General features: G+C 41.8%; 2 protein-coding genes across 3 annotated transcripts; one reads left to right on the top strand and one right to left on the bottom strand.

Moving 5' to 3' along the window:
* The first annotated feature begins 100,798 nt into the window (after window positions 1-100,798).
* Window positions 100,799-210,903, top strand: PCSK2 (proprotein convertase subtilisin/kexin type 2). 2 transcript variants are annotated; one of them, XM_058800783.1, is made up of 12 exons: window positions 100,799-101,151; window positions 120,780-120,884; window positions 154,500-154,613; window positions 156,059-156,167; window positions 158,229-158,266; window positions 179,359-179,435; window positions 184,876-184,964; window positions 187,478-187,653; window positions 201,689-201,904; window positions 203,118-203,218; window positions 205,187-205,414; window positions 209,204-210,903. In XM_058800783.1, exons 1-12 carry the CDS (start codon window positions 100,972-100,974, stop codon window positions 209,688-209,690), a joined length of 1,920 nt encoding a protein of 639 aa, XP_058656766.1. In that variant the 5' UTR covers window positions 100,799-100,971; the 3' UTR covers window positions 209,691-210,903. The 2 variants fall into 2 exon arrangements, with proteins under 2 accessions (XP_058656766.1, XP_058656767.1); XM_058800784.1 differs by lacking the exon at window positions 100,799-101,151 and adding an exon at window positions 120,452-120,557.
* A 4,516-nt stretch (window positions 210,904-215,419) lies between these two features.
* On the bottom strand, window positions 215,420-232,630 carry BFSP1 (beaded filament structural protein 1). Its single transcript, XM_058802686.1, has 8 exons — window positions 232,260-232,630; window positions 226,161-226,221; window positions 223,146-223,241; window positions 222,242-222,334; window positions 221,436-221,543; window positions 219,049-219,269; window positions 217,669-217,754; window positions 215,420-216,366 (listed from the first exon to the last, which is right to left on the bottom strand). Exons 1-8 carry the CDS (start codon window positions 232,628-232,630, stop codon window positions 215,420-215,422), a joined length of 1,983 nt encoding a protein of 660 aa, XP_058658669.1.
* Window positions 232,631-288,358: the final 55,728 nt, after the last annotated feature.

The following is a 288,358-nucleotide window of genomic DNA, read 5'->3' as shown; positions in this document are numbered from 1 at the left end:
CCAGCTGCTTTGCCTGCCATGGCCACTCTGCCATGCCTTGCCGTGGGGAGAAGGTCGATGCTGCATGAGCTGTTGGGCCTTTGTCTGCTGCTGGAACTGATCTGTGAAGCTCCTGCCTTCCCGAGAGGGATCTGGCACCATCTTACCCCTTTTGTCCTACAAGCCAGGGCCCATTGCTTCCAGACCTCATATTGCAAACATTTGTTCCTGACACTTTGGTCTCTTATTGTCTCAGTGGGGTTGTGTGGGTTAGCAGTCGGATAGTTAGCAGTTATTTATTTTTTTCACTTCCTTGCCTGGTGGTGTTCTGTTTCAGCACAAGCTGATTCGTACTGAACATTAATTGGGCCATAAATAAGAAACCCAGCCCAGTTCCATATACCAGCCTCTGGGCTAACTGACAGAGGTCTCAACATATAACAACTCACCTAAAATACGAGCATTTGACTGGTTCAGAGTCTGGGAGGTGTGGGGATTAGAGCAATGGCTATCTAGAGCCAAGAGCTTGGAATTGCCTATAAATCAAGCCCCAAAAAATAAAACACGTTGTTTGGCTGATGATCAATGGAGGTCTGCCGTGTGTCAAGTCTCAGATGCATGAACATCATGTATCAGTGTTCTATTTATTAATAAAGTGTTGTTTTTTCACTTTTATCTCTTAGTAATCATTCTTTATTGGTGAAAAGGGATTGTTGGAATCCTTAAAAAGACACAGATAATTCCAGAGTGTTCTCCTTTAAATTGTCTCATACCAAGACAACTCTGTGTTCAGCTAAGGCTTGTACCTAGCCTCTGTGCAAATTGATTACCACAAACTGTGGAAAGAGAGAATGATTTCATCTCTGATGGTATGTAGTAATACAGCAACCTTCCTCATTACACAGATTTGTCTTGTGTGAAACTGCCAAATTTTCTCATTGTAGAGTTCTTGACTTTGACAGAACATTGTTAAGGGATTGTAAACAATTGAGAAAAAGTCCACAGAAAATCCAGGTGTTGTTTTTGTCTGATCTTAACCATGTTATTACAAGATCTATGAATGTGCATTTTGTGTGTCTATGAGTGTAATTCAAGTTGCCAGATCCAGTCCTACCCCTGGGGAAAACCAAATATCCAAAGTACAATTTTCATTTTTCATGTTATCTAGTATCTACTGGTGACTGTTGTTCATAGGGAAAATGAATGAGAGTGCTGTCATCAAGATCTTGCTTCAGTTATAACTTGTCTTTTCTCAAGAACATACATGGAAGTGAGTGATGAAGTATGTTTTCAAAGTGTGCAGATGCTGTGAGACTGGGGCAAAAAACTAATTTAGTTTATGTAAGATTGTTCTGTCTACAGCAGATCTGAGTAGCGCTAATCAATTCTTTTGTCCTTACAAAGCTTGCGATTTTCTTGTTTACAATTATTCAAATATGAAACTTTCCTGAAACACTATGAAATGATCAGGCTTAAAAAAATTATCAAAATTAAGCCAAATAAATGTTCCTTTCCCTATGTCAAAGAAAAGCTCCTCAGACACTATTCATTTTTCATATGTATATGCCATATATGTTCATAGAAAAAATTCACATATCTAGCTATTCTTGTTCATGTCATTTAAAAACGATTATATATTTCTGATGGCAGGTTTGCAAATGGTAGGATATGAGGACAATGCTGGAAAAAGATCTATCAGCTGATCAGCTAATTCACAGCTCTTTCCCTACTGTTGTGGTTTGAGAGGAAGTGAGTTTTTTGGGATGCTGCTGTGGTCAATCCAATAGGCGCTCAGATTTGAATATTGGCACCTGGTGTGGCCACTGGGGACAGGCTATGCCTCTGAGAACACGGGGGTTAAAAGCAGAGAACTCCCAGCAGGTTCCGGCAGGGAAAGAGCTCAGACCTCCCCTCTTCCCAGCTGCTGTGGGGGCCTCAGGTCGGCCTACCTCAATCTGGGTGAGGTAGGCCGGGCCCTAAGGATGGAAGGATGCAGGAGCACCAAGAGACATCAGGCAGCCACCCCCCCACTCCAGGAGAGAGAGGGGGGGGGGGGGACGGGGACGGGACGGGACAGGCAGACACTGAGATTTTTAACCCTTTTCTTGGATGATGGAAGCCTTACAAATGCTGATCCTCCTCCTGAATGAAGAGATAGGGATGAATAGCAGGAAATGGGCAAATGTGATGAAAGTTTGTGCAAGTGAAAGATGTCCAAGAGAAGTTCAGAAGAATTCTAGGTGGCAGGAGATGATGGAGTGGCCTTTGGCTTGACTTTTCTTGTATGGCCATGGACAGAACTGTTTTTTCCTGTGACACAGAGACTGCATCTAGGGGGAGGCAATGGCTCGGAGCCAAGAGAGTTCAGTGTTGGTACCCCTCGGACCCAGGAGGTGAAATTTGGTGGGGCAGGTGTCCCAAAGGTGAGAGACTGTGCTCTTTTTGGAACTGGACAAAGCACCCCTAAAAGGAAAACCCTAGAAGCAGCTCTGGTCCATGTGCAGTGGTGAGAGCACTGGACATGGAAGGAAGATGTTACAATGGCAAATGTTCTCCGGGCGGTGCCACACGTAACATGGAAACACATGAGGTTTCAACTGTGTTTCCTGGGGAAGCCTATGGCACAAGAGGGACTCCTCTCTTCTTGATGAACTAGAATTGATTATCTGAAGGGTGGCGATGGACCAAGAGTTGGTGATCTGAGGGGTGGCAAATGAATTGAGAGTCTAAGGTTCTGTCTTACTGTGATGTATTGGGAACTTGGTTGGTGGGTGTGGTGGTTTGACCAGGAAGAAGTGGGAATTCTGGGATGCTGTGGTCAAACCAATGGGTGCTCGGATTTTGATATTGGCACCTGGTGTGGCCAGTTGGGTTTGGACACACCTCCGAGAACACACAGGGGTTAAAACCAGAGCTTCGGCCCTGGGAGGCTCTCTTGGGACTTTGAGGGAAGGAGGACGGATCGCCCTCCCTCGTCCAGCCACTGCTGCTGGGCGGGGGAGGGGCAGCCATGTGGTAGGCCTGGGCCTGGACAGAGATGGGGGGTGAGGAGGCCCTTGAGGATAGAAGGGTGGAGGAGCCCCAAGAGACAGCCATCGGGCAGCCATTCCCCCCCCACCAGGAGAGAGAGAGAGGAGAGCCGGCGTCTGAATTTGATATCGGCCGGCCCGGGAGGAAAAAGGGGGGGAAAGCAGCCGGCTGGAGCAGCAGTGAGTGTGGGAGTGCCGGAGCTCTGGGACAGACAGAGACTGAAATTTTTAACCCTTTTTCTTACATGATTGGGACCTTGCAAAAATGCTGATCCTCCTCAGAGCTGAATAAGAAGAGAGATAAGAGATGAGATAACCAAGAACTAGGCCCGAAGGACGTGGAGAAGCCTGGCTGAGTGGGGAGAGATGATTGGAGTGGCCTTTTGGCTGGAATTCTCTTGTGTAGCCATAGACTCAGTTTTATTCCTGTGACACAGAGACTGCATTTAGGGGGAGGCAGTGCCTCAGAACCAGGAGGGTTCATTGTGGGGACCCCTTGGCCCCAGGGGCTTGGAAAAAAATGGCGGGGACAGATGTCCCAAAGCAGAGACTGTGCCTTTTTGGAGTGAGACAAGGCATCCTTAAAAGACAACCCTAAAAGCAGCTCTGGTCCATGCACAGTGGTGAGAGCACTGGGCATGGAAGGAAGATGTCACAAACGGCAAAAGGACTTTCCGGGCGGTGCCGAGTGACATGGAAGCACACGAGGTTTCAGCGTGTTTCCAGGGGAAGCCTATGGTGCAAGAAGGACTCCTCTCCTCTTCATGGACTGAAGTTTGACTATCCTAAAGGGTGGTGCCAGACTGGGCAGTTGGTGATTTGGGGGAATGTATTGGATTGGGAAATTTTTGGGTGGTGGGGAGGAGGAAAGTGCTTTTTTGTAAGGTTTTCAATTTTTTTTCCTTATAGGTTTTTCCTTCTTTTCTTGTAGTTTAGGTAATAAAGTTTTCTTTATGTTTAAGCTGGAGCCTGCTTTCCTTATTCCTGGTCACATCTCACAGCAGACACCAGGGAGAAGGTATTCTCATGGGGGCACTGGCTCTGTGCCAGGCCCAAACCATGACAGTGGGAGGAGGAATGTTTAGAAGGCTTTCATCCTGAGTTTTGTGTGTTTCTTTTATATATTGTAAGTTAATCAAGTTTTTTTCTTTCTATTCCTAAGCTGGAGCCTATTTTGCTCTATTCCCGATCCCATCTCACGGTAGACACCAGGGAAAAGGTATTTTCATGGGGACACTGGCATGGTGCCAGCCTCAAACTGTGACACCTACTGACAAAACAATTTGTGTAACTGATGCGCCTGGTACCTATAGGGCTGAAAAAAAACCAAATCAAGACCCACATGTAGCATTGCGTGTTTTTAATTGCAATACATTTCCAGCAGTCAGTTTTGTAATCTTTCTTATTTTGTGCTCTTATAGCATATTTTATTATCGATTGATTTTTCCTTTCCCCCCTGTTATTTGTTTTTCCCCAGCTGTCCATCTCTCCAAAGATCGGCTCCTCTGTTCCCTCTTCCTCCTCCTATTGAATGTCAATCCCTCCCCAAGCCTGCCTCTTTCTCTAGAAACTTCCCTATCAATCTTGTGTCCTTTGAAACCCCATTGGTTTGTTCAAATTAGTCTCCTCCCCTGCACTCCCCTATTGGTTTAAACATTGTATTCCCCGCCTTGTGTTCCACCCCCAATTTCTCCCAATCGGTCAAAGACTATCCTTCCCTGGGACCTCCTCTCCCTTATGATCTGATGTATGCAGTTGAGTCTGCACTTTCTGTCACTGAACCTCTGGGAATAAACTTCTTTGGAAACCATACAGAGGGCCTCTCCCTGATCCTTTTCCCTACCCTCGGCACAGTCTGCAGTCCACCTGAGCCGTAGAGCTGCCTACCCTACAGCTGCACCCCAGATTGGACATCTTTCTGGGGGCAGCCCACCTGCGCTGTCGGTGTCGGGGGCCGGCCGGGCGGACGAAATCCGGCACTGTGGCACCCACACACATATACCAACTCCCTAAAAAACACATAGACACCCACTCACACATGCACCCTCCTCCACTCTCACTCCCCCCCAAAAAACCCACAAAACCCAAAACTCAAAACTCCTGACAAAGGAAACAACTCGTATGGATGACCGGCTGAAAATTTTCCTTCAGATACAAAGATGTTTTGTGTGCTCAGTATCTCTGATATCTTCAAAAGAGTGAAATCTTCCCATGTAGGAAATAAAAGATCAAGAGCATTAATTTAATACAGAATAACAGAAGTGGTCTTTAACCTTGTGCTGGTACTAAAGTAGCTTTTAAGGATTTTGGGTGTCAGGAAACTATGGAAGTTCTTGCTTTTAATCTTCCCCTGTTTCGGTCTCACACTGAGGAGATTAGGCTGAAACACTGGGCACTGAGGACAAAAGTTTCTAACATAGTTTTCATATTGTCCTGAGAACAGCTGGCTTCCTGAGCTAGTAAGACGGGGAAGCAGAATTACTCCTCTGTTATTCCTTTCTCTGGGAGTAATCAGTTAGTGACCTGCCGAGCTACTTAGATGCAAGTCTATGGGACCAGAGGGAATCCATCCTAGGATGTTGAAGGAGATGGTGGAAAAGCTTGATGAGGCACTGTCCTTCATTTATCATGAGTCCTCACTAGCTGGGGAGCTCCCAGATGACTGAAGAGGCCAAAGAAGGATCCGGGAAACTCCAGGCTTGTCAGCCTGACCTAGTGCCCAGCAAGGTTATGGAATAGATCATATTGAGTGTGGTCACATGGCACCTAAAGGACAGATGAGGAATTGGACCCAGCCAGCATGGATTTGGGAGGGGCAGGTCCTGCCTGGCCAGCCTGATCTCCTTTTATGACCAGGGGATGACCATACTTGTGGATGTTGTCTACCTGAATTTCAGCAAAGTCTTTGACACCATCTCCCATGTCACAGTCCTGAAAAAGGTGGCAGCCCACGGCTTGGACAGATGCAAACTCTTGGTTTAAGAACTGCCTGGATGGCCACATCCAGAGAGTGGTGGTGAATGGTGTTGCATCAAGTTGGTGACCAATCACCAGTGGTGTCTCCCAGAAATCTGTGTTGAGCTCAGTCCTGCTTAATTATCCTTATTTATGATCTGGGTGAGGGGATTGAGTCTACCAGATGACACCGAGTTGGGGGCCAGTGTCAATCTGCTGGAGGCTAGGAGGGCTCTGCAGAGCAACCTGGACAGGCTGGATAGATGGGCTGAATCCAACAATATGATGTTTAACAAGACCAGGCGCTGGGTCCTGCACTTTGGCCGCCACAGTCCCCTATATAGCACTACAGGTTGTGGATAGAATGGCTGAACAGCAGCCAGGCAGAATGGAACCTGGGGGTACAGATTGACGGCAGAATGAACATTAGCTAGCAGTGTCCTCATGTGGCCAAAAAAGCCAATGGCATCCTGGCCTGTATCAAGAATAGTGTGGTCAGCAGGATCAGGGAAGTCAATCTTCTTAACTTGGCACTGGTTGGGCCACAACTTGAGTACTGTGCCCAGTTCTGGACACCCCAGTTTGGGAAGGATGTTGAGATGCTGCAGCATGTCCAGAGAAGGGTCAAGAAAGCTGAAGAAGGGTCTAGAACACAAGAGTCTAGAACATGAAGGGAGGTCATGTTCCTGTGAGGAGCAGCTAAGGGAGCTAGAGAAAAGGAGGCTTATGTAGAACTCATCACTCACTACAATTCCTTGAAAGGAGGGTCTAGTCAGGTGGGGGTTGATCTTTTCTCCCAGGCAACCAGCAACAGGACAAGAGGACCCAGTCTTAGTCTGTGCCAGGGGTGATTTAGGACATTAGGAAGATGTTCTTCACAGGAAGAGTGACTGGTCACTGGAATGGGTTGCTCAGGGGGGTGGTGGAGTCCCCATGCCTAGAGGTGCTTAAGAAAAGACTGGATGTGATTTTTAGTGCCATGATCTTCTTGACAAGGTAGTGTTAGGTTATAGGTTGGACTTGATGATCTCAAAGTTTTTTTCCAGCCTAGTTGATTCTCTGATTCTGGGATTTGAGTTTCAATGAAATTCACTTAGTCTTATATTTGCCTTCATACTAGAACATGGACAGCTGATAGTGCTTTTTGTGGTCTTGTGCAGATTCTCTATCATGCCATGTCCTACCATGAAGCTGGGGTATGAATCCTAATTTTCCGTAAGGTTTTGGGTGGTAGCTTGGGAGATGAGATCTCAGACTAAACAAAGGCATTGAAATTCTGAAGCATAATTACCATGTAGCAGAAATTTTCATTGTCTGTTTTCTGTAAATTAAAAGGACTATAAATTGACAGTATTGTACCCTTAAAGAATAGATGAATTAGAATTACATTATTTCTTAAAGACCAGGGAAATGCTGGGCATTTCTCTGATGTACATTCATGATGCTTCTTGTAGAAGTAAAAAAATGAATTATCCTCAAAAACTGTACAGATGCTTCTTAAATGGGAGTTCTGGTATGTTTAAAGAGCAGTTTTTCAGCATTCTGAAGATTTGAAGAACTGTAAAAATATCAGTGTCGTAGCCTGTGTTTGTTGTAACTTTAAACCTAAGAGTGTCTGCCTTGCTAAAACTTCATTACACTATCTGCATAAGTTAGGAAGTCCAAGAGAAACCCATCCATTTATTTCAGCCAAAATGCCACCTTGGGGCTTTGTTTAGCACTCTGAATATGCTCTGGTCAAAGGATTGGATTGATGTTCCTGGGGAGTTTGAGTGACCAAGTAAACTGGTGATGTTTCTCAAGAGTGAGTATTTTACAGAGTTAATCTTACTTTTAAACACTGTGTTTACAGATTCAGTCTTGTTTTGGATTTTTGAAGCCATTAATAGTGTATAGCTCTGGCTGGGGGAAAAACCAGTTCAGTGTTGCTGCTTTAGTCTTTCCATGCTTTAAATTTATTTCTCTGATTATATTTTTACTTTCAAAAAAACTGTCTCCTCCTTGAAGATTTTATCTTGTGCTTTCCTTTTTCACTGCAACTTCATTGAGACAAATGGGCACAAGGCAAAGATATCTTTTGGATGTTATCAAATTATCCTTTGGGGAGATGAGTCTAAATCCATAATGCTGGAATTCTGTAGATGTAGATTTTCTCACACAAGCTTGAAGGTAGGCTGAAATTCAAAGGTTTATTGAGAGTGCTTTGTTCTCGTCTTATTGAATTTTTGGCAACGTGAGCTTTTAAAAAGCGCTAAAAGGCCCTGTCTTTACTACTCTGAGCGATGCCATCCTTGGAAAACTGCTTTTAAGTTTAACCTTGAACGGGTGTTATGAAAAAATTTCCCTGAAACCTTAATTTCTGTAAAAGTAGTTAACCAGAAGAGTGTATTTTTTTTTCAGGTGCAGATTGTTGTGTGCACAGTAGTAAACTGCAGAAATAATAAAAATATTATTTAGTCATGATTACAGGGACACTTTGAAAAAGTTATCATGATATTTAGTGCATTGGACTGGAAAGTCTGATCTTAAGTTTCAGTACCAGCAGTTTCTGGTTTGCTGCCATGAGCAGCAGGCTCTGAGGAGGGTACAGCCAGCTTTTAAGGAGCTTATTTTTGTTTTCTTGGCAACAAATTTTGTATTTTAACAGTACTAGAAATTATTCAAATTGAGATCTCAGATGTGGACTATATAAGAAGAAATCTGGTTAAATATCAAATCAGTATCGTAGAGAGCTGAGAATAAAGGAAAAAATTAACCCCATGTGTGTTTCTACACATGGCCGCCTGTAAAAGGGTTCTGGAACAGGAAAAGAAGAGGAAGTTCCGTAGAACATTGTGTCATTGTTGTGTCAAACTGCATTAACTGTAGTTCCCTGGAGGAGTTTGGGGACATGTAGGTTAATACAGCAACGAAGAAATAGCAGGATGTTTCATGGCAGCTTTTCTTAATTTAGATTAATTTTTAGTAGATTGAGGTGTTCCTGACTTTTCTCCCATATACTGTGTAAGTCAACGTTGTATTTAGGTATTGCAAACGGTTAAAATCTTTTTCTAGTGTCCTGGCTTTTACATCTTCTTTTACCTAGTGCATGTAGTCTGAGCTGGTCTGAGCTGGATATTATATTTAGTTGGCTGGAGTTCTACTAAACCTCACTTGATGCCCCAAGTGCTCTGAATAGGGAGGCAGTGCTACAGGGAATTGGAAATCTCAGTGAACGTTTTAAGAGTTGGAGTTTTTTTCTGTAAGTGGAGAGCACTCCTCTGCACCACTTCGGTAATTGTACTGTGATTAAAAGTATCAAGAAGGAGAAATTGGTAAGAAAATGAAGCTTAAAAACAAAACAAAACAAAACAAAACAAAACAAAACAAAACAAAACAAAACAAACAACCCCCCCCCCAAAAAAAAAACCCTATAGGGTTTCCCTAGTAACAGTGATTGTCTTGTAGACCAAGACTGCTTTTTGAGAATTTGCCCAAACCTCAGAATCAATGCACTGCTTTCCTCTTGAGGACATGGGGAAAATAAGTAAAAGATTATGCTAACCGTGGGTATGATGAGAAATGAAAGGCCCAAATAAATGCTGTCTAGGGATCATTTACTTCAGACTTCAAATTTTGAATCTTCAAGCAACCCTCTAGAAAATGTAAGAATTCATTTTATTTTCCATGCTGAAAATGAGAAGAAAATATGTAAGTTGTATATAACTGTTTCTGTGTGTTAATTTTGATTTCCAATTTCCAACAACCTATTCTGTTCATTTAGGACATTTCACTTGTATCATCTTTCATGGCTAAGGGTTCTCTAGTTTGTGGCTGTCTCCATTGAGTAATGTTTTTCCTCGATCTTCCTTCAATGGTGCAGTGAACAATCTATAAACAGTAGGTAACTGGAAATACTGAACTCGAACAAGTGCCTTCTCAGTGCTGTAGTTAGTTGCTGGCACTGAGCTCATCTTTTCACACAGCTCCTGTTACAACGGTCTTGAAAATATATGACAGCTGAAGTCATCTTACAGAAGTGCCAGATAAATAAAAATATTCCTTAGTATTTGCAGGATTTGGATTTCTGGTTCCCAGGATAGTTTTATATTTCTGAGATGAATTTTTATGGCATAATCTACAAATATAGTTGGATCTCCAGCCTAAAAATCATCTGCTTTCCTTGAGGAGTAGAATAAGACATCTAGGTTTTCAGGAGCATAATTTGACGGTTTGCATTTGGTCGTTTGTTTAGGTGCCTAGAGAAGGTTCTGTGCTCTTCCAGTTGTACATACATGGAAGTCCTTGGCATGCCTGTGAGGCTCATCCATATCCTTCCATTACAAATGGCAGCATGATTACAAGAGTTAAGGGGAAAAAAGTAATAAAGAGTTTAAATTGGGAGGTATAATTAGAGTTTTTCCATCCCTGTGGCATTGCAAAAACACCACCATTACGTAAGTTGTCTTGGTACATAGTGTGCACATCTCCCTGTGCTCTAGACATGAGAGGCAGTTGGTGACTGCACTTTGCTAGCTGGTAGCTCTGAATACTGACCTAAATTAAAACTTCATATGCATGCGGACAGTGCCATGCTCAGCTTTGGTTTGTGTGATGATGTAGGATAACAAGTTGCTATGGTAAAAACTGTGGTGACGACAAGCTGCATGATGGCAAGCTAATATATGGTGCTTTTAGCAAAATGAAGAAAATACACAGAGAGAAATATTAGGCAGATATTTTGGTGAATAATGCTCTTTATAGTTAATGAAAAGAAATACTATTCTACCTGCATTCTCTTTGGATACTGAATCCAAACCAGATGGGGCTCATTTAAATCTCTGGCCATTCATTCTGATCAGTGTGCTCAGGCAAACAGAATCTAATTGATGGAGGAGCAACATCATTTCATTTTGTGCAGGCAGTTTATACATTTCCTAGGATTAAGATGAAACACAGATGCTTCTGTGAGTGGAAGAATGCTGTATTTCGAGAAAAACACAAGTATGTCCAGGGAGATATCCCCATTTTTGTTATTCAACTTTCCTAAATTGCTCCTCTTTTGAGGAGTATGCAGTAGAATGTCTCACAGTTCCCAAGATTTGTAGAAGTACAGTGATGTCTAGTGGATCCAAACTAGCTATTAATCTATAAAGGAGAGGCATACAGAACCTATATCTGTTGTTCAAATGAGCTAAGATAAGCCTTATATTTATTAGTGCCTGATTGTTCATGTAGTAGAGGTTTTTTTTAACGTGTCCTAGTCTAAATAAGTAATCTTCCCACTCCTTGCTTCATCATGTTTACAAGTTAAGGTTTTCTGACTATTTTTTGGCCACTTTATCTTTTTCAATGCAGTTGTAAATAAATGGTGAGAGAGTGCAGGAAATGAAAGTAATTATTGTTTTAGTTCTGAGGAACAAATATACTGGAAGATGTCATCAAATAATCAAGTCACAACAAAAAACTGCTTAGAAATACACTGAGTAATTAGTAAAGCTGAGAGGATACCATGACACTTGCGTGAGGTTTTTATATTTGAGTTTGTCTTTAGGTTTTGCTTGCAATTATAAAGCCATTTTCTATAAAGGGGATGCTAAGTTGTTCATGCTCTAGCAATGGTAAATTTACAAAGGAATACCAGCCAAGAAATGGGTGTCAGGGCTGCAAAGTGGGAGCACTACTAGTTGTCCAAAGTTCTCAGTAGAAAATGTGTGCAAAACCTGCTAGATTCTGTTAGAATAGGAGAAGCTTATTGGTGTGGATAAAATGGTGAAAGGGCAACGTAACATTTAAAGGGCAATATAACATTTAAACATAATAGTTGTTCACCTGTTAACCCCTTTTTTTCCTGAAGATAGCTACATATAAGCTCAAAGCATGATGTCCTTTTTAAGAATTTTCTTTCTAAAAGGATGAAAAAACATTACACTTTACAGTTTTTTTACAGTCTAAGCTGATTTTTTCTCTTGTGAACTCTTAGGTGGGTTGAGAGAAATTGCTGCAGGTTTTCTTTAACATTTGCCTTTTTGTCCTTTCACACATCGCATTTGATTGTTGATATAATTTTGATCCAGAAAGAGTTATTTCCAAAGCTTCCTTTCAGATGTTTTTCCGTCTGGTTTCTGAAGTTTTTTTTTCCAAATGGATTTTTCCCAGCTCTGCTGCATGCTGGTTGAGGAACAAAGCTTTAACAAGCATAACAAATAGCATGGCTGCTGTATTGTCTCGTCTCAAAACAATACTGAAGCTGGTGAAACAGAGATTTAATGACTGCTGGGAACATTTCATTAAGGTCTCCCTGTGCTTACTCTTTCTCTGGTGTGATGTTTGCCCTCCTCTGGGTCTCTGGATCCTAAGGTTGGCTCAGGCAGGGGTGAAGATTTTACACTGGGTTGTGAGTCTCAAATCATCATCACTGGGAAGAACATTTTGAAACATTTTCTAAGAAGTGTTCTTACCTTGCTTTTTCTTGTCTGTCTTGCATTTTCACATTACATCTAAATTAGTTACATATATGGTGAGTATTTAATTTATTGGTTAACTATTTGTTTATTGCCTCTAAAATGGTTAATACCTATTTTACCCAGTTCTTGGCTTTTTTTATTTTATATCTGCCTCTTGTTGAGTTCTTTGTATCCTCAGGCTCTCCAGTGTTATCCATATCACTTTGTGCCTGTATGCCTTTCACCAGGGGATGTTCAAGTGGGTAGTTTTGTTTAGTTGGTTTTTCTTCATTTTTGGTTTGGTTTTTAAAGGAAGAGCAGTTTGTTCTGAGATATTTAATATGCCTTCAGCTGAAGGTGATGTGTAGCCTTTGCAGAGAAGCTGCTGCGATGAACCAGCCTAACTTCTAGTGCTTGAACTTCCCAGCTCTGACCCCAAATGTTCCCAGTAGATACCTGGAGACCCTTCTGGGTCATTCCATGCAGGAGAGATCCTATATCCCTTGAGGAAATCCTGTGGCAGCTACTCGCACAATGGAGATAGGGAAGATCAGCTAGTATCATTGAAGGAGGCCATAGTTAAAAAGTCTCTTTGGTGACTACCAAACCCTTTATGGATTATAACAGACCAGAGCCCTGCATTTTTACTATCTTGATGGGAGGAACAAAGAAATCTGAGTAGCTTACTAGGAAAACTGTAGAGCAGTGCAGGCTAAGGCAAAAAATATACTAATCTACTAATGCTACAGTAATTTAAAAAAGGTTATATATGATTTCTTCCCATGGCTGAAAAAAATCTATCCTCCCTCTCCCTGCAAAACCATTCCTCTCTCTACCAGCTGCAATACCAAAAATACCATCAGTAAAATTTTAAGACAGAAGTTAACAGGATTGAATTAAGGGAGAATTAGGCTATCAAACAAACTGACAGATGGCTTTTCTTCCACAAAAAACAAACAAACAAACAAAACCAACCAAACAAAAAGAAAAAAAACACAAGGGCAAAAAGGCAGATATTGTGCCAGTCAATTACTATTGAAATATCAGGGATGGGATTTCTCTCACTTTTCTTTCTCTACTTTCTGTTTTTCCACCCAGGCTGCCGGGTTAATTTCCTGGATGCTGCATGCATCTTGGGTTGCTGCCTTTGAAGCCTCACAAGCTAGTTGGTGCCAGCCATGGTTCTCTGCCCAGACGTGTGGGAATGAGGCTGGCTTTTTTGGTGCGTGGCCTGGTGGAAGTTTCGGAACTGCTTTAGTAGCTTGGGCTGTGGGAATTTTTCCCTCTGCCAGCTCTCTACTGCACAGTCCTAGGCAGTGTTTAAAACAGGCCAGCACTCAGTGCACCTCCCTGTTCTTTTCCATGGGTTTTCTGCTGTCAGTCTCCCCCTGCTCCACTTTCCTTGTTCTCCACTTTCTGCTATCAGCTGCTCTTTTCCTGTGTCTCGTATTCACTTTCTTATTCTCAGCTTACTCCAATCAAGTGATATTGTTTATAATACTGAGAAGAGATGAGAATGAGGGCCCAATGTTGTCATCTTGCAAGGTATTTTGATGGCTAATTGGAAATTGGAGAAATCGAGTGAATTACCTGTACTATGCATGCTTTCCATACCATCCGCCTTGCTCCACTGTGCTGAGATGAGCCAGTGGGAAAAAACACAGGCTCTTTCTGTGTTCTAAAACCTCTCAGTGATGATGAGTTTCTCTTAAGGAAGCTTGGAAGTCAAGGTTCTTTTTGATCTACCTATTTATTTCTCATCTTCTTGATGCCTATGTGGAACAGAGATGTAGACTTTTGAAATGGTGGGTGCTTTATCAAATAAAAACAACTAAAATTCAATCTCTTTTGGAGGAGTAAAATAAATGGATTTCTCTATTTAACCAGCATCATGTTGCATTTTGAGATTTTCGTAAACAGCATTGTCTGCCAAGTTTCATGTCTTAAAATTGTCAAAAACTTGAGTAGTGCTCTTAGGAGTCAAATATGTGGTTTACACATGTGCATCACCCAAGTGTTTTATGGGCAGCTGTACATTCTTGTTTGTAGGCTGTGATGTTTTAAATTTTGTTTCACAATTTTATTTGAAAGTTATTTAAGCATTTAGTCAAGCCCAAAAGCATTTCCTTATCACTGCTGTGCTTCATGTAAGCTTCCAAGACAGAATACAGCTTTTCTAGTAAGAAATGCGACGTGTTGTTCACATTTTCTGAGATGGAAACCCCTGGTTTTTAGCACCTTCCCTTAGAATCTAATCAAATGGGCCCCTTCAGCAGCAGTATGAAGGTAATTTCAGGCAAGTGGCTGTAATGGCAAGTATGAGCTCATATCTGTCTTTACTATTAAAAGAAAACAAAGGAGAGAAAATGAGAGCTGCCAAGGTGTGACCTTTTGTTTACAGAACCCCGGGTAATCACAGTATTTTAAAGCACATTGTCACAGCCAGTCCATTCTTGTTGCTTCCGAGGAAAAGACATGAAGGAGACACCCTGCAAAGAACACAATTTTATTTGCTGGGTTGAGGAAAGAGGTAAATGGCCCAGGGATCTTGTGAATCAGTACCTTAGATGCAGAGAATAGCTGGTTTAAGAGGCTATTTCTTTTCTGTACCAAAGTCTTCTTTCCCCCATAACCTGACATGAAACTGGACGTCAGCAGTCAAAATGCTATGAACAATTATGTATCTCATCTAAATACAGAGATACCATGCACTTCTTTTTCCTCTGCCCAGGGCCAAAAATCTAGTTCTAGATTCTACTTATTTTAGTAAGACTTCTTAAATATTTTTTTCTTCTCTGATGTAAAAATAAACTATTTTCAGTAAAGGAAACAAACTATGGAAAACTTAGATGATCTGGTAATTTATCAAGTGCTGGCTACCAGGAGATGGGACTTAAGAAATTTTTTTCAGGTGCTTTGAAAAATTTGAGTTTGCATTCATAATGGAACTGGAGTGTAGGTAAGTGCATAAGGTAGGGATGTAGCTATCTCTTTACATTAAAAACATTCCTAAGAAAACATGCTGATACGCACACAATCATAATTAGTAATTGTGGCAATTTCTGAAAGAGGTGAAGATCAAATTTATCTGAAAGGAGTGCAGTTCCTCCCACCTCTCTGGAGAAAGACATAAGCCAGTAAGGAAGCTTGAGAGAGAACAACAGGCAAAAGATTTTGTTCAACAGCCAAAGTTGCTTCCAGTTTTAGCTTTAAAAGTGTTAGACCTTGGTCCATTGCTAATAAAATCAGTTCACCTTCTGTCCTGACCTTCTCTATGAACCGTGTCAAATTTTTACCACAGAAGAATCTAACGTAATATAAAAAGCTTCTGTTATAATCACATTAGGAGCTCCTGTACCAGTCACCAAATTTAGTTTAGCAAAATGCAATGCAAATTTGTGACACAGAGGTGATTGAGGACCCTGTAAATTTGTTATTCAAGCTATTGCAGAACATAAAGTTATTTTCTAAAAATGCAAGTTCTCTGACTGAAAGTTGACTTGTGATGGTATGTTCAGCTCTGGGAAGGTTTATGCTGGGTATTGGTAGAACAGTCCTCAAGTGTAAAACGAAGAGGTTTACACAATGTACTCTTTTTGAGCCTACCCAGATTATTATTGCTGTTCTTGCTGCTGTTTCTCCCCTGTAATTCATATCCCACCATATGTGAAGCTTTTATCCTGCAAACAGTAGTTTATGGCTAAACCCTATATAAAGTATCTCTCTTTTATGCTGCAGAGAAGACATTGAAGGCAGATAAGTGTCTTTGAGTCCTTCCTCAATGTAGCATTTTAAGATTTTGCTCTCTTCCCTACATACTTGCTGTCATGCCAGGAGAAGTTTTGCAGTGAGGAGCATACTCTCCCTCCATTCCTGTGCAATTCAGTTGATACTCCTTTATGAAGTGTATTCCTCAGTGCCAAAAAGCAGCTCTTTTTCTACAAACTACTCCAAGCTTGCATGTTTATGGGATATACAGGGTTTTGGGTTTTTGGCTGGGAAATTTGTTTGTGAATGGGAGAGGGTACAGAAGATTTTGTTGCAGCATAGATGTTGCTTAGAAAAACTTCTTCCTGTTAAATAAAACCATTTAATTTCTCTAGTAGATATCTTCAGAGGAATTTTAAATCTCAAAATGTAGTAATAAGGATAGATAGTGTTATATATGAAAACTGGGTTTTGGTCCATTTTTCATTTCTGTTTTCATGTGGAGAGCAAAACCTTTGAAAAGCAAAAGGTTGATCTCAGGTGTCAAAAATATTTAAAGCTTTTCAGCAAAAGTTTGCTTCTGCTTCCTTTTACTTTTTTAGTTCAGCATGGATATTGATCATGCATTCTGTTCCTCTAGTCCTTAATTGAGGCCTCTTAGACTTAGTAATGGAGCAAGTATTCCTGTTACTTGAAAGCAAATTATAGTCAAGGTTCATTTTTTTGAGCATTTAAATTGATATTTTTGGTTGTTCTTTTGCAAGTTTTAATGTCAGGTCACTATGGCACAATATGCAAATACTGTATTATCCTTATTAAAGTGGAGGAGAAATGAAATGCTTTTGACATTTTCCAGAATAACTGCAGTTTTGCTGTCTGAAAGATCAAATCTGTATGGAAGCTGCAGTGCCATAAGATGAGTAGGAAGAAGTAAAATTGGAGAGATTTTAGGTTGTGGAGTTTTAATTATTTATAGGATCTGACATCTTATGTGCTGTTTTGGGAGTAGATACCTGTTTTTTCAGTTCCAAACACCACTGTAATAGCTGATTGTGAAGTGACTCAGCATTATCTCTTGGTATCGATTATTATAAACCGAAATCTGGCACCCTACCTTTATGCCAGCCCAGGTACAACTTGCGCTTGCAAAATGTGTTGCTTTTATTTTGGAAGACAAGTTCTTGAGACAAAGGAATCCTTCAGTAACCTTTCCAGAGGTTTCAACATCCACTAGAGTAAATATTCTGTGCTATGGGAAGTGAGGTTTCCCTTTTGTTTTTATTCATTTTCTCTGCGCTGAATTCATAAAAGGAACCAGCTAACTGATTTGCTTATCTTAATAACTAGTATATTAACATTTGCTTACAGCTGTGATTTACTGTTGGTTATTTTGTTAGATTACTGGTTTCTGTCTCAAGAAAATATTCTGTCTCAAGAAATTTATTACCATGTGTTTGTTCATGCACACTGGATGGTCCTTTCCCCTTCTTTCTCACACACAACAGCATCAGTATTCAGAGCTGGACGCTGCAAGGCTAGAAATTCAGAGCTGAAAGTGCATTCTGTGAACATGCCCCTTTCCTGGGTGTTCCTGCATGATGAGTGAGCTTTGCCAAGGCTTCACCACCTGGTTGGAACTGTTGGTATCCCCAGCAGAGCAGTGAGTGGTGTCAGTGGCAGATGCCTCTGTATGGTGCTGCTGATTTAGATCAGACCTAGATGCTGTGTAATATGGCCCTGTGCTGTGTAAAGAGTCACTGAAACGGATTACTGGAGTATTATTGCATTTTCAGTATGCAGTCCAGCACCCACACACCAAAGCACTTTGCTTTCTTTAAAAATACTGTAGAAAGGTTCCAGCTATTCATCATGTAACTAGAAATAAAAGGCAAGAGATCTAAGAGCTGGGGAGGGAACAGACCAAGAGATATTTCTAATAGAAGAAAGGTGAGGCATTAAATAAGGAGAGCTACAGGAGGAAAGGGGTCTCTGACATGAACTTCACTTGCCTGGAAATAAGTAGCAGCAAAAAAAAAAAAAAAAGGCCTTGAAGTTTTCTTTAAAAGAGACTACAGATTCAGCAAAATGTGATAGGTTTGGATACCATGAATAAGACATTAATTCCTAGTTAGGGTTCACATATTCGTTATGTGAAAGGGAGTAAATGCTTCAGGTTGCAGACACGTGGAAGATATGAACTTTATATCATGTAGAAAGATTTTCTTCTGTAAGTCTCCATGTACTTTACAGAGGAGAGATAGACCATCATTTTTCATACATACACATCTGGTGTTTGTAAACAGTCATGGTAGTGTATCAGTAACTTGCAAAAAGTGTAATGACAGGAGCTGCACTGTGCATGTTGGAATCCCAGAGCAGGATTCTGTCTGTTCCTGTCTGCACAGATCTACATGTAGAAATATGCACTATGTATGACAGCTTCAGATAACGAGGCACTGGAGGGTTTTTCTATTTTTCTTTCATGTGGCTAGAACTGTCTGCTAATGCAGGAAAAGAGGAATGAGAATATGGGCACTATATAGTATGAGTGAAGAAATGGCATGTGGAACTCCACCTTCAGGCTTTAAAAACATCTTGTTTTATCTTGCTTTGAGTTTGTTGCATCTTGCTTTGAGTTTGTTGTATCAGTAGAATCTTAGCCTGGATATTAAAATTATTATTTTTTGTATCCTAATATGGAACCCAAAGATGGAACTGCTCACAGTTAAAATATACCTATACTCTCAAGCCTACAGGGGCTTTTATCTAATAGTTCATTGTGCATGAAAACATCACGCATGTCCCCAAGGGCTTCTCTGCCCTCCCAGGGACCCATGGGAACCCTGCAAGCAGAAGATCCGTCATGTTGATGCACTCCATTTGTGAGCTTGCTGATAAGCTCAGGGAGAGTTGTATTTCTGGGATACAGGGCAAGAGGGGAGCAGGATGGATGAACTGAGAGCTCTATTTAGATGAACATTACCATAGAAACCACTGCCGTTCCTCTGTGTTTGCAGATAACGTTGGACACTTACCTCTTGTGAAGTCAAGCTCATATATCAAATTTGTGAAGCAGAAGTGCCTCAGAGATCCCTGGGCTGTGCCTGAAGGAAGTAAGCACTACTTAAATAGGGCTGATCAACCTCCACAGTTTGGTGGGCTAATGAATGTTTGCCTCAGTTCTTCAAGGTTTGTTGTGAGAGGGAACAAGTGTGGTGCCTTGTCAGGCCTGCTGTGAATTTATAAACTGCTGTGATCCCTGCTGAGGAAGAAATCCTGCCCAAGCTATATGGGACAGGCAATCTTTGTCTTGTTCTCAGCTCTGGATTTGAGTTCTGTTTTGTGCCTTCATCTGTCCAGCTATAAAATAGCATGGATATTTTGTTGGTTTTTTTTTTTTTTTTTTTCACAAGTGAAAAACATTTTGTCACCAACAGTTATGGTAAGATCCCCTCCAGAAAGCTCTCTACATTAATGGAAGAATGAGCACAACACTTGAAGTTGTTACATATGCTGAAGAAGAGGCATTGAGCCCCTCTGTCCCTGCAATCAACGAGGGTTTGGATGACAGTATTTCCACTCGTAATCTACTTGCTAGCTTATTTGCCAAAGAAAACTTAAAATTTCCACCCATTCTATGCAATTTTCTGTTGTTCTTGTTGTCCTTCATCTCTGGGACATAAGACAGAAGACGTGTTTGTGTAATAAGATACTGGAAGCCTCCGGGTGGACTGCCAGTCATGGACATCCCTCTTCTGGCCTTGCAGCAGAGCAAGTCAGTGTGGCAAAGAGCTGCACAGAGAGAACCTGTCCTCAGAGGGACAGGGAAGAGACAGACTGTCACTCTTTGGTCAGATTTTCTGCTCTTGTTTTGTTCATTTTGTAGATGCTAGGAGGAGATTTGAATTTGTAAGCTGAAATCTGTTGGGTTCAGGCATGTAAATGTACCTGAGAAATCTCAGTTATTCTGGGATTTGTTAGTTTTACCTACACAGTGTTATATAGTATCTTTTTATTTTGTTTTCCTGAATCTGCCTGTGGATCTTTATAAATAATTGATAATTTTTTTCATGTTGAGGTTTAAGCCTGTTCTTCTTATGTTAAAGAAAATGACAAAGAGACCAAATTGATGTTCCTGTTTACTGGAACTGGAATAGCACTTCTAGTTTTCTACTGTTGTGTCATGTACCTCCTTGACGCAGGTTGAAAAACATTAGACTGAAAATATGATTTAACATTGTGACTATATTTTACTTTCTATATTTACTGAGATTTGTATTCCCTGTCTTAAATATTTTTATTCTATAGAGAAAATGAAAGCTGAGATTCTGAGTGAAGGATTGGATTCCACAAGCTGGAATTCCAGGATAAACTTTTCTTCTTGGTACCAGCTCTACAAATCTTCAAAATTTTTACAGAGAATCACTCCTTTTGGCATGTATTTCTTGGTCTCTGCTCCCTGTGTTTACAAAATGGAGCTATTCTCTTTGCTTTCATCACGTTAGAGGCAGTCAGCCTCTTGGCAGAGTAAGGAAAAGTTGTTTCTAATTACAGGTTTTTTCCAGGCTAATGCTGCTTTCAAATATTGCTAATGATTCTGCAATTATTTAGAACCATTCTTTTAGTTCCCTGTGACCTTGTGTGCTCCCTTATTTCTTGTTGTAGTTAGTTTTTTGCATTTGAAGATATAGGGAAAACAAGAGACCAGGATCCATTGATTTTGAAAGACTTGCACAGCTCTGGAAGCAAAGCTGAGCAGTTTAGTGACTGACATTTACAATAAGCCCTAATATACACATCTTGAATTCTGCCAGATGAGAGTAGGTGTGAATTAAAGAGGTGTGACTACTGTGAGATGATTTAGTCCGTTGACACCTTTTTGTGACCTACACCAAATCTTCTAGTTGGATTCATGTTAAAAAGTGGGGACATGGAGGTAAATCTGGAGAGTCCCTGTGCAAAAGTTTAGCACCTATTGTATTCCTTAAGTAGGAATTGAATTATTTATGGGCTGCCCTCGGGAAGACTCGGGAAGAGAGTAGTAATTGCTCACTGTTTCTGTGTAATAAGGGATGGTTAACTTCCCTTACACACTGTAGACTATTTTGTAGAATATTTTTCAGAAAGCCAGTATTTTAGATGGAGTCATGGTAGTGAGGGTACAAAACCATAATAAGGATGCATGACTTAATTGTTCTGGATTTTGATGGGGTTCTGTTGGGAACTTCAGTCACTGCTGCATGAAACAAGGGTGGAAAATTGCTCTGGAAAAACATAAATCTTGCAAGATTGGGTATTTAACAGCAAGAGTTTCTTTGTCTGGGGATATATACAGTTATTACATAAAAATGAGTCTGCCAAAGAGAATAAAGTACCTAGTGTGCAGCCTTTGTGAAGTGCAGCGATAATTTGAAGCACAAAACTAGTTTTTTATCAGGTTGGAGGATGCTGAGAACTGTGGACAATGGCAGAGAGAGTTTTATTGTGTTTCAGCTTAATGATGCCTTTCAGGAAAGTCAGTGTTGAATCAGAGCTGCTCTGAAATCATTTATCAGGGTCAGGAGAAGGGTGTTCTCTACGGATGGAACAGGCTGTGCCTGAGATCCAGGGGCGATGTTGCTGGCCAGTATACGCATATTCTTCCAGGATAATGTTGCATAAGAAACAGGAACAAGGGATAAACAATTTGCTGTCCTTAGACTTGGATTCCTGCTGAAGAGGATTTGAATGAGACCTTTCCATTGCACAAATGTCTATCTTTCAAGTACAATTTGTTTACTTTAGCATATTGGCAAATACATGCATGGCAAATTCCAAAGAATCCCAGACAGTGCGAAGGCATCACCTCAGTGCTCAATAAACTTTCAATTAAAAAAGTATTGGAATTCTAGACAGACAAAACCACTTAGGATCTGGTGGTTTTTACACCTATCCTACCACAGGCCCTTGGTGATATTTGACATCACTAAGAAAAAAAAAGGAATAAAAGTTCTGTAAGTTCAAGTGCAGTAGCAGTAACTAAGAAAACTGTACTGGGATAAATTTTACATGGAAGGAAAACAGAAGGCAAAAAATTAGTGTACTTTTAGAAGCGACAAAGAGAAACATTGAAGCTGGGACTTCAATATGCTTGGAGAAGGGGTGTCTAGAGACCAGAAGCCATGCTGGTTATATAATAGCAAGAGCAATTACTATAGCAACACATAGTTCTGTGACCTTGAGTGAGTCTCAGTGAGCACAAAAAAATTGCAATGACAGTTGGATCATTCAGATTTTCAAAGAGATAGGATGGTTATACCTACCCTTAGAAATTCTTAGTGATCTCTCACTAAGGGAAGAAGAGGATTTAGTACTCCTGTACTTTGAGGAAATGTAACTAGTAAAATAATGCTAAAGCATAATGGAGAGTGACTAGATTCACCTAGTAAATGACATGGGAAATTAAGAAGTTAATGATTTGCTGCCATTTACAGGAGAAAACATTCAGGAATTGTTTTCGCTTTGGTAGAATTTCTTTCAAGTGGGGCAAGTGGTTTTTTATTTTCTTAAATTTTTCTTCTTTTTCTCTGAGGAGCAAAGTACTTGGACCTATTATCGAACTGAAGGCTATGATCTGAAGGCGTTTGCTCAGGGTGAGCTGAATACAGTGAAAGACCATGGTGTTCTGTGGCATTGCCCTTGCTTGTTGTGCAGAGAGAAAGATTCCTTGAATTATCTGTTCCTGTAAATGAACCTGTGTGCCACGATTTTGGTACTGCTGTACTCATTGTCTGTTACTCAAGCTGTAGGTCTGGCCATTTGATCTTGAGACCCGAACTGGTATGAACTGGTATTCTAGGGGAGGAAAGGTGGTCACAGAGAATATTTCTTTGAAGTGAGGGACCACAATATAAACCCTCCTAGAAAAGGTCCTGTGGTCCCCCTCTCTACCCGTAAAACCTTGTAGAGTGACACATTGGCAAAGAGATGGGAGACATGGGGTCAAAACTCCCGAGGAGCAGGAATTTAACTCTGCACATGGCTCTGATGGGAAGAGGGAACGTGAACAGAAAAGCATCTGAGGGCTACGTGTCATGGCACTCACCAATACTTCTCTCTACTGGCATCTGTAAAGCAGTCAAACAGTAGTGTTATAGGTAAAAGGCACCATTAACCACAGATTTTGCTAGTTGACAGTGTCCTATTCCCCATCTGTGCTTGCAACAGAAATGTTTGATGGAGTTTCCTTAAACACTCTCTGGGAGCTGGTTTCATGACCACAAGACAGATGTGCAGAAAATAAAACTTCTATGGTCATTAAGAATATTCAACAGAAGCCTAGTGAATAACTTGCTAAAATCCTTGTGACATCCTAAATATATTTGAGGGAAGAAGACTGATAAAAGTCATAGCTAAAAATCAGCCTTCCATGCAACATGTAAAACTTTATAAATCAATTCTAGAGACTTTATTAGAATTTATCCTATATCAGAAACCTGTTAGGAAGCAAGTTAAAGGGCTCTCAGTCAGATGTGCCCAAGGAATAATAATAGCATTTAGGAACTCCAGGGAAATAAAGAACTGTGGTAACTCAGCCCTTAGAGGAATACTCTAAAGGGATGGAAAGGAAGGAAAGAAAAACTACATTAGCTAGTAGCTTGGCAGTTTTTGGCCTGAGGGGTAATTCTTCCAGGCAGCGTCATGCAGATGATAAATTTGTTTTATTGCTTTAGAGACCATTTTTCCTTTAAAGAGAGATACCATTCCAGACATTTTCTTCTCCGTAAGTACAGTTTGTGCAAGTGAGGAAAGCTCTGTTTTTAACAGGAACCTGGGGAGCCTGTTTTGTAATTGGAACAAACAGTGGAGGAATCCCTAATGTTCACTACACTAGTTATTCTGCACAGAGCTTTCTCTGTTACCAAAATATCCATGTCTCACCTTTTTCTGAAAGGTGAGGAAGAGGTTGAGCATCTGTTAAGCACTGGTGGAAAGACAGATCAGAAGGTGAGGTAACACATGGGTATGTCAGTCAGGAATACAACCCTGATTCTGTGGAAGGCTTCTAATATGATCTGAGGCAGTTTAATTTGAGGCAATGCTCTCTGACTTACCCTAATGGGAAGCAGCAGTGTTAAATCCCTTGCCTCACAAGGGTACTATAATGGCTAACATTTTCTGAAGTATTTGGATGTAAAAGGTGATGGTAGCAAAGAAAAATAGATATTTTGGGCTTTGAAGTGTACTGCATAAAATCTGTGCTTACTTACCTGTGATAAGTGAGCTCTAGCATGTAATGAGAAGATCTGAAACAAGATATTTTTAGTTATTAAAGTTATGTGTTTCTGGCCCTTGCCCCCATCCTTCTGATATACTGTTGTTATAGAAACAGTGATTCTATCAATAGATTCATAGGAACTACTAAACCTTCCTTGCACTTTTACCTGTTTTGTCGCAGTCAAGCTTATGTTTACATTTTTTTAACCGGAACAAGTGTAATCATAATTTTGAGCAGTACTTCACTTGCTCAAAGAGGGCTGTGACAAAATCATCCTATTGCCTTGAACATACCAGTTCCTTTCTGTAAAAATGTCTAGAAAGCTTCTCTTGACCAAATATGACAAGAAAAACATGGTTAAAACTTGACACATCATCAGAATGCTCCATATTGAGTTGTGTCTTTAACTTCCTTTTGTTTGTTTGGGAAATATCCCTCAAGACAGATTTAATCTGAAATGTTTCAATCAGAAGGCTGTGACTTGGAACCCCAAATCTATTAAATAATTGTTGACTATTCACAGGTCTTGGGCAGTTCCCCCTTTTATAATATGAAAAACGTAAACTATAGCCTGATGTTCAAGAAATAGATTTAATTTTATTATATTAGTCTTAGAATAAATCTTAGTGAAAGAATGATCTTGGGACTTCGTAATTTTGCATTTAGTGATTATTTGTTATTTTTTGCCTGTTAATAAACTGGGTTTTTTTTCACTTTGCTCATACTAATTTTCTCCTTATTGTTGGAGAGGGATTGGCTGAAAATAAGGGAAGGTAACTCATTTCAGAATGAGTTAGATTGTTCTTAAAGAAAGACAGCAGCCAGCATTGCACATTACTTGGAACACAGTTTGCAGTTGAAGTGTTCTAGGTGTGCTGAAATACTCATGTGTTTTGTGGTTTGGAGAGCAAGTGAGGCCACATTGAGAGTTGAGTTAATTTAAAATTTAAAAAAAAAAAAAAAGCACTACTGTTGTGAACAAATGCATATGAAACCTGCTCATCGTTTCATGAACTATATAACTTTTGGTCTCTACATGAGCTTTAGCAGTTAGTGAGCTCTTACTAGTACTGGTCTCAATAACCAGCTTTTAAGACTTTTTTGTATAATTTCAACATACAAGAAGCAGTTTGAGGACTTACTTTGTTTGCCTTTTGCTTTTAGGCTATATCTATGTATACCAGTAATTTGGTGCACTAGCAGTGAACCGAACAGTAGATCAAAAAGTTGCTGATGAGGCATCTCCATTGAGTGTTGCCTGTCAGGTTTCTGTGGGACTAGATTTAGACTGGCCTTCTGAACTGAGTGCTGGCATCAAATGGGCTTGGAAGCTGCTGAGAGGTTCAGTCATTGATTGAATCTTCTATGTCATTGAAGCTTGGGTATGCAGTCACTGAATATTTCTAGAGGTGATGTTTTAATTGCCTCCATGCCCTGTAGGTAGAAACAAGCTGCAACAAAGTGTATTGTGTTTTTCCCAGCCTCTACATGCTTTTCACTACATTTCCCAAGCTCCTTTCTTTGATGGTTAAGCTAATCCTTGTGTATATGAGGAAATGGAAAGATCAAAACCTACTCTGATGGATTTGTGCACTGGATGCTTTATCAGTAGCACAGTGACTTTAGAAAATCTTTATAATGTACAACTACCAGTTACTGAAAAAAAAAAAAATTTTTTTAAAATCAATTGATTAGAGTTCTGTCATTAGTGGTATTCATCATTCATTGGCATTCACTAGCTGCCCCAGCTGGTTTGCATTGCAAATTAATCTAATTTTTCATGGATGGCTATAAATGTGTATGAGCTATGTTATTCATATGTAAATATCCTTTTGATTAAATCCATCTTCACTTGCCAATGCCCTAAAATGCTTTGATGTTCAATATTCTTCAAGCTTGTAGGCCAGGATTTTAGCCATGCTACATTTTTCAGTAGTTTATGTCTGCTCCCACAAAGTCTTTCATTTCTCCTCAACGGAAGGGAGAAGGCCCTATAGCAACACTTCCTTGTATCTAATATATGTATCTATATATCTAACATTGGTTTCCTACATATTAGATTTTATTGTATGCTTGACTCAAAATGCTGTTTTGATGGATTTCTTTTAATTACTTGGAACACTTTCAAAAACAGGGTTTTGTTTCTAGGTTAAAATTGAGATGATGATGATGATGATGATAACTTCTGAATTCTGGCAAGAGAGCTTTTCCACATTCTTACATGCTGTTCTCAAGCCACTTATTAGTGGGCTGTTGATTTATAGCCAGAAGGTAGCCTCCTCCCAAGAGAAAACTCTGAGATATTTGTTTGAAAATATCATGCTCATTTTATTTCTATAGCTGGTGAGGTTATAAGGATTATAAGGCTATTATAAGGATAAACTTTCATGTTTAAGCAGTACAATTGACTTGGAGGCTAACTGCCATCAGCTTACAGAAGTCTTTAATTTTCTACTGCTTTTGGGACCCAGTCTCTAAGAGCTGGTTTGAAGAATGCAAATCCCCATGAAATGGTTTCCTTACACAGCAATATTGCAGTGTGCTGCGCCACCTGTAAGAGCAAGCTTCAGTTCGGCTGCTGGTCATCTCATGCTGGTGATTCCAGGACTGGACAAACCAATTGTTACAGTCAATGTCTGCTGGATCTTGCCCAGCAGCTTAATCAAGGAGGCTAGTTCAGCTTGGATCTTAGTGACAACGTGCCAGAGAGAAAAGTGTCTTACCTCTAAGCAAAAGGATATCTGTCCTTTTGGGCAATCAATCACCAGAAGGCATAAAGACCAAGAACACAATTTCTCTCATCTCAGAAGAAACTCATCATGATTTACATCCCTGTAAGTGAGAAAAAAAATGAGGCTCTGAATATCTTAGAAGACATTATCTAATTGGAGAAAAGGTTAGGTTTGCACATTTACCAACTATAATAGTATTTCTTCTCCTCAGCTACTGTTGGTCAGACTTGTGTGTGTGAAATGCAAATGCACATGTGTGAGAGTAAGAGAGAAGGTCTTATCATTGGCCAAATTTGAGCAGGAATAGGGGGGAATATATTCAGAAAAAACTTGTCCATTAGTCAGTCACCCTTACTGCTTTGCCAGCTGCCTTTCATGTCTTCACTTGCATCTCCTAAATGTATTTTCTTTAGGAATGTAATTGTAAAAAGGTGAAACACAGGCTGTTGGTAATGCCATGTTCAGAAGTACAACATCTAATTAGAACTAAAGCAATAAATGTGTATCTGTCTGAGAAATGGACATAACTATGATAACAATAGTAATGAATCCATTGTTATTAAGAGGTAGTTAATAAAACTGTGATGGTTTACCTTGAGAAGGCAGAAGCTGCACACTTTGGCTCTCAAAAATTACTCTTTTTAGTTCTCTAGAAAAAGGATTTTTATCTTCCTTTAGACCTTTCCAGTTCTAGTTCTTCCTGGGGAATGGAATTAAGAAACTGGGTGTACAGTCCTAGATAAACCAATTAGTACTGTTTTTACATTAAACAATATATTTTTTGTTAGAAGAACTGGAGTAGACTTGTAAAGAACTTGAATTTTTCGGTCTAAGAGTCTTGGAATGCTAATTTTTGTGTCGGTGTAATTTAAGAGCTGTCAGACTCCTGGCAGAAAGGGTGCAAAGCTATCAGTGCCCCCTCTACTACTAACACTTCCCAATTTCTATCATTGCAGCCATATGATGGAAAGAACTACTTGCTACAGCCCCCCCACCTCTCCATATTACCTCCCTCCCTGACTATCCCAAGAGTGGGTAAGATAAACCCCACATGGATTTGAGAGTCTAATCTGAACAGAAAAAAAGCCTTGCATATAATTAGAAATAGCTATGTAGAAGTCTAAGGAGAAAATTTTTAGTTAAACTCATGCATGACTTTTGCTGGAAAGCAACTTGCCTTTTGGGTATTGATCTAGATATGTATGTGACACAACAACATCAGATGGACTTTTCTTCCTGGGCAGTTTTCAGTTATGGTCCATTAAAGGACCTTCTTGCTTTATTATTTAAAATCTCAGCTCAGTGCAACGTGGGACTAAATGAAGTACTCTGCTGAACTTATCTTGTATATTTGTTGCTCAGTGCAATGCTGTGTTTCTGTAGAAATTCCCTTAGTCTAACTTTAGTCTGGGTATATTTGCATGACAGTAATGACATCTCAAGTACAAATAACAGTCTTCTACCTGACAACTACTGTCACAGCTGTAACATTCCCTGAAGTCCTATGACCCAATGTCTCGCTCTAGTTTTGGTGAGGACTGCTGAGATGACTGGTCAGCATTTGGAGTCCTTCCCCCTAGATTTCATCCTTACCCTAAGTTACACTTATTACTCCAGGATATACTTGGTTTCTTTTTTATCTCTCTGCAACACAATTGCCCACCTTTACTTTTTTTCCAGTGTTTTGCAGCTCCGTATTTCTACATTCAAATCTGCTATATATGGCCATCTTCCTTATGTTGAATAATTTTTCTTTTCTTTGTTACTTTTAAGTAAAGATTTTTCCACATTTATTGTGTATTCCTTTAACTGACCACTGGTGAGTTTTTTATAGCTGTGGATTTCCTAGTGCCAAGCCTGTGCCCCATTTCTTATGCCGTGCCTGGTTTTCTATGCTGCATCTTGTAACTGAGCTTCCCCAGGCCTCCATCATCAGGCTGTGTTTCTCCATGTACCACATTCTGCTAGACATGGAACCATGCTGTTACCATACAAAGATACACAGATGTAAAATTAATTAGCCATAGACACCTAGTTAATTAGGGGGGAAAAAATCTTGTTCCAAGGAAACAAATAAAGTTAAATTAAGTTGCAAGCAGGTCAAGGTAAGTTCAGATAGAGAAAGGCTGGTAAGTCTCAGTCCTACAAACTCAGTACAACACTTATGGGTTGTTACTAGCTATAGCAATAGCATATCAGAGGGCTAGCTGGTCACAGCATTGTGAAGATGTCCTGTGCCAATTGAGTATGCTAAATTAAGACAATTGTACAAAGGTGAGTATTTAATACACCAGAATGAATAGTTTTATGTAACTTTTTGCCAACTCAGTAAGAGGGTGCTCACTCAGCTTTTATTTTTGTTGTTAACATCTGTTACAATAATGTGATTTTAAAACAATCTTCCACTACTTTAGGTTAACATCTGACTGCAACCTATTTGGACTTGTTATGGTTACTGGTATCAGTAGATACAAGTATACAGCTATATTGCACTAGTTAGGCTTAGTTTATATAACAGTGCCACTTCCACTCAGAGCAGCAAGTGCAAAGCAGTTCCCCACCTCTTAAAATAAACAGCTTTTTGTTACACAGAAGGATTCTGATTTGATTTGAGGTTTTCTTTAGCTCTGCCTTCTCTGTGACAGACATCAGCTGTAATAAATTTTGATGCTTCATCCTCTGAAGTTGTTGTTCTTTGAGCAAACTACTGCCTAAGTAGGGGTGCAGGAGGACTCTGAAGAATAAAGAACAGCCCTGGTAACAAAACTGGATTATCACTTTCTGAGGCAAGTGCTGTGAAATTATGTTGTATTTTCTTGGAAAGTTTTTTTCCAGTTAGACGTTCTGCTTCTTGTAGTCATAGTGGCAGCTGGACAGATGGGGCAATCAATGCTTTTTCTCAAATAAAATTGGATTATTCTAAAGATCTCAATTAGTCCAGACCTAGATCTTGGTATCACAGTCTGTTCCTTTCCACACAAAACACTGGAGAATTAAAGTCTTTGGTACCAACCTGGCATCTCCATAATTGGATTATGACATGTGCCACTAGCAGCAACTTCAATGTAAATATATATGCAAATTTCATAACATATGAATGATCACAAATTGTACTTATGCATCGTCTGTTTGGAAATAAAGGAGAGCTTATTTCCACTCCCCCTTGACCTTTCATCCTTTTAGAACTGTCACTGATGTGGACGTGAAAGATTGCTTAATTGGAGACAGCTAAACTGTGGAATTTGTATGGAAGAGCTCAACTCTGGTGACAGACTTCTGCTTGATTTTTAAAGCCTTAATTTTCCCTATATGAATAATGTCTTTCATGTGAGCCTGAAGGAGTAAGAATATGTTTCAGTGGCTAGTACATGAGCGTGAAGATTGTATATAGGCCACACACAGTAACCACATAAGCACTTCACAGGTTGTATTCAGTATGGGATCATATAGTTGTAGATATCAAAGCTTCATATTGTGAATTTATGAAGGCATCACTTGTGCATCATTTCAAAGCATTCTGAACACGTGTATTTTCATAAAGCTTTGTGATCATACAAGTTGTACAAGTACAAAGAGTTACTTCAGGTTACTTCTAGGCAGCAAAAAAGCTGATCTTTCTGATGCTCTTCCAGAACTGAAATTAAGTCTGTACATTTGTTTCTTTCTCACATATATCTGTGCGTCATCCATCAGCTGAAACAGGCTGATTTATTGCAGTGGTGTACAGGTGGAATCTGACTATTTACCAGCTTTCTATACCTTGTTAGCCTTTGTTTAACATTCATCTACACAGAGACCATTGATATTAAGAACTGCATATCTCAAGGACACATTTCAATTTTTCATGAATAGACAGGGAAGACGTTCAGATACTAAAAAAACTATATATATTTATGAGATTATGAAGCATTGCTTTGTACCTCAATCACTACATAAAACTGAATCTCATTAAATAAGCATTATCTGCTGTGGCTGAGGTTAATTGGAAAATACAATTAGTTAGTTTGCTATAGATTTAGGAGACTGCAGTGTCTTTTATTTGTCCGTGACCAGGAATGTTCGGCCTTCCTTCCTTCCTTCCTTCCTTCCTTCCTTCCTTCCTTCCTTCCTTCCTTCCTTCCTTCCTTCCTTCCGCCACTTCCGCCACTTCCGCCACTTCCTTCCGCCACTTCCTTCCTTCCACCACTTCCTTCCTTCCTTCCTTCCTTCCTTCCTTCCTTCCTTCCTTCCTTCCTTCCTTCCTTCCTTCCTTCCTTCCTTCCTTCCTTCCTTCCTTCCTTCCTTCCTTCCGCCACTTCCTTCCGCCACTTCCTTCCGCCACTTCCTTCCGCCACTTCCTTCCGCCACTTCCTTCCGCCACTTCCTTCCTTCCGCCACTTCCTTCCTTCCTTCCTTCCTTCCTTCCTTCCTTCCTTCCTTCCTTCCTTCCTTCCTTCCTTCCTTCCTTCCTTCCTTCCGCCACTTCCTTCCTTCCTTCCGCCACTTCCTTCCGCCACTTCCTTCCGCCGCTTCCTTGCGCCAATTGCTTTCATTCATGTACTGACAAAACTATCATTCTTCATTTATATAATAACTAAATTTTAATCATTACTTTTGAAAGCTATAGGGAGGAAACATAGCACAAGGTTGGATCCTAAGTGTCTTTTTGTTAATCCTGTCAGACTCAGTTATTAAATACATGGTCTTGAATCACTTCCCGAAATTTTTTAACTTGTATTTTGTATTTTTAGCTCAATTTTCAGCACTAATCACTTGAGCTTTGTGAGAAGCAGTACACTGAAATATTTGTGAAATAATCTTACTCTGACTTAAAATAGCATCCCGTCCCAGTTGAGAGCTAATTTGGGAGAGAGTCTCCCAAAGGAGTTCCGGTAGGAAAGCAGATCCAATTGGCCCCTCCCTGCAACTGGTCCGTGAGAAAATATCTCCTTGGAGAAAGGTGGGAAAAACTTGTTTATTAAACAATAAAACCTTAACAATATCAAACAATAAAACACCTTGCCGCTCCAAATAGATGACAAACTGAGAAAGTCCCTCCCCGGGTTGCAGCTCAGCTCCCTCAGTCTCTGATCAGTCCCTCCAGTGCTGGAAATGTCGTAGGCCAGGCCCAGTCCAGTAGGCCACAGATGCAGCTGCTGGTGCTCCCCTGGGTGTTCAGTCCAAAGCAGGTTTCAAGAGGTCCAAAGAAAAGAGAAAAAAACCAAAAGTCCAGGGAACTTCTTTGCCTCAGCTAGCTAACACTAACTAAAAGCAAAAAAGAGCTCTTTCCCACTGTCTGCCCATCCGCAGACAACACAGTCAGGAGCAGGAATGTGGAGGAGTGAGTGCAGTGTCTGAAAACAAACTGCTGCTTCTTCTTCCTCCCCTTCACTCTCTGGAACACTCTTAAAGGTGCAAAACTTATTATTCAACATAAACAGAATGAGACAATTGGGGATAAAAGCATCATATAGTCAACCCAGGACACACCCCAAACATGGATAAACTTTAGACCCTGTGAAACAGACCTCTCCTGCTAAGTGTTTGTAACTTTAGTTGACACAAATTTACATGAGGAATTTGAATGCCTGCTAATATTATCTGTCTTGCCTATATTAGCATGTTGTCAGATGTGTATCAATAAATCTTTCATTGCAGATGAAAAAGGAAAAATGTTATTATGACTGATGTGGAAGTTTTCATTACTGTTAATTTCTTAGGACTGTTAATTTCTTAGATTATTAGCTGAGTTTCTTAGTTATAGCCTGAGCCATAGGATTTCAGGGCAAATACGTAATTTTAAGAGCAATTGGTGGTGTGTCATCTTACAAGTACCAAAAAGGAACTTGTCTCAGGATGACAGGGAATCCTTCAAATTCAGTATCTTTGTCAAAGATGCAATCCAATGAGCATGCAGGGTGATGGTCTTTGTCATTCCTTTCCCATCTTTCAGAAGTATGTATTTCAAACAACATCAGAGAAAGCCCACCCTGGCAGGTCTGTAAGTGTGGATGGAGTCCATGCATGGTATCTCAAGGATGTATGAATGATGCCTGAGTCTCCCTTCCAGGAGCTTAGCCAGACAGAGCTGGTTTCCCTGTGTTATACCAGTGACAGTGACTCTGCTTCTGGAGGATGTTCTGAGCCAGACCCATTGTATCAGGGGCAACGGCATCTCCAATCCCAGCACTGGCACTCTGTCACCATAGTGATTGTTATGGTTCCTTTTTATGTCCTTCACTGTTGGAGGAATAGCTACATGACAAAAGCCACATAAACATACTCTAAATGACTAACCAAGAATTGAAAAAGTACCGGACCCAGCTATCAGCTGCAAGGACACTGTGTCCTTGAGCATAGTTGTGGTCCGATAACTAGATGCTGTAATTGAGAGAGAGAGACGTGAGAAAAGGGAGATATAAGTCCTAAGGAATGAGGAAGAGCTGATATTGTAGTATAACCAATAGACTGCTTGGCTTACAGAATATGTATGAGCTTATTACTTGTTGTGCATAAATGTCTGATGCTCTAATCAATAAACGAAGCTTGCTGATTCTCACATTGAGCATCCCGAGTCTTCTCTCACCTCGACACTTCACGTCACAGGGGGTTCTTTTTGTTCCACTTGCGGTTTGCCCACATTTTAACTACTTGAAATTCTTACACTGTTTCCCATCTCAAGAAGCTTGATCTTGAAACTGAGCAGCAAGTATTGCAAGATATCCCCAGTGGACCCTTCAGAACCTGCAGTGGCAAGTGAGCAGCTTTTTATATGTACTTTCATATTTAGATCAGCTTTATGTCGATTACAACTACCATAACCCCTAATTGACATCATAATTTTTTTTCCTTCCATTTTAACACAAGCTCAAAGTTCACACAGAACCAGTTTTCTATGCTTAAACTCTATTCAATACTGGAGCTAGACATAGATTCATACATTTTAGTAAGTAGGGCTTTCCAGCTTCATTAACTGATGTACCATGACAAGTCCAGTCCACATGATATGTTTCTCCAGTGTTGCTAAATTCAGATCTGATCAGCTAATGGATAGTTTCATACACTCAGTGATGCAGAAGATTTTTTATTATTGAAGTAAAGCCAAACTAGAGTTGAATGCAATATTCAACAGATTTTGCTAGTTCATCAGTCTTCAAATGGATGGCCTGGAGTCACTTCACTGTCCCAGGAGACAGATCATCTAAGAGCTTTTCTTCTCTCTTATACTCTATCTCAAATAATGACTGATGGTTGCAAGCTCTGCCCATATGTGCTGTTCTCACACTCCTACTGCAGAAGCCATGGATGCGTGAAGTGCCCAAAACTCGTTAACACACTATTGCTCGTCATTCTTTTCCTGCCACTTGGAGGCTACCTTGTGAAGATAATGTATAGCTCCTGTGAGATGCGCTGCTCAAAACCTTCCCCTTCTCACTGAGCAGCCAGGCCAGAAAAGGCTTTTGATCACTATCACTTTGACTTTGTTTAAAATTTGAAAGGCTCTGTTCTCTATTGATTGATTTGTATAATAGCAGCAGGGATGAAATAAGTGTTGGAATCCATAAGTGTTGGAATCCTGCAGTAGTTCGAGCTTTTCAGCTGTTTCTTCAGCCTTTTAATTTGGTCACAGATTCTGCTTATGTTGCTAATGTAGTCAGGAGAATAGAAGGTTCCATTTTAAAGGATGTTAGTAATGAAACTTTACAACTTTGCAATATAGAACTAATCCATATTTTGTTTCTCACATTAGGGCGCATTCTTCACTTCCTGGATTTTAGTGGAAGGAAATGCAAGAGCGGATAAGCTGACAATGGTAATTTCTAACACATTGCCAAACATTTTTGAACAAGCAAAATTGAGTCATGCCTTTTTCCACCAAAATGCACAAGCGCTCATGCGAATGTTCCAAATCACTAAAAGTCAAGCTAAAGCTATCATTCATACTTGCCCTGACTGTCAATTGGTACAACCTCCTGTTTCTACAGGAGCAATCAACCCCCAAAGCTTACAAAACCTACAGTTGTGGCAAACAGATGTTACTAAATATTCTTCTTTTGGTAAATTTAAAAATATTAATGTTTCCATAGACACGTTCTCTGGTGCAGTTTTTGCTTCCCTTCACACAGGTGAAACTGGTAGTTATGCCTGTCATCATTTCCTGCAAGCTTTTGCTTCATTGGGTATACCCCAAGAAGTAAAAACTGACAATGGTCTCGCATACATATCTCAAAAATTGGCCACATTTTTAAATGAAGGGGGTGTTCGACACATTTTTGGCATTCCCCACTCTCCCACAAGCCAAGCAATCATTGAAAGAACACATCAAACCCTAAAACGCATATTAGATCAACAGAGAGGGGGAACGGAGATCACCCCACAGATGAGACTGAGCAAGGCTCTGTACGTTTTTAATTTTCTAAACAGTTCCAGTGAAGGTCCGTTTTGATTAATAATTTGGGGAAAGGGTATGCTTTTGTCTCCACAGGTGCTGGAATTAAATGGGTTCCTGCCAAAAACATCAAACCATATCGCACTTCAGAACCTGTTGTCGAGCCCAGAACCGAGGAAGCAAGTATGCAGACGTGAACCGAATCGAAGGATCCCGGGTCTCGCCTGACGCCTCTTGTGCCTGACATTCTTTGTGCATCGGTGGAACCCATGAACTCTGATTTTGTGCCAATGTTATTTATAAGTATGCTAATTGAATGCTGAATGTTTGTTTAACAAAGCTAATTTTTGGCTGAAAATTTAGGTTATTGTTTTTGTTTAGAAAGAATTCTGCCAAAACTTAGTTCTTGAAAGAGATGGGGCAGAATCAAATGGTATACTTGTTTTGCTTGATTTTAATTGTTTTTTGTCGTGCAGATTTGCCTGTGGATCAACCGAAAATGAATGTTTGGGTGACCTTAGCCAAGGCTGCCGGATCGGATACTATATATTTGTCTAATTCGGAACCAGAAAAGCCTTTTTCAACCTGTCTGGTTGGTGTGCCAGTGAAAGAGTTGCCTTTGGTCAAAAAACAATCTAATGGTAAACCAGGTTGGAATTGACAATGGAAACAGTCCTTCCTTCAGTTGGAACATTTGGTCCAAAAAACTTCTCAGGGCAGCATCTGAACCTCAAGAATTAGAAATCCTTGGTTCTTTGACCATGGATTTTTGTTTTACTTTCATGACTCGTGCCTGGCGAAAAGGTGATCCCCCAAAGTTCAGTGTTACTCCTCATTATTTTGCATATAAAAATTTGAGTTTTTGGTGTAATGTTTCAAACAGTTCGGATGTGGTTCCGGAAACGGATCAATATCCACGGCAATTGCCGAAAGGGTATTGGTTCATTTGTGGAGACAGAGCTTGGCAAGGCATTCCAGCCCACCTTGAAGGTGGCCCTTGTAGCATTGGTATGCTCACCATAATTGCCCCCACTGCCAAAGCAGTGATGAAAAAGAAACAAAGGAAAACAAGAGCTGTTCCTCATTATGATGAGAACTGTCAGAGTGATTTTATGCCTTGGAATGCCGCCAGAAGGGTTTCAGCAGGTATATTTTTACCCCAATTGGCTTCAGCTGTGGCATTGAGACAATTAGATTGAGTTGGATGTTGGCTGAGCAAACAAGCTAATGCCACATCCTCCGCAATCAGTGATATGTTGACCGATGTTGATAGTATTAGACATGCTAGTCTTCAAAACAGAGCAGCCATTGATTTTCTTTTACTGGCACAAGGACATGGTTGTGAGGAACTTGAAGGATTGTGCTGTATGAATTTGTCTGATAATTCTCAATCCATTCACAAAAGCATTCAAAAATTAAAGGATCTGACAGCCCAAATTAAAGAAGATGGAGGTTCCTGGTTGGATGATTTGTTTCAAAATTGGAGTTTTGCACCTTGGCTAAGGCAACTTTGCAAGATAGGTCTTTACATATTAGGTGTTTTAATACTGATATTGATAGTGGTACCTTGTATACTCTGTTGTGTTCGGCGAATGATGAACAAAACAGTCCGAGAAGTTTTTGTCATTCAAGCAGGAGAATTAGGAAGTAGAAGCACGGAGAGTGTACGAAATCTCACGAAAGTGGTAGATGAAGGTATTGACATGGACGAAGGTTTTGAATTAAGGCCTTGGAATCGACCAGAGTTTTTCGAACGATAACTTGTGACTGTTGCCAAACGCGATTCATATCTCTTTCAGGGATTGAGTCTTCGCAGCATTAAGTTGCTGTGTCGTAATATAGCAATGCTTCAGTTTAGTGAAAATAGGTCTTCAACAGATAATAAGCAGAAATTTTGCAATAGAGCTATGAAATGCAAGTAGCAAGCGACAAGAAAATGAAAGCTTCTGGGTCAAACAGAGAGGGGGAAATGTTGGAATCCATAAGGTTAGAGGATTTTTAAGAAATGGTTAAAAACAAGTATGTAGGCCTTAGACTGGAGTTTTGTTAGCATTGCAGAAAAGTTTCCCATGCAAGCAGAAAAGTTTTCCATGCAAGCAGAAAAGTTTCCCAAGCAGTAGACGTGACAAATAACAATAGGCTTCTGTAGAATTGGCTTTAGGATGGCAACAAGGTTATTTAATGTATATCTTTAGAAGGTTAGCATGAATAGAACTTTGTTCTTTTTCTCTTATGAACTAGTCTTTGTTTTAACTATCATTGCGTGTGCCTTGTGGGATTGGATAGAATGCTTGTCAATACGTGTTTTCTGTGTCTGATTGGCTGAATTCTAGTCTGAGATGATTTTATGTATTTCTGTACCAGCGCTGCTGGAGGAGACATTTTTTGTGTGGATCAGTGAGCTGTCATGTCTCTATTTTGTATTTTGAGACTGATGTGCTGGAAATAAAAGCAAAAATCTCTTCACTGGTCTGGTTACAATGTTATCCATATTTGGATATTTTGCCGCGGCCTAGTGGGTTCCTTTTTAAGACGTGGGTTCCTGACACAATTGGACTTATATCTTCCCGTCCCCCGCAATAAGGACTAGCTTTTCAATTTTCCTTTCTCACAGCTTCTTGCACCTCAGCAGGACTTCATGGGATGTGGACTACCTGCTCTCCATCCAGGTCCTCCCTGGAGTAGTATTGTAGGGAATGCTCTTTGCAGAGTGTCCAAGCTGCTGCCATCCCTGATGGCAGCAAGTCCCGGACATACTCTGCAAATGATGATTTTATACAGTCAAAGCTGGTCTAAAGAGCTGTTGAGGAAAACATTTTCTTGGTCCAGCAAACCCATAGGACTCTGTCTCTGAAAGCCACTTCCTACTGGTTGCTTACTCACTTGCTCCTGCTGACACAGCACTCCCCCCAAACATTTTCAAAGGCAATGAACAGTCCCTGCAACAACTCAAGTAGACAGCAGTAGCATTTTTCTCCTCTAACACCTAAAAAATCAACACATGGAAAAAAAGCTACTAATCCAGCCACTAATCTGCCAGAATCGGAGGTCAAACATAGATTTTTTCTTTTTTTGAGATCAGGCTAATGTCTAATAATGGATTGCATGAACTTGTTCATATTCTTTCTAGCTTGCATTATTGAGACGTAATGAATTAATAGGAATATTCCTACAAAGCAATTTGTTTTCCTTGAGATTTTTAATAGAGATATTGCTGTCAGTAAAATATATATTTTTTAATTTTTTTTTTTAACTTGATTTCAAGTGGCTTCACCAGTCCCCACAATTTTGAGACAACCTGTATTTGGCTGTTGCAGAACAGGACTTCCATCTGAGATCTAATATGATGCTCATGCTTTGCTTACAAGCTAATTAGAACTGCAGCAGACAATGCTTAAAATGACATTTTGTGTTGGTTTTGCACGACTTAATTTTTGATGAGGACCAAAGAAGCCAGCCACAAAAGTGATTTTCTGTGAGGAGCTGCTAAAAGCTTCCTTTGTGCCTGGCAAAACCGATCGCTGTCTGGCTCTGAGAATAGGCACACTGCTAAGCCAATTAGAAAAGCTGGTAATATTGTCACTCTAGAGATGGACACACAACATACACATACACTTGTCCAGTGACAACAATGGCTTCTTCTTTATTACAAGTTGTTCTCAGGTACCCCTAACAAAGTGTGATCTTAAGTCATTTGTTTCATCAAAACAGCTCATTATATTCACTGGACAAAGAAACAGCTTATTGTATTTTATTGGTACAAGGCAATTAACGCCAATAATTAATTGGCAAGAGTTTAGAACAAATTATTATTAAGGCATGTATGCTGCTCACTAAGGCACGTATCCTCTAACTGCAAGTATCCCTTATGTGTCTATTTTATCTGTTTCCATGCTAACAGTCTTGCTTTTCTTCCTTGCTATGGATAAACTTGTATTTTATCAATTTCTTCTGCTAACTCAGTTGTTTGGCCTGCAGGCCAGCTGCTAAGCCCGGCCATGTAATGTCTCTATGATAACATGTTTAAGAAAGGATAAAAACACGGGAATCCTCTTTCTTCCTGTCCTCCAAAGGGTGGTGAGGGGACCACCGGGCTCCTTCCCAGCGTGTCCAGGGGGCCTTCCTAGCGCAGCCGCTGGGGCCATGCCATGGCTCGCATGGTGCCAGCGGGGACCACATACTCAGCAGTGAGAGGCATGGCGAACAATTCTGTGATGTGGAGCACAGACAGGATCAACCTTTCAGCCTTCCAGAACTCTACAAAAACTTTTTAATTGATAGAACTTGTAAACAAACAACCTTAGAGACACCAATTCTCTCTTGAATCAGAGAAAAGGGAAAGGTGAAGACACGTGAAAAGAACAACATGGCAACAACTAAGGTCAGTGCAATAGAGGGAGGGGGAGGAGGAGGTGCTCCATGCATCTGAGTTGAGGTACTTCTGCAAGCCATGGTGGGGACTATAATTCAACAAACTATTTCCCTATAATTCATGGAGTGAATGGGGAGGGAACACAAAATTCAACTGCAGCCCGTGAGAAAAAGGTGGTTGTGTTGGAATGTGTGGATGCTGAGAAGCTGTGATCTGGTGAGAGACTTGAACAGAGAGAGAACCCTTGCTTCTAGAGACAGATGAAGAGGATCCTTGCGTTTATACTAAACCAGCTAATCCTTAAAAACTACCGTCCATGAACCAAATGGCCCACAAAAAAAGAGTTGTGGGAAGACTACTTCGCCTGTGGGAGGGACTCACATTGCAGCAGGTTGGGTGGAACTGCTACTCGTGAAAATTTAACCACATTAGAAAAGTTCACAGAGAACTGTCTCCCGTGAGAAAGACCCCATGGCATAGCAAAAGAGACTCCTCTCCCTAAGCAAACCAAAGAAAAATTTTTGGAAGTGACAAACTGACTTAAAACTCCACGTTTTATCTCCCTGTGCTGTCCAGTGAGAAGGAAAGAACAGCTGGGGGGGAGAAGGTATTCTAAAGGGGTTTATTTTAGTTCTCAAAATGCTACTTCTTTAAATTCTGTCTATAAATTTTTCTTTATATCTTTTAAGTTTTGATCCTGTTTTGCCTTTGGAGTTTTTTTCCTAATAATTATCTCACCCCACAAGCCTTTTAATTGTTCTTTCCCCCTCCTCTGCCCAACTATAGCAAAGGAGAATGAGTGAATAATTTTTCTCATGGGTACCTGGTTTCTAGCCAGTGTCAACCCCCGACACATTTATCATGATGTTTTGCTAAACAGCAGGTTTTCGCTCGGGCATGTAAATGTCAAGAAGTAGAGCTCCTAGCAACCAGTTTGCAAAGATATTTTCAACCTGAAAAGAAGGTTCATGGTGTGTTGGCAGATATATGTTTATTAGTGATCAGTAACTGACGCAGTAGCAGCCTTGGGTAGGTAGGATCTTCCTTACCTCTTTTTTTAGTTATTACCTTACAAAAATAATACTTGGCATGATAGGTATGCTCCAATCAGATGTTTTCTAGTTAGCTCAGATCTCTCAAACCAATCCAGAGTCCTTTTATGCAGGAAGGATGGTGGGCAGACAACCTTTCAAGATTAAATCCTTGTATCATAAGATGAGAGAAGCCCTGATAGTCATCCAGTCTGTTTTTCTCTGTAAAGGCAGCATTTGTGACATGTCCTGACAAGAGGGTTGTTTTTGAAAAAGTTTCCTTAGATAAAAATTCTGCCTTTCCTTAGAACATTCAGTTAGAAGAATAATTGTCCTTTTTGATAGAGAGACTCTTGGTTCTGCTTTTCTTTAGAGGTAACCTGATTTTTCATTGGTGTAGATTTAAGCCTCACCATTTTGTCTTTGCTTACTATGGGTGTGGAGAACATATAGGATTGCGAGAAATGTTCTTGTTGTCTAACACTGCAGCCTACTTCCAGCACAAACACAGCCAGAGGCCTGAGGAAGAGTTACTAAGTTCTCAATTTGATTCTTCCTCTCCTTGTGGCAATTTTGTTTTGTTTTGTTTTGTTTTGAATGCTTTTCCATTCCATTTTTTTCCGGCCAATTCCTCTTTAGACTGCACAATCATTGTATACTCTCCCAGTCTTGTCTTCTAGACTTCTGACCATTGCCCTGTTCTGTGCCTTTCTGTTCTGGTTTGAAGGCAAATCATTGGGAGGATTTAACTCTACACAAATATCTTCTGAAACATTCCAAATGAGAACTACAATTTAATAGGAAAATTACAGTAAAGTCAATAGCACAGAAACACCGGTTTAAACTGACAAAGTCACAATACGACCTGACACCCTGTTGGTCAGGTTGATGGCAGCAGTCCGATTAAATGGTAGCTACAGTCTCATTGGTATGATGAGTGTTGTTCTGTCCAAGTGGTGATCCTGTAGAAAAAGGTATGGTCCTTCTCTGGAGATCCAGTAGTGGTTACCGAAATTTTGTGCTCTGGGAATCCAATGGTAGGGCTGCTCTGATGTCCTAAGCTTCACATTATACACAGGTAGGGATGTCTGGTTCCTCCCCCAGGGTGGGGCATCTCACAATGGGATGATGTAATTCTGTGAATCCCTCTAACAGACCTTGATGGCCTTTTAGTGGATTTGGGCACCTCAAGGTGGCTGCTGCTTCCCTGGGGGGAGCTATCAGGGCTGAGTTGTGGAGAAGATAAAGAACACTGCCCCACCATTTTTAACAGCTCATGTAGATGGTAGTAGAATACTTTTGGTTACACCTTCCATTGTAACCTAAGACACTTTCTTAAACCATACTTACTGTACTGATCCTATTACATCAGTCCAGCCTTCAGCCATGCTGATTATGTATGATTATGTACCTTCCTTATGTCCCATTTATATCTCGTTGATCTCCTTAAAGCTCTGTGTTTTCTGGGAAGTGTGTTCTGTTACAGATGGCATAAACAGGATTTTTGGCTAAAATACATGATATAAAGAAGATCTGTGACTTGCTTTTGAAGATGCTTCCATTCTGTTTGAACTAAATGGGGACAAAGTCACTTGTTCTTCAGATGACTATATTTGAAACTTCTAACAATGGAGAATATTTATACATCTCCCTCTGCATCTGAGACCTGCTCTTTCATTGTTACTGAGGCTATTGCTATTGAGTCCTGAAAAGGCTTGTAGTTGTCTTAACTTGTGCTGAAAATGACCTATTCCTTTGGACCAGGCAAAAGGATTTCTTTAGCAACAAATTCCAGTCCATCTCTGCAAATTTGGAAGCGGTACTCTTCTTGCATGTAAAAAAAAGAGCTCGTGCTTCTCCATCCTGCTATCAATTAAGTGGGTGTGTTCCCCCACACAAGTGTCTCTATATGACAGTGCAGAGCAATGCATTTAATATGGTAGCAAAAATAGGAGAAGGTAATCTATAAAAAGCCCACATTCTCTTGACATTTTCATATACTTTGTTGTGGGAAACCATGCAGTATCATGAGTCCCTAGATGAGAAAATGATAGACTGGATATATCTCTATATCTCTATATCTATCTATCTATCTATCTATCCTTAAATGTTCAACCCTTGAATTTCCACAGTTTCATTGAGTATGTACTTGCTAGACTTCTGTGTCATAATAAATAGAACCTTGAAAGTGTGTTTTAGATACACTACAAGCAATTGAGGGCTACTGCTGAAAGTTACACTTGCTTGTGGACACTGACCAAATAGATGTTTGAAGGTGATATTCAAATGACTTCAAGATTCAAAGGAATATAAGTCTTGCTGAGTCTAAGGGAGCTTAAGTACATGTGTGGAACATTTCTCCAGAGGAGCTCTGCTGGTCTTTGCAGGCATACTGAGAAGCAACACAAGAAGTGTGTGCCCCCAGTGGTGCAGTGATGGAAGAATCAAGAGAGGTAGATAATAGACAAAAATGGGCTCAGTTGTGGATGTAGTGGTGTGCTCTGTCTTCATCATTGAGACTATGACATGCGAATGAGTCACTGAATGTTATTCAGGATTGGGGCAGTGTTTGACATCTCAAAGGACTGGTATCTCCCTGAATATCTGTGTGACTGAGAAAGCGTTGCCTCAGAGAGGACTCTAATGATGTGAAATAAGTTTTTAGTGGTTTGCTGTGCCTGTGCTGATTTAAAGTGGTATTTTTGTTTAGAGCAATGTACAGGTTGTCCAATCATATATTATCTTGGAGTGTTTTTAAGAGACTACATTTATGGAAAACCAAAACCAAACAAAACCCACAAATGTTGCTTCTTTTTCCATCTCCACTCCCCTCTTGCCCAACTGAAATCCATGGTCAGGAAATTGCCATTTATTTGGATCCCAGTCCTCGGCAAGTACTCTGTCCTGGCTTTTAAATCTGTCCCAGTAGCTGAGAGTTTGTCCCAGACATTATAAAGTCTATCAGCATGCCTTTCAATTCAAATCCTATTAGCTTTTATTTGCAGAGAGGTTGCCCTAACATGGCAAAGATCATGAGCTGTTTTTCAGATGCTGTTACTGCATAGCAGCTGAGTTGGCCAATAGATCTTGAATTTCCTTTTGGCATCTAGCCCAAGGGAACATACAATGAGCAATTTCCTCAAACATAGCATGGGTGGGAAATTCATCTTTTTCTTAGCTAGTCTTGCTACCGGATATAAGCAGGGCGCAGTATGATTTTTGGCTTTGATATTCTGAAACAGACATTAGAATAGAAAATCTTCCTCAGTATTGCACTGTCTGTACTTCCACGGGGGCATTTCAAATGATACAACTGCTTTCTTGTCCTACCATTTTCTTAGAAGTTTCTTTACTGTAGCTATCAGTAGGCTGTTTACTAAGTAATGTGTAGTCTACCAATCCTGTGCAAATATTTTATTCCTGGTAAGGAGAGAGAATTTAACAATCAAAATGAAACCACACAGGCAGGAATTATATTTTGAGTCTTCAGAATTAGCTTTTCTATTATTAACTCTTTAGTGTCTAATTCTGATCTTGATATACTCAAACCTCCAATGCTTATTTCACCAGTCACTAAATTTCAGTGGTTTTGATTTTGAAGAATTTCTCATTCTTCTCTTTCCCTATCTTTGCAGTTGCTAGATTGTTCAAATTATCTGTCACTTCAAAACCGTTTCTCACACTTTTTTCTTTCAATTGATGATTTCTTAAGTGAGGAAAAGCTGTATATGCATTACTTGTGATGCCTTGGATAGATTTTCAAAATTTCTCCTGAGCTAAAGATTTCTATATATCCTCTCACTCCATCTACATAATTGTATTTCATAGTCCCCATGGAAATTTTTGTGGTCTGTTGCCTGGGATTGTTGTATTGCCACACTCTGAGAGTTCAAATAGACAGCTTGCTTTACTCTAAGGGCTTTGCAACATAACTGCTACTGCTACTTAGCTGTGGTTTTCATTCATGTCCTTCATTCATTTCTTTCCCTTCAGTTTGGATCTTTGGGGCTAAAATTATTGACCAGATGAAACCTTCAACCTGTTTTGTATCAGGGACAGAAATTCAGGTCACTAGACAAAAAGTTAATTCCCACTTTGGTTTGTCTGATTTTTGTTTTCACAATCGACATGCGCTCCATACATCAGGCCTCAGTCCCTTTCAGTTGGTGTATTTTGCCTGTCCATAATGTACAGGACTTTTGGAATAAAGACACTTCAGTGTAGTCAGCTGTCCTCCTCCACCTCTCATCATTCTTCTTCCCTGGTAGATTCCCCTCTCTAGGCACAGTTGTCTAGGGTCTTTTGGCCACTTTCCTTGATCACTGATCCAGCTCTGAGTTAGGACAAATTCCATTATCTTTGCTTGGTTTGCATAAATGCCCTTTGCTCTTCTTGACAGTCAGTTTTGATCATTAAAGTCTCCCTCCTTGATGACTGCCTTTACTGTGCTCTTGTCATACATCTTAGTCCAGGTAGAAGATTTTAACTTTCTGACTTTCTGAATGGATTGTTGCTTTGCTGCCCTTTCTGCTAGATTAATTTTCGTCAACTTCAGCAAGAAGCTTCTGGGGCTTTTTTTGTTTGGTTGGATTTTAGGGGTTTTTTTCCTTCCCCTGGCCTGGACGCTTTTCACCAGCAAATTTTTTCAGCAGTATTTTTGTTGGGATTTTTTTTGGCTTCTTTTTCTCCTTGGTCTGGGGAGCCTGAGGGGCGGCTTTGGCAGCTCTGAACTCCACAAAGATCAAGCCAGCGAAAGAGGGGACATTAAACTCCACCAACTTTGCTGGCTGCAAGAAGATCCATGCCTGAAATCCAGCAGGTTCCCAGCTGCTTCGTGAACTCTATGCCCCTTGGCCACACAATGAGGTCGAGGTGGGGTGCTGTTGCAGCCTGAATAGTTGCTAGTAAAGCCCAGGGTAGGGAAATAAAAAGGGCTTTTGCATAGTACCCACAGATGTTTTATTCAGCCGTGCACTAAGATGTTCAGGTCCAAGGCACACACACACGGATGGTCCAGGTTTCTCTCTCCCTAGGGACCCGCCAGGAGTAAACCTGGTCTCAGGGCAGTACCAAGATGAGGTTAAATAAGGGAATACGGAGGGAATGACTCAGGGATATACGAACAGACAGGAATGGGGGAAGGAGCCAATGGGGTCTTAACAGCTTTTTGAGGGAAGTTTCTTGCGTCTCCCTAAGTTAGGGGATGCCCCCCAGGGCGTCCACAGGGTGGAAGGTTAAATTTTCTTTCTTTTTCCTGTGCTTTGTGGATATCTTGCTTTGTTAAAAAAACCCTTTTAATAAACTCTTTAACAAACAAGGGTTTTTTTCACTTTCATCCCTGGCATTTATTTCTCTCATTGACAGAAGAAAGTGGAGTTATTGAAGCCCTCTCTCTTTAGAGAAAAACACTCATTTTAAAGTGTTTTTCTCCTAGAATTTGTCTCCAAAGCGAGACAAGGAGCTTGACATCTACAAGGAATATGTTGGTGTTGTTCCTGCAGAAAGGGAAAACAGGTCCCACTATTTTTATTCCTTCTTGATCTTGATTCAGGAACAGAGGTCATGCTTACTTATCTAGTGTTTATTATCTTTTTATTGTCTTTTTCCATGTCTTACTTCACTTTTGGGAACTTATTAACGTCACTCTCTTGAAAGAGAGACTTAGGAAGCACTTTGCTGCTTCCTTCATCTTAGCTCATAAGTGCCTGGCTTAGAGGTCTTTCTATCCTTGGAGAAAATTTAAACATTCTGATGATGTCTACTAATCTTACTTTGACAAAGCCTTAATACAGAGAAAGATGAGCTTAGAAATTATCCCTTAGTCACCTTTAATTTGCATTCAGTGTCATTGTCACCATGCTAGAATCGATGTCTGACAAATGTAAGGATGAACACTAACTTGTTCAGCTTCACTGTACTGTCCCCTGCCTCTACTAGATGTTTCACATGGATTTTGATATAAAATTGCATTTTCATGTGATGCACTGACACATGACTCTTCAACTAATTAAAGTTGAAAAGAAGGGTGTTTATTGCTGTGCACTGGACACATGTGGAATCATTTCCAAATACAAGTGCAAGGAGTGACAGACTCTTGCTCTCTACTTATAGAGAGAAGGTTTTACATATCCAAGCAGTTTCTAAGGATGCATAATATATAATCATTACCTGTCCACTTCATATTATAATCAGTTGAATAACCATTACGGCTGCACAATTGTACTCCCTTAACTGGGTTGGTGTGATTTTGAAATAAGGGAGTGGGTGTATGGGAGGAAGAAAACTGTCTTCCTCATGGTGAACTCTTCACTCATGGCCAGTTGACAGGACTTTTTGATCTGCTGGTCACAGTCCAAGCCTCTCCTAACTGTTTGATTATTCTTAAGGCAAGGTATTTCTATGATCTCTGCTCCTTCACAATTGCTGCATCTATCCCTGTCACTCCTAGCTTCTCTTTCTTAATGTATTTGTTACTCTTTAACTAAGGTACTTGATTCTTGCCACCTATATTACTAGCTTAGTTTCTTAACTAATTTTAAAATCTTAACTAAAATATGCAATCTTCTACTAGCCCAATTATATTCCCACCTGGCCCCTCAACTCGTCTACAGTTTTCAATGATCCTAAATATATTTCCAGCTGACCCCTTGACTCACACGTGTATATTTTTAACCTCAGGCTGCTAACAGTTGACTTGGTCTTTTTTTTCCAGAAGTTGTAAATGCAAATCTTCTTGTTCATGGTAATTCCTGGTCCTCTGCTGAATTAAATAACTTTTTGAGTAATTTTATAGTGACTTGTAAAATTAAGTATCATCAAGCTTTATATCAATATACCTGTACTTGTAGCAACTCTAAATGGGTGGTCTCAACTTTTCAACAGTGTATTTCTTCTTAGGGAGGTATGTTTTTTGTTACTTTTTCCTTCTTCCTTCAGAGCAACTGACTTGATTCCTTGATATTTTATGTTATAAATGGTGTACATTTCCCAGTCCAGAGCTAAACTCACTTCTCTCTTTTATACTTCTCTGTAAATTTTTTGTGAGATTCTAGTTATTTTCATTATGGACTCTGGATGTTTTATATATTTTTTCAGAAGGGATGCCTAAGCTAACCAAGAACCAAAAGTGGGGCACACAATTGACTTGGATTCATTTCCTTCTTCCCATCATAATAGTCTGAGGTTTTATATCTTGCTTCACATTTACCTCTGTCCTTGTCAGTTTCATTCAAGTAGTTTGGTTGTCTTGCTTTGTTTTGTTCTTTTATTATTTTGGGAATGGCTCCAGATGTTTTAGAAGTTGTTAATGAATTAATATTCTCTTTCAAAAGAGAATATGAATTCAGAAAATAAGCCCAAAAAATCAAGCCCTTGTCTTTGGGTTAGTTATTTTAGTAGCTGTGGCGTACCTTCAGGACAGGGAATACTACCTCCCAGCAGGATCCTCATCACAAAGGAATGGGGAGTAATAAGAGGTTTTGTGCTGTTTACAGTTTCCTTTAAATTCAGCTACTATTTCAGCCAAAAATATAGAGTATTTGAAGTACTCTGCTGGTACTAATTCTCTGACCACTGAAGTAATTGTCTTTTTAAGCTCTTGTAATGCAAGTCAGCAAACTTACAGAGTTTGCTTTTATCGCCAAACAGGACTACCACATTGCACATAATTCTTTTCCTTATGATCTACAGAATTCTCTTGTCAAGAGCAGGATGTAGGTCTTTCAAGATTTATGCTACTAATATCATGGCAAGTCGAGTCTTTTATATTTCTCTCCCAGAATTTGTGGGGTTTACTTGGTGCTAGAAGACATAAGCCACAAAAATTTTCAGGAGTAGAAAATATGAGGCTTGGGAAGCCTTCAATCATTTCTCCAATGGCCCAAACTTTGGATGCTTAGCTCAGTCTTTTGCACATCTGCTTGAACTTACCCATCATCTTTGGATGTTGTCACAACATACAAAGAATACATTTACGGAAAATTTTCTAAAGGGGTATTGAAAAATTAGAGGATTCCATTAAGGTACTGATCAGTATTAAATCAATGACTAATGATTAAACTTTGTTATAAAACTAGGCAACAAGCAATAATTACTCATTATTTTGAATATGATATAGATTCTGGTAATGTGTAGCCTCCAGTGCTGGAGGGTACTGTTAACTTGAGATCAAAGCTGCCCTGAGGTAGCTGGAAACATGTCACCTTGCTAAGTATCTGTGGACAGGGTGAGCATTTTGTTTACATCATCATATCTCTTAATTATCCAAATTTTAGGTGAAATGGTTAAGAGATTAGGAGGGGAGAGTGTGTCTCTTTCAACACATCACTGAGTCAAAACCTACCCTTTCTGAGGTTTGGTGTTTTTCATTGAAAGATTTGGAAATCTTATTTGTTAGTACTATTATTTGTTAGTACTGCAAATGATTTTCATCTATTTGCTGCTTCATGCGCTTAAGGAAGAGGAGGCATACAAGAAGGTGGGAAGAAGAGACAGCTTCTAAATATGATGTTTTCTCATGGTATCCAAGAACTTTGGTCCAAGCCAGTACAAAACAGAAAGGTAGGGTAGAGGAGAAATAATAATAAGGAAACACCAATATCTCTCACTAAGGTGGGTTAGTATGTTTGATGGCAGTAATAGCTTAAGCTAAACAGTCAGGAATCTCATACGGATACTTATGAGCACAAAAAATTAGGTGAATAAATGTTTAGAGTGTATTCTTATGGTGCTCATTACTTTATTTTACACAAGCTAAATGCTCTACCTGGCACAAGATGTGTAAGTCTGTGGTAGGACTATTGCTGTCTTGGTTTGGATTGCTTAAAGCAATATTAAAAAATACTTGGGCTTTGTCTTAGTTTTACCTGATATTTCAAGCAGAAGTGCCAAAATGTATGGAGCATAAATACTAGGGTTGTAAATAGGCCATATAAAGCCTAGAAAAAGTGTTTTCTAGGGAGATGCCTGTGTGATGAGTTCTTTTCTAATTCAATGTCATAAGTTACAATTGCAAGATGTAACCAAGTGTATGTATCGCCATCTGTTAAAACCAAGTGGGGCAGCGTTCTTCATCTCTTTCATGACACATCCCTAAGTTCCCAAACTAAGGCAAGTCTAAGTTGGGTGGTATTAAAGGATCTTATCTACTATATGTATGCTGTAACACTTTTTTATTGCTCATATATATGATGCAAATTTGCAAATCAAACAATCACCCTATACCATCTCTGTCTGCCTGAGTTAGTTTAGTTCATCACTACCTGTTTCATATCTTGAGGAGTGTAATAATATTCATTATAGGAGTAAATTATGTTTCTTATGGACCTTTTGTTATGGCTTTCATTACAACCTATGACCTGCAACTTTTTTTGAGTTTTTTCCTTCCTCATTGGTGTGCAATTTATTTAACACTTTATTTTTGTAATCCTTTAATTTCACATTGTAAATATTGTTGTTCTTCAGCTACTTCATTAGCTGCATTCTGTTCAGCAGAATTATTTCCAATAAGTTTTTCTTATCTTATTTCTTGCTGTTTCAGGAACTGTTTCAGATAAGCTTGAGCTCCAAGGGGTGTTCATTCTCCTCCTCCTTCCTGATGCGTGTCTCCACTTCATTAAACCCACCTAGTAGTTGCCTTGAATATCATTACTTGCATTGATGTTTTTATAGTATTTGTCTTCTCTGTTCTTGGCATATGCCCATGAACTTTTTTTAGTAATGTTTTTCATAAGTCTGTGCTCTTGCTGTTTTTCTCCTACATGTGTATCTTGTTTGCTGAATTGGAAAACCTTGCCAAAGTACAAAGATCTGTGCTTTATGCACAGCAGTAGAAGAAACAGGTAATATCTGCTAGGAAAAAATAGTGTAACAAAAGAAAGTGAGCTTTGAAAAAAAGTTCTTTTGACTTTTCAGACAAATTTCAGTTTCCTGAAATCAACTGCTGAAAAAGGCAAAGTGAGTTATTTTTAAATGGATAGTTGTCATTCTTTTTGTCAAAAGCTTTGCTTTTCTGGGACATAAAGGAAGCATTTACCATGTAAGGTACTTGTGGGCATTGGTTTCTCCCAACGTGGTGCCCTATCTATAGGTGAATGGACAGGACACTTCATACTTGCAAGAAAGATTTGAAGTTTTGTGTAGTCTACCTGGGTGAAAAGAAGGGCATGGGGTTGTATTTTATAATCTGAGGTGAAGTGTTAACAGCTGCTGTCCTATCATACACTTGATATGTCCTTTCAGGTGTCTCCTTTCTGCCTGTTTCTATTGTTTCCTAGGACAGGGATCGAAGCCAAGGTCCCATTCAAGGCTGTGGGTAAGATCCTGGACTGATGAAACTGAGTGCATGGCAATGGAGACAACATCTCTATCTGACCTGAGGACAGAGATTAGGGGATTTGTCAGTGTTTGCCATTGAAACAGAATTATAAGATACATTAAACCCATGGTCTCTCATGTTTAATGCTGGAGATGGGTGATGATGCTGTAGTACACAGCCTAATTAAAAAGCAATTTGAGATTTTTTCCTCCTTTGCTATTTGATGACACTTTCAGAAGTTTACTATGACATTAACAAAAGGAAAGATTTTTCCTACAACCATAGCTCCTTAGTTGCAATTAAGATCCTACAATGGTTAGGGTTGGAAGGGAACCTAATCAGAGATGATCAAATTCCAATTTCTGGGTCCTCAATGAGAACTGATGGATGCTGTGACAACTTAAACCGATTGTTACTGTGGAAATGCTGTACTACTGGAGGACTTTCATTTTCAAATGAGCAATTCAAAAAATTGATGGGAAATAGGGCTTTGCAAAGCTTTTGTTGGGGTGCTACCCACACTGCTGAAGTGCCCTGCCTAGCCAGGACTTGTTTGAGCATATGGTGGGCATGCTCGATCACAGCTTGACCTGTGAGGGAGTGGGGAATGCCGGTCTTATGCTCCACCCCCACTGCTGGAGAAACTCGAGGAACTCTTTGGAGGCATAAGCTGGGCCACTGTCGGTCTTAATCTCCCGAGGAATCTCCAACACTGAAAAGGCTTGAACCAGGTGTTGTTTGGCATGCACAGCCCTTTCCCCTGCATGGGCAGAAGCATAAACCGCACCTGAGTATGTGTCTATGTGGACATGCACATATTTCAGGCAACCAAAACTGGGAATGTGCGTGATGTCTGTCTGCCACACTTTGCAGCTCCCAAGGCCTCGGGGGTTAACCCCAACACTCACTGATGGCACAACCTGGAGCTGGCAATTGGGACAGGTGGCCACAATGGCTTGAGCCTGACTCCATGTTAGTTGGAACTGATGGATCAGACCTGACACATTTTGATGGTATTGCTGATGACTTAGCTTTGCTTGTTGGAAGACATCTGGAAGGCGTGCCATTTCTGCTGGGACGGCAAGGGAGTCTGCCTTGCGATTATACCTTCTGCGATCTCGCCTGGCAAATCAGTATGTGACCTCACGTGCATGACATAGAATGGATGCTCCCGCTGCGAAACTAAATAACTTAGTTTTGAGAGAAACCTGAAGAGATGCTCGTTCTTGATGTCTTTGAGAACTGCCTGCTCTGCCCTGGACACTACTCCTGCCACGTAGGCTGAATTGGTAACCATATTAATTGGCTGCGAGAACTTCTCAAAGGTCTCACTACTGCAGGCTGTTCGGTGACTTGGGGCGACCCCTCTACAAACTCAACATCAGCTTCCCAATGCTGAGTCTGATGATTTCTCCAAGTCATGACCGACTTGTGGGATGCCATCAGTGAACACCGTAAGCGCCTTGTGTAATCTCCGACTTCTTTTCTCAGGAGCAATGAGGTGGAATTCCTCGTTAAACAGCTTGTGTGATGGGGCATGGACTGATACCTGTCCACTGTAGCTGTCCAGAGATAGCTGGAGACTGGCATTGCTCCGGAGCAGGTGCTCTTAACGTCTCTTTGGTCAACCTCTCCCGAGAATTCCTTCCGTCCTTAGAAAGTTTGACCAGGAGGTCAATACTCTGAAAGCCACAACCAGCCAGCTCACGCAATCCTACCCTGGCCTTCTGGATCAGCTGAGCTATCAGCTCCCGTGGCTGTGTGATGGCTTTGGATCGCTGGTGGGAGAGGAAAACCCACTCTATGATTAAGAGTGAATCCTTCTGCCCTTTGATCCACTGGAATATCAACCCGTGTAAGTGTGGTAACTTTTCCAAAACAATGAATTTGAAAGGCAGCTCGGGCTGATAATGATGAGCCTGCCTCTTGGCCAAGGCCTTCTGCACTTTTTGGATGGTGGTTTTTGTGTCTGGGGTCAGTTCCCTGGGAGAAGCTAGCTCTCTCTCCCCTTTCAATAAATTGAGAAGAGGAGCTAGGTCCTTGTTGGAGAGGCCTAGCCAAGGCCTGACCCAGTTCAAAGACCCACACAGGGAATGGAGACCTGCTAGGGTTTTGGGGTCTCTCTTGATTTCCAATTTCTGTGGCACAACAGTCCACACAGTGATCTCCAAGCCCAGGTATTTCCAAGGTGGCATCCTCTGAACCTTGTCTTCCTGCAGTTGGAATCCAGCAGAGGTTAAAACTTTAACCACTAGGTCAAGTGTGTCTTGGAGTATTATGTCATCAGGGGCACACACAAGCACATCATCCACGTAGTGTAGGATGATTGCCTCCTTTTTCTGGGCATGCACTAGGGAGAGCAATGAAGCCACTGGAAGATGGAAAGACAGCATTTAAGGCCTTGAGGCAATACTCTCCAGTGGGAGCACTTCACTGGGGCTTCTGATTGATGGTTGGAACTGAGAAGGCAAACTGTGGCGCATCTTCCGGGTGTAGGGGAATACAGAAGAAATGGTCCTTGATGTTCAGGGCAGCCAATTGCCAATTTTGGGGAAGCATCGTTGGGGAAGGCATCCCTGGTCAGAGTGACCCCATGTCGTCAATTACCTTGTTTATTTCTCTTAAATCATGGAGGAGCCATCACTTGTCCTTCCCTGGCTTTTTTATTACAAAGACTGGGGAATTCCAAGGGCTAGTTGTCTCTTCAATGCGTCCTTTAGCCAATTTAGCTCCTCGACAAGCTCCTCAAGTGCCTTCAGCTTTTCCTTACTGAGTGGCCACTGATTTACCCAGACTGGTATGTCATCCAGACATGTTAACTTGTGAGCAGGACACTCCACAGTGGCTGCTTCTGAAAATCCTGGGGTGTCTAAGGGATGACCAATTTGACCCCCCACTGGGACATGGGAGTTTCTCGCCCACAAGGGAACTTTGTAATCAGTGACAAATGGACGGACACTGGCCAATTTTCCATCGGGTCCTTTAATTTGCACAACGCTTTTTGATATCTTTGCCAATGTGACTCCTCCTACACCTTGGATTTTACCAGCCATGTGTTGTAAACCCCAAAGTGACAGCCACAACCTTTCAGGTATGATTGTCACCTCTGCCCCTGTGTCAAGCAACCCTTCCACATGGACATGGTCTGCTTCACACATTAGGTTGCATCCCATAATGGGTTTGTCCTCACCAACCACTTCTGCCCAGTAGACACAGGTGCCTTGTCATCTACTGAGATTTCTGATGGAACAGGAATGGTCAATGGGCGATGATTTGCCCTTGGCCAAATAGAAGGGTGGCTGTGGACAGTGCGCCAGGGGAATGAGGTATGAAGGTAAATGACATAAGGACATGTGCTGGGTTTTTGGTGTTTTTCTGTAATGGGAGTTTTCCTGTGAAAATAGCAGCACACTGACATTCAGATTCATAAATGTATGCTTTATGCTATAGAATCCACTGTAAAGAAAAAATAACAAACCAAACCAGGCAAAGATCTCCTCAAGTACATGTAATAATACCAGTTTCAAATAGATGCTACTGAAAAATGCATGGTGCGTGACTAACAGCCATTTCCAAATGTCATAGAATTCTTTGTCCCGAGAGGGACAGCACAATTTATATCAGATTAGCTCTAAATTCAATATGTTCTGCTCTGGTGATATATCCAGGGTCTGAGTTGAGAGAGAGAATGTATTGTGAGTCTGTAATTCAGTTTTCTACTCACAATCTTGCAAGATTGTTCATGATCTGGATAAATTGTTTAATGCAGTTTTTCATACTTTTCAACCCATATTTTTAGTAGGTCTTTTTTTTTGTTTGTAGATTAATTTACTTCAATAACGTGGGCACTAAATTTCATCTAAAATGTATTGACTTACCATTTTGTGGCATGTCAAGAAATGAGCCAGATCTAAAAAAAGAAGTGTGTAGCAGTTTGTTTGGGAGATCCATGGGGAGTCCCCATGGGGCCCCCTAAACTGTATGTTGGCTGGCAGCAGCAGGCAGGCAAGGAGATTCCACTCGGCTTCTGAGGGTGCTAATTAGATGAGGGTTTATTGGGGGTCCCACCACTGGGAGCAGCACAGTTTCTGAGGGAGAATGGGAGAATGAGGAGGGAAGGGGAGAGAGGGAGAGTCTAGGGAGAAAAGGAGCCAAGAACTTCTCATCTCCCTTGCACAGCTTAACAGGGAGATTCAAAGTGGGCGTGGATTAAGACTTGGGCCCATGAGATTACATGATACTTCAGGAGAGGATCACAGGTTTGGAATAAACTGTACATTTTTGAGGGGTGATTTTGCTGTTGGCAATTTGTATACAACTGTGAACAGGATGGGACACTGGAACTAGTGCTGTGATCTGTTTATTTCAAACATCAGTTTCAGTACATTGTTATGACAATGGCGACAAGAGATGTGAACAGCTCGCTGATTTAAATAGAATGCTAAGGAAACGTAACATTACAGCATAGCATAAAGCTATCTCAGTCTAAGTTTCAGCTAATCACACATAGAGCAAAAACATATTGACAATAATTCTATCTACTCATATGAAGCACACGTAACTGTAGTTAACACAATAGAGACTTATTCTTTAACACAATGGTTTAACCTTCTAAATGTATACTTCAAATATACTTTTTGCAACTTAGAAGGGCAAATCACATAGGCTCATTCTATTTCTCACGTCTGCGCTACAGCTTAGAAAACTTTTTCTGCTGCCTTAGCAATGTTCACAAATCTGCTGTCTGAGGCCTGTCTTTTTTACCATTTTCTCCAAATCTTCTAATTTTATGGATCCTAACAATTTCCCCTCTCTGTTGACTCGAAAAGAAACTTTCATATTCATGTCATTTACTACTTGCATTTCATAGTTCTACTGAAAAATTTTTGCTTACTATTTGTTGGAGGTCTATTCTTTCTGACTTTAAGCATTGCTATGTTACAGCACAGCAACTTAATGCTGTGAAGGCTTAGTCAGTGAAAGAGATATGAATTACGTCTGACAATAGTCATAAGTCATTGTTCAAAAAACTTTTGTCGGTTTTAGGGTCTTAACTCAAAATTGTCTTTTATTTCTACACCTTTGTCTACTATTTTCTTTTGCTGCTGCCTTAACAATGTTCACAAATCTGCTATCTGAAGCCTTTTTTACCATTTTCTCAAAATCTTCTAATTTTATAGATCCTAACAGGGTGAGACTTAGCATACCTTTTAAATAAAATGTAACACCACAATTCACCCTTTTTCGTTAGAAAGAAAAGATTAAGAGAAATATGACAATTAACAATTTAAAAAATGAAGCAGTAATTACACAGTTTCGCAGCATAAAAATAAACACAACTGCAGTGAGGATTATGTTTTAAACAGTCCATTTGACCTGTTTGTTTTTGTGGTAGGCAGCAAAGATAAAGTGAGCATTTAATTGTATTAAATGGGTTATGTGGGTCCATATTGCAGATTTTAAACAAATTTAAAGCATGGGCGAGTGCTTAAAGGGCTTCAGCCTTTGGCATTAAGTTCATATGAGAGTTTTGGAATTGCCCTTTTCAGTGTGACTGGTCCAATGGTGCCTAACTTTTTCCAACTGGCTTTTCAGACCACCACAGCCCCCAGTTTTACGCTGAGGTGTGTGAAATAAAAGCTGTGTTTCTTGTCAGGTACATACAGGCAGGCAATGTGTGTATTTGTGATTGTGATATGTATAGAGACCGACAACAGTACAGTTGCGAATTCTAATAATAACTGAGCAAAGTAAAGCATGGAAGGACACCTTTGAACCTATCTTTTGTTTGCAATTAACCTTAGTTGATTTAGGAGTATTAGAATTAAAGCATTAAGGATGTTGGTTTTTTGCTTGTAGTTAATCCTTAAAGAGTTTTGCAATAATAACCTTTTTAGAATATTGCTTGTAGCCTTGAAACTATAGCTTTGGAATATATATAAAGGAAATATGCTTATCTCCTGCCTTAATAAAGCAGAGAAAAACAGCTTGAGAAAGGAAGATGAACATCAACTCAAGGATTTATAGTTTCAATCAAGGGAAGCTGGACATCACTGTTATGAGATTTATAGTCTTTGCAATTAAATGGTGAACCCACATCTGGGGAGCTGGACTTCACCAGATGGGATTCGTCTTTCTTCTTTCAGAAACCAGACCACCACCATCTGGGGATACTCCTTTTGGGATACATCCTGAGAAAAACTAAATCACAATAGTGTATAGAATTGTGACGTAAAAATTTGGAATAGAAACTGCTGATGAGTAAAAATTGGAATAGAAACTGCCGAGAAAGCTTATGAGTACCCCTATAAATACCTGCAACCCTCAACTATCCGTGTGCAGTTGGAGGGAAAACTTCCCCCACTGTACCCAGTGCTGTATTGCTCATACTTTACCATATTAATTAATAAATTAGGCTTGAATATTGGCCTAGTCAAGCTTCTTATTTATAACAGGTATGAACTTCTGCTCCCCCTCTCAGGGACAGGGAACCACCTGGAGCCCTCTGGACTCCAGGCAGGTTTGCAGCCTCAGATTCTCACCCTTGCATATGAGTTTTACCGCTGCTTTCACCTTCCAACCAGTTTAACCCTGAAGACCCCCAGTTTTAGGTCATTAAAAGAAAAACAAAAAGATAAAAAGAAAATTTGGCTTCAGCTACTACCTAAACTCAGGGAGCATTCACCACAAAAACCATCAAAATACTTTCCCAGACACCATTTTAGGTTATCAGTCACCCTCAGAAGCTACTGAGGACAGCATAAATCCAACAGTGATTATGATTCAGCAGTCTAATGCTATCTGAACACTCGCTATTAAAGAAACAATTGAAAACTGCTTCTCGTTGGATCTACCCTTGTGACCAGATGGATCCCTGCTTTCTAAAAACTGAAAACAGGACAATCTGTGATACAAACACACATTTAAACTAGAAAAGCATAATTGGAAAAACTACTTCATGGGGATGGGAGGGAAATGGAGAGAGGACAGGATAAGAATGATAAAAAAATTAGAGGGTTTCAGGATAAAAGTTCTACCTGACAAGCTCTTTCAGCTAGAACAAGTGGGTAGGGATTGGGAATTGGGGAGGTTTAGAGGGAGCCAGGGACTCTGTGAAAGAAAAACCTTTTCGGGATACCCTGCGCCTTTGAGTGGTTTGTTCCTGGTGAATTACCCAAAATAAGAAAAAAAGGGGTATGGATTGCAGGGAAGGATACTATCCTGCTCTTGGAATAACAGGAGAAGCAGATCATAAAGTAGAATTTTCAATTCAACGAAATACAGAAGGCTGTTAAAACTGGTATTACAAAATTACTTCAGCTTTGGGTTTTTGTTTCTTAGATTCTTCTCTGATTCTAGCTCTACCTTGTGTGATTTGGAAGGCGGAAGGTGGGACCTAGGAGTTGGAGGGGGGATTGGTTCATGAGACAGGGAAGGGGCGGAGCATGGGGGCGAAAAAGTGGGAAGAAAAGGATTTTGGGGACGAGAGGTAGAAGATGGTGCTGTGTTATATGGCTGGAGTAATCTTGGCTGACGCGTGGTGGCGGCTATGTTGTATCTCTAGGCTATGTAGCCACAGCACACACAGCGGTACCCATGTTGAGCCTTAGCCGTGTGGCTGCTGTGCCGAGCTCAGCAGGACGGAGTGGACTCCCCGCGGTTTGATAAGAGGAAGGTGGGTCAGGGACGGAGTTAGGGAGAAGGAGCAGCGAGGGGCGGAGAGAGAAAGACCGAGGAAGGAGGTCGCAGAACTGACGAAAGCAGTTTTGGGGAAGTGCAGGGCTCGGGCAAAGCTGAAAACTGCTTCTTGCTCGTCTGGTGGCTCCCCCGCAGAAACTGGTGGGCCTTGGTTCCTTCTTTCGCCACTGTTGTGCCCCAGGGCATCGGCTGCTCCGGCTCTTCGATCCGCACTGCCCGCCTGCTCTGAGGGCCCCTCCCCGCCGCCTCCGCGCTGGGGGGGGCGAGCTTTGCTCTGCCGCCGCTGGCCAGGAGCCGCTGCCGCGACCGGCAAACCGACGAGCCGGCGGGCGGCTCCGAGTAGCCATGTGGGAGCCACGTGGCGTGGGGGAGCCGGCAGCTGCGGGCGGAGATCTTAAAAGCCCCGGCGGCCTGGCGGTGGCGGGATGGCGGCGCGGTGTCTCGCCGGACCTCTGCGCGGTGGTGCCAGGAATGGCTTTTATTGTGAAGCATGGCAGGAATGACTTGTCTGACCCAATGTGAAGTGGCCTCCCAAAACAAATATAATTTTGATAATATGCTTATTTATAGCATGCTGCATTTTCTAGACTTATTCATGAACAGGGTGCCAATTTGCAAGCACACAAAGCATTTTTGTTTAAGTGGATAGAGCAGACGAGATAAATAAGGAAACAGGAAAATGTCTTTTTTTTCTCCATGGACCAGGATAGGAATAAAATCCCATTGCCATTGTGAAAAACGCCAATCACTTGTTTTTAAAATTTTAAAAGTTTAATAGTAATAAAATAGTTATAAAACTAGTAATACAATTAGAGTAATAATAATTTGGAGAATTTGAATAAGGACAGTATGAGACAATAGAGACAAAGAGTTACAGACGTCCAGGTACCTTTTTTTGGGCAGCACGAGCCCGAAAAAGGACCCCTGTTAACAAAGGATTAACCCTTAAAACCAATAGCCTGTTGCATATTCATACACCTCATACATGATGCATAAATTCCATTCAAACACAGGATTCTGTCTGGTCATTGTCAACTTCTTGCTCTGCATCCTAACAGCGCCTTCAAGGTGGGAAAAAGTTAGTTTCTTTTTATAAGAGGGCAATAAGCTCTTTTTCTCTGAAAGATTTAGGTGTCCTGTGGCTGCTATTTCGCTGCAAGTCCTTTCTTTAAAAAAAGTATCTTACATAGCAGAGTTTCTATTTTAACATTTTTTTATACCCAAAGCTATATTTAACACACTACTTAAGAGAATTAATACAACATTACTTTCTAACACAAGACATATAATATTAATTTTAATATTTGCGAAAAGCCAATCATAAAAGCCGCATTTTTCACAGTCATGATTCTCAGCCTTGTGTTTTGCCTCAAAACTTGCTCTGCTCAAATTGGCTCCCTTGACAAACCTCAGATGCCATAAATTTTAGGTATGATAAACTTTCTGCTTATCTCTTCCTTCTTTTCTTGAGCTGGCCAAGGCACAGAGGCTGCAGGTTAATTGCTTTATATCCCTTACTGAAAAAGACACAAGAGTCCCAAGTGGAAGCAGTCTAAGCTGCTCCCCAGATGTCTTTCTGCACAACATCAATGTCATGGACTCTAGGGCTTTTTTTTCTCAATCTCTATTTCTCTTAAGTCATATGAGGCAGTGTGAGCTGGCATTGAGCTTTTTGATCTTTTGTTAGCCTTTCCTGCTTGGCTTCAATATTTTAATGTTGTTCAGAGACATCAAATATTTTGATGACTCAGAGTAAGACACACAATTAAGTGTAATAAACCCATTCCTGTGATTAGGGATCTTTTCCTTTAGAGGCCCAGCCAGAAGCTGTAACTGAAGCAGCAGAACAAATTAATATTTCATTGGTGGCTTCTCTGGTCTGGGGGTATATTAACTAAAAGTTGTGCACAACAGGAAAACAAATGCATTTTCATCAAACAGCAGAGAGCATGCAGAGTTGATGACAGAGGTCAGTAACTGAAACATAAACACTTGAAGTACAGTCATGCATTCCTGGGAGAAGTGTATGGGAAAAGGGAAACTCAAGAACTTTAATGTAAGGACATTTTAAGAGATTGGGAAACGACAGTAGAGTGCTGCAGGAAGGATGTGGAAATCATACTGCTCAGCACCCTCCCTGTGTCAGGAACAGGGCACAAGAAAAATATTGGTATTATATTGTTCCCAAGTAAGGGGAGATATACACCTATATTTGACAAGATTTGGTAAATATACAACTGACAAGTGTTGACATGTGTGAATTCTCTGTCTTGGGATGGCTCAGTAACTGCAGTGCTATGGGGTTAAAAGAGGATGTTCAGATGCTTTCCAGTTATTCAAGACAGAATAGCTCTTTCAGCCTCTCCTATTTCTCAAAAATACCTGACAGTTCTGAAAGAGATTTGTGCCCAGTTTGTGGTTCAAAATGTTTGGATGGTTTCTGATTGTGGAAAACTCAGTGGTGTCAGTACTGATAACTGGCTATTAGAGAGTGAGGACTCAAGGAGCAGAACTTTTTGGGATCCTTCTTGGTGTTTCCTGTAGTTCCTCAGTATGCTTTCCAGTTTTCCTTTCTGTTTCATAGAATGTTGCTATGTAGAAGTGGAACATTTCCACCCCCTAACCCCAAACTTCTTTCATCTTTCAATTTTGTGAGGAATTTTTAAAATTTAAATATTTCTGGCCAGTTTTAATCAAAACTAGTTCAACTTCTCCCTTATTAGACTCTCTGTTTTCATGACTTGAGGATTTTGATTTTCAATCCGAAGTAAATGCTTCTCTCAAGCAAGTAAAAACATTTAGTTAATCACAGGTTCCAGGCAACTGTTTTGTGAGCGGGCAAGGCAAAAGCAAGGATGACTTCTAACATACTGTCAATCACTAAGGGCTGACAATTTTGCTACCATTTGGCCCTTGAAAAAGCGTTGCCTTCTGTCTCTTAATACTGTTTGACCAAAAATGTAAGAAATCAGGAGTGCAAGCACATTGACATTCTACCCCACTGAATTAAGTCTATAGGTCTGGCTGGTTTGCTATGTTAGCCTATTTTCAAAGTCCAATCTAATATTTTAAAATCTGGCCTAACAGTACAGCCCTGTATAATGAACAAAAAATATGGGTGGGTTTTTTTTTTTTTGTGATGGGTTTTTTTTTTTTTTTTTTTTTTTTTTGTTTATCCTCTTCCAGAAGCATTTGGTTTTCTTTGGGCACAAATAGTCTTAATTTTTTACTTTGATAATTGAGTTATGCTTTATTTAATGTTAATAATGTTTATTGAGTTCTCTCTGAGATGGTTATGTATCCCTGCTTAAAAATAGATGTTTATAAAAGAGCTAAAATTATTTTCTGGCTGGCTGATTGGATCATTGCAATTTTGTTAGACCCACTGTGTACAGAGAGGTAAGTCTCATGTTTGCTGGATGCTCTTTTAAATGCATCAGCCATGAGCATCCCTGACAACATTTATTATTACCAGAATAGCTTCAGAGAGCTATAAACTGACAGTTGAGCTACTTAGCCGATTTCCTGTATTGCCATCCATTAGCCCAGCCTTAGCAGTGAATGACAATAGTATTAATATTCATAAGATAAGACTTTGGTAACATTTTGAATATAGATTGAGAAGCAGAGAAATGAGAAAAGCAGTCAGGGTCAGATCTTCAGACATCATAAATTTGTCCCAGTGGGCAATGGGGGTGTGCTGCATTTTGACATTGTTCTTTTGAGTACTTCCCACTGGAGAAAACTTCTTTAATTTTCTCCAATTACAGACTATAGAAAAAATGTTAAAACCACCATAGAGCAGTGTTCCCTCTCCTTACTTTTAGGCCAGAGGCCTGGGAAGTTGTGCTGGATTTGACTGGGGTAGAGTTAGCTTTTGTCGCAGTGGTTGGTATCCGGCTGAGTCTTGGATTTTTGCTGAACATGGGGCTGAAAATATAGAAATAGTTTAGATATTGCTGAGTAGGGCTTACACAGAGCCAAAAGAGATTTTCCATGCTGAATGGCATCATGCTCAGTATATAAAGTGGAGGAAAGAAGGAATAAGAGTGGGATGTTTGGAGAGATGATGTTTGTCTGCCCAAGAACTGTTACATGTGATGAACACCTGCCTGTCCATAAGAAACACTGAATTAATTCCTTGTTTTGCTTTGCTTGCTTATGCAGCAAATTTTGCTTTCCCTATTAAACTATGTCTTCATCTCAACCCACGAGTTTCCAGCTTTTACCTTTCCCTTCTCTCCCTCATCTTGCTCGTGGGGCAGCGAGTTGCTTAACTGCTGGCTGAGGTGAAACCATGACAGAAGTGCTGCTGCTCCAAGGTGCAAAACTGCTGTTTGGGGTAGAAGACAGGTGTGACTGTGCCTCACCTTTGTGATTCCCTTTGAAGCAGCCCACTAAAGCTCCAAGGCTCTGTCCCAGTCCTTCCTCTTTTCTCTTGCTCTTCAATTTCTGTGACAAAAATAGCCCAGAATAGCGTGGCCTCTGTGACAATTCACCAAAGAATGAGAGGAAATCTAGCTCCAAAGTTGGCTGCTTACAGGAGGAATAGCTTTGGAGACACTGCAGAAATTCAGCAGGCCCAGCTGAGACCGGTCTCTACATCCATCATGATCCCCCATACACCATGACAGCTCTCCCACTTTCTTGGCTCCATTGCTTTCCTTTTACAACAGATGAATTTTCCATTATCTCTGTATCAATAACATGAACTCAAAAGATAGTATGAATGAGAGACAACTGCTTCAAAATATTTTTTTCCTTAACTAGGCAGTTGTGAAATTTTCTTTGGTTGTGGACAGAACAGAAGAGATATCAAAGGTTTTTAGCATTCAGGCCATCAGTTATGCCTCATAGGGACTAGCACTGTCCTAAGAAGGCAGAAAGTGAACAAAACCTGATCTGCTTGTTGCCTGAACCTAACCTCAACAGAAACTACTCTATCCTATCATGGCACCATTGATATAAGGCTATGCCAAGATTAAGCTTTATAAAGAAAAATATAATTCTTGTAAATATTAATCCATTTTATTCAGTGGCGAGAACCTTTGGTGTTGCAGACAACTTTTATGAAAAATCCTTTCCTTAGGATTTTTACTCCTGAGAAGCTGAGAGGCCTCAGGAACAAAACGCAAACATTGATTATCTGCTGCTGTGGAATGCAACAGGTGGATCTGTGATTGGTTCATGTTGGATGTTTGTAATTAATGGCCAATCACAGCCCAGCTGGCTCAGACACAGAGCCCAAGCCACAAACCTTTGTTATCATTCCTTCTTGTTCTATTCTTAGCTAGTCTTCTGATGAAACCTTTTCTTCTATTCTTTTAGTATGGTTTTAATGTAATATATATCATAATAAATCAAGCCTTCTGAAACATGGAGTCAGATCTTCATCTCTTCCCCAGTCCAAGAACCCCTGTGAACACCATCACACCTTTGGTGCTTTCTAATAATAATTTAATTAATTTCTAATAATAATTTAAAATCTTATGGTGCAGGCTAAACAGGTAACCAATTTCCAAGCAGACCTGAGCAGTGAATGAGGCACCTATTTTCCTGCTTTTAATTTAGGGGCTGAGTAACTAGAAGAAAGGCAAAAAACTTAATATATTTTCCCTTCAATTTTTATTCTTTGTTATTAAAATACACCTGGCTCTGGCAAATGTTTCCACTGCTGCCAAGTAGCCAAAATTAGGATTTTCAGAACTGATTAGATGGACAAGGCATGTTGAAAGGCACCTGTGAAAATTTTACTGAGGGAAAAGTATGTGCTGAACTCTTTCTGACAATCAAAAGGAGCAAGGCTTTTTTTTCTATTTTGCAAATGAAAATTCTTCTTAATAATGTATTCAGTCCTCAGGTTGTATTGACACAGATCTGGGTGGGGTTTCTCCTTATATATTGTGGTTTTAAATCTTTTTTTTTTTGTTTCTAAAGGAAGACTCATGGATTAAAAAAGGGATACACATTACTTGGGACTGTGTTCAGCAAGGGACTTGGGTATGAGAAGTTTTCCTGGTAGCCTTCTGACAGGCTAAGACAGACCCCATGTCCTTTAAAGGGTGTGGGGAGAACTTTGTGCTTGAGAAGGAACTTTGATCCAAACCAGATAATAAGATTTAAGATGAGTATGAATTATGAATCTACTCCAGGTTAAAAAGAAAAGATAAAAGCTCTCTGATGGTACCCTTTCTCAGTGGCTATTTGTATTCAAAATATGGCTGAATGCTTTTTTCCTGCTACCTCACTTAGTTATGAACATTTTGCTTTTATTGACAAACCTGCAATTTAGGATGAAAACAGTTTGCAGCTGATTAAGGATGGTGTGCCTGGCAATTTGTTGCTAATCTCTCTTATTATGCCTTCATAAAAATGGTAGTCATGGTATAAATCCTAGTTTAAATCAATACCTGGAAGTGCTAATCTCTGAAGAGGAAAATGTCAAATACCTCCTGCTGTGTGCAAAGTCTCAAATTCTAGGGCATAAACATTAAAGGCTACTGAAATGATTCGGCTTTTTTTTCCTTTACACAAAGTTTTGCACTTCCTTTTCTAGCATTTCAGATGTCATTAGCCTTTTTATATATAGTTTATATAATAAACTTCACCTTGGTGGTGGGTGCATGATATGTCTGACAGTGACACATGGTCACTGTTCACCCTGTGGAGGAGCGACTACTGGTCCCAGCTCTCCCCCAGGTATTATCTTTGACTGTGCCTTGAGTTATGGAGTCAACTTCCTTCCTTAGTCATGGGATCTCTTCTGAGAAAAGTTTCTGAAAGCCCTAGGTGTTAGTTGCACATGTAAGTGCAATGCAGCACTTAAATGATCAGTCAAGAATCCTGCAGCCAAAATAAGTGGTAAATTTAATCTGTTTTGGGACCTTAAACTCAGATTTGAATACTTACTGTCAGTATCCTATCCCATCCCCATGATGTTTTCCTTGCTATTAACATTGGGACACACAGTGTTTTTAAAACCCTGCTCTTGGGTCTGCAGTGCCAGAGGGGAAAAGGCAAGTAGGTGAACTGAAGACTGGAAGATGACTTAGAAATGAGGTCATAGTGTGTTTCAAGGTAAAACAACTTTACCTGCCCACTGTTTCTGCTCCATCTCTGCAGAAGTATGTGCTCTGGTTTCTAAATTAAAATTGTTCTCATAAAAATATTTCAGAACTTAGTATTTTTGCTGCCACTGATATCCTTGGTTCTCTGCAAAGACAAATTGCTTGAGCACCATAGTGCATTAGGGAACCTAATTCTGTAAAGCACTTTTTGTAGATTTTTCATGATTGAGATTAACAAACCGAGAAGGACAGAAATTATCTATATAAGTTTTTAAATTTTAGAAATTTTATTTTTATAAATTTTTTATAAGCTACATATATGTATCTTATAAGGTACATATATGTTTGTTTTTATAAGGTACATGTATGAATTTTATTTGTAATTGTATTAATTCTGTTGCAAAAATAGAAGCCAAAATTAAAAAAATCTTTAATTTCCTTTCATTATGCCCATGGATAAAGACATCACTGATTCCATCTCAGCCCCAGGAAGAGCCAAGGAATACTGTGCCATTAGTATCTGCAGATATGTCTTAATGCTGCTTTGTTTTAGACAGCTGTTTCTGAAATATGTTCTAGTAGCCCTTCAAATACAAGCAGCAGAGCGTGTGTCAGGCAGAGATAGTTGGGACTGGGGGGGTCCCTGTAATCCTTAGTAACAAATTAACAAAGTATTAACAGATTAGTGACTAAAGCTGCACTAGATTAAAGGTTTTCAAGGAAGAGAGACCTGAGTTTGGGTGGTGTTCTCATAGCGATAGAATAGCATGAGAGAGGGATGACTGCTAGAAGAGAATCATAGTGTGTGCAAATGGGTGGTTGCAGATACCCCAAGAATTATTTGGTCTCAATGGACCTTTAAGAAGTGTTTTTTGAGATAGGGACAGCTTCCCTTATAAAAGAAGCTCTCTTCTCCTAAGGATTTTTGTGTGTTTCAAAAAAAACCCAGCCTGTTTTCAGCTACCATCTTTAAGGAAGTGACCTTGAATTACACATACTCACAGTGATTTTCTCCTGTAAAAATACTGTCAGAAAGAATATGTCTAACACAATTCTCTTTTTACAGCTCTGCAGCTGGAAGGACCACTACTATTCTCCATTTCACAAAAGAAGGTGTAGTTTCTCTCTGGTTTTTGGCAACTTTTGGAAGCCAGAAACAAATAAGTGTTGAAAGCTTATGAGTAGAAAATTTGCAGATTTATACCTAAGACAGCTGCTGACAGATTCTGTTCACATAAGCAGTCCTGCTGTAGAATCAGCAGGACTGTGTACAAGCAGACTTGGGCACAGTCTGCTTGTCTGAGATGACTACTACAGTGCAGAATTGCACTGTTCTGCCTCCATTGTTTCAGACAATTCTGTTGACATCACCAGAAGTTGTATTATCTGATGGAGTTGAAGCAGCACCTTTCCTTTTCCGGGAATGAAGTAATTTCGTTTTATTGTAAGGGATGGAGGCATTTCACACCTCAACATTTCCATATTCCAGCAACAACTAAATGCAATTCAAGTGACCTCTCAGGAATTTGTGTGGTGAATCTAGTAAGCAGATTAAATCTTACTGTGGCTCTAGGGAAATGTGTGATAAATTAATAACTATTCACCAGCTGGATTTGTTTGCAGTCTTAAGGGCATACTGTGATGATGCTGTGCTGAAAAGGTGCTGCATTCCAGCCCTTCCTGATGTACAGAGACTGCATTAGCTGATTATTTAGAGCTGGTGTTAGTTGCTTTGCAAGATACTATGTCAAATATTAAAATCAATACCTATGGAGATGAACACTGGGCAGCTGCACCAGAAATGGAAACTGTTGCAGGGAAGCTGCCTGGAAGGGGGCAAATAGGAGGCTTCTTCTTTTCTGTGACAGAAATATGCATCTTGTTCACACGTTTGATCAGTTTTTAAATCTCCCATAGCAATTTATCGCAGTGGCTTTTTCACATGGGCTCTGCATGTCTTTTGTCCCTATCTCTTCCCTATGTGTCTCTTTCCAAACATTTTTCTTTTCTCAATTTTCATTGATTTATCAATCTTTCACTTTTTTGCCTCCTTGATTTATTTCTGCATTCCCATTGCCTTCTCTCATTGTTTTTCCTTTCCCTCAGTCTCATACTTTCTTTCTTCAGGCATCTTGCCACTTTTTCCTCATTAATTCCATCTCTACATTTTCCTGGGCAGTATGCAGGGGCCAACTGGTAGGGTGTAATTACCCTTGCCACACCCAAATGGGAGTAGGCCTGAAGCTTCTTGAGCCCTTAAAACTATTGCATCTTCCAGACACCCCTGGGCTTTGAAAAAGGAGAAGACCAGCACACGGATCCTGACTGATCACAGGTAGTTCAAAAGGGGAGCTGCAGCTCAGTTTCTTCTTTAGGGAGGCTCTGAGACTTCCACCCTTTCCAAAGAGACCCCCAAGGTACAACTATAACCTGAGTTGTTATGTTGGATCAAGGTATCCTCTGCTGTTTTGTAGAGAAGGTCAGGTCAAGATGTTCTTGCCATATATTTTTGGATTTTTGCCCTCAGTTGTCCTTGGTTTAATGTAGTCACAATTGGTAGAGTTAAGTACAAAAGGTACAGGTGGTATCCTGCCATAAGTATATGTTTTTACGACAATAATGTGCCTGGTCTTAAATCCCCCTTCTTTGTCAGTGCTTTCCCTTAGATTGTGTGTGATTGTGTGATCATGTTTTTAAGAGCAGCCCTATCCCTTCTCTTCTGTTTTGGTTGATTGAAAAAACCCAGCTGGACTTTGCAATGTTTGGGCTGACTCTTGGTTTCCATGACTGTCTTAAGTGGGTTTTTTTTAATACCTGCAGCAATCTCAATCTTTCTTGAATCTGAGTGTCCAGAATTATTTTTGTTATTCCAAATATTCCCAGCATAAGTAATTAAATTCTTGACTACAAAGAAAGCCTGCTTTTGTCAGAAATATTAGGTAACTAACAATTACCAATGACTATCAACAGAAAAATACCTAATAAGTCCTTCAATTTCAGATGCTATTTAACCTTGTAACAAACACTGATTTTAAGATATAATTTCCTTTAGACGTGTGTGAGTAGTTTATATGATTTTTAGTAGTTTGTAGTTTGTATCACTTTTCCTGAAGTCAATCTCAGTCCTAGCATTTGTTTGACTTCTCTTCATACATTCAATAAAATAAATTCAGATCTGACATCTTAGCCAAATCCTTGGAGGTCAAGAAAGCTGCCATAAGCCCATTGCAGCTTTGTGGCCTGTAGCCACAAAGATATCCTTCTCCCACTGTTGTGAGTGCCAGCTCACAGCCCGCTCCTGCTTTGATTTGCTGATGACCTTTCCTTTCAGTGCTCAGCCCTGTTGAGACTCTCATGAGGGATGCTACAGAAATGAACAGAATCACTTCCTGAGAAGAGAAATGCCAGACATTAAACAGGCAGCTGAAGAAGAGAAGAATAAATACAAATACTCGGTTCTTGAGAAGGAAAATATTGTTTCTCTGCCAAAAAATTAGAATCCTTGTAGACTCCAGACAGTTGCTTCTGGAGAAAACCAATGTAGCACTTGTGTTTCTTTACAACATTTAATGCAAGTGTTTCAATACTGGGTACCTGATTAAATTAGATATCTCTAATTTATATATATGTTCCCATTATGTAAGTGGATGTCACACTGGAATGGAGGGAATTCAGTCTCTGAATTCTTGTGTTTAACCACTCCCGTTTAAGGGTGTGCAGTCACTACATAGGTTTTATTTTTTAAATCTTTTTGTGAGGACCATCATTTGCGGGTACTTTTATTAAGATGATTAATATATTACTATATATTACTATATATTATTATATATATTATATATATATATATATATATATATATATATATATATATATATATAGTAATTATATATATATATATAGTAATTATATATATATAATTACTATATATTACTAGCAATCACTGTTCAGTTTTAAGATTATTAACAGACTGCTGAATTGTCCCCCAATGGCATAATGGGTACATTAACCCATGTCTGTAGAGCAGCACCAAGCTATGATAGTCACCTCTTAAACAGGGTGATTCAAGATGTGATTTTCAAAGTAAGAACAAATGAATGATACTGGTCCATCTGCACTGGGCCAGTTCAGGAAGAAATGGTACTTGCAAGGTAACAGGAGTGGAAATGTGATGTCATTTATGTGATTGGATGGAAGTGAAAATTGAAGAACAAAAGAACCATCCCCAAACAAATAAAACCCTTTACCCTTCATAAAGGAGGAGCTGTTTCCCAGCAGTACCTATTAAGGGATTTGTTTCAGTAAAGAAGGGAGAGAAGGAGGATTATTGTATCAGGACATCAGTGGTGTCTTTTAGGCAAGGAGCACACTGGCATGTACCATGTATCTTGAGCTGAGAGCACAGCACACAATTCTTTCTGCTTCTTCTAAAGGGTTCAGAAACTGATACATTTTCATGACAGCCAGAATTAGGGAAGTACACTCATTTTTATATAACTGATTCAGTTATAGAGCTGAAAACATTCTTTTTTTTTTCTATCCATATTCAAGGCCTTTGTAGAATAAAGACAATAATTAACATTAGTGCTAAGCTGTTTTTATCCCTAGAGCTCAAGTGATTTGGAAGGATGAGAGTTACCAATCTGATTGAATGGTTCCATCTACCCAGTTAAAAAGACTTCAGGCAATTTTTGGAGAACCTGGTGAATGAAGCCCAGGCTGTATGGGATTGGACAGCGGGGAAAGACTCCTTGACCCGCTTCTGTGGGGCTGTATCTTGTTCCTCAGAGCTGGAGTTGTTTGTGTGCATGCTTGTTGGTGTGAGAAGGCACATAAGGTAGAATGTAAAGGAGATAAAGGTTGTTTTATAGAAATTCTTTCACTTTCGGAAGTTAACTGTGGAGTATTGAAAGTGAAAATAGCTACTTTTTTTGACTGTCTTGTTTTCTTCTACTGAAGAGCACTCTGTCTTTGCCCTGAAATGGTTTAAAAGAAGCTGGAATGTATTTCTGCTAAAACTCAGTGATGCTCAGTGTTACAAATCACCTCATTCCCAGGATAAAATTGTTGAACTGCTTTGCTGGTCGCAGTGCTGCTGACTTCTTGGTGTAGCTCAGGAAAATGGGAAGGGTCATTGCTGCTGATTTTATTGCATGATTTGTTGAAACAGAGGCAAATACAAATCACCCTGTCAAATCAGTAAAGCAGACAGTGTCACCTGGGCCTCAAAGTACATTTTATTAAAGGGTTTGTCTTGGAAAGGAAGAGAAAAATCTAGCAATAGATCTGAAGACGAGGCAGTTAAGACAGAAAATATGCCTGAATTTTTTATTTGAGGAGCTGTGTCCTGGTTTAGGACAAATTAGGGGAAATCTCCAAAAGGGAGCCCCCCAAAAACAAAACAAACCTCCAACCACCCCTCCCCCAACACCGGGTTCGGGAAGGAATTTCTCGGAGGAGCAAAGTGGAAAACAAAACCTATTTATTTACAAGTAACAAAAGAACACTCCCCAACACAAGAAAAGAAAAGAAAACAGAAAAAACAGACTGTGTGTTGAGAGGGCGCGGCGCTTCTCTGCAAGCTTCGGATGTCCTGGACGTCTTCAGGTCACGTCCGGAGCTGGTCCAGTATCTTCAGGGGAGGGTAAGAAAGAGGGAGCAAGAGAAAAGGAAAAAAAACAGCACAAAAAAGCAGAAAGCAAGCAAGCAAAGCGGCTAGCCAAGCCAAGCAGCAAAAGCCAAAAGCCAAAAAAGCCTGGTCAAACACTCCCCCCTCTCTTCCCCGCCCCGCCGCAGCAAGACGGCCGGGGGGGGGGGAAGAGAGAGAAAAGGCACAGCTGCCAGACACAACACACGATATTGGGATAAAGGCTGTCAACCCACGACACTCCACCCCTTATCCCATATCGTGAATATACAATAAAAACTTTCATTTCACTTACTCACACCTTTGACACTTACGCATTCCTCTCATCTTACTTGCTCAGACCTTTGACACTTACAGTTTCCTTCTGTCTCACATTCAACAAACAATGACATTCATATATGAATCTCATCCCACAATCAGGTCTCCCTGAGGTACACACCGTGTTGTTCCATCTTTCTGCATTATCCACCATGTATAACCTGGTCCTTGAGCAAAGACAATCCCACGGATGGGTTTGTCTGTACTCGAGGCAGGGTTGATCCATACTGTCTTTCCCAACAAACCTCTGACATGGGCCACTGGGGCTTTATCCCCATCTACTATATTAAGGAGCTCAGACTGAGCAGGACCCGCTCGGTTGGTGGAACCTCGAGTGTTAACTAACCAGGTAGCCTTTGCCAAATGCTGCTCCCAGTTTTTAAAAGACCCCCCACCCAATGCTTTTAAGGTGGTTTTTAACAATCCATTGTACCTTTCCACTTTCCCTGCAGCTGGTGCATGATAGGGGATATGGTATATCCACTCGATGCCATGTTCCCTAGCCCAAGTATTAATAAGATTGTTTTTGAAATGAGTTCCATTATCCGACTCAATTCTCTCGGGAGTACCGTGCCTCCAAAGGACCTGCTTTTCAAGGCCCAAGATAGTGTTACGGGCTGTGGCATGAGACACAGGGTAGGTTTCCAACCATCCCGTGGTGGCTTCTACCATGGTTAGTACATAGCGCTTGCCCTGGCGGGTTTGAGGCAGTGTGATGTAATCAATCTGCCAGGCCTCCCCGTATTTGTACTTAGACCACCGCCCCCCATACCAGAGGGGCTTCACCCGCTTGGCCTGCTTGATGGCAGCGCACGTCTCACAGTCACGAATAACCTGAGAGATACTGTCCATGGTTAGATCCACCCCTCGGTCTCGTGCCCACTTATAGGTGGCATCTCTACCCTGGTGGCCTGAGGCATCATGGGCCCATCGTGCTAAGAATAACTTTCCCTTATGCTCCCAGTCGAGATCTATCTTCAACTCCCCTATCTTTGCAGCCTGATGTACTTGCTGGTTGTTTTGCTGCTCTTCATTAGCTCTACTTCTGGGGACATGGGCATCTACATGGCGAATCTTCACAGGTAACTTCTCTACCCGAGTAGCGATATCTTTCCACTCTTCCGCAGCCCAAATTGGTTTTCCTCTTCGCTGCCAGTTCGCCTCTTTCCATCTCTTCAGCCATCCCCATAGAGCATTGGCTGCCATCCAGGAATCGGTATACAAATAGAGCCTTGGCCACCTCTCTCTCTCTGCAATACCTAGGGCCAGTTGAATAGCTTTGATTTCAGCAAATTGACTGGATTCACCCTCTCCTTCAGTAGCCTCTGCAACCCGTCGAGTGGGACTCCACACAGCTGCTTTCCACCTCCGTTTCATCCCTATGACACGACAAGAACCATCGGTGAATAGAGCATAGCGTGTTTCTTCTACTGGTAACTGATTGTATGGCGGAGCTTCCTCAACCCGGGTCACTGGCTCTTGTTCCTCATCTGCGACACTAAAGCTTTCACCTTCAGGCCAATTTGTAATTATCTCCAGGATCCCAGGGCGATTTAACTTCCCAATTCGAGCGCGCTGCGTAATGAGGGCAATCCACTTACTCCAAGTAGCACTGGTGGCATGGTGGGTAGAGGGAACCTTTCCTCTGAACATCCATCCCAACACCGGTAGTCGGGGTGCCAAAAAGAGTTGTGCCTCTGTACCAATCACCTCCGAGGCGGCTTGGACTCCTTCATAGGCGGCCAAGATTTCCTTTTCTGTTGGAGTATAGTTATCTTCAGACCCCCTGTAGCTCCGACTCCAAAATCCCAATGGTCGGCCTCGGGTCTCGCCAGGTACCTTCTGCCAAAGGCTCCAGGACAGACCATGGCTCCCGGCTGCAGAGTAGAGCACGTTCTTCACATCTGGTCCCGTCCTGACTGGACCAAGGGCTACAGCATGAGCGATCTCCTGCTTGATTTGGACAAAAGCTTGCTGCTGCTCAGGGCCCCAATGGAAGTCGTTCTTCTTGCGGGTAACCAGATAAAGGGGTCTCACAATCTGACTATACTCAGGGATGTGCATCCTCCAGAAACCTATAGCGCCTAAGAAAGCTTGTGTTTCCTTTTTATCAGTTGGTGGGGACATGGCAGTGATTTTATTAATAACATCCACAGGAATCTGACGCCGTCCATCTTGCCACTTCACCCCCAAGAACTGAATTTCTCGGGCAGGTCCCTTGACTTTGCTCTTCTTAATGGCAAATCCAGCTTCCAAGAGAATATGAATTATCTTCTCTCCTTTCTCGAACACTTCTATTGCCGTGCTCCCCCAAACAATGATATCATCAATATATTGCAGATGTTCTGGAGCCTCACCCTCTTCTAGTGCAGCCTGGATCAGTCCATGACAGATGGTAGGACTGTGTTTCCACCCTTGGGGCAGTCGGTTCCAGGTATACTGCACTCCCCTCCATGTAAAAGCAAACTGAGGCCTGCATTCTGCTGCCAGAGGGATGGAGAAAAACGCGTTAGCAATATCGATGGTCGCATACCACTTTGCTGCCTTAGACTCCAGCTCGTACTGCAGTTCCAGTATGTCCGGTACAGCCGCACTCAGTGGTGGAGTCACTTCATTCAAGGCACGATAGTCCACAGTCAGTCTCCATTCTCCGTCAGATTTTCGCACAGGCCAGATAGGGCTGTTAAAGGGTGAGTGGGTTTTACTGACCACCCCTTGGCTCTCCAGCTCTCGGATCATTTTGTGGATGGGGATCACGGCATCTCGATTCGTCCGGTACTGCCTGCGGTGCACTGTTGAGGTGGCAATTGGCACTCGCTGCTCCTCTACCTTCAAGAGTCCTACTGCAGATGGGTTCTCTGATAGTCCAGACAAGGTGTTCAATTGTTTAATACCCTCTATCTCCACTGCAGCTATTCCAAAAGCCCACCTGAATCCCTTAGGATCTTTGTAATAGCCATTCCGGAGGAAGTCTATGCCCAAAATACACGGAGCCTCTGGACCAGTCACAATCGGGTGTTCCTGCCATTCCTTCCCAGTCAAGCTCACCTCAGCTTCCAACAAAGTCAACTGTTGTGATCCTCCCGTCACTCCAGCAATGGAAACAGGTTCTGTCCCCACGTGTTCCGATGGCATTAAGGTACACTGTGATCCAGTGTCAACCAACGCTTCATAGTCTTGTGGCTCTGATGTGCCAGGCCATCTGATCCACACCTTCCAAAAAACCCGGTTCTCCCGTGCCTCTTCCTGGCTGGAGGCAGGGCCCCTCTAAGCCAGATTGTCCTTCTTTCCTTGGGCATATGCCTTAGAAGTTCCTTCAAGGGGATCGGACATGTCATCGTCATCATTATACTTAACATCTCGGCTACGAGCGACCGGAGCTGCTATCCTTTTGGTGATACTTTCTCTTTTCTTCAAATCACGCACCCGTTGTGCCAAAGCAGCGGTGGGTTTTCCATCCCATCTCCTCATGTCTTCTCCAGACTCACGCAGAAAAGCCCATAACTCAGTCCGTGGGGTGTACCTTCTCTCCCCATCAAAGGAGCGCCAGCGTTGGACACCAGGACCTCTAATTTGTACAGCTGAGATTTGAATAAGGTCCTCCTTAATCTCTTCCCGGAGTTTCTTATGATTCTCCTCAATTTTATCCTCTAGTTTCTGCAGTCGGGTTTCCACTGCTGCAATTCTGGCATGAGTTGGGCCATGCACAGCATCTGCATACGCTCGAAGCTTCTTTGCCATATCGAGCACAGTCTCATATGTATCATCCCGCTTCATTATTGCTAGGGCAGAAGCGTATTCAGGTGGCCCAAGTCGCACGAGTTTCCTCCACATTACAGGTGTGCATGGTACCAGGTCCGGATTTCTAGTTGTTGTGTCATCTGAGAAAATGAGCTCTGCCACCGCCATCTCTCTCAGGCGTTGGATCCCCTGTTCTATGGTCTTCCACCGTGTCTGCTGCATATAGAGATCATCCGTACACAGGTATCGTTCTGCTACGCTTCTTAGGACCCGTTCCCAGAGGCTGTGAGGGTTAGCCCCCCTCATCATACCTTGATCGATGACAGGATCATGTGACAGGGATCCCAAATGCCTCGCTTCAGTACCATCCAAAATCGTAACCTCCCCTGCAGCATCCCAAAGGCGGACTAACCAACTAATTATAGATTCGTCAGGTTGTCGTCTGTAATCCTTTCTTAGGCCTCTGAGGTCCTTCAGAGAAAAGGAGTCAATATTAGCTCCAGATTCTGTGCCCCTTGATGTGGCCTCTGATTTTGGTGAGGGTCCTTCTCCTGCATCATCATCCTCATCATCCTCCACCTTTCGATCGGTCTTGCCTTTACACTTTCCACCTCTTGTATTAGCTGCAACAGCCATGGTTTGGGGCCTACTGTCTGATGCAGCTGCTAGCCTGGAGCCTGGGAGGTTAGCTGCAGCCTGGGTCACTGGGGTAGTAACTAACTTATCACCCTGTTCCCTTTCTGCTATCTGCTGCTCCACAGTATCTAGCAGAGTACGGTAAACAAATGCCAAGGCCCAGCTCACTGCAGTAATCCTTTCTTCCTTAGTGTTACCATGGCACTTCTCCCTCAAATACTTTGCCACCTCGACTGGATTCTGAATTTGATCAGATGGAAAGTCCCAGTCCATAGGATCAGAAAATTCCTTTAAAGTCTGGCCCATGTCCTCCCATTTCCCACTCCAGTCAAGATTTTTCCTGCTTTGTTTTACTCCTAAGTCAGGAGTGTCTCTAACCCCTCTAGAAATCTCAGTCTTCATTTTATACACACTCCAGACAGTATAGAAAAGGCTTAATAAATTAAATGCCAGAAAGATGGTTTCTTTCAAACTCAGGGGAAATTCAGTATTTTCTAATAGAGATGTCAACAATTTGGAGGACAAGAAGGAAGACAAAGGCTGAAAAGCCCCTTCCCCTTCTTCTCCCCAAACAAACTGAGTAAACAACCATAATAACAGTCCATACATTCCTGAAATAAAGTCCAGCATTTTTATCCGACACATCATCATACATAAGACCAGCACAATGACTATTCTGGTTAGTGCCCCCCGCTTACAAAAGCTACTTATTAGGGCCAACATCAGAGCTATTTTTGGGTAAGGAAATAACCCCAGGGACCACAAAAGTATTAAAACTTCAAAAACCCCTAGGGACCAGAACGACCGGCAAGCTTCCACTCCAAATGACATTATGAATCACCGATATGCCCACAAAATAGCCAAAACCAAAATATTATTGTTATAGGTTTTTTTTCCACTGTTTTTTGGCCTCCTTTTTCCCGGCCAACGCACCAAAAAGTATATTGTCCTGGTTTAGGACAAATTAGGGGAAATCTCCAAAAGGGAGCCCCCCAAAAACAAAACAAACCTCCAACCACCCCTCCCCCAACACCGGGTTCGGGAAGGAATTTCTTGGAGGAGCAAAGTGGAAAACAAAACCTATTTATTTACAAGTAACAAAAGAACACTCCCCAACACAAGAAAAGAAAAGAAAACAGAAAAAACAGACTGTGTGTTGAGAGGGCGCGGCGCTTCTCTGCAAGCTTCGGATGTCCTGGACGTCTTCAGGTCACGTCCGGAGCTGGTCCAGTATCTTCAGGGGAGGGTAAGAAAGAGGGAGCAAGAGAAAAGGAAAAAAAACAGCACAAAAAAGCAGAAAGCAAGCAAGCAAAGCGGCTAGCCAAGCCAAGCAGCAAAAGCCAAAAGCCAAAAAAGCCTGGTCAAACACTCCCCCCTCTCTTCCCCGCCCCGCCGCAGCAAGACGGCCGGGGGGGGGGGGAAGAGAGAGAAAAGGCACAGCTGCCAGACACAACACACGATATTGGGATAAAGGCTGTCAACCCACGACAAGCTGAATGTCCTTACTTGTCCCCTTGAAAAGGTAAAACTGGACAAGTCACGATTTATCTGGTGCCTGCGGTTTTCAGCTAAGAGTGAGGAGTTCTAGGCTCTAACCCCTTTTCCAAGACCCGACTTTATTTTTTATCCAGTGGCTCCTGAATGTGAAGTGCGTGAACAGTCTTTTTACCCAGTCTAAGCTTTAGGTGGTTATTGGAATATGAATCCCAATATTACCAGGTAGATTGTGCCGGGGCAAGTCTGACCCTTGCTGCTAGGCCAAAGGCAGCAACTGTGGTGTAATCACCCCAGAGATACCTTGGCTTGCTGGAGATTGCAGCGGGGCACTGAACAAGTCCAGGCTTGTTAGGAACTCAGTTTACCTCAGGAGGAATGGCTTCTGGCGGTGGTGAAGAGAAAAAGAGATGGATTCTGCTGGAGGGTTTAAATCCAGATGTTTATTCCATGGTTACAGAGGCCGGAATGTAGGCAACTGCTCCAACAGAATCCCGGCCGCATGGTCTGATCACCTTTTTAAGCTCAGGGACAGGGGAAGGGGAGGGGACAGGTGAGCCACCCAACCAGGTGAGAGGGGCAGGGTATCAGGGGGGGATGACACCTAGACAGGCCAATGACCCCTGGGCCTGAGGGGCATCCTTTGAACTTGACCAACCACACAACGCCTTGCTGGAATGTTAAACCTGATTGACAGCCCAGCAGGGGGCGAGGGGGGAAGGGGAAGAGAGGTATTGGCACACCTGGGGAAGGAAGTTTACAACACACTGCAACATCTCCCCCTAGTTTTGTTTAAAAAGAAGAGGACTGTGTTTGTGGTGCAGAATGATTGCCAAACCATGGTTGGTAAATCAGTCCTTCCTCTACAGGAGAGTCAGTGTCTTCCACTGAGGCTTTCAGGTCATCCATTGGAGCACTGAGGGCTTCCAAATGGTAGACCTCAGGAGGGGAAGATGAGCTTGAAATTAACTTGAGAACCATGCATTTGATTAGCCAAAAAACAATGCTAACAACTACAAAACTATAGAAAAAATAAACAGCACTAAAAACAGTTTTCAGAATAGATCCCAACCAGCCCAAGAGTCCCCAGCCTTTGAACAGTCCATTCAGCCAGTTGTCAGTTTCTCTGCTGATGTTTGAGAGCCTTTGTACAGGTGGTCCATACGTGCTTTGGGCTGAGGAACTATGCAGGTGATCGCAGGTGGGATGATCACGAGTAGGACGAGAAGCAGGCTCGGTCTCATGGCATCTCGAGGCTACACACGAACATTGGGATCTAAGCTGGTACAAAAACTTGAAACAAACATATATTACAAACTATTCCAGATAGGAGGCTTAAATGGAATTTCCTCCAGAGAACGCGTGCTGCATTTTCTTCTCCAGGCAGCATGACCAACCTGGGGTGCTTCTGTAGATTTCTCTGAGACCTTGGGAACATAGGGCTTTACCCATTTGGAAGGAACCCACCTTTAACCAGAGGGGGTGGACACACAGGCGTATCCACGTCCCCAAGTAACCAATTTGTAGGGTCCCACCATTTTCCAAGTCTCAGGGTCCTTTACTAAAACTGGAGGTTTTTCTTTCATCAACCTATGACTGCTCCCCCCAAAGTGGCGTAGGATGGGCGGGTTCAGGCTGTCAAAAGAACAGTTCAGAAAATTGATTTTGAATAGTGCCCTGGATAACCGGATGTGGGGAGGTTCTACCTTCAGAACCTGTTGTTGCTGGTCCAGGACCCTCTTAATATCACGGTGAGTTCTTTCTACAATGGCTTGACCTGTAGGGGAGTAGGGGATGCCAGTTTTGTGCTCTACTCCCCATTGCTGCAGGAAGCTCCTGAATTCCTTGGATTTGTAAGCAGGCCCATTATCAGTTTTCAGCTCCTTGGGGATGCCCATGAAAGAAAAAGCCTGTAAGAGGTGCTTAGTAGCATCGATAGATGATTCTCCTGTGTGGGCAGAAGCATAGACCGCTCCAGAAAAGGTATCTACACTAACGTGAACATATTTCTGCCGTCCAAAAGACTGTATGTGTGTTACGTCTGTTTGCCACAGTTCACAACTGTTCAGTCCCCTTGGGTTTGCTCCCGTACTCACTGTAGGGAGTGCATGTTGTTGGCAATTTAGGCATGTGGCCACAATCGCTTTGGCCTGTTCTTGAGTGATGTTAAACTGACGAACCAGGCCAGGTGCATTTTGGTGGAAAAGCTGGTGGCTGATTTTTGCCTGTTCAAAAACATTTGGGAGAGTGGCCATCACTGCAGGTGCAGCAAGAGCATCTGCCCTTCTGTTGCCTTCAGCGATAAACCCTGGCAAGTCAGTGTGTGACCTGACATGCATCACATAAAATGGTTGCTCTCAGTGAGTGACTAACTTTACCAGTTTTGAGAGCAATTAGAAAAGTGTGATGTTAGACACATCTTGCAGTATTGCTTGATCTGCCCTGGATACTACTCCTGCCACATATGCAGAGTCTGTGATCAGATTAAATGGTTCTGAGAACCTTTCAAAAGCCCTAACAACCGCAGCCAATTCAGCAACCTGAGGTGAACCTTCCACCTCAGCAATGTCTGTCTCCCACTGCCTGGTTTGAGGAACCTTCCAAGTCATAACCGACTTGTGGGACCTCCCAGACACATCTGTGAAGACAGTTAGAGCCCTTTTTAAAGGTCTCCTACTTAGAACACTTCTCAATTTTAAGGTATATTGAACATCTTGTTTGAACAATTTGTGAGCGGGCCGCGCTACCGAAATTTGTCCTGAGTAGGAATCCAGAGCAAACTGCAACACTTCATTTTCTTGAAACAATTGTTCCAGTATTTTCATAGTATTTTGACCTGATTTTAACTCAACTGGAATGTGAATGCAGTTAAAATCACATCCTGCTAAATCCCTGATCCGGGTCCTTGCTTTCCAGATCAGTTCCGCTACCAGCTCCCGTGGCTTTGTCAGTCTCTTGGACCTTTTGTGACTGAGGAAAACCCATTCTATGATCAAGAGAGGGTCCCTCTGGTCCCGGTCCTTTTTTGGTGTGTCCTTTGCCTTAGGTGTTTGTTTTTCCTCCCACTGGAAAATAATTCCATGGAGGTGTGGCAACTTACCTAGGATGATAAATTTGAATGGCAGGTCAGGCCGGCATCGGTTGGCCTGTCTTGTGGACATTGCAATCTGAACCTTTTCTAGAGCTTTCCGTGCCTCTGGGGTAATGGACCTAGGAGCACCTGGGTCCTCTCCCCCTTTCAATAAATTGAAAAGAGGGGCAAGGTCTTTGTTAGTCAGACCGAGCCATGGTCTTACCCTGTTCAAAGACCCACACAACCTGTGGACATCCGCAAGGGTCTTGACCCTTGGATTGATTTCTAGTTTTTGAGGAACAATGATCCTATTTCCAGTTTCTAAGCCCAAATACTTCCAAGGTGGCATCTTTTGAATTTTCTTTTCCTGGAGCTCGAACCCTGCAACAATCAATGCATCGATGGTTAGGTCAAGCGCGTGTGTGAGTAAATCATCATTGGGGGCACACACAAGGATATCATCCATATAATGATAGATAATGGCCTTCTCTGTGGCCGCACGTACTGGGGAAAGCAGGGAAGAGACATACCACTGGCAGATAGCTGGAGATACCTTTAATCCCTGAGGAAGAACAGTCCAATGGTACATTTTCATAGGTGATTCCATATTAATGGAAGTGACGGAGAATGCAAAACGCGGTGCATCGTCAGGGTGCAAGGGGATTTGGAAAAAACAACCTTTAATATCAATAACAGCTAATTTCCAATCTTGGGGAAGCATTGTTGGGGATGGCATACCAGGTTGGGGAGAACCCATATCTTCAATTACATTATTTGTCGGAGGTCGCAGAGGAGCCGCCATCTCTTTCTGTTAGCTTTTTGGATGACAAACACTGGAAAGTTCCATGGGGACATGGTCTCCACAATGTGGCCCTTTTTTAGTTGCTCTTGCACTAGTTCCTCAAGCACCTTTATTTGTTGTTTACTGAGCGGCCACTGTTTCACATCAACTGGTTTGTCTGTTTTCAGTTTTTGGGTAGGATGCTGTTGTTCAATGACTGCTGCACAAAAATGCTGTGGAGAGTCTGGAATATCAATTGTGACACCCCACTGGGCCATTAAATCTCTCCCTAACAAATGTTCCAAATAATCCAACACAAATGGACGGATATTTGCCAATTGTCTGTTTGGTCCCTCAAATTGAATAATGCTTTTGGATTGTCTTGCCAATTGCAGACCTCCTACACCTTGAAGATGACCTGCAACATTTTGCAAAGGCCAATGTGCTGGCCAGTCTTGTACTGGAATCACTGTGCAGTCTGCACCCGTGTCTACAAGCATCTCAATGCATTTTGACTCCCCACCCCCACTGACATTACACCATAATTTGGGTTTGTCTTTCCCGATAACTTGGACCTGGGCGACTGTGGGCCCTTGTTTTTTGATATTTTCAGGTAAAGATGGCACGGGGATAGCTGGTGCAACAATTTGTCCCTTGGGAAGGAACAGGGGTGGGTGGAAACAGTGTAGGCTGAGAACAAATTGCTCAGGATCTGATGTTGTCATTCCCGGAGCAATTTCGATCTCTTGTGGTGTGTGTTTGGTGTCCCCAATGACGATGTACTTACAACGAATTCGGTTCCAAGTACCCTTCTGTTCAGGATTTACAGAGACAAAATGCAAGTCAGTGTCCTTCAGGTGGAGTGACTCTGTCAGCTGCAACCTGTAAGGCTCATTGACAAAAGACATGGTTAACTCAGGATCACCTAAATCATACACAGTCTTTGAAGCACCTGCTTCACTTACACAAACATTAATATAATCGCACGCTTGATTTGTTTTGCTACCCTTATTCCCTTGGCCTGCTCTTTTTGTGTCTGCACGCCTGGCAGGCTGGCGCTCCCTTTTCAGTTTTTTTGTTGTTGTTGACCCCCAGGGAGGGCTTGTACTTCTCCTCCCCTGCCGTTTCTAAATTCATCAAATTCCCTTTTCAGGGGGCACTGGTTACTCCAGTGCCCTAGGTTGTTACAAAGCAGGCATGGTTTTGTGGGTTTAACCATTGCTGGTCTCCGCTGCTGCCCAGGGTACTGCTGTGCTGAGGGAAAAGGCGCAGGGCTGGCAACGGCGACACGCTGAGGTGGTCTTGGCAGCAGCCTTGGTCTGGTGTCTTCAGCCACACTCATCAGAGGCACTTTCCTGTTACAGACTAGAAGCATTTCTTTTAGTGTAGGGGGAGGTTCTATAGGAAGGCTCAGGATTGCCGCTTGACGCTGTTCATTTGCATTTGTAAATGCCATTTCCTCTAAAATTGCTTCCCTAGCATTCTCTTTTTTAACTTGTATTTCAGTAGCTCTAGTTAACCTTTCTACAAATTTCAAAAAAGGCTCTAATGGTAGCTGTTTTATTTTACTATAGGGTTCAAAAGGCCCCTCAGGTTGTAGGGAAAAGAACGCTTTTTCAGCTGCTTCTTTTACTTTCTCGAGTGTTTCTGCAGGAATTGCAGTAGCTTGGATTGAGGGAGAAGACCATTGGCCCTCACCACAGAGGTGCTCAATAGTGATAGGGTTACCACTGTTGTCTTTGGCTGTGTTTGGATCAGCATGCAAGCCTGGGAGAGCATCATTTAGCATTTGTTTCCATGCTATTGCCCATAATTTAAATTCCGTGGAGGTCATGAGACAGGAAAAAAAGCTGTTTTAAGTCATGTGGCATCACTACAGTCCTACTCAGTTCAGAATTTAAAAGGCCATGGAAATATGGACTGTGTGGACCATATTCTGTATGAGATTTACAGATCTCTTTAATCAATTGTTGTCCAAAAGAACTCCAATTAGCAGTTGGAGCTGCTCCCCCCTGAGCAGCAGGCTGAAAGGTAACAGGAGCCAGTGAGAACATGGGACTATGCATTGAATCTGCTGTTCCCTGCTCTGTATCCCTTGAATTGGAAGCATTGGGATCACAGATACAGGTTTGGGGACGGGCAGTGGGTGTGTCTCCACCGGGCAGTGGGTGCATCTCCACCGTGGGAACCCGGGGAGGGGGCGGGGACAGGGGGCTGGCAAGGGGCGGGGAAACTATGGGGACAGGGGGCGGGGTCGGGGGCAAGCAGGGGGCGGGGACACCTGGTGACATCACATCTGCAGACGCCCCCTGGGAGGAGTAGAGGGGCGGAGCTGAGGGTATTGCAGGAAACGGGAGGGGGAGGGGGGAAGGTATCGCGAGGAACAGGAGGAGAGGGGGATGGGGCTGGAGTTTTGGGATGCTTAAGAGGATTTTGGGAAGAAGACAAGGTTTGGGAAGATGCCACGTGGAATCCACCATCTTGTGGACTCCCTAAGGACTGGAGGCCATTTTGGGCATCACTGCTCTCTGGAAAGCTGACACGTGCTGTGGGTTTCAGAGGAGGGGACACAGTGGATTGGGGAAGGTTCCACGCAGCCTGGCCAGGGCCTTGTGGACAGGGCAACTCAGGCATTTCAACAGACTCTGGGAGTCAACTTCCCAATGACTGTGCTCCCTTTAAAATACCAAGTTTTGGGGAAAGAGGTTTAGGGGTTTTAGAGCTAGGAGAGGGAGAAACAGGGAGAGCAGAGGTACATAGTTTTATATTTGGCTTTTTCTCCATTTCCTTTTTTTTTTGAGCAATGCTGTTTGAATTTATAAACTTCTAAACACAAATTTAGCTGAGGGTGCATTGCCAGATTGTCCTAAGGTTATCAATTCATTCCCAATTTTATCCCAGAATTGAATATTGTGAATTTCTTCAGGGGAGATTTTTGGGAAGTGGAGGAAAAGCCATCTTATAAACTGTTTCAATTTTCCCTTTGAGAACTTAACATTACCACTGTCTAAAATGCTAACAATATTATAATACATCCCTTTTTGTACAATGCTGAGTTTCGAACCCATGTTAGATGTAAAAGGCAAAGTACTAAATCCCGCCTGACCAAAAACAAAGCCAAAATCAGCTACCGATTTCTAAAAAAAACCACAGATAAGAAAGTGATAATGAACAGACAAAAGCTTCACAATGCAGCTGTATATACTGCTTTTAAAATTCCCGGGCTGCAGCAGCAGGGCACGCCCTGCCCAGCCGAGGTGGAAACAAAGCCTCCCCCGCCGTGGAATGCAGCCCCCCCGTGGAGCAGAGAGAGCAGCCACGCCACGTGGCAAGCCGAAACCGGGGCCCCCCACGCCGGGTGTGCAGAGAACCCCCCTCCCCCGCACAGAGAGAGAGAGAGAGAGCTATCCCTTGACCATGTGGAGAGAGCCAAGCACGCTGCGCTGCAGAGCCGGGGTGAAGGGCAGAGAGTACTCCCGCTCCGGCGCGAATTCCAAAAGAGAGTAACACACGCAGCAGAAAGATAAAAGCTAGAACGCAATGAATTCCCATCTGTGGGGCTGCGCAGCCAAAAATGCAAAGGCAAAAAAAGGAACAGAACTCACGGCAGAGTCTGTGTTTTGAGCTTCTGCTCCACCGAGAGCAGAGATACTCACCCGAAATGGAAGCTGTAGCTGGCTGGGGTCTAAGGCAGGTCTCCTCACCGGAACAGGACCTCTCTATGGGCAAGAGAGGCTACCCTGTCCTCCCTCTGGAAAATCTGCTCACCACAAAGGAGCTGGGCTTTCCAGAGGCGCCGAACAGTCCACGAAACTTCTTCTGGGAATATTCCCAAAGTCTCTAGCTGAGGGTGATGCAACCAAAGCCCCTTTCAGCTGGATGCACGGCTGCCAAAAGTTTCTCCAAGGTACTGGGAGACCGTTCTTGGGCTGCAGAGTCGCTTAGCCCCCCTCAGGGACGCCAAAATATTGGAATATGAATCCCAATATTACCAGTTAGATGGTGCCTAGGCTAGTCTGACCCTCGCTGCTGGGCCAAAGGCAGCAACTGTGGTGTATAAGCCCAGAGATATCTTTGGCTTGCTGAAGGTTGCAGCTGGGCACTGAACAAGTCCAGGCTTGTTAGGAGCTCCGTTTACCTGAGGAGGAAGGCTTCAGGTGATGGTGAAGAGAAAAGGAGATGGATTCTGCTGGAGGGTTTAAATCCAGAGGTTTATTCCATGGTTACAGAGGCCGGAATGTAGGCAACTGCTCCAACAGAATCCCGGCCGCATGGTCTGATCACCTTTTTAAGCTCAGGGACAGGGGAAGGGGAGGGGACAGGTGAGCCACCCAACCAGGTGAGAGGGGCAGGGTATCAGGGGGGGATGACACCTAGACAGGCCAATGACCCCTGGGCCTGAGGGGCATCCTTTGAACTTGACCAACCACACAACGCCTTGCTGGAATGTTAAACCTGATTGACAGCCCAGCAGGGGGCGAGGGGGGGAAGGGGAAGAGAGGTATTGGCACACCTGGGGAAGGAAGTTTACAACACACTGTAACAGGTGGTTACAGCCTATGGGATTTCAGCATTGCATTTCTGGACTTGGTTAAATTTTATCTCCTTAAAGCTTTAAACCCTCCTTGGTGTGGGAGGAGGGGACAGAGAGGATGGAGTTGGGACACCATGGGACGATTCAATCAATCATCTGTAACCAACTCCCTTTCTTCCAGAAAGTTCCCTGCTCCCCACTTTTTCATTGGATCTCTCCCTAAGAACACCCTCTCTCCGTTTTTCTATTGGCGTACCCCAAATCATCTCACCCTGAGCCCTCCTCTGTACCCCTTTCCTAACCCTCGATCCCGCCTACCCTTCCTCCTTAAAAACCCTGGTCTCGCAGAGGATCGGTACTCGAGCACCCTGGTTCCGGTCCTCTTCCGCTGGGGCTGTATCCCCCTTTCCTTCCCCGCCTGCACCCTCGGACTTCCCTATATTAAAAGCCTGTTGGAACAGCACCTGAGCCCTCGAGACCTCCTTTTATTTGGCCGCTCCGTCATTTCGTCATCCGGGACTGTGTGTGTGCTAGCGGCGGAGACGCTCCCCCAGCGGGACATGCCCAGGAGGTCTGCCCGCACCCACCCAGAATCGGGGCTCCCGGCAGCAGCCAGGACCCTGAAAACCCGTACCTTGGGATATGATGCTGGCGTCCATTGGGTCATAATCCCCAAACACAGTACCTAAGACTTGGTTGGTTAAGTCAGAATGAGATTTCAGGAGTTTTTGAAATTCAATTTGGGACATTTTGCTAAAGTTGTTTGAAAATGGAAGCTTGAGGACTTGTCTAAGTTCCATGCTCTTGAAAACTTTCTTCGTATTTAGAAATCCATTCTTTTTACTCTTCTCATGCTGCTAGACTTTTCTTTAATAACTTTCACATACAATTCAATAGTTCTAGTAAAAAAAGAAAAAAACTTTAAAAAGTGCTTTTCAAATTGTACCGGCCAATGAGTCAACCCAGTAGTGCAGTGAATTGATAAATAGCCCTGGTCTTACAGCTGTCATGTAGTGCATGAAGATGAGCTGTAACCCACTGTATTGTCCCTGGCGGAAAGATTTTTGAGGGTGACTGTGAAGGGGAGGAACACCAGAGTGAACTTGCATTGTTTCATACAAGCTTTGAGTTAGGCTGAGTCTTTCAGCTGGAGAAACTGAACCTCTGGTTATTGACTGTGTCTGTTCTTACAGTGGTAAACAGAAGAGTTGAAACCAAAGTCAGAACAAAATCTCTTATTGTCTAGATTGCCTGCCGCATTGAGCACATTTTGAGCTGTGTGGCTGGTGCCACCTTAGTGAGGCCTGTGTATTTCACCAGCTGTTAAAAGTATTACTCATGTAGTGAAGAGCTCAGGAGAGAGGCAGTGAAAGATTTAGAGCAATGCCACCTAGTGCTAAAATTAAATCTCCTGAAACAAATAAATTTAATTTTTGCAGGCTGTAGGTCTTCTATTTTTTTACTTTTTCAGCAGTTCCACTTGTTAGCATTAAACTTGGATGTCAAAGAACCGCCTTGAGGCACAGTTAGAGGATTTGCTCAGCACCAGCTTGGAGTTGCAATTATGGCTCATATCTTACCAAGAGCAGCAGGGAGAGCTGACCAGGAGGGGTCTTCTTGCCTCACTCTCCTGTCTTATATCAGTTAGTGGCTGGCTACTGATACCACTACTTAGCAGGTGGGTGTGCATCTGAATTTGACCATTTTTAGCCTTTGATGCCTGATAGTGAAAAATTTTCACCCCGCAACACTTTGAATAAGGTGACCATCTGTTCCTAATTAAAAAAAAAAAAGAAAAAAAAATCCTTTTTTTCAGTGTTCAGCTTATATCAGTTCAATATAAGGACGTATTTTCTCCCATATTTTGGCACTGATCACACAGAGGAGTCTATACAATAATTTCATAAGATCGATGACTGTTCCATTGGAAATAGAACATTGCAGGCTTTCTTTTACCAGTGCTCATTTTTCTGGTTGTTTCCTTTTTTTTTTTTTTTCCCAAATTTCTTTTCATTTTTGTATTTTCTGGTCATACAAACAGCTATTCAATATCTGCAATGCATTACTGTGATCCTTTAACAATGAAAAATTAGTAGGACTATTCTACATTATGCACTTCCATAAGAAAACAGAATATCTTTCCCACTGAGACTATTTTTTCTCATGATGCCCTTCATTATGTTTGTGATCCTTCTGCCTAATTTCTTCATGGAGGCTGTCACCATTTTTCAAAGAGATGGCTCCTGAGAGTGACCTGAACTAAAAGAACCTGGCAAAACAAGCCTTTGGGCAAAACAGCAACGCACATTTGGAGAGCCAGATGCTTTCTTTCACTTTTTAAAGATAGTGATCCTTGGCTCTGCAAGACCAGTGTATTATCATATATAGTGGGTAAGATGTGCATACAAAGGCATGGGCATACCTGTCTTAAAAACCGGACCTTTTATTTCCTATTAATCACTGATGCTGATCTGCTCCCAGCAAGAGATAAGGATTGCAAAGAACTAAAAATTATTGAGAAGTCTCTTGAAAGCCCCCCCCCCGCTTGAAACCACCATGGTAATGGAAAATAGGGTTTCATTTTCTGAAATCTGTGGTGATGGAAAATAGGTTGTCACTTTTTGAAATTTGATCATGTAGCAAAGTAAAAACAAAACCAAAATGACATCCCAACCAAATGACACAATAAAATAAATTTCAGTTTTCCCTTACTAAGGTGTATATTGAAGACTTGCATTCTCATCAGTTCCTTCAGGCTTCTTTATTTTCTACAAGTGAAATAAGGATTTAACCAACCACCAGGTTCTTCCAGTAGTTTTGAAATGAACTCTTGAGCACAGCCTGCACGTGCTTTTGTTGTGTTCATTATAGTTCTCTCACAGAAGAAATAGTAAAAGGTAATATATTTCTTTGTGAACAGAATGATGATGAAACACCTCAGGAGAGGTGTTTGGGGCCCAAGTAATGTTTTTTTCCTAGTGATTTACTTGTTGGGGGTTTTTTTTGGTTGTTTTTTTTCTTACTGAAAATTTGCTTTTTAAATTCTGAACATGTAGTAGCTATTTGGTGAATTGTCTAGTAAGCCATGATACTGCTTAGCGTGACAATACGCATACACTTAATGATTTGGAAACTACAGAAACAAAGGTAGAGAAATAGAGATGTTTGTTTTCCTACTAAAAATCCAGACAAAATTATTTCTGCCAGAGGAGAATTTAAAAAAATAGACAGCTTTATTATTCATCTCCCACTGAATTTCAGTGAACTTTGTATGGCCTGGCTTTTAGAAAATCCTCCATTTTTCTTTTCAGAAGGTTGTTTATTGTTGTTGTCTACAGCATAAGCACTTCGGAACCTCTGAGTGGAATTAAGTTTCTTTGTCCAAACAGTCTCAGTAATCATTACACCAGATATGAGTTCAAGGGGAAAAGCAGAGTTTTCATTTCTCCCTTTGCCTTTCCCATTGCTAACCTCTAGCAAACAGCTTTTTGTAGCACAGCTGGTGACAGAGGGGCTGGGGTGTTGGCTGGTGGCAGCCTAACCTCAATCTTACCATGTTGGGACATGGCACACTGACTCTCCTAATTCCTGAGTCAGTATCTCTATTAGACTGTCTGCAGCATCCTCTGCACTTTGTTTCACAATTTTTAGGTTGTGTCTGCATTCCAGCTTCAGTGCCTACCTACCAGGAGTGTAAAAACACCACTGATTTCTAGGAAGAAGTTTTTAGGCAGAGGCTAGGAATGAGGCTCCCAAACATGACAAAACGAGAGTAGCTATGCAGAGATCCTGAAGGAAATTAATTTCAACAGGGTAAACATCTCTTAACTTAAAACTGATATTTTGGTGTGATGCTTTAAGCCATTTTGTGGATTTTCTTTTAATTCCTGCTGACATGAGAGGAAAGCTGCTGCTCTGCAGGCTTTTCCAGGGTGGGAGGTGAACTGCGGGTGTGTGAAATTGGTAAAAGGAAGATCACAGACTAATTCACCTCAGTCATCAACCAAGCACCTTAACTCTGGTAGTACTTGGCAGCTGAATTGTGAGAAAGTTGATCAAAGCTGCCCAGCACAGAGGATGGCAATCATTTACTTGTATTTGTCTGTACTTTTTGATGGGCTGCAAGGCTTTAATTTACAATAGAAAATGCAGATACTTTATAAGTTCCAGCAAAAGGATATTTATACAAAGAAGTTGTGATATGTTTATTTTCCTATGAACAAGTAGAACAAAGTTAGTAGTGGAAGAGTTTAATTTGCCTTTTAGAAAGTTAAAATTTCAAAGACAAACTTGAAAGAAACCTATATTCATCTGGATATATGGTGCCACATCTCTGATTTATGAATGCAAAATTAAGTCTGTTCATAGAGAGCTTTTAGCTCAGATGAAGACAGCTTCTTATTTTATTTTCATTCTTGCCTGTATAAGTTACTTTTTTGTGATCATTTCTCTTGGTTTTTCTTTAAAATCAAATGCTAAGAAAATGATTATGGATTTTCTTCTGAGTTGTTATTTTTGGTTGGAAGCAAAGCCTGAGATTTTAATGCATGGAATAAAAAAAATTCTGTAAACATATCATGTTTCATATAGATGATTGTTAACTGCTAAGATAAAAATTATCAAACCTTCTGTGGGAAGCATAACATGTTTGAATGAATGAAGTCTAAAATACAAGATTTTTCAAATTTGTTTTTAGTAATCAAACCCCCCCAAAATTTGTCATGGAACTGTCAAGACCACATGTGAGTTATGATTGCAATAAATTGTATTTTTGGGGACAGTTGTTTTGTTTTGTTTTTTGAGCAAATGTTCAGTATTAATGTTCTACCAAAGCTGAAGAGCTCCACCTGTATGTTGTCATCCATTCCTCTCTGTCAAGGGCTCAGAAAGTTGAAAACTGTAATTATTGCATTCTATTTCTCAGCCTTTCTGTAATGAATTTGAGACACAGTTGGGAGTTTCCCAAAGCAGTTAGATTAGTTAGTAATTGAAGAAACTTTCATCACCTCTGTGGGTGGACTTCTTGGAGACCAACTTTCTGGATCTTTTGATGTTTTGTTTTGAATTCCACTATCAATGTATTTTTTATGATGCATGATCTCTGTCCCTAACTCCACATATCCAGTCATTTTCCTTCACCCACTCATTCATATGGTCAACAGACATCTTTTTACCTCATATTTATTGTACCCTTTCCCCTAAGTCTGTTGTTGGCTTTTAGTTTGTTTTGGCTTTTTAAAATGCTAATATTTCCAGGTCTTGCTTAGAAGCTTTCTCTCACCCATTGTTATCTTCTAAAATGTCACTGAGACCATCTGCTCCAAACTGACTCTGCTGAGCAATTCTAGTTCTCTAAGATCATTTGCACAGACATTATTTTTCCAGACAGATTGTCTTCAGAAAAGACTCAGTAGCAGAAAAAGCATACAAGTCTGGCAAAGGTAGCAATCATATCCTCTTAAAATAAATGAAGCACATATTTTCATGAATTTTAGTACCTCTTTGCCATAGCTGCCAAAGCTGAACATTTGTCTACATGGATATTAAGCAGTGGCTAGGAGTTGGATTCAAGGAACAACTTCTGTGCATGGATAATCATATTCCTATTTAGAAAACAGATGTACATGCCATAGTCTCTTGACGCTTTCACAACAGGCCTAGCCTCAAACCCTTTTTTAAAGGGCTTAATTTTTCTTTTTTGTAGATGTGTATTTTACCTGTAAGCTATTTCTCTCTGTTGGTTTTGGATTGTGCCCTCATTAAGGAAGTGTAGGAGATTATGCTCAGTGGTTATCTCAATAGTTTTCACTTCCCTGTCACGTACCATGTTGCTTAATAGCCTCTCTGGTCCTTATGTCTGGGAACATAAATAAAAAAAAACCAAATTGCTTGAAGAGGTAATTACACCTTCCCTTTCCCATGCTCATTGCCTGCAGCCCTGCTGGCCTGCAGGCAATGGATGCTGAAAACTACACTCTTTACTATCTGCATTATCATGTCACTAAATTACTATATGTTCACTCTGACACTTGCATAGATAAAAGTGTATTGGAAAGATTCTGATTGCAACTTAAAGTTTATATAACTAGAAGCTGTGGAATAGGCTCTCAGATTCCAAGTGTCTTTTAACTTTAAAAGGCCCATGCAGTTTCACATGGTGATGGCACAAAATATTTTATCCTTGGTCATAATTCCTGTGCCTGGTAACTGCTAAGCTTCCTGGGCCCACATATCTTAGATATAGATGGAGTCCCTGCTGTAGCCATCTCTCTCCAGTAACATCATTCAACATAACATGCAACAGATCATGTGCCCATAAATAATTCTTCCATTGTTAATATATTTGTAACAGTAATAAAATATTTTGATAGTATAAAACAATGAAAATGGTCAGAGAAGTATTTTTAAGTAGGGAAAATGATTTTGAAGTCATCTAAGATAGATGTATGCCAAGCTCTTTAATCTAGAACCCCCACACAGAAATACTGCTGTTGCTTGGCTTCATCGTGCTTGGCTTTGCTGAGGTAACTCATCCATCCATCATTGTACTAAAATGGCCTAGATATGTTTTATGAAAATGCTCTTTGAGATTGTCATGGCTGATTACCAAATCAGCCTAAAGTGTATGGTAGCTGTACTCTCTGAACTCATTTACTGTGGTTTCTGCTTTGCTCATACCTATGCTGCTCATTATCAAAACAAACCAATTAAATTTTGCTTTTATACACTGTCATAAGATGATCCACAGCAATGATAATGGACAGACACACTGTTAGAGAGCTTCTAGAATGTGAAGTGACTGAGCCTGTAGCTGTAGTGGGTCAACTCAGCATGGGATTTTTCAGCTCAACTTCTATGGCATTTCCTCATAGCATTTCACTCTATTATTTTAATTCTGTACATTCAGTTATGCATGTTGTCCTGTGTTCTGGATACACAGACAATACACGCTTTATATTCCTCTATATTCTCTAGTTCTTGCTTTTATTCATATAGGTCTGTCCTAAATAAAATTGTCAAATGATACTGTTTCACTTTCTTTCAATTGTGGCCTTTTAAACTAGGCATCCAATTCCTTTCCTTGGAAATCTCAAGCTTTTTTAATCCTATTTCTGTTCCTCTAAATGTAGGTATTAGCCTGCTTCAGAGTCCACTTAAAGCATATATGCTCACTTCACAGCTTCAGAAAGATAGGTTTAAGGAAGACTCAGAGTTGTGCCAAAAGATGCTTATGTGTTTTGTTCTCTGATAATGTGCAATTCAATTATTGCAATGCTCTATTTCCAGCTCTTCAGAACACTACTGCTCATACATCTGCGAGGATAAATTATTAAAGATGAAAGCAATGTACATCTTAGACTTAGGATTCTGTTACTTCCACAGCAAGGAAATGAGTTCTTGCAACTTCCTCTGACATATTGGTCTCTTGGCATTTGTGAGAGTCAGTCCGAAATACCCCTCATCTGCCTCACGATCGTCATTAGGGAGACCACCGAAGAAACAAGACCCCTCCTGTCTGCTGATCTTGTAGGGGAAAGTCATATGCCTGAGACCTGAGAGCGTTAGTTAGTTATTGTTTTCGCAGGTGTTGTTTGCCGTATGCTACGTTGAGCCCAAAGAAGGGGGCACCATGCCCTTTTTGCAACAATAGCCTTGGAAGCTGTCCCACCTCTCGCCCTGGGTGGACTTCTGAGTTTCAGGAGGTCTTCCACAGAAGACCCTCACCTGTTTTACAACCACTGTATCAGCCAAACTGAGATGTAAGAAGCCTCTCCATCAAATACTGAGACATGAAACCCCTATGTGAAAAGGCCTCTCTCCTCCTTCCAAGGACAGGGACTGAAACCTCTAACCCGGGGGAGGTGTGTGGGGGAGGCAGGCTGACCAAAGTGAGATGTTTGCCTGCAGGTGTGACCACTGCAGGTGGGACCAAGAAGACAATGGCTCTTGCTTACTGCTGAGAACATAGACTACCTGTTACATCTATTCTTTATTATATCTGTTCCCCCCACCCCCCCCACCCCCCCCACAATTTTCAATAGAATTGTCATAATAAAAACCTCTGAGTTAGCTAGAGATTTTGAGATCTCCCCGATGTAACAGGCAGATCCTCGACTGGACTGGACCAAAGGACTTAATCTTCACATTTGGTAGCTATATCCCCCTCTCTCTTTTTCTTTTCTCTCTCTTTCACTATTTTTTTCTCTCCCTTAATCCCTCTATTGCATTTTGCTGTGGTCATTTAATAAAGGAATATTTGTTTTGATTATTACTGTAAACCCCCGTGTCGGTTTTTTTCACCCTGAGATCAATCCACGAACCATCATGAAACCTGTTCGTAAGGACTGATCGTGACATTTGAATTGGCATCACGGACAAGATTCTGGTAAGCAGAGGGGTTTTGCAGGTGTTAAAGGCAATACCCCATACTCAACTGAGGGTTCTGTCTCCGGAATTTCACAAAAAGATCTCTTGGTGCAAAAGGGGGAATCTGTTCTGTTGTGTTTGTGTGTATCTGCACTGCCTGGGAAGGAAGGGGCAACTTGATGCAACTAAGCAGGGCTTCCCAGGCAGATTAGTCCCTTCACCTACCCAGGGAAGTAAGGGAAAACAGAGTAAGAGCTGTGTGGTTGTTTAACTTAAATCAGTATTTCCCTGTTGTAGTTTTTTGTTCCCTCACAAAATAACTGTTTTGTGTGTGTGTGAGTGTGTATCTGGACTGTCTGGGAAGGAAGAGACACTCCTGAAGTAACCAAATAGGGCCTCTCAGGCAGATTCTGTCTCTTCAACTACCCAGGGAAGCAAACGGGGACACAGGAAAGGCTGTGTGATTGTGTAACTTAAGTTTACAATTAACTCCCTGGTGTAGCTTTAGTACTTTCACAAAATGACTAAAAACTTCAGTGCAAAAGGTAAAGCTGAATTTTATGCTCTGCTTGCTAAATACAATGCCACACCTTCTTCAGGAGGAGAAGAATGGGCAAACTGCAATTGGTTTACCTTAGAAAATGATATTGATAGAATATGTTCTTTGCAACATGAAACAAAATTCAAACTGGTCAACAATAAAACTGTCCTCTGCTCAGTCTTGGGAGCCTGCCTCACAGCAGCTATAGAAACTCGCTTTAAGTGAAAAAGTGAGGAAAATGCTATAACAGACTCCCTCCAAAACCTAGTTGAAGTTTTGCAAAAACAATTAGATGAAGAAAGAAATGCAAATAACTTATTACGAGCTGCCTTAAAGAAGGAACATGTTAAAAATTCACATAAAACTGATTCCTCAAAAGAGGCAGAGGAGAAGGAAACTCCTCACATCAATCAAAATTGACCTCAAAAAGAATTAGCCCTGATGAAAAATTGTGGGAATTGATGAAAAATTGTTTTATGTTGTAATAGCATAAAACCTCTAATTAAAACAGAATGAACTATATCAATAATGAAGATCTTGACCTGCACATAACCACTAAAGAAATCCCATACACTGCTACTGAATTAACAAAACTTGCAAAGAAGTATGGGCTTCTCCCCCACAAATCTGAAACAGAACACATATGTCAGGTGTCTGTCACTGGCGGAGATCAGATTCATTTGTCAGAACAAGAAGCCGGTGGGTGCTGGGGACATGGGGTGTTCTTAACAATGGGAGACAGATGCATCCCATGGTCCCTAACTCAGGACACAGACAATTGGGCAGAGGGGCTGAACCCCTTGGAAAGGAGAGACCCTTTGGTTGGTACCCCCGACCAACTCCAGGAAAACATTCACAAAGCCAGCTGACTGCAAATGATTCATGAAAAGAAATTAATTCCTGGTTTTGAGTCACCAATGCAATCACTTGTAAAGCCTGAAATTACGACCTCTTTAATTCAAGGGCTTCCAGGAACACTTAAAATCTACAGCAATTCTCCTTCAGAAAACCATAGTAGCTATATCCCCGCCCCCCCCCCCCCCCCCCGCCCCCTTTTCTCTATCTTTTTCTCTCCCTTAATCCCTCCATCACATTTTGCGGTGGTCATTCAATAAAGGTATATTTGTTTTGATTATTACTGCAAATCCCCTGTGCCATGTCGGTTTTTTGCACCCTGAGATCAATCCACGAATCATCATGAAACCCGTTCCTAAGGACGGGTCGTGACAGCATGGCGTCATGCCGTGCAGCCCTCAGGGAAAGAAACATCTCCTTTAAAGTTAGTACTTCATTGAGCTCATAGTGAAATCCAATTGCAAGTTGGCTTTCACTATGTAGTAATTGTAGTAATTTAATGGTTGTTTAAAAATTGTAGTAATTTAATGGTTGTTTAAAAATGTAGTCAGAAATCCATTTGGAATTGGGATTTTTAAACTAATTTTATATCAATTTTTTTAAGCACTGTTGTAGTTTTCACTGGTGAAGCTAGTATTGTTGTTTATTTGCCTTGTGTTAGACAAACCAGAATTTATGGGGGAATCTTAGTCTCTTTTACTGGACTACCTGATGAAATTGAAAAAATTGTAGTTTTTTTGATCCATTGTATCTATGACATTGCTTTTGTCTGGGAGACACTTAATACTGTGTGACATATCAGTAAATAGGATACAAAAATTAAAACAGCCTTTCTGACACAGACTAAAAACTGATTAAATGCTAGGTTCTTAAGTATAATTACAAACTGGGAATCATTGCTAGAGTTGATTTGATTCTGCAGAGGTTCCAAAGGACTGGGGCCAAGAAATTATCTCTGTAAAATCTTGCTAATCCAGTACATCAATATAAACTCATTACTAATAAAGTGAGTAGGTTAAAGAAGAAAGCCATAAAGTATAAAAGAGATTAGTGCCAAGTGATTGATTGGAAAGCTCCATGCACGTAAATTATGTGTATTTTGACCAAGTAGAGTCATAAATATCTAGGTACAAAGATTGTTGGCCATGCAGGATACACTGACCTGTCCTGAAGAGCGCTCAGGGAAGGATGAGAGATCTGAGAGTCAGCATCAGCATTGCTGCACATCAGGAAGACTCGGCAGCATGTAGGCTGAATGAAATCCTCAGCTGGTGAAAGACTGGGTACCCAGTAAGAATAGAATTGTGATGTAACATCCATTTAACATTGGCCTGACCTCTGCTGAAAAAATATCTGATGCAGCTGCAGTTCACAATTCAAGAAGTAAAAAGATTTATGTGAATGGTTGAAGGGATGGAAAATATGCCTTACAGGAAGACATTGAACGTAGTGTTAACTCTATGTCTTTATCATCACAATCTTAAAAGTCATCTGGAGAAAATAACAGTTCAGCAGTTCCATGAAAAAAATCATATTAAGAGCAAAACCTAGAAGTCAGTATAGGATTGATCAGCATTTTAAAGAAAGGCACAGATATAACTTTTTACAAATGACTGTAAGTAGTCATTGGAACATTTCCCCAATGGCTGTAATAAATCAGTCTTGATTGTTAATTCAACGTTTGTATGTTAAGGAAAAAAAGGACTACAGACCAGATGCAAGAATTAATGCCAATAAGCCCTACAGTTAATATAAAGTACTACGTTAGAAATCCCAGTGGTCCTGTCTAGTCTTAAACTTTTGTAGTTATCAGCAGAATGACTTTTTATTTAAATTGCTGCTTTTGGTGGAATTTTCTCTTCTTGGTGTTTAGATTTTACTTTTTAAATCGGCCTTTCCTAAACTAAAACTTAAAAAAAAAAACCCCAACTTATTTTTTAACATCACACAGACAAAGCCATCAAAGCTTGTCATTATAAGGTTTACAAGCTATAGACAGTGGGTGCTCGCTTGTTGACAATGTCCCTTTAATGGCACCAGCTTGCAGAGCAGTACTGACAGGTGGCAGTTGGGGCTGTCAGAATATGCACAGAGAATGATTCAGTCACACCCCTCACCCAGACCTGTGCTATGATCTTCATTTCTAAATATGTGCAGGATCTTGCCTTGCTGGTAAGAGGGAGTGAGGAGGGCTGCTCCATTGCCTTTCTTATTGGTGTTCCTCTTTCTATGGACTGGCACCAAAATAAAAAGAGGTCCAGGGAAGACCTCTAGGAAAAGAAAAACCTATATACAGGAATTCAAATCAGACAAAATGCCTTTCTCCTACTTTTATTTTCCTTATGTTTCTGATACCAAGGAACAGTTGTGGATGGAAACCAGCAGGGTCTCCGCTAGCTGTCAAGTGAGCACCAATAGGTATAACTGATCCAGGAGCTCAAAGGCCCCAAGTTACCTGGAAATGCTTTGATACTGTTATGAATAAGAAACTTGACTAGGCCAATATTCAAGCAGCAGTCAATTTATTATTTGATATGGTAAAGTGTGAGCAATACAGCGCTGCGTACAGTGGGGGAAGTTTTCTCTCCAACTGCACACCGATAATTGATGGTTACAGGTATTTATAGGGGTACTCATAATTTTTTTTTCAGCAGTTTCTATTTCCAATCTTTTGCTCATCAGCAATTTTTATTCCAAATTATTACATCACAATTCTATACACTATTGTTATTTTAATTTCTCAGGATGTATCTCAAAGGAGTATCCCCAGATGGTGACGATCCAGTTTCCGAAAGAAGAAAGACGACTCTCATCTGGTGGGGTCCAGCTCCCCAGATGTGTGTCCACCTTTTAATTGCAGAGACTATAAATCTCATAACAGTGATGTCCAGCTTCCCTTTGGTTGAAACCATAAACCCTTGAGGTGATGTTCATCTTCCTTTCTCAAGTTGTTTTTCTCTGCTTCAATAAGGCGTGAGATAAGCATATTTCCTTTATATATATTCCAGAGCTATAGTTTCAAGGATACAAGTAATATTCTAAAATTATTCTTCAAAAGGTTATTATTGCAGAACTCTTTATGGATTAAATGCGGGCAAAAAGCAACATCTTTAACACTTTAATTCCAATGCTCCTAAATCAACTAGGGTTAATTTGCAAACAACAGATAGGTTCAAAGGCCTTTTTCCATGCTGTATTCTCCTCGGTTATCATTAGAATTCACAGCTCTCCCATTGTCGGGGTCCACACATTTTGCATTCACAACTACACACATCGCCTGTTTGTACCTGACACGAAACACAACTTTGTATTTCACAATACTGGAAACATATTGTAAGGAGAGGCATTGCTGACTATTAAGGAAAACAAACAACTTGGTTTAAAGAAATAATATATAAAGTTGTTCTTAGTAACTGCCTCTTCTTTGATCAAGCATCTAAAAGATGAATTCTACCAACACTAATACTAATCTCTTTATGAGACTGCAAAGTTGTTTTCCTTCTTGACTGTGCTATTTCTCATGGTTTACCTTTCCTTCATGTTTGATTTTTTTTCAACATCAGTCATTCATTTACAACACTTCTGTTTATGTAACTGGGCTTTGGATTAGGCTTCAAGTTGTCATTTCTTTCTGTTTGAATAGGGATTTCTTTTATCCAGAGGAAGGAAATCAATAATTTGTCATGACAAACCAGTTCTCATTTGGATTCACAATGATGCAGTCAGCTCTTCTGTTGTTTTCTAAAGCATTTTAGGATAATGGAAGAAGAGCCTTGTTTCTGATTTTTTATGTTTTCCTTTGTTTTCCCTGATTTATTTAACATCTGTACTCCAATAGACCATTTGCAGGACAGATTACAGTAAAGCTATAATTTCGTTTGTTTTAAAGAAGATTGTGCTTTCTGTGTCCCAAGTATTTCCCAGGGGATCATTCAGGGACCCATCCATCAAATGATTGACCTTTGGTATGACAAATTAACAGATGTATCTGCGGGAAAAAGCTAAACTATATTTTGCCATAAACTTGCACAATCTGTACTTTTCCTTTCCAATCATAGCAGATGGCAGATTACTTACAGAACTGAGCTCCCATTCTTTTTAGGTGCTGCTACCTCTGCAATCCCACCCGTGCACGGAACATTCTCAATGCTTGTCTGTCTCAGTACAGGGAAGGCCCAGGTACTTTCCTGCAGGTCATTGCCTGAAAAATGTTTGGGGATTGCTCAGGGAGCCTGGACACCTTTGTGTTCTTGAGCATCCTGGCAGTATAGACTGGGAGTCAGTGAGGAGCCCTCAGCCTGGACCTAAGGTTTTCCCCTGGCATTGCACTATCACTGCTTAACTACCTCCCTGTCCCTTTGCTTTTGTAAAAAAAGGGCTACAGGACAGGTTGCAGAGGGCCCTGTGAGCAGCTGGTGCAGGGTTCTGGCTAGAATGGTAGGTCTGGGGTAGCTCCAGATATTTTGTGTTCCTGGGTCGAAGAGAGAAGCTGGGCGCCAGTCCCGGCGGGTGAGGGTCTTGCCAAAGTCTTTCTTTCTCCAGTCCCTACAGCCACGCGCGTATAGGCTCCAGGTTCAGAGCCTGCCCTCGGCGACCTTCCCGCTCAGCAGGAACAGCCGCTGAAGTCCAGGCTCGGCTGGAGCTAGAAGGGGGCTAGCGTGCACCGTGCGGGTGCAATCGGGGGGCGCGGCTTTTCAGGGGCAGGACTGTGGAAGGTGGGAGTGAAGTGTGGGTGGGGTGCTGGGAAGGCGTGCCGAGCGTTCCGGGAGCCGCGAGCTGGGAGGGAAGGGGGGCCGAGGCGATCCTCCCTTCCATGATTGGCAGCGCGGTGCGTCCCCCCCCTCCCCGCTCGGCTGATGCTGCCCCTCGGCCGCCGTGGAACGCGCATCCACACCGCCCGGTCGGCTCTCTCCGCGCTGCTCTCCTCTTGCCCCTGCTGCGCTCATTTGTTTTAATTTTTTTTTCGTCCTCCTCCCCTCCCATCTTTTGGGCGCTTCCCCTCTCGCCCGCCCGCCCGGCGGGCTATCTCCGCGGGTGCGCAGCGCGGGGCCATGCCTCCGGGGCCGCCGCTGCTTGGGGGCTCCCTCCTCCTCCTCTTTCTCCTGCACTTCCTCGGCCCCCCGGCCAGTGGTGCCGTCTACAGCAACCATTTCTTGGTGGAGCTGCACGACGGGGGCCAGGCGGAGGCCGAGCGGGTAGCGGCGGAGCACGGCTTCGGTGGGGTGCGGAAGGTAAGCCCCCCGCGCAGGGTCGGAGCTCTGTGGTGCCCTTCACGTTGGGCTCAGGGCATGCAGTGTCGTGCCGTGGGCATGCCGGCTGCGCAGGGTTGGCCCTGGCGCGGTTTTGGCCGCCCCTCACCTGCGGGAAGGGATTCCTGCTTCTCGAGAGGCTTTGAGGAATAGCGGTGCCAAGAGCAATTGCAAGTGCTCTTCGACATTGGCCCAGCAGGGTGGTTATCTTGGAGGGAGAGCGGAGTTTCCCACATGGTGACTCCGTGCCTTTTTACTTACTACGTAAACATCCTGCCATGGAGAAGCTCCCATCCTGCGGGGCTGGGGCTGCCACCTGGGGCTTCCCGAACGCCCCTGGAAGGGCTCGGAGCACCTACGGGAAAAGGAAAGACTCATCTCCATGGAGAAGCCTGCACACAATTTTAATAGATTTCATAGGGGTTTTGACACTCAATTTTTGATGCTGGTGGGCTTCTTTATACTCCTGTTATTCTCCTAGAGAAATAGGATGACCCCATGATAAGTGTGAATGTTTTTCACTAAAAATGTAAGTTGGGAAACTTCAGTTGCCATTGGACATTGTTTTTGCTCCTGAGGTTCTAGGAAATCAAGTGTAGCCAGAATGATAGGTCCCCTCCTTGCTCCTAGAGCATCCACCTCTGCTAGAAATCTCTTCCATTCAAGTAATAATTAGACCTCTAAATATTTTAGGGTGCAGTAAGACCTTGTGTGAAAACAGGGAGAGGCTGGTAGAGTGCCCTGGTCGTTACAATTCTTGGCACACTTGCTTAGAGGGATGTGAAAGGAAAGCGTGGTGTGAGTATTGCTGCTGCTTGTTTGGTTTTTTTATTTTCCTGGCAGTTATACAATGACAGCCTGGTCCTACATCCAAGGAAATGAATGATAATACCACCCTGAACTTGAATGAGTGAAATGGCTTTAAGCCTTGATTTAAAAATTAAAATTAAAAAAACATATCAAGTGAGACTCCCTCCCTCAGGTTGCCTCGTTTCAACTCCAGTGGGAGCTTGTTAGAGAAATGAGGACAAGATTATTGTTGCTGTGACCACAGCTAATTCCTGCTCTGGTAAGATGCTTTTGTTTTAGGCACACAGACTTGTGATAGTGACAGCTGCTGATCCATTTGGGAAAGGATTCATTGTGTGCATTAGGTTTTGTTATATGAGATTTAGATAGCTTTTTGGTTAACAGTTTTCCTTTTCTAGTCTCTTCCTGATTGTGCTCCCTTCATCCTCTCCTGGGGTTATCTGACTGATAAGGCCCTATGAGGATAGAAGGGTATGTTCCTGCCTAGATCAATTTGTTATGACTTTTGCTGGATGTTTTCAAATGATCCTGTGGTCCAAGTGGGGAAGAGACAGGAAGAGAAAGAGGATTTTGTAGGATGGAGAAATGCAGCTTCTGGACTGTTCGAATCCTCTCCCCTCTACCATGCTTGTCCCCAGGATGCCTCAGCCCTATTAGGAGACATACAGCTTCTACATGGAAATAAGCCTTGTAGCTCACGTGAGCTGGAGGGAAGTCCCTTGAGTGTGCAAGAGGAGAGAGAGTACCTGTTTTCCAGGACTCACTATGGGGATGCTGTGGACAGGGGTGTCTCTAGGAATGAAGCCCAGCAAAGCCATAATGTGGTGTGTGTGTGTGCTCATGGCGTGGGGCAGCAGGTGATTGCAGTGGGTCCTGTACTCAGCACATACTGTCTGAACTTTTCTGGTTATACTATGCCAATCCCTGAAAAACCAGTAAGCTTGCCACCCCTCCTCCCCAGCTGTAAGAGGAAATAGAACTCTGCTTTCTGCAAGGCAGTAATTTTAGGGAAGGGGAGAAGTTGGTAGGGTTTGGGTGTGTTGGAGGATAATCCGTGAGAGGTTGATAGCAATCTCTATTCTTAACAGGGTTTGGGTAGTGATAATTGGGTGCCAGTAGAAGCATGTATCATTTATGCCAGTGGCTCTTCAGTTCTCTTCAGCTGAAGAATCTCCTCTCTGCTTTGCTATTGTCAGGCTTGTCTAGCAGTCTACAGTCTGCAGACAGCTTTCATGGTGATATTGACAGTGCAGGAAGTTGAACGTGGCCACGTAGAGAAGTGCAGAGCTGTTAGTGGGAAGCTCTCGAGGGAAACTACTATGTGTAGATATGCTGTCTAATGAAATTTTCAAAAAATACCAGCACACCCCCCCACTCCCAAATTACATCACAAAGAGAAGTGGTCTTTTAGCTACTTCAATGACACATGCTGTTAGGATGATATATTGAGTTACTTACTTAAAACAAATCCAGTTAACTTTGCCCATATTGGAGAGGAGCCATGGTCTGAAAATAATCACCTTTGTTTCAGTGCAGTGTAGGAACACAAGAGCAGAGTCTTCTTTTTTAATGTATGTGAATTTAAGTTTCATATGAGAAAGATTCCTTTTGTGCCTTTAGGGTATCACAGATCTCTTTTAACATGATTTTATGGGAGCTGGTTTTTAAATTATGTCTTTTTAGTGCACTTCTTTTCCCCCAATAACAAGGAATCTCTGAGCAAGTGCATACTACGTTTACTTAACAGCATATTTCTGTAAAAATACATGAGAAAGCATTGCCTTTAAGATTAATTTTATGGACTGCATGATGCGCTTTCTAATTGATTCTTTGGCCATGCTCCCTACCATCATTTTGAAACCCCTACAAGATGTCAGGTAGGCTAAATGTGCTTTAAATTCATGCTTGGTAAGTTGATTGAGAAGGGCTTGGTACTTAGATCAACAGGTGCTTTTGTTTAGGTCTAGGGTCCTAACGTGTCAAAAAGAGTAGTCAGTTTTTCTTTAATCTTCCCTGAATTAATCTTGAATACAGATGTCTTTCTAATGCTGATTGCGCTCTTTGATTCTTATTTTAATATTTGCAATTTTTCAGTCCATTTTTACCTGCTAAAATTGATTCTGTGTATTTGTGGTGAAAGAGATACTGTGATAAAACATATTCTTTCTTAAAATGGTTAGTCTTACCATCTCTGAGCATTCAGGAATTGTGAGAATGCCCCCCTAATATTGTAAGAACTGCAAAAAGAACAAGTTTTTAGTTTTGATTGATTCCCCCCCATTTGATTTATTTGCCTGTTGGTGTGGTTGTCACCAGAATACGTTTCTTAATGCAGGCTGAAAAAGCTGCTTTCTGATCTTGGCTTGCAATTTTCAATTAATTTTTAGCTAGGAGAGGTGGAAGATGCATTTAGAAAGGTCTTCTCTTTGGAGATCAGAGTTTAGGCATCTCTTTCCATTTCATCAACAACAGCGAGACTGAGAGAGTCCACAAAATGCCAACATAACTAAAAGGCTAAATATTTTACATTGGCATTTTAACAGGGTTTTAAACAGCTAGTGGCCCCAGATTTTAAAATAAGAACCAAACATGGATTTGAAAACGTGGAGAATTTTATGTTTATGCTGCCTAAAGCTGTTCTATTTTTATCTTGTATCACCTGATTCCTTATCCCTCTAGATATTGCAAAACTCAGTCTTACCTGTCACAGCTGTGACTGCTTTGCTTGCTGTTTTTTGCTTAGGAGGCTGCTGGTTGAGGACCAGGCTTTGTGGAACCAACCAGTAATTTCTTGATTAGACACTGCAAGCGTTCAGGTTTTCTTGTTTTGCTTTTTTTTCTCTTTTTTCTTTACCTTGCATAAATACAGACTTATCAAAAGCAAAACTTAACAGATAAAGAAGCTGTATTTCTTACTGCAGCACAACCCACTTCCCTGCATTTAGGCAGGGAGCCTGTGAGGTGGGAGTTGATGTGGTGTAGAAGGCAGACCAAGAGGCAGAATAATGAGTTCACAGCCTTGAGAGCACTTTACTGGGATTTCTGTCCGAGATCCTGAACATTTCATCCTGGGATGCACATACTAAAACCTTAATATGTCCTCCTGTGCAGATCAACCTCTAAACGTGGAAAATAGATGTTTGCTTCTTTTTTTTTTTTTAATACTTTAATATTTTGTGTTTTGCCTTCGATGCGTAAACAGCTCCAGGAGCAACCACTAGCTAACCTGGAACAAACAAAAAAAAATTCCTGTTACTTAAATGTAATCAATTATGCGCATGAAAGCTGTAAATTATCAAGAAGATCTGTAAATCACAGACTCAAGCACATCCCTAACCCAGTTTCTGTAAAGCTCCTTCTCTACTAGAGACTCAGACTGTTTGCTGGTGGTGAGTGTTCTCTTTGAACTATGAAATAACTACCTTGTCTGATTTTACACTTGTTTGAGTGTAAAACAATAGGGTTAGTCTTCCCTACTCTAGATCCCCACTGTAACTACTTCATTACTGTTTTGAATGTGTGCTGTAGTTGTTTCTTAGCAAAACATGCAGATTAAACCTTACCTTTACAGATTTTTGTTTTTTTTTTTTTTCCTGAACTACAGCTCAATAAACAGAGTTATGGAATTCTCTCAGTTTATAAAGCTGTCTGCATTTTTAATTTTATTTATTCCATATTGTTTGGACCCATTTGCAAAACAGAACATGTGGTAGAGACCCAGGAACTGTATCACAAATGCAGTTCTTTTTACACTTTTTTTTTGATGCTGCAGCCCAATGGGGAAATATGCAATTATTGGTTTTCATTTACAATATATTTAGTTTTGCCAGTGTCAAGGAGAAAACCTGTAGGAAGTGGACAGCATTCCCTGAATGCTGTGATCCCAGCATACCGGAACATGTTGTGTACTAATCGATCTCCTGCCATCTAGCCCAGAGTGCTGGGCATGCTTGGCATTTGTTTATTTGCAGGCAAATGGTCCCAGCAGACTAGGTCTGCTGCTTGTCTCTTTCAGAAAAGGACAGAGGTGTTTGAATTTTTGTTATCTTTTTGGAAATCCAACTGTTGTGTGAAGGTGAAAGATAGCCTTTTATCTTCTTCACATAACATGCCAGATGACAAGATATAAGTGTTGGGGAGGATGAAACAAGAAAGCCTTTTAAATATGACTGCCTGGCAAAAGATTTTGAGAATATAGAAACTATAAGCGAGATTGAAATGAAAGCAATCTTTGAGATACCTTAGTTGTGACCAGTTGAATGTAATCCCCCCTGGAGGAAACAATTCCCTCTGCAAGCAGGCAGGCCTAAGAGTCAGAGCAGGCCTTGCAGCTTGGCAGATGGGGCCCAAAGAATAAGATTTAGGGTTTAACACGTAAACATAGTATGGTAATGTAGTGAGTCTTATAGGTTGTGTGGAAATGTTATAAGATATGCATGCTGTAGTAGATTGGTTAATGAGAATCTGCATATTCAACACCAAAGATGATTTATTGTGTTGTAACGGGAGCTTTGCTCTCCTTTCGCTCTTTTTTGGCACTTTCTTATCTCTCTTCTCCTTTATCTCTTTGCTTGCTCTCGCGCTCTTCTTCGTGCCCTTTTCTTTCTTTGTCTCTTTGTCTTCCCTCTGCACTTCTTCACCTCCTCCTTTCTACACGCTCTCGGCTCTTAAACCTTTGCCGTTGACTCTCTTACACTTTAAGCCTCTCTTCTCTCGGGCCTGCTCCGAGCTGCAGCTGGCAGCTCGCAGCAGGGCCCTGCACCCACGCCCTTTGTAATAAACTACAAGTTATACGACTTAGCTTCAAAGAGATCTCATCTCCGTCCGTCCCTACCGTGCGTGACCCCCGTCACACCTACAATAAGACCCTGCCAACTCTTAGGAAAACTTCTACTGCTGTAACTATACTGATGTGGTTAAAGTAGGGAAACAAACCCAATTGCACTGCTGTTGCTATCAGTGTAGGAGAACAATATTAGCAGAAATTTAATTTCCACTGGCGCTTTTAACAAGAAAACTGTGTTGATTTCAAACAAACAAACAAAGAAAACCAAGCAAAAGCAACAGCAACAGAAGAGCTTCTTGACTCCCTGGAATATCTATGCTGGTAATAGTTACTGCTTAGTGCAGCTAAATAGAAGTTTGCATATGACCCTTAACCTCATCCATCAATGGAGTTGTTAAATTAAAATTGAGACATGCAACTCAAGTTTCAAAGGCTTGTAATCAAGCAGTTGCAAAGTAGTTGCCAAAGCGTAGGTAGAGTTTATCTAGTAGATAGTTTCCATTAGTAAGTTCTGAGAAATGTCCATGCTCACAGAATATTCTGTGAACTGGAAATCAAGCCAAATTGTTAAAATTAATGATAAATTATGCCAGTTCTTACTAAAATATTATAACTGAGAAACCCTTTTGTGCAGGTCCAGTCCACAGAATGGGTGGGTAGTTTCTGTGTGAGTGGTAGTAGCAAATTCAGTGCTGTTAATAGATGTAAAATTTACCTTTGTCCTGCAATGTTATTCCAGTCATCAGAAACCCTGTTCTTCTTCTTTTTTTTTCTTTCCACTTTTTCAGATAATTAAATGGGTCAGGTCTCTACAGGATGCTGCTGCATGGCGGCTATAAATATTGCAGTGAGCAGCTCAACACTTCCATCCATCCATAGCCTCTGGTGGGAGGAAGCTGAACTGCTCGAGTATTTGTCAAAGTCTAGTGTATTGCTCTTGTAAACCAAGGCAAACTCTGCATTTAACTCTCAGGAGTTCATCGAAAAGGCAAACCCTGTGCTACTGAAATGGAGATTTAATTTCAGCTCAGCAGGCTCAGGCCGTGTTTTGTGACAAAGCAGCATCCCAGAGAAAGCTGCATTTGGTGTGTACTGCATGAAGTTCTGAGTGGCCATGATGCACAGTTTATCAAGCAGTGTGAAATACAGTTTGGTCATAGATTTATGACAGTAGCTCAGCAGTGTAACTCAGCTGCGCTGGCTCTGTTCGGCAAGTAGCAGGAGCTTGGACTTAAAAAAGAAATTACGAGCTTGGCCACTCTCTCCATTTATACACTGTGATATAAATAAATAAATTGGGTAGTAACAGCTCTTTCACAAGGAGTGAACTGGGACATTGTCCTATATTACCTACCTTCTTAAACAAGACTTCTGTGGAAATGTTACATTCTTAACACTTTGTCCACAGAAAGCAAATGGTAATATTGACCTCAGTGTTTACATCAAACCAGTTGGCACAAGTATCCCAGATACTCATGACTGAACTAAATTATTTGCTTATGAGATGAATAAGATGGCAGTATGTCAGAGAAGTTTTATCCAAAGAATCAACCTATGAAAACCTGAAACACAGCAAATATATATTTAAATATTATTATTATTATTATGTAGAGAAATTTGCTGTTTCAGATGATTGTTGGATACAAAACTAGAGCCAAAGAGGTAAGTCTTCCTTGTATGCATAGTAAAAGAGGTGGAATATAGCCTTCCCTTTCCTGATGACAAAGGATCCTTCTTTCTACCTACTCATTTTTTATGAAAAGCCAGTGAAACGGAGGAGTGTGATTCTGAAATGTGCTCTGTGGGTGAGTACTGCCTCTGTCACCTACTGTGCAACACCAAGGGCAGCAAAAGCTTCTTTTTAAGGCTTTTAGCTGCAGCCAAATATGGTGAATTAGCTATAACCATGACAGTTGGATTCCCATCAGTCCCATGGGGACTTTATGCTTCTCTGTATCAATTAATTTTAGAACGGTATTTCAGTTGAACTTAGCTGTTTAGAAGTTACTTAGAGCCATTTGTAAAGTGGAACTGGCAGTTCAGAATTTGAGTGAAGTATTCAAAATCAGAACTGGAACACATTTACACATTTGGAAAAATTGGCTGCTAACATTGATGGAATGGTGGTTGTGGATTATGACATCATCATCTTGACAGCATTTCCACCTTTTAATTTTTATATTGCCATTTAAACCCCCAGACTTCACAGGCAAATGTACTTTTCATCTCTTAACTGTAAAACCATTCAATTTCTCCTACAATTAAGATATAGTTCAGAATAGAACCATGTCAGGAAAGCTAGTGGATATTTTTCTTTCTTTTGATGAAGATTAAAACAGTGTGATTCTGTAAAATCCCTTTCCCCCCTTCTATCTGAATGGTTATTATTCATGTAAAATATATTATACCTTGCTAGAGAAACCAGTTTTTCAAGCTCTAAAGGATGAAAAATTTTCCTTTCCTACATTTTTCTTGCTTGACTAATGTCATAGGAGCAAGATAACATACAAGCACATACTGGACTGAAAACAATTTCTGCCAGCAATAGACTTGCATCATTTATTAATTGGCAGTAAAAGATTTAATTCACAGATGCTTGAAAGGTCAGTGAGGGAGGCCCTGGGAGGAAGGGTAAGGGGTGGTGTTGGGTGTTGCTGTTTGCTTTCCTTTCTCATCATTATTCCTAGGTATAAGTCATCCTTTTTTTCTTCTGTCTACCACAGAGCTCTTGATCCCATTCAGAGCAGCTGCTCCTTGTTGTGAAGTGACCATTATGCTTTTTTGTCAAGAGTCAACAGGAGCTTTCTCCAGGTTGTGGTGGTGGTGAGTAAAGGATTTGCCTCTGACCTGATCTTGTGGTAGTGAGGCTAGTGTCTATGACTTCCTCCTAGCAGAATCAAGAAACTTTACAAAAATAAGGAAAACAGCAGTGTTCCAAAATGTTTTCTTTTCTTGGCTCTGCTGAAAATGTTTTTTTCTTGAGGCTTCCTTCCCCTGCTTTTCTCAAGCATACTACCTTATGTTAAAAAAAAAAAAAAAAGAGAAACAGTGTGACCCTCCTGTCCTTCTGTCCTTTAATGTTGCAGTTTTGTTTCTAACCCGTGGACTTCTCTCCCATGAAGCATATATTTTTGTGAAGGATCTGACTGCTTCTCTGGCAACTGGAAGACTTTTTCAGTGTGGTGCAATAACAGAAACCTCTTTGTGAAGCACTTGCTGTCTATTGGCTCTTCCTTGGCAGCCTAGCATTAAACAGACACGAAGTAAAAAGGAAAGAGTAAAGGTTTTGAATTGCAAGAGTGGTCAGATCTTGTTAAAGTGTCAGTAAGAGCTAGCATCTTTGCATTAGAGTAATTCACATAATCCGTGCCTTCTTGAATAACTCTTATCAGTAACCAACTAATTTTGCTCTGAGTTGTTCTTATCCGTCTACTTCATTCAAGCTTAAGTTCCTGACTCTGCTTTTAGATGCTGCATGAGCTAAGCACTTGCACAAATGTTTATGTAGCCACTTGGTTACATGAATGTAGACTTAAAAATAATGCCCAAATGCCTTACTGGAAATCAGGATCTTAGTGTTTAGCAACGTCTTTCCCCTTCTTCATCGGTGAAGTTTAAGTACTGGCATTTTGTGTCTGGGGCATGCTGCATCTGAATGTTGTTATTTAAATAGCAAACTTTAGCTCATGGCTTTTATCTCTGTGTTTCTGAAGCTGATGTGACACCAGGCTCCTGTGTGACAATAGTAGTCAGCCTGCTTGGTTGCATGCTTAAAAGGAGAGATGGGTTGGCTGTAAATCAGGAGTGAGGCAAAGTGGCCTTTTATAAGCAGTGCTAATTGCTTCAGCAATATTGATCTATCTCAGAGGCATACCATAGCCATTTAAATTTGCAGAATCTAACTGAATCAAAATGTTTTTTATGAGTTTTTTCTAAGGAAGATCTACTGATAGGAAGAAGAGATTTCTGCTCAATATTGCTTAAATATATTACAACCTTTAACAAATATTTGTTGTTAAAGAGGTGCCTGATTTCTCACAGATATATTACATGTGTAGATATACCCATTAATATATGTTTGCAATGGCACTTGGCATTTTACATTTAAGAGTTCCATATTACAGTCTGTAATGCTGTGCAAACCTTAATTAAGTGAATCCTATCAATAAATAAAATAACTAAACTAATACTTATAGGCATATGCCTTTTTACATAGGAGGCAACTGAAACAAGAATGTTACTGCTCTAATTGCCTAAGATTCTCCTAATATAAGAAGATACTCGTGTCCTTGGAAATTAAGTTCTGGCTCTGTCCTAGAGCAGAGTTGCTACCATGTTAAGCAAGAGCAGAGAGGGAAATAGCAAAGGAAATGGTCATGGATTGAATGGTCTTGGAGAGAAGGTCGTTTGAGGTGTGTAAACTTACACACAATATTCGCATCTTGAGAGATGCTTTGAAAACACAGCAGAACATCAAAAAAGTGACAGGATACCTTGAGGTATGGCTCTAAGCAGGAGACAGGTACTTAGAGCCAAAATTTTATTCATCTTTGTTAATAAAATATAGAACTGGCAAAGCCACTTCTGGATTACCATCCTTTTTCCTCCCTTTATTCTTACAGCATGACTGCCTCAGACTAAATGAGTTATGGCTAATTAACTGGGTCAAGTACTGACTAATTGTCTCTAAAGAATGTCTGGAGTCTGATTTCTGTTTGTCTTCTCATTTTTGTTTGTTTAGGTTTGGGGGTGTGTGTGTTTGTTTATTCTATTTTGTTGTATTCCTTTGTTATTGTTTTGTTTTGTTTTCATTGGGTGGAAGTGTTTTTGTTTTGTTTTAATGGGATGCTAAAATTCTCCCAATTTGTGTAAAAAAATTATGTGTAACACATACTTGCTTTAAGAAAATTTGATTGATTCACCTTCTCATGAAATCTTATTTACTTAATTATTCTAAATTATGTGTGTGTTTAGCTGATCTTTGTGTGGTTGTAATGGAATTGTGTAGCTGAATGATTGGAGAGGTTTCCTCCTTTTCCCAGTGGTCGTTTGTTGCTGCTGAAAATGACAACACAGTTGGTAGATGCTCCCAGTGACTTTTTTGGTGCTGAACTCCAGAATTTTTTCTGGTTCCCAGGGCTTGACTGAGGTGCTCTTCTTGCTCACACACCCACAGCCACCCCATTTATGTACGAGGATATAATGATGATTGTTCAGCCTTTATTTCAGCCTGTCAGCCAAACAAAAATAATCACCTACTCCTGGTAATGACAATCTGGATTAACCCAGACAGTCCAATTTGAGGTCTAGTATATAAACAACATTCTCCTCAAAATCTGGGAGGTATCCTGCTTTCCACAGGGCATGTGGTGGACTTGATAATGGTGTTTACAGTTACTGGGGAGTAACAGATAAAACTCTATAAACTGCACAGATCCATTCCTATAAATTAGAATAGCCATTTTTAAAGTGTCAAATTACTTCTTCAGTTCACTGATAAAACTATCAGCAAATCCAGAGTATTGTCACTGATGACTTGATATGCTTGCAGGATGGAGCTCTTCAGTGACAAACCTAACAATGATACAGATCAGTAAAACCTTACACCTGTGTGATTCATTCAATTGCAGATCAAATTCCTAGTATCACAAACTTGTAACCAAACCTATGGAGCAGTGTTTTGTAAGTGCTTGGAAACACTGGGTGGGGTAATCGAACAACAAAACTGATGAGAAAATGACAGTAGCCATTGAACATCAGAATTGATCTACCTGAACAGCAGTGCTTCTCTTACAGACTTCAGAGTGGAAGAGCTCCTGGGGCTCAGCTCTGCTTGTATTCTAACATGGCCATCTCAGAGAAGTGAGATGGATCATGCTTTGAAAGGGCCTCTTTTTTTTTTTTTTTTTTGCCACGAATTGTGCGGGGCATTCAGATGAATTCCATGTGGACAGATTTGACATGTAATTGTAAACGCAGTCCACAACCGGTTAAGTTTCTTCCATTTACTTGTTTTTTATTAAACACCTCATGTCCAGCTATTTATGAGACTGTTTAACCTTGTTCTTGCTGCGTGCAAGAGGGATTAGACAAAAGGCTTTGTTTTATCCTTTTGAATAAAATAAAATCATAAGGTACATATTCTACAAATTCTTTGGACATCACTTTTGACTTTACACTGTTTCTAGAGGAGAAAATATTTTGCTGTGGAGATGAGGAAACCTTTGAGAAACCATTGGAAATGACTTCTGCTGGCTTGAGAGGATGTAATAGAACTTTCTAAGCAGTGTTGCTGTGTTCTTACAGAATACCCACTATTCTAAATAACACTAGCAGGTGGCCTTGTTATCATGTGTGTAAAATATTACCATTGAATTTTATATCTGTCTAGTTAGTCTTGGTCCCTTCTTACTCCCACCACCAGTTGCTGATTCCTTTAAAAGATGGTTGGATATTTATATGAAACAGAGCTGAAAACACATGAAAATGTCTAAGACAAGCATTTATGAATTAATTTGTAAGAAAAATTTTCACTTTGTGTTACTAAATTGATTTCACAAGGATGATCTTATGATGTTTTCATATGAAATGTACCTTCTGGGAGTGTTGAAGCTATGGTTATAACACCTCCACCTGCCAGATTTGCCAAGAGAAGCAGATTAGACTTTGGTGGAGGCAGCTGACTAGGACACAGGTACAAGAAGAACTGAGCTGGAAGACTGAATCATAGCACTCGCACCTGGGCCTGACTGTGCTAGTCCTTGGGGCTGTTTGGAGCTTGTGCAGAACTCTGGTTACAATGGAAATCCTTATTTTGTGCCTTCAGCGCAATTATAGCACACAAATGAGCAAGTGTGAATCCTTGCCTGGGGCCATAGGGACGCAGTAGACTGGATTTAATGTTGGGTGATCTCTGGTGCAGCTTTAGTCCTCTGTGCTATTTTACATTTCTCTACCAATGTTTGAATTAATCCTTTCATGTTTGTGCTTTGTTCTGTGTCATTTCGGTGCCTGAGGCCACCTGTGTTTCTAGCTGGCTCTTCTCTTACATGGCCCTTATCCTTAAAGTGAGTGAGTGTTTTTGACTTTAGACTTAGCTCCCATTTATGTATTTAAAGGTAAAATGATTTCTAATGCTAATTGGGGTGGGCAAAAATTAGAGCAAGAGAGTTTAAAAATGATTATTGAATATTTATAAGCATCCTCAGTTCTTGGTGAAACTGGGATGAAAAGGTTTCAAAAAGGTTTCTAATTTCTGCTATGAGGTACTTTGTTGTGCTTCACTTACAATGGTAACTGAAGGTGTGAGGCCTGTGGGGCCCACAAAGGCTCCAAATACATTTATTTTTACTGGGTTTAGGTCATATTTTCTGTTGGTGTAATTACTGAGCAGTAATGGGATGAAGGAGCTCACCTATGCCAGTTTATGGTTCCTTTCAAAGTCAGAAGGGATAAGCTTGGGCAGTGCTTGGACTCTATGGGGAGAAATGTTTTGTGTAATACTTCTTTAAAAAAAGAAAAATATTAAATTATTATTTGGGGGATGGGTATATATTTTTTTCCTTTAGCACCAGTGTTTGGACTGTCACATCCATGGCCACATATTCATACTAAGGCAGGCAAGGAGCTCTGAGGAGGGTCTGTGTCCGCCTGGCTGAGTGAGTGCTTTCTGTGAATGCCATTCACTGACAGATCCATTTATGCTGATTTCGGTGACCAAAGAAGGTGATAACTTGCTATAAATTGCCCTTCTTGTATTTATAAATGATTTTGCTCAAAAGAAAGTTGTTGCAGACTATTGTCCCCATTAGTAATTTGGGAGAGGAACCTTAACAAAAGATTAAAGTAAACTGATTTTAGAATATTACCGTATTGGGGAGAAATCATTGGAAATTATGCACATAAGTTAGCAGAGTGCTGTAGGTATTCTGCGTTAGTGTGAAAGGCAGTATGGGAAGGCTGGGCAGAGGTAGTTCCCATTAAAATAAGAGGGGGCAATCCAGGTTATTCCTAAGCTTTTTGTGGGCACCATAATGTATGTAGAGCTCTGTAGTGAGCCAGTAGAATGCAATGTTAAAGACAAGGAGCCAGTAAAATTTTATATTAAAGATTAGCCTTGGAACCAATGTTCATCTTTTATTTCGTATTCTATATGACCTCTTAAAACTAGTGACAAACAGTGAATGCTGGACCTCTCCCTGAGAGCCAGGTAAAATATTGATGCCACTGGCAGCTTAATTCGACTTGGGAATTTTCTTAAAAATTTATTGCCGCTTCATAATACCTTTGCTAGCTGGGCTTCTCTGGTCAGGAGATGCTGATGCTTGTTTTCTGCTCAAGGTGGTCTCACTTGCTGCAGTTTTAGAATGAGGAACAATATCTGATTTTAGTCTTTCTGTGGCTTTTCTTTAAACTTCTGTACTGCTTTGCAGCTGATATTGATTTTCTTTGCTTTGTGGCAGGGAAAACTGCAACTGGTGTCACTGTGCATATTGTTCAAGGCAAAACTAAGAAAGAAGAGCAGTTTGATTTTGTCAGGTAGACAAGATGGGATGGGAGCCATCAGCTCTAGGGTACTGTCTCTATGTGCTGCCCCATGCTAGATCATCCTAGGTGTCTCTGAGAAACAGGCTACTTTATACCTGATTTTTCCTTCTCAGAGCAGTTGAGGGCTCAGCAGTGGACTGTCTTTTTCTCCCTTTTAGTACCAGGGAATGGCATCTCTCAGGAGCAATGCTTGGGCCTGGCAGGGAAGAATTGTAGCTGCATGTTTACAGCACATCTTCCCAGCAGTGGCATCTAGGGCAGCACAGAGTCACTCCCTTTTCTTTCTGGGGAAAGACTTGTAAGGAGAAGAGTGCAAAATGGTTGAGAACCATGAATTTAACTTACTCATTTTTATTTCAGTAATAATTACACCTCAACCTATGTGATTCAGCAGTAGCCTGAGGACAGCTAAGAAACCTCAGATGTATTAGTGCTAAAATTGTGGACAGTTTGAAACTTGTCCTTCTTCTTTCTGTACCAAATGGTGCATCTTGGCAGTCTTCATAGAATCATGGATTGTTAAGGGTGGAAAAGACCCTAAGATCATCAAGTCTGTTTTGATTTCAGTTAAGCCTCTTCCACTGAAAGAGTTTTTCTTTGCTGCATTTAGTTGATCACTGAATTTTTAAAAGTTATTTTCTGGTCCACATCCTTCAGGAAGAGGGTTAAAGACAGTTCATTTTTGCTCCAGAAAGTGTTATTAATAACCACAAGGAGGCTGCAAATATGAAGAAAAGAAGGAGACAGGTGGATATAAAATGTTTTGCTCTGCGTGCTGTTTTGTATTTGTGATTCTGGTTTTGCTCATATGCATTTTCCACCAGTACTGTTATACAAATATTGCAAGTAATGAAGTGCTTGTAATTCCTGAGATTCTGGCAGTTGTGCCTTGTAATGGACAATATTTATACATCAAGGCAATAACTAGGCCTATTTCTAAATAATCCTCCTCACTTGAATGTTAAAGTACTTTCCAGTAATTAGTTATCTTACTTAATTGCTAATTTTTTTTGAGGGCAGGAAGCATTGCTTTTGTCTTACAAAAAGGACCTGAGCCACGAGGCTGAGTGCATTATTGTTCCATGGTACATGCTGAGCCTGCTGCTGCCAGAATAGTAATTTTACTCCATAACAATTCCAGCTTTACAGCTACAAGATTACAGAGCAGATACTGTTGATGACACTTCAAAGTCTTTATGTACAGGAGATCTGTTTTCATTTCAGTATTTGCACTGTTTATTTGTGTTATATAGCACTATTTGCTCTTTGGCTATAGCTCCACATCAAAAGACATTTACTGGAGTAGATGACAATGGGAATGTAAATCCTCCTGTGAGCTGGTTGTGTCCTCCATTTGATTGGGATCAATAAGTTACTGGCCTGGTAGTAGGAGTCCCTCAGAATTGGAAGTTTCAATCATTCCTTGTATTCACAGATCTTAGTGGAAAATCCTCTTCAAAGCTTGACATTTTAGGCCCTTTCCCTGGTGTCTGATTTCTCCCAAATGTATGTTCATTGATTTCAAGGATTTACTGCAGGGTTTAGATTCTTCCTGAAAATTGCTTGGTTTCTGCTATTAATTATTCACAATCACCAGTGCTGGATCACAATTTTTCAGGTATTGCCTTACTGAGCTGCCTTCCTAGGTGTCTCACTCTGGGTTTAATTGATCTGGTGTGAAAAACCATGTGAATCGTAAAATATCCAAGTTCCTCAAAGATTACTCGGATAACTGTGGAAAGAGTGGAATAATCTTAGTCAATCTTATTACTTAAGATAAATCCATAAATCCAGTCATTGTTGTACCAATTGTAGTTGCTTATGGTCAAACTTGAATACACCAGCTTTAAAAGGTTACTATATGCAATATTGCTTCGTGTTAAGAAGTATTAGAGACTAACCTTATATGGAAAATAAATAGCAAATATCTGTTATTATATATTTCCAGATATGTTCAGAATTGCTTAAAGGAAGAACATCAAGATCAATATTTGACTGGATTTGATTTTAATGGTTGATACTAAAATGAAAGGAAGAAAAGTAGCTTGATTTAGTGGAGAGAATTAGAAGACTAATTGGGCCACAGACAGGAAAGGATGGTATTCAAGCTGTAACTTGTAATCTGCCTATTTTGATTGTTTTTCCCCTACATGTTTTTGAGGCATAGAGTAATGTATTAAGTGTGGGGGAAAGGGCCTTTCCTTGGAGAGCCAGAACTATTACCAAACTCTGGATTATGTAAATGCCTGATCACCCAGTTGATAAAGATGTCAGATAGAAGTTTAAGTGTAAATCTGCTTTTTAAAACAGTTACCTAAACCCAGACAGAATTTGAACTTTCATAGCTGTCATGGTTTAGGCCTGGCACAGAGCCAGTGTCCCCATGAGAATACCCTCTCCCTAGTGTCTGCTGTGAAATGTGACCAGGAATAAGCAAAGCAGGCTCCAGCTTAGAAATAAAGAAAACTTCCTTAACTAAACTACAAGAAAAAGAGGGAAAAAAACTATAAGGGAAGAAAATTAAAACCTTACAAAAAGCACTTTCCTCCTCTCCCCACCAAAATTCCTAACGCAATACATTCTCCCAAATCACCAACTCTCAGTCCAGCACCACTCTTTAGAATACTCAATCTTCAGTTCATGAAGAGGAGAGGAGTCCTTCTTGCACCATAGGCTTCCCCTGGAAACACTGTTGAAACCTCGTGTGCTTCCATGTCACTCAGCACTGCCCGGAAAGTCCTTTTGCCATCGTGACGTCTTCCTTCCATGCCCAGTGCTCTCACCACTGTGCATGGACCAGAGCTGCTTTTAGGGTTGTCTTTTAAGGATGCCTTGTCTCACTCCAAAAAAAAGGCCCAGTCTCTCCTTCGGGACATCTGTCCCCCCCCCCCATTTTTTGCACCCCCTGGGGCCGAGGGGTACCCACACTGAACCCTCCTGGTTCTGAGGCACTGCCTCCCCCTAAATGCAGTCTCTGTGTCACAGGAAAAAAAAAAATGGTTCCGTCTATGGCCACACAAGAAAAGTCCAGCCAAAAGGCCACTCCATCATCTCTCCCCCCACTCAGCCAGTCTTCTCCACTTCCCTTGTGGCCCATCCCCTCTTATCTCATCTCTTATCTCTCTTCTCATTCAGCTCCAGGAGGATCAGCATTTGCAAGGTTTCTATCATGCAAGAAAAGGGTTAAAAATTTCAGTCTCTGCCTGTCCCAGAGCTCCGGCACTCCCACGCTGCTCTGGCCGGGCAACTTCTCGCCGCACTGACCCCTTCTCCTCCTCGGCCGGCTGCTATCACATTCTGTCGCCGGCTCTCCGTCTCTCTCCTGGTGGGGCGGGGTGGATGCCCGATGTCTCTTGGTGCTCTTCCACCCTTCTGTCCTCAAGGGGCTCCTCACCCCCCACCTCTGTCCAGGACCAGGCTTACCGCAGGGCTGCCCCTCCTCTGCCCAGCAGCAGCAGCTGGAGGGGGGAGGGAGATCTGACCTCTTTCCTACAGAAGTCCCAAGAGAAACTCCCAGGTCCAAAGCTCTGGTTTTAAACCCTGTGTGTTCTCAGAGGTGTGTCCAAACCCCACTGGCCACATCAGGTGCCAATATCAAAATCTGAGCACCCATTGGTTTGACCACAGCATCCCAGAATTCTACCTCCTGGTCAAACCAGCACAATAGCTCTGACTCTGAGGATATGTACAAAGGGCAGGAGTCTTTGGTGGCCTTTACTGTGAGCTTTCATAGTCTTCTTTCTCCTTCTGCCTCATCTGTTGTATTTTTCACAAGTGTGTGGAGCTGAAGCTAAATACTCTGATTATTCACCCAGAAAAGCTTTCCAGTCAGCCATGCAGATCAGCTCCAGGGAACAATAATGATTTTGATGAAATCTCCTTAACTTTTCATAAACACTTTAAAAGAGGTCTTTTTTATCGGAACAGAATGCTTTGATTTTTTTAAAAAGTTACTTCATGCTTATATATCATACAGAATGGAATTTTAACATGAAAATTAAATGCTTTCATTTCATTGATAGTAAATGTTTCAATTAACACAAAGAAGTACTTTGAAGAAAAAGAAAATCCAAACTTGCCTACTCATTTTTGGAATTACCAGATTTTAGACTTTCAGAATTCACCATCTTCTATTTCCACACTGCTTTCCATGTATAGTAAATTATGTTTGTGGGAGTGTACCAGATATAGTGATAGATTGACTGAAACAGGAGGTAGTTTCATAGAAGGTAATTTATATTTATGCACTGTATATATGTGTAAACAGGAACAGAATCTGTTTTATGGCAGCATGATGCCGCTACCTGTATTCAGCCCAGGTTTTCTCAACATTTTTTCTATCTAGACATCATCCTTGGTATTTCAGTAAAGAACTTTGATCTCCTGCTAAGATGTTTATGTTATCATGAAGTACAGATAATAAAAAGAAAAGGAACAGGCTGTCATAGCTGTTCTAGAATATCTCTTTTAGAAAGGTATTTTACAGGCAGGGTAGTCAAACCTTTGAAGTATTCATAGCATTAATGTGTAACTTCCTAACCATTTTTTCCAACTTTTACAAGGACTAGCTTAGTTTAAAAATGTGCAGTTAGTTGCTTAGATTTAAATGTTCAACTAGAATGTACTTAATAAGTTCAAATGGGGAAAGAACTGATCACTTGAGATTCAAGTGGAGCTTCCTAATTAAGTGCTGGAAATGCAATGTGTTCTCCTAACACTATGTCTTTTAGCCTTCTAAAAGCTAAATGTCTGTGAGCCTTCCAGTTGCTCTCTGCCAGTCCTGAGAAGAGAAGTGCATTTAATGATGGGAAACCCTCCCATCATCAGAGGTGTTGCTTGCTCCTTAAATGTCTTGGACATTAAAGGTGCAGAACACTGTTCCCACCTGAGCACTGAGCTGTCTGTTTTCCTAATACGCTTTGTGTGTTCCATTTCAGGGTGCTCAGAAGAAACTCCAAGTATCATATTTTTCTGAAAGTGGAAATCTCTTTGCTTTCTGCCTTCCATCTTATGGTGTCAGTTTGAGTATGCTACAGCAGCTCAGCAAAGCATTTATATAAGGCTCTCTTGATGAGAGATGCTCTCTGGAGTTTCAAATCTTTTGCAATTAATTTTGTTCTTTTATTCTGGCTTTTTCAGGAAATAAGAAATGCTTCCTCTTGTGATCTGGGGTGTCTGTCAGAAATATTGACACTGTTGACCTTAAATGTAAGGTGGAAAGAGTACCAAGTGCATCCAAATGAAGGTATGCACTGCAAACCTGTAGCAAACAACTTTAATGCTGCTGGGTGCACTTCTCAAAAATAACTTAAAAGTGGCATTCTCAAGAGTGATTTGGGCTCTTTGGTATTACTCTTCACAAGTCTTGTTGTAGATTCCTGAATCACTTCACAGGTAAAAGTTTTCTTGTCATTCTTATTAACAGCCAATAGCTCCATTATTATTTTTTTCTTCTCTTCTTCCTCAGCTCCCTTTTTTAGAATCTGGATACTTTTTTTATCACAATGGTCTTGCTAAAGCCAGGAGAAGACGCAGCCTTCAACACAAAATTCGTCTGGAAAAGGACTCCAGGGTAAGTGTTTTTTCTTTGTTACACAGACCATTTTTTAATGTGATCAGGGTGATGATCAGATCTATGGCTATGATTATGTTTTTTTTTCCCCAATGCTTGTTTTAAGCTTGCTGGCTTCTGTATGTACTTCTGTATGTATCCACTTCCCAAATAGCCTCAGCTTTTATTTTTATTTCACTGTTAGAAGTAGTCATATGTTCTCTGAGATGTGTCCTCTCTCCAGTAAGACTCAGTGATGCCATAGTCTCCAGGACATCCCTGTGCACTCTGTAATGGGGGGAGAAGACATCTGAGGTACATCTCCTGGTTGTCCTCTCCACGAATCCTGCTACCCATGGGTTATTCAGCTCTGAATACCTTGTGGTATGAATGGTGGCACTTTCTTAGCAACTGCCATAGATTCCTTGCTTCTCAGGGAATAGTATGATACCAGTTACTAGGAGAGTGTAAGCTGTCAAACTTGAGTAGTTCTTTTAGAGGCTCTTGCTTGCAGTCTGTGAACGGTCTGCTTAGTTTTCAGAAGCATAAACCTCTCAGACAGGAAAAGGCGGTCCCTTTTGCAGAAAGCTATGAGCTGGCACTGACAAATTCTTTTTCCTTATATGCACTGGTTTGATACTGGGCTGAAGTTGGACCAGGTAGCACAAAAAGTATATTTACTGCCCAAAAAAAGTAGGTCGGCCTAAGGAATGATATCATGACAGCAAATAAATTATTTTTTAATCCTTCATTAAGATGTCAATTCACTGCACTGTGAAGAGTGGTGAAGAGTGTGAAACAATTTTATTCCAGACAGAATGTGATTGCCAGATTCGTGTTACTGGAACACCTGTGACAATGAAACACTTGAGAAGAAGAGGAAAATAGGTAAAATAAGATCATAATTGTTGTGACGCTAGAGCAAGAAAGATCTGATTAATTCCCAGCTTAACTTTCCTGCTTCTACAGAAATTTCAAGTGATTCCAGGTCCAATTAGGTTGCCCATGGCTGGTCACTTCTGTAGTTGAGAGCCATGTGAGGGAACCAGATAGGTTCCAGGTGCTGCCTGCTCCATTGCTCTATCCCAGGATGCTGATAGTTGGGTGCTCTAGGGTACCTCTTCCTGGTCCCCTTCTCTAAAGAGAAACATACAGATGAGGGTTTACAAGGCAGAGATGTGTCAAACCTGCCTGGAACAGAAATTCACAGGCTTCCATTGTTTGGTTTACTAAGTAGAGATCAGAAAGTAAATCACTGTGGAAAATCTACAATTAGTGGATACTAAAGCAAACGTCCTGAGGTGTTTCCTGTCCCTGAACCACCCAGTCTTGTAAAGTCACTTATGAGAAAATGCATGAGGAAATTTAAGAGAAAAAGCACACAAGTCAGAGTATTGGAAAGTAGTGGCTGGGTACAGTCACTGTGCAGAGTCATTCCATATGCTCTTTGGAAATAAATATTTCTGTAAGTCTCTGAAAATTTTACTAATACCTATGATACTTGTAGGAAACCACCAATTCTCACTGCAGCCTAATGTCTGAGCGCTCCTGTACTAATTCCAGACTGGCTCTTGCATTGATACCTCTAGACTAAGTGTCTGCACTGCTGTTAAGAGCAGCTTAAGTGAATCTGCCTTCTTGTTCAGAGATGGTCCCTTTTGTAGTTATCTGATACTTCCAGTTTCTATACTTGCAGTTGGCTTGTCACATGCTGTGAAATCTCATTTTTCCTGATAATCTCCGCCTCATTGTGCTACTGCATGTCAGTGGCTCCCTCCTTTGATTTCAGGGAATAAAGCTGTGTTTAAATATCTGAGAATATCTGCAATATGAGGAAAAGGATGAGCCTGGGTGAATTCTGACTTCATGGTTTGCACTGGAAAATGGAAGGGGGATGAAGCAATGTTTCATCTCCATGTGTAAAATGACATTTTCTCATCTAGCCTGTCCTGAATAGTCCTTGAGCTCTTATGATACTGTATAGGTCAGTTACTTCATGTAATACAGTTTGAGAGCAATTAAAAAAATTAGTCTTGTCTTCCTTCTTCTTTTCTATGTGAAGCCATAAAAATTCCTGTCAAATTTGTCTATAAATGGAAACATGAGTTGTGTTGACAGTATTTAATTTCAAACTCTAAAAGCTATTTCTAAATGTAATGGCAGCTTTCTAGACCATTTAACAATCAATTTTACTTAGCAACAAATGTCAGCACTGTCATGGTTAATATGTTAATGTGTGAAGCCAAGAATAAAATGTTCCTGTTTTCAGGCTAGCCAGGAAGAAAACTACCACCAAAAGGCTAGAAAAATCACTCAGGAACCGTTACGGTAAATGCTGCTGCAAAAAGTTGCTTGGCCCTACCCAAATGTGAGAAAGTGGACTGCACTTATTCTGTATACTTCTCACTTTTAAGGAGGTTACAATGCCCAGCTGATTTTAATTACTAGCTGGAAAACAGCACAGATGTTCACTCATTTAATTAATGTTTTTTAATCAAGGAAGTCCCTTGAGGATCCATGTCAGCTTTTCAGGAGTCTAAGACAGATGTCGCAGCACTATGCAGACAGGTTACTGCATCATTTCCATGATCTGCATGTCTTTTAAAATGCTCAAAAATGCTTTGTGTAAAATTTACTGTATGTTTGAACCAAAATCTTTTGGAGCTATGCTACAAACATTACAGCAGTTGTGTGATAACCATCACTGCAGTCAAGGAAGTGGAAATGGAATGTTACTGAATTTCTAGAAGTCCAGCAAGAACTATTCTTTGTTTTGGAGAACCCTCTCAAATACAATGGTTTTAACATTATTTAATAGATTCATATTGCTGAAGCCTGGAGCAGTACTGGCAGTGTTGCAACATGTAGTGTTGTCACATAGTGTGTTGTCCTATTGAACTGTTCAAGAAAAAAGTGCAGGTGCATGAGGCTTTTTGCTGTCAGTACTGTCCTTTCAGGGATCCTTACTGTCAAGGTGGCAAATTCCACAGTGAACTGAACTGCTTCAAATGGAAGCTCTTTTGTTTAAATTACATTATTTGAGGTATGGAGAATCTTCCAGGAGAGCTTTGCTTTGACTCTTTTGCATCATTTGTAAATTTCTATGGTTTCCAGGTGTACTTCTATTTTGTTATTTTAGCTTACATACCTTTGGTGCCAAATGAATTGCAGGGAGGGGAGGGATTCCCTTTACTATTTTTAGATCTTTAAGCTGGAATTCTAAATGAGCTAAGGCATTGCAGCAACATCTCCAGAATTCTTCATGTGAAATTGCAATTTCATGTGCATTTATTTGTTTATTCCTTTAGCAGAAATGTTTCAGACCAAAAGGTCAGCTATTAGACTTTTTTGTCCTTGGAAGACTTAATTTAAGGGGCTGCTCTACTTTTCCCTGGAGCTGCAGACAGGAAAGTAGCCCTTGCCATGATCCATGGACACAGACAGCTGAGAGGAGGTGACAGCAAGGATAAAGGCCCTCGGTGGAAAAGCTGTGAGGAGCCAGAGTAGTATGGGACCAGGCATCAGTGTGAATGTAAAGAGAGAATAAGTGGGAGAGGCTGGAACAAAAGCCCAGAGTCAGTGAGATGGTTGAGTGATCTGGGAGTGGAGGAGTCCATGAGCTGAGTGGGACATGGAGGAGCATGTACTGGCTGGAGAGACTGGAAACAAGGTATCCACACTGATGTCAAAATCTGTAGCTTCATAAGTTCAGGTCACAACACAGCCTCAGAGCAAGGGGACCTTTAGAGAGTCTTCCCTGTGAGTAAGGGGAAATACCAGCTTCTGTAAGACCAAACTTTGCTTTTAATAGTGAGGGCTAGGGGTATGTTTATCAATGTGATTGCCCTGGAAAGGTGAATCAGAAATACAGAGATAATTCATGTTGCCTTGTTTGTTAGTACAGTAGAGGCAGGGTGGGAAATTGAGTCTTCTCCTGCTCCACCACAGTTAAAGGAAAACACAGCCATGGGATTTGCTTCTGTAGTGGCTGATGATGCCATGTGCATGCCAGTTCACTCTGTCATTCCCCTTCCCAGCGGGGCAGGGAATAGAAAACATAATGAAGGGTTCATGTATTGAGATATGGATTGGGAGAGATCATTCATCAAACATCATGGGCAATACAGGCTGTAGGTAGAGATATGAATTGAATTTATTACACTAACCAAATCAGAGCAGGATTATGAACCCTTAAGAACACCTTCCTCTCACCCCTCCCTCCTTCCCAGCTCTACCTTCTACTCCAGCAGTGTAAAGAGACAGGGAATGGGATTATGGTCAGTTTCATTGACCATAACCCCATTCCTGTGAATCACCTGTGGTTTCTTTGGTTGCTCAGGGGGGAATTGTTTCTCCATGCCACTTTAGGGGCCTTCCCACAGGAGACAGTTCTCCACAAACTTCCAGCCTGAGTCCATCTCATAAGCAGCTGCTGAAAACTGCTGCAGTGTGAGTCCATCCCATGGGCAGCAGTCCTCCCAAATCACTGCAGAGTGGGGTCACTCTTGCATGGTGTGCAGTCCCTCAAGGACAGGCTGCTCTAGCGTGGTCTCCTCTCTCCATGGGCCTCTCACTGGGTCACAGCCTCTTCTCAGGCACTCCCAGCTCCTCCACAGGCTGCAGGTGGATCTCTGCATCCCCATGGATCTCCATGGGCTGCAGGGCGTAGCTGCCTCACCATGGTCTGAACCACAGGCTGCAGAGGAATCCCCCCAGCTCTGGTGCCTGGGGTACCTCCTGCCCTGCCTTCTCCACTGACCTTGGTGTTTGCAGAGTTTTTCTTCCCATATATTCTCACCCCACTCTTCTCTGGCAATTGCAACTGCACAGTAACTTTTTTTTCTTTCTTCTTAATTGTGTTATCACAGAGGCATTACTACAGTTTCTGATTGTCCTAGGCTTGCCAGTGGCAAGTCTGTCTTTGGAGCTGCCAGGGCTTGTCTCTGCCAGACATGGTGGAAGCTTCTAGCAGCTTCTCACAGAAGCCAGCCCTGCAGCCGCACTGCTGCTAAAACCTGGCCCTTCAAACCCAGTACAGTTTAATTGTTACTTTCAAAGCTGACTTACCTTCTGGTCTCCTGTATTATAAATACAGCTGTGGTCTCATCTATATTATTATGTAAACATTTTAAAAAGTGGTCACATAAATAAAAGAAAAGAAAAAATTCATGGTAATTTTGTTACCTTTTTGATTAATAGTTCTGTATTTTTTGCTGTTGGTGATTATTTTCTGTTAAGAAATAGTCTTCCATGGAAGAGAATGGTTGAAACATAGTTTTTTCTCTCAAAGATTATTTTGGTTTTTCCAAGTTTTATATAAAACCATTTTCCTCCCACACAGTTGCTTTTGCCACACAGCTGCCAACATAAATCCTGCTCAGGAAAGAAGCTATAATATTGTCATGGTTTCACATTGACAGGAAGTAGGTTTTATTTTGGATGTGCTGTGGTTACCAGTAGGTGCTCATATTTTAATATTGGCACCTGGTGTAGCCACAGAAGTTTGGACACACCTCTGAGAACACACAGGGATTGAAAACCAGAGCTACACCCCTGGCAAGCTGTTTTAGGACTTCTGTGGGAAAGAGGTCGGATCTCGAGGATGGAGGAGCGCCAAGAGACCTCGGGCAGCCCCCCCCCCCCCCCCCCGCCCCCGCCCCCCAGGAGAGAAACGGAGAGCAGGCGACAGAATTTGATAGTGGCCGGCCCAGGAGGAGAAGGAGGGAGTGCGGCGAGAAGGTGCCTGGCCAGAGCAGAGGGGATGGGCCACGAGGGAAGCGGAGAAGACTGGCTGAGTGGGGGGAGAGATGATGGAGTGGCCTTTTGGCTGGACTTTTCTTGTGTGGCCATAGACGGAACCATTTTTTTTTTTCCTGTGACACAGAGACTGCATTTAGGGGGAGGCAGTGCCTCAGAACCAGGAGGGTTCAGTGTGGGTACCCCTCGGCCCCAGGGGGTGCAAAAAATGGGGGGGGGGGGGGGACAGATGTCCCGAAGGAGAGACTGGGCCTTTTTTTTGGAGTGAGACAAGGCATCCTTAAAAGACAACCCTAAAAGCAGCTCTGGTCCATGCACAGTGATGAGAGCACTGGGCATGGAAGGAAGACGTCACGATGGCAAAAGGACTTTCTGGGCGGTGCTGAGTGACATGGAAGTACACGAGGTTTCAACGGTGTTTCCAGGGGAAGCCTATGGTGCAAGAAGGACTCCTCTCCTCTTCATGAACTGAAGATTGAGTATTCTAAAGAGTGGTGCTGGACTGAGAGTTGGTGATTTGGGAGAATGTATTGTGTTAGGAATTTTGGTGGGGAGGAGGAGGAAAGTGCTTTTGTAAGGTTTTCATTTTCCTTGTGTTTTTTTTTCTTTTCTTGTAGTTTAGTTAAGGAAGTTTTCTTTATTTCTAAGCTGGAGCCTGCTTTGCTTATTCCTGGTCACATTTCACAGCAGACACCAGGGAGAGGGTATTCTCATGGGGACACTGGCATTGTGCCAGTGTCGAACATTTGCCATGACAAATATATAGGGAAGAGCTGAGTCCCATTACTGATATCTCTGTGCTAGTGGATCTATGTTGCTATGGGGAGAATAAATATGTGTGTATCGAGGGAGGAAAGGTTAAATGACAATCTTCCACTGAGAGTGAGTTTGGCACTTAGATGATGATTTCTTTGGAAAGAAACATCCCAGTGATGTAAGTTGTTACATTTCAGAAAGGGATTAGAAAGGGAGACTTGGCTGTGCTGATCCAGGAATCTGAGGAGGGTGGATACGGAGCTTCTTCCAGGACTAGTTAACCAGGTGCCCATGGTTAGCAGTACTCCCAAACTGCTTGTCTCATGGGACAAAGAGAAGAAAGGGGTTGTAAATGCAGAGGGTTTAAGCTTTTAATTGAATAAATCAAAATCTTTCATCTCCTTCCTTGCCTGAGATCCTTTATGTGCCCCCTTAATGTGACTGACTTTCACTGGGTTTAGTATTTTGCACTCAATAGTATTTGTATCACATGGTTTGTTCTGTTTTTCCCCAAAGCCCCTGTGGTGGTGGTCTCTCCTCAGGTTACTCCTCCCCTTGCCCTTCCTATCGCTTGTATCCCATTGGCTGTGGCTCCTCTCCTCCACCCCCCTTTGTCTGGGTTTAAAATCTCCCACCATCACACAGTCAACCTCTTTTTACCTCTCCCTGACCCTCTTAGAGGAGTTCCACAATAAATCATGGGATGGTCATCCCAAGGAGAAAGAGCACCTCCCATATTTTACTTTAGTCCTTGTGAGATTGAGTGGGGCCAGGGATCCAGAGCTAGCCAGATTGGACCCCAAAGGCCCCAGGATGAAATCTCCGAGCTTATTTGTGATTGGACCCTTGCAACCTGTGCATGTAGAAGTGCCCTCTGCCCCACTCCCAGGCAGGGGTTGTCCAGTGCTGCCAGAGTTTAATATTTCATCCATGGCCCCTCTTTAACAGGGAGAAAGGGGGATGGATGACAGCTTGGGAAGAAGCAGTACAGCAGCCCTTAGCAATGGCAGCACAATGTATGTCAATCGTCAGGGCCTTTTCCAGGGCATTAGTGACAGGTCTGAGCTGGGCTAAAGGTGGAGCCTTTTGTCTTGCTCTCTTAGGTGTCAGCACAAATCTTCCCCTTTGCAGAAATTAAAATCTTCCTGATAAGATCAGGAAAACCCAGTTTTCTTCAGTTCTCTGTAGTTCTCCAGCCAGTGTGGAATGCAGTGTTCTGGGGACACAAGGACTGGGAGCCATTGGAGCTTTCCCTCGTTCAGACCTTTGTATTTGCTGTGGAGGTGTAACTTATTTCTCCAGCCTTCTGTTACTGAAGGCAAATAACATTCTGTCCCTGGAGTAAAGCAATAAGAGCAATTAACAATTAGTTTTTTTAAAATGGCAATTCTTGGCATTTTTCCTCCTGCTCCATGCCCCACATCTTGATTTCTCAGATTCCTGACCAATTTGATTTCCTGGTTAAAAAAAAAAAAAAAAAAAAAAAAGCTTGGAAGGTATCCCAAGATGCTTCTTCCATCTTAGAAGAAAGCTTGTTTGCTCCTGAAAGCAGAAGGGCAGCAGGAGAAGAAGGGGCCATCACTTGACCAGTTCCCTGTTGTAATCCTGTTGTTGATACTGTGGGTGAAGGGGAAAAACTGCGCTGTTTTTACAGTTCACCACAGCAGTGATCCCAGAATCATACAAAACTTTTGGCTTCTGTGGAGCTAAGCATGATATAAGTTAATGTAATGCCTAAGACTTGCCATCCTCTCTCAAATCTTGGATGGAGGCTTCAGGTTCATCATCCAGTTCTCTGCCATGCAGGGAGGTTTGTGTGTGTTATGACAGAGAGATGGCAGAATGGCGGGACAAAAAGCCCTTCATGTTTTTGTCTTTTTTATGTAAATACATGCTGCAGATGGTAGAGGTTGACAGACTTCCCAGTTAAATCTATTTAGCATTTTGCTGTGATATCTGTTGTCATGGTGCTGGTATTCTGGTAGGATTATGTTCAGGAGAAATTTGGAACTGCCATAATTTTATGAGTCTACAGGGCAGCATTACACCTGCATCAGTGTTACCTTTTGATATGAAACAGAGAATTAGGTAATCTAAAAGCTCTGCTTGAGTATCTGTATTAAATATTGAACAGCCAAGGAAAACTCATGGGAGGAAATGTCTTCTTTCCAATACTGAAAAAAACCCCAACCTACCCTCAAACCTACACACTATTCATTGAAGCTGCACTGCACGCAAGTACTGAAGAAAGTTTTGTCTCAGCCGTCCTGATGAAGTGAAGCATGTTGCGCAGAAAACAGGCAGTGACTTCCACGAATGGATCCCTGGGTTATCATTTCTGATGTAAGTTGTCTTATGCTTTATCCAGTGTGTTTCAGAAAGAGTTTCCAAGAGTTTGTACCTGTTCACAGTGGGGGGGCCTCTTTTGGTACTGTTACCAGCTACTGTTACTGTTTTTCAGGTTGATACCATCTTGTACTGTATTTATATTGCTTTGCCACACAGCTCAGGGCAGTTTTTGAAAATTCTGTGTTTCTAATTCATAATTAAGCCAGCTCACCAGCATTGCAAGAAAAAAGGACAAATTTTTTGAGGGAACTTGAGTCATCTGTATGTCATCTGGTAATTGATCTTGTGTGTGTCTTATTGCTGAGAAAATTTAATACTTAAATGGGCATTTTTCTTCTATGATCATTGGACCCTTTGCAGATATTGGTGGGTCGTTATTGAAATATATGGGCTTATTATCTGAGAACACAAGAAGAAAGAAGGAGCAGAGGTCACAGCACAGTGTTTAAAAAAAAACAACAACAAGAAAACTCAGACACAGAGTCCGTTTCTGGGAAGGTAGAATTCAACCTCACTTCAGACGTGGAAAGAGAAAGGGTCATACAGGCAGCAGGGCACAGATAAATAATTGCAAGAAATATGCTACATATGGTGTATGAACTGTGTAATTCCAAACGAGAAATCATCAGGGCTACAAAGAGGAGATTTAAGTGTCTGTTAAGTGAGGAAAAAGGTTTTCCTACTACTCTGCCCTTCTTGCAATGCTTATATAAGTAAGGGGGTACTCCTCTGCCTCCAGAATGCAGAGGATAAGCTAGTCTTTAGGTCATTAAATTGCTTTTGTGATAATGTCAAAAGAAATGTATCAGAAATTCAGTGAGGCATCAAGTTTGGTTTGTGACTACTATGTACATAGCATGGTTGTTGTCACTGCAGACAGTGATTGCTGCATTCCCTGTGATTGCCTGTTGAAAACTGAATCTGAGGGAGTCCTATTTTTGTTGTCCCTGGCCTTTGTAGACTCTGTTCTTGCCCAGAGAGGGTTGCTGGATTTAACTGCTCACGGAAAGCCCCATCCAGCTCTGTTTTGTGTAGTTGACCAGTGGAAGTTCCAGCTGTAAAGCACCTAGCTGCTCTTTAATTCAGGTATCACAATTATTATATGATCGGTTTCTGTCTTCAGAAAAAGGACTCTCTGAAAATAAAAAATGGTGAGGCCTAGAGTTATTCAGATACTTAAGCTGTCACTTAGAATGATAGGGAAGTCCCTTAACTGCAGTGTGAGGGTGTTGAGCATGGGCTGAAGAATTTCACAGTTTCTAAGTTTAAATTCCTCAGATCTTGTGTGGCATCACTGGCTCATCTTTGGACTGCATATGTATATTGCATTTGTGATGTGCAATACAATTCTAAAGTAAAATATCACAACACCATTGAGTATTTCAGTAAAACAGTTTCTACTGGAGAAAATTATGTCCCGCACAATGTAAAAGCTAATCTTAACTGATCTATATATCGATTTGTAACTAGAAAGATGGAGAAAACCCAATTGATCGACATCAACATTAAAGAATGTGGAAAATCTTTTATATCTGTTATATGAAAAAGTGCCATTAGCTGCACACAATGAAATAACAGACTATCAAAATGACATCAAACTCAAACATGGAATGTCTTTTATGAAAATACTGTATAAGTGAGATTACAGGGTAAGCTAGAAGTAATACAAGTGATTGTACTGTAGTGTGATAGACTGCTGGGCAAAGGCATCACTGTGGAGATTATTGTAGAATTTTCCAAAAATAAAAGAAAAATAAAAGCAGTGATGTACTGTAGTCTTGGTGCCACCAGGATCTGGGGAGTCTGCATGGTTGATGGTTTTAAGACAAGATTAGACAGTGACCATGGCTGAGCTGGATGTGGCTAATTTCTCTCTGTGGCTCTGGGACGGTTTAGGTGACCCCTTGAAGCTGCTTCGTGTCACGTATTGCATCATTTTCGTGTTGCTGAACAGGATACTTGGGGTGAGGCAATAGAATGAGCTTTATTTCTCAGAACGGCTTGTAACCATGAGGAAGTTCAGTACTTTTACAAGCTGGACACATTCGGCCTCTGTTCTGCTGCCTGTAATTTGCTGAATTTGCATTAGTTAAGTTTCTGCTTTATTGTTGATGTCTTTTCTCCTGACTGCAGTGTCGCTCCCCTGTCTCCCTCTGCCTTTTCCTGTTTTCCTCTTGTTTCCTGCCTGATGCAGAATCTCTGTTTCATAGTGCAGGCCTTGCTTTTGTCATTTGTCTGTGCAATTTCCAGCCTAGGATTTTCAGAGGAGTCCATTAAATATTACAATACATGCAGTGGCAGTGGTGAGGCTGTATGATTTAGGGTCTTTTTAGTACAATGTAGAGAAGAAGGGACAGAGTGAGCCAGTGGCTTTGCATTAACATGGAACCTACTGTGATGCAGAATTTTGCTTTGGTTTAGGACAAGTTTAGTTTGGTTTTGAAAAAGGAATCCAGTGCATTGGTATGCTGAGCTGTTATGACTCATTTAATTACTTTAATTAGTTTAATGTTTGTATGTTATGTTATGGCTGTTAGTCACTGAAGGTTGTGAATATCTCAGCATTCACTGGATCCAGGAATCCATAGGCATACTGCTGGTGCTTGATGGGTGCAAAATAAGTGAGGGTTCAAAAATGACCAAGTTACCAACATTAGAGTTGTGATAGAATTCAGACTGCCATGTGCAACTCTGTCTTCAAGGTTGGCTTCTCTTCCAGTTTAGGAAGTATGTCTTACTCCGCTATACTTTTCTCCTGTACAAGTAAATAGTACGCTAAGAAATCTTTCTCAGGAACAATGCAACTGAACATTTTGGGCTCTGTTTTCTTTTGGGCAAATCTCTAAGCCTAATAGAAAATACAGAGGCTGGAAAACTACCTTTCAAAAGATTTTAAATATACTGTTTAACATACAACTTGAGAAGATTATAAAATTAGTAAAATATTGTATCTGTTATATATGGTACCCAGACTGTGAGATGATAGGTCTAGAATGGAGCAAAACTACAAGTTTATTTCCATTCTTTATTGATGTCAGAAAATCAGTGTTAAAATCAAATGTTAAAACAGTTGATGGAGTTTCTTGTGTGTACGCTTATATGACCAGAACCATTTAATGTATCTGACATTGGCAGTAAATAAAAGGTGGTGCGACTGAGGGTGTGCAGTTAAATCAATAACAATGTAAGACTGGAATACTTTTTGGTGTTGTGTTTTGGGGTATCTAAGCATGGTGCGCCAGGGCTTGTGTCACAGGGCTGTGGCTTTGAAAATCCCACCCTCTTTCTCCTAAGAGACTTAAGTTAAAAGAATCTCTTTAATGGCATATGCTACTGTATCAGACAATAAATGTATTATGTAATTCATCCACTCATGCCATTTAACCTACTTTACTGTTTGTATGCACGATGTGCTCCATGAATACAAAAAGGGGTTTTACTGAGGTCACTGAAAGTTGATTGCAGGATTTGGAGATACAATGGAAATAAATGAAAGGTTTAGTTCTAAATTATTTTAGTAGTAGTTTGCTGCAGTAGTTATTTGATGCTGCATTGGACTTCTGCTTTTTCAGCCTCTAAAAGCTCAAAATAACCAATAATAATTAAAATGCTAATATGTATGTCATGGGTTAGTGAAGTTGAATAAATGCTTCTTGGCCTTGGGAACTTCCATACTGAGGGAGAGAACAGGCCTAGGTAGAACAAAACACCATGGAAAGACTAAGAAATATTAAACATCTCTATGGTAAATATTTTCTCTAATTATTTGTAAAGTATCAATTCCATACTATTATAAATGGACTCTGTTAAATATTGCAATTTTGCTTATAAGGAATGATACCTGAATGACCACATTTCTGTGAAAATACAGCTTTGTGTTTTACGTTGCAAGCTTCCTACTCTCTGAGTGCTAAAAAGAAGTACACCCTTATTGTAGGTACAGATTTAATATGTCATCAGTGTAAATTGTCTGTCTTCATAGTCTTTATCTTACTTGATTCTGAGCATTATACTTCCATACAGAGGAATATATGGTAAGGGATCCATGAGCTTTGTAGACATGAAGTCTTCACAGAAGAACCAGAATTGTCAGATCTAATTATTATTATGTTCCTGGTCTCACAGCAATGTCACTGAGCTGATTACTGTCAAGCTTTAGGTTATGTAACACTGCAGTGCTACAGTTAGCCTTAATATCTGGTTCTCTTCTTCCTTGCCAGCTCTTCATACCCCTATTCCTTTTCTTTGGAGGAGGCACAGATACATTAAATGTGTCTGCATCAAGAACCTGAAAAATAAAATAAGCCACTGGGATGAGGAGGTGCCCTGTGTTTTGTCATGGAGTCTGAGGGATTGATTACATTTGTTCCTATCTAACTTGACTTTGTCATCCAGGAAATGTGATAAACTCAGTGCAGAGCCCATAATCTGTTGCTTTCTCTGGTGCTCACCCAGCCTTGCCCTGCAGAGCTTTTGGATTGCTTTCATCCTCCCTGCGGTTCCATCAAAGTCAGAGCTATTATGTCTGGAGGCATTTTCTCCCAGCAAAACAAGGAGTTTGAGGAGCTATTGGCTGTAGCTACTTCATGCTTTGGAAAAACCAAATGTAGTCAGTGACTGCACTGTGACTTAAAAAAATGAGATACCTTCTATAAACCTTATAAGCACCATTTTAGCTGTTCTTTTTTCCAACTCAAAACAAGCTGAACTTGTGTTCAAAACTTCAGTTATCTCCTGGCCCTGCTCCCTTGGACCAGCAAGTATCACTGGCAGAATTTGGACAAAAATGCTGGATATCTTAGGCCAGGATATACTAATGTAATTATGCAGTGCTTTCTCTATTTTCATTTCTCAACTGGAATGCTCTCCTGGAAAAATATTCGTTGGAATATGTTGCAGTTTGTTTGGGGATCCCTGGGGAGTCTGTAACACTGCAGGAATATGTTTTGCTTCTTTTGGAACTTGAGCTTTTCTTGGAATGATTCCCTTCATTGCTATTGGTCTGTTTATTTTCTGAAAACAGGAAGGGAAATATCCATGTTAAACTTATTTCCCTGTTTCCAGCTCTAACCATGTACATATCTTATAATTTTAAAGGGCCTTTCCCCAAGTTGTGCAGGGCATGTTATAAGAAAAACTTATGAAATTTTTTCCATTGGACAGTCAGCTAACTATAATTACTGTTTTCCCAAGGAAAAAAATATCTTTAAGACTTCAACTCATATTGTTGATAGTGAGTCACAAGGAAGTAGAATCTACATTTTCATGTTTGAAATACTTTATCAGGAGAAAAAAATGTAACACCAAATTATTTTATTTAGCAAAAAAAAAAAAAAAAGTTTCATTTTGTTTCAGAGTTTCTGGTTGGAACCTTCCAGATTTTTTTCATGGTAATTTTTGGCTGTTTTCTTAATTTTCATTATTTTTTCCAAATGAACATCCTAATCCCAGACTTCTGTTGGTCTGAGTCCAGTTTCTAGACTGTGAAAAGTATGTTTCATGCATGTTTCAAGGAAGAATAGCTAGTGGAAGACAACCTCCAAAAGAAGCATCTGATGATCAGCCAGGATTTCTCCAGCCAGCCTTCTCCTGGGTAGCTTGCTGCTTACTTCACTTGTCTTCTTAATTGGTTCTGGATGGCTAAGAACAAACTTGGAGGCAGCAGTGCCACTGTGAGGGACTAGAGCTTCTCACAAACAAATCCAGGGGCACTCAGCTCACTCTGCCTTTTCTGAAAACACCTAAGGAGGCTGAGATTTCATTCAGTCAGAGTAGACTTTCCTGTTCTGAGGAGATGATGCAAGCTGAGTGGTGCCGTCCCTCAAAGGAGAATGAGTTTTACTCATAGTCTATAATTTACTGCAAACTAAAAAGCCCACCATTTGACTTGAGAAGATGATGAAAAACCTGGAAAAGGGGATATAAATGATTGGGTTTGGATTGTTATCCCTAAGGGTGAAGACTTTGTATGGAGCGAGCAACTTCCCATAGGACAATTTTCTTTTGTTTCATGTCAGAGTTGCCATATGCTGTCTCAGTGAATTTGGATTTTAATGATAAAGTGTTTTTGCTTTCATGTGCCAGCAAGGTTTGGAAGAAAGTTTAAATGTATAAAAGAAATGCAAGTTTCAGATTGAAATGGAAAGGTATAAAAAAAGAACATTGCTTTTAGGAGTCTGAATCAATCTAACATTTATTGGTGTCCTGCTATTCACTGTAGAATGTTGAACACTTTTACATAGAGAGAGGATGTATTTCTTTAAGGACAGCTGGTTACGTGAAATGTTGTTTGTCAGAAAAATCAACTCAGTGTGGTTTTTTTATTAGCACTGCACTTGAGAAGTGTGTGCAAGGTGAATTGCCTACTTGACTTGTGAACAATGAATAATTCAGTGGGAGCCAGAAAGTCAAATGAATCTTTCCAAATACTTTCTGTCTTCCTACAGAGTAGACAAAAGTGAGAAAAGGACTGCTTCAGTGATTTAACACTTGCTGCTGAAATGATCTATCCATCTGAAAAAATTTGTAGTTTTTTATAGTATTTAATGAAACAATATTTAAGTACAGGTTTCAAAGCACATTACAAATATGGATTATATGTATTTCACAAATGCTGGAAATAAATGCGGGAAGAAGAGGACCTTAAGTTTTCCAAAAGGTCATATAGCAAAGCAGAGGTAAGTAGGAGTAGATCTGAGATGCCCAATCTGCTGTCTGGAAGAAAAAAACCCCAACGACAACAACAACAAAGTAGAAGTTGGATTACAGCCATTTGTAGTGTTTACAACACCTGGGCACTAAGAAAACTGAGATGAGAACCGTGGGAGCAAAATGAAACCCGAGATTAGAGCAGATCCTCTGAAGCCCAAAAGACTTACGCAAAGGACAGTAACCTTAAACTGTAATTCGTTGACTAGTGCTTCTACATGCATGATCTGGAGGTGCAGGAGAAAATACTGTGCTAGAGGCTATGTAAGCATAAAAAAACAACACAGTTTTATGGAGTCATTTGTCCCTAGGTATATTCCAGTATTAGTGATCCTGCCTCTGTTCCTGTTCTTGCTTCCGCATGGCTCATTCCAGCTTTTCCCAGGTATTTCTTTATCCTGGGTAAAAGCAGCAGCAGATGGAGAAAACTTCTCCAGCGTTAATAGAGATTAGAGCCAACTTCATGCTCAGGAGACTTTAACCTAAATGACACTTTTTCATTTACTATTTTCATTCTTTGCTGTCCAGTGAACAACTTGCTTTTTGCATAAAATATGCACAAATTGACTGAATGTGTTTTACTTCATATATCTGAAATACACACGTGCAATGTTTCCCAGAAGGTAAAATCCAGCAGCACCTTGCCTTTGTATTTTCTGATGAAAAGCAGCAGAAATTTGGGGAATTGTGTGTCTTTTTGCTACTTTAGACCTGCATTAGACTCTACTACTGACCCCAGACTTGTAATGCTTGGCTGGGGAGGAGATGGTTTGTTAGATAGATGTATCAGTGATTTCTCAGCAATTAGAGTTATGTAGGTGTTAGAGGTTTTTATAATATTTGCTTATGGAAGTTGGAGGTCTCCTGGATCTCAGCAAGGAATCTGTTATTTAGCTTCCTGCCATCTTCCTGCCTGAGCTGCCAGAGGAGCTTCATCAGGACTGGGAGTCTTCTTAAGTCTGATCCCGCACTGCAGCACTGCCTCCAGGCTCAGGTTCTGTCGTTTGTGAGTGCATTATACTCTGATGGAGATGGAAATGAAATGATAAATAGTTTTTGTCCCCTTTGTGAAGTTATTTGAAACCTCTTTTAATATATTTTTCTTGATTAAAACAGCAGCTGCCTGCCCACACTGACTAGGGGAGCTAATGATTTTGATGAAAGACATGATGAATAATTTGCTCGAGATTTGTATGGGGTTTTTTTGCCAACTCCTGAGTTAAACTGAGAGGAAACATATGAGGGGAGAATAGGAGAGAACTTTTTTCAGTTCTGCCTTTATTTTTTTTCTTGTGAAGGTTGACAACAGATAAGGTGTCTTTTTCCTTTTCAGCCCTATTTTATATAAAGAGCTCAGATAAGATTTCTGAGCAATAAAGTAGTTTTCAAGGACTGTGTTTTCATGAGATCTCAATGAAAAAAACAAACATAATAACCGTATTCTTCCTTCATTCTTGGCCAAGCCATGACCTCAGTTACACATTCATGTAAGGTATGAGCTTGCGCTCTCAGCCTCTCTAAATGTTGCCTGCTGCGGGAATTAATATAAAGGGAAAAAAAATTGCCCTAGACAGTTTTCATCACCTGTTGGGACCTGTGAAGTTTGAGTTCAACTGGATGGAGGCTTTGAACAGTTTTTCCCTAGAGGGATGGTGTTAAAAACAAGAGACAGACGTTTCTCCAGTTTGCAGCAGTGAAAATATCTGAAGTAATCTCACAGAAATGAATAGAGTGGACCCATGAACAAGAGAAGATGGAACCTGGGTCTTTGCACTTCTGGAGAACTGAATCTTTTCCGGGAAGCTAATACCAAATGTACACTGTTGTTCCACTGTAGAGGTTCACCTGATTATTTTTTGCTGTGGTGTTCCTGAGATTAAGAGTTTAAGTATTCATGCCTCTTCAATCATGACTGTTTGGTTGTTGTTGTTGTTGTTGCAGGGGCAGCTGGTGTTGGGATAGGGAATATGATTGCATTTTAACAAGTTCTTTCTAAGCTAGGACATTATCCAGATCTCATTTGCAATTTGGTCCATGGTGAAATGGAGTGAGATGAAACTGGAGAGACTAACAATAATAACTGGATTGACCTTCCCTGAAACAAAAGTGAGGATGATGAGGAGCCATACCCAGAAAAGAGAAATGAAATTTTCAGACCTTTTCATGAACCCCAGAGGTTTTTTCTGGTCTTTTGTTCAGGTTTCCCTGTTTTGCAGGGAACTCTGTGTCTTTTTGCTACCTTAGACACTCCTATTACCCTCAATCTCATAAAATGATATTTTGAACCAAGACTTCAGCAGTTTCATCCCTTATATAATTCTGCTGTATTGTTGGCATCACTTTGTTGTTTCTAATTTTTCTTTGGTGATGGTCATTTATAGGTACAGCTCACCTTGCCCTGAAAGAAAAGGCCGAGAAGAAAAGACATCATCTCTGATGTCATTGCATTGGTGACAACTTGCCACGTCTATGATTCTGCCATTTAGCACTGGATGTTTTACACTTCTTCAGGCCCAAGACACGTAGGACTTTCTATCCTGGTGCCAGTCTGGGCATCTCTTAAAGTTGCCATGAAGTGAATCCGTCTGCTGTAGTAGGTTATTTTCCTAAATCTCCTTTTTGTTGCTTTGGGAAGATACATCTTGAGTGCTTGCCATAACACAAATTAATTCTGGCTTTCTGGAAATATGAAGAGTCCCTAAATGCGTGTGCAGCAGGCACTGTTAGTATTAATCAGAGATTCATCACTTCTCATATGAAAGAAGTACAATTTCATGAGGGAAGCTTTTCTGTTAAATTTTTATTCTGTGGAAACCATAACATGAATTTGGTCTCAAAGTCTGAACTGAGTAATTTCCATAGAATTTGCATGCCCATTTTTGATTGCCTGCAGTGAGAATCCTGAGCAAATTATTTTCTTCTATGATCTGCTAAACATTTGTCTCATTGGAAATAAACTTGGAAGAGAAAGAAGTATACAATGAAGACAGCAGTTTATGGGAGTCTGTGGAAATCTTTGGTGATAGACTAAATCCTAAATATGTTTTTGCTATTCTCAGTCCTTTGAGGTATGGGCTGCTTTCAATGAGCGTGAATAGAGGAGTCCCCATTAATATTAATGCAAGTTATGTATGTGTACTGGGAGCAAAATATACCCTAAAGTCTAATTATTTTATGTTAGTAATTGAACTGAAAAGATACTTCCTCATTCCTGGCAAAAAAAAAGCAACAATCATTCATAGAATTTTCAGCAGGATGAAAATTTTATCACTTCATTTAAACCAGCCTCTGCTCTGACCCAGTGGGAACTAGGAAAAATTCTGGTACCAAAATCCCTGCTGTTGCACATGCAACTGCAATTAATAATGAGTTTTGTGTTCTTCAGGAACCATTTTTCATTGCTCTAGGCAGTGAATAAATAGAGAGGCTTGTGACAACTTCAGACCACTTGGATGACCTGATCCCTTGAAATCAAGTAAGAAACCCCTTTCTCTCTAAGATTTTTGAAAAAAAATTTAATTCTGCAGATGTGCTTTAGAGAGAGGCTTGGCCAGCAGTCTGTGGGACAGGCTGCTGGAAAACATGGGCAAGGATGTAAAAAGCCTCTCTGCTGAAGTGGGTTTTGAGAAAACCCATTAAGAATATTCAGACCACATTTCTGTGTCTTAGTATCAAAGAGTGGTTTGGGTTGGAAGGGACCTTAAAGACTATCTAGTTCCAACCCCCTGCTGGGCAGTAACACCTTCCAGAAGACTAGGTTGCTCAAAACCCCATCCAGCCTGGCCTTGAACACTTCCAGGGATGGAGATGCCTTGTGCTGCCTGTCTCTGTGTTGTCACTGAGGAGAATTTCCTCTGTGATGAACTCAGCATATTAATGCTTGTCTCAGTTTCACAGGTTTTTTCTTTCCCTGTGGGCACTGTTATGCTTGGGCCAGCTGCATGTGTCCTCACCACTTCACTGTGTTGGCTCTCCAGCCTACAGTTTCATATGGGATGGGATCCCTTTGCCAAGTCATTCATCATCTGGTGTCTCTCTTGTCAAGAAAAGAACTGTAGGCTTTTGCTGGGGGCATATGGGTTCAATATGCTGCTCAGGCTGAGCACTGGACAGCTCAGGAGTTCAGGTGCAGAATGGTACTGTTGTGCCAATTGATGCCAATCCTCATCCCAGATTCTGGGATGAGGTGGGGAAAGGGCACTGATGTGGATATCCCTGGGCACCAGCAAGTCCTGCAACTGCACTTTGCAGGCTCCAAGGCTGTGATGCCTTATGAAGGCCGACCTAGAACACAGACTAGATGGAGCTAAAGAATAAAGTAGGTATTTATTAAAGGCCTCAGTGGATACATTTTGGGCAGCACAAGAGCCTGACCAGGGCTACACCCAAGATGAACCTAAAAATGGTCACAAAATGGATGACTGGTCACGAGGTCTCACACTTTTATGAGTTTTGGTCCATTAGCATATTGGAACTAATTTTCTATTTGCAGCTTTAGTCCATGAAGTCCCATCCTTGTTTTTCTCTCTTAAGTCCGTGTTCTTTATGCTCTTGGACCTGAAATCCGGATCAGTTGTCCTTGGTTCCCAGTTAGAGAAGGAATTGTTTTATCTACCTACTCTGTGAAGAGAGCTTAACATCCCCTAATACGAAGCCCAGACCCACACACTAAAGCAGTACAGAGTCTGAACAATATAAAAGCTTAATCTGAGGCATCAGCTGGAACTGAAAAAGAACATTTGATAGTTAAAAGATAGGATTCTGATGTACATGTCTTGACAAGGATCAAGTACAATCCTCTGAAAGTATCAAAACAAAAACTAGTTTGGATAAAGGCCAGAACAGTAGGACTGTGGCTGTTTCTTTCCTTTTTGTAAGCCAATCCCTTACTTGTCATTTCCCCCCACCTTTCCTCTTATTACAGAAAGTGTTCTCTAGAAATGATTCTGATTTGATGTGTGGCAGATGGCCTGTCCCTGGCAGGTATACTCTACTAACCCAGTGCTGTACAGCAGTGATACATAAACCTCTGCTGATTTTATTAATGTGGTTGGTGATGGGGATCCATCTGATAAACCTCTGAATCTAGGCACTGAAATAGTGCAATTGCAACCTGCACAGCTCAATCATCAGTAACTTCCTACTTGGCTGGGAAAGGCAGGGATGGGAGCAAGTTCCCATGTCTTTTCTGTCATGTGTATTATGGTAATTAAGTAGCTGTGAGCAACTGCTCTGCTTTTGGTTGCATGAGCAGATGTGTGAATGTCAGCAGCAGCATAATTGCCATTTTCCCTCTGTCAAAAGACTGACTGGCTTCTGTTTTGTATCTGGCTTCTAGTTATGAAATTTCCTCAGAGAAGACATTGTGCAGCCCATGTACTATCCACTAGACAGCTCTTTAGGAAAATCAGTGGTTTGCAGTTTTTTATCTTGTTTCCGCTGCAATAGCAGCAGACCTCTGAAGATGTTACGGATGGTCAAGAAAGGCTCACTAATATATCACTGCCACTCATGTGAACATTGAAGTTTAAGTGTTACAGGTTTTAAATACTAGAATAAGCTGAGACTTCTTTGGCAGTTGTTGATGTATCACTCCAGGCAGGCAGCTTTGTAAAAAAATAGCCTTTGTTCTTTATTAAAGCTAAATGGATCTTCTGCAGTTGTCATTACCACCTGGTTGGAAAGTGTTGACAGCAGTGGGCTGTAATCCCTCCTAGCAACCTGTCAGCATGGTACAGTGAGGACCCAAATCAGGGCAGGGACCCCAGGAGCTGCTGGAGGAGGGGTGTGTGGTGTCCTGTCTGTGCAGAGGTGCTCCCTTTCATGGTAGCCAAAACAGCTCTTCTCATCTTTAAGCTGCATCATTTGATTGCAGAGCAGGAAAAGCAGGGAAAAGAAAAATTGGATTGAGCAGTGACAGTGCAGAAGAGGTTATGAAAGAGAATAATTACATTCTGCAGGGCACTCTGAGTGTTGTAGTCAGGAAAACACAATCAGAAGGCTCTTTGTGTGCTTTTTGAAACCAGTTTTGAGAAAGCCTGGATTCTGCATGGTGGAGCCAACTTTTACTTCACTGACACCTCCTGTCTCCAGGTTTGAGGACTGACAGCTAGTTTTAAATAATTATTTTAATTCAGACTTTCTTAATTTAGATCAGATTGATTTTCAGCTGAGTTCATGCACTGCATGTAGGACAGCATCGCTGACGCTAGTCTGCCTGCCTTCTCTCCCAGGGCTGTGATCCCATTTTAAGTCTGGAAGCTGCTCTTCAGCTGAGGTCCTGGTAACAATTTTCCTGCCTCTGGATCCAGTGGGGACAAGCTGCTCAGAAGGAGCAGATGAAGCTGAACTAAACCTTTATTCTAAGCTCCAGGCACAAGGGAAGTCCCATACAGGTCCTGCTATGGTAACCATGACTGAATGCTGTCATTTGATTTAGGGGTCAGCTATTTAAAAGTGTCTGGGTTTTTGACTCAGAAGTGGTTTAGAAATGGAGTACAGATGAAGAGCAAAACAAATAAAATAAAGGAGAGGGCAACAGGCAGCTCTTCAATGAGACATTAGGGAGGATTTGCTGTAACATAGAAGCAAGGGTAATGTGTGCCAGTAGTTGTGTGAGAGAAAATGCATATTACAATTTTCCAAGCCGATGGTCCAAGGTGAGTGATGAGCTATTTAGATTAAATTTGAGTGGGAAGGAAGCTCCCACTTGGAGAATGAAGTGAAAGTATGATGAGTTATAGGTAAGGTCAGATGCTGACTTTTAATTGGAGAATCACTTTGGTGACCAAGGGGTGTTTTTTCAGCATATGCTGCAGACTTAGTTTTAAGACTTCATCCTGCTAAGTATACTGCTAGGCTTGACATAGCTAATAGGAAGAGTAAGCCTAGGTTGAGATTTGCTAAAGAGTAAGCCTAGGTTGAGATTTGCTAAAGGAAGGGGCAGTGGTAGTTTCCCTAAACTACCTCCACAGGTGTATTGCAAAGCCTTTCTAATCCGTCCATATGGAATATATTGAAACAAAGTCTATAAAGCAAATTTGCATCTTTACAAAGGAAATACATGAAGTTAGAGGTGAAGCTGCTTCAAGTCGTGCTTTATGACTCCAAATGTGTCTGGGCATTAGAACAAATATTCACACATTTACAAGAAGTCTCTTCTATGTTAGGGTGAGTCAAGGGGACATTTCTACAAAAAGAATAGCTTCACCTTTTAGTTGAGTTTTCCCATAAAAACAAAATTCAGCTGATTTTTCTCCAAGTGGTATTTTCTCACAGTCCTATATATCTGAAGACTTACTTTGTGAAATAAATTGACTTAAAATCAGCAGTTAGAGTAATCTTTAGCCTATGAGCACTCCTGTTTTCTTGAGATGTATCAGATATTGTGTGTGGAAGTAGCTACTGTACTAAGGGAATCACTAAAAAGGTGGTTATATAAAGGTGGATTGTGTAGTATATATCTCCTTATAGGACCAGTGAGTTGTGGAGTAGGAGGGAAGTCCATTGCTAGATGACTACCCTGGGGTATAAGAAATGGTCCAAAGTTACAAGTGATGACAGAGTGAATAATTAAATTAGAAGATTCAGCATCATATGAGCATCTCTCTTCTTTGCACAGACACAGCCAAAAGGTTTGCAATCTCAGATGTGATCTGGGCCTGATTTCCATTTAAACTAAAACCCTTCTTATACTGCAGAGAGGGTGCAAATATAACTTAGACCTACTCTGGTTATCACCTCAAAGATTGGTGGTCCTCTTTGTAATAAGTAAAAATCACTCTAAAAAAGACTTTTGCTGTTGAGGAAGAAGAAGAAGGCAAGTTTGGTTTTTTTCCAATCATAATGTTTTAGGAAAGTCATATCTGCAGTACTTGGCAAAGGAATATAAGATAAAGTTTCTGCAAGTTGCAGTTCTCCTAATTTTGCAGCTAGGTAGGATCTGCAGTTGATAATGACCTAAATACAAAAGGCCCAATTTTATTTTCTGCAACTGGGCATGCTGTTTATACCCACATAAGGGGTGATTACTCTGATTGATTTGGAAAGGCTGATCATTTCTTTGACCCATATAACTGGTGGGACAGCAAAGTGCAGAATTTACCCATAAGCTGCCGATGAAGTGTCCTTGTGGTTTGCAGTCTCTGCATATCTACTGGAAAGACTAATGTATAGTTATAGCCCAACTCCAGGGAATTTCTTTGTTACAGAGATCTTTGATTTTGTAACTGAAGTGACTATCATGGCTATCTTGCAAGAAGATGTGGAAGAAAATATAATTTACTTTGTATTTTTTTGTATTATGTAGAATAAGAAGAAGTTTTACATTCCTCTGGAAACTTCTTAAGATTTCAGAAATGCTCTCATGCTGGCTTGTCTAAGAAGTGGGAAAAAAATTTGAAACAGATTGCTGAGAATAGCCAGCACCTGTGATAGTGTAGATCCTGGTATGTTTCTCCTGTCCAATTGAAGAGAAAGTAGAGGTATTTGCTTGTTCTTGAGGCAGTGCACAGAATATCAAGATATGCAGGGCTTTTTCCACTGTCTCAGTGTTTCCACTTAATAAATTGTACCCCGGACAAAAAAAAAAAAAAAAAAAAAACCAGCAAAGAGGGCATGATGCTATGAAAATTTGTTTTACCAAATTGGCATTTTCTATTGTAGACCATCCATACTCAGCATTGATTTTACATTGCAGCTTGACCAGCTCACTTGCATTTCAAAGTAGAAGCTGGAGGAGCTATTGATTGCTTAGCTGAACAGGTTGACTATGATCTGTAGTCTCCTTTTATGCATTGATTCCTTGTCTCTTTACTCTCCGTATCCTGAATGTCTCTGAACTGTGAGAGGGCTGCTAAATGGACAAAAATATTGATTTCCTTTCCTCTTCTTTTATTTTCAAAAGCTCCTTATTTACCAAGAGCAGAACTAATATCAGGAAAACAAAAGATTAAAAAAGGCAGAAGGATGGAAGTTTTTGTGTATTTTTTAAAAAACATATGAACTTGGTTGAAACTGGAGTCCTGTAAGTTGTGTTTTCATCAAGAAAAGTTATTTGCCTGTATGAAACCTTTGAACTCAGGCTGTTCAGCTTCATATTTTACTATTGTCTGATCGATAATTAACTTTTGGGGTGGTTTCCTGAATGGCTGTACCTCTAATATTAGGATTATCCATGATTTTTGCAGAGAAGTTAATAAGCAGTCCCAGCTATGCCAGGTTTTAATGCAGAATGAATCAGTAAGTCTTTTGTTAGAGTTTTTTGTACAGTGTTTTGTTCCTATTTTGTTCTCCCACAAATGTGACACATTGTAATACCAAGTTTAGAGGGACAGAGGAAAAATTCAGGGAACATAAGCTGGAGTCAAATAAAAATTAGGAGACATGCCGAGAGGGATCACTGGAGGGACAGCATTAGTGTCCACATATTTACATATCTGCTGATGATCTGTGTAAGCTTAAAACATGTTTGGGATGGCAAATGGGGCTGGTTACGGAAAGGGTAAAACTAGAACTAGTCCAGAACATCAAAGTGTGATGATAAAAATACCCAGGAGGTCCTTGATATCTAGTGACATTGTTTCAACTAGTAACAAAAAAGTAAAAGCAACGTAGAAGGATGCCTAAAAATAATGAAAAAGAGCTATTTTACAGGGAGTGTTACTTCTGTAAATCAAAGCAATTCTCATGTTGTCTGTGCTCATCATTGTGAAAATAACCATTTAAAAATAAAGAGTGATACAAGTATTTTATGGAAGGAGATGCACTTTTCCTTTAATGAAATATTTGAAATGAAGAAAAAAAAAAGGTTCTTGTGTGTGGTGGTGTTCACAGGGGTCCCAGGATGAGGGAAGAGATGAGAATCTGACTCCATGTTTCAGAAAGCTGAATTATTATTTTATGATATATATTATATTAAAACTATACTAAAAGACTAGAAGAAAGGATTTCATCAGAAGAAAAGAAAAGGAAAAGAATGATAATAAAAGCTCGTGACTCTCAGAGAGTCTGATACAGCTGGACTGTAATTGGCCATTAATTAAAAACAACCACATGAGACCAATCAAAGATGCACTTGTTGCATTCCACAGCAGCATATAATCATTGTTTACATTTTGTTCCTGAGGCCTCTCAGCTTCTCAGGAGAAAAATTCCTAATGAAAGGATTTTTCATAAAAGATGTCTGTGACACGTGTCCTTTGCTTAGATGTGGTAGGGAAATTTCTGTTGATAAACTTCCAAATTTCTAAGGATTTTTCTCTAACACAGGATTTATGCTGTAGTAGCTGCTACATCTTTGCTATAGGGTAAGTCCCTGTACAAAACACTTGCCAGGATGCAGCTGGGGAGAAACTTGGAGAAATTGTTATGAATAATCCTCCAGAAACATCTACGTTTAGCAACAGTGTCTTGTTGCTAGGTATGGAGAGATTTATGTGAGCCTTTGAAGTCATTAGTTTGCTTGAGAGGAGCAGTTCTCATTTTATTAGTAAGGATTGGATGGTCAGTGACACTCACAAGCCCTCTAATATCCCTGCTTGTGCTTTCTGGGCCACGAAACAGGCTCAAAAACTTTGAAACTGAGCAGATGGATCTAACTCTGTCACAACAAATGGCATGAATTTTCTGCATTGCTGTGTATGATGGGTTGACCCTGGTCACATGCCAGGTGTGTGCCAAAGCCTCTCACTCCTCTCCAGAGCTGGAAAGGAGAGAGAAAATATAACATAGGAAGGTTCATGTATTGAGATATGGATTGGGAGAGATCATTCGTCAAACATCATGGGCAATACAGGCTGTAGGTAGAGATATGAATTGAATTTATTACACTAACCAAATCAGAGCAGGATTATGAACCCTTAAGAACACCTTCCTCTCACCCCTCCCTCCTTCCCAGCTCTACCTCCTACTCCAGCAGTGCAGGAAGACGGTCACTGGTCAGTTTCACTGACCATAACCCCATTCCTGTGAATCACCTGTGGTTTCTTTGGTTGCTCAGGGGGGAATTGTTTCTCCATGCCACTTTAGGGGCCTTCCCACAGGAGACAGTTCTCCACAAACTTCCAGCCTGAGTCCATCTCATAAGCAGCTGCTGAAAACTGCTGCAGTGTGAGTCCATCCCATGGGCAGCAGTCCTCCCAAATCACTGCAGAGTGGGGTCACTCTTGCATGGTGTGCAGTCCCTCAAGGACAGGCTGCTCTAGCGTGGTCTCCTCTCTCCATGGGCCTCTCACTGGGTCACAGCCTCTTCTCAGGCACTCCCAGCTCCTCCACAGGCTGCAGGTGGATCTCTGCATCCCCATGGATCTCCATGGGCTGCAGGGCGTAGCTGCCTCACCATGGTCTGAACCACAGGCTGCAGAGGAATCCCCCCAGCTCTGGTGCCTGGGGTACCTCCTGCCCTGCCTTCTCCACTGACCTTGGTGTTTGCAGAGTTTTTCCTCCCATATATTCTCACCCCACTCTTCTCTGGCAATTGCAACTGCACAGTAACTTTTTTTTCTTTCTTCTTAATTGTGTTATCACAGAGGCTTTACTACAGTTTCTGATTGTCCTAGGCTTGCCAGTGGCAAGTCTGTCTTTGGAGCTGCCAGGGCTTGTCTCTGCCAGACATGGTGGAAGCTTCTAGCAGCTTCTCACAGAAGCCAGCCCTGCAGCCGCACTGCTGCTAAAACCTGGCCCTTCAAACCCAGTACACTGTCTGAATAGTGTTTAGCAGCCTCTTCCTCCCTGGTTATCATTTCATTTATAGAAATGAGCTGTCCCCATCGCCATTTGAAAGTAATTCAGTTTTGCTTTGTTCATCTGACTTGCTGCAGTTCAAGTAGATCTTTTCGCTAGTGAGGAGCTTCAGTGTTACTACTTTTACTTTGTAGTGGAGAGTCACACAAAAATGGATTACTTAGCAGCTTTAACAGAAATGTAGAATGCGAGATGGGTGATCCTCTCTGACATTGTATTTCTCTAATATATACACCTCTCATGATACAGATGGAATGGATAGTAAAATTAAACATATTTGTCTAAGAATTTAGAAATCAGAGGTGAAAATATGCACTCAGTAACTTAGTATTGGCTTTAGCCGCAAAGGGATGTCATTTATGAATAACACCCCTAAGAGCTTGTGAAATGCTGAATGGGACATGCTGTCCCATTCTCATAGCTTGCTAAAGGGTTTGTCACTGAAATTGCGGGAAAAACAAAAACCGTCTAACAACATTTTAAATGTTAGAGAGTCAAGGTGTTACTTTATTATTTGGCCAAGATATATCACAGAAATCATCCATGTATAGCCTGATTCTGCAGAGAGAATAATTCCATGACACATGACAAATACTAGATTTTTCAGATTTTTTTATACAGTCAAAACTCATAGAAACAAATTGGGTCAGTGTTCATTGGTCTAAAGTTGTGTAGTTTTTAGTACTTGGTGTCCTATTGTTTCTATGTTTCTTTGCTTCTGATGTTAAGTACATCTTCATTATTTGATTTTCATACCAGTCTTTTCTGGAGGAGATGTCTCCAACTCTGGCAGAGGTAGAGTCTGGGGTAGATGTTCATATATGGCCACTGGTGGCTCTTTCTCTTTTGGGCTATTCCCAGTCTGTTGAGATGTTAAATTTATCAGACCTTATCTAGAGTCACAATGCCTTGGAAAGAAACTTAAAATTATTTTTCCCCAGGGAAAGGCAAACAAAATCCCTTGACTAAAGTTATACAAAAATTTTTAAACTGGTATATTTTCCAACAGGTTGGATGTGCTGATCACTGTCTCAATGGAACTTTTCTGCTTCTCTCTTTTGTTGCCTCCATGTTTCTTTGGATATGAGAAATTAATGCTGCCAACAGTCAGTACAGCGTTCCACTATCTGAAGGTGGTTTGTTTGGTGATGCCTTTGTGCATCTGGACACACTGTCCCAAACCACCTTCAAGGGATGTTGATCTCTAGTACAGTTTATAGGGCCTGACTCCAGCCACCAGCCTGACTTCTTGAAAAAATACAGGCTATTGGTTTCTCTACTTCACCTTCAGGAACAGACCTGTATTAACCCTGAGGCTTTAGAGAAAAAGGAACCATTACTTCCTTTGATTCATCAACTCACTGGTATGTGCTTGTTGGTTTTTAAATCCCTCAACATGCCTATTTGATGTCATCAGTTGGGACCACCTTCTTCCTCTGGAATTTGATTCAAATTCTCCTGTTTTGAAGTTCTTGGTGTTAGAGGTTCAAGCTGTAGGTACTGTTCCACTTTTGTACACCCACTGGTATGAATGATTTAGCAAATCTGTCATTTATGCTCAATATAACAGAGTCATTTAACTGCAGGATCTCATTGGTGCAATTAACCCTGTTCCTTTAAAATGGGAGCTGATTGTCTTGGCATTCATGGGAGCGGAGAGCATAGTACAGTGGTGCAGTTCCTTGCCCTTCCAGAGCAGTACTGCAGTCAATTGATTATTTTGTGAATTGGTTTTGCATGCAGTATCCTGCTGGTTTATCATCATCCAAGTGACTGTATGCACCATGCAGAAGTATAATGAAAATCAATACTAGAAACCTTTTTTCCCTTGTAAATAAAGCCATCCATGGGCTACCTTTGATACATGAACTTCATTCTGGTTACAACACAGCTAATAAATTTTTCATAATTTAATTTTATGCTAATAAAGTAGATGCTCAAGTTCTGATCTGTACTTAAACTTGTATCCTAATGAAAAAGGAAGAAATTACTTAGGAATGAAATAAACAAAAGGCTGTTATTGTGGATAAATAAACCTAATTTTGAGATGGTAAAATTCATGCTATATTTGTAAGAAAATCTTTTTGTTTCACTAGGTTCTAATAAATATCATACTTCACAGGCTTGAATCATTTAGTGACTGTTATCAAAAGCCTGAGTCCTATAAATGCTGCTTTATCTGCTTCAGTTAGAGAAATAAGGATTTAAAAGCTGGTTTGAGGTTGCATTGTGCGTGGGAATGAGGGCTGGGTTCCAAGTCTGAATGTCACACAAGCCAATGGGATTGTGCATGTTACAAGATGAGAATGTTTTCCAGTACTTTTCTACTGTTACACATGTAGACGTGTTCTTTCGTGCATGTGTTTATGAAACCTTGGTATGGTACTTAATGCCTTTGTATTACTGGGGACGCCTACTCTTCTTTCAGAAGTAGAATCAGATGCAGTCCCTCTCCTGATCTAAACTACATATGAAAGCAGAAATTTCCTTCTTGGAAAAAAAAAGTGCATTTTTATAACACAGGTGCCCAGTTAGCAAGAAGACAAAGATTTTACTGAGTCAGCTGTGTGCAGCCCTAAATGGGCAGTTTTCCACACAGATCACTGGATTTGCATGATCATTTTCCAAATCTGTTTTTTAGGGATCTTTTTTTCTGTAATATATGGATGAAACCTGTTCTTGGGCTCATTGCTTTCTAAACATATCTTTGTAAGGAAAAAGGCTAATTCTTACCTTGTGGTGGTTAAGAACATGCTGCGAGGCAGCTGATTAAGGCAATTTGTAGCTCATGGAAAAAGCTACCAAGACCTTTTCCAAAAATTTCAACTCTTTTTTTTTTTTTTTGTTCCACAAAAATGCCTCATCTTTTCCAGTTTTAATTGTATTACTTACTGTTATTTGCAAATATGAGGAAACCCCCTTTGTTTTTGTGGTGAAAAGGAGGTTCCAGAATTTCTGAGAGTGTTCTGTCTGTGGATGGTGGCATCCTGTTGCCCCTTCTCCAAGTGAAACATTTAGAAAACAGCCTGCAGAGTGGTTTCAGTTCAGTGAAAATTATGCCTCTTTGAGGGGTGTATTTCCCTTGTCTCAGAAAATTATAATGTTATACAAAAAATACACCATGTTGTATTGAGAAGATGGAACAAATCAGACAAAAAAGATGATACTGAAGAGGGAAAACAGCCTGTGCCATTTCTGCAAATTGCTCTCTCTCTTCCTCTCCATTGTCTTAAAAGACAAGCCAGGGCTCCCCAGCATTGCTTTTTAATTGGTAGGAATCCTTTTGTACTTAATCCTAATTCAGTGCCTTAATGCAGGCAGGTCCTGCAGAGCCAGCAAGCTTACATGGGAGCACAAACGACTGAAATCTTTTTCTCTGGCATCCCTCTGCATGAGGCTTGTCTTCTGTTCCTAATTATGTTCTCTGGTGACAGCTTGGGGTTTGCAGTGGCAAGCAGAGAGGCAGGGGAGAGGCTGGGAGCGGGGAGGCAGAGCGACACGTGTTGCTCTGTCTCCATAGCATCACTGAGCTTTGTCTTAGAGCTGTCAAACACTGTGCTTATAGCTTTCTTTACTGTGTACAGTGACCTGGTGCCATGAAGTACACCTTGTATGGGTCCTGCTTAGTCACTGTCCTCTTACCAGGTTATTTCATATTAGATTTTTTCTTTACTTTCAATCCATTCCACTTTTAATGAACCTGCACAAGTATTGGGAGCACACATATAAGTGAAAGAACTGATTCAGTATATTACCACTTGATGCTGTGATAAATAGGGATGATTCATGGTGATAAAAATTGAAACAGTAATCAATATTGATACAGTAATTAATATTTGGGAATAATAAAATAGTTAAAAGTTGTAATGCCAAAGAAGAGAGGGAGAGGAGGGGCTCCATCTCCCACCTTCCCAGCAGATGTTCTCGAGGACCACAGGAATGAAGCCGAAGGTGCAGTTGCTAAAAATGAGCAAAAACAGTGTTGGGTCCCAGAAAATGCTAATTATAAGGGATTTATTGCCTTGATCTGTAGATGTAGTGATACGTTAGTCTTGGCTTACATTGTACTGGCTTGGTGCGCATGTGTAATCCAAAGGTGAATTAAAGGACACAGATGAAGACTGCGAAATGAAGATCAGGTGACCCCCAAAGACTGGTGCGACCACCAAACTGAGTGGTGGCATATGCGCGGTAAAGGTGGTAATGAGGGTGGAGATAGAGATATGACGAACCGAAAATGGGAGGAGATGGTATTTACACATGGCATAAAAGGGGGAATCTTTACTTGGCAAGCTTGTACGTGATGTGGCAAGGGTCCCAGAACCCTGCCCTCCGTACCCCGCGGTTATCTTTTGCTTATGCACTATTATTGGAACCAAATTATCCCTTATTTTAATCAAATTGTATTGTATCCAATTTTATATTTTTTATTTTAACTATTAAATTAAAATTGCTACTACTGTTATTATTGTTTGGGTTTTTTTTATGATGGGATAATTGGGCAAACATAACAATGCCTTTAGTTAAGGAGGTAAAATTCATACAAGTATGTTGGTAGAAACCTTTGACACTGCCTTTTCACTAGGGCCATGCTGTGCCCTATCCTACTCTCTGTGAATTAGTATTAGGTTTCCGGGGTTATAGTGAAACAATTGAGATGTGAGGAAAATAGCTTTTAGCCCCCATCAGTTAGATTCCAGTTTCACCTCTGTCACAGACACCTCACTGAGCACTGTCTCTTATGCTCATGCTTTAATTGACTGAGACAGAAAGATGCCTCCAAGAATGATTCAACTGTCCTAAGATCTGATTGAACCTTTGGATGAATTTCTCCTGTGTTGATTTTGACTGACACTATATATATAAGGTTGCTATGACACAGTAGTGTAACTCATATGTATGTATTTTTAATCTGAAATGCCCAAAGTCACACATGTAAAAGTTGTTCTCTGAGTTATTAGATTTGTTAGGGGGTCTTACTGACTTCTTGTATTTAATGATTTTAATGGTTTTAATAATTTTTCATTTTAATTCCTCTTAGATCAGATTTTTTTTTTCTCTCTCTCTCTTTTTTCTTTTTTTTTTCTTTTTTTTTCCGATTAAATGTTAGTACTCTTCATGCTGTCTTGTTGTCAGGTGTTAAGCTAAAGAGTGCAAAATAAGTATGCCAAAGTTGACAGCACCTTTTGCAAGGTCTGTGAATATGTTACTAATATTACAACTACAGTTACAGCCACTGAGTGGTTTCCTTTAGGAAGGCTCTTTTACTTGGGTACAAATAAGATGGTTATGGTCTGACATTTGAAGTTCCTGCCTCCAAAGATATTTGCATGTTTAACTTTTCTTATTTTCAACAGTGCTTCCTTAAATGTCTTGTGGATTTGTGGTGCATAAAGAAAAGGACTTCTGAAAATCTGTGATGACTTGTGTTTTATAACCTGTGTTTTCATATCCTATACTTCAGCCACTGTGGTCAGTTTAGTGGCTTTTTTGCCATATAGTTTTCCTTACCAGCATATTTATTTGTCACTTGTTTAGTGCAAGGATAATCCTTGAAAGTAGATCATTTTACAAGACATTTTTGAGAGCCTCAGAAGTATGATGAAAGCTCACAAGACCAGATTTTTTTCTCCCAGAAAATTTCTTTGGCAGTGTCCAGTCCTGCTATAAAAAGGCAAGCTGGGGGTTTCTTTTTGATAGATTTATTGGATGAAAATAAAATGACGAGGCTGCCAGCACATGTACAGCCTCTATAGGAGTCCTTCACCTCCTGTATAATGTTGTGGCATAAATAATCAGATTGTTCCTCCCTATCAACCAGGAAAGGTTATCTAATGATCTTAAAATGCCCTGGAGAAAAATCTGGAAAAGTAGAAGTGTGGTTGAGACCTGCTTCCTCACTCTGACAAATGTCTACAGCTTGGAGCTGTGACATATTTGGAATTTGTTAAATAATTTTAGCTTCTATTTTGGTGGCAATGGAAAATACAACTGTGACAAGAGGACTCATGATAATAATGATGCCTGGAGAGGGGCTCACTCTTATGCTGATTGGTTGGTGTCTAAAACATGTTCAAGCTGAGTTTTTCTCCAGATAGGTCACTCTGTGGGAGTCTCTTCCCCTCACAGCTGTTGCAGTAGTCCTGGAGCATTCTACCTCTTTGTAAATTCTGACTGGAATCAGTCCCTGGTTTAGAAGTTGCAAATGAATGACACAAATAGTGTGTTTTCATAACCCTTATCACTCATGAAAACAAGTCAGAAATAAGCTTTTTACATGTGTCAAGAATGCTGGGGTAAAGATGTAAAAATTAACCCTTCCAGGTGAGGAAAGCTGTGCAACAGGAGGGATTCATCCGAAGGAAGCGAGGATATAGAGACATCAATGACATTGACATCAACATGAATGATCCTTTATTTACAAAGCAGTGGTACCTGGTAAGTTCTGAGAGAAAATCACAGTAATCATAACAAAATAATCACAGTAATCATAACTAAATCATTCAAGTCATTCTATGCAGTTGCATTGTTTTCCAACAGTTCTTTCCAAATGCAGGACTTGGGAATGGATCCAAGGCTCTGCTGTGTTGGTTTTAATTGTACTCCTTTTATATTGGGAAGATCCAGCACATTTCAAGAGATAAACTTCTTTTCAGTCAGTGGAAAGATCCTTAGAAGGCTTGAAAGAGAACTGTATTGATGTCCTGTGGGCATTGCTGGTGTGCTGATGTGACCCCTAGAACTGCATATGAATCATGTCTTTGAGTTGTTGCTAGGTAAAATATTGTTATGGAATTATAACAAAAAATTAAAATGTATTTGCTAGCAAAAGTTAAAGCTTTTATTTTCTTATGTAAATTTGAATATAATTTGGCAAAAAAAGAAGAGCTGAAAATGGGTGAATTTTGGCTTAAGCTAATATCAAAGGAAATTTGTATTTTGCTTAATTGTTTCAGGTTATTTTGTGTCAGTTTTTTTAGAGTGAGAAGTCTTTAGTCATGAAAGAAAAGTTCTATTTTTACTTGGAATTGAAATGATTTTTTAATTTAAAAAGTTGACAAAGTAATTCTGGTCAGTTTTATTGTTGCAACATATTTATGATTAAATACTCAGTAAATACAGTACTGCCTTGTTAACTTAAGAAGTGTATTTTTGCTTAAGAGTAATGTTTCTTCCTCTTAATCCATTTCTTATGTTTCATTAATCCACCCAATATGGCTGCAGGTTTTTTTTTCTTCCTGAGGCAAAATTTTCAAATGAATTGGAGGCACATTAGCATGGATGGGATTTTATCCTTGATGAGTCGATAAACTGAAGTGAGGATTAAATCACTTATCTTCTGGTAGTTAATCAAAATGTTGCAGTGATAAAAATAACAAAAATTTAGGAAGCTATACAGTAGATCCCTGCTTTCAAGAAAAAGTATGTCCTGCTCATAAAAAAGTCCTCTGTAAAATCAGTTGTTCTAACTTTTTTCTTAGATTGATCCACTTACTGACATGTTAAATGGAAAACTCGTTTTTGGGGTCCAAAAGATTCTGTGTTTAACCAAATCTTATAAACCACAAAAAATTGAATTTTGCCAGTGTTGGATTTTGTCAGGTAATTCTTGTTGTTGGGGGGTTTTTTGTTTGTTTTTTTGTTTGGTTTGGGTTTTTTTTGTTTTGTTTTGTTTTGTTGTTGTTTTTTTTGTTTGCTTGGTTGTTTTTTTTACAGCTGCATTATTGCAGTAGATATGATTATGGACAGATGCATACTCCAAAAACATATGGAATATGTTTTCTGTACCAAAGATGCATGCAAAGGCATAAAGGAAGAACCAGTGACTGTGGAAATATGTCAGTCAAGTAAAAAAAGCTTTTTTTTTTTCACTGATATATTAGATTAACACTGGTCAAGCAGATGGGACTCCTGGACTTGACCTTAATGTAGCTGAAGCATGGGAGCTGGGATACACAGGGAAGGGAGTAACCATAGGAATTATGGATGATGGTAAGTGAAGACTGAGTACTAATTTAATCCTTTAGGTAGACTTTTTTCATTTAATTGAAGTTAAAAAAAAAAAGATTAAAAAGTAATAATCAATTACTTGTAGTGGTGAGACTTCCAGCCTCTGTAAATACTTAGAGATCTTCAGGGAAAATATGATACAAAGATAGGGGTACTGAGGAATGGATATCCAAGCATTAGAAATAGTTTGCAATTATCATTCAGATATATTCCAGGTCACGCTGTAATAACTATTAAACCTAAGGAGAAACTCCCCTTGATTTCTGTAGGCACTGACTGGAGGAAGAAATTGCTGTACAAAAAATACCAAAGAAAATGTTTTTTGGATTACATTATTTTCAGTCATCGTTGATAGCGGAAATAATTAAACACTTTCATACTGAATATCAGTGAAGATCTGCATATTAGATATATTGCTAGTTTCAGACTAAGTTCAGGAAAGATGAAGATAAAAGGTACAGTTGAAGTTACAGCTCTTCTACTTATGGTTTCTTGCTGAAGTAAAGGAATTCCATGCAGTCTCTCAACACTCTTTGGAATAAACTTTGAATGTTTTCCTTTAATGGGGCTGAATAAAATTAAAAATAAATAAAATGTCTGTATCAACATATGTTTTCTAGAGTCAGCTGAGATCTGTCCTTACTTATTTCTGTTCCTCACTTGCTTACTCCTGTGGCAAGGTTTTTGTGGAAGTAAGAAAGTAGACTCAGACATCTGGATATTAGGAAGAAATTCTTTGCTATGAGGGTGGTGAGGTACTGTAACAGGATGCCAGGGAGGTTGTAGGGGTGTTCAGGGCCAGGCTGGATTAAGTCTTGAGCAACTTGATTTATGTATTGGTGAAAGATCAATCTCATCCAAGAGATGACCTCTTGTGTCATGATTTCACTGATCTCACAGAGGCGGGACCTGGCTTTCAGATTAGCAAGTCATGACTGTCATGGGAATGATGGCAAACTATTTGAACTTTGGGTCAATAAAACTGATGGTCCATCAGATACAACTTTCACAGAAGGGAGTAATTTGCCTTATAATTTGTTTCTAGGAACTCTAAAAAAGATGGCCTGGATAACAGGATTCTTCATAGAGATTTTTATTGTCCGTCTGCCATTTGGATCAGTAACAAGGGTCTCTTAAGGCAAATCTAATGCTAAGGACCTTACAGAATGAGAAGTAATCTTTCCATCAGAAAAACTGTGATGATGTGGCATTCTCCTTGCAAATGAAATAGATCATGTAATGGGGAAGTGATTAGAAAAACAGTATTGAGTGGTGCTGATGAAAATGTAGCATGAGATTGGTGGCTTTTGCTTTATATGTTTTAACTGGCTTTGTAATAGGTCATTGTATCCCAGCTCTGAGTGTAGATCTGCCACCTTTGTTACACCATCCACTGGGATTTATACATTTGCCATGTATAGAAATATGCCATGCAATAGAGTGAGTTTTCTATTATTCTATTGCCATTCTATCATTCTATTGCAATAGAATGAGTATTACACACTTAGAATCTTTAGCACGCTACCAAAATGTGGAGCCTATACACAGATATTTGCTAAAATTATTTAATCCAATATTTATCCTTTCATGCATATAATCTGAAATGTTTGCCTTAGTGATCACGCCAAGTCTACTCTAGGTAATTTTCTACTTAATTTACATTGGTTAAAAATACTCATTTTTCTATCCTGTACTGATCCAGTGCTTACTAATCTTGTTAGTTTGGTATGTCTTGAGATGACAAAACTCATACAAAGATAAATTGTGATTTAAACCTTATAAATAAATAAAATCTAGTCTACAAAACAGTAAAGTTTGTCATTCAGCTCACTTTTTCAAATGGCATCTGGATTTTGACATAAATTATTGAGAAGTCCACATTTAAAAACTGGAATCTCACTTCAATCAGTTGCATTATTCACCATGATTATTTTCCTCTGGTTGTAAAGGAATCTTATTCTATGATCATTATATATGATCATTGGAAAATCTTTTTTTAATCTCTTAACCTTTGGTTTCTGTTCTGTCATTGTCTTGTTGCAGGAATTGATTATCTGCATCCAGATCTTGCATCAAACTACGTAAGTTCATGCTCATGTTTTCTGTAAGATGTGGATTTTCTTATTACTATAGTCTCTGCTACAAAATTTTAAATAGGGAGTAGAACAGCACTACAGCTGAACTCCTGATCTTAGTGATCATACATTTCCCATTGAAAGAAGCGGACCAAAAATGGGGCTACCTATGCAAGGAGTGGAAATGTGACAAGGCTCTTTGTGGAGAAATGACAGTCTTGTGTCACATTAAATAAGCTGCAGCTTGCAATATTTGATTTAGGACAGAAATGAGTAACCTGTGAATTAGAGTTCTCTAAGTCCTGCTATTAAGATGCAGAATGCCCCTATCACTTGGAGAGCCATGGCGTTGTGGGCTGTGGCAAGGCATGTATTAGCCTTTGAAACCTCCAGGAGCAGTTTAATTCCTTTATACCAGGTGTTTTGATCCAGTGCTTCAGAGCATGTGCAGGGCAGATTGTGTATTCTCAGCACATGCTATGCAAATTAATTGTTCCTCAAATCTACCTCAGAATTCAGACCTTTGGACTAGAGTGTTCCTGCATTTCTTAACTCTTTGTCTCCCTCCAACACTCCATTGGTACTAGCATTCCTATCTTCAGGTCCCTTCCTGAGGGAAGGCCAGGCTGCTTCATCTGCACAATGTGGTTTAGTTTGCAATTCCAATTAAGTGAAAAGAGGAACAAGGTGAGATGGAAATTTTGGAAAAAAATGTCAGCCACTTGGATAGAACAGCTCCAAAATGAGGAAGAAATAAGTTATTTTTACATACGGGCAGTTTGGAACATAGTAACACACAGAGGATGAAAATCTATTTGTGTTGCAAGTAGCAAAGCACATTTGGTAGATAATAAGTGGATATAGAATGCTTTGGAGAAGGCATTTGGGAAACAGCTGACCACAGAATGCAGATTAGCCAGTTTCACTCCTTATGAACTGGCTTTAATACCACCTAATTAAACCCTGTGCTCTGACTGCAGAATTCTCTCCCAAGAGAAGTAACTCAGTAGGATGTTCCCATAAATTGATAGAAATAAATAATTTCTTAAAAAGCAGGCTTTGTTTTTTCAGAAATTGTGCTCTGTGTGTGTTCTAGTGTGTGATGTGGGCAAAGCACATGCTCTACATTCACTTTTCAGCAGCAAATGTAGACAAAGTATGTGGGGGTATTCTGTTTCTAAAAATCATGTTTCAAATACACAAGCAAAAAGTCTGCACAATATACCTGATAGAAGAGTTCTGTTGTAAACAGTGAAATTAGGATCATGCCCACAAACAAAAACTAGATTCTGCCGTAATACAGTGCTTTCTCTTTAAATTCCAAAGTATTTTGTGTTTAATGATAAATATAGTCCAAAATATTTTGTGTTTAATTATAAATATTTGTCAGGTTTAGCAGAAATATATTGGTTTTAGAGTGGCAATAGTGAATATTGTGGAAATTAGTGGAAAATGACACAGAGAAGGGCAGTGCGCAGACATGATGGTGGAAATCCTGAAGTACTGGAGCTGGAGAGAAATCTGAGTGTTAAGAGATACTGGGATGAAAATTGTAAAGAAAAGCTGTTTGGACATGGGGGTCATCATACCTTTAATGACAGGCATGGAAGACTTGTGAGAAAACTGACATGAAACAAGGATCTGAGAAGATTTGTGCAGGAGTGACTTTGTCCAAGTGAGGACACTGCTGATAAAACCTGCCATCATCTCCCTTGCCCAACCACAGCAGAGCAAGTGCAGGGCTTGGTTCGCCTGTACTTTGCCTCTTCCTGCAAGGCTGCACGGTCCTCCTTGAGTCCCAGGAGTTCCTGCTCTGGCAATTATAGTCATCTTTGTAAAACTCCTGTATCACATTCTTGGTGTTTCACTATATCTGCACTTTGGGGCAGCTTTCTCTGAATTACTATTGTTTATTTTTAGCAAATAAAAAGCTTCTCAATTGTATTAAAGCCTGCTGCATACCCTGGCAGTGTCTGTACATCTTGCTTGGAAAATTGGGAGCAATTAGAAAGTCTCTCAAAGGTGGTAGGTTTGGCAGTTGAGCATTTTCAAAATGTAAAACCTTGTCCTTGGCTCCTCATTTTAATTTGGCTTTTATGATTTTGACTTTCTGTTTTTTTTTCTTGAATAGTTTAATAGAGGTTAGCACTTAGATGAAATGCAGGGTCAGGGAAGAAAAAGATCTTTCTGAGGAAGAAAACTTGGTACTTTCTCTTAAGATGTTGAACTTCTACCTAGCACTTGGAGTGCACTTCCATCCATATTTTCTTTGTAGTTTTTTAAGATTTACTTAAATCATCCATTTCTGGTTTTAATGATCTTTATATACATGGAAAGACATGTGCCTGCTCATTGTGTGGGTGGACTGCTCTCCCACCATTGCCTCCTGGCTTGCTGCAGTATATCTACTTGCTTTTCTGGGATCAGGGAGTTATGGCAAAGCTGGAATTTTCCATCCTACACTGTGAATGCAGAGGCACTCATTGTCGAATGATCTGTATTTTCTTCCAAGCCTTGGAAACCCTGCAGGGAACCTTGGAAACCTTCAGGAAACTATTTTTTTCACCACAAAGAGAGCCCTTCATTATGAACTGATAATTAAAAAGTTGGGGCCTAATCTACACCATGGTTTTCTCTCAAATGATAATGTACATATAAACCCAGCAATTTTCAGGACTGATTTCTCCAAGATACAGCATCTGAGTGAGAAAGAAATGTCAAGTTACAGGGGCTGCATCTGAGATATGTCTAATAAAAGGGAAAAAAAAGCAGCTTTTGGGGATGGGCATAGCAAACATAAAGAAAGAACTAAGCAAATGGAGATTTCTTCTGCCACAAACAGAAACATAAGCTAAGCTCTCTCTGATACCAGGATTTTATTGCAGTATTTTATCCTTGGCCTCTGCCTGCTGGTGAAGGTCAGTGTAGCAGCATTTTCCCACTTAGAGTAGTGGGGAGCTGATAATCTCCTATAAGTGGGTTTGTCCCTGATTAGCAGAACTCAGAAAAATCAGGATCCCACCAAGAGACTCAGGCTAGGAATGAAAAATTGCTGGTTTCAGTGTCTGAACTCTGCCTGAAGCTGAAAGCTTGGTTCAACAAACCTAGGGAGAGAGAGAGAACAAGAAAAACACTGTAGGAAAACTGGAGGTGACTATGTGAATAGGTAACATTTTTACCAAGTATTGATAAATGTACAATGAGAATCAAGCAGCAATTCTTAGTAATAGATAGGAATTGAAAAGATTTTGAATTCTGTAGAATTGCACAGATGTAACATGTACAAACAAGCATCAACCTGAGCAGTGGTTCATTGCTGGCCTTGCCCAAACCTCCTCTCTTTTCTTGTCTGTACTACAAGTCCTTATGGTGCAGTCTTATCTTCTAAGGTCCTTGTCACTGTCACTCAAACTGTACACAGGAAAGGCCATATGTAAGGAATGAGGGAAGACTTTTGGATTTACCTCAGGGTTAGTCAAAGTTTTCCGTCATCTGTAATTTCTCATTTAGATGTGAACAGCAGATTGCCTTACCTATCTTCTCTTCCTGCTTTGTCAAACAGAAAGCAGTCTTTCTCTCATCACTTTTGATAACTTATCTCCAGCCAATACCGCAACAGCTCCCCTTGCCTTGCTGACAGTGGGAGCATATTTTTGGAATAATTATCTTATCACATAAGCAGTGAAGCAGGGAAATGTTCCACTTCTGTTCTGAGCTGCATTTGCCATTGTTTGCTAGAGGAACAAAAACACCATTGGATAGTCTTTACAGCCACAAAACGAATAAGAAATAATACAGGCAATAAATTTTGCACTGCAATATGTACAGCAAAGCATAGCAACAGCACAAAGCATCTTCTTACTTTTAGAAAGTCTGTTTTTCCTTCATTACCATGAATTTCTGAGTATGATTTGGCCTCCCTGCACAACACAAAAAGAACCAGCAAACTGTTCTGGTAGCCATGAGCCTGAGCACAATGATTTACCAGTACAAACCATTAGTATCTCCAGTAAAAATCTCTAGGGCATAGCTGTGGAATTTTGTAGAGCTGACAAAGCTTCACTAACATTTATTGATCCACACTGCTTTGGCCTTGGTGACCCACCGCCCCCCCACCCCTAAATCCCAGCTGATTTTTTTCCTGAGTCCAGTAGAGTCCACATGTAACTGGTGGGGAGAAAAATGTTGTCCCTTCTCAGGGCAAAATTTGTTGGAAACACTCTGAAGAGATTGAAAAGCTCCCAGTGTCTCTGCACTTAATATGAACCCAGGGAATCCTCAGGAATCGTAAACATGGGAGAGTCAGGTTCCTACTGGCCTAGTGTATGGTATCAGGCAACTTTATGAAATCTGATTCCTGTGGCATGATTTTCAAAAGACTCTGAGACAGACTGCATTTCCTGCTGCATTTCAAAGGGCTATGAAGCACATGCACTAGACACTTCATTTCAATAAACATTTACTTCTGATACATTAAAGGTATTTTATGGGAAAACTCTATGTGCTGACTGTAATTGCTAGCATCTATTTTTAATTGTAATGTTAAAAAAGCATTTATTATAAAAAAATATAATAACTTGTTTCAGCACATCACTAATTAGATTTGAGCTTGGTTGGTTTCTTTTGGGTTTTCTGGTGTTGCTTTGGAGTTGGGGTCTTGCTAATAGGTTTTCTAAAATAAACACTAGCATAAAACCTAAAAATGATCAAACAAATCCTGGGATAAATTCACAATACATCCTTCTGCTAGCACTGAAAATTCAGTTAGAACACTGATGGATGAGGGCTGTTAATGAAATTTCTGCCACAATCTGCTTCAAGAAATTGCTGAGACAGAATGAAGCCTCTCTTTTGCCAGGATGGAAGGGTGGATCAAGTGTTAAAATGCGAGGCTGACTGATGACTTAGCAGTCAAAACTGGTAGCCTTCTGTTGTGCTGTTTATGCTGCTCAGGTGGCGTCTGGCAGCTCAGGGGCTTATTTTAGAATTTAGATATGATTACTCAGGACATGCATGACAATAAAGTTTCACTAGAAAAAATTAGAAGTTACCGGGAAAATAATTAAATTCTCTTTCAGACGTAGCTATTTTTTTTTTCTGTTATTCTGTGCAGGATCAGCTTCTGGGCTCATTTCTATGCTCTGTGCAATCTGTTTTGGTTTTTTTCCTCAGAACATAATAAAGGCTAAAAAAGAGATGATGCCCTCTCTGATCATATCAGCTAGGCATATAAGGTTCTCAGTGTACCTGGAGGGGTGTCCTGAATTTGTCACATACAGAAAATGCTTCAAATCTTGGAAAACATAATGGGCTTCTACAAACAGTCCTTGCCTGCTCCCAACAGTAACTGTTATTAAAGGGATATGTCATTGGTGCTTGTATATTGAAGTCTAAATAAGATGACTGTACAGTTCCTCTGCTCTGTACCTTATTGCTGCTTAACATGAGCACTGCCAATGGGGGAGAGAAGCCTGTGTAAAGGAGATGTCAGTGTCTTCCTGACATTTTTACCTTTCTTAATGAAAGGTAAAAAAGTTTCTGTAATAGTAATCTCTAGCTTTCCACTTAATCAAAAAGATGGAACAGCAGAAAGAATGTAAAGGCTTGTAGAAGAACTATGGAGTTGGTGAGAGCTCCATGGAGGATTGAGACTTAACAGTAGGAACTGCTGAGTCATAATGAGACAGCAAAATAAGCTCCTGTCTTTGACCCCTCGCCCCAAAGCTTATCTATGTAACCTCATAGGCCACTTCTCCCTGACCCCTACTATTGGACAAGTTTGGATCCCCCTATACCCTATAAAAAGGGGCTGTTTTAGCCCATTTGACAGAAGAAGAACTGTCGCTGGAACCCTTCACAGACTCCCCAATAAACCATCGCTGTGGAACCACCAGGACTTCTCCTTCTCCTCTCTTGCATCTGCTTTGGCCTCAGCCAAGACGCCCTAGCGATCAAGCAAAGAGTTGAAATCCTAAGAAAGCTGGTAATCACTAAAGAGCTGACAATCACTGAGGTTGCTAAGGGTAGCCTGTGGTGGCCGCGAGCTCACTGGGTATTCCGACACTGTCTCCCAGAGGGACTGAGTTCCCGGACCGTCTTGCTTCACTCGGTTGATAGGGCCAAGATCGGGGCTTTATCATAAAGGCTGTTTCTCCTCTGGATTATTTCATGTGGCCAGAGGGCACAGAAAGAGGCTTTTTCTGCAAAAGAGGCTGTGACTTGTGAGGGAGATGTGATTGCCCTCAGGGGAGATGATTTGTGTCACAGAGCTGTGTTTGCAGCTGAAAGTTATGTGAATTGCTTTGCTGAAGCCCATTTTTAGAGATCTGGACCCTGAATGCTTGACAAGACCTGGGGCTTTGTGATTAGTACCATCCATGCAGCTGGTGTCGGCACCATGCCACTGATGTTGGTCTCTCCAGGGGGATGCACTGATTTATGCTGGCTATAAAATAGCCTCAAAACACTGTTCTTTGGAATCAAAAAGTACTCACGTATTGTAGTTGCATTTGACCATTATTATTTTCTGATCAATGTATGCTCCAAAAAGTTTCCTGCTTTATTCTATATTAGAACCACCTGAAAGGGATAATTTTCAAGTTAAATACATGCCTGGTGTGCAAGCAATGTGAGATGGTGCCAAAGATACATACTGTGCAAGCTAACAAGCACTCATTGTCTGCAGTGTTTATTTTTCTCTATAACCAATGCACTTAATCAGTTGCACACTGAGAAAGTATAAGGTGGCTAATCACTTTAATCATAAAGCACTAGTATTAATTTTCACTTAAAGCATCATCTAGGGAAAGTAAATGAAGATTGTTGAAATGAGAAATGCACAAGGATGAAAGAGCAGATGACATTTCTGCATCAGTTCTAGCTGATGTTTTTGGAATTGGCTTGTGTCTCTCTCTAGGGTTTCTCCAAGTAAGCCTTTTTATAAAATTAAAGTGTCCATGGGAAACTGAAAGTGAAATATTTTTATTTTGAATCAGTTCAACCTAATTTTAAATATTTGACAGAATGTGCTGAATTAAAAGAGCAGCAATCAAATCCCACTCTGGTGCTTGGTGCACTTGGGAGAAGAGGGTCAGTCACATGGTCCCTGGAGGCAGTGAACACCACGTAATTTTAAAGTCAAGTTCAACAAATTGAAAATAAGAGGTTTCCTTTCCCTAAAATGAAAGTAGTACATTTTGCATTGAAAATGGCCCAAACAATTTTTAAAGATTTTTCCATTTGAAAGCCTTTATTTTCTGTTTCTCAAAGAATAGTTATTTAGCTGCTGATATTTTTTAAGACCCTAATCGGTGTGGAAATCCCTGAATATCCACAAACATTTAGATGCAACTTAGTTAAAATTCATGCTGTAGTTATTTTTGGTTACCAAGGTATCACCAGGGAAGTCTGAATTAGATGGTGCATGTGGAGCACTGTTCCCTCACAAAGCTTCATCAAAATTTGATGGGGTTTAGGGAGAGTTTTTTGGGCCCAGTGGTGATTTTGACAAGGAAAGTCACAACCCCACTTTTAATTACTGGACTTTCAACTTTTAAAAGGAGAGCTTTGGCCAAGTCCTCTTGTAGGAGCATCGCGGGGTAGGATGGTTGGGAAGGATGGAGAGGAGAGATCTCTGAAGCCAGGTCATGGAACTTGTAGTTTATTGCAAAGGGCCTGAGTGCAGGGCCCTGCTGGGAGCTGCCAGCCGCTGCTCGGAGCAGGCCTGAGAGAAGAGAGGGATAAGAGGGCATGAGGGGGTAAGAGCGTAAAAGGGCAAGAAAGCAAAAGCATAAAAGAGCAAAAGGGTAAGAGAGAGAGGTTCCCATTACAATACAATAAATCTTCTTCTGTGTTGAATATTCTAATTCTCACTAACCAATCTAGTACAATATACAAATCCTATAGCATTTACATACTGCTTATAAGAATCACTACATTATCATACTGTGTTTCATTTTAAACCCTAAAAACTACTCTTTGGACCCCTTCTGCTAAGCTACTAGGGTCTGCTCTGACCCTTGGACCTGTCTGCAGGCAGAGGGTATTGTTTCATCAAAAGGGGATTACTTTCAGCCGGCCACACCATTGTTTCCAGTTGTTCCGTAACTAAGGTATCTCAAAGCTTGCTTTCATTTCAGTCTCGCTTATAGTTTCTATATTCTCAAAATCTTTTGCCAGGCAATCATATTTATGATGCTTTCCTGTTTCATCTTCCCCAATACCATCTGGATAAGCCAGTCTTGCAAAGTAAAAGAGTGCAGGAGACCTGGAATTTACAAGTAGTGCCCTTTTTTTGAAATCAAAATGGCCTAGATACAGTAAATAAAGCTACAGATATTCACCAATACTTTAAACACCTCTCCTTCACTGTACCTGTAAATTTGATTAATTTGAAATGAATTCAGTCTTTTCCATCCTGGCACTTGTGGTAGTGTTCGTGGCGGTCTTAGGATGAGAGAAGAGATGAGAATGCTGACTCCATGTTTCAGAAGGCTTGATTTATTATTTTATGATATATATTATATTAAAACTATACTAAAAGAATAGAAGAAAATATTTCATCATAAGGCTAGCTAAGAGTAGAAAAAGAAGAATTATAACAAAGGCTTGTGACTGACCGAGACAATCTGGACAGGTGGACTGTGATTGGCCATTAATTAGAAACAACCACATGAGACCAATCACAGATCCACCTGTTGCATTCCACAGCTGCAGATAATCATTGTTTACATTTTGTTCCTGAGGCCTCTCAGCTTCTCAGGAGAAAAAATCCTAAGGAAAGGATTTTTCAGAAAATATCATGCCTACAGGCACTTCATCTTGCCATGGTTATTTGCTTTGCATTGTTTGATTTTATTTATTTACATTTATGTTCTTCATGTTAATATTTTATTTCTTGGCAGCTATGTAGGTAGTTAAGATATTTTTAAACCCCTGCCTTATTTCAGATTGCTTTGATTTAAGTATAATGTTCACAATTTCTGTTTCTTTCCAGAAAGCAATATGCTTAATGAACATCTCTTACCAGAGAACAGAATAGCAGTGCACAGTGTCTTATAAAATGCTGGCCATATTGAAGTCAATGGTAGTTTTTATGTTAAAATCAGCAATTTGACAGATCATGTAAATTGCAGTTTGTTCTACTGTGCATTGCCTTTATTTTTTAAGCATAGCAGTGAGAGGCATAGACTTCAGCAGAGCAAATAAAGACACCAAGGGCGTAGGAAACATAACTGCCTGGGATAGCATGTTTTCCTGTGGAATGGGAGCTTGTATTTGATGAAACTTTGGCTACTTCCAGTACTGTATAGCTATTTTTTTGGTGAAACTTAAATGTGTATGGTAGAGGATACCTCAGTCACACGTTCCCTGTGCTGTCCTTACTTGTAATCATTGATGCAGATTGGGAATGTTTGGAAATGCTTTTCAGACAAATTGTCGCAGACATTTCTCCACAGAAATCCTTCCTTTCATATTTCTGTGTCTTCGGGAGCCAGAGGCCCCCGAAGAGAAGGTAAACAATTATTATCAGCTGCTGTGGAATGCAATAGGATTCACCTTGATTGGCTCATTTTCTATGTTTATAATTAAGAGCCAATCACCAGTTCAGGCCAGGGGACTGAGTCCTTGGCCACAACTTTGTTGTGGGTTCTTTTCTATCTCTTCTCAGCTTAGCTAGCTGCTCTGCAAACCTCTCTCTATATTCTTTTTAGTATAATTATAATGTATTATATCATATATTAATAAATTCAGCCTTCTGATCAAGATACAAGATTCACCGTCTCTCTCTCACCAACTGCGACCCACACAGGTCGCGGTAATATCTGGTGACCCCTCGTGTAAGAGCAAAAATTAATCTGATAAGACCAGAGGAGCAAAATTGCTGCACTGGGTAAAAATCCTGTATGTGTAGCATTTGAGGGTTGCTTTGAAGTGACCTCAGAAAGTGGATTCAAGCCAGGAGCTAAAGAACCGAAGATCCTGATTTGGACAGAGTTCACAGCCAAGGCTGACCACAAGAGAATCTTTCTTCTGGAAAATCATCAGGAAAGATGATGGAAAAGAGCAGCAGACCTGTGGAGCTGGCCAGAGCAAGCTGGACTCTTTCAAAAGGTACTGTTCACTTTTCTATCCCTGATGAACCAGCCCTTCGTAGCTTGTGGCTGTTCGTATGGCAGACCCATGCCTTGCCAGAAGAGATTCAATTCTCCTCTTCAGAGGAAAAGCTTATTGCCCTCTGGAACTATTGGTGCAGAGAAGATGGTTGCTTTTTGTCAAAAACAGATATCTATGGGTTCTTTCGATGGGCAAAGCTTTTTGGGTTCTTTGCTGATATTCTGTATGCTTTGGATGTTTTTGTCTGGGAGTGCATGGACTCGATTATCCAGTGCGTCTACCTGGAGGGACGCGTGTTGCCTTCCATCTACCCAGCATTTATAAAGCTTTTCCCTGTCTTGAAACGCAGAGCAGCTTGTTTTCAATGGATATCTAACTGTTATGGCCAAGCTCCGTTTCCACCACCCTTGGCAGAAGACCCCGTGGGTGACGACTTTGGGCTTTTTCCCCCCCCCTGCTTCGCGGCGGGGGGGGCTGAAACTTCGCGGCGCGAAGAAGTTTTTTTTACTCTTGCTCCGGAGCATGCTCAGATGGAGTGTTCTCCTTCCCCCCTTCTCTCTCTCCGGGGGGATGGGAGCGGCCGCTCAAGCCAGCGCCGGCCTCTCAGACTCCGCCTTCAGAAACGGGGGCGGCACCGGTCTCCGAGGTTTCCTCCACGGCCCTGCTAGAGCCGTCACTCCAGGAGATCCCGTCTCCGCCTCTCCAGGAGGTCCCGCCCGTGGTTTCACCGGCCTCCCTGCCCCCGCAAGAGCCTGCGTCGGAGAAGGCCGAAGAGACAGCACTTCCGTCGATTGACCTGTTGCTAAGCAACGGCGACGCTCCGCTGTCTCTCCCAGCTCCGCTGCTGCCTGTTTGCACTGCGACGGCGACTGCAACTGCGCCTCCGCAGCGGACCCCGGAGTCAGCAGCAGAAAACGGAGTTGAACCTGCGGGACCCTCGAAGCAGCCCGCGGCTGATCCCACGCTCAGCGGGGTTCCCCCCCGGTTCCGGCTCCCTCCCCGGTTCCGGCTCCGTCCCCGCTGCTTCCACCGGACGTCCCAGCAGCCGCCCTGGAGGCTGGTCTCTCCTTCAGTGGAGCAGGGGCTGCCCGCCAGCTCACTGTTGTGGCAGTCCGGCTGCCGGCTTTCAAGCTCGGCGGTTTGGGGGGTGGTTTTTCGGGGATTGTCCCATGGAGGCCGCCGCCCCTCTTGTGCCCCAGTGGCGAGGGGGAGGGGGCTCCCGAAAGTTTTGCCTTTGGTCCCCAGCCCAGTGGGGGTGGTGCCGTGATGCTGTGGGAAACAAACATTCCCAGACCCGAGATGAAGATTCTCGGGGCAGCTTCTATTTCCCTGCTGCTGGCATGCCTCAGTGGTTTAGGGGAAAGGAAGCGTCTCACTACCCGTGCTGCCATTGTGCTAGCAACAAGGTTCAGGCCTGCGGGAATGCACAGCCTTCCTTATGGGTTTGGCCTGGGCCATTTGGCTCAGGAGGTTCCTGGGCCAGGGCCATCATTTGGCCTCCTTGTGTTTCTAGGGGTTCTGGTTTGTCCTACCGGTCCGGGTCCCCCTGTGTGAGCCAGTTTTGGGGTTCCTGGTCCAGTATGGGCCAGGGCCCCCAGGGCCTTTCCTTCTCTGGCATTGCTCTGCTCGACTGCTGCTCTTTTGCTTTTCGATCAAAAAAAAAAAAAAAAAAAAAAAGAGGGCAGCAGCTCTGAAGCACTGAAAGGCCAGAAAGGACATTTCAAAATTGTTCAAGTTGTTTCAAATTGTTTCAAATTGTATTATGACTGTAAATGGTTTTTTGATACCTATTGATGGGATTCCTTTTGCAGCAAGCTGTTTCAGGACAAAAAGGACTCTAAGGACTCTCAGATATTCCAAGGGAACCAACTTCAGCTCTTGGACTGTTCCTGAAACTCAGCTGCATGGACTTGAATTCTCTTTGCATTGTTTCTTGCAATTTTCTTATATTGTAGGATTGTTTTAGTGATTTATTAGTCTTCTATATTTTATAGGTGAAGGAATTTCCTGTTCATTCCACATCAGCATTTTTCTTTTATTTTATACAATTTAGAAAGGTGAGATGTCGCAGACATTTCTCCACAGAAATCCTTCCTTTCATATTTCTGTGTCTTCGGGAGCCAGAGGCCCCCGAAGAGAAGGTAAACAATTATTATCAGCTGCTGTGGAATGCAATAGGATTCACCTTGATTGGCTCATTTTCTATGTTTATAATTAAGAGCCAATCACCAGTTCAGGCCAGGAGACTGAGTCCTTGGCCACAACTTTGTTGTGGGTTCTTTTCTATCTCTTCTCAGCTTAGCTAGCTGCTCTGCAAACCTCTCTCTATATTCTTTTTAGTATAATTATAATGTATTATATCATATATTAATAAATTCAGCCTTCTGATCAAGATACAAGATTCACCGTCTCTCTCTCACCAACTGCGACCCACACAGGTCGCGGTAATAGACAAATCGTTTTCTGATTTTTGTTAAATGAGGTGAATCTTTGAATATGTACAAAGATGAGGATGAAGACTGTGCTGTGTTCAAGGACTTCATCATCTCAATGCTAGCAGATGATTTTTAGAATTCCTTCGTATGAGAAACGAAATCACTTTAATTCAGTGGCACTTAACTCATTTGCAGGATTAGTCAACCATGATACTGTGTCTGACAGATGTAGTTGAGGATCTTTCTCTCAGTCATCTAATGATGTCTAGGACACTTTTTAAATTTTAACATCCAGCAAATTGCTGTGAATACATTAGCTATGATCAAATATACTAATCTTTAACAGAAGAACCTGGAATGATCATGTACTATTTCCACATGGAATGAGCAATGCAAACTTTAATGCCAGATAATGTAAATTGGTGCATTAAAATTCCTGAGAGCCGAATATGTCTTGACAGGTGTTAAGTCACATTATAATTCTTCCCTGGGATACTAATGAGGTCAGCTTAAAACTGAAATAACACACAATAGGTCTTCAAAACCTTCTAACTCTAAGGATTGTACATCAACCTGTGTTTGCTTTTTGTGACAAAAGAAATGCAGCTAATCATTTGCATTATGTTTTTCGAGTCTCTTCTTTGAAATTTTCACCTCCTTTTGCTTCATCTACAATGTCACTTATGTCTTCATTCATCTTCCATATTGTCCTGGTTTAGGGCAAATTTGGGAGGAAACCTCCAAAAGGGGGCCCCTCCAGAAAGCCCACCCACATGGCACCTCCCCCCAACTGATTCGGGAAAGATTCCTTGGAGAGAAGTGGAAAGAACCTGTTTATTTAACAGGCACAGCACTCCCCAACACACAAAATGAACAATATCAGATGACAAAACTTTTTCATTACTCTGAAAAAGATGACAAATTCAGAAAGTCTCTCTTGGGGGTGGTATCTCTGTTATCAGTCCACCCGGTGGTGGGGGCAGCTGCTGCAGGCCACAAGGTGCAAACTCTTGGTGTTTCCCACGTCAGAGCAGTCCAGAGCAGGCTCGAGTGGTTCCAAGAAAGCAAAAGAAAAACAGTCCAGGGAAAATTCAGACTGCTTAGCTAAACTAACTAATGAGCAGAAGCAAAAAGCAAGAGCAAAGCCGGAGCGAAGCAGAAGCAAGAGCAAAGCGAAGAGCAAAGCAAAAAGCAAAAGAGGCACTATGTACTGCCCCTCTCTGTGTCCTGCCAGCCATGGGGGAGCAGGCTGATAAGAAACCAAAACAAAACTTTCACTCTCCAGAGCCAGTCTTGAAGGCACAGAACATAATATCCAGCATAAACAGAACACACAAATGGGGATACAAGCATCATAACATCACCCTAAGACACATATTCATGCAATTTAGTGAAACACCAGCTGTGTGGTTGTTAACAGTTTCTTGTCAGCTGAGAAGCCTTTCATGAGAAGGAAAATATCCAACCAGTTTTCTGTCCTGTCTGCTTTCACTTTCAGTTCCTCTGCATCACCAGACTAGCTTTCCCTGTCCTCCCCTCTCCATAACCCACACGGACCAGGTCTCTCTGTTGTAAGTCATCCCCCCAAACCACCTAAGCCGCTTTGATTTCCCTCTTTGCAAAGCTCCAGTTTGGCCATTCTGTAACAATAGGTTGGTAGCCTCTATAAGTGGTCATCTTTAACAACCTGCCATATTTATTTTCTGAGTGCCCTTGCAACCACAAGTCCAGTAATGCTGCATTTTTCAGTGAGCATTGCTGATAATTGTCAGTTTTTTTGGACTCTGCAATGTGGCTGTCAGTGCCTGCTGATCACACACTGCAGCAGGGAAAGGTTGGCTCTCCCAGCATAAGTGACCACTTCTTGCCAGACCATGTCATGCTAAATTACTTGACTTGAAGGACTGCTGAGTTTGTATTGCAGCCTCTGAGCTATAGGTTTTCTTACAGTGATGAAAAAAAAAATCTCCCTAATCCCCCACATGCTGCTTAAGAGACCTTGGTGCTGGGTGTGATCTGGATCTTGCTATGTTTGATGAGAAGAATCCATGGCAGATTTTGCTAGATGTTGGGCTCATGGGCAGGAGCAAGATGGTTAAGCTCCCCGTCCCTTCCTGCTTATCCTTCCAAGAGGTTCTAAGTGCTGGCTGCCATCAAAACATTGCAAACACAACCTTTACTGCAGCTCAGTGCCCAGCAAGCACATATTTGATGTAGCGATGGGCTTGTCAGCTATTACTTACAGGGACACAACTAAGAATAATGGAGTTGGACCTCATTTCTCTGCTGCCAGCTTTATACCTCTATTACTTTTTCAACTTCAGTAGGTCAAACTAATGCATAATCAAAGTATCTGAAGAGGAAAACTATCCATTGGAAGAGGAATGTGGGCCAGGTTTTTAATAAAATGGAATGCTAAAACTAGATGAAAAGTGTGTTCAGAGTATTTTTCTGTAGAAGTCATTGCACAATTTGTATTTCCTATTAAAATAATCCAAAGACTCATGTCTCTAACAATTTATTTGCCCTTTTCCCCCTCCTTTTAATTTCCCCCTGAATTAAAGAAACCAAGGAGTTCACTCTATAACCCAAGGCTTTAAATTTGCTACTTGCCCTGAAAATCTTTAACAGCAACTAGTTGCCTAATTTATTTTTATTTTACTAATTTTATTGCCTTGGCCTTATGACTCCCTATGAACATACCTCCTTTGTGTGTTGTAGGTACAGCTTAAAGGTTTTTGTGCACCCCCTCTGAAAATTAAGGAATGTTTGGCTGAGCAGAAATAGGTTTCAGTTCTGTATGTTAACTTGCTTTTACCTTCAGAGCTCTGGCTCTGAGCAATTAACAACTGGTGATGTGCTTCAGGTTTTTTCCCCATCAACCTGAAAATTGTGGAGCAGGCTAAGGATGCCAAGAGGTGAATAATGAAGCAGTGTTTTTATTACAAACAGAAATTAATTTGGCTGCTTCTTTTTTAGTAAAGTCTCATGTCTGCCTCAATTTCTTTTTTTTTTTCCCTATGTCAGGTAAAGATGCAGGGGAAGGTAATGGAGGGTATTTCAATAAGCTGGTTTTATTTTTAAAAATTGATTGCAAAAATTCTCTACCTCTTAAAAATTCTGCCCAATGTAACATTTTCTCTGAGTCTTTGTGATTCCCATTTTTTTGGTCCTGTTTGACTATACATGTCTGAGCTAAGCATTAGCAAACAGCCACAGGGTTAGATGGCAATTAGCTGGATACATTTGGACTTTCATTTTGTTGATTGGGAAAACACCTGACAATCTTGGTACCTAAGAATTAATTTCTGATTTGTTTCCAGTTCTTCAGAGCTGGGAAATAGCTGTGCTTAGATCTTCCTGGGTGGTAGATCTGTAGCACTGCTGTACTGCCTGTTTGCTTTACCCTGTGTGAAATAAAAAGTGTGTTTACTCCACTCCTTTTTTTAAAGATGCTCACATGCTGGGTAGCATCAGCCAGTAGTGGAACTAATGCTGGTTTTCTCATTTTGTCGGCAGGGGAAATAGGAAGGCCATTATTTTGGTAAAAGTAAAATAAGTGATTGTGTGACATTTTAGTGCTAAGTGATATGTAGAAAGGATCATCAGTTACTTGACAAAGAAATCTGTTTAATACAGAAAAAGAATACAATGTGATATGACCTCAGCAAAGCTATTTGTCTTCATAACTGTAACTTTAAAAATAATGCTACCTTAATGAAGATAAATGCAAATGCTAAAGTGAGACTCCATGTTTTTTTTCAACTGCCTTTTTGTTTGTTTGCTTTTAAACCTAAGAACTGAAAAACTTTCAGCTTTGCAAAGTATGTTGTTAGATAAGAAGTGGGGGACAGCCAACTTGTCTTCCTATAAACTCTGAAGCCAGATTATTAGAATTCTTACATTTTATAAGCTCAACGATTTTAACTGTTGTAAATGAAACAGTAGAAACTTGTTTGCAGTTGGTTTATCTTCTTTTGACTATAATTGCCCTAGTTTTTCCTTTGGCCTAACCCAGATGCTTGGTGATTGTTGAGGAAATTGAAGGTTTTTTCAGAAATAACTACAAAATGAAATCACTGTTGTGGTGAGCTCTTTACTTGCTCATGCTGTGGCCGAGTAGAGCCTGTACTGAATAACTGGAACTGGAATACCAGGAGCGCTTACAGGCACCTCAGATACTATTCTGGACCCGACACAACTCCCATCAATTTCAAATGATGTTCTGATTTATTATTCTGTGGCTGTTTTGAAAAGAACAGCAGAGAAGTGTGTTGCTGTCTTATTCAATATCTGGCTTGTGTTGTCTGGCTCAGTATTTTTACTTTCGTGATGTACCCATAAGAAGTGGGTAAAAGGCTGCAGTTTCTGGGGAGACATGGCAAATGTCACCAGTTGTGAATTTACTCTTTAAGATTAATATCTTTGAACAAAACCCATTACTTTGTGGATATATTCTTGGTGTTTACATGGTCTTCAAAACAGCACTGAATTTGCTGGATAGAAATATAGGACATGTACATTAGTTCATAAGAGGCAGAGGCATTTAAAAAGTTACAGAGCTTTTTTCATTTCCATTTTAAAATCCCCACAAACCAAACCAAAATAAAAGTGTGCTTCCCATGGCAGAGAGGAGAGGGCTTATTGTACAATGGCTGACTTAGCAGCAGTGTCTCTGGTTTTTTGTTAATGATCTTTTAGCCTTGCAGCATCTCTCCTAGGTTAAATATGTTGTCTCCTCTTTCACCTTTTGGTGAGCATATTCCATTTATTTAAGCCTGTGTGCACAAAACTGAATTTCGTTTTGCCACCACATGATCTTCAGACTTACTTTAATACAGTTTCCCTGAGATGTTTTATGTTGTAATTGGACTTCATGGCTTTGCTTTTTCTTTGGATCAGTAAAGAAATCAAACAAAAAAAAAGGTATCTTGCTGCCTCAGATCTAGTACAGGACTTTAATGTCATTAATAGAATCAGCCTGTGACCAGTGGGATGTGGCTTTGTCTCCTGCACTAGCATGTGAGCATAGGCATATTTCTTGACTTACAGAGAAAAAGGAAAGTGTATGTGAATTATGCTGCAGAAGCTTTTGAAGTAAGACAAAAATTTATGGGCTTACTACATTATTCAAGGTACATAATTTTATTACAGTGCTGAACAACTCATGGGACAACTGATTTATTGTTAGTGTCATATTATGCATTATGAATTTTTTGCACAGATGATTTTACTGTATGTGTTTGAAAAGGTACAAGACAATTCTTTGGGAAATTTTAGTCTAAGGTTATTTTTAAGGAAAGCAGAATTTTATATAGAGGCAAAAGTAATCTATTTCTGTCATGGTATACAAGCCATTACTTAATAAATTATTGAAAGGGTCTCATCCTTAGATCTGATACTCTTCTGTTAGTATTTTGTTTGGTGTAGAGGCTAGAAAGCAAAAACAGAGATATTCCTTCAAGAGCAATACCATTCCTCTCTGTAATAGCATTTTTATTATATAATAGATAATATTTATATGTAGTTGTGTATAGATAGTGACTGATAAACATCAAATCACTCTGCAGCAATGAACTGATTTTGATTGAACATGAGGGATTAGATTCACCTCATTGTAACACCCAGTGCCATTGACTGGTCTAAGGCCAGACCAGTGCTTGAGGTTGGAGGCTCAAGTTCTCCCCAAGGCTGGAAACCAGGGAACTACCTTAGATATTGAAAATCAAGTGGTAAACACTTCAAGTCTAAGAGAAGGAACTGCCAGTAGACTAGTTTGGCAAGAAAACAGGGCACTGAATCACCAGAGTGGAAAAGTAAAGTCTTCCCATTTCAGCATGCTATTGTGGATCCTCATCTGCACTGGTTTTGATTGCAACCTCACAGATTCCTATGCTAATTAATTCTCCATGTTAGCAATAAACTCCTTCTTGCTGCCCACTGGGGACTCCAGCCTATGGAGGACAACGGCAAAACACAGATTTTAATATTCACTTCGCAAAACACAAAATGAAATATTTAAACTGTCCACTCAAGCAGTTCCCTTTGTGGTACAATTCTAAAATTGTTTAATTTCTTAGTTTTGCTTAAAAATAATTAACAAAAGCTGAGGCTTAGGTATTTGTGGATTTAATCTTTAAATTAGGAACTTGAAGCAGTCCATTTGTATTTCTCTCTGCTGTTTCATTATCCATTTCACTGCTTCCATAGTGTGTGAAATACTCCTTCACAATGCTGAAACTCACTGTCTTTCCTCAAAGACCCTAATGAAGATAAATTGCTCAGTTAGCAGTTGTTTTCTTTCCAAGACTTCTTAATTTTTCCCTTTGTTGATGGTTCTCCCTCCATTAGTTATCTTTTTCCTGTGAGTGCTGTGATCCAAAATGAAGCAAATGAGAGCTCAATGATCTGGCTAAACAACTTGGTTGATGGCCTGCCTAAAGGTATCTTTCCATAAGCTGCCTTACCTGGGGTCTGCAGTAGGGCTGCAGTTTGCTGTAGGGTGTCTGAATCGTTCAGGCTGGAATCCCTTTGTCTGTTACTGCTATGAACATGAGTGGTACACCAGCACAGCTACAAGGGCTTTTCAGCCTTAATTTATGCACAGGGGAATTCTAGAGTCAAGAGTGGTTGCTACAAGGTGCTTGCATATTTGATGATGTCCTGAAAAGTCAACCTTACCAGACCCCCTTTGAGCTTAGAGTATGCAAGTGGGAGTGCATTTCTACTAAATGGGAAAATAAAACACAGTTGACAAATGACTGAGTGTAGATCTTCATTTGTACAATATTTTTAGAGCGGAAGCAGAAGTTCTGAGTGAATATGAAGTTGGCAGTATGTCTGTGTGATATCTATGACAGTGAATTTTGTAATTCATTAAATGTTCTGTGGAAAAGTACTTGTTTTCTGTTGTTTTTAAATCTCCCCCTCAGTAATGTAAATTTCTTAAATTATGAGAAGTAGTAAAAAATAACTGCTTGTCCATCTTCTCAGTACTAGTCATGAATTATAGACAAATGTCAAATTCCCCTTTTTTCCCTGGCTGAAAAGTGATGTTCTGTTTACTCTTAGCTCATGCAAACCTCTGCCATTGAAAGTGCTGTATAAGCAGTTGGGGTAATTAAAATAAGCAAATTACCCAGACACTTGGGCACAAAGACTTAGAAGCACTGAGAATTTGCAGCTATAGCTGACATGACTGGAAGGCATCTTCAGCCCAAAAATCAGGGCCTTAGCGTGGAGATATGGACAGATCTGTAAGGATCTCAAGAAGAAATTAATCTCTGAGCTGGAAGACAGCATTAAGTCATTTGAGAGCCACTCTGAAAATCTCTGTTCCATTCAAATGCTGCAAAATATTTACTGTCTGTGCTGTATATAAGCAACCAGGCTTTGAAGTGACCACCCAAAAAATGCCACTGTACAATAACTTGAAAGACAGTTTTGCCCTCTAAGTATCAGAGGCAATGTTATCCTCATTTCATCCTGGAACAAGTTTTTGGGAGTTTAAGGGTTTGAATCCAAAACTTGGGCACTACCAATGGGCTGTCTATTCCTGTATATCAGGAACTGAAATTCAGATGAAAGGGAATGTTTTTAGGAGCAAAGCTATTCATGCAAAAATCTCAAATTATCTTCAATAGCATGCTCAGCCAAATTTTAAATGGAATACAAGTACACATTAATTGAGAATTAACATAATTCAGTTTCTTGAGTATGATGATTATTAAAACATAAACTCAGTGAACATACACTTGAGAGGAAACTGCTAAATATTTTTAAAAGCCTAATTTTCAGACACCCTTTATTTTTTCATTAAGAGAGAAAAAAGGAGATGGCACTTCACTTTCTGAAACTTTCTATTTGCTTCATATGAAAAAGTTGCTGAGTGTCTTTAACTGCTGATAGGACAAGTCAGGAATAAATTAGATTTATATAGAAAGCAGACACATGGGATGACATTTTGAGAAGTGCCTGAAAGCCACATTTGTGAAGCTGTTCAGACAAAGGAATGAGAAAATATGCAAAGAGATTTTCGGGTATATGTGCTGGCCATTAATGCAGTTTTCACAGTTGAATTTTGAGAGATGTACATTCTTAGGCATTGAAATGCTTTTAGAAATCTTACTGTTGTAGTGTCACAAAGGAGGTTTTCAAGAATACTTCTTTTCTGGAAGACCCAGGTGTCTTGTCACTTCCACCACCATTTGGAAAATGGGATTTAACCTTTGCTTTGCCACAGCAAGTAGTTTAATACCTGAATACTCATGTAAGTGTTGATGTTGATGCCCAGTAGTAACCTGATCTCTCACACCATCTCACAATTGACCATGCTTGTCTACAGGAGGCTTTGCATGCCAGAAAGCATTGTTCCCTAGGCTTGCTGGTGTGGAAAATGGGAAATGCCACAGCACTGTAGGGACTGGTTTCTGTCCAGATACATCTCCCAGAATGAAGTTTGCTATTGATTCTCAGCTTTTCATTCAATTTGTGTTTCACTTCATGTCTGTTCTTCTGCTGATTTTCTGTGTTCCTTGTGTTTTGTAGAATGCCAAAGCCAGCTATGACTTCAGCAGCAATGATCCCTACCCCTATCCCCGCTATACAGATGACTGGTTTAACAGGTAAATGGATTGTGGGCAGCCTGCTCTTCACTTTGGATTGTGTAAGAAATTCTGCATTTTTGTGAAATGTCTGTTTTCTGCTAAATTCAATTATCACAGAACAGACACTGCAGTCTCACTGCTGCTTGAAAATTAGAGGTTATTTACAATGTCATTTTTTTAGGTTTATAGTTTATAAATTATGTTGCTGCTCCAGAAAAGTATATTTTTAGATTGTTCTATAAGTGATGGCTAAATAACTTTTTGTTGAAAACTTTTTAAAGATTTCAGGGCTCAGACTGAGTGCTTATCAAAAAATATTTCAGGCCTATTTGATGTGGTTTTCATCTCTGACTTAGGGTGACTGGATGGTCTCCTAGTTTTGGATGGGGGTTTTTGTTTTTATTTCTAAAGAAATCAATTGTATATTTTCAGAGTGACACAACAAAGAAGCAGCTGTGCTTCTACCTCAGGTATGGGCCTCCTGGAATGGATTAAAAAGAGTTAGGAGTTGTGATATCCTTCTTTGTAGTCCTGCAATTTTTCAGCCAAAGCAAGATCTCAATGAGACTTCTGCTTCATTTTGTGAAAGGACCTCTGACACTTTCAAAGCAGTATGAATCCAGTTAGTGGATGGAAAGTCACAGAAAGACTAGGGCTCTAATTTGTGAAGGTCTGCTGACTTTCTTGCTTTATCTATGTGAAGGATCTTTTTAGCAGAAAGATACCACTTAGCTCTGGAGAGGAAGAAAATTAAAATTAGCTTTAGTGTGTAATGGTAGCTTTTGTTGTTTTCAGTGTGGAACTTCATAAAATTGCGTATGTTCTGCCAAGTCCCATTAACACTGATTCTGCTGCTATCAAGTATTTTATAGTGGGGCCCATTTTGCTGTCCTCACCTGTTTGGCAAAGTAAACTCTCCCTGGAGGGAGAGTTATATGCCAAAGTCTCTTTGAATAGACCTCAAACATTCCAGATGTGGCAGGGGTTATTGTTTCTGGTCCCAGGTGCCCCTGACTAACTTCAAGCGCTTCAGTGAAGCATTGAGGGTGAGCAGCACTATTGTTTGTGATCCAGTCTGTGATAATTGAGAACAACATGATTCAGGTTGTCATAGAACTGCATCAGTTTCCTCTGTTTCTTGGGTGAATGGAGAGTTCAGGTCAGCAATAGGAGGGGGAAAACCACAGAGATATCCTTTACTGTTCTTTCTTTTCAGAAAAAAATAAAATTGATACTTAGGAAGTATAACATTGTTTGTCAATAAACGTTAGTCATACTGGGATGCTCCATCCCTGGAAGTGTTCAGGACCAGGCTGGATGTGGCCCTGAGCAGCCTTATCTCATGGGTGGCATCCCTGCCCATAGCAGGGAGATTGGAGCTAAATGATCTTTAAGGTCCCTTCCAACCCAAACCTCTCTATGATACGATGAACCTTCAGATTTCTTTAGCAAGACAGGGAATTTTCTGTCTTGCAAGGTAAATCATGGGAGCAACACATTCAGTGGAGCATCCCTTTCCTGCCTTCATAGTATAAGAAAGGATTTAAGATGCAAGATTCTTAGTTTTCTGCAGGTTAAGATGCAAACAAACATACCATATCCAGCTGTGCAGGAGTAGCTGTGACTGTTTTCTCTGTGTATTTCTTTGCTATTCTGTTAATTGAGCTGACATACTCCTCTATAAGCTCTTGCCATGGTTTCTGACTCCTGATTTAGTGTCACTGGTAGGTAACAGCTGTCTGCCTCTGACAGTCTGTCCCTATGTGTAGCTACACTGGTGCATCTGCATAGGCCATGATTACATGGAATATCTATTGGGAGAAACCTGAAATAAAGGCTCCATTTTTCACAGCCAGTGATGTGATCCGATCGAATTTTATGCATGCAAAAGTATCAGACTCGAAATAGGATAAAGAACATATTCCATAAAAAATACATTTCTATGTGAGCAATTCAAGTGTTTTGTGGAACAAGAAGCAGAAGAGTGATCACTAAGGGGCTTTTGTGAGCTGCCAGCTGCATGTGGAATGTGTTCATTAGACTTCAAGAATAAATAGGAGAGGTTTTTGCATGGAGTATTCCATTATTCACAGCTGCTCTGCTGGTAAGCACAAATTCCCCTTCCATTTGGGGCCTTGCAAGACTGCTGGAATCACTTTGGCCTTTCCATCTAACAGCCACTGGCCTATGAAACCATGCAGGGTGGTTTTTGGAAGGGAAGGATGGTGCCTCAGGCAGGAAATTGCTATCAGGCATTTCAGCTGCTGCTGTGGGCAGAGGCCCAATAGATGGCTTGGCAGCCAAGGGGTTTATTCTCATGTTTGCTGTATTCACTGTTTGACTGTGTTCAGATCCACAGCTTGGGGACCCAGCAGGAGAGTGTATGCTTGGTTCAATGTGGAACAGAGTTGTGCTTGAGCCTGAGGAGCAGTGGGAGCAGTGCAGGAACTTGAATCAAGCCCTGTTCCCAAAATGAGAGGTAGCCCCACAGAACTCAGTGTTTTCTAAGAACCACTTTGGGAACTGACTGATTTTGATCACCCTCTCCTTCTGAACCACATTCAGTACCTTGGCATGTACCACATTTTGCAGTGAAGCGGTAGCCATAGGAATTAGCGGCCTCATACTACTGTCTGACTTCATGTTGTGAGCATGCAGAAGGCATAACTTGGGCTTTCCAACTCAGAGCAATGAGATTACAAATTTCTGCCCTGATCCAAATTACCAGTAATTATCTCTGCTCCTATGGCCTTTGTATTCTCTATATTCTCTCACTCAGCCAATGAGTTAGCAGGGAAAAATTCATTTGCTATTTTGGAAACCTATATTCTTCAGATGTCAGAATCTTTTGCTAACTGTGGATCCAAACCAAAGTAGGAGAATGCTTTCCCTTCTGTAAATAATGCTTAGAGGCTGACAACATCATGTGAGTAAAAAGGGGATTGCATTTGCCCCACAAAGTGTCCATCTGAGCTCTGCATGTTTAATTGCTGCCCAATGCAAGCAGCTAAACTAGTCAAGAAAGGCAGATGGTCCCAGCTATTGAGACTGCAGCTCTGCATAGCCCTCCCCTGCAAACAGCTGAAGATAGGATGGATGGGTCCTGTCCTTTGCTGTCTGCAGAAGCATTTCAAAGCAGATGACAAGGTACCTCAATAAAAATCTGTGCCACCTCTGACACTTTCAAAAAGACATCAGTAAGGAGGCACGCATAGGACCATAGGCAATGGATTTTAAAACAGAATTATTTTCAAACACAAAGGAGAGTGAAATTTTTGTAGCTAATATGGAGGTATTTTTTAAAATACAGTATGCAAAACTGTTTTTCAACTAAATCCACTTTTCCCCTTACTTTTTCTATGCATGTTCACATAAAATATGTTCACTTACATAAAGTTTATGCAAGACTTGCTCTACTTGCGAATATATGGTTTACCTTTGAAGTAGCTTGTTCACAGATGAAAATATTTTGTGTTTTATTCCCCTATGTTAAATATTGAAATAGAGAAGAGGTGAACACTGTAGAGAAAGGATGTGATTTGTTCTTCTGACATGAGTCACTTCACAGAAACCACAAAGGTTTATCAATGATACATGAACAGCAAATAGGTCTGAGTTGGAAAAGTCTGCTATTTGCCATTAATAATTCAACCAAATGCATTTCCATGAACTCGTGATTTTTTTTTCTCTCTAGTCAGCAGCACAATATTGAAACTCTGAGCTGCTGGAATAGGCCTGTCTACAGTCTCCATTATGTGGGCCACTGCTCTGGAGAGGATCTTCTGGTAAAACCTTTTTGTCAGGAAGGTCCTAATACAGTTTTTCTCACTGTAATCTGGCAACATCAGTGATGTTTTGCACCCCAGCATTAGTCAAACCAATTTTTAACAAAGCTATTTATTCTTCTCTGTGCCTTGTAGTTGGCCCATAGATGACTAGATAATGAATGCCTAGCATTGCTAGCACCTACCAATGAATGTTGTGCTTCTGTCACACTTCCTTGAGCAAGATCATGAGGGAAAATCTTGTTGTTTGATTGTTGATAGAAATTTCTGTAGCAGCTGAATAACAAATCTGTATTTCTGTCTTCTCTGCCCCCTTTGTAAAAGGAAGCGTATGAAATCTTCTGTCATCTCTCTTTATGGAACTGCCTCTAAAAATATATTCTCCTAAGTAGAGCAGGAAAAAGTATGTCTCGCTTCTTATCTTTTTACTAATGTTACACTATCTTTGCCAGACACCCATAAAGGGAAAGAGAGGGAAAAAAGATGATTGAAACAGTTTTGCTGCCTCCCAGGACAGTCCGTCTATACTCAGTATAAGTATAACCTTTATAATACAGCATTTTGAATTGCATGAATCCTTAGTATGCTGTAGAATCAGTGCCAGTTTCAATGCTCAGAGTGGATTCATGTGAGCAGTAGGATGGAGTCATATATTGATTCAACATCTTAGACTAAAAAAAAACCCTGACAGCAGCACAGGTTTCAGTAATTTCCCTGCTGCTATGCTTTTTTTTAAAAACTAGGTTATGTTGTCTGCATTTCTTTTCTTTTGAGTTTAATTTCTAGGATGAATTAGGAGAAAGGAAAACGCAATTTCCCTTCCTGCAGGTGCCCCTGCCAGTGGTGCCAGTAAATGCCACTACAGCTAAAGAGTCTCTATTAAGAGCTGTAAAGCACTTCATAGACACCAGGTATTATTGCAATACCATGTGTCAGCCCAAACCTGGACCTCTGTATCAGAGCAGACTTTTCCCTCTTGAGCAGAAAGCAATTGCTCTGTGAGCTGGAGCACCTTGTCAGCTCTTTTGGGAATCAGGCACTGGATGAGGGATGCATGTGCCTTAGGTCCCACAGCTTTGTGCCTGGCCAGCCATGTGCAGCTCTGCTGCTGAGGAGTGCAGTGACCATTGTGGCTCACTTCTCCTACTCCAGCTTGGTATTGCACCCACCTCTTCCTGTAGCATTTCTTTTGTGGGCAGGGATATGCTCTTTGTACATGTTCAGACAGCAAAAAGGCAGACAGACTGTTCCATAAGGTTCAAAGTAATGGGTGTCACGGTGTCAAGATGCAAAAATAAAGGAACTAATATTGATTTTTGTATTTATGGTGTTCTGTCAGGGGCTGTTTCTACTAAGATTTGTTAATGAGGCAGAACCTGTCTCACAAGCTAAAATGAAAAGGCCTGTATAACTTTACAGTTAAATGCAGTGTCGAGATACATGTTAACCTCAGAGCAAGCCTCACTCATTCTGTGGAGGGGAAACTGGATATTGCCTGCTTCAGCAAGGAATGAACATGTGCCAGTATTCAGCACTCAACAGTTTTGCATTGAATGGTTTTCCTCTGCAGCACTGGGAGCTGACTGAGGCAAAACAAGCTCACAGTGATCCAGCTCAGCTCAGCACGTGCATTAGCTGGGGTTCATCTGGTCTCTCTGCCTTCCTTTTCACAGCCACGGGACAAGGTGTGCAGGAGAGGTGTCTGCTGCTGCCAACAACAACATCTGCGGTGTGGGAGTTGCGTACAATTCCAAAGTGGCAGGTATGGTAGCAATCCAGGGTGTAAATAGCCCACTGTGCTTCAGGCAGAGCTCCTCCTGCAGAGACAGAGGGTGTTGCTCACGAAAGGGCTGCAGATTGGTGCTGGACCATGTATTTATTACTTTTCACAGTAGCTGGAGAGAGAAATTTCTCCCTGGCTTTGCCTTTTCAATCAAGGGCCTTATAAATAAAGGCTTTTTAATAACAGTGCTAAAGAGCAGCTCTGCTCCTTCATATACCAGCTCCTGTTTGTATGCTGATTTTCAGTGCTTCTTCCCTGCATACCTATAGAATTGTTTGTGCCGAATCTCATTTTGCAGGAGGTAAAGTATCAATTTCTGCTGCACTTAAAAACCATTTGAAAAGGCCAATCTTATGCTGCTCTTACTCTTGAGGCTCTCACAGGGCAGGACCTGCAGAGCTGTATATCTCTGTGGTTGTAGTTTTCCTCTGTTTTAACAGTGATGCAAAGTGATAGAAGCAGATGCGGAGAATGAAAAAGGTGCACTCAGCATCCACGCCTTGGGTATTTTTACTTCTAACAAGTTCTTCTCTGCACATATATACTGAATACAGTGCTTGGAGTGAGTTAGGCTCTCCACACCATGTGTCAGTTTAGTTGAATCTGAAGAAATCCTGTTTTTCCCACTCTTAAGACAGTTCCATGATGAGAACTGATGTACAGCAGGCAGAGATAGATGCTTGTGAATTTCACTTTACTTTCCCTAATCCACACCAGAGCATCACCCATTGCTTCTCGGTGATGGTCCACAGTGTGTGTACATGGACAGTGCTGCTCTGCTTGGCCAGTTCCTGTTTCACTGTAGTGTCAGGAGAATCTGAGGAAGGCCACATTTCACCTGTCACCTACATGACTGAAAGCTGAATCTCCACCAGAGAAGAGCACCAAGCAATGTTTGCTAAGCTCTTACTCAAGAAATATCAGTGAGAGTTAGTAACTGGCTGGGCAGGTCTAATAAATATCTCCTTTCTTCAGGAAGGGTAACATCTCCTTCAGGGATGGGACATTCCACAAAATTTACATTCTTTCAAGAGTTACTCTTGGAGGAATCTGAATTGAGACATGGGATTTTGTCTGGACCATGTCTGTATTATTCATATAACTCTACAACTGCAAGCTGGTTGCTTAAAAATCAAGAGGTTTGACAATATTTCTGGTGACCAACAGCCAACAGATAATCTTCTGTGTTTGTCCACTTTGCATTAAAATCCCCTCAAGTTTTTGGAAGTGCCAGCCAGCCTTCCCTGCCTGAGGACAATATGCATTGGCAACACCACTGTGTGGTCCATGGCACTGGAAGTCCATGAAAGCTGAGGGTCTGCTTCTGTCATGGTTTGGAGTCATGTTTGAAGAATGAATGGGTAGTTGATTGCAGATCTGCATTTTATAAGTATGGGAAGCAATTTCTCACCAATTGAGTTTGACTTCATGTTAGCTTGAGTTAGCCCATCAAGAACATCTGGCTTTGGTCTGATTTCTATTTGAAATTTATACCACCTTTTTTCCAGCCTTATATTTGAAACACAATGGTTTTTTATTGAATATAGTAAAGTCACTGTCTTCTAAATCAGGATCCTTATTGCCATTCACACTGCTTGGCACTGATTTCTGCCCAGTCTCTGTCCTAAACCATTGGGAAAAGCTGAACTTCAACTTGGGGATATAAATAACGCTTGGAATGAATCCCTGGTTACTCAGGTCTCATCCAGAGACCAAGTGACAGGTTGGCTGTCACTGGAATTGTCCTATGTGTGAGGTATGATGGGTGTAAGGGCTTGCACTGCTGTCTGTTGCACTCCGGCTCACTTAGAGTCAACACTTTAAGGTTTTATGAAATTGACATCTCCTAAGATTGTATCATTTAAACTCTTTAACTTCTGCTGCAATATGGGTTAAAGGAAGTGGGTTTTAGTTTGCTTTTTTCCTCCACATGCTGGCTGTATTTTGCTATTGCATCTGCATGTTGACAGAATGATATTTTTCCAGGAAATTGCTGTGTAGCATGTTTCCCTCCTCTGATTAAATTCTGGAGATGCACCCAAATAAACAGAAAAATTACTTGAAAAACTAATGACATGTGAACACAAAACTGAATGTAAGTTAGATGAGGGAGGGGACCTTACTCTTTTTTGCTAGCTTACAGAATCTTATATTAAATGCCATTGATATTATTTAAGCACTGAATTTCTAAGACTGCTGAATTCTGTTATTTTTATAGTGTTCTCAAAGATTAGATGGAAAATACGGTGTAATTAGAAAGCTAACAATAAAGTTCTTTTTCTGTCTGGGCTGTGCTGCCTTGGTGGCTGGGTGTTTAATACTGGCATCCTGCTGGGTAAGCACACCCTGGTGACATGGGAATGTCAAGTGTAGAATTACTGAATGGGTAAAACTGACAGTGACTTAAAATATCTGTAACTGGTGGCCTTCTGCAAGATTACATTTTGTGCTGGGTAGTGCATATTTCATGCTTATGTTGATTAAAACTACAGGTATTCGAATGCTCGACCAGCCGTTTATGACAGACATTATTGAGGCTTCCTCCATCAGTCATATGCCTCAAATCATAGATATATATAGTGCCAGCTGGGGACCAACTGATAATGGGAAGACTGTGGATGGACCTAGAGAGTTAACGCTGCAAGCAATGGCAGATGGTGTGAATAAGGTAACAGTTTTAATAATCTGGGTTCTGGGGCAGAATGGTGTGTACATGCTTGTGCAGAAAACAGTGACTTGGGAACACAATGCATTTGCACAAATTATCAAACTTTTGCCATATTTCAAGGTTCCTTTGATGCTCACTCTGCAATATTTTGGTATTGATTTTATTGTATAGTCTCAGCATACTGTGTTTATCTCTAGCCTGCTAACTGATGCTTTTTATAGGCCATTGCAGTCAAAATGGAAGAGCCTGAACTTGCTGAACCCAGGTTGAAATATGTCAGCTGAGCCACTGACACTGCATTTTCTGTTTTGGCATGTTACCAATTTAATTATTTTTTGGATTTGGAGTGTCTCTTGGGTTACTCATTATATGGTCATTATTATAGCTGTGATTGAGCTGCAACAATTCAGATGTCCCTGGACTAATATCATCCAGGAGACTCCTTGTTTATTCCCACATTCCCAGCTCCTTCTAGGAGCAGTCTGTGGTCTTTGTAAAAGACACTCAATATCAGCCTGTCATCTGTTTAACCGGTACACTGTAAGATGGTTGGAGGAAATGTGTGTGCCCCAACTCAAAATAAATTAGTCCAGACAAACCAACCTTGCATGGCTTTATCTCTACCTCTTTAGTGTCATGCAGCCAAGACAACCATGGGTGCCCCCTGGTGCTCTAGGGAATGAGCTTCCTCCCCTTGGCTGGTTGTAGATTGGTTTCTGTATTGACAAGACCTGAAATTACCCAGAACATCTGCGATGGTTTTCTATGGGAGCTCCACAATTACTTTTCTATCCAAATTATTTCTTCCTTTTGCTTGTGCCAGATACTCCCACTCTTCATCACCAGCTCACTGTAAGCAGCACATTCTGTTTACCATGTTTTGTGACATGATAATTCAATCTACCGCTGTGACAAATAGTGAAGCATCTAAAGCTTTCTCAAATGCTGACCCTCGGATGTTTTGCCTGTAACCGAGGAATTACAGTTGTCTTCATGCTTCCACCCATAAAATTGGCAATGTACTGCAAGAACACTGGAAGACTTGTCAAAAATTCCTTCTGTCTACTCAGTTTTTAGTATAAACTGTACAAACCTCTGATGAGTTGAGTCCCTCTGAAGTCACCTTACACAGGCTGTGTTTCTTCTTGTGATTTTCATTTATCTAGTGTTTCCATAAAGATCCCCTTAAACACTTTGGTCTTGAGGAGAATCTTTCTTAGGTGTATGACAATTCTAGCAGCACCTTGATGTGTTATTGTTGCTTGATCTCTCTTCCACTTATGTTGGTTGTAGCAGATATAAACTTTGAACACAGAAAAGTTTCCGTATAATTTCTGTGCTGTCCTCATCCAATGGAGAACTTGTGTAAAAGTAGCAAAAAAGTCGAAGATTGAAAACTGAACTAGAGTTATTTTACCCTTCAAGAGAAGCAGATTTTAAATCATAATCATGGGGATTTTTTGTAATTTGGTATAAAAAATACCTTTGAATTAACTTGCTGTCATATTGCCCTATGCTTTAATTTGTGCAGTTACACTGGAATTAACCTTCTCTTTCAATGTTTAATATCAGAGTAGGGATTTTTCTTTTCTGTTTCATTGCTTGGTTGGAGTCCTATACTCAGAGGGTTGGGCATATTACCTTTTTAATACCTTGCTTTCAGGAGTGTTTGTGATTCTCTTCAAGAAATAATTTGCAGTATTAAGATAAAAAGGGGCCCTGAGATCACTTGCGTTGAAGTCTCAGGAAAGAGAGAGCACAGTGACAGTGATCTGTGCTCTGGCAAGGATTGCTTTTATGAGGAGACATATGTCTCTTTTATCAGGAGACATAAAATTAACAGGAGAGCCTGCAGTAGTAAACCAGTTCTCTCGGCCGTTGGAGAATTAGGAGGAATTATACTGGATTCTACAAAAAAAAATATTGCTGTCTTGGGACAATTACACTTAACCTTGTAGTGGCAGTATCCCAGCTATCTCCTGGCAGTATGTGCACAGAAGATGGGACAGTTCTGCCCCAAATAACTCCCTTTGTGTTATGATCTTAGCTTTATCTACCCTTCTTTTGCTCATTACATTTCCTAATAGAACAGTTTTTTTGGGTATAGTTTGTTCTGATTTGGTTTTTTTGAAGAGCCAGATTTTCTAGAGGTATTTCAAGCTGTCAGTTGATGCTGGGTATTCTCCATGATGCTCTGAAAAACCCACTACAGAGCTGGCTGCATGTAAAGGAAGACTAACAAGCCTTTGATATAATACCCTTTTACCTAGTTTAGGTCTATAATGTATGCATCACATTCTCTATTGACTAAAAATGTAAATCTAGTTTATTATTATTTCTCAGTGTAACCCTCCTATCTTATTAAAAAGTATCTTTTGTAAACTGAGAGACAAAAAAATGTAGGAATTCTTTTTATCAGCCTAGAGCTGATTCTCACCAGTTATGGCTCATGACTTAATGATGAAGCTGAAATATTGGTGGGGAGGAAGCAACATGCTGAGAATAAAAATGTATTCTTAAACTAAAAGCAATACTTCCAAATGTCCTAGAAGGCAAAATAAGAGCTCTTGCATGGAGCAAGATTAATATCCTTGCTTCTAATGCAATAAAATAAAAATCAGTAAGTAAGAGCGATACAGAATTCTTACACAGAATGTGCATTTAATTGAGTTGACAAACACAGGTTATCTTTGCCTTGCTGCCACCACACTTGGGAGCCCAGTTCAAAGAGGACACTGCCAAGTATTTCATCCTTCCCACAATCTCCATTCTCACTTTCGTATCCTTCAGAATTTCTCCTTCCAGAGCTACTGAGATTTGGGGATAACTAGTCGCCTGATAATGACAATATGATAAAAACTGCAGAAACTGTGAAACTTCAAGTTTATATGTCTATTTTTATGTCTTGAAGCCACCCAACTATAACCAGCTGGACTAAGGCCAACATGTCTTCTATTTCTGATATATATTCTTCTAGCTGAAGATGTCCTGGCTCATTGCAGAGTGGAGTTGGACTGGATGGCCTTTAAAAGGGCCCTTCCAACCCAAACTATTCTCTGATTCTATTTTCCTACCTTTCCTCTTCCATTATCCATTCTTGGCATGTGTTAAACTCATTCTTGCCTTTGCCTTAATCATACCTTCATTTTGGTGGACTGTTCGCTTGGAAGGTAAATAGCATTAATAGAGGCAGCTCTGAATTAAGGACAACACAATCTGTCATCACACTGTCAACTCCTTTATGGGCTCTCTTACTAATTATATCCAAGGCTAAGCACAAAATTATTAGTGTGTGCATGAACTGGGTGTCAGCATAACCCATGGAATCAGAAGTTATTGGGAAAGGTACTCAAGCTGCTTTTTGTTGCTAAGATATTTTTTAATGTGATCTGGCTTCGCCTGTGTTATCTCATGGCTTTAGTTCAAGGACAGTGGTCAGCAGCATGGCTGGGTCACTGAACATTGGTGGTTGCACTGCAAGGATATGTGACCTCACAGTTGAATTAGCAAGAATTTGGGAATAGGGATTGAAAGGATTTTCATACACACAAAGGTGCACAAGTATTTGGCAATTACCAGCACTGGCCTGACACAGGTGAACACTCTTACCTGATGCAACTTCCAGCTGCTAGAAAATACTTATTTGGGATGTAACTGGAAAGGACTTTTAAAAACTTTTAGGTTTACAGTACTTGTCTAATTTGGGGGCCTTGCATTCATTGTATGCATTGTATGACTGGACAAAGCAATCCTGTGTGATTTACATATCCCTTGTCTGAGCTGTGCTTACCCACTGTGGGGGTTAGAAGGCTTGGAGAAGGAGGTAGAGATGATGGAAATCCTGTGACAACACATCTCTCTTAAATAGAGACTTTCTGTTATTTAGTATCTTGCATCCAGAATTGTAACACCTGTCATCTTAAACAGGAAAAGGCTGTTGCAGACATCTTTTGTGAAAATCCTTTTCTTAGGATTTTTCCTGCTGAGAAGCTGAGAAGCTACAGCAACAAAATGTAAACAATGGTTATCTGCTGCTGTGGAATGCATCAGGTGTGTCTGTGATTGGGCCATCTTGAATGTTTACAATTAATGGCCGACCACAGACCAGATAGCTTGGACTCTCTGTCTGAGCCACAGACCTTTGTTATTCATTCCATTCTATTTTTAGCTAGCATTCTGAGAGGAAAACCTTTCCTTCTGTTCTTTAATATAGTCTTAATGTAATGTATATAATAAAATAATAAATCAAGCCTTCTGAACATGGAGTCAACATTATTGTCTCTCCCCTCACCCAAGAACCCCTGTGACCACAGTCACAAAAGGCAGCCTAGGTTAAGGACTAATTCCACTTACATTTTATGGTATAACCTGGTTGTAGTGTAGTGTCCAGTAAACACTTCTTATTTGCCATTTCATGAGTCTAGTTCTTTCCAGCTTCAGTTACTGGAATTTAAGGCAACAAAAAAAAGTAATCAAATAAAGTGGTCTCTTATCTATTGCATTTTTATGATGTAGACTTTTATATTAGGAGGTTGTGAGTGGTTGCTCATGGACTGAATGAATTCCTTGAAATTTCACCTTCTCAGCCAGAATATATAAGACATGAGCCATTTGTGCTTGTGCTGGTGAAAACATCACTGCTACCCTAGTGTAGTTCTACCTAAGAAAACAATGCCCAAGTACAAATTACCTAGGGAGCAGTATTAGGAATTCATAGTCACATCATGGCTTTGTAGCTGGGCTCACCAATGAAGGAAGAATTGACAGTGTAAAAAACAAAAGGAAATATTTTTCATTTACCTCTCTCCAAGTGCACAGAAATTGTGTTATTGTTCTTTGAAAATATCATGTTAATTAAGTATATACAGTTAGATGCCACATGCCTCTAACATAATTTTATTGTTCAACAGCTAAGTGAGGACAGGAAAATTTATTATATGACAACCATCTGATTACTCACTTTTTGAGGAAGCCCAGCAAGCTCCTTTATAACTTGGGAGCCCTTTACTATCGTATTGCCATTGTGTCTGAAATATGCATTATAATTCCATGCCTTGTCTTTTTCATCTAAGATAAAATCAAACCGTATTAAAACCCCACACATGTTGTATCTGCTTGCAATTCTGAACCCTGGTCATCTGACAGGGATGTTTTCTAAGGAGGCAAGACAATAATGTAGCCTGAAAATGCTGATTTTGTTGTATCACTCTGCCCCCAGGAGTGCTTTTTTGCCTAATCTCTGTGCCACAGCTCAGCAGATAACATGCTTTAGCTTCCCAGCAAGGCTGATAATGCAAGCTGGCAACCTTTGCACAATGCTTCCAGGAGCACAGATGGACCTATGATGCTAGAGTTCATCACACCACTTGGGAATGCTGGCAAGGAAAACCAGCATTGTCACTGCTAAAGAGTAAATTGGGTGTGTAGAGTCTTTCTGAGTGATAATCTAGTTCAGAAATAATGAGAAGAGAATGAGATTGATTTTTTTGCAAATATTATCAATATTAGAATTAGGCCTGTAGAATTGTTGTATTATCACTTGTGGTGCACAGCCCAGCATCCAGCAAAAAAGAAATGGCTAATTAAAAGGTTTTGCCTTAGCATTTTCCAAGTTCCCTTCTCGTTGCCCTGCTAGACTGAACCCTCCCTGAAAACTAATGCTGGCTCTCTTCACCAAAAATATAATTTTACATATATTTCTCTTGGCTAAGAGAAGCCCATCCAATTTCAACAGCAATTTAGATGTAGAAAATGGCTCAAGCATTATTTTTAGCCAAAGGAGGTATTAACAATTAAGCAATTAATTATGGGTTGGCATATGTGAGTTCAGTACTCTTCTGTGACCAATTCTAAAATAAGTTACAGAAAGCCTTTTTATTAGAGTTTATGAATTATATGTCTTAGATTTTTTGAACCTTGTATGCAGCAGTCTTGGAGTTTGGTAGTTATTACTTGACCCCAATAGTTTCAGAAATCTGCTAGGACAAACTGGACAGACAGTTATTAAAGGCAGCAAAATGTGAAAGGGACACAAAAAGGAGAAGTATGTTGGAAGTGTGGTTCCAAGTGATAGTTATCCTCTGCGCAGTAGCCAAGTGTTGAACTGAGTTCTTGCTCCTGCTAAAACAGCCTTTCCTCTTCCACTGTTGAATACCAGAAGGTTAGGCCAGCAGGGAAGGGACAGGGCCTTCATCAGTAGTGAATTTGAGAGGATAACCCTGTTGCTGTTTCTTCCCACCTGAACTGCATGGCTTGTGGCTGTGCTGGGCTTTTCCAGGGTTACAGTTCAGCATCTCCAGGCTTTCGGAAGGAACTGGAGAAGTGTAAAGGCATTCAGCTCAAACAGGGTAGCTGTGCGCCTAAACCTGTGTAGTGGCAAACTTTGGCAATCCAAGTATGTTTCCTGCTATGTTTTCTCTGAGGTATCTCTGAGGTTAAATCAAGGTTGCTTGGCTGGCTGTCAGAAATGTGTTTCTGCCTAAATTTTGCTTTAGGTTTTTAAAAGTGCCCAAGTCATCAGTATAGGAAAGGAGCAAAGGGATCCAGAAGACACAGCCTACCAGATTGCTCTAGGCAAATCATCCTGGCAGCTGGAGGAGCCAGGGGAGTGAGAGATGTTAGGGATGCAGGAACATGCAGGCAGGCTCCAGAAAACCGTGGCAATACAAAAAATGGGCAGCAGTTCAGGGATGCCAAAGAGTCGCTGCCTGCAGCTGACTTGTACTGTATAGCAACCTCTGCAGTAGGTCGTTGCAGCCTGAATAGCTGCTAGTAAAGTCCAGGGTAAGGAAGCAAAAAAACATCTGTTGCATAATATCAACAGATGTTTAATTCAGCTGGCCAGTGAGATGTTCAGAGTCCCAGAGCACACACATGTGGAGGGTCCAGGTTCCCCTCTCTCAAGGAGCCCCCAGAGTGACCCTGGTCTCCGGGCAGTACTAAGATAAGGGCCAATCGGGGGATAGGGAGGGAGTGGCTCAGGGACACAGGAACAGACATAGGAGGAGCAGGGGAAGGAGCCAGTGGGGTCTTACGGGCTTTTGAGGGAAGCTTCTTGTGTTTCCCCAAGCCAGGGGATGCCCTCCAGGGTCTCCACAACTCCCCATTTTGAAATTATTAAGAAAGCTTCTCTGAAGGATCAACTGAATCAACACAAAATGACAAAAACAAATAAAAACCCTCCACATGTGTGTGCTTTGGGACTCTGTTAAATATCTCACCACATGGCTGAATTAAACCTCTGTGGATATTATGCAAAGACCCTTTTTGCTTCCTTACCCTGGACTTTACTGGCAGCTATTCAGACTGCACAAATGGCGCACCGAGCAGGTCTCTAGGAGAGACTTCTTCTCCTAGAAAACATCTGCACTAGACCACCCTGAGAATTTGGGCTTTTTTTACCCCAGTGTGGTGAGTTTGAAATTTTGGTTCCTTCCTCCTTTTACTCTCCGGTGTTGGGAAGAGACTGGGTTAAGATGGAAACAGCACTCACCCATGCAGAACAAGAAGTTTACCTTGTTATAAATGAGGTCCCATATCTCTAATTTAATAATTCACAGACTTAAAATTTAGCAGCAGTTTTTAATTGAGCAGCCATTTTATAATACAATCAAATATAATCCAGTAGTTACAAAAAGAAATTTGGCAGTGGCTCAGATAAAACATAAGCAAAAATTGAGCAATCAGAATATGGGGAGGGCATCCCACCCTGCCTCACGTACAAAAGGCAAAAGGATCCAAACACAACTTATATACTGTATCCTAATGCATATTCATCAATGTTTTCCCATAAATCTCCTCCTATTTTAGATTCTCAAAATCTACGTCACTCTACTGTGCAGCGCATGCTCCTGTTGTTGCAAGTCCTCTGAATAACCTGGCAGGTGGTGTGTGCGCATTAAGCTTTATGTTATGTAAGTAAGCACTATGTTCCAATTAAGCCTTATTATTTTATAGATAAGACCACTATTTTAGACTCCCTGTCTGGAATTGTCCCAGTTTTTTTCTCTTTATTGTCCCAACTTCTCAAGGTCGGTCCAAACCAATAAATTTTTGGAAGTAATTTGGGAAATTTAAAAACTAAGACAGAATTCTGTTCTTTATTTAATATGATGATGAAATGCATTCTGAATCTTGAGGACCATTTAAAAAACAGATGAAAACACCTCCTCCATGTTCCCCTCTTTGTGCCCCTGCACCTCCTCCCCTGTCACAAGGATAGACTCCTCCGGGTTCTCCCATGTTTACTCCTGCTGCCCAGGTTGGCTCTCACCACATGGCTGCAGCCGCATGATCACATTCACGTGCTCAAGATGGCAGAGACCCCATGTTTGGAGCTGCGGGGTCCCCCCTTCTGCCCTCTGGTACTTACGCTTCCTCCCACAGATGTGTTTACCTTGGTTGCTATAGCACTGCGAGACGGAGCAGGTGGTGATAGCCATCCCCCCTCGCACTGAACAGCTGCTCCCGCAGAAAACCCACGGCCTCCCCACTGCTGCTCCACATGGCCAGAGTGAGCTGGCTGATATTCGCTGCCCAGCCTGCCCCGTGGCAGCCCGCTGCATGGGGGTCAAGGGCAGGCGGGCAAGACCGGCAGGCCCAGGGTGCTGCTGTCACCGGGCAGGCAGACGGCCCCACCGGGGGATGGCTTAGAGCCACAGTCCTGGCAGCGAAACTGCTGCCCCCATGCCAGCAGCGCCCGCAGGCACCAACCAAGACAGACCCCTGAGAAGGAGAAGAGGCTGAATCTCAGCGTGGCCACCAGCGCTGGGAGTGTGATGAACTTTGCACGGCAGCACACCAGCACCAGCAACGCGTCTAGCACCACCAACACAAACACAAACCCACTGACAAAGGTAAAAAAGTCCTTGCCGTGAACATTTTGGGGACAGTGAAATGGTTCAATGTCAAATACAGATACAGTTTCATAACCTGGAATGATAACAAAGATGTGTTTGTTCATAAGACTGCTATAAAAAAAATAACCCCAGGAAATACCACCACAGTCTAGGAGATGGAGAAATTGTGGAATTTAATATAATACAAGGAAGAAATAGCCCCCAAGCAGCCGATGTGGCAAGATCTGGTAGAGTTCCAGTGCAAGGTAGTAAACATGCGCCAGACTGCAAACCTGCAAAATATTATCCACATCATAGAAGTCCTCCACACACCTACCAAGGAAATAGAACCCAAAAAATTCCTGTGGTATCTGTACCTCCCTCCCACTTTCCCCTTTTCCTTTCCATTGTCCTGTTACTCTTTTTTTATGTTCCCACAAATTCCTACCTCCCTTTCCCTTTACCTATGGTCTCCCTCCACTAATCTTTTTCCCCAGAGTTCCTTTGTAATACCAGAGGGAGCGTGATTGGGAGGGAAAGAAAGGAAAGTTTTCCTAAAGTAACCATCTTTTTCTTAAAAGTTAATGATTTCTATTTAGAGTTTCCAACAGGCACACCACCACTTACACTACCTTATACAGGGTCTGTAACAGCCAACAACACTGCCACAGGTGACAGAGAACCAATCCCTGCTGAAGAAACCTTCTCCTGACTCAGTTTCCTGATAAACCGTACTAAGTGAACACCGCATCCCTCCTGCCAGCTCTAAGAAATCTGTTTGGACATTGGGGAGTCAGAGTTTTTTGCATCTTGAAAACTGTCTTATGAGTGCTTTTATGTGTTTTTGTCATTTTGTGTTGATTCAGTTGATCCTTCAGAGAAGCTTTCTTAATAATTTCAAAATGGGGAGTTGTGGAGACCCTGGAGGGCATCCCCTGGCTTGGGGAAACACAAGAAGCTTCCCTCAAAAGCCCGTAAGACCCCACTGGCTCTTTCCCCTGCTCCTCCTATGTCTGTTCCTGTGTCCCTGAGCCACTCCCTCCCTATCCCCCGATTGGCCCTTATCTTAGTACTGCCCGGAGACCAGGGTCACTCTGGGGGCTCCTTGAGAGAGGGGAACCTGGACCCTCCACATGTGTGTGCTCTGGGACTCTGAACATCTCACTGGCCAGCTGAATTAAACATCTGTTGATATTATGCAACAGATGTTTTTTTGCTTCCTTACCCTGGACTTTACTAGCAGCTATTCAGGCTGCAACAATAGGTGGCTATGCAACAATCAAACAATCAAAGCTTCAGGAAACACTGGCTCAGGTACTAGCCCAGCAGGCATAATGAATGAAGAAAACAACAAAGGGGAAAAACATAGTTTAAGTAATGCCTCTAGTTACATAAAGTGAGAAAGGATGAAGTCTTCTGCCAGCTCACTTTTGCAAGGTAGCTTACAAAAGATATTTATCTAGGATTATGCACTTATGGAAGATCAGAAAAAGGGGTAAGAATATTTCTCAGGGAATGTTTCATCATGGTGCAGCTTCCCACTAAAGACACTGGAAATAGAAAACCTGCTCTTTTCTTAAAGAGAGCTTCACAGGAACTGTCTGTGAATTACTAAACATATAGCCTTGCCAAACACTTAAAACTGGTTCAACTTGAATTGAGAACTGGGCCTCTCTTGGGCTGGTATTAAATCCATCATGATCCATTTTCAGCTCTGAGTGAGATATATCTTCAGATGGCTCAGAAGGGTGAGTGCCAAGCCATGCATCACTTTTGGAGGAAATTAGCAGGTTTCTACAAGATGGTGGAGGAAAGATACTCTTTTAAAATGTATCTTAAAACCTTCCTGGTGTTGTGTTCTTCCTGACTCTTCCTTCAGGCTCCCTCTGGTGGTTACAGTGTATGTTACTGTTGCCTTCTTCCATCCCGTTCTTGCTCCACATATACAGCCGCCTGAGTCACACCAGTAATATTTTTTAGGTTCACGTAAGGTTGAGATGCAAATAAGAGCTTTCAGTTCACTTTAAATATGATGTTTAGTTAATACAACTGGATTTTATTTTTCTTGCTTATCATAGAATCATAGAGTGCTTTGAGTAGGAACGGACCTTAAAGGCCATCTAATTCTTGAACCCCTGCTGTGCCATGAGCAAGGATGCGGCCCACTAGATGAAGACTAGATCAGTTTTATTACTACTACTATCCAGAGAACTGAATATTTACTTCTCCTGAAGCTGTATATTTCTACTTGATAAACTACACGATTCCTGAGAACAGCCACCAAACAGCTTGCCTGTGCAGGCAGTCTCTCTGTGGGATCTGACTGTGGGACATGTGAACAACAAGTCCTAAGCATCATTACAAATAATGCAGTTGGACTGCTGTCAGTTTATTCCAGCAGTGTTGGCTTGTCTTTCCAGTCCTGGCTAGGAATGAAAGGCAATTGAAATTAGAGTATTAAGAGATGAGTTGTAGGTTTTAACACTAAGACCACTTATGGATATGACTCCTGTGAAAGCAATATCGTGAAGCCATTCTCAAAGTTACAGTAATTGCATACATAAAACCCATCCCAGAGTTTCAGTTCCTCTGTGACTTCCTCTTGCTTCACACCAACAATATGTTACATGCATTTTCTGCCATTCAGCTACAAATCCCATTCATGGGGTAAAATTCTTGGCAGCACAAAACAGTCCTGCTGAGCATGGCTAAGTTTTTTTCTGTGTGCTGGACACTGCTGAGGTTAAATTCATGTTAGCACTTTAGTGAATTTCTCACATGAAATTGGAGTGTTTCCCTTTCAAATGACAAGAAAGGAGATTGTTTAAGAACGGATCCATATATGACGAGCATCCTATTCCTGCCACCTGCTTTCTGTGTTGGACAGCCACCTGTTTTTTTGGGACTGAGGCTGTCCAAAGCAGGTACAGAGTTGCAAAGTGGTGTGGTGATGTAGGTGGGCATGATGGCAGCAAGATTGGGATGTAGCCTCTGAAAGCAGTCCAAAGACAAGGTTTAGGCCCGTAAACTAATGGCAGTCAGAGCAAAAGGTGGGATATGGAAAAAGTCCAAGAGAAAAAAGGCACAACTGGTCTTGTTCTACTGAATTTTATTTTTAAAATAAATTGCTAGCATGATTTTGTTCTTCAAAGTACATATTTTTGCAACAGTATCCTCCTCCCTTAAAATGCAACTGATAGCAGGCCTTTGTGGAAGTTCTTAGATGGATTTCAGAGAGCTTTTTCATAGTCATTATCTTTATTATGAAAATCTGTGTCCTGAGATGTTACATATCCCAGTGTCAGCAATCCTGCTGTGCAATTCAGTGGATTATAATGCAACTCACTAACGTGCTTGAAATAATGAGGTTGCTCTGTTCAGTGGGGTGCAATGAAAAATAGAAGCTACTGCTGGGAGCTCAGATTTGATTTAAAATCCTGACTGAAAAGGTTCCCTATTAAAATGCTACTGCAGGTTACTACGTTTTTATATTCATTAACTTCCATTTCATGCTGTGCAGTGAGAAGACCAGAAGAAATTTTTTAGTCTTTTGCTCAGTGCGTCTAAACAGTGTGTTAAATTCTAGCCTCGCAGACTTCTGGTGATCTTGGAAGTAAATGCTGGACTACTTGAACTAAACATAGAGAGAAATGGTGGCTGTGCTGGAATCAGTTGGAGATCTGAGCTTTGAGTTCCTTACCGCAGATCTTTCCCTGACAGTTGAAGTTCTCACATCTGACTCTCTTTCAGACAGCTCCTACCTCTTTCTGATTATGGAATTAAAAGGAGCTGAGTTGATCCTTTCCCACCACCTGCCTATCTAGAAGCTGGGGAGAGGGTATGGATGTCTTTTGTTTAATTAATGGCAAGCCTTTATAGTAGCCCTTCAACTTCAGTCAGTCCTATCCATCTCAGAATAATTGCGGGACTCTTTTTCTGTAGATTTTTTGTAAGGCCTTGTAGTTTTATTTTCTCCTTAAAAGTAGAATCTGGTTTGTCAGAAAAACAACTCTGAGCCAATCATACCTTTGGAAAAAGAAATGTATTGAGAGAAAATAGTGCTGGTAGAGCTTTTTAGCCATTGTCTGAACCAAACTGGATCGTACAAACCCAGCCTGTGAGATGACCTATGTCCCTTTTAAAGCACTTTTCCTCATAGCACTTAGACCATGGCATAAATGCTAATGAATCCATAAAATGTCTTGGCATGCGCCACAGGAGCCTTCAGAGTGTGAAGCAAACCAGGTGATAAATGGAAGTGCTTTGTGTACACAAGATTGCTGAACTGGCTTTGGCTGCCATTTACCTGGATTTAATAACCTGCATAGATCTGTGTATCACAGCTGAAGTTGCATATATGTTTTATTTGTGCCATATTTCTCCTTTATAGATGCTCAGGTTTACAATTAGCTGTGCAGTTGTTTTGCCAATTGATGGGGATGATTTAAAGGACATGGACACCTCTAAAGAATGGCCTTATTTTACTACTAATACTGAGGCAACACAGAGGTGAAACAATACATTTAATAAAACAATAAGCTTACTATGCATTTGGCTTCAGCAACAAACAAAACAAGCAAGATAATGCAACTAATAATTACTGTATGAGAGACAGAGAATAGTGATTGAGAAAGATACATCACCAATTGCCTAAATACTTTGCCATCATCCAGAACCTACAGCCATTGGGTCTGTTGCAGTGGCTATTTGGAGAACTTTCCAGGGAACTGGGAGGTCCTACAAGTGCGTTCACTCCTAAGTGAGGTCTCCAAAGTCACTGCAAATCAAGTGTTCCAGCTTTTATAACGCACTTCTCAACCAACAGGGACCAGGGCTTGGCAGAGCGCAGGCCATGGTTGAAATAGAGCTTCTTGCAAAAAAACATCTGGTGATGTCAGTTTGGAAGGTTTCTTTAAATGATACATTTATTAACATATCTTGCAGATAGTTACATAAGGTCATGTGAAAGTTTTTAAAGCAGCCGGTTTCATGTTAAAGCAGCTTGGTCAGTCTGTATGCAAGATTCTTTTGTTAAATGGCTAACCATAGACAGTATCTAGTTCATGATTTTCAGGATTCATCTAAAGTCAACTTTGGCTTGGGCCTGTTGTTCAGGCCTGAGCACTTCAGAAGTTTAAAGTTGCTGCTATCTCCTATTTGCTGTTTAACTCCAGAGGGTTGATTTTCTCCTCTCACAGGGCCGGGGTGGAAAAGGCAGCATCTATGTCTGGGCCTCTGGAGATGGAGGCAGCTATGATGACTGTAACTGTGATGGTTATGCATCGAGCATGTGGACAATCTCCATCAATTCTGCCATAAATGATGGACGGACAGCTCTGTATGATGAAAGCTGCTCTTCAACCTTAGCCTCCACCTTTAGTAATGGGAGAAAGAGAAATCCAGAGGCTGGTGTGGTGAGTCCTGATACTATTGTGCTGCTGTTGCTGTCTTTGTGCATGATGTATATCTATCTGCATGACCTATTGCAACTCTGTGTACTTTGGAGCAGCAGATGGTTCTTTGTTGCGAGGAATATTTTCTCATTTGCAGTATCTGATGGTGCCAAAACTGTCAGCTGAGACGATGTGGGATTTTTACTGAGAACAGAATGATCTTCCGTCTTTTAGAGCTTCAAAGGAAAGGCGGTGCTTTCCTTTATCAGAAACCAGATTACAAAGTTCCGTTGCCCTCTTTGTGGAGGACAGTGTGACAGAAGGTTTCTGTAAAAATCTAAGTTAACATCTGAGATAATATTTTCTTGTACTGGCAGACTTCTGCTGTACAAGCAGCACAGAGCAGAATGACATTTAATCACCCACAGAGGATATATAGGGGTTCAGATTACCAGAGCCTGCTGTTGCTGCAGGGCTATACCTACAGCTGGAAAACAGGCAAGTTCTGTTCAATTGTATTTGGGATTTTCTTCCACTAATGATCATCGCTCTTCAGCATCTTCAGAGTAGTTCAGTTTACAGAGTGGAAAATGCACGCATGCTGACTCAAAGTTATTTTTTGCAAAAAGCTGTTGTACATTTTCCATGGCCCTGTTTCAAATCCCCAAGACACACTGTGCAATCCTAAATGCCCACATGCAGTAGCAGACAGAGCACTATTTTCTGTCTTCAGTCAGCTCTGTGATGATACCAGCCAAAATGATCTGTGGCATCTTTGTAATTATTGCCATAAAATGCATTTCTGAGGGTTTTTTTCTGGTCTCTGCTAGTGACTAATCTGCACAGAAGACAGCAGCCTGGTGCTGCTGCTGGTCTCGGAGTTGGACAAATGTTAATAAATTCAATAGTGTTACCAATTCTAGTTTCAAGTCTTTTTGATAATCAGAAACGAATTTAAGGCCTTTGGTTAAGCCATGTTTGTTAGAAGTAGATGGGTTCTAAGTGATAATGACCACTGGTTTACTACCTGATGACTTGCTCTTTCATTTATGCTCTAAATGTGTCTCACTGTGGTTTTAAATTGATACACTTTTCCAGAAAAGAGAACAGAGCATGGGCATAAATACAATGAAAGAGCAATGGCACTAACTCCACTTTCTGTATTTTTCTGAGTCTGTAGCTGCAGTGAAAATAGGATACCTAGTTTTATTAATTACATCTAATGTCATTGCAGGCTACAACAGATTTGTATGGCAACTGCACCCTGCGTCATTCAGGCACATCTGCAGCTGCCCCTGAAGCAGCCGGAGTGTTCGCCCTGGCCCTGGAGGCTAAGTATGCTGTTGAGAAATTCCTCATGGGCTCTAGAGAGGAGAGGGGCTGTGGTTTATTTAATGGTGTTCATCATTTCAGTTTGCTGGCTGTGGCATCAGGCTGCAATAACCAGCTCAAAAACCACCTTGTACAGTAGTGACGTGCATGGTGACTTGCAGATGGAGCAACAGCCTTGCCAAAGTTGCATGGCAGATGTTATTTTGGCTGTCTGGCTCTCTCTGTGTCCTCCCCATCCTCTGCATCTGGGAATTAGACTTCTCTAGCACTGTTTGGAGGAAGAGATTATTTAATTTCTCCACATGTCCTCTGTGAAATGCCTAGCCTATAAAAATATAAGAATGACCCAGTAATATGAGACAGGAGTTCATCTTGTGCCAGGATACTGTCTGCAATGACAGATGCTTAGGAAGAGGACAAGAAGTGAGGATTAAAATGATCTTACAGCAAGGGCTTTGTTGATCCATGATTTGTAGAGACAGCAGTGGGTCTCTTCTGTTTAATAGCCACAGGCAGATTGATCTTCTTTGGAGTTGTGTAACTCTTTTTCAGATTGTCTGTATTTGGCACCTAGGTCATACAGTAACAACCAGTTCCTCAATACTTTTTTTTGCAATGGTGGTGTGGAATGCTTTCTTTGTTTCCTTAACCCATTGCTGGTAGCTTGCTTCTGTGCTGTGTAATTGCTCTGTTACATGAAGGAATAAACATCCATTGTCTGTTTACTATGTCCATGGTAATCCTGACACTGGAACCATTTTTATATCTTGAAATCATTACCTTCTTCTCTACTGATTAGGAAAAGTTTTCCTTTCAATATGTTAATTTTTTTTCCATGAACTGAGGCAACATTTGCTTAGTTACAAGAGCTTCAGTTGCTGTAACTACAGCATGAAGTGAGTACTATGTGCATAGTTTCCTTCAACAGTGCAGCATAATGAAGATTTGTGAGTTTTTTTACAATAACAGAGCAATGGCTATCGTGCTCAGAACATGACTTGGTCCAAGTCTCATTTTTCAGGTTTTATACAAGTAAAACATGCCAAATGTTAAGCTTTGGATGATCATTCCTTCTACTATCAAATTCATTCAGTGGGACAGCCACTATATAAAATATTAATATGGCCATAAAAATGTAAAGGTTTAATGAATTTTCTGACCACTAAATGTTTAAACTGGACTGGAACCTAAATATCTCAGTAATAATTATTCTTTTTCATTTGAGCTACCCATAAAGACTGGAATTACTCTGCCATTATAATGAATAGGAATTAGACTTAATAACCCTGGCTTGCGCTAGAATTTCTAGGCTTTGCTGAGAAGGCAGCAGGAGAGAAAAGGAACTGTCAGTGTCTCCCATATCCTTCTGGCTGTATTGAATTGTATTGTGCACCCTGGATGAGCCTTGCCAGGAGTCACTGACAATCTCCCATGAAGCGTGTTCTTGCCTGCATTATGTCTGTCAGCTCATACACAATATAGGACTGATATGTCTCTCAAACCAGACCGATCTATGAAATAGAAAGTACAGCTTTAAGATATGGAGCAAGCTTTTAAAAGATCTCAATAAGAATGATGCAAGCCATATCTTCTTTTCAGCTGTCTTGTGTCACCTTGGCGAATGACAGTAATTGGCTGTTCTGGTGTATATTCAGCACATACACATGCTTATTACTTGGGGCACTGAAAGCTGAAAAGCACATCCTTTTAGGCTGATGGTTTGAATCAGAAGTGGTTTTGCAATTTTGGAGAACATATTTAGAAAAGTACTATATGCTTCAAACCTATTCTTATTCCCACTGAGCTCAACAGAAGGACCAATAGAAGCTTTGTTACTGATATTTGTGTAGTTACAATTTCAGTGTTATTCATGGAAGCAAACTTTACCCAAAGCCTTACTCAAGCACAGTTTTTCTTTAATATCTGCTTGGAAATACTGTAATGTTCGTTTCTCATGTTGCTCTTCCACAGCTTGCATCTGACATGGAGAGACATGCAGCATCTGACAGTGCTCACCTCCAAGAGGAACCAGCTTCATGATGAGGTTCACAGGTGGCGTAGGAATGGTGTTGGACTGGAGTTCAACCATTTGTTTGGCTATGGTGTCCTAGATGCAGGAGCCATGGTTAAGATGGCAAAAGACTGGAAGACTGTTCCTGAGAGATTCCATTGTGTTGGAGGGTCAATACAGGAACCTGAGTAAGTGAATAGTCTGGTGGATATGTTTGGCTTCTTCCAGGCATCTGGGAGACCGCAAGCATTAAATTATATTGACAAAGACAGTTAAAGAAATTTAATGAGGTTTTTTTGTTTCCTAAGAAACCGTAACATTACCAGTAATGAGTTGATAAAACATTTTTTATTAACAATGCTTGATGAAACTATATGATTTTTCAGTTCCTGGCTTGTTGGAGCAGTACATTCTATAGCCCATCCTATATGCTAGTGCCAGTAGTGTAAATAGCAACATCCATTTCTCCTGGGCACTCGCAGGTATATTTGTGCTAAAGTTTCTGTGAATAAAGAGCCGATCCCCAAATGAAAATTGGGGAGACTGGCACTGTAAATTACATAAACTGCTGCCACATGAAATATCTATCAGCCAGGTCATAACTCATTCTGAGATTCTTCAGCAGACAATTTTATCTCCAGAAGACTGAAGCAATCATCTGCAAGTACCAGCACTGAGCGCTATAGCATTTAATTGTGCTTGCTTTAAGCTCTTAAATTCTCTAATTTCAGGGTAGGTAGTCAGGTTATTTTCTGATTTACCTTTATGTGCTAAAGTGAATGAGTCAACGAATGAATGAATGCTAATTGACTACAACAGCTTTAATTACTTTAATTTAAGTAATTGAATTTACTTAAATTTAAGTAATTACCTAAATTAGTAATTACTTAAATTAGTAATTACTTTAATTTAAGTAATTGAAATACTAACTTAAAAATGGCCTGAATTATATCTATACCATTTGAAATTTGACTTTTCAGTGCCATTTTTGAAGCGAACATTATTCTATTGGAAAAAGAAAACAAACTAGGATGCCACCCTAGCACATAGCTCAGCCAGGGTTTTCCCCCAACCTTGCAAATTGAATTTGCATGATTCAAGGTTCTGCAGCTGAGCTCTGAATTTTAATTTATCTGTCCTATGCATACTCACAGGCAAAAAACAAATGAGAATACCAAAGCTAGTTTTAGGATATCTCTAGTTTATTAATAATTAAATGCACAATAATCTCATTATCTTAAGGTAGCTCCGTTTACTGAAATGGGGATCATCTTAGAGGAGGAAAGAACATTTATTTCCGTAGGCTGTAAGGGTGTCTCGCTGTCAATTGCCTGACACATCTATATATTAACACTACTGTTGTAATATTTGTGTTCCCCAATGAAAATGTCACTGACAGGAGATGAGAAGCATTATGAAGTGCAACATGTACATTTTTTTAATTGCACTGTAAAAAAAATAGCTAGCTAAGTCCCAGCATCTCCAGAGATTCTTTGGAAAATAAAACTCTGCATTTCTGCTGTAGATAAGCGGGTTGTTCTTTTGGTTTGGCTTGCTGAAGCAACATTTTCTATGTATTTTCTCTATATTTTTATTTAAGTATAGATGTTTTTATATATAACGTATGTATTTGGTATAGATTTATGAAGGTGAGTAGTTGATACAGAGGTGTGTTTTAGAGCAGCATTGTCAATTAAGCAAAAGGCCAGACAATAATTAACAGACATAATATACTGTGTACTGAACACAACCAGTATTTAAAACAGAAACATTTGTTAGCAATAGGAACTTTTCCTGACAAGGGTTCTGGCTGGTTTAGGGAACTACAAAATTTTAAGAAAACATAGTCCATTAACTGAGGAACAGGAGCACACAGGAGTTCCCTCTGCTCATCTCCCACTAGGTACTACACCTGCAAAAGTGAATATACCATATATAATCTCCCACTGGCTCCTATGCCATGGACATACTATATGTATATGTATATGTATATGTATATGTATATGTATATGTATATGTATATGTATATGTATATACACAAGTTGGGTAGTGGCACATGGTAAGGCTGTGGAAAATCCACTTTCTCTTCTTCACCTTTGTGTCAGGCTTTTCCATTAACCCTGGTTCTTTTTGTTTCTTTAGAAAAAATCACCTAGACTACAATAATTAGTCTAGTGAAGCAGAGACTATTTGATCCTAGTTAATAGGAAAGGGGGAAAGAGAAGAAGCGTACTCTCGTATTTTTAGAGAGCTGAGAGAGCTTTTGCACTGCAGTATTTGAGAATGTGGAGAGAAAAGCTTTTTGCAGCTGTCAAACGTTCTGCAGAGCAGATGTAGTGGGAACACACTGCTTTTGCTTCTTTGGGCTTTAGTCTGGACAGGAAGAAAAGACTCATACTGTGATGTCCCTCCTCATTAACTGAAGGAGATAAAACAATTGTCACATCTCTGGGAATGAAGCAGTGTTTGAAAAAGCTTTGTCCACTGTGTGAAAAGGCTGTGAGACAGCATGAATTCAGATTGAGTTGAGATTGAGGCTTCCCATGCAGAGAAACTGCAAGCACGTGGCAACTGTGAAATTACAACCCTTCACATCTGTCTGCATGTAGTGCATTTTTCTTGTGCTTTGACATGTCAAATAAGTATCTCAAGGGTATTATATTAGATGCTCAAATGTTTTAGCTATACAATATTTATGTTATGCCAACTTCTGCTCCATAATACTCAGAACAACACAGGTTTTTCAGGTTAAGGTAAGTGTTTAAATGCCTTGAGGATCTTGATCTAAATGATGTTTTGCTCTGCAAGTACTTTCAAGAAGGTAATACTCTATGGAAAGGGGACAGAGACTGGTCTGAGCCACATAGTAAGTGTAATATCTGGAGCTCATCTCAAGAAGAAAAGAATTCATGGAAGCTAGGCTTGAATGAAATGCTTTCACTGGTCTCTAAAGAATGTGGTATTTCATTAGCAGAGGGAAAAAGCTGGTGCTGATTTCTTTTGAAAAGAAGGTATTCATTACCACAGGGTAGTCAATGCCCTTCAAAAGATTCTCAATTTGCACAACTAAGGTCAGGGAGAATCAACTGGAAGACAAGATAATGACAAGGTGACTGGACTCTTTTGTGACTTGGTCACTTTCATAATGATTGCTGTAATTCTTGTCTTTCGATTATTTTTTTTAGACAGAGAAAAATGTCACACTGCTCAAAGAACACTGATCATGAAGATGTAGAGCATTTTTACACTTTCAGTGTATTTTGCCAGCCAGTTTCTGAGGCAGTGGGTAATTGAAGTTGCATCCTGACCCCAACAAGTTTAGAAGGCACTTTACAGGCTCGTCTCCCCACCCCAGGGCCAGACAGCATTTTGGTAATTCAGTAAACGTGTGCAGCTTCTTGGTGTATGTACTCATGTACAGGAGCTGTTCAAGGATGGAAATCTTTGTGGAAAACTATTTTTCAAATGAGCCAACTCCAGCATCCCACGCTTATGCTGGTTTCCAAAGCAGAACAAGGACATAGGCTTTAATATGACTGCACTGAAATTTTGTTTTCTCTTCAACACCAGAGAGCCATTTGCTGCTGTCATTTAAGGAAACTGACATGACTGACTACTCGTGGTTCTTTTACTGAGTATGCACATTATTATGCAATTGCCCAATATAGGAGTGATAGGTAAAGACAACCATTAATGTTAGTCCTTAAAAAGCAGTATGTGCTTCTAAAATTTTATTACTTCTCTCTTTCTGTAGGTGTACCTTTCATAATTATTTTCAAATTAAGGTTTTGGTATAATTTTCTAAAAGGGGAACATTTGCTTTCTGACTAGGTTTGCAACTATATTATTTCCTTACTTCTTCATGTATTAATAAGGAAAATCATACAGTGTTTTTCTGTGAGGCACTAAAACCCAGTACTTTTAGCATAAGCCATATTGTACTGTTTTAATTTGCTTAATTATCTTTTGACGCACAGAAAGATACCACCAAGTGGCAAACTGTTCCTCACACTGACAACTGATGCTTGTGAGGGGAAGGAGAACTTTGTCCGGTACCTTGAACATGTGCAGGCAGTTATAACTGTGAATTCCACTCGGCGAGGAGACCTCAACATCAACATGACCTCACCAATGGGAACAAAGTCCATTTTGCTGAGCCGGCGCCCCAGGGATGATGACTCCAAGGTGGGTTTTGACAAATGGCCTTTCATGACGACTCACACTTGGGGAGAAGACCCCCGAGGCACCTGGGCTCTGGAGATTGGGTTTGTTGGCAGCCAGCCCCAGCGGGGTGTGCTGAAGGAGTGGACACTGATGCTGCATGGGACTCAGAGTGCACCGTATATAGACCAAATCGTAAAAGATTATCAGTCCAAGCTGGCCATGTCCAAGAAGGAAGAGCTGGAAGAAGAGTTAGATGAAGCAGTGGAGAGAAGCCTGAAGAGTATACTGAGCAAGAAGTAGTGCTGTGTTGCATGACAGTGTCTTTCCTTCCCCAGACTCCTCTACTCACTGTTCTGCTATCCAAACCTCTGTGTTAGATGTATTACAATGATTGTCTCTCTAGACAAATTATCATCCTTTCTTGATTTTAAAGTCATATATCTCGTCAATAATTATTTTACTTGCCACTGAAGCAGTCCATGTTTTATCTCTAAGCCAAAAAACGTACTCCCACCAAATAGTATGTACAGTTTGTGACTGTAAATGATGATTTTTCTTTTGTGTCATACAAATAGGTAATAACTTGCAAAGAAATTAATGGCTTTTCCCTTCATATTTCTGTGATATATGTTTGTATTTTTAAAAAAATTAATTTTTACACTGGAAGTTGGTGATAATTGAACACATTTAAAAAAAATGACAGAGAGAGGGAATCACAAAGAGATTGTCTGGAGAGGTCTTTGACCATGCTCCTTCTGCATCACTGACTTGAGTGGGACTTCCTCCATTGGGTTTAACCAAAGTACCACTGGACCCCACAAAAATAAATAATCCAGAGATAAGGAACATTCACCAATCTCACTGGCAGAAATCCAATTCTTTTGAGAGTTTTATTTCATACTACAGTTACACTACATACACACTTCAGGTACGGATCAACAGATATGCAATAAGGAGCGCAAAGCAATGCCAAAGCTGGGTGGCAGGGAGAAGTGATTTGCAAACCAGGTCAGGGCCTCCTAGAAGCACAAATCCCAGTTTTGCTAGAGTTTTTTTTTAGTTTGGTTGTTTTGGGGATTCTTTTCCTGTGTTGTTGTTGTTGTTTTTTGTTTTGTTTTGTAATTTTAGCAATTTAAATCAATTTGCCATCTTACAGCAGAGCAAACACATAGGAATGAGCTGTTGGATTTCTGGCAGCTTGTATGCATCTTCTGGTCTCTCTACTGAGATGTTCTCCAGCACTGTAAAATGAGGCTGTGTCAGCATTACCAACCACAGACACCTGTTTCCTGGGGTTCGCAACCCAGCTGCCAGTAAACTGCTGTGGGGAAAATTTGAGGCACACAGTTTCAGTCCCAAAGCAATTTTTAATTTAAATTTCATTTTAAAGCTATATATTTGCTGGTATTATGTTATACAAATATATTTAAGGAGAAAAATATGCTGAAGTTATTAAAGTGTAATGCAGTGTTGGCCTTCTTGAGAAATAAAATGTAGTACATTTGGGAAGATTTGCTGGCAGTCATTGTTTTTTCTGTTTAAAGTCAGTCCCACCTTGACTTTTTGGACATGAGTTAAAGTCCATTTCTCTCACCCTCAAGAGTATGCTCCGGCTATTGCTGCAAAACATAACATTCTCCCTGGCTGGAATTACTGATGGAAGCAACCACTACATGTTCTCAGGTGTGACATCCCAAATTTAATCTTTGAGAAATAAAGGGTCTTGATTCTGCAAATATTTAGGCACTTGCACTAAAGCCCATCAGTGGACCTACTTAAATGGTAATTTTAAGCAGATATTTCAGATCTTTGCAGGATCCAAGATCTACATTTTAGCAGTGACTAGTTTCAGATTTTTTTAAAGTTATTTTTAATATGCAGAGTATGAATCTAAGATGCTTTAATAAGAGTTGTTCTGGTTGATCCGGTGCATAGTAGTAGAAATACATTTAGTAGGTAAATATTTATCTAACAAATTAAAAACATAACCCAAAGATTCTATGGTGAATGTGTTTCACTTAATAATGTATGAGAATAATGTTAATAGAATAATGTTAATTTAAGAGACTATCAATCTTTTATTTTTCCTGAGGTTTGTTCTTTCCTTTTCCAAATGAAAAATAAACAGCTCAACCTACTCAAAGTCTACGTGAATTATACTCTAAAGCCAAACCAAGCAGCCTCACACTACTCACAGGTTTCTCATTGCATGTAGCAGTCCCATCAGAAAAATTTACCATATATATATATTTATGTACACACCTGTATGACTAAATACATACACACCTGTGGTATCACTCTCTGTGTGTTTTAAATATATATATAAATCATACAATATATATATTCAGAGTACGTTACATATATTTGCATATAAATATGTCTAGAATTACATATGCTATGTATGATATAATACACATACATCGTAACTTTTTGTGTGTATGTGATCAAAGAGGTTACTGAAAGTTTTTACTGGACTTTTAAAATCTGGAAAAGTTTTGGAATAAGAAAAGTCCATGTAGAATTCATAAATGAACATGTACATGATTTTCCATTGCATTCATGTAATTTTTCAGTTGTCTGGTAAATTATTAAATATAAAGCAGCAAAATAACTAGATGGCTGTCCATATTTTCATAATGCTGACATAATTTAGTAATTGAAAAATCACAATAATGAGTGAAAGTGGTGAATTTTAATATAATTATATATATAAAATTACATTTATATACAATATAGAGATCTACTTCAAATTCTTGGGGATTTTTGGTTCAAGGGATCACTCAAAAATATGTCCAGGTAGACTGAGTTTTTATGGTATTGCTGATGTAAAAGAAAGTTAATTTTTTAGTATTTATAATAAAAGGGAAAATTAAGCTCATGATGCAAAATAGGTGAGCCCTGTGATGGTGTTTTATAATATCAGTAAAATAAAGAGCTGTTATAAACTGGCAGGTCCTATCATCATTGCTTATCTGAAGGTACACAGGAGGTAAAATGCTGCTTTCACTGTGATGACTTTCTACTTCTCGGCTTTTTACACGGGTAAAGAAATTTGTATCCTGCATACTGGATACGGAGAAGATAAAGATTTGATAGCAGCAGATTACGAATAAAGTATTTTATGTTAACTGTGAAACTCTGTCACATACAAGATTCATGCCACAGGCTGGGAGGACCTTTATTTAAATTTACTTGGCATTATTTTCATGGTTCAAACCCATTGGCTCCAAGGTCAGCACTGCAAAGGCAGCAGCAGTGCAGGTGCTGAGCTGCATTGGGAGGAGGATGATCAAGAACAGAGGCTGTTCGTTTTGCACTTCAGCTCATAAGCAGCTCTGGTCCTAAGGAAATGCTACAGCAGATTTTTTTCCTCTGCTGTTTGGAGCACTTTGATTCACATTAAGTCCCCTGTTTCCCTTTTCATCTCTACTCACCCCCCCATAACTTTTGGGTACTTTTTAGCTCCTGTGTTTCCATGGCAGAAAGTACATTTCATTTTATAATACTCTGTCATGTCTGCAGCAGTACAATCTGGAAGGGAACCTCCTGATCTAGTTCTGGTTGCCTCAGAAGTGAGAATGTGCCTGTAGAAACCTGATTCTCATTCCAGTCTCTTGTTGAATAGATGGTTTGCAACTATTTTACCATTAAACTTTAGCATTTAAACACTTCATTGAGAATCTGCATTTAATGTAGAGGTTAGCCCCTAAAATTACCAGATTTACTATACACTTCAGTAAGGTCACTATTAACCAGATACTACTAATGGTTTTCTATGTAAATTTCATGCAAACATACAGAAAGTTTACAGATTGTAGCAGAATCTGGCCCTCACCTCTTCTTAGTCCTTGAGTTCTGCTGGTTGCTACCCAGGCAATGCAGTATGTAATTTCCTTCAGCAGTAAGTGCCATCAAACCAGCTTTAGGAGCAGTTCTTAGACCACACTGAAATGCTGAGCAAGGGTTACAGCCATCATAAACCAGGTCTGGGTCAGCAGCCAGTGGTGACACCACTGCACAAAAAGGATTAAGGTGGTGGAGGTATTCACACACTGGACACCTCACCCAGGCTGTCCTGACATTGCCTTCTTGCTATTGAATGAGGCTTTTTGTATTTTGAACATTGGGTCCACTCTATTGCAGTGAAATCAGATGGACTGGGAGAGAGGGAAGAATATCCAGTTCCAACCAGGTACTGCCTGAACCTGTTTATACTCTGCTTTGTGACAGAATTATTAAACAGACTGTCTATTGCTGCAATGAGGGTAGGTTTTTGGTTTTTTTTGTTTAGCTTGCAGCGGTCAAATTCTTTCAGCAGCAATTATTCCGGGCAGTTGCTGCCAGGTGACCAGAGTCCAGCCTGCATAGGCATTGATAAATTCCTTCTCTGCAGTTATTTACACTGCTAATATATTAAACTGAAAAGGAACATGCTCTAGTAAGCCATGTCTGGAATAAACTTCCACAGCATTCCAATAAATCAGCATCAACAAAAAGTCCTGACTAAAATTGTGACTGTGAGAGTCACCTCTCCCTGTTTCAAAGAATAAGGTGCCACTTTACCAGACATAACAATCACAGGAGATGAGATGCTACACCTGTGCTGGACCTCATGAATGAAATAACAAAACCCAACATATTATTGAAGGAAAGCCTTGGGCGCTGTGAGGAGTTCCTGAAGCTCAGACTTGTCAGCTCAAATGGCTTTTAACCTTACTTTCCTGCAGCTGACAGGAGTTAAAAGGCAGAAAGGCACAACAATGCTGGAAGCTGAAATGAAAACTTAGAGAACTGGCATTGGATTGAACAAGAAATTTGTAGAGACTAATCTAGTACCACCCTTCAGTAAGTCTTGGGCTTTAGTGTGATCGTTCATGTGCCTGGAGTAAAGCTGAGGCCTAAATGGTGTATGAGCACTTTAGGTAGAGCTCATTATTTACACACATACAAGCTCATTATTTACATTAGAGAGCTCATTATTTACACACATACACACACATTTACACACATTTCTCTGATTTTTAATTTGTGGGTTTTTGTTTATTTTCTTGAGCTGAAGGTATCTGGGAGCTGCAAGACTGTTGTTGCTGCAAGTGTTTCTTTTTGCTTCCCCAGGCATGGGAAGGTGGAAAGGCACTGCTTATTCCAAAAATCCCGTGGAGCTCCATGTGACTGCAGGTGACAGGAGTGAGACGGGATCCTGTGGCAGTATGAAACTCTATAGTCCAAGGAAATACTTAAAAAGAAAATACCTAAATACTCAGGATTTGGCTGCAGTCTGCTCAAAATCTTGTTGGCATTCATAAGTACATCAGTTGTGTTGGTGAAGGACAAATAATAGCTTTTGTAAGGGAGATCTCCCTTCAGGGAGATTTATTCTGAGAAGATCTGCAGTAAGAGCTTATCTTGAATACAGGAAGTTTGTGTTTATTGCCAAAAAGAAAGGTCTGCCAAGCTCATTGCTATTTAAAGACTTTTAAAGGGAGATTTTTGGAACAGGTCATTTAAGAGGTATCCAGCTCTTTCCCTGGACAAACTGCTGCACACCAGTCAGGTGATGTTTACAAGTAGGATCTGTTTACAAGTAGGGTCTGTGAGTCAACGTTATAGGTAAAATAAACCCACAGTGAGTATCTTTGGTAGAAGGCAAAACTTTTATTAAATGAACCAGATGTCACAAGTTAACATTTGCAGCTATCTCAAAGATGGGGGATCATACAGCAGCTGAAGGAGCAGTAGAGAAATATGCAAATTTATCCTGGATACTGTGGAAAGCCAGGCAGCTCTGTCATAATAATTTCTTCCCATGTGTTCTAATCATGAAAATGAGTTGCATAGGATGTGTCCTGGAGAGCGCTAATGGTTGTTCCACCAAAGGTGAACCTACATCAGACAGAATTGCCATCAAGGTTTCAATCTGTTCCATACCAAACAGCAAAAATCTCACTACTGTATCATTCGGTCAGGAAAAAAACAGAGTCATTTAATAACTATGCCAGACAAATTGACTATCAGAGGGTATGTGTCACTTAAGAGCCTTTGTCACCTAGTTTCTTCTTGCTTGTCTTCTCTATCATTGTCTCAACAATCATTGCTGTCTCTTCATATGTCTGAATTTTGTCATCTGAAAACTTCTCAATGGACTCCACCACCTCCACCTTCTCATAGCTCATAGAGCCAGGTAAGGCTGCTTCCCTGAACAAAAGGCCCTGTTTATCTTCTCGCTCATATTCTGTCTCTCGAAGGAGTCCTGGCTCAGCTGGGCTTATCAGACCAGAGGAAGTAACTGTCTCAGGCTCAGAGATGTCTGGGTACTTTGTGATTTGCTCAATTTTTCCTCTTGCTTTTTTCCCCCATTCAAGCACATCTTCTTTCCCCTCCTCTCTCTGTTTATCTGGGAGTTCAAACTCTTCTCTCCTTTCACAGATTTCCCCTTTCTCTTTTTCTGGTGGTTCAGCAGGTTCTGGGAGCTCTGGTATGGACTCCACATCACCCCCATTCATCACCTTCCCATTGCCAGCGGAAACTGTGATCCCCCCGCCAGCAGGGATAGAGGGGGCCAAAATGCATGGTTCTTCATAGCCTTCCTCCCCTGTCACCAGCACATAACGCCCTTTGGGATGGGCATCAGACTTAGCCTCTGGTCTCTTGTAGACTCTTATTTTCTCCCTCATAATATTACACAATTTATCAAAGGCTTTACTTATCTGGGCTCCATCAGGTACGTCCTCTGGGCCCATTTCTCTTTCATCAAATTCTGATCCTTCTTGCTCAGGTTCACACCTGACTGAGCCTTCATGCCTAAACTCCATCTGATCTTGGTCAAAACCTTCCAGAGTTCTTTCGTACATTCTTTCAGGCGAGTGACTGTCGGTTATGTCTTTTGACATCAGCTCCTTTTTTCTGGCAATTTTCTTTGTCAGGCCTTTTTGTCTGGGCTTTATACTGGCAATGTCTTGCATGGCCTGGGTGATATCTAAAAAAAATCAAAGCAAAGGGAACAACAAACAGTGCTTGAATACAGTCACTGCAAATGCTAGAGCTGCCTCTTGCCCTCACCACTGCATGTGGAAAGCCTTTGTATCCCAGGGGCCTAAAAGAGAGCCAGACACCTTGACTCCTGACAATTTGGAGTATGGACAGATACTGAAAGTCATGTCAGGAGGGAGCAGCAGTGGCTGGTGGTCACAGAGCTGAGAAGCCACCCATCTACAATGGTATCACTCAGACACTGTCACTGAGCTCTTAGAACCCCCTGATTCCAATCTCCTGGGCAATCAATAGGCACAGATCCCATGAGAGCTTAGCAGCAGCAGGAGCATAGGCAAGGTATGATTTCCATGGCATGAGCAGCTAGAGCAGAGGAGACAGGGGTTGATACTGGTAATTACAAGAACAAGAGGACAGACAGATATTAACATACTTTCCCCAAGGCAGCTGTTTTGTCCCCTGCCACAATACAGTAACACACATGAAATACGATGCTCATCATGCAGGAGAAATCAGTGGTGTGTCTAGAGCCAGGCCAAATCCTCAGCATGTATAAAATACCACTTTGCATGACAGTAATTATTTGCAGCTGCTGAGGGTCTGGCCTCAGGCATTTTGGACCTATTTAATATAAAACTGCTACAGTTCACACAGCAGTTAGAAAAATTACACCTGCATTACAAAAACATCCCTCATACGATGGTTTGTCTCTGTTCTCAAGGCAGTTTGTCATTATTGAAACCACAGTGAGCCTTGGATTTAAGTTAACCCATATGTTAGAACCTATCACATCAATTCCTTTGTTAAGAGCGGTTTTTCTCATTTAAGCCTGGCCATTTCCTTGTCAGCAGGTTTACAAGCATCCTAATTCTAACAAGCCAACATACAACATAGAGAAAACATAATTTATAGAAAAACAGGCCTCAAAAATGGCCTGTGGCACTCAACACACCTTGGTGCTCTTTGCACATCACTAAAGTGCAAACAAACTCAGAATGAGTCAACACAAAACCTGCAGCTCTTTCCACCATTTCAGATGCCTTTTGATTTTACTCTTGATTGGCCTAAGTAGTAAACTGTAGAAATTAGCAAAGAAATGCTTTTACTTGTGGTTTTGGCCTTTGACAGCTTGTCTCAGGGACAGTTGAGGTAAGCTGAAATGGTTGCATTTTCAAGCCTGTAGTCAGTCTGTCATGACTGGTGGCCATATTAAAGACAGATGGACAAACAGCTTAAAATGCAATGATGCCTCTCCTGACACACACAGAAAGACACATCACAGGTTTACCTCTTCCCCTCGAAGCCTGAGGCTGGGCAGGTCGATAAATCTGTGTGAAGAGTGTGACTGGGGTTCCTGCTATAGCAGAGTTTAACCTGTGGAGAATATGTGCATCCATGAGTTCTCTCATCACCCTTTTGGAGAAAGCAAGTGAAATTGTGCAAAATTAAGCACAGAGGTTAAAGAAATGTACTTCTCTGTGATGAGGAGTCAAAAAGAATGATGGGAATCTGTTTCTTGTCTGGGGAAAATCAAGACAGCCACAGCACCTTCACAGGAGTGAGGTTGGTTTTTGCCAGCAGGAGATATGGGATACTCCAGTAGGTAAAGTACACCAGTAATTACAACATGTAGCTACAGCTTTGCATTTAGCATGGCACTTTGAAGAGATGGTAGGTTTTTAGATGGGCAAACAGTCAATCCAAGCCTACCAGAGGTCAGCAAAAAATGTAAATCCACTTTTACCATGCTGGCTGGCAAAATAGGAAATTTGGAGCCTTCCTTGGAAAACATTCAAGGAGTCAGTAGTATTAAGGGTTAAAAATTAAAATTGAGAGGCAGGCCTATCGCAAAACAGTTACTGTATCTTTGGCCTCCCCAGTCTGCTCTGCTGGAATTTGAGATATTTTGTCCTGTCAGAGACCCTATGTCAATATGATTTTTGGCATTGAGAATTACTCTGTTAAGGCACTTCTAACTGGAACTCAGTGTCCAAAATTAGACCCTGAAAATTAATTAAATTCCCATTCCCCACACAGAGGATGGACTATTAAGTGAGTGTTCTTCCTCTGGATCTTCTGCACAGCCCAGAGCAGTAGTTTGGGTGCTTAGGGGTCTGGCTCTGCTGCTGTGAAAGATCCTTTTGTCCACTGTGGCTGATGGTGGACATTAGAGGGAGACAGTGGTCCTCTGTAGGTTTAATAGCAACTCAAATCCCTGCCAGTTTCTTGTATTTTTCGTTTTTCTCCCCATGCCCAAGGAATGGGTTTGCTGGGAAGAATACTTTGCTTTACAAGGCATTTGCTTTGTTTGCACCCTCCAAAAATCAACTTGCCGGTAGTGTTGAACAAGTGTCACCAACACCCAGTCTGAGGAGAGGATGTTCAGATTGATTTGTGTGCTCCTGACCTCTGTACACTGATGCCAGGACAGCATATGGAAAGGAGACTGCAAGGACAAGAAAGCCCAAAATGGCACTGATCCTTTCCTTGGCAGAAGTTTCACCAGATTTTGCATCTATTTCGATTTCTATCCCTAGATATCTACACCAGTGAAAGGTGTGAAAATGCTATAGCTTTGGGTGAATCAAATGTCTTTAAACATACATTTTTCAAATGAGATAAAAGAGATCCCTGGTCCCTTTGTGATTGCCCAGAAATCCAGGCTTACCGGCTGTCCTCATTCTCGATGATCCGTTTGTACCGTTCCAGCTCATTCTCCAGGGACTGCTGGTAGATCACCAGCTGGCGGCAGTCAGTGGTGTACTTCTCCAAGATTCTCTCAGCCTCCTCTATCCCCTTCCTAAGGTTTTCGATCTGCTCATTGTAAAGCTGAATTTCATCGTCATAACTCTCCTGGGTGTTTTTAATTGCTTGCTCCAGCATGGTTGTCTGGTAAATAAAATTGGTGGTGAAAGAAGCAGCTTTGAAAAATTCACCATCCCCATATTTTAAGCATAATGAAAGGCAAGTCATGCTTTATTACAATGTGATGCTGCACTGCTAAAACACAGGAGCAATTTCACTACCTTTGTTCAGTTATTCAAAAAGCAGTAACTTATCACATTGGGCAGGGCCTAACATGGACAGTAAAAGTTCTTAACTGGGAAGATGAGCTCAAGAAATACCCACTCCTCCTTCTCTGTGCTCTGCAGACAGGGAAAATAAGACCAAAAGTCACATTTTAAACAAAGGACTCTTCTTTAGAATTCAATTCCTCAGGCTTTTTACTTCAGCAATAAAACCAATGAGCATATCAACCAGGAGGTGGCAAAAGTCGCCTTCCAAAAATAAAGGCTGAGTTTCAGGTGGGATATTTCACCCTGTAAATCTCCTCTCACTTTCTTCTGCTATTTTTAGCTATTTATTATAGTTATTTTGTCACTTTTTTCCCCTACTTTTCTGAGATGAACTCACAAAAAGTTAATGGAGGAATAAGTGACTAATGAATTCTTCAATAATTGATTTATTTCTATGTGCTTCAGGCAAGATTAAAAAAAAATACTTTTAAGAGGCTAAATATAGAAGTGATGTCCCTTGTCATTAGTTTGGTTATGTTGCAGTGTACTAATAGACAGAGACTCTTCTGTTCAGTGCTCATGGAGTGGGGCCCCTGACCTCTTGGGCACATGGCTGTCAGGTCCAGAAACAGGAAAGCAAAGACACTTGATGACATCTCAGTCATCAGATCCAGCCTTCACCATCACAGGCTACTGTGTTACTGACCTGCGCTCATAAAGGTATTTCACTCTTGTAATCTCAAGGCACAAGAATGAATGAATGAATAATCTATTTCTAAATGGGTGGAAAGATTTGATTTTGAAAGCAGCATGATTAATTCCTCAAAGACTGCCTCTCTCCACCTGCCAGCAGAAGGCTGATTTCCTCCCCTTTTTCTCGATATTGATTCACTATCTCATCCCCATATTGATTCGTGTCCATCCCAGAGTACATGTGTCCTTTCCACCAGAGCATCAGATGTGAGAAAGAGAGACCAAGGAAAATACACTGTCCTGACCCTAATGAAAGAAGTTATGCCCAGGAAGTTATGAGCTGCTGCTATGGCTGTCCAAAGGAGTTCAAAATCCCACCAAATGATGTTTTTGTCAATATTTCATTCCTCTCACCTGGATGGACAACTTGAGGCACAAAGGAAGGTGTACTTGGGGTCATTCTCCACTCCATCTGCTAAAAAATATTCAACTGCATGGAGGTAGAGATGCCATTGGCAACTATTAAGATCTGGTTTCGATCCACTGCAGCCTTCAGCTGCTCCTCCACCTCCTGCCACCCTCAGCCCTGCACTACACTCATGTTTGCAGGCACTGGCTGGAGACAGAAGGTTGATTTAGGGCATGTTTGGCTGGGAGATGGGCAAGGACAACTAGTCAAACTCTTTTTGCAACTCAAAGCTTGGCAAAAAGCACATGTTTTTTCCTGCTGGTCCAAGCACAGGAGAGATGCTGGCTTAAGTCTTAGTAGTGACATGGATGAAGGCAGAGAGCCAAATGTAGCTCAATAGCCCTCTCATTTTTTTCTCCCCAAACCTGTCCAGTTCTTCCCACAGCAAGCTTAGCATTGGATGTGGCAGTGATAGAAAGGATTGGGCAGAGCCCTGAGGGTTCCCCATCAGTTTTCTTGAAGCCAATTTCCAGCCAGAACTCAGCAAGTAAGAAAGTCATAGGAGCCCTGTGGAACTTTTCCATTCATAATGTCCTGCTGATTCAGTCCTGCAGGAATCCAGTTGCATTGTGGAAATGTTCCCTCATCAGTCCCTCTGATAAGCAAAGATAGCCTCATTGCACCTACAATACCTACAGCCCACCCTGGCCAACTAAACCTGACAATTTGTTTCATTGAGAGAATGGGAATGAAACAGCTGAAGAAAAAGATGGAAATCTAAAAGGAAAACACACCTCCAAGTCCACCAAGTTAACATAACCATGTTAAAGTCGTGTTAGAGGTTTTACCAAGTGACCATAAAAAAAGCAGTTCATGAGCAACATGGTTGTGTTTATGGCTAGTGATTCCAATGTTTATGGCTAGTGATTCCAATACCTCTGTCTGGAGCTTGTATTTCTGTGCCTGTAGCTGGCAGAGGATGCTCTTATATTCCTCCAGCTGGCTCTGCAGAACAGGGATCCTCCTCTCTGCTATCAGTTTTTCCTGGTTGGAAGAAAACAATGTGTGTACAGGAAATTATGTTTCACTCCTAAAAAGAGCCAAAAGAAATTGAATACTGGAAATAAACTGTGAAGACAAATAGAAAATGGCAAAAGACAGATAAAAGATGGGGATTGAACCTCAAGCCAAATTCTGTTGAATGGTTGCACAGCTTTAAGAATAAAGATATCAGATACCAGGTCGGTAACAGTACAGCTTAGACCCTGTAAACCTGTTCACATCTTCTTCCAAATAATGAACATTCCTGCCATAGCCATTCATATTGGTGGAAATCATCAAGTTTTCATCTAGTCTGTATCAATTAATTTCATTAAAATTTTCACCACATCTCACCCCTTCAGGATAAGATTTCCTTTCTCTTAAAATATTCATATATCCTGCCAGCTCCTCCTCAGAGAAGAAGCACAACTACTTCAAATATCTTTGTACCACACATTTTTGGGACTAATATATATGCTGGGGTGCACCTGACAAACCTAATCTCTCTTTCCTCATTGATACAGTTTTTCAAAACTACAGTAAATTTTTTTCTCTCATGTTCACTACTCAGTACTTACACATTGTTTTGACAGTTTTCACCTAACCTTGGAGCAGAAGTTAAAGGATCTGGGACACTTTAGGTGTAAACATTATCTCTTTCTTACTTAGAGTTGCATATACTTCCCAACAGCAATACTTGCCTCACATATGCCAGTGGTTATTGGGGACACACGAGGAGTTGTCTGGATGATCTGCTGCAAGACATTGACATAGGTCTGGATTTCCATGAGGTTCTGTGATAAAGTAAAAATATTTTCATTAGAAAATGCCATAGTAAGGTAGACATTTCCATGAACTCCTGGGGCTTATTTTTAGATACGTAATTCTTTTAGCCCATAAAAGTCCAATTCAAAAGTCCAATTCCAGTCAAGTTCAGGCTTGGGTTTGGAATGCAACTTACAGTTGCTTTTGAGTGCAGGAGTGCTAGCAGTTTCATCAACTGAGGGTATATCATGGACTTTTGGATAAGGACTATATAGTTCATAGTTTTAACTGAAGATTCCATTCCATTTCCAATTTCATAAGATATTTTCAAAATAAGAATCACAAATATCTTTTCATGTGGCATGAAAAAAATAGTAACTTTTTTCAAAAGCAGCAAATATGGGACAGTGGCCTGATTCTAAGACCCACAGTTCTCCCAGGAAAAAGGCAAAAAATGTTAAAGTCAGCTGCAGTGGAATCATACATTCACAGGCATATGCCTGCTGATTAACTGGAATGTCCTCTCCCAAAAAATTGGATGATGAAAGCAACAGCTTCCTTAGCATGAAATATAAGACAGCTTGACCAGCACTTTGGGTTGAACCATGACACCAGGTTGACAAATTCAAGACTCTGCTACAGCTGTAGTTACTGGACCCTGAGAAGTATGTTTGGGTGCTGGAAACCATCTGGGTTGTTGTGCCACTGAAAATAAATAGTGCTATATGCACCTACCAAAACATAAATGCCATTTGCTTAAATTTGCCACCATTTGATCATGGAGAAGGGCCAAGTTCCACATCTATCTCTACAAGGAAAACAGCAATTTCATCCAGTTACCTTCTTGTATCTGTCCTTTGTAGCATTGATGTCATCCTGCAGGAACTGGGACTCAATTTGCAGCTCCAGGTTGCACAGCAAGGCCTCATCAGCTTCCTGCAATGCAGAGACACGTGGCATGGCAGTATGTACGGCTGGAGTGCCAAACCCACAGCAGGCCCACAGGCACTGCATGAGTCACTGTGCACATGGAGCAGTCTGCCTGAAGTGTAAGAGCCTACTGTAACATACAACAGTACCATGAAAACAACAAACAGGAGCCATGTTATTCACCATGCCCTGCACAAATGTAATTTACAATAGAGTTTGGCACTGGGACTGTCAAAATAATGCTGGGTGCCAAGTAGTAGATGTTTGAAATACCAGATTTTAATATCAAAATCTTGAAATGGTGGATGAATCTTAAACAAATGACATCAGCATTGATTTCTCTAGTGTCATGACAAGATCTGAGGTATCCTGATGCCTTTTTAAGATACCTAGTAAAGAAGTCCTTCTGAAAACCCAGGATGATCTGCAGTATTCGCACTCTCTTTGGCATGTTCTCAAATACTACAAATATTTGCCAGTTTGGAGCCATTTCTGGCAATAAAAATGACATTTGACCAAGTTTAGAAAAAATCACTTTGCTGCATAAGTTTATAATACTTTGGAATTTGCAAAGACAAAAGTTCCTAACATCCAATTAGTTCAAAGAACAAACCATATGACTAGTAACCATGATCTCAGAGTATACAGGTATGAGTGACATTGATCTTTAAATCTAATGAAATCTCCTTTTCTGTTCAAAGGCTTAATTTAGATTTTTCCGATGTTCTGTTATTTAACAAAAAACATGGAATTTAGGGTAATTTCTCTGGAACTTGGCAATGTATTTTACAAATATGTGAGAGTAGTCATACGTTTTATTTTTCTATTTAATGCATTATTTCTTTAATTTTTGAGAAAGCATCTTAAAACATTTTAACTGTATCTTCCTTGCAACTCTATAAAATGTGCCAGTTCCTCCACCAGTTTGCAATTTGCCTCAAGAAAGTCCTGCTTTGTGCATTTAGCTTAAAGAATAAAAAAAGAAGTATTTGAAGGCACCTCTTTCAAAATACCCATGTGCCATTATCAGCTGTAAAAATACCTCTGTGAGCGAATCACAGGTTGCAAACAAACCATTGAGATCTGTGGGTGCAGCACATGACTGGAAGAAGAGGATTTTTCCTTTTGCATGCATACAGCACGCTCTGTTCAAAAAATGTGTAGATGTTGGCTGTCTTATTGTGCTGCTAAATCTCCCAGGCACAGAACTCTCCAGCAGGCTCTGCTTTGTGATCCAGGGGCTGATTCAGACGCATCCAACCCAGCACATTCAGAGCCAACCATCAGGAATGCCTGCTGCTTTTCTGCACTCTTCTCTCATCCTATTGAGAGGAGGATCAGCAGGACAATGGCCATGTTGGGAGGTTTGGGAGGGAGCCAAAAAGAGCCCCCAGGCCCTTAGATAATAACTATAAGCAAATATTTTTGCATGTGATTAAAAAAAGCAGGTTTTGGCTTTCAAAATGTTCCCTCAGAGGGGAAAAATACTTCTGCTTTTATTCCATGCTTTCAAAGAGACCAGCTTCCTTGATGGAGTTGTGTATCAGAACAATGCAGTGTCCACACATTTTCTTTTGAACTTTGCAATATTTGCTAATCACTCAGCTTCTAAAAAGACATTCTGCTTTATGTTATAATTCCAGAACACTGGTCCATGTGCAGACGCAATATTTTCATTACCATGGAAGAGAAATTCTTTAGATCTCTCCAGAACCAGTATTTTCCCAGCTGTCAGATAAAGAATGAGTTTGCACCTGCACATGCAGGTTTTCAGGCCACATCTTGGGTCCTCTACAGAAAACCATCTGTATTCCCTCCAGCACTTGGTGCTCCCAGTGCCAGGAGCTGCTGCAACAGGGGTGTCCAGGGACATCCTGGGATAAAAAACATCCTTGTGCCTCAAGATTTGGTGAACTGTGCCTAGGGTTGGTGAATCATTTCAATTTTCTTTAGCTGCAGATTCATAGAGAGGAACTGTGAAGACAGACTTACCTGGTCCCACAACCCTTACAAAAGAGTTACCTTCACAAATTTTTTTAAGGGTTTGCAAGTTGTTCAAGAACAGAGTGTTCTGGAAAATAGAACTGATGTGGGATGTCAAGAGTTCACTGGAGACAGAAATGCTAAAATGCACTTTCTGTCTTTTCTTAATATAAAACATGTTCTTAATATAAAACATTGATATGACAATGCTCCAGCAGATCAGGTCCAGCCAATCGTAGCAAGGAAATAAAAAAAAATCTCTATTTAATCCATCTTTAATTGTTTTCCAATACAGAAGATGAATGATAGCCTGTGCAAAGTAGAACTGGGGAAAGATATTATGTTCTTCACCCAGATGAAGGCTAGCAGCGAGAGAGGATGAATCAAGATTTTTCAGTTTCACAGACCTGGTTTGGAAACTTTCAAAATACTTCAGCCAACTACTATCTTTCTCTGAGCTTTGTATTATATTAAATGTTGTTATTTTTATTATTGTTTTTCCCATGGTATTAGTTTAAGAACTATATTGATGTAAAAGGAACAAACCAAGGGGAGTGGCAGTGTCTCTCTTGTTTGGAAACCTAATGGGAAGCTGAGGGTCTGTCGTGGGAAGGGCTGACCATATACTGCAAGGGACTAAGGAGCTTTGAGACATTCCAGGCTTCAAAACATGGACTTAACCAGCAATTTTTCATGGCATGGTTATCATTAGTGACTGTATTTTAATACAGTAGCTATGTTTAAAAAGTGTGGGGAAAAGGTACGCACATGCCAGCTCAGACACTTACATAGGGAGGGGGAGGATGGAGAAGGGCATAATGACAAGAAACGCCTTGCTCTGACATGTTATCTTCCCACTGCTTCTTCAAAGTAGCTTGCTGTAGTAAATGAAACCAAAGGAAAAGATTGTACACCTTTCCCCTGGCATTTTCCCAGACTCACTTTATTAAGGTGCTCCAGGGTTTCTTTTAGCCTCTGCTGATACTCACGTTCATTTCTATACCTACAAGTAGAGAAAAGGAGATAGAGTTCAGTGGTTCATCCCTCTGCAAACTGCATTTTTATCTGCACTGTCATGCACAAATATGCTTCATGTTAAAGGAGAATATGAATCTTGAAAGGGCCCAAAAGATTTATTAATGCATTAGCATTAATTATTTTTTGGTCCCAGATGCTGAGGGTAATTTCAGAATTGCCTAAATTCTTGTCTTCAGCTTATGTAACAGAATATAATGAAATGCCATATATTTGCTATCACTTTTTTACAGAATGCTCAAGAATAGATTATCTACAATAAAAGCATGTGCCATTGGTGTTGAACTATAGTGACAGCGATTCAACAGTGATTACTCTGTGAGGATTTGCTGCAATGGCACATGAACATTTAATTACATTGTTCTTGGTTTTCTATTATACTTGTTGTTGTTCAATAAGCACTTTAATGACAGACACATTAAACATAATGATTGCAGTTTTACATATTGACCATGTAGGAAAGATGTTGGATTAGGATGCTTAGATGGATCAAGCTTTGTGTCCCCTTTAATGGTAATTTGTATATTAGCTTGGTCAAAACAACAAGTGAGCCTTAGTAAGGACTGCATTTAACCAGCTATTCTTATGCTTTTATAAAACATGCATGAAGTGCATGTTCCTGGTGCTGGATGTATAATGTGTTTATGTTAGGCTTGAGGAAACAGCACATTTTCTTTAAGAATTAGGGCTCCACATTTGTATGTAAATAGAATTATCTTTTAGAAATTCTTTTTAGCCACAGAGTACAAAATTAAATTGTTGATTATTGTAATTTATTCCCTTCCTTAAGTAAACCTCATATGAAATGTTCAACAGTAGATGTGGCTTAATGGGACTCCATTAAACAAACAAAAAAGCAAACAAAAAGCCCCTCAAAAATCACCAGTCAGAAACAACTTTGGCAATGAGACTTTGCCATTGGTACTGAACAAGTGACTTATCAAACTCCAACAGCAGCAGAAATACAATCCTAACCCTTTAAGTTTAACACTTTACTTTTCCTAAAATAATAGATGTAGAGAGATATAAAAAAGCTATCATTATCCTTCTTTCTACAAGAAACACTCTGGTAGGTGACAAGTCAGTTCTGGTGATTAGGATCCTTCATTTGCAATAAAAGCAATGGACACCAGTACAAGCCAAAATTCAGAACTGAATTTTCCTGTCTGTCTTCTGAAATCATTGCTCCAATCCATATGTGCTGGTGATTTCAAAGGGATTTACTTCAGTCAACAGGGAACTTGACAGCTCCTGGACTGAGCACATCAAGGATCAAGATATAATGATAATGTCAACCTCAGTTCTTCCTTTTCATCTCCTGAATGACGAACAACCAACATTATTCTCATCTCTTTCAACACATACTGGAAAACTGAGTGGATGATGTCACTCACAAACTAACCAGGACCACAAAGGAAGAACTTGACAGAACAAGTAAATGGATTTAACCTGGTGCTCTGGTTTACAAAGTTCTTCTGAAATCCCATAATATTAGCAGGGTTGGTCACTGGTCTGTTTTCAATTCTTACATGAACAGCAAAGAATCAAGTGAAAATGATGAGGTTTTATTTTATTATCACTCCAACAAATTGCTGAAAAAACAATGTCCTTTTTTGCCAATAAGTACTAACATCAGTTTCACGTCCAAGGCTAGAATATTTTTCAGCTTCAGAAGTGAAACTGCCTTTGTTTCAGGTGTTTACCAAGTAGCTCAATTCCAGCCAGTTTTCTATTTATTTAAAAAAAAAATTTGTATGCACTTGACAGTAAACAGTTTCCTAACTTTGATATTTTCTGATAGCTGAACAAGAATGAAGCATATTGTGGCATCTTGTGAAAATCAAATACAAGTTATAATAAAAGGCTGGTTTTCTACTCACAGTAATATACAACCATCTGATGGATTCAGTGTATAAACCTCAGCCCTAATATAATTCAGATGTCCCTCATTGCTAGATCCTCACTCAAAAGATTTTTCAGTTACTAAAATATTCAGCTAATTTTCCTTTACTCTCAAATAACCCAAATATATGCTGTGCCACACAGCTGTAAATCCACCTGGCAGCTTGAGAGAGTTAGTATTGCATGATTATCCTTTGAAGAAGAATTTCTTTCAAGTGATGTTAAATATTTTCCAGAAGATCAGTGCAAAAGTGCTATGGACCTCTTTGAAATGCTTCAGAGACCTCAGCATGCCTCTGTGCCTGCTGAAATGTATTTGTAAGTGCAATGGCTGACAAGTCACAACCCTGTTATGCTTCAAAGTTGATTTTGATGTTTAGTAATTAGCTAGTCATGTCCAAAAATTTTTTTATTAGATGGTTGCTGGTCAGACATTCCTGGAGTTTAAGAGCTTTTAAGTTATTTTGCTTCATTAAAAAAAAAAAAAAAAAAAAAAAAAAAAAAAAAAAAAACCAAAAAAACAACAAACAAAAAACCCCAAAACCCAACAAAACATGAACCTCCTCACCTAGTCAGATAGCTTTAGGTCAGCAACAAATGTTTTTGGACTGTTGAAAGAAAAGGGATGTTAACTGGCTTGGGGGTTTTTGGTTTGTTTTTTTTTTTGCATAGGGGAAAAGAACGGAGGGGAGGAAGCTGCCAGGCTCAAAGAAAGCAGATCTGAGGATTAAAGATTTCAATCACCTCTTCTTTTTGGATTCTGCCTCCACTGCAGTGCAAGGGCTCGCTCCACTCCAAAGAGGAAACAAGAACAGTCCATCCCAGCAATGCACAATGGCCATATACTCAATTTGGCATCAAAGCTGAGCCTTTCATCTGAAGGAAAACGTTGAATCTGTTGAATCCTACTGAAAGGTAATAGCACCTCTGGGTGACTACCTTTGTCATTTTCTCTTTCCCTGATGTACTTCACTAATCTTCTCTCAACAGACAGCAGCAATTTGGGTGCCAAGGACAGCACAGACTATGAAAGAGAGGTCCTACAAGGATGATGGACAGGTCAGTAATATTTGTTATCAAGAGTCCTGAATATAACCTGAATGCTCAGATGAGCCCAGGAGGGTTGTGTTTTGCTGATTTATGAACAGATTCTACCTGTGTTGTGTTATCAAGAAGCCACTGCTGAGCAGCTGACAGCCACAGGACAATATTCTTGCAGATTTTGGAGAGTGTGGAGGGCAGGCAGATGATCCTCATCTTAGCTGCAGCAGGATAAAGTCCTTCCTATCACTAGAGAAGCAGCATCAGTGCCAAGAAAATCCCTGCAGACCGGGCTGGAAGGCAGCTTTGTCAGTGGAGTCTCCATATCCTAGCTATTGCGTTTACCACTTCTTTTCATTTTCTCACACGTGTTGGGTCTCTACTGTAGCCCTAAGGGTGTTAGCTCATCAGAGTATCACCACACAGCAATCTTCTTCTGGAGAACACTGTGCCAATTACTGTGTCCAGGGAACCATATTGCATGTTCAAAACTCACTGCATTTGCAGTGCACAAATTTTTTAAATAAACAATTGCTTAGCAAGACTTTTAATTTCTGAAGTCCATTAATCCTGTTCAGTCAAGGCCACTAAAATCTGGATTCCGGCATCTTTTCCAACATCATGGAGAGAGAAATACCATCCTGTCCCACAGCCAGATGCAATGTTGCTATAATGATGGTGGTCAATAAAGGTAGCATAATTAGTCTTTTTATGAGATGCATCCAGACTATTCCCAGCATTGATTTTTTTTTTTTTTTGGCACAACTTCAAGAGAAAGAATTCTTCCCTGGTACAGAATCTGAACTATTAATTAATGAGAAAAGCTATGAATGTGACCACAGAGAATTTTAAAATAAATTTTAATATAAGTTCTACTTTTTAATGGTTCATGAACATTTAATTGCACAGACCCAGTAGTCCTAGGCCCTACTCTGTCTAAATGCAACTTTAAAAGGACTATTTATATAAATGTAGCTTAAAACATTTACTTAGATATAAATCTATTTCCCCAATAGTGAAGGTGAGTGAAAGAATGGGTTGTAAGAGTCAAAATTCTTTGCATTAGTGAAGGACACAGACATTTGTCAATTGATTCAAAAGCTCCCTCTAAGAGATTTTGTTAATTCCAGTGCACCAAATGCTTTATGGTTCAAGTTGCAGCAAGAAACCTACAGCGCCTGTTGCCAATGGAATGCAAACTCAGGGGGGAGAGCAGATCTTCAGCACAGGAATGTTTCTGGTTTCAGCAGCCCCTAATAGGGCACAGAAGATTATTCCTCCCATACTTTGTTTAGGGAGCTTTGTTTATAACTTTCAGGAACTGAAATCAGAACTATCAGATGGCAGAGCACGTTACCAGAGCAGTGGCATTGTTTTAAAACCTGCAACTCAAAACCATCCCAAGTTTTTCAGATACTGAACAAATGTTCATGTCTCTCTTCTAGACAAATTCAGCAGCTCCCAATGAAAAAAAACCTCACCAAACTTCACTTTTTGATGTAAACCAATTGGTGAAATTTGGTTAAAAAGCAGCCACTGTCTTTCCATTGTCATGGCCCTGTGTATCTTTATTGGCTTGAATTTAGCCAAAGTTTCCTTCTTACTTTTGTTTACAGCTGCTGAGTGAGCATTCCAGGATTGTACAACAAAGCACCACCCATTTTTTTCTAGGAAGCCACTAACTACCCCTTTAGCAGGTCCTAGATCTTGCTTTCTGAAAGTACTGCCCTTTTTCTGGGTGTTGTCTCCTCCTCTGGATTTTCAATGCCCTGTATTATTCCCCGCCTATTTACAGTTTGGTTAGAGCAGCTTTAATAAAAGTAAATTACTTTGTGTCACATTACTAATCCTGTATTATTCACATAGATTTTTAACTAATATGCAGCTAGAAAATGAAGTACTGAGTATAGTCAAATACTCATGGGCACTGTGTAATAAAAACACATGAGCAAGTACCAGAGTCAACACCTAAATTACAGCATTGACTCATAGTTGAATTTCCTGCTCATAAATATTGGAATACAGTTCTGCCTAATCAGATGCTTATTACCCACTGACACAGAATCAGGACATTATGGAAATCTGACCACTGGCAACAATAAGTCTCAGTGCACCTGGATGGGCTATTCTCTCCTGTCACGTGAAAGAGAGATCAGGGCTTGGCATTTTTATAGGTATGCTGTAGCTCACAGTCCCCATGCAGATGTTCATTTGGCAGCCTGCCAAATTTTCATGGGTGAAGTAGTCAGATAGATATTTTTGGGGGTAAAAAACGCCTAAGTAACAGGAGGATTAAACTCTTTTGTCCTATGAGCAATGCTCACCAACTCTTGTGTAATTAAGCCATGTAACCAAAATTGCCTGTTGCTGGAGGGAAGGCACTTAATTCCATCAGCATGTGAGGCTCCTGCCCTTTGATTTATGGTGGCACAGAAGTTAAAGCGGTGAAATTAGGGGAAGCCTATTCTTATTCTTTCAGTGGCATGGGATGGAAATACAAAATGCAAAGAAGAATAGGAGGGCAAATTTTACACACCAGGAAAAAATATATCTCCCTTCTTTTCATGACACATCACAGATGTGGTTGGCACAGACTGGCTCAGGTGCTTAATAATGGCTGTAAATAAGAGTTTCTCAGAGACATCCTGCATATTTCAGGAGATTTTTGGCATTGTGTAACTCTGGGCTGCTCAGACACAAGACTTGCTTTGAGGCACCTGGTAGTCAAATAGGGTTATTTCATCTTTGCAGTTCAGAGCACAGTTCTAAGGCTAATGAGCAACAGCAGCTGACATGTGCCAGGGCCGCTGCTGTGGAATGGAGAGGGCATTTTCCCATCTACGAGCAGTGAGACCATAAAAGGCAGAGCTGCGGCTCCCTAAGTCCTGATACCTTACTTTTCACCTTACATGGGCTTACATGCCATCCTTCTTGACAAGTCTGATACACACGGAGAGACATCACCCATGCACAAGAAGTAGCTGGTGACACCGAACCCATCCTTATTACAAAGATTAACTATGGAAATGACACCACTCATCTTCCATGGATTGTAAGCCTTACTTGTTGCAGTATTCATCAAGCATGCGCTGGGCATCCTTCTCCTCCCGCTCCAGCTTGGCTCGGTCAGAAGCCAGCTCCCTCATTCGTTGCCGGTTGAACTCAATCTGCCCAGCAAAAGCTTCATCCAAGCCCACCAGCTCATCCATGCGCTGGAAGGTCTCCAGTTGCTTGCGCAGGATGGTATTGCGCTGTTCCAGCACACGCGCCCGGTTGATGTAGCTTGCAAAGCGCTCGTTGAGCTCCTGCAGGTTCTCCAAGCCCCGGGCTTGGGCCAAACTGTCAAATTCTGGGGAGCCTCGTAGCTCATCATAGGCATCTGACCGCTCGTACTTCTCCTTGCGTACCTCACGGAGGAAGCTGCTCCTGTACATGGCTTCAGAGGGGCTGTGCAGTGCCGGGGTCCCCTCTTGTGTGCCTGCCTGTCTCTCCAGTTTGGATCTGAATTACGTCGGGGGGTTTGGGGAAGAAGAACTGAACATAATCCCCCCCCCCCCCCAGATGATCAGGACTTGTCTCCGGGGTGGTTTGTGGCACTAAAGGCATCATCTGCGGGAGTGAACTAAATAAATCCCAATGGCCCCGCCTTGGAGCTGCCCATCCAGGCGTCAGCAGTTCGGAGGAGGGGCGGGTACAGAAGGGCTAGGGGCTTTTCTTTTCAAGCATTGCAATTGTGTACAGCCAGGATAAAAGAGAGCAACGTCCAGCTTTCACCCGGTGGATTAAAGCATTATCCATGGAAAACAAAACAACTGCTTTGCAGTTTTAAAGGCTGAGCTCAAAGCCTTTCATGACTGTGCTGGGGGGAGAGCTTTGTCCCATGTGGGTGTCCCTAGGGCTGTGCACAGAGGCCTTCTGCTGAGAGAGGATTTTGGTGTGAGTAGATGGCAGCCCTTGATTTTTGTTATTTGACAGTTTTGTGATCATTTAGAATGATGGGATAGTATTTAAAAATTTATATGACTCCAGCTCCATGGGCAAGATTTGGTCATTTGGTTCTCACTTCAGGCTTCATGTCAGGCTTTTCTGAAGGTTAATTCTACCTGGCATGAGAAGCACCCAAGCAACAGTGGTACTAAAACCTCTGGCTTAACAAAGCCTCTTTGGGAAGCCACTTTCTTTGGGTATAGCCAAAAGCCACGTCACCTCATGACTTGGTGAACTTTCCATATTATCCCAGGGGGAGCCACCATTCTTCCTTCACTTCCACCATAATGGAGTCTTGTGTGCTGCCATTCCCTAAGAGGCTTTAATTTCCCCTTGAGGCATCTCCTCTAGTATTTTTTTCCTATCTTTCATTTTGAAAAATCCTATTTCTTGGATGTGATCTTCCTTGATCTACTTGCCCAGACAGAAAGCCCAACACCAAGCCACTCCAATTTTGAGATCTCTGTTAATAATTTATATAAAAGTCAATTTCACTTCTTAATGGTCATATCTTAAATGAATACTTCAATCTCATGTATTTTGAAGCCCAACAGATCTCAAGGCACTGATGGCAAGTACCAAGGTGAAGAAAGAAGTTGGTGCTCAGGTGACTCAAAAAGTTCAACTTCAAAAAGAAAGTTTGGTTTCTCTGCTACTAAATCTGAATCAAAAGGGGAAAATGTTCGTTAGACATTTCCTATATATTTCTTATTTTGCTTCAAATTATTTGGAAGTGCCATGGGGAAAGATCAATGGTGTTTCAGAAAATTTCATTAGGCTGTGCACACAGACTGTGCAGCTCCATAGTCTGCTTCCAAAATACATAAATAACAAAACAGAGATAGATCTTTCAGAAATGTCTGGGATCTTTATGAACCAGTGAACATGAAACCACTGATCTCCATGCTGCACAAACATATCGGCATTTGCAGCTCTTTGGCAGGAGCAGCCTGCTTACCCCAACAATGTAGCTAAGCTTTTAACAAAGTTAGTCTTTCAGAAGAGATCAGAAAGTAGATTCTGCTGGATTGTGGGTGGTGTCTTTTCATGGCAAGAGTTTTTATGGCTTTAGACAGCCTTTCAATAAAGTAATAGCCCATGCAAGTGCTATTCCACCTCTCTCTCAGTGGCTGGAAGAAGCACTGACTCTGTGCTGACCTTAACTCCTTGGTAAATGGACAGGCCTTTCAGTGACTCACTATGTCCCTAACCGCAGTAGTCTGGCTGCAGGGGAACACTTGCAGTCCCAGTTTTTCTTATTGAAATTTATCCCACGCTTTCTGCTGGGCAAATCTGGGTTTGGTAGAGCATACTTTGCTATTACATGCATGTCTCTAAGGTGAGATCCCTGATTCCAAGACTTCATCTTGGGCAGTTTCTGTTGTTGACTTGCTATAGACGCAGCTTTACCAGGGCCAAAGCTTACATGACTCAGGCTCTGTGTTAGTGACTTTTTGAGATGGAGTTGACTTAAGGAGTCACCCTGGCCTCCAGACAGCTTGTGAACATGCAAATCATAGAAATTATAAAATGGTTAAGTCTGGAAAAGGCCTCTAAGAACCCAGCACTGCCATGTTCAATACTAAACCATGTCCCCAGCTGTCACATCCACAAGTTTTTTAACATTTCCAGGTATGGTGATTCCACCACTTCCCTGGGCGGCCTATTCCAATTCTTGATAACCATTCAAGCAAAAATTTTTTCCTAATATCCAATCTAACCCTCCCCTACTACAACTTAAGGCCATTTCCTCTCATCCTGTTCCTTGTTACTTGGGAGAAAAGACAAACCCCACCTCACTACAACCTCCTTCATATAGTTGTAGAGAGAGATAAGGTCTTCCCCAGACCTCCTTTTCTCCAGACTAAACACACCCAGCTCTCTCAGCTCCACATCATCAGACTTGTGCTGAAGATCCTGCAGCACCTCCATGTCCTTCTTGTAGCAAGAAGCCCAAAACTAAACACAAATGCAGCAAATCAGAGTAAGATAGCCTAAAAGGAAAACTAATTTGGAACAAACTGCAGTTGTTACTCTTTTCAAAAATAAAGAATCAAAAAAACCTCAGAAAAATCAATCTCCTTCTGTTGTGCACTGAATTATTTGGCTCATCTAATGGACCATGAAGGTGAATTACACAAGGATCTTCTCCACTGTTTCCTATTTAGACATGGCTCAAAGACTGAAAGGTTATCTGCATACACATCAATTAAATGCCTGACAAACTGCTTGAAATATTTTTAGATTTAAATCAATGAGTATGTATTGAAGAACATATATAAAGGACACTTTTCATCCTAACACCTACAGTATAAACAAGAAGGAGCATACAGAAACACTTTGCACTTTCCCTCTTCATCCCCAAATTATGTGTGACTTCTTCCAATAACAAAATCTGAAGGCTGGTTCTTTGCTGTTGAAATGCACTATATGATATACCACCATCAACCCAGAATGGGTGTTTACTAACACAGCTCAATAAATCTCTGGTACAAGCGGGTGGTTTTTTTCTTCTTTAATTGTTTGTATTGCTATAAATCACCTTGCAATCTAACTTGGCTAAATCCCTAATGCACAACATGAGTATATTTTGGCAGTGCCAAAAACCTGCTTGTACACCTTACTGCTTGGCAAAGTCAACACAAGTTTCTCAAACTAAATAAAAATGCATAAAATACATTTAAAAATGTTACAATCCAAAGGAACTCTATCTTTCTGATAAGAACTAGTCCAGTCCCAGCTGTGCTTGGCCACGTTGTGCTGGCCATTCCTGTGGGGCAACCTTGGAGCTCCTGTACTCTCTCCCTGTCCTGGGAACTTCCAGCTCTGTTTCTTTTCTCATAGCAAAAACCTTTTCTACATTAGTTTAAGACAGGGTAAGAGTCATATAGATCCCCCAAGGCAGTGGGCTCAGAGTTTTCAAATTAATCCTACCAGTTGAGTGTTTTCTCAATAATAATATGACAGTTTGTTGGTACAACTGTTGTTATAAAATGGTCCTATCTACTGTACCCAGCTGAGGCACTCAATTCACCCTTGCTGTCTTTTCAAGTTATTTGGCTTTATTCAGAGCCTGATGCTATAGCCCAGGGTTTCCTGTTCCTGTAGTCCAGAACAAAACTTCAGAGAAGGTGTGATAATGAAATGTGTCACAAGTGTTTCATGCTGAGATGTCATAAAAGGAAATTGAGGTTATTCTTCACTTTAAAAACTGATGCTCAAGAGCCATGTCCAAATACATAATGTTAACTATCTGAAAAAACTGCTGTGAAGATATTCAAAGCAGAACCTTTTTGTGAATATGATCGATCAGAAAGATGCAATGAATTTGCACTGATTAGCTTTAAGGAAGAATTGAAGAACATATATTCAAACATGAAAGAGACCAGCACACTAGGGAAAAAAAGTTTTGTGTGTTTCTTCCTTTTCCATGATCATAGTAAATAGATCAAGAAATAGTAAATAGATCAAGACTTTAAGTTGTGCAATATAAGCTATGAATGAAATATAAGACAAGTAGGCTAATCGTTCCTCTAATGAAGCACAGGGAGTAAAATATTGCAAGATCTCAGTGATTTAAGCACTTAAGATCAAGCTAAACAAACTCTATCCAGGAGTAAGGGATGCTTGTTTCATCCTCCTTTAGGAAAGAGAAGAGTTTATTGCTGATTGTCAAAACACTATTGAGAGGTCCTTGCCTCTTCCCATGGCAAGTAATTTTTTCAGGACAAAGATTTCTAAGGTCTCTCCTAGTCCTGTGAGGTAAATACCCTCCCACTTCTTAAGTACCCTTGCATTCAGTTGCTGAATTTTCTTTAGACATTTTTATCTGGTGGGTCATGTCCATGCAGTGCATCACAGATGGATGCTGACTTGCACCCTGCTTCTTGGACTCTTCCCCCAGAGATATTTTTACCCCTCCAGGCAACACCAGGTTACTGGTCAGAGCCCAAAGGTGAGTTTTCCCCTATTATGTTATGCAGCTCTTGACAAAGTAAGTGATTTGGTGCCACCAGAGGGCTGCAGTTCTACAGCAGGAGCAGGCTGTGGGTTGGAGATTCAGCACCATGTCAGTCTCTGAGATAAACAACCCCAGAGATTCCTGCAGAGAATTTGCTTTGCAGTGAGAAGGAAGCTGGGTTTTGTCATCATTGCAATAGTAGATGTGCTGCAACAAGCTGTTGCTTCTGCTCAGGGGGACCAAATCCTGCTGGGATAAGGATGACTCCCCTAGCAGAGGTGGATGTGCTGACATAAAGGTACATATCTGCTGCATTGCTCAGGACACATCTCCTGCCACACCTTTGGAGATCCAATGGCCTGGCCTGGCCAGCAAGCCAGTCACAGCTGGGATCAACTCAAGGCCATGGAAAGCTAGACCCTAAGTTCAGGGACACTGTTTCAAGTTAGGGAGAGTTAAAGTTTGTTTGAATGGGATCACGGGAGTTATGATGTTAATATAGATTACATTGCCTGTTATGATTAGTTAGGATGTTTCTAGAACGTCCCATGTTGGTGTATATAAGTTGGGATCACCCCTTGTTAGAGGTCTTAGTGTTTGGCTGTATTCAGGAGAGCTCTTCTTACTGTGGCAAGAAGAATAAAGGACCCTTGGATTTCCCACCTAAGACACAATGCCCACTGGCACAGATATCTTTTGTGAAAAATCCTTTCCTTAGAATTTTTCCCTTTTCTGGGAAGCTGAGGCTCCAGAGAAAGAATGTAAACAATGGTTATCTGCTGCTGTGGAATGCAACAGGTGCACCTGCGATTGGCCCATGTTGCATCTTTACAATTAAGGACCAATCAGAGACCGAGCTCTCTCTGGGACAGAATCAGAGAGAGCTCCTTTGTTTTTCATTCTTTTTCTATTCTTAGCATAGCAGCTTCTGAACTTTTCTCTCTATTCCTATTAGCATAGTCATAATGTAACATATATATCATAAATTAATAAATCCAGCCTTCTGATCATGGAGTCCAGATTCTCATCTAGCTCTTCACTCCTGCAACCCTTGCAAGCCCGGTAACAGCCCACTTTTTCTTCTGCGCTGACCCCTCACAACATGACACAGATCAGGCCAAATAAATACCCCAAAGTAACAGCAGCACTGGGACAGATCCCTTTCTAAGATTTTTTGAAATCAGGCCAGAAGAAAGTCTGCTGCACACATCTAGTGCTCAGTTGTGCTCTTCAGAGAGATGGGCATGGAATTTGAGTAAAGGAAATGACATTGTTAATTTTTGTAGTATCATAAACAAAATTAAAATGGCAGGAAATTTTTGTCTGTTTTGTTCTGGCAAGTCTGTGATAGTAAGTAAGTGATTTTCCCAATTGCAGTGGTAGGCAGACAAGTTTTACCCAGTTAAGCTGAGATGTTTTCCCCTTAATGTTGGCTATGAGCCAGAAGAAATGCCACTCTGATAGATGCCTTTTCAGTCAAAGGATCAGATGTGAAAATTGGGTAAATACTCAGGATTATATTTTTAATTTTCTGTTTTTATTCTATCCACTTGGATTATTTTTCACTTTCTGAATAATGCAGAAAGCAGCAAAGGACAACATATCAAAAATAAATGAGATCTCTGACGAGGGATTCAGACTAACTCAGACCTCCTGGGAAAAAGAAGTAGAACTCAAGAAAGTAAGAAGACAGTTTGAGCTAACTGGAGATAATATTCCTTTCAGCACTTAATATTCCCTGACTTGGGGCACAGGATGGCATCTATCCATACACCTCATTATTTAATAGTATTGCTAATTTGTAAGGACAGAACATTTGGAGATACTCTGATATGTCTGTATCTTGTCACCCTGAAAATGCATAAAATTGAAATATCTATTCAGTCTTTGTAGAAATAACATTTCTTCAAAATTGATTCAGAAGCTTCAAGCACTGTATCTATTTCCTTGGCACTTCAAACCACAAAAAAATTCACTTGAACAATTCTTGTTTTCTCAGAATGTCTTCAATGAATGAAGTATTTCAGACCAAATTTTTCCATGCAACCTTAAGGTTTTTCCCATTTCTTTTTGAGTGAAAAACACAGTAATTGAGATATATATAATTTTGATGGGACCAATAATATACTTTACAATATAGAAGAGAGAAAATAAATCCAGTTTTCTCACTGAAGAGTTCATAATATGAGGAAAGAAAAGACATAGCATGTCTCATAAACCAAATGGTCTTTCCTTACATATAGGAAAAAAAGAGTAGGAAGCTTTTTCTGTGGAGCTGTTTAATTTTCTGGGGGCAGAAAGAAAGTGGAAAGGCAGCTGAACTGAATATGGGTTTCACTTGAGCCCAGTAGGCAATAGTCCGAATTCCTGTGACAGAACAAGGAAAATAAGAGCCAGAGAAAATGTGCAATTGCTGCTGGAATAAATACCTCAATTGAATGAAGCAATAGAATCAGGGAAGGGAAACAAGAAAAGGCTAAAAAGAAGGCAAAAGGATAAACTTTTATTTCTGGCTGATATTCAAAAGCTGTCGGCATATGCCAAGCTGGCTGCTTGGGGAGCACTACCAATGGTAATTTGGAGGAAGAGCTAATGGCAACTAAGCACTGACAGTAATGGGAGGTTCAGCACAGAAAACAGGACAAGGAGCCTCTAGCAGACTGGGGAGAGAATGGGGATGGCTCAGATACCCAGTCCTCTCCTGCCTCTGACCCATGAGTGGCTCAGTGCCAACATCTTGCTAAGGACAGCCTTCACAGGGGAGAATGAGTGAGACCACAAACCACACGTCCCAGCATCTGCAAATCTGAAAAGCTGACTCTGATCCTCACAGCTACCAAAGGCACCTGCCACTCAGGTTAAACTGGCATTCAGAGCTAACTGGCTCTTCCTGGCCAAATAAAGGAGCAAGAAGAGAGCCAAAAACGTGTATCTTTCCTCCCCAGCAGCACCCAAGTGCACACAGCATCTCCTCCCTCTCTCTGATGCCAGCAGCAGTTGCTGTTTTTTCCTCCCCAGGAAATAACAATTAAAATCCACACATGTGGCAAATGATGATGTCTTTTCTAATAGCATCCACATGGGTGTGTGCTCATTTTGAGGAGCTGCTCTCAGACACATTTGAGCAACATTTCATCACAATACTGGGGATGAATAGCCTCAAAATGAAATGAACCATTATACACACTGTGCACAGAGAAGACTGCAAATTCTAAACACACACCATTTATTTCTCTTTCCCTCCTCTCTGCCCTGGACATTTAGCAAAGAACTGCTAAAATCCTGCCTTAAATTTTCAGAATGTAATAAAACTAGGCAAGATGCTTGAATTCTCTCCAGCAGCAGATATATAAAGAAAGGTACTCAGTAGGGCTGATTTTTACTGGATCACATCTCCAGTGCAATGTCACAGAAATGAAGCAGACATGTTCTAATTCAAAAGGCAACTTTTAACCTGCCCTTTTTTTCTGGAAAATCATTCTGTCCTCAGAGATGCCAAAAGCATTCTAGCAACAAACATACCTACAGAGAGACAAGTAAACAACAGGGAGATTTGTGCCTTGAGAGCAGGAAACAGAATTCACCAATTGCAACAAAACTGACCAGAGAATTTTTTTGAAAGAAATTTCACCAGGGTAGTGTTTTCTTCTCCTCTTTCCCTAATTTCACCATAGATGAAATTGGAAATGTTAAAGAATGTAAGACATGTAATAGGATAAATTAAGTAATTTTGAATAAATGAGAGGTGAAAACAGAATTCTCTCCCTTTTTGCAAGCTCTGCTTGCCATTGTGGAAGAAAGGCTGGAAGAACAGGGTCATGGGTCCCTGGACATGCTGTACAAGCAAACCTCATGTTAGTTTAGCATAAGTAGGAGCTTAAGTAGGCCGCACCGCTTGTTAGCTTGACATGAGTAGGCTTCACTTGACATAACTAGGCCTTACACCATGATAAGGAGTTTGCAAATTATGCTGCATTATGCTGACAAGGTTGAAAGGGCAAGGACAGCAGCAAAAATAAGGAAGAAAAGATGTTTTGCAATATAGAAATAGAGAAGTAAAAGTGACGAGAATGAGGAAGAACCCTGTGTTAGAAACCACAAAGTAGGAGGAGTATGTAAAAATAACCTTTTGCTTTAAACCAATGAACTAATGACGAGTATGAATAATTACTGACAAGTATGAATAATTACTGAAAACATATAAAAGTACCGCTGTACTAGAAATAAACTGAAGCTTGCTTTACCAATCATATTGATTGATTGCATGTCTTCCCTCGCTGCCGTCATGCCATGAATCCTGTTAAAGAGAAAACATGATAAAGCCCTTTGTAAGTTTTCCTTCAGTAAAAGTTCAGGAAACAAAAAGATGATGTCTGTGACTTGAGGAAAAGATCTAAATAGTATTCATTAGAAATTAAATGCTTCCTATGATTGAAGCAACAGTCCATCTGTTCACTGCTATTGACATTGGTTTGCATCAGTCCAGCAGTCATCTTGTTGTTGTCATGGTGTAAGCCTGGTTAGAGGACATGAAGCCTACAAAAAAATAAAGGAATTAGTGAGGTTAATGCATATAAGGGGAAAGACCAGCTGTCATCATAAATACAAGATTTTCCATGTTATAAAGGCATTTGAGGAGTCTCTTGTTCATCTCTCTGATGTCAGCGGGGAAAAGCTGGCTATGGGTGCAGTATAAATCACTGACATTCACAGGTATTTAAGTAAAAAATGAGAGTCCTGTTTATTTCCAAACTGTTTCTGAATGCCTTGTGTGAAGAGCAGACCACCATGAAGAGCTTAGGTGGCAATTTCAAGTTTTGAGGTTTTGGGGGAATAATGACAATCCCTGTTCAACTGGTCTCTGGGTGTTTGAAGAGCAAGCTCCTAGACACCTAGTGTTTCTTAGGCTCTCCAGCCACTCTTTCTTCTAAATAGGTTATGAGGTCTTGCTGGCAGCTGAATCACTGATGCAGAGCTTTTCTGGAATCCCCAAGCATCTACAGGGAGACATGAAAACAAAACAACCACCCTGTTTACACATCTTCACAAAGGCAGTACAGCAGAAGTAGACCCAAAAGGTAGCGTTTCACCCTCAGCTGCTCTGTGCTGCTCTGCAGAGTTGTAATCACTCTTCTTCAATGCAGAGAAGGGCTCACTTCTTGAGTTTATCAGTGCACTCACTTCTGAGCTACATAGGTGTTTGGAAGCAAGATGGTAAAAGAGCTGCTAATCCAAAGATTACTTAATTACTCTGCCTAGTGATTGTTGCCTGCTCATGTCACAAATAAATGGCCATTTCTTTTTAAATTTGGGGTTTTAGTATCGGCTGTTATGAATCATCTAAACAACTCACTGTCTCTTTCACTAAAATGCACTTTAGAGCTCCTTTATTTTACAAAGCAATTGTTGGAAAATTTGGGAGTGGTACCTGTGAAGTGTTTACCTATGTGTCTCTAGCTTCAGAAAAGTATTGGAAAATGCCTCTCCAAGGGCATGATCCTAATTAGCCTTTTAATTGGTCTGGTTTTTATCCACTCTCTTATACCTGTGCTACCATGGCCTGAGTCTCTGAGTCTCTTGTTAGTACCCTTAGCTGTCATCATGCCTCCAGCCTTGATTGCATCTAAAAACAGCCAGCAACAAGCAAGGTAGTACCCTGAGAAGGCTATCAGTAGGATAAGGTTTCTGAAATTAACTTACAAACAGAAAAAAAGCTTCTCAGCAGAGAGAAACACCTCCCTCTGTCTGAGGGAGTTGCAAAAAGGAAAGGAAAGTTTCCTTTCCTTTTTGCAACTCCCTCAGAGAGATTCTTCTGTTTTAAAAGACAGATGTCTGCCAAGGAAAGGCAGGAATCTCCCCAGAATGGAAAATATGAACCCCTCCCTTGAAATTATTATAGCCTTGAAACATTATGGGGCTTTCAGGACATGGGCTTTTCAAAGATATGGGCAAAGAAATAACAGGTCTTTACTAGGAGATATATATATAACAAATTGGACAAACAACAGCAATGACAGCAACAGCAACAACAAAATAAACCCCCAGGAACCCCAGTGGCAGCCTTTCCTCGCACACCCTGCTGTTTCCCCTTTGGTGTGGCTATGACCACAGCCCACAGGGGGTGTCATTATGACAGAGGTGCTGCAGTGACTCCCCTGCGCTGTCAGGGGGTGCTGCTGGCTCCCAGCGAAGCCTACGCACTGCTATGGCTCCCCCGTGGCCCTAGGGGCAGGCAGGTGCAGGGGGTCATGATGATGCCTTGAAGAGGCTGATCTAGAATAGAGGCTAGACAGAGTTAAAGAATAAAGTAGGCATTTATTAGAAGACCTCAATGGATACACCTTGGGCAGTACAAGAGCCTGGCCAGGGCTATACCCAAAATGAACCCAAAATGGTCACAAAATGGATGACTGGTCACGAGGTCTCCCACTTTTATAAGTTTTTGTCTATTTGCATATTGGGGTAATTGACCAATTATAGGGTAAGGTTATGAAGTCCTGTGAAAAACACATTTACTCTCCTGTGAAAATTGAAAAAGTTTAATAAAGGGCAATAGGAGACAAGGACCATAGAGCAAAGGTTATTATGGCCAGGTGCATCTTGGCACTCAGCCAAGATCACACTCTAATCTTCGGCGATACCCCTTAAAATACCTTTTCTCTTACATCAGCCTATTGCATATTCATAGACCCTTATATATAGTAAACTTTTCCCCAAACTAGTTTGCATGTTCCAAGAACTGTTTAGCATATCTTCTTGGATCTGTCTTTTTAGAGCATGCGTATTCCTTGGGTGTGGTTTTAGTCCATTTTTAACACCTCCAGTTTTTGCGCCTTGGTCCACACCATCTTCAGATGGTGGGTGCTGATAGTTGGCAGGTCCTGATATCTGTAGCAGGTGTCTTCTTCATATGTTCATTGGGTGTTATCCCATGTAAGCAGGCATTTTAAAACAAGCATACTTGTATCAGCTATTTCACTACTATGTCTAAGATTAATTAACAACAGAAATAAAAGCTATATCTTTATAACAAAATTTACTTTATCATCACACATATAAAATCCATCTTAATATTTGTGAAAAGCCAATATTATCATATGTATCTATTACAAGTCCCATCCTTCTTGTTTTTCTCTCTTCAGTCTACCGTTGTTTATGCTCTTGGGCCTGAAACTTGTACCAGTTGTCCTTTGTCCCAAGCTAGAAAAGAAATTGTTTTCTCTACCTACTCTGTGAAGACAGTTCAGCAATGTTTAATATGAATCTCAGAACTACACACCTAGGCAGCACAGAATCTGAAAAATATGAAAGCTAAAACTTAAAGCATCAGTGGGAGCTCAGGTGAAGGGGCAGATGGGACATTGCTCCTTTGAGCAGCTCACAGGCAGCTCATCATGATATTGGGCTACTGTGATGGCAGGGGCAGCCCCAGCGGCAGCAGCATCCCACACGTGGGCTGTGGACCCCAAACAACCAGGAAACAGGGAGAAAGCAAGCAGGCTTGCAGTGTAGAAACCACTGCCAGCTGGAGTCTCGGAGCCTCACACACAGGAGCAGCCACAGATTCAGTGGCCCAGTGGAAGGCAGTGCCAGTTCTGGTCGCAGGTTTCAGCATTAGATATGCTGGTTCTGAGCTCCCAAGTGACAGGGAAGCAAACCAGCAGGCCCTGGTCATAGTGCCAAAGGAAAACAAACAAACAAACAAACCAGAACAAATTCAAACCCACCAAGTACAGGGCAACAGGATGCAACATTATAGGCTGGGCATGGTGTGGCTGGACAGTGCCTAGGCAGAAAAGGACCTGGGGGTACGGTCAACAGCTGGCTGAACATGAGCCAGCAGTATACCCTGGTGGCCAAGAAGGCCAATGGCATCCTGGCCTGTATCAGGAATAGTGTGGCCAGCAGGAGCAGGGAGATCATTCTCCTGTACTCTGCACTGGTGAGGTCACATCTTGAGTGCTGTGTCCAGTTCTGGCCCCCTCATTTTGGGAAGTACGTTGAGATGCTCAAGCACTTCCAGAGGAGGGCAATGAAGATGGTGAGGGGCTTGGAACACAAGCCCTGTGAGAAATGACTGAGGGAACTGGAGTTGTTTAGCCTGGAGAAAAGGAGACTCAGAGTGACCTCATCACTTTCTACAACTTCCTGAAAAGTGGTTGTATTCAGGTGGTGTTGGTCTCTTTCTCCAGGCAGTAACTGATAGAATGAGAGGACACAGTTTCAAGCTGCATGGAGAAAAATATAGGTTGGATATTAGGAAAAAGTTTTTCACAGAAAGAGTGATAAAGTTCTGGAATGGCCTGCCCGGGGAGGTGGTGGAGTCACCATCCCTGAATGTATTTAAAAAAAGACTGGGTATGGCACTTGCTGCATGGTTTAGTTGAGGTGTTAGGGCATGGGTTGGACTCGATGATCTTTATGGTCTCTTCCAACCTAGTCATTCTGTGAATTCTGTGAATTCTGTGATCTCAGTTCAGATCCACTCACAGGGCCAGCCACATGGCTGCTGCCTCCATGCCCCCCCAGAAGGAAAGGCCTGCCCTGGTCTCAACCCCCACAGGATCCTGAGCCAAGCCTTCACCCATCTGATATTCCATGGGAGGGGGAAAGGGGAGTGGGAGCGGAGGGTGCAGGGGGAACAAAAGTGACAATTCTGGGCATTAGATGACTATGGAATAACCCCATCAACATCAGTGCCCCCGAGACAGATGAAAAGAAAAAGGCTATTTCTTTATGAAAACAATAATTTATAAAGGGCAGCCTTCTTTTCAGATATTAAAGCAAAAAATAGATTATTAGAATACAAGTATTTCTCCAACTGGGTTATCAAGGTACCTGTCACATTATGAAAACAGACAAATCACTGTTACACTATAGCAAAAAATAATGACTCATTTCCCCAGTTAGATTGCTCTGCGAATAGGTGCTAATCACAAATCTTCTAGACCACCAAAATTGCCCAATTTTGTTACCAAATTAACTACTTGTGTCATGAGAAACCAATTGAGTTTGAGGTTGCAGAATGTCATGGTTTGACCTGGAAACAGGATTTCTGGATGCTGTAGATAGGGCCAATGAGTGCTCAGATTTGAATATTGCCATCTGGCCCAACCACTGGGCATTGGATCCACCTCTGAGAACACAGGGTAAAAGCAGGGCTCTCCCCCTGGCAGTTTCTCTTTGGATTTCCGGCGGGAAGGAGTTGGGTCTCTCACCCGGCCCAGTTGCTGGCTGGGCGGGGGGAGGGGAAAAGCCATGCGGCCCGGCCTGGGAGAGGTAGGCATGCCCCCCCCCCCCCAAGGGTGGAAGGAAGAAGTAAAGAAATGCCAGGAAGCAATGTGCAGCCTGTTCCCCCCCCATTGGAGACAGACAGAGAGAGAGAGTGCAGCCTGTGTTTGTGGCTGTTACCTTGAAATTTAATAAACATGTGCTGGCAGCAGGCAGCCCGGCTTAGGAAATGGGGGGGGGGAGGTGCAGCCAGGAATCCAGCCGCTTGGAGGAGTTTTTAACCCTTCTTGGACAATGAAAACTTCACAGAACATTAACCCTTCTTAGATGAGTGATGAAGGTCTGGACCAGAGAGAGAGAGAGTGAGAGATGTTGGAAGAATGGAGAAGATGGAGTGGCATTTTATGCTGGACTCTTTTGTGTAGCCATGGACAGACCCATGTTTCCGTGTGATACAGAGACTGAGTCCAGGGGGAGAAATGTCCTAGAGCCAAAGAAGATTCAGTGTGGGTACCCCTCAGCCCCAGGGGGTATATAAAATATGGGGGGGGACAGATATCCCAAAGGTGAGATATTGTGCTTTTCTGGAACTGGACAAAGCATCCTTAAAAAGACAACCCTGGAAGCAGCCCTGATTCTTGTTCGGTGGTGAGAGCACCGGAACAAGGATGGAAAAGGCCACCACGACACACAGAAGGACTCCCTCTCCTCTTGAGGAACTGAAAGTTGAGCATTCTAAAGGGGTGGTGCTGGACCCAGAATTGATGATTTTGGAAGACGTATTGTATTGGGAATTTAGGGGGGAGGAGGAGGAGAGTGTTTTTGTGAGGTTTTCATTTTCCTTGTGTTTTCTTTTCTTTTGTGTGTAGTTTAGTAATTGTTTTTGTAGTTTAGTTAATAAATTTTTCTTTTTTTTCAAGTGGGAGCCTGCTTTGTTTATTCCTGGTCAAAATCTCACAGCAGACACCAGAGAAAGTGTATTTTCATGGGGGCATTTGGCTTTGTGCCAGTGTCAAAACTTTGACACAGACACAGAAAATCATCTGCTGCCTGTCTTTAAAAAGTTAATAAAATGCACGGACAGGCTCACACAGAACATTATAATCCAAAAAGACTAGCAACTTTTCAGTACAAAACAGATCAGATCATTATGCAAATAAATCCTAAACTCAATTTATGGCGGCTTGCAGTTGGTGAGGGACCAGTTGTCTCTCGGACTAATACAAAAGGCATTGGCACTGATTTTAAGCAAGACAATGAATCTCATCTTCAGTCCTCTGGGTGGCAGTGAAAAAAAAGCCAAAATGTTAGGATCCTACAGATTAAATATGTGACATAGACAACAATGGAGGAACAGGGACAGAATGCTTCAGAAGACCCTGTCAGTCCCTCTCCTGTCTGGCCTTGCCAGTAGTGACCCTTGAAGCAAAAAAGACATAAAGACATGCAGAGCAGACATCCAAAGCTGAACTTTGAGGTGCCATCATATCAGGAAACTCTCCTAAGGCCATGGCCGTTGCTTTCCATATGTCACTGAAATTGTGGGAAAACCAGAAATTCTCCAGCGCCATCTTCTAATTGTTAGAGAATCAGGCATTACTTTAGCCAGGATGTTATTCTGTACAGGATGTGCAGTATGAATCATTCCATACACACACATGCAGTGCAGTAGAAATCATTCCATCACACTTTTTTTTATCAGACTTTTCACATGTTTATACATAAACTAAAGAAAAACTAAAGAAACTCTAGTTCATTGATTGCGTATTACACAATTCTTAGTATTTGGTCTCCTATTGGTTATTGATCCCTTTGTCTTTGATGCTAGTTTGGCCCTCATTCTTTGGTTCCCTCATAAACCTTCTCCCAGACCAGGTGTCTCTGACTGCTCCAGGAAGTAATGTTTGTTAATGTCTGTTTATCTCGTCTGCATCTTCTGTCTACTCCCAATTTGTAGATGTTAAACTCTCTGAGTCTAGGAATTTTCTTTTTGTTGATTGAAGTCCCGTCAGGCCTCACTCGTTGAAATTCAAACCTTCAGTGAACAGAGTCTTTTAAAGAGAAACCTTAATTTCATCCCCCTTGGCAAAAGTGAATAAACCCATGATTAAAGTTACTCAAAAAAGCAAAAAGTTGTATCATTTCCAACACAAACATGAAAAATGTCCCTTGGCATTCATTACAGAATTACCCAATATTTGCCTGTATTGATTCTGCCTGAACACCAAGTATTTTTTATTGAGCAAAATTTTGGGTCTCAGGTCACTGCTGGCAGCAGTCTGACCTCTTGAAGCATGTGAAATAACTGCATGCTGGAATCACTGAGGGTCTATTACCTGACAAAAGGAAACCACTTATCATTTACTCTCAATTCACTGCATCAGCCTTTAGGGAAATTTTCCTAAACACTCAAGGCAAATTCTCCAACTCTGGTTGTACAGAATTGCTCTGGGGTCGCTGCCTGATCCTCCAGGCATGTTATTATTTTGTGACTCCCTAACAGAAATATAGAAAGCTGATTGTTACAATGGAGTCAACCATGTGATTTAAAGAGGGTGTATTAGGGAGAGAGGGATCCCCAGTGACAGCTGGGAACAAAAAGAAACCAAGTACCCTGTGATGAGATGCATTGCAGGTTAAATTCCCCTTTTCTCCACGATGCCACAAATTCCCTCTGATGCTTGGCAGGTTGAGTAAAGGAATTAGAAAGTATCTGACAGGGAAATATTAATTCTCATTTGTGGAGAGGAAATAGAATTGAGGGAGATAATGGAGAAAAGCCGCCTTTAAATCTCCTTGTAACTCTCAGGAACATAGTGTAGCTCTTGCCCTCTTGCCACTCCTTGGCCATGGCCGCAACTGGTTCCAGATCCCTGGGAAAGGATCTTGCCCAGCGGTGCTGATGATTGCAGATGTCCATGCTTCTCTCACTGACTCCTGATCCCAGCTGCCACTACTGTATCATGCTGTCCTTGGGAGCATGGGAGTGGAAAACTTCATGTCACTTATCTGCATTTCTTCTAGCTTATCTGCTTTATCTTCCAGCTCTTGCCTGACATTAGAACAGACTGAGTCCAAGTAACATGCTCCCAGTTGTCTTGAGGTGTCTGCACCAATTTGTCCTTTTGACATTTCTTATTTTTATCATCTGTCCACTCATTCTTATGCTCTTCACTTTCAGACCACACAATTTCTGGTTTGACCCTCTCCATATTCCCTGAAACTCAACCTTACTCTAGTACAGGGCTGGACTTGCTGGTTTGGTTTGCAACCTTACGTGTGTCTTCTTGCGGCAATGACTTCAGTCAGCTTTGCTGTTTCCACATCCATTGCAATACTGGAACTTTACAACTTGACAAACCCAACTCACAAACTGTAACTCCATTTTTTGAATTCTGCTCTTTTTTAAATCTCAAGATTACTTACCAGTTTTTAGGTACAAACAATTTAATGTAAAAAATTATGTCTTGCTGTATTTTTTTGAAAAGGATGACTACCATCCTCAAAAATGACATCATTTATTAGCATTGATCATGTTTTAGAGCAAGTGTCACAAATCATTAGTAATCAGATGCTGATGTACAATTTTCCTTCCAGTGTCTCAAGCAATTTATTTAATGGATTCACTGAAAGTTCCAAAACTAACAGAGATCAGATTGAACTGAACTGCTCAACTTCATTATCTTTTTCCTCCTATCACTGCAAAGCTTATTTTCCTTCTACTCTGTCTGGAAACTAGAAAAATGGGAAAACTTAAGACCAATTTCCCATAATACACACACAAAAATGACAGAGTAAATGTTAGTGGGAGTATCATTGGCCTTTTCCATGACCTATCTCCCATGTTCCTTGCACTATTAAGAGATTTTGCAAAACCAAAAAGAAAAGGGAGAAAAAAGGAGTAAAAAGTTTCCCTTAGCTTCGTATATAGATGAGCTTGTAATAATTACTAAAGATTAGTAGCTGAAATGTTCTTCACTTACCTAAAGTTGCAGTTCTGAGAGCGGATTTGAGACTTCCAAAGACAAAATGAAAAGTAAAACCAAACCCTATAAGAAAAAAATGTCCCTCTGTACAGCACAGCCAGATACTCTCTCACATGTCACTGTTTTTCTATTATAATTTACAGTTCATGTTTTTTTCCCTTAAATGACTTCTTTTAGTTCAGAACCCAGTGCTTTAAGAAAAATTATGCCATGGTTGGAGGCTGTGTGCTCACCAAAAGGAATTTGAAGTAAGAAATTTTTATATTGCTTCCTACAGTCATTTAGTGTTGGTCTTCACTGTGGCCATTTCCTGTTTCAGTAAAATGTTATTTACCCTCTCCCTGTGAAAGGTTTGTGCAGAGCTCATTCTAAAGGGCATGTTGAGGCATGTTTGTAATAAACTCCCCTTGATTAGTCCTTTCATTATAAATGGCTCACAAATGTAAAATACTTGACAAGAAAATATCAAAAGAAATTAATCTAAATTATTACTGCAATTGTGCACAAAAAAGCTAGTTACCCACTATGTCTAATTCTGTATTTATGTCCAGTTTGCTACAAGGTTATGTCAGATAAGGTAAATTAACCCAGCATTAGCATAAAAAATGTGTGCTAAACACTGAGATTTCATATGTGTTGCCTCCGTTTGATCTCTTGGAAGAATGTGCTTAAATTTCACACTCAGTAAATGCCAGAAGCCAAACTAGGGGTAGGGTTAGGATTACCCCTAGGGTGAGGGATTTATAACCGGGAAGCTCTGAGATCCACGCACACTGCAGCTGCAAATGGCATCCCAAGAGGAGCGCAAAAGTGCCACAACGTGGCGGCCTTCACTGCTGTTTCCTTGGGACTATCTCTAACCCTAGGCAGATTTACCTGCCTTAGGTTAGGGTAAGGGTTACACCTAGGGCTAAGGTTTTCTAAATCACGAAGCCCTACACTTCAGACACACTACAGCTGTGAAAGGCACCCCAAGGGGAGTGCAAAAGTGGCACAACATGGCTGCTTTCTCAGCTTTTTCCTTGGGACCATCCCTAACAATTGATTGATTTACCTGCCAAGGGTTAGGGTTGGGTTTTCTTAAACTAGGAAGCCGTGAACTCAAGGAACACTGCAGCTGCGAAAGGAATCCCAAGGGGAGTGCAAAAGTGCCACAACATGGCTGCTTTCACACCTTTTTCCTTGGCACCATCCCAAACCTCAGGCTGATTTACCTGTCTAGGGTTAGGGTTACGGTTAAGCCTAGGGTTAGGGTTTTTGAAACCAGAAGCCCTGAGCTCCAGGCACACTGCAGCTGCGAAAGGATCCCAAGAGGAGCGCATAAGTGTCACAACATGGCTGCTTTCTCAGCTTTTTCCTTCTGACAATCCCAAAGCCTATGCTGCTTTACCTGCCTAGGGTTGGGGTTACAGTTAGGGTTGAGCCTACGGTTAGAGTTTTTTAAACCAGGAAGGCCTGATTTATAGGCAAAATTTAGCTGTGAAAGGTATCCCAAGGGGAGTGCAAAATTGCCACAACATGTCTGCCTCCACCTCTATTTCCTTGCCACGATCCCTAATCCCAGGCTGACTTACCTGCCAAGTGTTAGGGTTAGGGTTAGGCCTAGGGTTAGGGTTTTTTAAACCAGGAAGCCCTGAGCTCCAGGCACACTGCAGCTGCGAGAGGATCCCAAGAGGAGCACATAAGTGTCACAACGTGGCTGCTTTCACAGCTCTTTCCTTGGCACTATCCCAAACAATAGGCTGATTTACCTGTGTAGGGTTAGGGTAAGGGTTTTTTAAACCTGGAAGCCCTGAGCTGAAGCAACATTGCAGCTGCAAACAGAATGTCAAGGGGAGTGCAAATGTGCCATAACATTGCTGCCTCCACAACTTTTTCCTTGGGACCATCCCTAACCCTAGGCTGATTTACCTGCATAGGGTTAGGGTTAGGTTTTCTTAATCAGGAAGCCCTAAGCTCAGGGAACACTGCAGCAATGAAATGCATCCCAAGGGGAGTTCAAAAGTGCCACAACATATCTACCACGATCACTTTTTCCTTGGCACCATCCCTTACACTAGGCTGACTTACCTGCCCAGGGATAGGGTTAGGGTTACTCCTCGGGTTAGGGATTTTTAAACCAGGAAGCCCTGAGCTCCAGGCTCACTGCAGCTGCGAAAGGATCCCAAGAGGAGTGCAAAAGTGCCACAAAATAGCTGCTTTCACAGCTTTTTCCTTGGCACCATCCCAAACCCTAGGCTGATTTACCTGTCTTGGGTTAGGGTTAGGGTTTTTTAAAACAGGAAGCCCTGAGCTGAAGGAATAATGTAGATGCAAAAGGCATCTCAAGGGGAGTGCAGAAATGCCACAACATGGCAGCCTTCACTGCTTTTTCCTTGGGACCATCTCTAACCATAGGCTGATTGACCTGCCTAGGGTTAGGGTTAAGCCTAGGGTTAGGGTTCTTTAAACTGGGAAGACCATATCTGCAGGCTCACTGCAGCTGAGAAAGGCATCCCAAGGGGAGCGCAAAATTGCCACAACATGGCTGCCTTCACAGCTTTTTCCTTGGGACCATCCCTAACCCTAGGCTGATTTACCTGACTAGAGTTAGGGTTAGGGTAAAGCCTAGGGTTAGGGTTTTTAAAACAGGATGCCCTGAGGTCCAAAAACTCTGCAGCTGCAAAAGGCATCTCAAGGGGAGCGCAAAAGTGCCACAACATGGGTACTGCTACAGTTTGTTCCTTCGGACCATCTTTAGCCATAGGCTAATTACATGCCTTGAGTTAGGTCTAGGTTAAGGGGTTTTTAAACCAGGAAGCCCTGAGCTCCAGCCAAACGGCAGTTGCGAAAGGCATCCAAAGGGGAGAGCAAAAGTGCCACAACATGACTGCTTTCTCAGCTTTTTCTTTGGGATCATCCCTAACTCTAGGTACATTTACCTGCCTAGGGTTAGGGTTAGGGTTACCCCTAGTGCTAAGGGTTTTTAAAACAGGAAGCCCTGAGCTCCAGGCACACTGCAGCTGCAAAAGCATCCCAAAGGGAGCACAAAAGTGCCACAACATGGCTGCCCCCACTGCGCGAAGGCGCGCGCGGCCCTAAGTCCGGCTAGCAAAAGGGGAGAAGCGGCCGACACCCCTGCACATCAGAAGCCAGCCCCCCTTGGCGTCCTGGCCTCGGGCTGGGCTGGATTGCGGACTTGGGTTCACGCAGGACGAGACGAGTGAGGAGGCGACCACTTGCTGGGGGTAAAACGTCGGTTTATTGAAGAGCCCACAGGCAGCAAAAAGGGCAACCAACAGGTGGAAAAACTCACAGCAAATGGTGCCGAACACGTGGGGAGACAAAGTTTATACAGGGAAGGGGTGGAGAAGGGAGGGGAAGCCCAGCTAACCAATAGGGGAACATGTGGGGCTATACATAAGAAAACTGACACAAGAACTTATCCAATAAGCATAGAACAAAGGAGGGGCCCCGGGACGCCAGCCAACCACAACCTCCAGAGAGAAGAATGTTCTCGAAAGCAGGGAGGAGTGGGGGGTGATTGACTGGGCCCAGGGGGGAGGAAAACTTTACTTATATGGTGGGATAAGGGAGGACCAGTTATGTAACTTGGGAGATTGACAACTAACGGGGGCAGGGGTAACCATAGTAACTCAACTGTCAGGGCAATAGTGGCGGGAAAACTGAGAAGAGAGGAACCATTTATTGAGAACAAAGGGAGAACATACTTAAAATGAGGGAGCAAACTGAGAAACTTAAAAACACACTACAACACCCCCACCACTTGTTTCCTTGGGACCATCCCTAACCCTAGGCTGACTTACCTGCCTAGGGTTAGTGTAAGGGTTAGGTTTTCTTAAACCAGGAAGCCCTGAGCTTCCCTGATCTTCCCAGCTCCCTGAGGCACATTTCAGCTGCGAACAGCACCACAAGAGGATTGCAAAAGTGCCACAACATTTGTGCCTCCACCGTTTTTTCCTTGTCACCATGCCTAACCTTAGGCTGATTTACCTGATTCAGGTTCGGGTTAGTGTTAAGCCTAAGGTTAGGGTATTTTAAACCAGGAAGCCCTTATCTGCATGCACAAAACAGCTGCGAAAGGCATAGCAAGGGGAGCACAAAAGTGTCATAACATGCCTGCCTCCACAGCCTTTTCCTTGGGACTTTCCCTAACCCTAGTCAGATTTACATGACAAGGGTTAGGGTTAGGGTTAAACCTAGGGTTAGGGTTTCTTAAACCTGGAAAATCTCACCTCAAGGAACACTTCAGCTGCAAAAGTCATCCCAGAGGGAGTGCAAAAGTACCACAACAAAGCTGCCCCACCTCTTTTTCTTGGGGACCATCCCTAACCCTAGCCTGATTTACCTGCCCCCATTGAGGGTTAGGGTAAGGGTTAACCCTAGGGTTAGGGTTTTTAAACTTGGAAACCCTAAGCACCAGGCACACTGCAGCTGTCAAAGGATCCCAAGCGGAGCGAAAACATTCCTCAACATGGCTGCTTTCACAGCTTTTTCCTTGGCACCATCCCAAACTCTAGGCTGATTTATCTGTCTAGCTTTAGGGTTAGGGTTAGGGTTAGGATTTTTTAAACCAGGAATTCCTGAGCTAAAGGAATGGTGCAGCTGCAAAAGGCATCCCAAGGGGCGCACGGAAGTGCCACAACATGGCAGCCTTCACCACTTTTTCCTTGGGACCATTGCGAAGGCAGGCTGATTTACCTACCTAGGGTTAGGGTTAGGGGTTAGGGTTAGGGTTAGGGTTTAGGTTTAGGGTTAGGGTTAGGGTTAGGCTTTAGGTTAGGGTAAGGGTTAGGGTTTCTTAAACCAGGAAAATATCACCTCAAGGAACACCTCAGCTGCAAAAGTCATCCTAGGGGCAGCGCAAAATTACCAAAACAAGGCTGCCTCCACCTCTTTTTCCTGGGGACAGTGCCTAACCCTAGGCTGATTTACCTGCGTCCGGTTAGGGTTACAGTAAGGGTTACGCCTTGGGTTAGGGTTTTTAAACCAGGAAACACTGAGCTCCAGGCACATTGCTGCAGCAAAATGATCCCAAGGAGAGTGCATAAGTGCCAGAAAATGGCTGCTTTATCCTTGGCACCGTTCTGGCCCCTAGGCTGATTTATCTGTCTAGGGTTAGGGTTAGGGTTTTTTTCACTAGGAATCCCTGAGCTGAAGGAGTACTGCAGCTGTGAATGGCATCCCAAGGCGAGCGCATAAGTGCCACAACATGGGAGCCTCCACCGCTTTTTCTTTGGGACCATCCCTAACCCCAGTCTGATTGACCTGCCTAGGGTTAGAGTTAGGCTTAGGGTTAGGGTTTAAGTTATGATTAGAGTTTAGGGCTAGGGTTAGTCTTAGGGTTAGGGCTAGGGTTTCTTAAACCAGGAAAATCTCACCTCAAGGAACACTTCAGTTTCAAAAGTCATCCCAAGCGGAGCACAAAATTACCACAACAAGGCTGCCTCCACCTTTTTTCCTGGGGACAGTCCCTAACCTAGGCTGATTTACCTGCCTGCAGTTACGTTTAGGGTAAGGGTTACGCCTAGGGTTAGGGTTTTTACACCAGGAAACCCTGAGCTCCAGGCACACTGCAGGTGCCAAAGCATCCCAAGGGGAGAGCAAAAGTGCCACAACATGGCTGCCTCCAAAGCTTTTTCCTTGGGACCATCCCTAACCCTAGGCTGATTCACCTACCTAGGGGTTAGGGTTAGAATTAGTGTTAAGCCCAGGGTAGGGTTTATTAAACCAGGAAGCCCTGAACTCCTTGGCACCCTCCCAAACAATAGGCTGATTTACCTGTCTAGGATTAGGGTTAGGGTAAGGGTTTTATAAATCAGGAATCCCTGAGTTGAAAGAATACTGCAGCTGCAAAAGGCATCCCAAGGGGAGTGCAAAAGTGCCTCAACATGGTGGCCCCTTCTGCTTTTTTCCTTGGGACCATCGCCAACACTCGGCTGATTAAGCTCCCTCGGGTCAGGGTCAGGGTTAGGGTTAAGGTTAGGATTAGGGTTAGGGTTTAAGGTTAGGGTTAGGTTTAGGTCTAGGTCTAGGGTTAGGGTTAGGGTCAGGTTTAGGACTAGGCTTAGGCTTAGGCTTAGGGTTACTGTTTCTTAAACCATGAAAATCTACCCTAAAGGAAGACTTCAACTCTAAATGTCATCCCAAGGGGAGCGCAAAAGTACCACAACAAGGCTGCCTCCAACTCTTTTTCCTTGAGACCATCCCTCATCATAGGCTTATTTTCCTGCCTAGTGTTAGGGTTTGTGTTAGGGTTAGGATTAGGGTTGGCCTTAGATTTAGGTACAGGGTTAGCATTAGGGTTAGGGTTAGGCTTAGGTTTAGACTTAGGGTTAGGTTTAGGCTTAGGTTTAGGCTTAGGGTTAGGGTTAGCGGAAGGGCTAGGTTTAGGGTTAGGCTTTCTTAAACCTGGAAAATCTCACCTCAAGAAACATTTCAGCTGCAAAAGTCATCCCAAGCGGAGCGCAAAAGTATCACAATAAGGCTGCCTCCACTTCTTTTTCCCATGGACTGTCCCTAACCCTCGGTAGATGGACCTGCCTCCACGTAGGGTCAGGGTAAGGATTACGCCTTGGGTTGGGGTTTTTAAACTAGGAAACCCAGAGCTCCAAGCACACTGCAGCTGCCAAAGGATCTCAAGGGCAGCGCAAATGTGCCCCAATATGGCTGCTTTCACAGCTTTTTCCTCGGCACCATCCCCAATCCTAGGCTGTTTTATTTGACTTGGGTTAGGGTTAGGTTTAAGACCAGGGTAAGGGTTTTCTAAACCAGGAAGCCCTGAGATCCAGTTACACTGCAGCTGCGAAAGGCATCTATCATGTTTAGGGCCTCGCACAGAGCCAGTGCCCCCATGAGTATACCCTTTCCCTGGTTTCTTCTGTGAGATGTGACCAGGAATAAGCAAAGCAGGCTCCAGCTTAAACATAAAGAAAACTTTATTACCTAAACTACAAGAAAATTGGATCGGTTTAGGTTTAGTCTTTAGGCTTAGTGTTAGGGTTAGCGTTTAGTCTTGCTGCTAGGGTTTGAACTAGCGTTAGGGTTAGTGTTAGAGTCAGGCTTAGCTTTAGGGTTAGGGTTTAGGGTTAGGGTTAATGTAAGGGTTAGGTTTGGGTTAGGGTTAGGGAGAAGAGCAGGGTTAGGGTTAGGGTTAGGGTTTCTTAAACCAGAAAAATCTTACCTCAAGGAACACTGCAGATGCAAAAGTCATCCCAAGGGAAACGCAAAAGTACCACAATAAGGCCGCCTCCACCTCTTTCATTGAGACAATCCCTAACCCTAGGTTCATTTACCTGACTAGTGTTAGGGTGAGTGTAAAGCCTAGGTTTAGGGTTTGCTAAACAAGGGAACCCTGAGCTCCACGCACACTGCAGCGATGAAAGAGAAGCAAGGAGAGCACAACAGTGCCATAACATGCCTGCCTCCACTGCATTTTCCTTGGCACCATCACTAACCCTAGGTAGACTTACCAGCTTAGGGTTACAGTTAGGATTTAGGATTAGGGTTAGCGTTAGGGTAAGGTTTAGGCTTAGGGTTAGAGTTAGGGATAAGAGTAAGTTTAGGGTTAGGGTGAAGTTTAGGGTTAGGGTTAGGGTTAGGGTTAGGGTTAGGGTTAGGGAGAGGGGGAAATTTAGGGTTACGTTTAGGGTTTCTTAAGCTAGGAAAATCTCAATTCCAGGAGCAATTCAACTCTAAAATTCATTCCAAGGACACCGCAAAATTGCCGCAACAAGGCTGCCTCCACCACTTTTTCCTTGGAACCATCCCTAACCCTGGGCTGATTTACCTGCCTAGGGTTAGAATTTTGGTTAGGGTTAGGGTTAGTATAACAGTTAGCGTTAGGGTTGGGGTGTAGGGTTAGGGTAAGGGGTACGGTTTGTCTTACAGTTAGGGTTAGGGTTGGGTTTAGGTTTAGGGTAAGAGTTAGAGTTGGGGTTAGTGTTTATCGTTTTGTTTAGGGTTAAGTGTTCAGGTTAGGGTTAGTGTTTACAGTTAGGGTTAGGGTTAGATTTAGGTTTAGGGTTAAGGCTGGAGTTAGGATTAGCGTTGACCTTAGGTTTAGGGTTCGGAGAAAGGATAATGTTAGGGTTAGGAATAGGGTTAGGGTTTCTTAAACCTGGAAAATCTCACCTCAAGAAACACTTCAGCTGCAAAAGTCATCCCAAGCGGAGCGCAAAAGTATCACAATAAGGCTGCCTCCACCTCTTTTTCCTATGGACCGTCCCTAACCCTAGGTAGATGGACCTGCCTCCACGTAGGGTCAGGGTAAGGGTTACGCCTTGGGTTGGGGTTTTTAAACTAGGAAACCCAGAGCTCCAAGCACACTGCAGCTGCCAAAGGATCTCAAGGGCAGCACAAATGTTCCACAATATGGCTGCTTTCACAGCTTTTTCCTCGGCACCATTCCGACCCCTAGGTTGATTTACCTGTCTAGGGTTATGGTTAGGGTTAGGGTTAGGGTTAGGTTTAGGACTAGGGTTAGGCTTAGGGTTACTGTTTCTTAAACCATGAAAATCTACCCTAAAGGAAGACTTCAGCTCTAAACGTCACCCCAAGGGGAGCGCAAAAGTACCACAACAAGGCTGCTTCCAACTCTTTTTCCTTGAGACCATCCCTCATCATAAGCTTATTTTCCTGCCTAGGATTAGGGTTTGGGTTAGGTTTACGATTAGGGTTGGCCTTAGAGGTAGGTACAAGTTTAGGGTTAGGGTTAGGGTCAGAGTTTCTTAAACCAGAAAAATCTTACCTGAAGGAACACTTCAGCTGCAAAAGTCATCCCAAGGGGAGCGCAAAAGTACAACAACAACGCTGCATCCTCCTCTTTTTCCTGGGACTATCCCTAACCCTAGGCTGCTTTACCTGCCTCCTATTACTCTTACAGTCAGGCTTAGGATTAGGGTTAGGCTTAGGGCTTCTGAAACATGGAAACTCTTACCTCAAGGAGCACTTTACCTCTAAAAGTCATCCCAACTGCAGCATAAAATTACCACAACAATGCTGCTTCCACCTGTTTTTCCCTTGAGACAATGCCCATCTGTGGGCTGAGTTTTCTGCCTAGGCTTGGGGTAAGGGTTATGCCTAGTGTTGAGCCTTCTCTTAGGGTTAGGTTTAGGGTTTAGGGTTGGGCTTGGGTTTAGGGTTTGGTATACGGTTAGAGTTAGGGTAAGCGCTTGTGTTAGGTTTGGGTTTATGGTTAGGTATACAGTCAGGGTTAGGGTGAGGGTTCAGCATTAGGGTGAGTGCTAGGGTAAGGTTTAGCGTTAGCGTTAGGGTTAGGCATAAGAGTAAGGTTAGGCTTAGGGTTAGGGTAATGGATAGGGTTTGTTTAGGGTTTCTTAAGCTAGGAAAATCTCACTTCCAAAACAATTCAACTCCAAAATTCATCCCAAGGACACTGCAAAATTTCCACAACGAGGCTGCCTCAACCTCTTTTTCCTTGGAACCATCCCTAACCCTGGGCTGATTTACCTGCCTAGGGTTAGGGTTTGGGATAGGGTTAGGATAAGTGTCACCGTCAGGGTTGTTGTTTAGGGTTAGGGTTAGGTGTATGGTTTGCCTTAGGGTTCGGGTTAGGGTTAGGGTTTGGTTTAGGTTTAGGGTCAGGTTTAGAGTAAAGTTTAGGGTTGGGTTTAGTGTTCATCGTGTTTTTTCGGTTTAAGATTTTGGGTAAGGGTTAGCGTTTACGGTTAGGGTTAGGGTTAGATTTAGGTTTAGGGTTAAGGCTGGAGTTAGGATTAGGGTTCAGCTTAGTTTTCGGGTTTCGGTGAAGGATAGTGTTAGTGTTAGGAATAGGGTTAGGGTTTCTTAAACCAGGAAAATCTCCCATCAAGGAACGCTTCAACAACAAATGTCATCAGTAAGGGTTAGGGTAAGGGTTACGCCTAGGGTGAGGGTTTTTTAAACTAGGCATCCCTGAGCTGAAAGAATACTGCAGCTGTAAAAGGCATCCCAAGGGGAGTGCAAAAGTGCCTCAACATGGTGGCCCCTTCTGCTTTTTTCCTTGGGACCATCGCCAACACTCGGCTGATTAAGCTCCCTCGGGTCAGGGTCAGGGTTAGGGTTAAGGTTAGGATTAGGGTTAGGGTTTAAGGTTAGGGTTAGGTTTAGGTCTAGGTCTAGGGTTAGGGTTAGGGTCAGGTTTAGGACTAGGCTTAGGCTTAGGCTTAGGGTTAATGTTTCTTAAACCATGAAAATCTACCCTAAAGGAAGACTTCAGCTCTAAATGTCATCCCAAGGGGAGCGCAAAAGTACCACAACAAGGCTGCCTCCAACTCTTTTTCCTTGGGACCATTCCTCACCATCGGCTTATTTTCCTGCCTGAGGTTCGGGTTTGGCTTAGGGTTAGGATTAGGGTTGGCCTTAGAGTTAGGTACAGGGTTAGCGTTAGGGTTAGGGTTAGGGTCAGGGTTACGATTTGGTTTAGGCTGAGATTTAGGCTTAGGCTTAGGTTTAGGCTTAGGGTTAGGCTTAGGGTTAGGGTTAGTGGAAGGGCTAGGGTTAGGATTAGGCTTTCTTAAACCTGGAAAATCTCACCTCAAGAAACACTTCAGCTGCAAAAGTCATCCCAAGCGGAGCGCAAAAGTATCACAATAAGGCTGCCTCCACCTCTTTTTCCTATGGACCGTCCCTAACCCTAGGTAGATGGACCTGCCTCCACGTAGGGTCAGGGTAAGGATTACGCCTTGGGTTGGGGTTTTTAAACTAGGAAACCCAGAGCTCCAAGCACACTGCAGCTGCCAAAGGATCTCAAGGGCAGCGCAAATGTTCCACAATATGGCTGCTTTCACAGCATTTTCCTTGGCACCATCCCGACCCCTAGGCTGATTGACCTATTTAGGGTTATGGTTACGATGAGGGCTTTTGTTTAACAAGGAATTTCTGAGCTGAAGCAATTTGGCCGCTGCAAAAGGCATCCCAAGGGGAGCGCTAAAGTACCACAACAAGGCTGCCTCCACCTCTTCTTCCTGGGGACCGTCCTTAACCCTAGGCTGATTTACCTGCCTAGGGTCAGGGTTAGTGTTAAGCCTAGGTTTAGGGTTTGGTAAACCACTGAACCTTGAGCTCCAAGCACACTGCAGCTGCCAAAGGCATCCCAAGGGGAGCACAGAAGTGCCATAACATGGCTGCCTCCACTGCATTTTCCTTGGCACCATCCCTAACTCTAGGCTGAGTTTCCTGCCTAGGGTTAGGCTTAGGGTTTAACCTAGGCTAAGGGGTTTTTTAAACTAGGAAAGTCTGAGCTCAAGGAGCACTGCAGCTGTGAAAAGCATCACAAGGGGAGCGCATAAGTTCCAGAACATGGCTGCTTTCACAGCTTTTTCCTTGGCACCATCCCGACCCCTAGGCTGATTGACCTGTTTAGGGTTAGGGTTAGGATTGGGGTTCTGGCTAGGGTTAGGATTAGGAGTAGGGTTAGGGCAAGGGTGAGGACTAGGGTTAGGGTTAGGGTCACTATTAGGGTTAGGGTTAGGTTTAGGGTTACGGTTACGTTTAGGGTTAGGGTTACTTTTACGGTTAGGGCTAGGGTTCGGGTTAGAGTTGATGTTTAGGCTTAGGGTTAGGGTTAGGGTTAGGGCTAGGGATTGGTTTAGGTTTAGTCTTTAGGCTTAGTGTTAGGGTTAGAGTTAGGGTTAGGGTTTCTTAAACCAGAAAAATCTTACCTGAAGGAACACTTCAGCTGCAAAAGTCATCCCATAGGGAGCGCAAAAGTACAACAACAACGCTGCATCCTCCTCTTTTTCCTGGGACTATCCCTAACCCTAGGCTGCTTTACTGCCTCCTCTTACTCTTACAGTCAGGGTTAGGGTTAGGCTTAGGCTTAGGGCTTCTTAAACATGGAAAATCTTACCTCAAGGAGCACTTTACCTCTAAAAGTCATCCCAACTGCAGCATAATATTACCACAACAATGCTGCCTCCACCTGTTTTTCCCTGAGACAATGCCCAACCGTGGGCTGATTTACCAGCCTAGGCTTGGAGTTAGGCTTCTGCCTAGTGTTGAGCCTTCTCTTAGGGTTAGGTTTAGGGTTTAGGTTTGGGCTTGGGTTTAGGGTTTGGTATACGGTTAGGGTTAGGGTAAGCGCTTGTGTTAGGGTTGGGTTTATGGCTAGGTATAGAGTTAGGGTTAGGGTTAGGGTTTAGGATTAGGGTTAGCGTTAGGGTAAGGTTTAGGCTTAGGTTTAGGGTTAGGGGTAAGAGTAAGGTTAGGGTAAGGGTTAAGGTTACTGTTAGGGTTACGGTTAAGTTTTGGGTAATGTTAAGGGTTTCTTAAGCTAGGAAAATCTCACTTCCACGAACCATTCAACTCTAAAATTCATCCCAAGGACACCGCAAAATTTCCACAACGAGGCTGCCTCAACCTCTTTTTCCTTGGAACCATCCCTAACCCTGGGCTGATTTACCTGCCTAGGGTTAGGCTTTGGATTAGGGTTAGGGTTAGGATAAGGTTAGAGTTAGGGTTGGGGTTAGGGTTAGAGGTAGGGTTTGCCTTAGGGTTAGGGTTAGGATTAGGGTTTAGTTTAGGTTTAGGGTCAGGGTAAGGGTAAGCGTTAGGGCTGGGGTTAGGTTTTATCGTGTTCTTTAGGGTTAAGGATGAGGGTTAGCGTTAGCGTTTACGGTTACGGTTAGGGTTAGATTTAGGTTTAGGGTTAAGGCTGGAGTTAGGATTAGGGTTCAGCTTAGTGTTAGGGTTTGGGTGAAGGATAGTGTTAGTGTTAGGAATAGGGTTAGGGTTTCTTAAACCAGGAAAATCTCCCGTCAAGGAACGCTTCAACAACAAATGTCATCTCAAGAGGAGTGCAAAAGTACCTCAACAAGGCTTCCTCCCCCTCTTTTTTCTGGGGACCGTTCCTAACCCTAGCCTGATTTACCTGCCTCCAGTAAGGGTTAGGGTAAGGGTTACGCCTAGGGTGAGGGTTTTTTAAACTAGGCATCCCTGAGTTGAAAGAATACTGCAGCTGCAAAAGGCATCCCAAGGGGAGTGCAAAAGTGCCTCAACATGGTGGCCCCTTCTGCTTTTTTCCTTGGGACCATCGCCAACACTCGGCTGATTAAGCTCCCTCGGGTCAGGGTCAGGGTTAGGGTTAAGGTTAGGATTAGGGTTAGGGTTTAAGGTTAGGGTTAGGTTTAGGTCTAGGTCTAGGGTTAGGGTTAGGGTCAGGTATAGGACTAGGCTTAGGCTTAGGCTTAGGGTTAATGTTTCTTAAACCATGAAAATCTACCCTAAAGGAAGACTTCAGCTCTAAACCTCATCCCAAGGGGAGCGCAAAAGTACCACAACAAGGCTGCCTCCAACTCTTTTTCCTTGGGACCACTCCTCACCATCGGCTTATTTTCCTGCCTGAGGTTTGGGTTTGGCTTAGGGTTAGGATTAGGGTTGGCCTTAGAGTTAGGTACAGGGTTAGCGTTAGGGTTAGGGTTAGGGTCAGGGTTACGATTTGGTTTAGGCTGAGATTTAGGCTTAGGCTTAGGTTTAGGCTTAGGGTTAGGCTTAGGGTTAGGGTTAGCGGAAGGGCTAGGTTTAGGGTTAGGCTTTCTTAAACCTGGAAAATCTCACCTCAAGAAACACTTCAGCTGCAAAAGTCATCCCAAGCGGAGCGCAAAAGTATCACAATAAGGCTGCCTCCACCTCTTTTTCCTATGGACCGTCCCTAACCCTAGGTAGATGGACCTGCCTCCACGTAGGGTCAGGGTAAGGATTACGCCTTGGGTTGGGGTTTTTAAACTAGGAAACCCAGAGCTCCAAGCACACTGCAGCTGCCAAAGGATCTCAAGGGCAGCGCAAATGTTCCACAATATGGCTGCTTTCACAGCTTTTTCCTTGGCACCATCCCGACCCCTAGGCTGATTGACCTATTTAGGGTTATGGTTACGATGAGGGCTTTTGTTTAACAAGGAATTTCTGAGCTGAAGCAATTTGGCCGCTGCAAAAGGCATCCCAAGGGGAGCGCTAAAGTACCACAACAAGGCTGCCTCCACCTCTTCTTCCTGGGGACCGTCCTTAACCCTAGGCTGATTTACCAGCCTAGGGTCAGGGTTAGTGTTAAGCCTAGGTTTAGGGTTTGATAAACCACTGAACCCTGAGCTCCAAGCACACTGCAGCTGCCAAAGGCATCCCAAGGGGAGCACAGAAGTGCCATAACATGGCTGCCTCCACTGCATTTTCCTTGGCACCATCCCTAACTCTAGGCTGAGTTTCCTGCCTAGGGTTAAGCTTAGGGTTTAACCTAGGCTAAGGGGTTTTTTAAACTAGGAAAGTCTGAGCTCAAGGAGCACTGCAGCTGTGAAAAGCATCACAAGGGGAGCGCATAAGTTCCAGAACATGGCTGCTTTCACAGCTTTTTCCTTGGCACCATCCCGACCCCTAGGCTGATTGACCTGTTTAGGGTTAGGGTTAGGATTGGGGTTCCGGCTAGGGTTAGGATTAGGAGTAGGGTTAGGGCAAGGGTGAGGACTAGGGTTAGGGTTAGGGTCACTCTTAGGGTTATTGTTAGATTTAGGGTTACGGTTACGTTTAGGGTTAGGGTTACTTTTACGGTTAGGGCTAGGGTTCGGGTTAGAGTTGATGTTTAGGCTTAGGGTTAGGGTTAGGGTTAGGGCTAGGGATTGGTTTAGGTTTAGTCTTTAGGCTTAGTGTTAGGGTTAGAGTTAGGGTTAGGGTTTCTTAAACCAGAAAAATCTTACCTGAAGGAACACTTCAGCTGCAAAAGTCATCCCAAGGGGAGTGCAAAAGTACAACAACAACGCTGCATCCTCCTCTTTTTCCTGGGACTATCCCTAACCCTAGGCTGCTTTACTGCCTCCTATCACTCTTACAGTTAGGGTTAGGGTTAGGCTTAGGCTTAGGGCTTCTTAAACATGGAAAAATCTTACCTCAAGGAGCACTTTACCTCTAAAAGTCATCCCAACTGCAGCATAAAATTACCACAACAATGCTGCCTCCACCTGTTTTTCCCTGAGACAATGCCCAACCGTGGGCTGATTTACCTGCCTAGGCTTGGAGTTAGGCTTCTGCCTAGTGTTGAGCCTTCTCTTAGGGTTAGGTTTAGGGTTTAGGTTTGGGCTTGGGTTTAGGGTTTGGTATACGGTTAGGGTTAGGGTAAGCGCTTGTGTTAGGGTTGGGTTTATGGCTAGGTATAGAGTTAGGGTTAGGGTTAGGGTTTAGGATTAGGGTTAGCGTTAGGGTAAGGTTTAGGCTTAGGTTTAGGGTTAGGGGTAAGAGTAAGGTTAGGGTAAGGGTTAAGGTTACTGTTAGGGTTACGGTTAAGTTTTGGGTAATGTTAAGGGTTTCTTAAGCTAGGAAAATCTCACTTCCACGAACCATTCAACTCTAAAATTCATCCCAAGGACACCGCAAAATTTCCACAACGAGGCTGCCTCAACCTCTTTTTCCTTGGAACCATCCCTAACCCTGGGCTGATTTACCTGCCTAGGGTTAGGCTTTGGATTAGGGTTAGGGTTAGGATAAGGTTAGAGTTAGGGTTGGGGTTAGGGTTAGAGGTAGGGTTTGCCTTAGGGTTAGGGTTAGGATTAGGGTTTAGTTTAGGTTTAGGGTCAGGGTAAGGGTAAGCGTTAGGGCTGGGGTTAGGTTTTATCGTGTTCTTTAGGGTTAAGGATGAGGGTTAGCGTTAGCGTTTACGGTTACGGTTAGGGTTAGATTTAGGTTTAGGGTTAAGGCTGGAGTTAGGATTAGGGTTCAGCTTAGTGTTAGGGTTTGGGTGAAGGATAGTGTTAGTGTTAGGAATAGGGTTAGGGTTTCTTAAACCAGGAAAATCTCCCGTCAAGGAACGCTTCAACAACAAATGTCATCTCAAGAGGAGTGCAAAAGTACCTCAACAAGGCTTCCTCCCCCTCTTTGTTCTGGGGACCGTTCCTAACCCTAGCCTGATTTACCTGCCTCCAGTAAGGGTTAGGGTAAGGGTTACGCCTAGGGTGAGGGTTTTTTAAACTAGGCATCCCTGAGTTGAAAGAATACTGCAGCTGCAAAAGGCATCCCAAGGGGAGTGCAAAAGTGCCTCAACATGGTGGCCCCTTCTGCTTTTTTCCTTGGGACCATCGCCAACACTCGGCTGATTAAGCTCCCTCGGGTCAGGGTCAGGGTTAGGGTTAAGGTTAGGATTAGGGTTAGGGTTTAAGGTTAGGGTTAGGTTTAGGTCTAGGTCTAGGGTTAGGGTTAGGGTCAGGTTTAGGACTAGGCTTAGGCTTAGGCTTAGGGTTAATGTTTCTTAAACCATGAAAATCTACCCTAAAGGAAGACTTCAGCTCTAAACCTCATCCCAAGGGGAGCGCAAAAGTACCACAACAAGGCTGCCTCCAACTCTTTTTCCTTGGGACCACTCCTCACCATCGGCTTATTTTCCTGCCTGAGGTTCGGGTTTGGCTTAGGGTTAGGATTAGGGTTGGCCTTAGAGTTAGGTACAGGGTTAGCGTTAGGGTTAGGGTTAGGGTCAGGGTTACGATTTGGTTTAGGCTGAGATTTAGGCTTAGGGCTAGGTTTAGGCTTAGGGTTAGGCTTAGGGTTAGGGTTAGCGGAAGGGCTAGGTTTAGGGTTAGGCTTTCTTAAACCTGGAAAATCTCACCTCAAGAAACACTTCAGCTGCAAAAGTCATCCCAAGCGGAGCGCAAAAGTATCACAATAAGGCTGCCTCCACCTCTTTTTCCTATGGACCGTCCCTAACCCTAGGTAGATGGACCTGCCTCCACGTAGGGTCAGGGTAAGGATTACGCCTTGGGTTGGGGTTTTTAAACTAGGAAACCCAGAGCTCCAAGCACACTGCAGCTGCCAAAGGATCTCAAGGGCAGCGCAAATGTTCCACAATATGGCTGCTTTCACAGCATTTTCCTTGGCACCATCCCGACCCCTAGGCTGATTGACCTATTTAGGGTTATGGTTACGATGAGGGCTTTTGTTTAACAAGGAATTTCTGAGCTGAAGCAATTTGGCCGCTGCAAAAGGCATCCCAAGGGGAGCGCTAAAGTACCACAACAAGGCTGCCTCCACCTCTTCTTCCTGGGGACCGTCCTTAACCCTAGGCTGATTTACCTGCCTAGGGTTAGGGTTAGTGTTAAGCCTAGGTTTAGGGTTTGGTAAACCACTGAACCTTGAGCTCCAAGCACACTGCAGCTGCCAAAGGCATCCCAAGGGGAGCACAGAAGTGCCATAACATGGCTGCCTCCACTGCATTTTCCTTGGCACCATCCCTAACTCTAGGCTGAGTTTCCTGCCTAGGGTTAGGCTTAGGGTTTAACCTAGGCTAAGGGGTTTTTTAAACTAGGAAAGTCTGAGCTCAAGGAGCACTGCAGCTGTGAAAAGCATCACAAGGGGAGCGCATAAGTTCCAGAACATGGCTGCTTTCACAGCTTTTTCCTTGGCACCATCCCAACCCCTAGGCTGATTGACCTGTTTAGGGTTAGGGTTAGGATTGGGGTTCCGGCTAGGGTTAGGATTAGGAGTAGGGTTAGGGCAAGGGTGAGGACTAGGGTTAGGGTTAGGGTCACTATTAGTGTTAGGGTTAGGTTTAGGGTTACGGTTACGTTTAGGGTTAGGGTTACTTTTACGGTTAGGGATAGGGTTCGGGTTAGAGTTGATGTTTAGGCTTAGGGTTAGGGTTAGGGTTAGGGTTAGGGTTAGGGCTAGGGATTGGTTTAGGTTTAGTCTTTAGGCTTAGTGTTAGGGTTAGAGTTAGGTTTAGGGTTTCTTAAACCAGAAAAATCTTACCTGAAGGAACACTTCAGCTGCAAAAGTCATCCCAAGGGGAGTGCAAATGTACAACAACAACGCTGCATCCTCCTCTTTTTCCTGGGACTATCCCTAACCCTAGGCTGCTTTACTGCCTCCTCTTACTCTTACAGTCAGGGTTAGGGTTAGGGTTAGGCTTAGGGCTTCTTAAACATGGAAAATCTTACCTCAAGGAGCACTTTACCTCTAAAAGTCATCCCAACTGCAGCATAAAATTACCACAACAATGCTGCCTCCACCTGTTTTTCCCTGAGACAATGCCCAACCGTGGGCTGATTTACCTGCCTAGGCTTGGAGTTAGGCTTCTGCCTAGTGTTGAGCCTTCTCTTAGGGTTAGGTTTAGGGTTCAGGGTTGGGCTTGGGTTTAGGGTTTGGTATACAGTTAGGGTTAGGGTAAGCGCTTGTGTTAGGGTTGGGTTTATGGTTAGGTATAGAGTTAGGGTTAGGGTTAGGGTTTAGGATTAGGGTTAGCGTTAGGGTAAGGTTTAGGCTTAGGTTTAGGGTTAGGGGTAAGAGTAAGGTTAGGGTAAGGGTTAAGGTTACTGTTAGGGTTACGGTTAAGTTTTGGGTAATATTAAGGGTTTCTTAATCTAGGAAAATCTCACTTCCAGGAACCATTAAACTCTAAAATTCATCCCAAGGACACCGCAAAATTTCCACAACGAGGCTGCCTCAACCTCTTTTTCCTTGGAACCATCCCTAACCCTGGGCTGATTTACCTGCCTAGGGTTAGGCTTTGGATTAGGGTTAGGGTTAGGATAAGGTTAGAGTTAGGGTTGGGGTTAGGGTTAGAGGTAGGGTTTGCCTTAGGGTTAGGGTTAGGATTAGGGTTTAGTTTAGGTTTAGGGTCAGGGTAAGGGTAAGCGTTAGGGCTGGGGTTAGGTTTTATCGTGTTCTTTAGGGTTAAGGATGAGGGTTAGCGTTAGCGTTTACGGTTACGGTTAGGGTTAGATTTAGGTTTAGGGTTAAGGCTGGAGTTAGGATTAGGGTTCAGCTTAGTGTTAGGGTTTGGGTGAAGGATAGTGTTAGTGTTAGGAATAGGGTTAGGGTTTCTTAAACCAGGAAAATCTCCCGTCAAGGAACGCTTCAACAACAAATGTCATCTCAAGAGGAGTGCAAAAGTACCTCAACAAGGCTTCCTCCCCCTCTTTGTTCTGGGGACTGTTCCTAACCCTAGCCTGATTTACCTGCCTCCAGTAAGGGTTAGGGTAAGGGTTACGCCTAGGGTGAGGGTTTTTTAAACTAGGCATCCCTGAGTTGAAAGAATACTGCAGCTGCAAAAGGCATCCCAAGGGGAGTGCAAAAGTGCCTCAACATGGTGGCCCCTTCTGCTTTTATCCTTGGGACCATCGCCAACACTCGGCTGATTAAGCTCCCTCGGGTCAGGGTCAGGGTTAGGGTTAAGGTTAGGATTAGGGTTAGGGTTTAAGGTTAGGGTTAGGTTTAGGTCTAGGTCTAGGGTTAGGGTTAGGGTCAGGTTTAGGACTAGGCTTAGGCTTAGGCTTAGGGTTAATGTTTCTTAAACCATGAAAATCTACCCTAAAGGAAGACTTCAGCTCTAAACCTCATCCCAAGGGGAGCGCAAAAGTACCACAACAAGGCTGCCTCCAACTCTTTTTCCTTGGGACCACTCCTCACCATCGGCTTATTTTCCTGCCTGAGGTTCGGGTTTGGCTTAGGGTTAGGATTAGGGTTGGCCTTAGAGTTAGGTACAGGGTTAGCGTTAGGGTTAGGGTTAGGGTCAGGGTTACGATTTGGTTTAGGCTGAGATTTAGGCTTAGGCTTAGGTTTAGGCTTAGGGTTAGGCTTAGGGTTAGGGTTAGTGGAAGGGCTAGGGTTAGGATTAGGCTTTCTTAAACCTGGAAAATCTCACCTCAAGAAACACTTCAGCTGCAAAAGTCATCCCAAGCGGAGCGCAAAAGTATCACAATAAGGCTGCCTCCACCTCTTTTTCCTATGGACCGTCCCTAACCCTAGGTAGATGGACCTGCCTCCACGTAGGGTCAGGGTAAGGATTACGCCTTGGGTTGGGGTTTTTAAACTAGGAAACCCAGAGCTCCAAGCACACTGCAGCTGCCAAAGGATCTCAAGGGCAGCGCAAATGTTCCACAATATGGCTGCTTTCACAGCTTTTTCCTTGGCACCATCCCGACCCCTAGGCTGATTGACCTATTTAGGGTTATGGTTACGATGAGGGCTTTTGTTTAACAAGGAATTTCTGAGCTGAAGCAATTTGGCCGCTGCAAAAGGCATCCCAAGGGGAGCGCTAAAGTACCACAACAAGGCTGCCTCCACCTCTTCTTCCTGGGGACCGTCCTTAACCCTAGGCTGATTTACCTGCCTAGGGTCAGGGTTAGTGTTAAGCCTAGGTTTAGGGTTTGGTAAACCACTGAACCTTGAGCTCCAAGCACACTGCAGCTGCCAAAGGCATCCCAAGGGGAGCACAGAAGTGCCATAACATGGCTGCCTCCACTGCATTTTCCTTGGCACCATCCCTAACTCTAGGCTGAGTTTCCTGCCTAGGGTTAGGCTTAGGGTTTAACCTAGGCTAAGGGGTTTTTTAAACTAGGAAAGTCTGAGCTCAAGGAGCACTGCAGCTGTGAAAAGCATCACAAGGGGAGCGCATAAGTTCCAGAACATGGCTGCTTTCACAGCTTTTTCCTTGGCACCATCCCGACCCCTAGGCTGATTGACCTGTTTAGGGTTAGGGTTAGGATTGGGGTTCTGGCTAGGGTTAGGATTAGGAGTAGGGTTAGGGCAAGGGTGAGGACTAGGGTTAGGGTTAGGGTCACTATTAGGGTTAGGGTTAGGTTTAGGGTTACGGTTACGTTTAGGGTTAGGGTTACTTTTACGGTTAGGGATAGGGTTCGGGTTAGAGTTGATGTTTAGGCTTAGGGTTAGGGTTAGGGTTAGGGCTAGGGATTGGTTTAGGTTTAGTCTTTAGGCTTAGTGTTAGGGTTAGAGTTAGGGTTAGGGTTTCTTAAACCAGAAAAATCTTACCTGAAGGAACACTTCAGCTGCAAAAGTCATCCCATAGGGAGCGCAAAAGTACAACAACAACGCTGCATCCTCCTCTTTTTCCTGGGACTATCCCTAACCCTAGGCTGCTTTACTGCCTCCTCTTACTCTTACAGTCAGGGTTAGGGTTGGGCTTAGGCTTAGGGCTTCTTAAACATGGAAAATCTTACCTCAAGGAGCACTTTACCTCTAAAAGTCATCCCAACTGCAGCATAAAATTACCACAACAATGCTGCCTCCACCTGTTTTTCCCTGAGACAATGCCCAACCGTGGGCTGATTTACCAGCCTAGGCTTGGAGTTAGGCTTCTGCCTAGTGTTGAGCCTTCTCTTAGGGTTAGGTTTAGGGTTTAGGTTTGGGCTTGGGTTTAGGGTTTGGTATACGGTTAGGGTTAGGGTAAGCGCTTGTGTTAGGGTTGGGTTTATGGCTAGGTATAGAGTTAGGGTTAGGGTTAGGGTTTAGGATTAGGGTTAGCGTTAGGGTAAGGTTTAGGCTTAGGTTTAGGGTTAGGGGTAAGAGTAAGGTTAGGGTAAGGGTTAAGGTTACTGTTAGGGTTACGGTTAAGTTTTGGGTAATGTTAAGGGTTTCTTAAGCTAGGAAAATCTCACTTCCACGAACCATTCAACTCTAAAATTCATCCCAAGGACACCGCAAAATTTCCACAACGAGGCTGCCTCAACCTCTTTTTCCTTGGAACCATCCCTAACCCTGGGCTGATTTACCTGCCTAGGGTTAGGCTTTGGATTAGGGTTAGGGTTAGGATAAGGTTAGAGTTAGGGTTGGGGTTAGGGTTAGAGGTAGGGTTTGCCTTAGGGTTAGGGTTAGGATTAGGGTTTAGTTTAGGTTTAGGGTCAGGGTAAGGGTAAGCGTTAGGGCTGGGGTTAGGTTTTATCGTGTTCTTTAGGGTTAAGGATGAGGGTTAGCGTTAGCGTTTACGGTTACGGTTAGGGTTAGATTTAGGTTTAGGGTTAAGGCTGGAGTTAGGATTAGGGTTCAGCTTAGTGTTAGGGTTTGGGTGAAGGATAGTGTTAGTGTTAGGAATAGGGTTAGGGTTTCTTAAACCAGGAAAATCTCCCGTCAAGGAACGCTTCAACAACAAATGTCATCTCAAGAGGAGTGCAAAAGTACCTCAACAAGGCTTCCTCCCCCTCTTTTTTCTGGGGACCGTTCCTAACCCTAGCCTGATTTACCTGCCTCCAGTAAGGGTTAGGGTAAGGGTTACGCCTAGGGTGAGGGTTTTTTAAACTAGGCATCCCTGAGTTGAAAGAATACTGCAGCTGCAAAAGGCATCCCAAGGGGAGTGCAAAAGTGCCTCAACATGGTGGCCCCTTCTGCTTTTTTCCTTGGGACCATCGCCAACACTCGGCTGATTAAGCTCCCTCGGGTCAGGGTCAGGGTTAGGGTTAAGGTTAGGATTAGGGTTAGGGTTTAAGGTTAGGGTTAGGTTTAGGTCTAGGTCTAGGGTTAGGGTTAGGGTCAGGTTTAGGACTAGGCTTAGGCTTAGGCTTAGGGTTAATGTTTCTTAAACCATGAAAATCTACCCTAAAGGAAGACTTCAGCTCTAAACCTCATCCCAAGGGGAGCGCAAAAGTACCACAACAAGGCTGCCTCCAACTCTTTTTCCTTGGGACCACTCCTCACCATCGGCTTATTTTCCTGCCTGAGGTTCGGGTTTGGCTTAGGGTTAGGATTAGGGTTGGCCTTAGAGTTAGGTACAGGGTTAGCGTTAGGGTTAGGGTTAGGGTCAGGGTTACGATTTGGTTTAGGCTGAGATTTAGGCTTAGGCTTAGGTTTAGGCTTAGGGTTAGGCTTAGGGTTAGGGTTAGCGGAAGGGCTAGGTTTAGGGTTAGGCTTTCTTAAACCTGGAAAATCTCACCTCAAGAAACACTTCAGCTGCAAAAGTCATCCCAAGCGGAGCGCAAAAGTATCACAATAAGGCTGCCTCCACCTCTTTTTCCTATGGACCGTCCCTAACCCTAGGTAGATGGACCTGCCTCCACGTAGGGTCAGGGTAAGGATTACGCCTTGGGTTGGGGTTTTTAAACTAGGAAACCCAGAGCTCCAAGCACACTGCAGCTGCCAAAGGATCTCAAGGGCAGCGCAAATGTTCCACAATATGGCTGCTTTCACAGCTTTTTCCTTGGCACCATCCCGACCCCTAGGCTGATTGACCTATTTAGGGTTATGGTTACGATGAGGGCTTTTGTTTAACAAGGAATTTCTGAGCTGAAGCAATTTGGCCGCTGCAAAAGGCATCCCAAGGGGAGCGCTAAAGTACCACAACAAGGCTGCCTCCACCTCTTCTTCCTGGGGACCGTCCTTAACCCTAGGCTGATTTACCAGCCTAGGGTCAGGGTTAGTGTTAAGCCTAGGTTTAGGGTTTGATAAACCACTGAACCCTGAGCTCCAAGCACACTGCAGCTGCCAAAGGCATCCCAAGGGGAGCACAGAAGTGCCATAACATGGCTGCCTCCACTGCATTTTCCTTGGCACCATCCCTAACTCTAGGCTGAGTTTCCTGCCTAGGGTTAAGCTTAGGGTTTAACCTAGGCTAAGGGGTTTTTTAAACTAGGAAAGTCTGAGCTCAAGGAGCACTGCAGCTGTGAAAAGCATCACAAGGGGAGCGCATAAGTTCCAGAACATGGCTGCTTTCACAGCTTTTTCCTTGGCACCATCCCGACCCCTAGGCTGATTGACCTGTTTAGGGTTAGGGTTAGGATTGGGGTTCCGGCTAGGGTTAGGATTAGGAGTAGGGTTAGGGCAAGGGTGAGGACTAGGGTTAGGGTTAGGGTCACTCTTAGGGTTATTGTTAGATTTAGGGTTACGGTTACGTTTAGGGTTAGGGTTACTTTTACGGTTAGGGCTAGGGTTCGGGTTAGAGTTGATGTTTAGGCTTAGGGTTAGGGTTAGGGTTAGGGCTAGGGATTGGTTTAGGTTTAGTCTTTAGGCTTAGTGTTAGGGTTAGAGTTAGGTTTAGGGTTTCTTAAACCAGAAAAATCTTACCTGAAGGAACACTTCAGCTGCAAAAGTCATCCCAAGGGGAGTGCAAAAGTACAACAACAACGCTGCATCCTCCTCTTTTTCCTGGGACTATCCCTAACCCTAGGCTGCTTTACTGCCTCCTATCACTCTTACAGTTAGGGTTAGGGTTAGGCTTAGGCTTAGGGCTTCTTAAACATGGAAAAATCTTACCTCAAGGAGCACTTTACCTCTAAAAGTCATCCCAACTGCAGCATAAAATTACCACAACAATGCTGCCTCCACCTGTTTTTCCCTGAGACAATGCCCAACCGTGGGCTGATTTACCTGCCTAGGCTTGGAGTTAGGCTTCTGCCTAGTGTTGAGCCTTCTCTTAGGGTTAGGTTTAGGGTTTAGGTTTGGGCTTGGGTTTAGGTTTGGTATACGGTTAGGGTTAGGGTAAGCGCTTGTGTTAGGGTTGGGTTTATGGCTAGGTATAGAGTTAGGGTTAGGGTTAGGGTTTAGGATTAGGGTTAGCGTTAGGGTAAGGTTTAGGCTTAGGTTTAGGGTTAGGGGTAAGAGTAAGGTTAGGGTAAGGGTTAAGGTTACTGTTAGGGTTACGGTTAAGTTTTGGGTAATGTTAAGGGTTTCTTAAGCTAGGAAAATCTCACTTCCACGAACCATTCAACTCTAAAATTCATCCCAAGGACACCGCAAAATTTCCACAACGAGGCTGCCTCAACCTCTTTTTCCTTGGAACCATCCCTAACCCTGGGCTGATTTACCTGCCTAGGGTTAGGCTTTGGATTAGGGTTAGGGTTAGGATAAGGTTAGAGTTAGGGTTGGGGTTAGGGTTAGAGGTAGGGTTTGCCTTAGGGTTAGGGTTAGGATTAGGGTTTAGTTTAGGTTTAGGGTCAGGGTAAGGGTAAGCGTTAGGGCTGGGGTTAGGTTTTATCGTGTTCTTTAGGGTTAAGGATGAGGGTTAGCGTTAGCGTTTACGGTTACGGTTAGGGTTAGATTTAGGTTTAGGGTTAAGGCTGGAGTTAGGATTAGGGTTCAGCTTAGTGTTAGGGTTTGGGTGAAGGATAGTGTTAGTGTTAGGAATAGGGTTAGGGTTTCTTAAACCAGGAAAATCTCCCGTCAAGGAACGCTTCAACAACAAATGTCATCTCAAGAGGAGTGCAAAAGTACCTCAACAAGGCTTCCTCCCCCTCTTTGTTCTGGGGACCGTTCCTAACCCTAGCCTGATTTACCTGCCTCCAGTAAGGGTTAGGGTAAGGGTTACGCCTAGGGTGAGGGTTTTTTAAACTAGGCATCCCTGAGTTGAAAGAATACTGCAGCTGCAAAAGGCATCCCAAGGGGAGTGCAAAAGTGCCTCAACATGGTGGCCCCTTCTGCTTTTTTCCTTGGGACCATCGCCAACACTCGGCTGATTAAGCTCCCTCGGGTCAGGGTCAGGGTTAGGGTTAAGGTTAGGATTAGGGTTAGGGTTTAAGGTTAGGGTTAGGTTTAGGTCTAGGTCTAGGGTTAGGGTTAGGGTCAGGTTTAGGACTAGGCTTAGGCTTAGGCTTAGGGTTAATGTTTCTTAAACCATGAAAATCTACCCTAAAGGAAGACTTCAGCTCTAAACCTCATCCCAAGGGGAGCGCAAAAGTACCACAACAAGGCTGCCTCCAACTCTTTTTCCTTGGGACCACTCCTCACCATCGGCTTATTTTCCTGCCTGAGGTTCGGGTTTGGCTTAGGGTTAGGATTAGGGTTGGCCTTAGAGTTAGGTACAGGGTTAGCGTTAGGGTTAGGGTTAGGGTCAGGGTTACGATTTGGTTTAGGCTGAGATTTAGGCTTAGGGCTAGGTTTAGGCTTAGGGTTAGGCTTAGGGTTAGGGTTAGCGGAAGGGCTAGGTTTAGGGTTAGGCTTTCTTAAACCTGGAAAATCTCACCTCAAGAAACACTTCAGCTGCAAAAGTCATCCCAAGCGGAGCGCAAAAGTATCACAATAAGGCTGCCTCCACCTCTTTTTCCTATGGACCGTCCCTAACCCTAGGTAGATGGACCTGCCTCCACGTAGGGTCAGGGTAAGGATTACGCCTTGGGTTGGGGTTTTTAAACTAGGAAACCCAGAGCTCCAAGCACACTGCAGCTGCCAAAGGATCTCAAGGGCAGCGCAAATGTTCCACAATATGGCTGCTTTCACAGCATTTTCCTTGGCACCATCCCGACCCCTAGGCTGATTGACCTATTTAGGGTTATGGTTACGATGAGGGCTTTTGTTTAACAAGGAATTTCTGAGCTGAAGCAATTTGGCCGCTGCAAAAGGCATCCCAAGGGGAGCGCTAAAGTACCACAACAAGGCTGCCTCCACCTCTTCTTCCTGGGGACCGTCCTTAACCCTAGGCTGATTTACCAGCCTAGGGTTAGGGTTAGTGTTAAGCCTAGGTTTAGGGTTTGGTAAACCACTGAACCTTGAGCTCCAAGCACACTGCAGCTGCCAAAGGCATCCCAAGGGGAGCACAGAAGTGCCATAACATGGCTGCCTCCACTGCATTTTCCTTGGCACCATCCCTAACTCTAGGCTGAGTTTCCTGCCTAGGGTTAGGCTTAGGGTTTAACCTAGGCTAAGGGGTTTTTTAAACTAGGAAAGTCTGAGCTCAAGGAGCACTGCAGCTGTGAAAAGCATCACAAGGGGAGCGCATAAGTTCCAGAACATGGCTGCTTTCACAGCTTTTTCCTTGGCACCATCCCAACCCCTAGGCTGATTGACCTGTTTAGGGTTAGGGTTAGGATTGGGGTTCCGGCTAGGGTTAGGATTAGGAGTAGGGTTAGGGCAAGGGTGAGGACTAGGGTTAGGGTTAGGGTCACTCTTAGTGTTAGGGTTAGGTTTAGGGTTACGGTTACGTTTAGGGTTAGGGTTACTTTTACGGTTAGGGATAGGGTTCGGGTTAGAGTTGATGTTTAGGCTTAGGGTTAGGGTTAGGGTTAGGGTTAGGGTTAGGGCTAGGGATTGGTTTAGGTTTAGTCTTTAGGCTTAGTGTTAGGGTTAGAGTTAGGTTTAGGGTTTCTTAAACCAGAAAAATCTTACCTGAAGGAACACTTCAGCTGCAAAAGTCATCCCAAGGGGAGTGCAAATGTACAACAACAACGCTGCATCCTCCTCTTTTTCCTGGGACTATCCCTAACCCTAGGCTGCTTTATTGCCTCCTCTTACTCTTACAGTCAGGGTTAGGGTTAGGGTTAGGCTTAGGCTTAGGGCTTCTTAAACATGGAAAATCTTACCTCAAGGAGCACTTTACCTCTAAAAGTCATCCCAACTGCAGCATAAAATTACCACAACAATGCTGCCTCCACCTGTTTTTCCCTGAGACAATGCCCAACCGTGGGCTGATTTACCTGCCTAGGCTTGGAGTTAGGCTTCTGCCTAGTGTTGAGCCTTCTCTTAGGGTTAGGTTTAGGGTTCAGGGTTGGGCTTGGGTTTAGGGTTTGGTATACAGTTAGGGTTAGGGTAAGCGCTTGTGTTAGGGTTGGGTTTATGGTTAGGTATAGAGTTAGGGTTAGGGTTAGGGTTTAGGATTAGGGTTAGCGTTAGGGTAAGGTTTAGGCTTAGGTTTAGGGTTAGGGGTAAGAGTAAGGTTAGGGTAAGGGTTAAGGTTACTGTTAGGGTTACCGTTAAGTTTTGGGTAATATTAAGGGTTTCTTAATCTAGGAAAATCTCACTTCCAGGAACCATTAAACTCTAAAATTCATCCCAAGGACACCGCAAAATTTCCACAACGAGGCTGCCTCAACCTCTTTTTCCTTGGAACCATCCCTAACCCTGGGCTGATTTACCTGCCTAGGGTTAGGCTTTGGATTAGGGTTAGGGTTAGGATAAGGTTAGAGTTAGGGTTGGGGTTAGGGTTAGAGGTAGGGTTTGCCTTAGGGTTAGGGTTAGGATTAGGGTTTAGTTTAGGTTTAGGGTCAGGGTAAGGGTAAGCGTTAGGGCTGGGGTTAGGTTTTATCGTGTTCTTTAGGGTTAAGGATGAGGGTTAGCGTTAGCGTTTACGGTTACGGTTAGGGTTAGATTTAGGTTTAGGGTTAAGGCTGGAGTTAGGATTAGGGTTCAGCTTAGTGTTAGGGTTTGGGTGAAGGATAGTGTTAGTGTTAGGAATAGGGTTAGGGTTTCTTAAACCAGGAAAATCTCCCGTCAAGGAACGCTTCAACAACAAATGTCATCTCAAGAGGAGTGCAAAAGTACCTCAACAAGGCTTCCTCCCCCTCTTTTTTCTGGGGACCGTTCCTAACCCTAGCCTGATTTACCTGCCTCCAGTAAGGGTTAGGGTAAGGGTTACGCCTAGGGTGAGGGTTTTTTAAACTAGGCATCCCTGAGTTGAAAGAATACTGCAGCTGCAAAAGGCATCCCAAGGGGAGTGCAAAAGTGCCTCAACATGGTGGCCCCTTCTGCTTTTTTCCTTGGGACCATCTCCAACACTCGGCTGATTAAGCTCCCTCGGGTCAGGGTCAGGGTTAGGGTTAAGGTTAGGATTAGGGTTAGGGTTTAAGGTTAGGGTTAGGTTTAGGTCTAGGTCTAGGGTTAGGGTTAGGGTCAGGTTTAGGACTAGGCTTAGGCTTAGGCTTAGGGTTAATGTTTCTTAAACCATGAAAATCTACCCTAAAGGAAGACTTCAGCTCTAAACCTCATCCCAAGGGGAGCGCAAAAGTACCACAACAAGGCTGCCTCCAACTCTTTTTCCTTGGGACCACTCCTCACCATCGGCTTATTTTCCTGCCTGAGGTTCGGGTTTGGCTTAGGGTTAGGATTAGGGTTGGCCTTAGAGTTAGGTACAGGGTTAGCGTTAGGGTTAGGGTTAGGGTCAGGGTTACGATTTGGTTTAGGCTGAGATTTAGGCTTAGGGCTAGGTTTAGGCTTAGGGTTAGGCTTAGGGTTAGGGTTAGCGGAAGGGCTAGGTTTAGGGTTAGGCTTTCTTAAACCTGGAAAATCTCACCTCAAGAAACACTTCAGCTGCAAAAGTAATCCCAAGCGGAGCGCAAACGTATCACAATAAGGCTGCCTCCACCTCTTTTTCCTATGGACCGTCCCTAACCCTAGGTAGATGGACCTGCCTCCACGTAGGGTCAGGGTAAGGATTACGCCTTGGGTTGGGGTTTTTAAACTAGGAAACCCAGAGCTCCAAGCACACTGCAGCTGCCAAAGGATCTCAAGGGCAGCGCAAATGTTCCACAATATGGCTGCTTTCACAGCTTTTTCCTTGGCACCATCCCGACCCCTAGGCTGATTGACCTATTTAGGGTTATGGTTACGATGAGGGCTTTTGTTTAACAAGGAATTTCTGAGCTGAAGCAATTTGGCCGCTGCAAAAGGCATCCCAAGGGGAGCGCTAAAGTACCACAACAAGGCTGCCTCCACCTCTTCTTCCTGGGGACCGTCCTTAACCCTAGGCTGATTTACCTGCCTAGGGTCAGGGTTAGTGTTAAGCCTAGGTTTAGGGTTTGGTAAACCACTGAACCCTGAGCTCCAAGCACACTGCAGCTGCCAAAGGCATCCCAAGGGGAGCACAGAAGTGCCATAACATGGCTGCCTCCACTGCATTTTCCTTGGCACCATCCCTAACTCTAGGCTGAGTTTCCTGCCTAGGGTTAAGCTTAGGGTTTAACCTAGGCTAAGGGGTTTTTTAAACTAGGAAAGTCTGAGCTCAAGGAGCACTGCAGCTGTGAAAAGCATCACAAGGGGAGCGCATAAGTTCCAGAACATGGCTGCTTTCACAGCTTTTTCCTTGGCACCATCCCGACCCCTAGGCTGATTGACCTGTTTAGGGTTAGGGTTAGGATTGGGGTTCCGGCTAGGGTTAGGATTAGGAGTAGGGTTAGGGCAAGGGTGAGGACTAGGGTTAGGGTTAGGGTCACTCTTAGGGTTATTGTTAGATTTAGGGTTACGGTTACGTTTAGGGTTAGGGTTACTTTTACGGTTAGGGCTAGGGTTCGGGTTAGAGTTGATGTTTAGGCTTAGGGTTAGGGTTAGGGTTAGGGCTAGGGATTGGTTTAGGTTTAGTCTTTAGGCTTAGTGTTAGGGTTAGAGTTAGGGTTAGGGTTTCTTAAACCAGAAAAATCTTACCTGAAGGAACACTTCAGCTGTAAATGTCATCCCAAGGGGAGCGCAAATGTACAACAACAACGCTGCATCCTCCTCTTTTTCCTGGGACTATCCCTAACCCTAGGCTGCTTTACTGCCTCCTCTTACTCTTACAGTCAGGGTTAGGGTTAGGCTTAGGCTTAGGGCTTCTTAAACATGGAAAATCTTACCTCAAGGAGCACTTTACCTCTAAAAGTCATCCCAACTGCAGCATAAAATTACCACAACAATGCTGCCTCCACCTGTTTTTCCCTGAGACAATGCCCAACCGTGGGCTGATTTACCTGCCTAGGCTTGGAGTTAGGCTTCTGCCTAGTGTTGAGCCTTCTCTTAGGGTTAGGTTTAGGGTTCAGGGTTGGGCTTGGGTTTAGGGTTTGGTATACGGTTAGGGTTAGGGTAAGCGCTTGTGTTAGGGTTGGGTTTATGGCTAGGTATAGAGTTAGGGTTAGGGTTAGGGTTTAGGATTAGGGTTAGCGTTAGGGTAAGGTTTAGGCTTAGGTTTAGGGTTAGGGGTAAGAGTAAGGTTAGGGTAAGGGTTAAGGTTACTGTTAGGGTTACGGTTAAGTTTTGGGTAATGTTAAGGGTTTCTTAAGCTAGGAAAATCTCACTTCCAGGAACAATTCAACTCTAAAATTCATCCCAAGGACACCGCAAAATTTCCACAACGAGGCTGCCTCAACCTCTTTTACCTTGGAACCATCCCTAACCCTGGGCTGATTTACCTGCCTAGGGTTAGGCTTTGGATTAGGGTTAGGGTTAGGATAAGGTTAGAGTTAGGGTTGGGGTTAGGGTTAGAGGTAGGGTTTGCCTTAGGGTTAGGGTTAGGATTAGGGTTTAGTTTAGGTTTAGGGTCAGGGTAAGGGTAAGCGTTAGGGCTGGGGTTAGGTTTTATCGTGTTCTTTAGGGTTAAGGATGAGGGTTAGCGTTAGCGTTTACGGTTACGGTTAGGGTTAGATTTAGGTTTAGGGTTAAGGCTGGAGTTAGGATTAGGGTTCAGCTTAGTGTTAGGGTTTGGGTGAAGGATAGTGTTAGTGTTAGGAATAGGGTTAGGGTTTCTTAAACCAGGAAAATCTCCCGTCAAGGAACGCTTCAACAACAAATGTCATCTCAAGAGGAGTGCAAAAGTACCTCAACAAGGCTTCCTCCCCCTCTTTGTTCTGGGGACCGTTCCTAACCCTAGCCTGATTTACCTGCCTCCAGTAAGGGTTAGGGTAAGGGTTACGCCTAGGGTGAGGGTTTTTTAAACTAGGCATCCCTGAGTTGAAAGAATACTGCAGCTGCAAAAGGCATCCCAAGGGGAGTGCAAAAGTGCCTCAACATGGTGGCCCCTTCTGCTTTTTTCCTTGGGACCATCGCCAACACTCGGCTGATTAAGCTCCCTCGGGTCAGGGTCAGGGTTAGGGTTAAGGTTAGGATTAGGGTTAGGGTTTAAGGTTAGGGTTAGGTTTAGGTCTAGGTCTAGGGTTAGGGTTAGGGTCAGGTTTAGGACTAGGCTTAGGCTTAGGCTTAGGGTTAATGTTTCTTAAACCATGAAAATCTACCCTAAAGGAAGACTTCAGCTCTAAACCTCATCCCAAGGGGAGCGCAAAAGTACCACAACAAGGCTGCCTCCAACTCTTTTTCCTTGGGACCACTCCTCACCATCGGCTTATTTTCCTGCCTGAGGTTCGGGTTTGGCTTAGGGTTAGGATTAGGGTTGGCCTTAGAGTTAGGTACAGGGTTAGCGTTAGGGTTAGGGTTAGGGTCAGGGTTACGATTTGGTTTAGGCTGAGATTTAGGCTTAGGGCTAGGTTTAGGCTTAGGGTTAGGCTTAGGGTTAGGGTTAGCGGAAGGGCTAGGTTTAGGGTTAGGCTTTCTTAAACCTGGAAAATCTCACCTCAAGAAACACTTCAGCTGCAAAAGTCATCCCAAGCGGAGCGCAAAAGTTTCACAATAAGGCTGCCTCCACCTCTTTTTCCTATGGACCGTCCCTAACCCTAGGTAGATGGACCTGCCTCCACGTAGGGTCAGGGTAAGGATTACGCCTTGGGTTGGGGTTTTTAAACTAGGAAACCCAGAGCTCCAAGCACACTGCAGCTGCCAAAGGATCTCAAGGGCAGCGCAAATGTTCCACAATATGGCTGCTTTCACAGCATTTTCCTTGGCACCATCCCGACCCCTAGGCTGATTGACCTATTTAGGGTTATGGTTACGATGAGGGCTTTTGTTTAACAAGGAATTTCTGAGCTGAAGCAATTTGGCCGCTGCAAAAGGCATCCCAAGGGGAGCGCTAAAGTACCACAACAAGGCTGCCTCCACCTCTTCTTCCTGGGGACCGTCCTTAACCCTAGGCTGATTTACCAGCCTAGGGTTAGGGTTAGTGTTAAGCCTAGGTTTAGGGTTTGGTAAACCACTGAACCTTGAGCTCCAAGCACACTGCAGCTGCCAAAGGCATCCCAAGGGGAGCACAGAAGTGCCATAACATGGCTGCCTCCACTGCATTTTCCTTGGCACCATCCCTAACTCTAGGCTGAGTTTCCTGCCTAGGGTTAGGCTTAGGGTTTAACCTAGGCTAAGGGGTTTTTTAAACTAGGAAAGTCTGAGCTCAAGGAGCACTGCAGCTGTGAAAAGCATCACAAGGGGAGCGCATAAGTTCCAGAACATGGCTGCTTTCACAGCTTTTTCCTTGGCACCATCCCAACCCCTAGGCTGATTGACCTGTTTAGGGTTAGGGTTAGGATTGGGGTTCCGGCTAGGGTTAGGATTAGGAGTAGGGTTAGGGCAAGGGTGAGGACTAGGGTTAGGGTTAGGGTCACTCTTAGTGTTAGGGTTAGGTTTAGGGTTACGGTTACGTTTAGGGTTAGGGTTACTTTTACGGTTAGGGATAGGGTTCGGGTTAGAGTTGATGTTTAGGCTTAGGGTTAGGGTTAGGGTTAGGGTTAGGGTTAGGGCTAGGGATTGGTTTAGGTTTAGTCTTTAGGCTTAGTGTTAGGGTTAGAGTTAGGTTTAGGGTTTCTTAAACCAGAAAAATCTTACCTGAAGGAACACTTCAGCTGCAAAAGTCATCCCAAGGGGAGTGCAAATGTACAACAACAACGCTGCATCCTCCTCTTTTTCCTGGGACTATCCCTAACCCTAGGCTGCTTTACTGCCTCCTCTTACTCTTACAGTCAGGGTTAGGGTTAGGCTTAGGCTTAGGGCTTCTTAAACATGGAAAATCTTACCTCAAGGAGCACTTTACCTCTAAAAGTCATCCCTACTGCAGCATAAAATTACCACAACAATGCTGCCTCCACCTGTTTTTCCCTGAGACAATGCCCAACCGTGGGCTGATTTACCTGCCTAGGCTTGGAGTTAGGCTTCTGCCTAGTGTTGAGCCTTCTCTTAGGGTTAGGTTTAGGGTTCAGGGTTGGGCTTGGGTTTAGGGTTTGGTATACAGTTAGGGTTAGGGTAAGCGCTTGTGTTAGGGTTGGGTTTATGGTTAGGTATAGAGTTAGGGTTAGGGTTAGGGTTTAGGATTAGGGTTAGCGTTAGGGTAAGGTTTAGGCTTAGGTTTAGGGTTAGGGGTAAGAGTAAGGTTAGGGTAAGGGTTAAGGTTACTGTTAGGGTTACCGTTAAGTTTTGGGTAATATTAAGGGTTTCTTAATCTAGGAAAATCTCACTTCCAGGAACCATTAAACTCTAAAATTCATCCCAAGGACACCGCAAAATTTCCACAACGAGGCTGCCTCAACCTCTTTTTCCTTGGAACCATCCCTAACCCTGGGCTGATTTACCTGCCTAGGGTTAGGCTTTGGATTAGGGTTAGGGTTAGGATAAGGTTAGAGTTAGGGTTGGGGTTAGGGTTAGAGGTAGGGTTTGCCTTAGGGTTAGGGTTAGGATTAGGGTTTAGTTTAGGTTTAGGGTCAGGGTAAGGGTAAGCGTTAGGGCTGGGGTTAGGTTTTATCGTGTTCTTTAGGGTTAAGGATGAGGGTTAGCGTTAGCGTTTACGGTTACGGTTAGGGTTAGATTTAGGTTTAGGGTTAAGGCTGGAGTTAGGATTAGGGTTCAGCTTAGTGTTAGGGTTTGGGTAAAGGATAGTGTTAGTGTTAGGAATAGGGTTAGGGTTTCTTAAACCAGGAAAATCTCCCGTCAAGGAACGCTTCAACAACAAATGTCATCTCAAGAGGAGTGCAAAAGTACCTCAACAAGGCTTCCTCCCCCTCTTTTTTCTGGGGACCGTTCCTAACCCTAGCCTGATTTACCTGCCTCCAGTAAGGGTTAGGGTAAGGGTTACGCCTAGGGTGAGGGTTTTTTAAACTAGGCATCCCTGAGTTGAAAGAATACTGCAGCTGCAAAAGGCATCCCAAGGGGAGTGCAAAAGTGCCTCAACATGGTGGCCCCTTCTGCTTTTTTCCTTGGGACCATCTCCAACACTCGGCTGATTAAGCTCCCTCGGGTCAGGGTCAGGGTTAGGGTTAAGGTTAGGATTAGGGTTAGGGTTTAAGGTTAGGGTTAGGTTTAGGTCTAGGTCTAGGGTTAGGGTTAGGGTCAGGTATAGGACTAGGCTTAGGCTTAGGCTTAGGGTTAATGTTTCTTAAACCATGAAAATCTACCCTAAAGGAAGACTTCAGCTCTAAACCTCATCCCAAGGGGAGCGCAAAAGTACCACAACAAGGCTGCCTCCAACTCTTTTTCCTTGGGACCACTCCTCACCATCGGCTTATTTTCCTGCCTGAGGTTCGGGTTTGGCTTAGGGTTAGGATTAGGGTTGGCCTTAGAGTTAGGTACAGGGTTAGCGTTAGGGTTAGGGTTAGGGTCAGGGTTACGATTTGGTTTAGGCTGAGATTTAGGCTTAGGGCTAGGTTTAGGCTTAGGGTTAGGCTTAGGGTTAGGGTTAGTGGAAGGGCTAGGTTTAGGGTTAGGCTTTCTTAAACCTGGAAAATCTCACCTCAAGAAACACTTCAGCTGCAAAAGTCATCCCAAGCGGAGCGCAAACGTATCACAATAAGGCTGCCTCCACCTCTTTTTCCTATGGACCGTCCCTAACCCTAGGTAGATGGACCTGCCTCCACGTAGGGTCAGGGTAAGGATTACGCCTTGGGTTGGGGTTTTTAAACTAGGAAACCCAGAGCTCCAAGCACACTGCAGCTGCCAAAGGATCTCAAGGGCAGCGCAAATGTTCCACAATATGGCTGCTTTCACAGCTTTTTCCTTGGCACCATCCCGACCCCTAGGCTGATTGACCTATTTAGGGTTATGGTTACGATGAGGGCTTTTGTTTAACAAGGAATTTCTGAGCTGAAGCAATTTGGCCGCTGCAAAAGGCATCCCAAGGGGAGCGCTAAAGTACCACAACAAGGCTGCCTCCACCTCTTCTTCCTGGGGACCGTCCTTAACCCTAGGCTGATTTACCAGCCTAGGGTCAGGGTTAGTGTTAAGCCTAGGTTTAGGGTTTGGTAAACCACTGAACCTTGAGCTCCAAGCACACTGCAGCTGCCAAAGGCATCCCAAGGGGAGCACAGAAGTGCCATAACATGGCTGCCTCCACTGCATTTTCCTTGGCACCATCCCTAACTCTAGGCTGAGTTTCCTGCCTAGGGTTAGGCTTAGGGTTTAACCTAGGCTAAGGGGTTTTTTAAACTAGGAAAGTCTGAGCTCAAGGAGCACTGCAGCTGTGAAAAGCATCACAAGGGGAGCGCATAAGTTCCAGAACATGGCTGCTTTCACAGCTTTTTCCTTGGCACCATCCCGACCCCTAGGCTGATTGACCTGTTTAGGGTTAGGGTTAGGATTGGGGTTCCGGCTAGGGTTAGGATTAGGAGTAGGGTTAGGGCAAGGGTGAGGACTAGGGTTAGGGTTAGGGTCACTCTTAGGGTTATTGTTAGATTTAGGGTTACGGTTACGTTTAGGGTTAGGGTTACTTTTACGGTTAGGGCTAGGGTTCGGGTTAGAGTTGATGTTTAGGCTTAGGGTTAGGGTTAGGGTTAGGGCTAGGGATTGGTTTAGGTTTAGTCTTTAGGCTTAGTGTTAGGGTTAGAGTTAGGGTTAGGGTTTCTTAAACCAGAAAAATCTTACCTGAAGGAACACTTCAGCTGTAAATGTCATCCCAAGGGGAGCGCAAATGTACAACAACAACGCTGCATCCTCCTCTTTTTCCTGGGACTATCCCTAACCCTAGGCTGCTTTACTGCCTCCTCTTACTCTTACAGTCAGGGTTAGGGTTAGGCTTAGGCTTAGGGCTTCTTAAACATGGAAAATCTTACCTCAAGGAGCACTTTACCTCTAAAAGTCATCCCAACTGCAGCATAAAATTACCACAACAATGCTGCCTCCACCTGTTTTTCCCTGAGACAATGCCCAACCGTGGGCTGATTTACCTGCCTAGGCTTGGAGTTAGGCTTCTGCCTAGTGTTGAGCCTTCTCTTAGGGTTAGGTTTAGGGTTCAGGGTTGGGCTTGGGTTTAGGGTTTGGTATACGGTTAGGGTTAGGGTAAGCGCTTGTGTTAGGGTTGGGTTTATGGCTAGGTATAGAGTTAGGGTTAGGGTTAGGGTTTAGGATTAGGGTTAGCGTTAGGGTAAGGTTTAGGCTTAGGTTTAGGGTTAGGGGTAAGAGTAAGGTTAGGGTAAGGGTTAAGGTTACTGTTAGGGTTACCGTTAAGTTTTGGGTAATATTAAGGGTTTCTTAATCTAGGAAAATCTCACTTCCAGGAACCATTAAACTCTAAAATTCATCCCAAGGACACCGCAAAATTTCCACAACGAGGCTGCCTCAACCTCTTTTACCTTGGAACCATCCCTAACCCTGGGCTGATTTACCTGCCTAGGGTTAGGCTTTGGATTAGGGTTAGGGTTAGGATAAGGTTAGAGTTAGGGTTGGGGTTAGGGTTAGAGGTAGGGTTTGCCTTAGGGTTAGGGTTAGGATTAGGGTTTAGTTTAGGTTTAGGGTCAGGGTAAGGGTAAGCGTTAGGGCTGGGGTTAGGTTTTATCGTGTTCTTTAGGGTTAAGGATGAGGGTTAGCGTTAGCGTTTACGGTTACGGTTAGGGTTAGATTTAGGTTTAGGGTTAAGGCTGGAGTTAGGATTAGGGTTCAGCTTAGTGTTAGGGTTTGGGTGAAGGATAGTGTTAGTGTTAGGAATAGGGTTAGGGTTTCTTAAACCAGGAAAATCTCCCGTCAAGGAACGCTTCAACAACAAATGTCATCTCAAGAGGAGTGCAAAAGTACCTCAACAAGGCTTCCTCCCCCTCTTTTTTCTGGGGACCGTTCCTAACCCTAGCCTGATTTACCTGCCTCCAGTAAGGGTTAGGGTAAGGGTTACGCCTAGGGTGAGGGTTTTTTAAACTAGGCATCCCTGAGTTGAAAGAATACTGCAGCTGCAAAAGGCATCCCAAGGGGAGTGCAAAAGTGCCTCAACATGGTGGCCCCTTCTGCTTTTTTCCTTGGGACCATCGCCAACACTCGGCTGATTAAGCTCCCTCGGGTCAGGGTCAGGGTTAGGGTTAAGGTTAGGATTAGGGTTAGGGTTTAAGGTTAGGGTTAGGTTTAGGTCTAGGTCTAGGGTTAGGGTTAGGGTCAGGTTTACGACTAGGCTTAGGCTTAGGCTTAGGGTTAATGTTTCTTAAACCATGAAAATCTACCCTAAAGGAAGACTTCAGCTCTAAACCTCATCCCAAGGGGAGCGCAAAAGTACCACAACAAGGCTGCCTCCAACTCTTTTTCCTTGGGACCACTCCTCACCATCGGCTTATTTTCCTGCCTGAGGTTCGGGTTTGGCTTAGGGTTAGGATTAGGGTTGGCCTTAGAGTTAGGTACAGGGTTAGCGTTAGGGTTAGGGTTAGGGTCAGGGTTACGATTTGGTTTAGGCTGAGATTTAGGCTTAGGCTTAGGTTTAGGCTTAGGGTTAGGCTTAGGGTTAGGGTTAGGCTTTCTTAAACCTGGAAAATCTCACCTCAAGAAACACTTCAGCTGCAAAAGTCATCCCAAGCGGAGCGCAAAAGTATCACAATAAGGCTGCCTCCACCTCTTTTTCCTATGGACCGTCCCTAACCCTAGGTAGATGGACCTGCCTCCACGTAGGGTCAGGGTAAGGATTACGCCTTGGGTTGGGGTTTTTAAACTAGGAAACCCAGAGCTCCAAGCACACTGCAGCTGCCAAAGGATCTCAAAGGCAGCGCAAATGTTCCACAATATGGCTGCTTTCA

This window comes from Ammospiza caudacuta, chromosome 3 (genome assembly GCF_027887145.1).
Source record: "Ammospiza caudacuta isolate bAmmCau1 chromosome 3, bAmmCau1.pri, whole genome shotgun sequence".
Classification (NCBI taxonomy): Eukaryota; Metazoa; Chordata; class Aves; order Passeriformes; family Passerellidae; genus Ammospiza; species Ammospiza caudacuta.
This window is presented reverse-complemented; position numbering and strand designations above follow the sequence as displayed.

Excerpts from the sequence above, each read along its gene's own strand:
- PCSK2 (XM_058800783.1), top strand. The coding sequence starts at position 100,972 with ATGCCTCCGGGGCCGCCGCTGCTTGGGGGCTCCCTCCTCCTCCTCTTT. Across the intron at positions 101,152-120,779 it reads GCTTCGGTGGGGTGCGGAAG|CTCCCTTTTTTAGAATCTGG; the intron begins GTAAGCCCCCCG and ends CTTCTTCCTCAG. Across the intron at positions 201,905-203,117 it reads GAAATCCAGAGGCTGGTGTG|GCTACAACAGATTTGTATGG; the intron begins GTGAGTCCTGAT and ends ATGTCATTGCAG.
- BFSP1 (XM_058802686.1), bottom strand. The coding sequence starts at position 232,630 with ATGTACAGGAGCAGCTTCCTCCGTGAGGTACGCAAGGAGAAGTACGAG. Across the intron at positions 226,222-232,259 it reads CTTGATGAATACTGCAACAA|GTATAGAAATGAACGTGAGT; the intron begins GTAAGGCTTACA and ends CTCTACTTGTAG. Across the intron at positions 216,367-217,668 it reads TCAGGCTTCGAGGGGAAGAG|ATATCACCCAGGCCATGCAA; the intron begins GTAAACCTGTGA and ends GATTTTTTTTAG.